This window comes from Lissotriton vulgaris, unplaced genomic scaffold (genome assembly GCF_964263255.1).
Source record: "Lissotriton vulgaris unplaced genomic scaffold, aLisVul1.2 SCAFFOLD_1922, whole genome shotgun sequence".
Taxonomy (NCBI): Eukaryota; Metazoa; Chordata; class Amphibia; order Caudata; family Salamandridae; genus Lissotriton; species Lissotriton vulgaris.
In genome coordinates, this window is record NW_028250986.1 from 10,420 (window position 1) to 298,777 (window position 288,358).

A 288,358-nucleotide genomic window follows, 5' to 3' on the forward strand; every position below is an offset into this window, starting at 1 on the left:
AATTCAGTCGAGTGTTCGTAAACTGGTGGCGCGGTTGATGCAGCTGGCCAAAAGGTAGAGTTGCAATAAATTGGGATGGCAGATTGGCACCTACGCTGAAACAGTGGCTGCATGATGTTTATTGCCGTGACCAACTCACTTGTTATGCAGAAGAACTGCCAACTGCTTCAAGGCCACGAGATGTGTGGGGTCCGTTTACTGCCTACATGTTGAACCACTCTGAAGACGGCTGAATAACATTGTATGGACAAACTACTATTGATGAATTGTCTTGACTGAATTCATGTTTTTAATTTGCCTATTTACTGATTCTTTTTAACAACTACCGACATGTATGAGGTACAGAATGAGTTTACAATGTACAGCTGCATTTTTTTATGTTTGAAAATGTATAAATAATTTAAAACAAAATCAAAAAGATTTACATGTCCTGGAAGTGAAAAACCTCCAAAGTCATTTTTTCCCTGAACAGTCTGGCTCTCCCACAGAAAAGCACAGGGTTACATTATACATCCTTATAATGCATACCATTACTTTAGGGCTAGGTATAAAAATGATTCAAAGACTCATTGGAATAGGAGTTTGAACACCAACCTAATTGCCAAATTTAATTTTTTAATTGCCATTTTGAAAACCTCACTTTAAAAAGTTAACATTTCCCTGCCCAGGACAAACGTGCCTTTCTGCCAGTGTCTAGGGTCGCCTGACAGTTAATGGCTCCCCTGTTGTGTGAAGTGTATTCCTCCAAGATAGTGGACAAAGGGCCTTAGTGTGGAGATGTGAGGGTCTTTCTGACAGGATGGCTGGGGAGGAGCTGTGCACCTGCCTTGATTGCATTTCAAAGGGTAGCCTGGGTGCTGCACTCAACCCTTCTTAGCTTCAGGAAAAGCCTACCCTGTCACTGGCAGATGCAGCTCACACCTGAGCCGCCCTGCCCTTTGCTTCAAAAGCCAGTCTGGAGAAAAACCAAAGGGAAAGACAAAACAAGAAAAGACCAGAACCAGTTTTAGGGTTAGACAAAAGGGTGACCGGCACCTACAGACTGGTATTGGTTATAAAAGTAGGCTAAATACTTGGAGTAATCCGAGTAATTTCAGTAACTTTGCGTTTCGCTTTGATTCAGAATTACAGATAATGGAATTACTCCTGCCTGCATAATTTGTGGTGAAAAATCCTACAGCAACAGCACAGTTTGCGAGCGCGAGTGGCCTCTCGCTAATCGAGCTCTGGTGCATTTTGTGCTCTTAGCACACATCCTCGTGTCCATTTTGGAGGCGAGAGGGCATTTTTGCTCAAAGAAATGGGGCTAAATGCAGAATGAATCTTGTAGAATTCTTAGAGAAGTCGGCTACACAGAATTACAAGAGTTGCACCCACCCCTATATAAAAGTTGTATGCTCAGAACCTCAAATCCGAGCACTCCTGGAGCTGTAAAGATTCAGAAGGACTGTCTTGCCGTCTAAAAAAATTACAATTGGACCAGTTTGTCCTTAATCCAGGACCGCAGAAGTGACTCCAAGGGTCAGTTGGCTGACCTCCTGCTTGACCTACAGGGACACAATAGCTTCAAGAGACCTTTCATGATTTTCAGATGGCATATCCAACTGAATCTGACCTGCTCCCTTCTGGTGGTCTCTGTGGGCGTGAGTTATGACCCCTAAGTGCTGTCCTCAAGGTACTCTTCCTGCTTACCTGAAGGTTTCAGCTGATCAGACACAGAACCTTGCTGAAAGCTTTACTGGGTCAGATGCCAAGCAACTCAGCTCCGCAGAGCCTTTCTGTGGAGCTGAAAGCGGACACCAAGCAACACAGAGCTCCGCCAGATACGTCTCACAGACCTCCACACCAAAGTCAATGTAAAACTTCCAACAGGCTGAACCTGGCCCTTTATCTGGCCCGCGCTCAATCGTGGCTGGCTTCAACTTGTGACTTTGTCCTGGTCCCGCATGACTAGATATCTGCAATTGGAGCTTTGCCCCTTTGGAGCTATTTTTACCTAAACATTTAACAACTCAAAACTCCACTCCTTCTAATTGCATTTTTATTGTTTTGGTGACAGTTTTTTTAAATATGGACTATTTTTTCTAAATCAATTTAGGATCCTTATTGTGAATTCACTGAATTACTATTTGAGTATTGCTTAAATACTTTACACAGTGCTGCCATGTTAAGCCGGATTCCTTATGTGCCAAGCTACTGGAGGGCTGAACTGCAGTTTAGTGACTTTTGTGGTTCACTCTGACAAGGATTGTGGCTGTAGCTTGAGTAGGGATTCCACCCCTTCAAACGTTTTTTTTTCTTCTTCAAATGGTTCCTGAATTGACAGGGTATGCTACTGGCTAAATGCCACACACTGAAAATGATCATACAATGTTGCATATGCCACCATTCCTAACGCAAAAATGCACTCCATCTCATAACATGTACAGCACAAGCTCTGAATCAAACTGGGCTGCAGTAGATTATCCAATTAGACATCACACAAACATGATCTAATATTGCACACCTCCACACCAGTTTAATATGTCCACCACATTTGGATTGCACCCACTAAATACTACCCAACTTCATCCCCAATCCAAAAATGCCATCCCACAAGGCAGAAATTAATATCGGGGACCATTTACTCCAGTCCTTGACCTCTTGCCATCTCCAGAATTAGGCATTCCACAATTTTGCTTTGTTTCATTATTCCTGCTTGGAATTCGAGGTGTGTTTTCACAACATGCCCTGGATGGCCAGGGTAAGGAGAAACCAGTAAGTCAGATAAGCATGCAACTTCACACACCAGGCTGCATCTGCGACTCAATCGCATTCTGGTGCCACTCGTCGACACTGACATTGTGTAGGAGGATAAAGTCACAGTGACACAGCGTAGTGGTTCTAAAACCAGTTGTCGCAGTTAGAACTCCAGGTATGAACAACGGACCAGAAAGTTTCACCTTCAGAACATGAAGGTTCTGTCCTTCACAATTCTACAATTATTACATCATATATTAATACTTGACCAAAAGTGGCATAATGCAAAATACACACAGGACCACATATAAAATAGTTTAAACACAAATTCGCCCTCCCCATTGCATTAACCTGGTGGTACACCTGGACATTAATAATTCACCAAAGGAAATATACAATATGGTGCCTAGAATACAATCTCAAAACCAGTCCTAGTTAGATCACTGCAAAATGGTAAACCTATGGCCAGACTGGATTTCCATGGCAGTTTTAAAGGAAGATAGTGATGGTCCTGCATTGGAAGCACACTCCCATTCACCTGTTTATCAATGTGCCTCCCGATTGTTTTTGCTTGTCCTGCTGTCTGAATTATACACGAATGTAGCACCAAGGCTCTATTAATACTGTAGACCCATATGAACAGCTGAATACACACCAAGCCCATACCCATACTAATGGCGGGATACGCACTATACAAATGACTAACTTTAAACAACATTTATCTTGTTTGTACTGACCCTTGTGTTGGTCTTGCCCAAGTACACCACATTGTACTCATTACCGATTTATTAAGGCTTACTTTTCTTTCCTCTAATGCTGGTTGTACTAGTCACACGCTCACACATGGACTTGGCAGAACTAGGAACCCTTTCCAAGAGGTGTGGCCTATGTAATTAAGGGCACAACCTAAAGCTCAAACTATAATCCTGTGCTTTACCCAGCATGTCACCCGACCGTTATTTGAGTGACACAGGTTTGTTTTTTTCACCCAGACACAAGACTCATACAGAATATATAACTAAAACAAGCAAGACCTATTGCCTCTGCCAATGGTAGTTACCTGTGCCAGATAAGTGATCGCCGAAGATTTTGTTGTGAATATGTATAATTGGAAGTGTTCCAATTCTGAAATAAGAGCCTCTGAATGGAAAATTCCTATGGTCTATGGAAGGGGTATCAGCCTTAAGAGTGCTTCAATGACACCCGTTCTCCCCTTCACACCACTACCCACATCTTCCTGTAATCCTTCATATGCCTATCTCACGTCACGCCTTTTCACTCCAACACCTTCTTTTTACTCTCGCCTTCTGTATGCACTTCTCATCTCCTCCACGACACATACACAGCCCACCAAACACACAGAAGCCCTGCATTCTCTTCCACTTTGACACGTTCCATAGTTCAACAGCTTCATAAACTTTCCCACAGTTAAAATTGGCACATATTGGAACATGGCTTTGGGAACTTTGAAGAAAGGCCAATGACTGAATAGGCATGTAGTCTTCATATCTTTATGACCCACTGACTGAGAAACTCACCCGGCCTTCCGCTTCAACATACAATTGTGTGTAGTCAAACATCCACTCACAGCCTGAACACTGACATCAGGAGGTGACTCAGTTCAAAGTATGTATTAAAAAAAAAGAGCCATGTGTTGCATAAAAAAATACAGAAAGAATATATTGAAAAAGCAAATCCTCTTAGGAAGTGGAAGTAATACTAGTAGGTAATATGTGAGAAAGTGCATTATTAGTTGGGGTGGATTGGTGTCCACCACAAGTAATAAAGGCAGTATCTTGTTAGGTCCAGTCAAAGGTTTCATTAACCTAAATCTGAGCTCAACTTCTTGTAGCGGGGGCACAGAGCGGACAGTTTTATCGTCGAGAAAGCATTTAGAAGTACCAAAACAGTTAAATAAAAAATGTCAAAAACACAACACAATAAAAATCCCACTCCTGTTTATATCAATCAATCAGGTGTTTGTTAACCGCTACTACTCACCCATAAGGGTCTCAAGACTCTGGGGGTGGGGTTGCAGATTTCAGTCCATCAAGGAGGGGGGTCTGTCGAAGAGCCAGGTTGAGGTTTCTTGTGAAGATGGGGAGCAATGTCTGTCTGAGGTGGAGCAGGAGGTCATTCCAGGCTCTGGCTGCGCGGAAGAAGAATGAGAAGCCTCCCGATCTGGTCTTTCTGGAGCAGGAGACCACAGCGTAAGAGAGCTGGGCTCATCGTAGGGTCCTTTGGGGTGCGTGGAATTAGATTTGGCTGTTCAGGTATGCTGGTCCGATGTCGTGGAGGTCCTTGTGAGCGTGGGTGAGCATCTTGAAAGTGACTCTAGCTTCGATGAGGAGCCAGTGGAGTGTGAGCAAGTGTTGGGAGATGTGGCAGTGTCTTGGCAGGTTGAGGACCAGTCTTGCGGGGGCTTTTTGGATGTTCTGTAGCTTGTGGGTGAGGTTTTTGTTTAAAACAGCATAGAGTGTGTTGCCGTAGTTGATCCTGCTGACGACCAGGACGTGAGTGACGGTCTTTGTGTTCGAGTGGGATCCATTTGAAGGTCTTACATAGGAGGCGGAGGGTGTGGAAGCAGGAGGACGAGACAGTTGATCTGGCGGTCCATTTTGAGCTCGGAGTCCAGGATAATTCCCAGGTTGCGTGTGTAGTTCGTGGGGGTGGGCAGGCTTCCAAGGGTGGAGCGCCACCAGGTGTCGTTCCAGGCGTCGGGGTTGGGGCCCATGAGGAGTACTTCTGTTTTGTTAGTGTTTAGTTATTTAGTTTATAAAAATTAAAAACAAGTTAAAAGCAAAATGACACCCAAATGACAAAAATCCAGTAAGGGGAACAGGAGTTAAGATTTTATTTTAAGATTTAAGTGGAAAAAGTACACTGCCCCCAATGGGATTCAATAATCATGGTAGACTAGGATTTAGCATAATTTGAGGTCGACCATGATGGCTTGCTAGACTGATACATCTAGTAGATTGAACCTGCAAGGGCCTGGAACTAAAGAAGTTAGAAAATGTTTTAAGCCCCAATCTGAAAACAGACTTTGTTGTTTTTCTGAGGAAAAACGTTTTTTCCACGCTGGCCAAATCTGAAATGTTAAGTGAAAAGTGATACGCAAACAAATTGACGGATTGCTGAATAAATCATACATTCACCCCCAGTCAAAAGAATGGGTTAAACGCCCCAGTTGCAGGAATAAAATCAGTGCATGGAACCAGTGCTTTGGCCTCCAGAGATCAATGCATCAGACAGCGTATCATTCCTGCTGCGGCTTGTGAGAGCGATGCATTCCCCGACTGCATGGCAGAATGCAGTGTATCACTCAACTGTCGACTCCGCCACCAGTCTTCAAAAGAGATGAATCGCCTTCACTGTGTGGAGAATATCAATCCATCTCATTGCTGGAGACCTGAAAAAATACTTTGTTCACCGTAGCCTGCCTGGGTCCCATAGCCAGCCTGCGCTTGCCTGAAGTTGGCCCAAACTTTGACTTTGCTCCAGTCCAGCACGATCTAAAGTAACCTTTCAGCGTTACTTGCTTCTTAGCACTTTACTGAATTATTGTTCTTTTAAAATTCAATGTCTCAACTTCTATACATTGGATTTTAGTCTAGTTTTGTTTGCAATATAAACTATTTGTGAACACAGGTTATCTTTTAATGTGTACTTAGCTTACCCTAGCTACGATTGTGGCTTCTGCTTGGACAGGGTGCATACCTTTGCCAACTGGAAACACAATTACTAACACTTCTGTATCGCCTTCAGCAAGCATTGGCGAAGTCAGTAGGTCTCACCTTTGGGACCTGTTGGCTTTGCTAGTGCTTATTTGCCAAGGCTATACAGCTTCGAAGAATTAAACAGATAAGAAAGCAATACATGCAAGAGCACATGCACGTCATGAGGCCCCATCAGGAGGTGTGTGCATGCGTGAGGACATATGCCTCCATAAGCATCAATATGCATGCAAATGGTTCCTGAATGACACGGACGCCATTTTATTCTTTTTTTTTATTTACCAATCCAAGATGGGACACACCACTTAAAGCAGAACTTATTTAATTAATTTCCACTTAGGCATTAGGGCATTTCTTAAAGCAGAATGGTTGGGTGTAAGAAATTGGGTTACTGGAAACACCAAATTACCTATGATTTATGCTCTTGTAGCTTCGCACAGAGTAGTCAGGCTTAACTTAGAGGCAATTTGTAAATGTTTCTGCAGCGCTTCAAACAGTAATAAAGTGAAAACACACCACAAAAAGGATCCCACACTAGATCAGAAAAATAGAGTACATTATATTAAATAAAATAAGACCAAAGTGATAAAGATCCAATCATTTAAACCGACGATCTGCAATTTTAAAGATGCAAGTGAAAATAACACCAAAAAGCACAAAATGTCAACTAAGAATATCTGGTCCCGTCAGACCGGGACAAAGTCACAAGTTCAGGCAGACTGTAATGGAGCATGATCTGGCTACAGGGACCCATTTAGGCCTACTGAAGTAAAGTGCCTTACATGCTGGTTGCGGAGCATTGAGAGGTCCAAAATCTAGGTGCATCATGCAGCCAAGGGGATGCGTCTGTTCCAAAGAGTTGTGAGGCTAGGGTGCAAAATAGTAGTAGAGAATTCAATCGAATAAAGCTTGCGATGCATAGTCCAGCATCAAGGATGCATCGTGCAGTCCAGATGGTGCGTCAGTTCAGAGGAGCGGTGAGGCTGCAATGCGGAATCCTGGTGCCGGGAAAAGTCTCCACAGCAGAGGTGACGGGTCAGTTCTGCTTGGGGTTGTGCCACACAGCAGAGATGTCTTGGTTCTGCTGGATCAATAGATGGGCTACCAGAGCACCTTCAGGCCCACTTCCAATGGTACAGGACTGGGAAGGCACCACTCGGCAGGGTAGGACTCACAGCTGCAGAGTCCAGCTGCTACAAAAGAGACTTGGCCCTTGGAGTCACTCTGGTAGTCCTGGGTACAGGTTGCAGATGAGTCGTCCTTACCCGAGCAAGAGGGCAGCAGGTCAGCACAGCAGCAGCTGTCAAGCAGAGTGGCAACCATTTCAGCAGCACAGCAGTCCTTCTTCCAGAGTCTTCCACAGGCCCAGAAGGGTAATGAAGAGTTGGTGTCTGAGGTCCTATAGTTATACCTGGTGCCTCCTTTGAAGTGGGAAAAGCTTCTAGAGTTTCTCTTTGAAGTGCACAGGTATCCTGCCTCACCTGTCCTGCTCCAGACTTACTACAGGGGGTATGCTATTCAAGTGTAAGCAGAGCTGTGCCCAGATCTGCCTTCCCAACCTGCCAGTGATGGTCCATCCAGGGACACGTAAGCTCTCTTTTGTGTGTGACTGTGCATGTAGAATACATAAAGTCCAACTGTCAACTACATCCAGTCAAGTGACCCAGTGTCAAGCAACAGGCACTAAATGGGTAAAGCAGGAAAATGCCAAATTTCTAAAAGTTGCATTTTCAAAATAGTCCTTTAAAATTCAAATTTGCCATCATAGGGGATTCTCCGTTACAATTTCAAAGACATCAAACAAACTGTGTACCTGCTCCCATTTGAAAGATACAGCTTATTAAATATAATAAGATAACTCTGATGTTACGGGAGATTCAGGCTTTGCAATAGTGAAAAACAATTATGAAGTTATTAAACATCAGGACATGTAAAACTTAAAAGTACATATCCTACTTTTTAAATACATTGCACCCTATCTGTGGGCTCTTTAGGACCTACCCTAGGAGTGACTTGTATGTATCAAAAATGAAGGTGTAGGCCTAGCAAAAGGTTTCTTTTGCCAGGTTGAAATGGCAGTTTAAAACTGCACACACAAGCTGCAATGGCAGGCCGGATACATGTTTAAAAGGACTACTTAAGTAGGTGGCATAATCAATTCTGCAGGCCCACTATTACCATCTCATTTACAAGCCTGGGGTACACTCAGTATCACTTTACTGGGAAATTATAAGTAAATTAAATATTCCAGGTGGGGACATGCCAATATTATCATGTTTTAAGGAAAGACAATGTGCACTTTGGCACTGGTAAAGTGCTCAGAGTCATAAGGCCAACAAAAACAAAATCAGAAAAATATACAGGAGTAAGGCAAAAATGTTTTGGGGAAGAACGCCTTAAGGCTGACAGGTCTAACATCGGGCAGCAAATAGGAGTTGCAGGCTACCCAGACAATCTATACTAAAAATAAAAATAAAGTATTTTAAGGACCAGAAGGTGTGGGTTAGCAAAGAAGGTAGAGGTGGGGGAACCAACGTATGGTGTTCGAGTGGAGCAATGGGCAAGCAAAAGTAAAAAATAGAAAATCAGAGCATAGAACGTGTGGGATAATGTGGGTATCAAAGCAAATCATGAGGGAAGGGGGAAGTGATGGGGAGCAACAGAGAGTATGTAATACATTTTTTGGGGGGAGATGGCACAAATGGGGCATGCCTAGAAAACATGAGCACTCTCATAGCTTGCTGAAAGACAAAATATAAAGTAGTTCTCTTAAAGTGATTAACGGTAGGGTAAAACATCAGTCACTCAAATAAGTGGCAAAAAAGCTATGATCCGGAGTACAAGCACAAGAAGAGAAAGTCAAGCCATTAAATCACAAGCAAACAAATTAGAATGACCATAAATATAGCTAGTGGTAAGCAATGGGCTGGCTCTACGCCTACTATGGTTTTGCTTTGTCCGTAGACAGACAAAAGGTGTCTGGAAGGTAAGACCAAAAAAACAAAAAAAGCTGTTTCAGTGGCTGTGAAATGGTCATTCTCAAACGTTCCTCAAGAGAAAGTAAAACGTACCTTTTTTTTCGTTCAACCGGCTCGGATATCATTGCACACACTAAACACAGCCCTGTACGGGAAGAGAAAGTAAGGATTATTACTGAAGAATTTACACAAACCAACCATGAAACATTGGCTTCACAATATTATGCATCAAACAGATCACTTGTGTGTATTGCACATGTGAATGTAGAAAGAGAAAAAAAAATACATGAGCATGCGAGCATACAGTTTACAAATAGTATTTAGATGTGCAGAACTTATGACGGTGAACCTCCATGAAGGAAGCCGACTGGTAGGCGCAGTGTGCATATGTGTGGGGGAAGACCTAATTCATAGTAGGACTTGCGCAACGTTTTTTTTTTCCCAACAGATTTTATTGATTCTTTTTCAATCACAGCATAGCAGTTCAAATCATATAATTTGTTATGGACTCATTCCTTATATCAACTGGTGAATACGTATCACAGTGGGCCAAAACCTCAGCCAGCATTGGATATATAACCTTGATTATCCCCTCCCCCTTCCTGCGAGTCGTCGATATAATGATTCGTGTCTGGGGCGTCAGCTTTGTATATGTAACAAGCAATCTGAGTGCTTTCGTGGGGCATCGCAATATGGAGGTAGTATATTAGTCAGTGGGGTCGATCTTACATGGAAACTGTATGAGTAGTGTTGATTCTGGTGTCCTACATGTATCGGGGGATGTTCCCTATGGGTTTTCTCTTTCTCCCTCTTGGGTCTCTAAATATGGGTGCTCTAGGTCATGCGTGAGGGTCTCCCAGGCTCTGGCCATCTCCAGGTTTTGAAATCCTTTTTTTAGCCTCCCTCATCAGTACTCGCCCCTCACACCCCACCCATTTCAGGAGGTCTTTTTCCCAGGTGGTCAGATTAGGGCCTCTTGTGGCTTTCCAGTTCCTGGTTCTCACGCTTTGCTCGCACAAATACCAGGTCTTGGAATTTATTGGTGACTTTGGTTTTGGATGTATGGGGAACCATCCTAGGGAACCATCCTAAGAGAGAGTTTGGTGGGGAGCAGGGGTCCTCTATTGACAACCTCACTCACAGTTTGCACTACCCCCTCCCAGTATCCCTGCAGCTGGGTGCAGTGGGACTTGCTCACCCAAATAGATTGACTAGCTTGATCTGTGCAAGTAAGGAGCAGGAACAGGGGAATGCATTAAGTAGACTGATCTCATAAGACCCCTGCCTCTCGAACAAAGACCTGTAGGGCTATGAAGAGCACAGTCTTACAATTTTAGCTTAATCCCTATTCAGCGAGGTATGGTAAAGTAATATTTGCATTTCGGAAGATCGGATCTTCAGGGACAACACAGCACCGCACAATGAGGCCCCCTTGTAAATCGCAGCCTTGCATACTGTGCTGACCATTTCTCAAGGCTGTGGTGGGCACCATTCATACCTCAGCCACACATCAAAGCTTTCTGAATCGCGACTATGATATTACCTCAAATTACCCGGACAACTTGGCCTGAAGTTCTAAGCAAACTAACTGTTCATGAAGACTCCAAGAGCTCAGAGATCAGCAGCACAACTTGCTTTCCAATTTTTACTAACTATATGGACAAAATGTAATTCTTCTTAAAAAGTGTCAACCTTATGTGCCTTGCAACTATGCTTCAGAAAACCAAAAATATGTATAAAAAAAAAAGCTTTCACCTATCTAAGCCTCTTAAGTACCGAGCTATTACATATGTGAAGCATTCCACCATATTTTGTTCATCTGTGTCCCTCAAAAACAAAATAAAGAAGGCATTACCACATTGAAATCAATGGCCCTGCCAGTCTTGGACTAGTAGCTCAGCCACGCCCCTTTGCACACTAAGAAAATAATTCCCGATAACCGGCCTACCCATAGTTCACTGAAGTTCCTTCTTTTCTAAAGTTTACACCCTCGTACATTTCTTCCTTTTATTTGGCTAAATTTCATTTCTTACAATTGATTTACTATTTTCTCACATATTCTTTGTGGAATTGTTTGCTCGCAGATTTGAAACTAGATGGAGGTTGGCAAATTTGTTTCCCTCATACCCTTAAAGGGGTGTGAAATTCCTAATTTTAACAAAAACCTAAAAACATAAAACCGCAAATTAAGAGTGGCATTTCTTGTATTCATAAGCAGTCCTCTACTTGTTGGTCATCAGTAGCAGTGGGGTTCTTAAGCCCAGATAAAATGGGTTACCGTCTTTCTATACCTTTTCTACTGAAAGAGATTATGCCATTAGATATTAATGCTGCTATGCTGTCTGAGCAGCATCCTTCAGTTTAGTTTTTTGCTCTGTGCTTTCAGTTACAGTACGTATTTATTCATAGAGGTGAGAATTAAAGGGCAACATGAATAATAAATTGCAAACTGGGGGCATGGCCAGCCAACAAAGATGGCGATGCACATCGTTAATGTCTCAGTGGATTTGCCAAAAACGTCCCACATAGCGAGCAAGGATACAAAAAAATGGAAGAAATGAGATCCATGATGGGGTCACTGGCCATGCAACTGAAAATCACTGACTGAATTCTGGAGGCCGATGGATTCGAGGAAAGACCAACATTCAATGCCTACCAAAAGACGAGGCCCCGTATAGAAAGCGCGGACAAGATTGGGGAACACTAATGCACGTGCATTCGAGAAGACGTGGAAGCTCGATCAAGAGAAGCTTGATGGGAGGTCAGCAAGATATTAAAAAGAGGGTTCCTTGGCCTTGGGAGATCAACCCAAAGAGAGTGGGGTGGATGATTCCAATGAGGCGGTGATGCCAGTGGATCAACAGACACCAAGCAGCAAAGCCATGGCTACAACAGCCGGATGCAGCTGAGGCTATATAGACAGCCCCTCCCCTCCCCCCCCACACATCTGCCCCACCCCTTCTCATCCGGCATACGGGCAGAAATAAAGATACCCTATTGAGGGGAAGAGAGGTGTGAGGCGCAAGGAGCAAAACTGTCAGAACTGAGTGACCAAAAATGACAATGGAAAAACCCATAAGACACTGGAAGAGAGTACAGTGAAATCAGCTGTCGGAAGAACAAGCATATGAGCTCATAGTTACAAGCATAAAGAGACATGAAAGCGAAAACAAGCATTTGCAATGCAATAGGTCTCGCATTAGTAACAGGTTGAGCGATTTGCGCTGCTAATAATGCAACGCCAGTAACTCAAACATTTAGTAATGTGAGACCTACTGCATTACAAACTCTTGTTTATTCTGGTTTCACCATAGACCAGGAGTGGCACCTGCTGACTAGATAGTAACACACATTAGCCCTATCAGCAGGAAGAGGAGCACCTGCATGAGCGAAGGCGGCCATCATTTCTGTTGACATGCGACTGGAAAACCTTTCAGCTTATTTGTGGCAAAGAAGAGGACAACATTCCTAGTCCTATGAAGTTGGAACTGTTCATTTACAAGTTCGTAAACTATGAAGGCTTGGTCAGTGACCTTCATCTGTGCTGACATGTTGGGGAGTCAGTCGTGTTAAGCCACTGAGATTTCTAGCAGTTGAGTGGCATGACATCCAGCTAATTTACAACACTGACCATATAAGCAAGTTCAAGATCGCACGTCTTTACACTACACTTGGCCTTCAACCAGATTGACTTTTTTCCAAGGCTCAGTGTTTTTAAGATCAAAACTAAAGCCACAAGGTTGGGGAGAATAGCATTGATTTGGACAAATGTGAGAACATGCTGGATCCCAAGGATGCAGTCACATTTATCTGACAACTAGGACTGATTTGACCGTAAAACATTTTTTTGATGGCGACTGCTCTGTACAGGAACACTTGGATTTAAAATTTTTATAAAATTGCTCTTTGACCTTGCAAACTTTGCGGGGGCAAACTGGGATTAAAAGAAGCTGAAATTAGTATGATAATCACTATTAATTGTGAAATAAATAGTCCACATATCCTATGATACTCCAGGGTCAGCAATGTTTAGTGGGTCTTGGCGAATTATACCTCATTATGCGTTGTACCATAATATTGTTGTCACAATTATCATCTGACTTAGTGTGTCCTAAATATCGTTTTTTAAATGCTGTTCCATTAGCGTTAATCGAACATCTACAACCAGTGGCATGCTGCTTTAGGAAACGATATTTAGAACACAATATGTCAGACAATATTTCGGACATCCATATTGTGACATATCACCGTTTGATTTTTTAGCAGATTAGTTTCAATGACTGGATCTCCACTGACTTACACACTGGCCTTCTGATACAAGCATCATGTGATGGTTGTTCCACGCATGCCCAGAAGGGCTGAAGCCATTCCAGATTTGTATTCATCACATGCACCTTGCCCAGATGACCTCAAAATGTCATGTCCATGGCCCATGCTCGACACCCCTGCATTGCGATATATGCTGACGCATGTTCCTTCCCAGAGGACTTAGCATTGCCCAATTGTTTGAGAAGAGATATATAAATATTCTTTAGAAAAACAACTGATGTAAGAGGCCAGTAAATATCCTGTCAGAGTGTATACACTTCCCCAGAAGCGGCCACCAACAGATCACGCGCAGCCTAGATCTTGCATCTAAATAACATAACATTTCTCTTTTTGAAATCAGCTTGGACTTTGTTGGAACAACGTAACAAATTCTAAAGATTTATCACTTTATTTCTAACTTGTCCAAAGACGTGCACTTGAGAAAATACCTAACAGGCTTGTGTGGGAGAAGTCATATTTACCCTCGAGAAGGTCTCCAGAATATACAGCCCTTTTGGTCTTATTCCCATTCTGAAACACGGAGCATCAATCTTCCACTTAACAGGATTTTTACGGCTGCTTAAATTATCGGATGTAAACCAAGTGTTTGAGTTCTGACATTAAACCTTGAGGGCGTTCAAGGAGCAAACTAGGTCCCGCTGAAGTGCACCGCCACTGCAAACATTTAATGACCCCCCCGTGTACCTGTACCGTATGTGCTTCACTGAGGCGCCAGCTCCAAGTCCCATTCCGGAGGCATTATGGAGGAGTATGTCGCCGCACAGGCAGAGCAGGGGAAGTCGATGGTCTCGAGCCGCCCAGGGGCTGCAGAACAGCCCCAGGAGGTCTTATCAGGTGTAGTGGGAGCAGCGTCAACATAAGCGCTGCTCCCCAGATAGCAATCCAGGAGCGACAGGATTCCCAGCATAGACTGCATCATGGGACAAATAAGGAAGGAGTCCCTACAGGAATAGATTACGCTTAGCAGTGGAACAAAACTGTAGTTGGTCGGTGCTGCTTCCAGCCGAAGGGAAGCAAAACGGAAGTGCTGCATTGGACCGCAAGCCAACCATAAGCTTGCTAACAAAATAAATGCCACAGTTAATGAATGGCAAGCGGCAGGAGAAACTACCAGCAAGAGGCAGAGTCTTACCCAAGTATACAGATTACCTGATGCCTCGTAGAGGCAGCGCATGCGCTACCTATGCGAGACCTAAAAATACTATCCCCTGTAAAAGCGACAAGCTAAATTCTAAACTGTAGGAAGCAAAGGAAGATTGCCAGAGAAAAGTAAACACAATGAAAGAACCTTCTAGAGACCAGTAAAAAATAAGAAAAAAGAAATAATATCTAAAATTCTTTACAACATCTGATATGAAGAGAATGCATTGGAAGCTTGCAAGAATTCAAAAAGAGCATACAGTACTCTCAGAATCAGGGAAGATCCTCAGACAGTACTGTCAGAAATTAGGAAGATTAGACAATCACAAACCATCAACAAAGCAAAGAAAAAAAATCATCTAAACAGTGAATGCATGCACACAAAGTAAAAGGGCAAAAAACAACTCAGTGGATTCTATCCCATCCTAACTGGGACACAACAGATAACAGAGTCCATCCACACACCTCAAGAAAGGTCTACAAATGGTGACACTGCTAACCAAAAAAGACTTATTGACCATGTTTCACAACAGAAGGATGGAATGGAAAAAAGAACCGAAGCAATAAAGAGGCAGTAAGCAGAACACCACCTGAAATGGGTAATGCCCTCAAACAAGACATTGACCATATAGCCCTTAGGCTGCATGATCTAGAAGAAAATATAGACAGTATCGAGAAGACCGAGAAAAGTACCAGCGACAAATTAACAGAGATGAAAAGCAACATAACATCTCTGCAGGAGAAGTGTGAAGACTTCAAAAACCATGCCAGAAGGGACAAAACAATATAAAGTTCACAGAAGACGCAAAAGTATCAGACTTAACAGACAGTTTTTGTACAAATCCTAAAGCTTAAAGAAAAAGTGCTAGAAATATAATGAGATTGCAGAGGGGACCTCAAAACGTAACTCCGTCAGGCCAAGAAATACAGTATTTAAAATGGCATCCTACCAGCAAAAAGAAGGCCTGATTCAAGAAACAAGAAAGAATACCTCACTGATTTTCCAAGGAGGAAAAATACTACTCCTCCAAGACATGGCACCACCAATATTTATGAAAAGAAAACTACTTCATCCAATAGTTGAACTTGTCAAGCGAGGGCTCCGGTTTCGATAGACCTATCACTCAAATATCAAGTTTCAATTTGAAAGGCAGTACTATCACGAAAAAGTGGAACAGGAAGGGTGGTTAATCCTGGAAAAGAAAACAGACTGAAGAAACAAGGAGAGCAGAAGATCCATTGTCAGCTAGAAACCCTCAAAGAGATAGCAAACTCAAAGGAACATATCAAAGAGGATAGGTTGATCAAAAGAAAGACAGTGAAGACAGAAAACAAAGTAACAAAGGAATGTTAGGACTGTATACAATAGGTAACAATCAATAAGCGAGACCCTTGGCGCGTAGAAGGAACAATAAGATACAGGGGCAGGCTCTCAAGTAATGGCTAGAAAAACTGAATTCAGACTGGAAGAGAAAAAACAATATCAAGAGTAATAATATCAAGAGGGCAGAGGCAAACATGAAGAACTTCACAGGACACGCCTGAAGGCTGAAGAAAGTGGGAGGCTACACTGAATGCGACCACTGGGGAGGCCAATGAGGTACCAGTTACAAAACTTTGGGTAGAGGGAGAAAAGGCAGGAGGGGGGAAAATCCTTTTGGATGACAAAAAAAAGAGACATTTAAAAAAATCAAAACCGGTAGAAAAAATGTGCACAACAAAATGGAGATTAAGAAACTAACATACGTTAGGGGAGGGAAATTGACAGCCTAACAGTCAAGGGTACATAGTAAACTAGAAGAAATATGGACAGAGATGGTCTTACCCAATTTTAAAGGTTTTTGTTTTGGGAGTAAGTAAACAGGTTTAAGACAAATCATACAAGAGCCAAATAAGACTAAAGAGGTGATGATACTGCACACTGAGAGAAACTCTTGGAGATCCTTCTGGACAAAAATGGAGATACACATTTGTGAAATGTGGGTTGGGCATGCAGGCATGCACTACATCCACAGTGTATGCACCAAACCAGAGTCAAGGCGTACTTAGAAAGTATTGAGTAAATTACAAGGTTTTGAAGATGGAGAAATGTTTCTAGTGGGAGATTTCAACAAAGAGGTGGATACAAAAATAGACCAGTTAGGAGAGCAATGTTGTAAAATTAGGCAAATGTCTCAAGATATGCAAGAGCTCATTCAAGATTTTGGCTGTTATACATGTAGAGGAAGACTTACCGTGCGAGAAAGACTACACCTATTACGATCACACCATTCAAGTAGACAAGGTTATAGTGTAAAAGGAGTAATCTCAATATCAGCTCACTCATCTCGAACTGGTGAATTGATAGGGATTGACAGTGCAGAGAAACACAAAACAGGGATTAGGAGGGAATTCTTTATGCAATGCAGCCAAAAGGGATGACAGTGCACACCATAAAGTATTATTGCACACTAGACTCCACTACAGACATGTTTTGGGAAACACTGAAAGCTATCAGAGGTAAAATTATAGGACAAGTAGTGAAGACAAATATAATGGAACCTGTGCACAAAAGCAAGCTAGAAACAGACAAAAGGGCCCAGTAGAGAAACATGAAAAACAGGCAACCAAAAAGACCTGAGAAAAGTTGCACAACTAAGAAGACAGATGAACATAATAAATAGATCAGAAAAAGCCCTTGGTGTTACCTCGAAGGACATACGAATAGGGAAAGAAAGCACATGCACTACTAGCTATAACATTAAAGATCAAACAAAATAGAGACAGGAATAGGTCACTTGTAGATAAGAATAGGTAATTAACCTTGAGCGGCAGAGAGAAGGGGACCATATTACATATTTAGGAGCTTCTACATGATGCTATATGAAGAAGACTACTACTCACAAAAACAAAAAGTATTCCTATCAAACATACAACTTCCTAAGATAACAAAAAAAAAACCTGGGAGAGAACCCCACAGCCACTTACTGAGGAAGAAGACAGAAAGGCCATAAAAGTCAAACTTTAGAAAGGCCTTGGAGCCAGATGGATTAATGAGGAAATTTGATAACATATTTATGAGTCTCCTTATCTTGAGAAGCTTGTTTCAAGATATAACTAACAAACGAAAGGGTTATTTATAATAATGAATGATGCATACAAGATAGCCTTCCAAAACAAGAAAAAGATTAGAGACACAGTTCATCACATACACTACTGAGACCACACATTGAAGATGACATTTGTAGTATCCGGACTTTCAGTAATCCTCCCAAACATATTACAGAAATACCAATTAGGTTTCATATGCAAGTGCCAGACATCTGACAATATATGGCGAACCCATCTTATTCCCAAGAGAAGGATCCAGTTGGCTCGGTGAGTGTTGGATGCTGAAAAGGCATTCAACACCAAGATGAGAATTTTTAAAAAAAAATTTATTATGACTATCAAATTTAGCCTAAAATAAGACCCAATTTATATGTCTAGGACTTCTTATAATGCCCCTGCAGAAAAAATTCTCAGAGAAAATCAGAAATCCAAAGAGGTATGAGGCAGGGGTTTCCTATAGTTCCCTTGTTGTTTGCAATGTCATCAACCCACTGGCCCAAAATACACACAAACATAAGTGCGACCAGAGGGAAGATATTTGGAGGCACAACACACAAGATCAGACTATATGCTTATGACGTGTTAGTCTATGGGACAAATACAATACAGTCAATGTAGATGCTACTGACAGCATTAGTGGAATATAGACAAATTACAGGAAACGTTCCTCCACTTTACCTGTCAAAGAGGAATCAGCCAGAGTTTCTAAACAAAATTACCAATACATCTAACTGAAAGTAGGATTGGTATTTCCAGACAAAACAAGTTTACTACAAAGCATAACAATTGGAGTCATAGGAGAATGGTCTCCGAAGTACTCCAGCAAATTCTGGGGACATATGGATAACATCTCTGCAGGAGAAGTGTGAAGACTTCAAAAACCATACCAGGAGAACCCTTATGGAGGAGTGCGTCTGCCAGAAAAATTAGGACCACAGAGATTGTATGCAAACCACTTCATTGGCACACTTCTAAGTTCTAAACATATGGGATTAAACTGCAAAACCTCCACCCTAGAGAACACACCCCTCACCACTCACTCATACTCTTGTAATGAAGAATGGAAAAGTTAGGTAATTTGAAAGTTTCAAAAAACTGATGTGGTAAGAGAAATCAAGACTCTGGTACCAACAGCTTAGGTATTGGGCGACCTATCCCTCAAACTTTATAGTGGGCACTAGGTTCTAACATAAGTTTTAAAAAAATGGTGAAAGACACACTGGGGGCAGTATCTAAGATACACAATCTCTTCATAGAAAGCCATAGACCACAAAATGGGTGTATAAAAAAAGGTGTAAAAAGATCTTAAGTAAAGCAAGGTCAAAGAAGGATTGGCTTGTCTGCAGGAGAGACACAGGGAGATTTAACAAAACAATACTTCATAGCGAATTAAGACATAAACCAATGATGTACAGATACCAGACAGCAGATACAGTTATAACTGATGTGAAGAGATACCAGACACGGTTAGGGGATAATGAGTAGGGAAATTAGATCTAGTACACATTTGCTGGGCATGCCCAGTATTGCTAATCTACTGGAAGGAGGTTCTAGCTGCAATTAAAGATATAACAGGGTTTCCTTTTCTCAGCACTGGGGATGAAATCAGTGACCTGGAAAAACATCAGGAAAAGAAAATGGGCACTGGTCTCCCTGGTTTGAATTTTGATAACCAGAAAGTGGAAACAAACTATGGCTCTGACAATATATATGCAATACAGTAAAAGATGGGACGCGGAGGTGATGGAATGATTATCTAGAAATTTACTTCAAGAAAGAAGAAGACTTTGTCAGTATGGCAACCAGTTACGGACTACACAATTAAGGACTGTAGAGAAATAACATGCCCACAAGACAAATATCATTACATCTTTTTGACTGACTAAGAGCTCTGTTCAGGTTTGTTACTGTTGTGAACAAAAGGATAGCATGAACGTTAAGGGGTATAGGAATTTCACAGGAACAGAAATTATTAACTGCTGTTGTGTGTTAAAGTGAATAGGAAAATAAATGTTACAAAAATGAAAAAAGAAAGCATACCCCTCTCTAAAGAACAACTGTTGCTGCATAACACCACACTTGAATCTTTGTAAGCCATATCTCCTTGATCAACAGTGCCCACAGCTAGCGGATAACCACCACAGTATATTTTCAGTTGATTTATATAGAAATAATGTACCTACAATATACCTAAATGAAAATCATTTGCATATTCAAGGGTTATGATAAATATCTGTCCTGGCTCCAGCACTGGCACATCAATTTTGGCCTTTAAGAGATTATTAATTAGCAAAAAAATAGATAGATTGAAATAACTGAATTTATCTGAACCATTGCTAATTCATCCGAGCACATTCCATTCATTGTTATTTTTAGGTTTCGCCTAGCTACACCGTGCATGTGCTGATTGCTTTGGCGAGATCTATTGTTGTCGATTTCTTTTTGTGAAGGGGGACAGGACATGTGCACTCGTACAGAGGACAAGATATGTGCACGCATAAGGCTCGTGGCGGTAGCACAAGGGACAGCAGATGTGCATGCACGCATCCTGCCTGCTCCCTCCCTCCCATTCTCTCAATGTGGACGTGTACATGTAATTATATACACTGAACAATTTCTACTCTTAATGTTGGGTATCTCGTCCTACGATGAGCTTCCCCCAGAAATGTCTGTTATTACAAAAAGAACAGATTACAATTACAAATCACACTCATGCCGGTCTTCCTATTATATCACCCGCTTGCATCACTCAGGACATCAAACCACTAACAAAATACATACCTACGAATGTCCTGATTGTAAATGCCCACTCTAGAAACTTTAGCACCAATATACCCTCCATTCCCAGAACTAGCATTTGCAGATCAAATCAAAGATCAATATGCACAAATAATTTATATGCATTCACTCCCTGATATCTAAGACGCATGACACTTCCTACCAGAGGTGCCAACACAACTGAAGGAGGAACCCGCGTCTACAGCCTCTGTGCATGTTGTGGTAGCCTGCTTGCCCCCAGCTTCCTTGGCTGACCTGTCTGTCTCTCACTTTGTCACAATGCGGTCTGATCCTGCGCGCGAAGGCAACAGGAGGGGTGGCCTGGGAACAGCCTCCCCTGTATTGTGCGTGCGGTGGAACTTGTGCCGCGAGCCCAACGGCGAGATGGAAGTCACGTGCTGGACTCGCAGCAAGGGAGCTCCCTCGCTACCCAGGTCAGTTAGTTGAGTATTATTTATTGAATTAATGGTTACAGTACTCATGTTATTATATAAAGGTAGCAGAAAAAAAAAATTCTAACATTCAGCTGGGTTGTAGAATTGAACAAAGTAAATATTTCGAGAGACATTTGTGCATCTGAAAATAGGATGCAGCGTTACGGCCATAGCTGCAGACCTTGGAGACAGGGAACTAGGTTGGAGCCTTGGCTCAACATCCTGTGATTCCAGGCAAACCACTTAGTGTCCCCTGCCACCCTGCGTGTCCATATGTAATGTAACTTGTGCTCTTGTAACGCGCCCCTATAACTTCGGTTTAAGTTTTATAAAAAAATGCGGCCCTCCTTTGAGGCTGGACCGGGCATGAATCTGCTTGATTTCCAGTAGGCCCGCCGACCCGGACAGTAAAGCATTCCTATTTCGGACACGATGCACCACACTATAACACAGCTTACTGTTTGCAGCCCAGTAACTGGCATTTTTGGCGTTCGAGGTCAGTCAATATTTGATTACCGGCGGCTGTCAGGGACTTCAAGAGCTTCATCTTTGTCCGCCTCCACAAGTGACGGAAAGCTCTTGCTCCCCCTTGTGAAATGTTAGTTTGTTAAATAGGCCAAAACGCCCCTTACTTTAGCAGGCCTGAACCCCCACTTTCGCAGGTGCTAATGTCAGCAGTAAAACTCCTTAGATGTCTGTAAATGCTGTTTCAACAAATCAATATTTATCAGTATTTTTAGTGCAGTCCCTGCTCCTTCTGAAGCTGTAGTATTTACAGCGGTAGGCACTTCGTGGAAAACAATGTTAGTAGGTAAATGTTGGGGTTCTGCTGCCTCTTTGAAAGACACATGGCAATGTATTAAAATGCTGCAAAGAAAAAACGCTGATATTGCAGACACACACAAACATCAACACACACTGTTACTGCCTCTCAAACATTGCTGTTACTAGTGTTCCATTTATAAGCATTTGGAGGTAGCAGCAATCCCCAACCCCTAGGTTGCTGCTTGCAGCCAGTTTGGCTTCACCTAGGAATTAACCTTTCAGATTAATGATCGAAGTTCCCAAGCAGCGACCACTACAGTAAACACACTAAACAGCCCTCGTTTGATTCTGTACGCCTCCCTTGCCTAATTTCCATCATAATGGAATGTGCAGAAGTACTCTGGAAACTTGGTCAATGCTTTCCTGCCATTTGGGCTAGGGAAGGGGGCAATCCACAGCCCTGTACCAGGTTTTCATACCAGCCCCCCTCCCCACCTACACACACACTGCATGGAGAGAGCGCGCAAAGTGAAAAGCGAGACCCTCATTAATACATGGTAGGTTTGAAATGTTTGTCACTCAATTTTATAAATTGGGGACATCTGATGCATTTAGCAACATATTACTCCTCATTTACTACCATTTTCGCATCTCTTTTCTCTCTCAATACTCCTTTCCTTTCTTCAGCCTGCTCGTTCTCTCTCTTGATCCCTACCTTCCTATTCTCTAACTACATCTCAATGATTACCCTCTGGCCCTTCCTTTCTTATGCCCCTTCCAAGTTACTTCGGCTGTCCTTCCATCTTATTACTTCAAATCTTCCCCCTCTCCTTTTTTTCTTTGCCAGTCGCCTTTTCATTGGTCGTCTCCCCGTCATTCCTTATTTCCGGAGTAATCCTGTCTCCGCCTTTGCTTTCTTCATCTTTGCTCCTTCTCCTTTCTTTCTTGCCCCTTTTTAGGTCGAGTCTGAGCAGCACATGTGCCACTCTGCGAGGCATGGTGTATTGAGGTACGGATTTGAAGCTCCGCCGATATTTGTCATTGGCTTGTGTAATTGTCCACTATAAACTGTGGCTGTTCATTGGGTAAAGGCTTAGTAGTCCCTCCTTAGCACTGCCTGGTATCATTTTGTAACCTTCCATGGCGACACGCCCTATTACGTGTGTGTTTGCTCGGTAGGCTTTAATTACAGTGAACCCACTTACAGGGTCTCGGCAGCGGGGGAACCGCCCAAATCTTCCATACCCTTCATACGTAGTAAAAGGAGACACAGGAGCCTTCGTCTGCAGGAGGAACCCTGATTCATTCAATAGCCCGGGCTATGGAACAGAGTCCCAAGCTAGTCAGAGACAAAACCCAGGAGGCTGCTACTTTACTCTGTAGCTTACAAGCCTTTTATACATTTTTCATACCATTCTTTTGGCTGTCAGTCCATTATCCAATTAGGGCAGGTGTTTGTAGTTGATAGCTTGATCAAGGCGATGCTTGTAGTTGGTGACCTGGTCAAGGCTTGGTACACAGAACATTGTCCACTCTATGCTTGTAGTTGGTGACCTGGTCAAGGCTTGGTACACAGAGCATTGTCCACTCTGCTTTGATCAGGGCTCTTTTTTCAGGTCATTGTTCAATTGCCTGATCAAAGCCTGGTCTTTCAAGTCATTTGTTTATTTACCCTGATTAGAGTCCAGCAGTCAGATCATTGTCTAGATAACCTGTTCACTGTGTCAAGGATGTTTTATCAGGCTGGGAGCAGGAGAGGAAAAATTAATCATTCACTCGGGTGAGGGGCATGTGGCTTTCCGATGAACTGAAGAGAACAGGGGGTTGGGCGGGTGACAGTTCCTGGGCAGAAATGCAGGCCTGCAAAAATTGATTTTTGTCGTGCTGATAGAATTTTCCTCGTACATCAGGAAAAACTTCCAGGTGGGTCGTGTGGAAAGTGTTGAGATGGCAATGTAAAAATCAATGGAGTCCTGTAAAAATGATTGTCGTTCAAAAAATACATTTCCTCAACAGCCTCCGAGCACAATTTTCACAAGTAGGGTTGCCCTACCTGCTGTTGCAGGCAGGACACGCTCTCTACTAACGCTTTTAGAAAAAATTATAGTTCTCATTTGCAATGCAATAGGTCTCTCATTTGCAAGAGTTTAAGCTATTGGCCTTGTAAATGACAATGCCTTTTATTTATCAGTTTTAAAAACAAAACCTAAATAAAAGGCATCATCATTTACAATGCCAATAGCTCAAACTCTTAAATGCGAGACCTATTGCGTTGCAAATGCTGGTTTAGCTTGTCTGCACTAATACAGAAGGGGACAGACCATGTGCAAGTCCAACCTGAAATGCTCGTCCACATTCCTTCTAAAGGAGATCAAAAGCAACAGTCATGTCGGCTCTGGAATGATCACAGACGGGCTGTTGCCACAGCAAGCAATGTCTAGCACTGCTTAGATTCTCTTCTAAAGGTGATCTGCCCAGAGAGGTCGAGCTGGACTATTCCTCTGGGGGCAGGACCAAAAAATAATTTGGTTAAGTCGGGTGTTGGTCAGGGCTGGCAAACTGGACAAAAAACATCACAGACCAAGACGCATCCAGAATAGATCCCAGTGGCTGAAATTAATTCAAAGCATTCCACCCATCACTTATTATTTTTTTGGGGGGGAGGGGATAACCAAACAGAGCAAACCACTGTGGCTCTGTTATCACTCTCTAAAACAATGTATGGGGGTTCCATCTCCTGATCTCAGCATCAATGTATTGTTTGCGCTACGCCGGGTTGAAGAGATGCAGATGGGCGTGTCCTTTCATTGAAAATAGCACCCCTCCCACCCCCAAATACGCAAGAAAACATCCACACAGACATTTGTCTGCCATCAGGTTCTGTGTCAGCAGTTTTGTGGAGTATCCTCTCTACCGATTGAGTTTAAAGCTGCTGCTGCTTCTGTACAGCTACCAGCTGCAGGAAAATCCATCTTGGGAGACGGAGAAATGCAGATTTTCTACCCATGGAAATGCAAACCACAGATTCTGCAGTTACACTAGATTGATTAATGCTAATCACTACAAATTAGAAAGGATAATTCTACTGGGTTGCGCTCTTTTCAAGCAAGCATATTTTAACCGGCTACTTCCAATTCATTAAACTGAGATCTTTTTTTTTTTTATTTATTCAAGCAACATCTTGTGCCCTAAACAATCGACGTCGCCAGCCAGAGAATACAGTTATTTCATGGGTTTGCTGGCAGTTTAATCCATGAGCCACTTATTAGGAAACAACTGCAAGCCCACTTTCAAACTGAATGTTCTTTTGCGTTCTAAAGAGGGCTTGAAATGAATGAGCTCCTTTTTCACTCTTTCCATTGTTTAACCATTAAAACGGAGTATTTCATGTTGGTCAGATATTCCTCAGGGCATCAAAAATCAAAGTGATGGATGGAATGCTTACATTAAACTCAGCCACAGGCCATCACTAGGGCTGCATCCCAATTGAATCGTTTTTGCCCACCAGGACACATCAGTTTGGGCCCAGCCATATGCAAATCAGTTTTAACCCAGCACCAATGAAAACAGTCCAGCCCAAACTGCCAGGCTCATCAGCCAGGTATAGCTTGATTCCAGTGGCACAGTGAGCACATGACCCACGTCTTGGCATACCCGTCACATGTCAGACGTTCCTGGCAGAGTCATTTTATGGTTTGTTTATGCTTTAGAGTCTGGCTGCGGCACTCTTAATTATGGTTACTGTTAGACTTGGCATGTTTCCCCTGAGTCTTTTGCTTTCTGCCCTCCTGGTTTTGACTCTTTTCTTGCTGGCGTAGTGTTTCCGCGCACTTTTCGCACTGCTGATCAGTGAAAAAGTGCACGTGCTCCTGTGGTAAAGTAGGGTATGGATTGGGTTTTCCATGATTGGATATTTGGTTTTCTTGTCAGCCCAGAGTAAAGTGCCAGAGCCTGTGAATTAAATACTACACGTGGCCCTGCAGCATGGATTGTGCCACCCATGTGAGTAGCCCGGAAAAGGCACCTCAGACCTGCCATTGCAGAGTATGCGTGCAGTGTGTAACTGTCATGTTGACTTGGCCCGTGCACACACTAGCCAGTTCCTAACCTTCCCTTTTCTTACATGTCAGGTACCCCTAAGGTAGGCACAAGGTACCCCTGTGGGCAGGCAGCACTGTATGTGAAAGGTAGTACATGTCTGTTTTGTGTAGCATGTCCTGATAATGAATTACAACCCATTTCGTTTTTCACTATTGCAAGGCTACCTGTTCCCCATAAGACAGAATAGGAAGTTTGTTTATAACATCTTATAAACATAACTGGCCCTGGGAACTAGGTGGGAAAATAAAATGTAGTATGTCTGAACTCAATCTAAAGATGCATCTTTTAGGTAAGGTGGCTTTTACATTCTGTGTTTGAAAATACCACTTTTAAAAAGTAGGTATTTTTTTGCTCCGTCATCCTGTGTGCATCTTTTGGAATATGGATTGCCTGTCTGGGTTTTGGACGAAAGATGGCTAGGAAGCAGGAGTGGCTCCAGATACTCTAGGTAGGCCAGGAAAGGGCTGAATAGACCTGGGTTGTGATAGGGGAAGAGGGAGGAGATTTCCTTGCACCTCAAAGGACCTGGTCTACCTCTGACAATCCAGTCTCCACCCCCAGCCAGGAAATCACACCAGAGATAGCAGAACTCATTCTGGTTGGGCACAGACACACTCTGCCTAGAGGATCAATGGAATTTTGGATACAAATACTGGGGCCCAGACCCCTGAACTTTAGAACTCATCTGGATCAAGAAGACTGCCAAGAAGAAGAGCCGGGGGAGCTGTGAGGAGGAACGACCGCTCTGCAGAGCGCTTTCCTGGGCTGACATTGCAGTGGCTGCGTCTGTATTGGGCAGTGAAAGGCCTGGACTTGACTTTCTGCAACCTAATTTGTGAGTCTCTCCAAGGGCTTGAAGTAGAGCTTGCCCCCTGTTCACAAAGTCTCAGGAACCGCAAAGACTTCAAGCTCCACTGTCAGCAGCACTGGGGACTGTGTGTTTTGTGCAGCAACAGAGGAATACTAACTCGACGAGGTCTATGACACCGCAGTCCTGACGGCACCGAAGAGGGCACCGCCACTCTGGTCTCACCGACGAAGCCTGCTTATGCTGCCACTGAGCCGTTGCTCGCACTACGACCTGTGGGCCCCGCACTACGCACCGCCTCGCTTCACAACGCAGCTCCAAGCCGAAATAGACGCTGCTGCTTGCACCGTGGTTCGAGGGAACCGCTCGTAAAGTTAGACAATGCCCCGCCGTCATTCCGCACCACAACCTCGACCTACCAACACCGGCACCATAGACTCCTGTTTGTCAGCAGACAACATCGCTTCAGCAACAATGACTCTGCTTGCACAGTGACCTGCCAGCACCGTGACAAGCACCGCCTTCACCTCGCACCGCGACCCTGGTCCCACCGACGACGCCATCTGATGCCGCCACCAAGCCGCTGCTCACACCATGACCTGAGGGCACCGCACGCCGCTCGGCTGCACTTCGCACCGCAGCACCCGACACCAGCGCTCCTGATCCCAACAGAAAGGAGCTCAACGTGCAACCGAGTGACTTCAAGGGCCTTGGCGCCCTGCATCTCTAACAGGTACTGTTTGCGGGTCTTCCCTACACCGTATCTGGTCCGCGACGCTGCGACCAGCCTGAACTGTTTGGCTTTGTTTGCTCACAACACCACAATAGCCCCAGATGGAGCCATCGACATCAAGGAACTGTTTTTAAAGCGTATTTTCATCATTGTAGATTTTTTAAGTACTGTATTGTGGATTTATATTGTTTTTGGTCTTGTATATAAAAGTATTGGATATTTTTCTAAAACTGGTGTGGTGTCCTTTTGTTGTGCTTACACTGTATTACTGTTGGTTATGTGCAAACGCTTTACACACGGCCTCCAAGATCAGCCTGGTTGCTTTTGCCAAGCTACCAAGGGGGTGAGCAGGGGTTATTTTAGGAGTGTAGCCTGCTTACCCTGACTAGGAAGAAGAACCCCTATTTGGACAAAAGGTGCAAGCCCTTGCCAACTAGAGACCCCCATTTCTAATAGTTACATTAGCAAAGCACTTTTGATTTTCATAAAAATCTATACATACATCCTTATTTACAGGTTTTTTTCTTATGGCTGTGGTCCAATATTCCGGTATATGTTTGAGTTTTCTCAAGATGCCTTTTTGTTTAACTGCAATTAAAATGTTCATAAAATAGCAAGCAGATGCTTTGAGTAGATCGCTTTATCTGCTCAATATGACAAGCTAATGTTTTAGGAGACAATGTGTTTATTTACGAAAATATTTGAAAAGCTACTTGAATGATAATTTAGGTTCATGGCGGGGGGGGGGGGTCACTTATGGCATCATTCACTTGGTACATCAAACACGCAAAAGAAGATGAGAGAAATGCTTTCAATAAGTCAATAAGTCTAGCCACTGGCAACTGCTAGGGGTGGCCTTCCAACCAGTCATTCTTTTGCCCACCATTCCACCAGTCTTGACCCTGCTCCAATAGGAACAGCCCAGCCCAAACAACTAGGCTAGGCCCGGATAGGTGCTCCTTATTTAGGTGTAACTTGGTTCTAGTGGCAGGGAAATGGTACCCCTAGCGATGGCCACGAGTTAGACTTATTGCAAGCATTTCACCAGTCACCTTTTGTTGGATGGTCATTTACTAAGTGCTAGGTAAGGGTATGCACATTTTATATATTTCCTTTTTGTATAATTATGCAAAATTTCGGAAAAATTACATTACACAAATCTGGCACCTAGTTATATTTGAGCACAAAGTGTATACTCTTTCAAAATTGACATGCACTTTGCACAGCAAAAAAACTGAGCAAATAAACAATTTCCGTGAACAAGAGACACTTGTGTTCTTTTAGTGTCATTCTGATGCTCCTACAATAGGATTTTTTTTACTAGAGTGACCCCCAAATAAACTATGTGGTGTATTGGCATAACTTTGTAGAACTTCCCATAAAAAGCGTAACGCAAATGTCACATATTACGCTGGCATTATTGGAATTTCTCTCAAGTACAAGGGTCTATACGGCAGATATTTCATGGCTCACAAAGCCAATTAATAAACTAATGTTCGAGGTTTTGTGACATTATCACTACATATAATTACACCACTAAGAACGAAACGGGTCCAGAGGGCTGTATCTTACTTCTGAATCTAAGTTCTCTAATATGTAAGAGGTACCTTTGCTGTCCTATACTATAAAGTCGGTGCAATCGAAGGCAAAGCCTTGATAAGGCTTGATATTCTGTGAGCTGAGCAACTTCACATTCCTAGTCTACCTATTCAAGTACATTATCAGTCACATCATGAAAATAAGACCCCACACCCATGGGAAAATGAAGGCAAGTGGGAGCTAGAAATATCGAATTACTATGTCAGCATTCTGAAAAAGGATAGTCTTAGTTCAGCTCCAGAAGAACGGCCCTTCAAAAAGTGGCGGCCACCACATACAAAAAGTGGTAGGGTGGGGGGCACAGAGGGGTGAGTGGGGTAGGGTAGATTATTAATAATTAAAAAAAAGGAAAACTTACGTTGAACTGCCGGCCACTTCCAGTGTTGTGCCTGGTCGTGTCGTTATTCTTTGTCTCAGCAGGTACTGGGGATGCATCAGACTCCCTGTTCTATTCCCGCTCCGCTCTTATCCTATGAAAGCAGTGCGGGGATTGGCCTGAGCAGGCTGAAAAGCTGCTCGCTCAAGCACAGGGAGTCTGTGCTGTTTCCCTAACCCGGTTGTTCAACACAGCTGGGTTGGAGAAACCTAACTGCGCATAGCATTCCTCCTCCCTACCATATCCCAGCCCTGCCACTCCCTGCACACGCTGGATTGAGCCAGCTGCTTAAAAATAAAAACAATCTCAATGTATGGGAACCAAATGACCTAACACGCCAAGCTCAGGGCTGGGCCACATTAGGGGTCATGGTTGCTAAGCGGAATGTGGCCCAAAAGTGGGGAGGTGCGTTGGTGCCAACACTCGCCGCGTGGGGAAGAGACGCAGCTATGTTTGCTGAATGAACGGTGTTTATTAGTAGGGGATGCCTTCAGAAGTGGAGTAAAATCTGGGGGGCATGGAATAAATTCAGAGGGGAAATATGTGAACCACCACCAGTACAGGACGCCGAAAATTTGGCTTTGGAAGAATAATTATATACTTGTGGACTGCAGGGGGGCTATGGTCACAACAATGTGTAGTAATAAATCACTACTCAACGTGGGTTCCAAGATAAGATTTATTAGTTATAGATAAACAGGTGCTCCCAGCTTGGCGGCTTTCACTCAACAACCAACATTCTAACTCACGCTCCCGGAGGCGGAGCGGACCATACCAAGAAGGGAGAAGGGAGAGGGGTGTGTGACGGGGAAGACACAACAGGTGAGGTTACAACACACCTTCCCCCCTAAAGAGAACAGAGGAAAAGAGATACAGATCTCCACGGACAGGGGCGAGAGAAAGCAGTAAAAGGGAGAGTGGGGAAGAAAAGAGGGGTGAGTTAAAAGGAGGCGAGGTGACGGGAAGGGATAGGGAAAAGAGAGGAATAGAGGGCTGCTGAAAGAGGACAGCCAAAAGAAGGGAAACAGGAGAGAGCGAAAGACCACCAGGGAGAGAGAGAAGAAGACCGAAACAAGGAAAGCAGAAGAATGGCGAAGACGACCTCTTGGGTTTCAGAGAACGAACAACAGTGGGAAGGAAGAATGGAACTATCCTGGGCAGCTTTTAAAAGTAAACCATAACCATAGGGTTAACCTCTGTATCGAACTGACTGAAAGAACTCTGGAACAGTGAGATAAAATGTTCTGCTGGGTCCCCCAAGAAGACCTGACTCTTCTCGCAAAGGGATAAGCAATTGTGTCTCACAGTGGGTGCGGCTAATTACTACCATACCTTGAACACCTCACCTACCTCCACCCCATTGCTCTCCCTAAAGTTTCTTTGATGGGCCCCATGACATAAGTTACAACAGGTAAGTGCCACATCACTCTTTCACCCTGGGGTTCCCCTTAGTCTGAACAAACCCAACAGTCTATTACACCCTAGAGTTCCGCATGTCTCTTACTAGTCTCTCCAACCCCTTACGGAGGGATGATCCAGGCGGTAACGCTCCTCATTTTTTTTCCTCTTAGTCAATAACATGGGCCAGGGCACTCCCCGGCAGCTCCCTCTGAGACACTATGTCTCTCTTACAATGTCATCCTCGGTGACTGGTCTAGGCCATCATCTACCCCCCTTCCCTTGGCCCTTACCAGAATCCAGACCTATCTTGAATTCTTTTTCAAACAGCTCCAGATCATCATCACGAGCCTCTTCTGCCCTTAGTCTGTCCACCTGTTCCATCACAAGACCACCATAGAAGAACTCAGTTGTGTTTTCTGGGTCACGAAACTTATGCTTTCTCCTATACTCATAGAGTGGACCATTTTTTCCCGACAGGACCTTTATTGGGAGATCTTTTTGTATTTTCTGCATTTCCATACTCTCACTCTCCAGCTTATCACTATTGGGCCTATGAAAGTATTTTCCTGTATTCTCACCCTTAGATTCACCCAAACTTGAGACCACTTCTCTTTCCTGTTCAAAATTGTCTTCATACTCCTCCATCATTGTGGTCCTGGACTCAGACGATGTGGTACTTTGCCACGTCTCTTTGTGATTGAATTGGTTACTCTTACATTTTATCCTTTGCCGCACATTTGCTGTAGTACTCATGCATTCTCCCTTTCTTTCGAATTGTCCTTTTTTCCCCAACTTTACCTTCACTGCCTTTTCTCTCATGTTTCTTACGTATTTCTCTTTCATCCACCCAACTTTGGTGAGTTTCTCGTTTTTCCTTACGTTTGTCCTTAGCTACTTCTTTTCCGTACTCTTTATTACTTGCAGCTCCTTCAATAACTCCCGAACCCTTTGACGTCGGCGCACGAGCCTTCAGTGCTTCACTATTTGTTCCCTGCATGCTTTGGTTCTGTGCCAGCTCACTCATGTGTTCTTTTCTTCTTCCGTTACGTGATATTTTCAATTTCCTTTGATCCTTCCACCCTAGCATGGTGGGTCCTCTTTCCGTTATATATATGGTACTCCAAGTATTATTTCCCTTGTGCATTAAATCCATAACTTTGTAACCTATTACGTTGATGTCCTCCCCTGTGTACGTTTTTAGGGATATGTTGGCCACTTTAAATTCATCTCCATATTTTTTATTTAATTCTCTATTCCATTCACTCTTGCTTACCAAACTATAACGTGATCCTGAATCTGAGATCATATCTGTCTTTACTCCACCTATGAAGATAGTACACCCCGGGTTTATTTTTCTAGTATTATCTTCCTCTTGGCTATCCATTCTTTCCTTGATCACTTCATCCCTTTGTACCTTTACCAACGAGGCTTGTATTTCATATTCATCCCACGCATTCAAGATGTCATCGTACAAATTTCTGACTGACCCTTTCGTGAATACCTTTTCCATTTCGTGGTACTTTTAGTCCTTCAGTTCCTAAACTATATTTCAGCCTTTTCCTCAGGTATAAGAGATACTTCTTCCTCGACAACTGATATGTACTCCTCAAAATATTCTTTCCACTCACTCCATTCTGCAGTGTTTTTTTCGTCCCCCTCCATAAACGGCACTGGTGGCGGAAAATTATACCTTTGGCCCCACTCCATGTTGGTCGCGCAGCTATATTTTGGAATTCACGTGAAGATGTATTATCCCCCTCAAACAGAAAGATGGCGGTACGAGTGAACTTCGTAGGACTCTCTAGTGCCCCAAGCTGGTTAAAAGAAATGCGCCGGCAATAGCCACTGGGATCCTTACTTTGCAGGTCACGTTTCCAACTCTGCTTACTGTTTCCCTACAGGGCACCCTGAAATCACTAAATATGCTTTGCTTACGCCGTCAGTGGGTTTAAGACCCTTATAAATCCACAGTCACTTATGCAAAGAGATACGTGTCCCTCTCAAGACGTGCTGCATCATATCTGTATTAACTCCGCCTCAAGAATTCCTTGCACTATCAGCCCCTCTGAGGGTTTCCTCACGCTGCTACAACTCGCTCCTACAATTCGGTTTACTTCACGGAACCCAGTGGGTTGCCACACTCCCTCAGTTCCTCTGAAATCTCCATACACCTCTTCCAACTGCTGCCTCAGTTCTGAAAATTTCCTCACGCCGCTTCAACACGCTGCTGCAGTTAGTTTACTGCACAGAACCCTGAGGTTTGCCTCGCTCCTGAAATCTCCGCACACCGCTTCCAAGTGCTGCTTCAGTTCTAAAATTTCCTCACGCCGCTTCAACACGCTGCTGCGGTTTAGTTTACCTCACAGAACCCTGAGGTTTGCCACGCTCCCTCTGTTCCTTTGGAATCTCCTCACGCCGCTTCCAAGCGCTGCCTCAGTACTGCGATTTCCTCACGCTGCTTCTACACGCTGCTTAGATTTAGTTCACCACTTCCACGCGCTGCCACAGATCCGTTTCACGCGTGGCAACAGGGGCTAACTCCCCACCTTGATCATCTCAGGTAATTTATGCCGCTCAAAGTGCTGCCACAGTTAATCTTCAGTCACTGGAACAAAGGCACGCTACACACTCTGTTCCACTGATTTTTTCTCAAACAGCTACAATGCTCTGCCACCATACAGTTTCATAAGTCTTCGGTACCAAATGTTACCGTCAACGCTCCTCACAGTGTTTCGAAAGCTCAACGCAATAATGCAGTCCAGCTTGGGTCCCCCACGGTTACTCTCCCTCCCAATACATATAAGAATACTTCAGGATTCTCCGAGACTTTCAATTACTCGCCTCCATTAATTCTGGGAGTCAGGGGAAAGCAGATTCCCAACGCTGTCACTCACTCATGCCTCGAACACTTGGCGCTCACCTCAAATCAATTTCTTTCGCATTACTATAAATGTGCCTTCATTCCTTGCTCCGCTCCCTCCTCCTCACGCAGCCTCTAGGTCTCACCTCCTTGACTTGTACGACTCCCTCTGTAACCGAATGAAGAACTTCCACCTTTATTTATTTTCTCCAAATTCAGACGGGAAGTAGTTTAGGCTGTGAAGTCATCCTTCTAACACACGATCACAGTACCGGAACTTCCTGTCAACGACTCTGCGGATCCTCGGGGCAAGACCTGCTCAGTCTTTTCACTCATTTGAGTTCCCTGCTTTTCGCAGACCGCCTGACGGTCCTCCCACTCCACGGAGGGGACTAAGCACGGTGCCAAGGGACGCCCCCTCAGAGCCAGGAACGGAACACGGTCGCCATACGTCGTTCGCTTCACATCGACTTCGACAGTTTCACTCTTTGCCTCAAGCTCATTACCGGCAACCCGCTGTGCCGAAACTTCATTCATCAACTGGCTGAGTCTTCCTTGTCAGCACTTTTCTCCGCCCAAGCATCAAATCTATCCAGGGGGGAGGCACCACACTGACCCTGGCTCAGCTCCACGTCTTTGTCGCCAAAAAATGTAGTAATAAATCACTACTCAACGTGGGTTCCAAGATAAGATTTATTAGTTATAGATAAACAGGTGCTCCCAGCTTGGCGGCTTTCACTCAACAACCAACATTCTAACTCACGCTCCCGGAGGCGGAGCGGACCATACCAAGAAGGGAGAAGGGAGAAGGGAGAGGGGTGTGTGACGGGGAAGACACAGCAGGTGAGGTTACAACACAATGTTATGCTGGAAAGATAGGAGTTGAGTCTCTCTGATTGTGCTATTATGTACTGTGATACTATATTTTGCTGGAACGTTAAATGTAAGACTTACCATTGCATTGTTCTTGAAAACAATAAAAAAAATGTAAAAATAAAAAACTATAAACTGTTTATTTTTTTAGCTACTCGCTCTGGGCCAGTGGAGCGTGCCTACTCTGCCATTGCGGAGGAGCCGCTCCTGCCTTCAAAACTGCCTCTGAAATTGAAAATATTCCTTACGGACATGGGCAGTGCATGCATACACTAAGTCAGTTTGTGCAATTGTAGCAAATTAACTATGAATAATTTGGCCATGAGCTAATTGGAACATCACCACAAGTTCGGACAGATGAGAACCATTTAATAATGGTTAGTCAGGATAAGATTTGCTGTTGTCCTGAACAGAAGAGAATTAATATTCAATGACAATGGCTGTGTGTAGATTTATAGATCATACATTTCCTGTGTACATTTCTCATTTTAAATGTTACTCACATGTGGGAAATAAGGCATGTTTAGGTCACTCCTCCCACAGAAGCTGTGATCTACACCACAAAGGCATAGAAAAGATAGATTAGCAGAGGTGGGGGTGGGGGTGGGGTGGGGTCTCACCAACTCTCCCATCAATTCTCTTTAGCACAAATTCAGCTGCATGATTGCACCTACATACAATATTTAATGAAATGGAACGGTTCTGTTGTATTCAGGTACAGCATCCAGGACTTCTCCGGTAAGGGGATCCGTTTTCGCACATCAAGTCTTGTACAGCCGCAACCAGGGATGCTGTACCAATAGTTGTACATATGCTGCTTGAGTCTGGATTGATCATATACGAGCATTTTTTTACTTTCTACTATTCAAAAGACTATTCATTTTTGTATTTGGAAATCGGGTACAATGCACCCTAGCACTATCTTGGACGCGTCGTCTACATAGTAACGTTACTTTTTAAAAGGTGTTCTGCAGTTTTTGACTTGGAAAAGGAAATCGGAATCTGGATTATTGCTCGTGTTGCAGTCTATCCGGGAGAATTGAAGGGATAAAAGAAGTATAACTACCATCACTACTAATTTATTATCAAGCCTTGAAGAAGTCGTCTACACTTTGAAACACGTGTCGGCTGTCTGCACCTACGCCTTACATTCTGCATCAACATAATCAAGATTACTAAGTGTGTGCATCTTTTTACCTTGGATGGGTGTTTTTACTTTTGTATATACGCCTTTGTGCTGTGTTTATTAAAACTAGCTGACAACAAGCTCTGTGGATTTCCCAAATAATGGTTGTGCTCTGTAATCAATGTTTTGTGATTAGTTGTATGGAAATTATCTTTCCAAACAGATAAACACTGGATGAGTGGCACAGTGTTTTGCATGGAGCACACATATATACATATATTTATAATACTTTCTGGAATACAGTGCGGAGAGGCGGACTGGTGTTTCTTTACCACTGCCATTTGTTCTTTATTTGCTCCGATTACAATGTTGTTAGGAAGGGCTGCAGATGGGATCCGGTATTCTCCAATTCGATTCGGAACCCTTGTTTCCTACCGAATCGTACAGTTTTCCAAACGACCGATTAAGATGCCCTGAAACCATTCGAGCAGACCGAATATGTTCCGATAGGCACCCGAACTGCCCTAGCCTTTTAGAGTCAATTCGTACAGCTATATGGACACGGTTTCCGGATGAGAGATTATGATGACTGATTCGAACAGCCAGAGATGAAATGGCTGCCGGAATCTGTCTTTGGGGCCTACTGCAGGCCCCCTTCACATGGAGGCATCCAAATGTGGTCTGTCGGGACCCCTCTTCCCAACCATGCACAATGTTGTAAACACCATGGGGTGCCCACCACAGGGTGCAAGGTTTCCCCCAACCACCCCCTTTTGCAATGGGTGCCTGTGTTTGAAACACAGGCTCCCGATGAAGTCAATGTGAGTCAGACCGAACGATGTTGGGAGGCAACGTAATCAGTCGTCTGGACTCACAGGACTATTCATTTGAAAACTAGTCCGGAACCGATTTGTTCAGGACAGTTTCTAAATAGTATTGTAATCTGGCCCAATGTACTATAATACAAACAAGCCGAGAGTCAGGAGCAGCTCAGGGTTGTCTCATTTGTGATGTTCGCAGAAACCAATAATTGGTGCACTATGAGAAACAAATCCGAATGATGTAAAGCATCGCCTACCATAAGCTGGGTCTTCTAGATGGTGTACACCACATGCCAACTAGTAACCAGATCCACAAAAGGTCTCAAAGATGAACAACCTTACGCTGGACCACTCAGGCTTCAAAAAGTAAAGATGAAGGCCTGCAAGTAACAACCATGAAACTCCAATCCAAATACTTGCATGGTTGCCTTAAATACAAATTAACATGTTATGTATAAAAGTAACCCTCGATTCTCCTGACAGAAAGTGGAATTCCTTTGAAGCTCAGTAAATAAAAACATCCATTTGAGTTGATTCATGAAAAGTCACTTGCTGCATGTGCGCTTCATTTGAAATATTTGCTTTAGTCGCAATTTCTTTAGCAGCCAGCACATGACTGTGCCCCAAAGAGGAGACTGGAGCAGTTTGAATTTTTGCTCAGGCTAAGAAAAAAAATCTAAACAGCAGCTTGCTCCTTGCTGGAGGAGACACCCACATCTGAGCCTGAACATAGGAAACGCTACCAACCTCAGACATTTCCTAACACTAGTCTTGGATGGTGTGGCTTGCATGGATGACACCCCTTTTTCTACCCACAATATAATTCTAAGAGTAACCATTGATCTAAAAAAAATAAAAAATAAAGGATTTTCCTCACAATTCTGTCACAGAATGTTCAGAATTTTGTGAGGTACGGCACCCAGTGTTCAAACACTCATTCCTATAAAACCGTACTTCACACGTGTAGGTGGCCGTATTGTTAATGAAAGAAAGACAAAATCTGTGATTGTGTGAAGTCAATAAAGGTTCCATGTGGTCTTCACATGGTCAAAATTTGTGGCTATTCCTGTCCCATGGAGCAGACTCATCCACATATACGTCTCACTGTTTTTATTAGACCAAATGTGTTCATTCTGATATACACCACTTTTCTTTATTTTTAACATCTTTTTATTGAAACCATGCTCATCATACAGTGCTTACCATCAAGATAACCTATCATGGTGCATACATGGCAGTTTAAAAAGAGGCAACATTCAAAAGCATGACTTTGGTCGCAGTCCATAAAGACACTTTTACGGTCCATCACACTCTAGATGGCAGTTGTTAACCTCCCTTCGAACATAAGTAATCATCAAGCCCTAAAAGCATGTTTCCCACCCATCAGTACCCCCTATATGCCGGCTAGGCTCCCCACACCGTTCTCCACTTCTTGGGGCATTCCCTACTCTAATAGACAACCTTTTTCACTCTGGCACCAATCAAGGTCTGACTTCCATTCCGTGAGCCCTGGTGGAGCGGTGCTTCCCCATTTCCTCGCAATATTTTGTTTGGCCACCCCTGCAGCCAGTAACAGCCAGATTGTCTTGTATTTGAGCCAAAAGACCTCCTCTGACACCGCCAATAGGGGCCAGTTTGCATCTACGGGGATCCAGTGCAAGCCGGCACTGTCTGATGGCTTTTGCACAACGCACGCGCACTTTAGCCGCCATTACCCAGGTCAGCGCTCTAGTCGCTGGACCCCTGATGACATGACCGTGCAGCACTAACTGAAGCTACAGCGAGTCACATCAGGCCTCAAGGCAGCGCAGCTACCTCGCTACTCTTTTTAAAACTTAATTGAATCAAGACCTTTAAATTATTTGGGGAATTGTATGGGAATTGGATTTTAACTGTTCTGTTTTAAAAATATTGTTTTACCTGTGAATTACTGAGCTGTGATCAAGGAACTGGGATATAGCTCCGGAGGGCAAGCCGGCACTGTCCGACGTCTTTTGCACAATGCACGCGCACTTTAGCTGCAATTACCCAGGTCAGCGCTCTAGTGGCTGGACCTGCCCGGGCTTCTTAAGAGCCCCATGACACAACCACACAGCTGGCATGCCATAGGCAAGCCAGTCTGCGTCCATCCGCATCCGGACTGGGCAAGGGGCCACAACCCCTGCCTTTTTTACACCAGATAAGTACTGTTATAGCACGGAGCAGCTTAGACAGTTCAATCCACCCCCAGGATCTAATTTCCTTCATTCTATGGCTCCCAGTAGTCTAGCTACCCATTGCGCACACTGCTCTTTCAGATTCTGGTCGCCCTCCCCCACTGATAAACATTTTAAACTGCTTTTACTAAACTGCAGATCCCTACCTGAACATACTTCAGAGCTGTTCATTTTGCTTATGGACGAAGGCTGTTTTATTTCTTCCTGAAACCTGGCTGAATGCAGGCTCAGAGCCCGACATGGTCCAGGCCCTCCCCCCTGACTATGCACTGCAGAGGTTGGATAGGGCTACTGGTAAAGGTAGTGGCATTGCCATCATCTTTAAAAGTCACCTCAATTGTCAGAATTTTGGGAGCCTTCTACTTGACTGTGAGAACATCCATTTCTCAATAGGATTTACGCCTACGCTCTCCTTATCAGGCATTCTAATTTATCACCCCTTTGGAGCTACGGGCCAATTCTGCAACTCCCCATCTGAAATAGTCCCTAAACTGGCCAGCACTGCTGCAAATTTCGCTATAATGGGTGACTTCAATGTCTACTACGATGATTTGGCATTGAAGGCTGCATCTAAGCGGTCCTTGGACTTCGCGGCCTTCCAGCTCACACAGAAGGTGCCATCTGCAACACATTCAAAAGGGCACCTCCAGGATCCCCTTTTCTCTAATCTGGAGGAGCCATCTAGTCAGAAACCGGTCCCCATTCCCTGGTCAGATCATTACCTGATCCAATTCCATTGGTTTCCTATCCATGCTATCCCCCCCCCCCCCCCCAACTCGGTCAACGCAAATTAAGTCCTGCCACTGGCCAAAACTTCCCACAGAAAAGTGGGTATCGGCACTGGAAAATGCAAAGCCACTCCCTGACATCGATCCGGTGAGGTCTAAAGAGATTCAACAATTGGATTGAGGGGACTTTAGACCAGGTCCTTCCAAAAAAATATATATATCACTGTCGCATAAAGGGCCTAATAGAACAGCCTGGTACACCCCCAAACTCTGAGAACTAAAACTAAACCTGCAAAAAAACTGAAAGAGCTTGGAGAAAGGATTTCTCCCTGAATAACAAAAAAGGAATACAGGGAGGCTATTAAATCTACAAGCTCGAAATAAAAAAAGCCCAAGTTCTTTCTTCGAGGATAACATTTCCTTAGCAGCCAATTCCCCTCGTAAAACATTTTGAATTGCAAAAAAACTACTGAGAGCTCCTTCTCCCCCCGATACCCACTTAGCCACGGATCAGCGCTGCAATGAACTTGCAGAATATTTTTACAATAAAATCGAAAAGATCTACGAATCTTTTGTTCCGTCCGACAGCCAGATTACCCCTCATCCAGAGGACCCTTACACCTGGAGTAAGGAACATTCTCTTAAGGCCTTTCCCTTAATGAACTATGAATCTTATCAGACCACCTCTGCACTCGTTAAGAGCGGGTCGCCCAGAGACCCAGCCCCGCTCAAGATCTTGAAAGAGGTGGCAGAGTCAGTTAGTCCAGTCATTTTGGATTTGATCAACCCCTCCATATCCACTGGGGTGGTTCCCTCCCTATGGAAAAAAGCCATGGTTAAATCCCTTTTTAAAAAACCTAGCCTGGATCCAGACTGGCTTGGTAACTGCAGACCTATCTCGCTCCTCCCAGGAATTAGCAAAATAAAAGCATTTCAATTTGGTACTTTCTGTACACCTGGAATCTAATAATCTTCTCCATCGCTCTCAAACCAGTTTCCTCCCTAGCCAAGGTATGGAAACGGCCTTATTAGCAGTTGTGGCATAATCCAGAAAGACCCTCAATACAGGAGGCTCCTCTGCCGTGATCGTTTAAGATCTCAGCACAGCCTTTGACACGGTTAACCATCTTATTCTAGTCCAACTGAGAAATCAGGGCGTGTCCGGAGTAGCCCTCACCTGGCTGAAAACCTTTCTGGAAGAAAGATCTTTCCAGGTTTGAGGGTGAGGCAACCTCGAAATCCTGGCCCCTCCACCGTGGGGTTCCCCAGGGATCTTCCCTGAGCCCAACACTTTTTAACGCCAACATGGCACCTCTTGCGGACATCGTTCTTCCCTATGGGGTGCACATTGTGACCTATGCTGATGACACTCAACTGGCTGTGGCGCTTAACCATTCAGACAAGGCCTCTGCCGACCTCTGTACCTGCCTTGAAGAGGTAGCTAAGTGGATGAAACTCTCCTACCTGAAATTATATGGTGATAAAACCAAGCTCATGCTCCTTGGTAATCTTTCTCTTTTTAAGGCAGACATTATGTGGCCAGCCTAGATGGGCACTGCACCTGTTCCCAAGTCAGAGATAAAAAGCCTGGGCTTCTGGCTGGACTCAGACCTCCGCTTCAAAGTCCAGGCCAGATAGGTGGTGGCCTCCTGCTTTGGCATCATAAGGATGCTTCGTAAAGTGCTTCCTCTGCTCCCTTTTCAAGCAAGAAAGCTCATGGTCCAGGCCCATATTCTTCCTCGCCTGGACTACAGCAACGCCTTATTCCTTGGAGCCCCGAGTTTGGTCCTCCCTGAACTCCAAACAGTACAGAACTGCGCCGCAAGGATCCTCTTGGGGACCCAGAGCCGGCAGTCTGCAAAACCGGCTATGAAAGATCTCCATTGGCTCCCTGTCCGGGAGAGAGTCCACTTTAAGGCCTTATGCATCACCCACAAGTTGATGGGAGAGAAAGGATCAGAGATTATCTCCTCTATGGTCAAGCCCTATCAAGCTAATATGAGACTGCGCTCGGACGAGCAATACCTGGCAGTCGTCCAAAGAATTAAAATAGCTAGAAGTGGCGGCAGACTATTTTCATACAATGCTGCCAAACTCTGGATTCCCTTCCTCTTCAGCTACTAAGGGAATCCACTCACATGACCTTCAGCAAGCTGCTGAAAACATGGCTCTTTACTAAGTGATTATCTGAAGCCTCAGTTATTCCCCAGCGCTGGGATGCCTACGGGTAGCTACGCGCTTTATAAGTGCTGCTTCATTCATTCATTCATTCACATGTCCCCAGCGACCTGCTCCAGAATTGCTGTACTACCAGGCAGTTCCACAGCATGTGAAAGAACGTACCCTCCTGTACTCATCCCGTAAGACAAGTCAATGAGGGTGTCCTCCCTGTTGGGGCTAATCGTGTTCTTGAGTAGTAGGGTCGATGTAAAATTATAGGTTGGACCAAACTAAACCTAACTCTAATAGCCATCTTGCGCAGGCTCTGGATGGCTTCCATTGAATAATCATCCAAGCCATCCAAGTCGCCCTGCCAAGCTTCCTGCAGTGCCACAAGCAGGTCAGGGGAGTTATTAACCGATTTCCCATAAATGGAGGTGGCTTTGTCATTGATAGGTTCTGAAAGAAGTCGATCCTCCAGAGACCAAGACACTAGCAGCTGCTCCCCCTCTAGTATGTGTCATTTTAGGGTATTTCCCCGCTATAGATACTTCTATCTTTCTGCTTCCCTCATCCCAAATTATTGGCTCAGGATTTCAAATGTTATTTAGACCTGGTCCCGCACGACATCTCCCAGATGCTCTATTACTGTGAGCTCCCAACCCACAAAGCCTTTCGAGTCTGCCTCTTCCTTAAGCAGGTCACTGTCCCAGAGTGGCATCCTGTTAGTGATTTTACTACTCCAGCCCAAGAATCTTGTAGCCTCCCTCAGATATCATCACTTCTTGCTCATGATGCAGCACAATAACTAAAAATATGTCTTGCTTTTGAGCCTTTGAGATGTAACATTTTTCATGCCATGGTCACCTTCTACCATACAAGAGCTTGGGCTTTGAAGACTGGATTTAAAAAATGCAAATTATGAAATCCAATCAGTGCTGAGACACTGTATTTTCTGCATAATCCAGGGATGTCCACTTATTTTTTTTTTTAATTCATGCATTAATTTGCCCTGTAATTGGTTTAAATAAACAAGGATTGCTCACTTCAACCACAATGCACCTTCACATTTATAACGAACACTCTGAAGAGATTCATAGTGAGCTGCAATGAAGCTATTAAGGTATATCCATTCAAATAAAATAGGCTTCATGAATAGAAAAAAGTCGCATGTAAAACCCTCTTACAGAAGATTACATTCTTATGTATAGCATCACATCTCCAACTAGGTAGAAGGAATGTGTGGATCAGTGATTCCATGATTCCAAGCTCTTGTAAACCTACCAGGGAAGATGAAAATGAAGAAAGCGCCGATGCCGCCAATGATGGAGATGACTTCACTGATGTCTGGAACAAACATGGCAAAGATGAGCGTCACGAAAATCCACAGGAAGGTGAGCACGATTCGAACGCACTTTTCATAGGGTTCTGTGATCACCAGGTATCTGCGCTTGTAGTTGATCCAGTATTCTTGCACGACAGCCCTAGCAAACAGACACCTGCCAATTAATGCCAACTTTATGTGAAGGGGAGAAGAGAAGGCATTGAAAATTCATCAACAGATCAGTGCTTGGTTGCTCTTTGTTATGAACAAAACTTTAGAATATCTACATGTAAGTCAATGAAGTATTCAATTTTCTAACAAAGCAAAAAGACAAGATGATAAGCCACTATCACAAGAAATGCTTAGGAGAGTGAATTCCCCTATTCCAGACACCTTCATGCTTGTGAAATAAAATATTGCCATGAGCCATCTTGACACTTTGTCAAAGATGCAGTGAACTCTTTGCTCTCCCTCTTATGTCAAAAACACACAATTTGCGATGTAATTATATGTCGACGAGGGTGTACTATGATTGAAGCTTGTTCTAGATAATAGAAAATAGAGGACATTTGCTTAAAATACACCATCTTAGTTCCCATGCCACCTGTGGGATAGACCAGGATTTTTTTGAAATGCAAGATTCTGCAATCATCTGGTGATCCCAACAACTATATTCAAGCAAATATTCCAGCATATAAAATCAGAACATATGTTTTGCCTGTCTCTGAAAAGGTTCAGGTTTATCATGACCATATACAAGGGTATTTAAAATATAGAGGGGATGTCCTCATGATAGATTGCCTGCTTGTGCAGCTATCAATTTTGCTAATCTAGATGTTTTTTACAACAGTTTACCTCAAAAGTAATGTGGATTATTTCTCAAAATCCGCCTTTTTCAAATGGATTTGTGATATGCCACTAATCAGACAGCAAGCGGAAATGGGGATCGACATCTTGAGGTGATATCCATAACATTTGGATATCATGACAAAACATAGGAATCTAATATGGTCATTACATTTTAGAGGGGTATTCCTTCAAACGTCTTTTAGAAGTCCCATCAGACATCTAATGAGCACTTTGACTACATTAATCAGATCATGGTACAGTGATCAATTTCTCCCTGTGGGGTTATAACCCTGACAACCTCGTGTTCTAAATCTTAAATCTGCCAAGTGGAAAGGTACACAAAAGGCAATAAATAATACAGGACAAAAACATTTTAGGAGGGTCTTCACTTATGAGATTACATTGTATGTGGTGGTTTTTTCCCATATCTTCAGTCTCCTTTTCCAAATTATTTACTCTATTCGACTTGCTCCTTCCTATCAGGAAGTTCTACCATGCACACTTGGTCTTTGTGGTGTGAACGAGCAGACCATATCAGAAGGGATTCCACAATTGAGGAGATAAAGTGAGGAGTCTAAATTATTTTTACGTTAACCTCATCGCTGCTGTTGATATTTTCCCCCTGTGCTGAGCCCCAATGATAATGGGTGTGGTTGTGACGGAACCATTCCGTCATCAGCACAGCTCAACCGTGTCTGATTACGGAATGGTTCCGTCACCAGCATCGAAGGTGTTAAACATTCCTCTACGGCACAATTTTGTTAACTGAAGCCAGCAGCTCCAAACAAAAGGGGGGCAACCTCAAACAACTGGCCGCTATATAGGGCTAAGTTCCCTAACGTAACCACTACCAGGAGGTATCTGACCTTACCAGCTCCCTTCTCTGTAGCAATAAATTGGCCTTTTAACATTCAATCACTACTGTAATTTGTTCAGAAAGCTATGCAAAGACGTACAACATGGATTGGTGTATGGACATGTTGGCAGAGGGTTACGGAGCAGTAAGCGGGATTTCAATTGCGGTCCTTCAAATACCTGCCCAGCAGGAGAACGATGGGGTAGATCGTAATAATGGAAACCGCGAAGAGTACTCTTGCTATCATGACAACTATGTCATTTCCAGGGTAGGACATCAGAATATCAGCGGCAACGTTGTCTCCAAATGTCAAATAGCCGTAAAGTCCTAGAAAAGAAGAGTGGAGAGAAACTGGAAATTAGAACATACAACAGAACAATAATCACCAGATTCTACTTTAAGCAGCCGTGTAGAAAGCTAGTAATGCCTCTGTATTGCATTAAAAACAAGGTAAAATACCAAAAAGAAGTTACCTCAATACATTTTTCACTCAAATGATTGCTATCAACTTGCGCGAGGATCACTGAAAGATCATGGTTCATGTGACCTGCACAGGGTTGGGAGCAGCAGACGGACACCAACACAACATTCAGAATTATAGATAGGTAACAGTGAATAAACAGGGATGTTTCAGTGAGCGGTCTGAGTGACAAACACAACAACGGACGCGAAACTCTAATTGTCTTTGACGTTGCTCAGAGCTATAATGTGAAAAACATCCCTGGAATTCACTTTTTGCCAGTGTATCATTTTATGTTATGTAGGTCTCAGAAAATCATCAGCTCCTGCTTTCAACTGCTATGCAGGGACAGAGGAGTAATGCGGAGCCAGCCATCCAACTCTCCATCCTCCAACTCCTCACCCTCTTCCCTTCCCGAAGCTGTGCCCTCTATCCTCCATTGGAGCACAGAGCCACCGCTGTGCAGGCAGGCTCGCAGAGAGCCCTGTCAGAGCAGCTTGGAATTATTTTACTTCTTAGCAAAAGTGGGCTACAACTTTGTTTCCCACTGTTGCTCCATCATAGCAGTGAAAAACAGATTTAGAATTTGGTGTTCACACTAGTGGCTTTCAGAGAGCCATACATAACAAATAGATGGTAGTGTTTAACCCCTTGCGTGCGGCTGCGATTCTGCGCCTGTGCGGCACTTCTAAAGAGTGGGCGGGTTCATGACGGCCCCCAGCCGTCATCAGCACACGCCCACCGTGCTGCATGACGGACGGGGGCAGTCATCAGCATGCAAGGGGTTAAATGTGTGATTGAGAAGCTTTGATTTCATGTAACTTTACTGAGAAGCCCTCCAACAGACACCACCCAGGAGACAGCCGGAGAGCCATTCTAAAGCATGTGTTGGTAGCTCGGTTAACCCTGCACAAGCTCATCTGCTCCCTACCTTCACATGGTGAGGAGGGAAACACGTCAGCTGTAATCAGGCCGATAAATTGTCGTCAACTACAGACTGAACGAAATCACGCTATTGCAATATCTTTGAATAATAATTTGGATCAAGTAGCAGTGCTTAATTTGAGCCAGTGGTTTCCGGTGCTCAACACAGGCAATTTATTTCCGGTGCTCAGCACCAGCACTTGATTGTCAACACCGCTCTTAGGACCACTCTTAGGACAGTCTGCCAATTATTCATTATTATTAATACGTTATACATTAAAAAATGACTAAAGTATGCCTCCCCAGCCATTCCTTTAGGTTTGGGGACCTGGCACAATCTGAATTGTCGCACTTGCAGAAGAGAGCTATGGTTAGTAGTTGTTTTGGCAGCGATGACGGGGCGATGGGTGGTGCAAGCTGCAGTACCTTCCGGGTCAGGGTTACAAATGATGCACTGTCAAGTAGTACATTGGGAATACATGACTATTGATTGGATGCTGCCTCTTTGATATTTTGTTTGTGACTTAACTGTGGGCAACCAGTTGTTGGAGGAGGGCATAACCTTGTGCAACAGTGGAAACAACTGGAAAGCGCAGTGGGAAAGGCTGAGGGTTGCCAGTTTGTACGCTGGATGTCTACTGAGGACTCCGATGACTGTCATGAGATCCGAGAACAAACTCTCCTTGGGGGTTGTAACCTCATGTTCTGAATCTTAAATCTTCAGAGTGCAAAGGTACAAAGGCAATAATACAAGATAAAAAAATATTTTAGCAGGGTTACACATATATTGGAACTTGAAATGGCAAAATGACATGCTATTATATGGCATATGGTGTATCGTGTGCCGTTCTCCAGTACACAGTAGGGAAGGTGGTTCGATTGTGTCTTGGTAGTGCAGATATCTCAGTGTCAGAGTTAGTGCTTCTGAGGAGTACAGGAGAAGGAATTCGAGTGGCCACAACCCTCACTTGCAAAGTGCTTGAAAGAGGCCTTTGGCAAACTCATTCTGGAAATAGGTTGTACACGGCCTGCACCAGCCACAATTTTATTAGTAGTATTTATATCATATTTTATATGTATTTTAAGGCATTCATTTGTAATATCGATATAGTGCAAACCTAGCCCGAGACCACAATACATGCTATCCCATCAAACCTGAAAAGGGATGCACTTGTCCCATCCCTTTCAACCACTTACTTCGTCCTCCACAATAACAATGTATCCCTCAGGGCTGCTTTTTCTTTGGCACAAAGCAGGTTTAGCGGATTAAAAAGAAGCATTACAAATCAATGGCACGGTTCCCAAGCTTGAACAGAAAACTCTGCCTTGCTCACATTTCTTGTTGCCAGGAGTGAGTGCTTTCTCTGCTAATTAGAAACTGCGCTGCATTACAGCATTCACAAACATTGCTGAATTATACAAATGTAAACCAAGTCAGCAACGATAAATCTTCAGGCGCGTTTCAAACCTTTTACTAATGATTTAGGCCTTCGCCTGAAAGCCTCAGGTGAAAGCTCGTTTTTATCTTTTTAAGGGTTGGAAAGATGTTTTAAGTGGTGGAGTAGTAAGAAGACTGAATCCTAGAAGGGATTCATTCTTGAGAATATTATTTATTCTATGCAAAGCGCTGCATCCACAGGAAAAGGACAGTCAGCTCTTCGTTTGCAACTGTAACTGATTCATTGAACTAATGGCCCACGCCATGTTTTCATTGGCTATACATTTGTGGCAGGTTTATTAAACCAACGTTGTAATTAACTTGCCTGCAAGCCATAGGCAGACAGCGACGAGAAGACATCAGCTACTTGCCCACCAGAGTTACTGCGAGCCACAACAGGCCATCCTCCGAGGACCACCACACACCCGGATGTCACAGCAAGATAACATTGTAGCCCCACAAACATGGTGCAGTTGCCGAGGAATTCCGCTGTGCCACCGTAGGGACACAAACGTGATGCCTTGTAGCAACACAATCTAGGAAGAGAAGGTGGAACAATTGATAAAGGAGAAAGCAGGAACCTGCAAGAGTGAGATGACGGGGCGGGTTGCGTCTGGGAGTGGATGAAAGAGGCCGGAAGCGGTTTCAGGACCACGCAGCCCTCGTGCGGGGACATTTAATGGCACCGGCCGCTGCCTTTCAAGCAGTGCTTTGGGCCATGGCCGAACTGGCAAGTCGGGCAAGCGGGCAATCGCCCGGGAGGCTGGAGCTCCCCGGTTTCCACACTTGGAGGATGGTTTCGGCCTCCAGGAGTTGTGGTGCACGTTACGCGAATCCGGCAGCAACGTGAAAGAGTTGCTCTGATTCTAGCACACAGATGCACATTGAGACTGAATGTATCATTTTTGATAGGGCTGTTTTAAATTGCCAGTCGAGCCCTAATTTGGGCACCTGCACTCATGTTACAAATGAAGCATTGGGCCAGTTCTCATTGCAGCTCTGCAACGAGCCCCCGGTGTGCAAACCGGAAGTTGATATGCAGTGCATTAAAAGTAGGCACAGGGGCTGGACGGCACCCAACCGCCTCAGCAGGCAGGCTAAAGACCTGCGCAGAGGGTTACGTCACGTCCAGGGTTGACCCTGTGCTTTTTCTAAGTGAATGAATATTTAGAATAATAAATCGAACACAGCAATACAACATCAGTAGCAAAATGGATGCAAACAAATGCTAGCACATCCGGAGGGAGATCATGGATGACGTCACCTTTGATGTCAGTATCGAGGACGCCAATATCATCTGGGCCATCGAGAGCGCAGCAATAGGGCGAGCTCTGGTCTGCTCAGCTAACTATTACTGGCCCATTTCAGTGGCTTTTAGGATTTATTTCAGGACCATAACTTCTACTGTGTTTTTCAAAGGAATTTCTGAGGTGGTGTTAAACGTCAATGTATTTATTTTGAGCAAAAAACACAACTTTCCCTTATCAAACTTTTCAGTGACTATGTAACAGTGCTGGCATTTGTGACTATTTACAGTTAAGTTTAGACATCCATCATGAATGTATGTTTAATCAGGCTAACAACTTGGGCATTTTTTAGGATACCTCCATGAAAACTGCCAAACACTTGAAACCTCCTTCTCAGCTCTACTGAGGTTCTAGTTTGATTGTCCTACGACCTGCTCTCTCATTTTCTATCTTGAGTTGCTCTTTTATTTCAGTTATCCATCTTGAAAAATCTTTCCACAATCGTGTTCTCTTGTCCCTCTCGCTTACTGTTACAGCTTTTACTCAGTGGTATATTCCACTATGTCCCTTTTATTATGGCTAGCACTAGGCATGGACAATGTGGGCTGCTGCCCAAGGGCTCCCGCTCAGCCCTACAACATGGGACCCCATGCCAATGCAACACAGCCAGGCAACGAGAACACACACACACACACACACACACACACACACACACACTTCTGCTCCCTTCCCACCCAGTTGTGAGCATAGTGTGTCTTCTTGCAATTGGACCCAGGTGCGGGACCCATACCCTGTGCCTCGCGTCTTTGGTGTTGCACTGCAAGGCCATGGGGACCCCTTCCTACGTCGTAATTGCAACGAGACACATTCTGTGCCCTGCAATTGGGGCTCCTGTCCCACTGCCCACCAACAAGCACTGCTGGATGCCCAGTGACCCTCATTTTGGTGCCCCCCCCAATTTAACTCTCGAAGGACAAGCAGCTTTCTCGACTTCAGCCCTGTATGAGCTGCGAACGAGGTGCTTGCAGGTGGCTGTGAGGGAGCAACTGCATATTGGCATTGCACAAGAGCACACAATTTGGACAAATGAAAGGGTGGGTTGAAAAACTGTCTCCCGATTTCACATTTCTAACCAGTCCACTAGACCGCAACATGGGTGGAAGGGATTCTAATGGAAGACCAAAAGGGATGTTCTACCCTGGGAAATGGCAGTGTGTTTTGAGCCTTGTCCAGCCTTACAATACAGTGTTTATTTCCATCATATTCAGGTAAAGTTGTGAAGCTGATCATCTATGTCAAATTTCCTAGTCGAATAGTTGAAACTTACCCAATGCATCGGGTCTTGAGGCACGTTAGAGATTGCTTGACAGTATGAGTGGTGGATGGGGATATTAACCACTTGTGTTTTAAAGCTTAAAATTATTACATTCTATTTGGATTCCAGAGTTAATTTTTTTTAAATGTGTCAATATATGCAGCAGTGAGCAGTCCAGGTTTACCCTAGGAGGTGGCAACTCCAATTCAGAACTAAATGTCCAACTGAGTGATCCTCCTAAATCATCCTAAATCCCCCTCCTTGAAGGAGGGGGATTTAGAATGAAGCACCCAAATTTTGCTATGCGACTCGCAGCCGCCCTCCTCCCCAACAAACATTTTCTCAGGTCTCCGCATGCTCAATGAGTCTTTGCATGTATAATGTCCACACTCACAAAGTGTCCTGGGAAGTGACAATGGGAAGTGGGCCTTGCAGCCCCTCCCCTTGGATTCAAAGTGCTGGGTCATTTGTGATGCCCAGGGAAGGAGGCCATCTGCTCCTTGCAGCACTAGACAATGGCTTCAAGGACAAGGGGAGTGGGGATTCCTCCCATGGGCCATCACAGCTCTAGAATAAGCCTGTGTGACCCAGGGGATGGGACCATCCTTCCCTTGGGCCTGCAGTGCTAGACGATAGATGTGGGGCCAAGGAAAAGGTGCCTTCTCTCCCTTTGGCCTCACAGCTCAGGATCATGGTGGAGAGACTCCGGGGAGAAACACTCTCCCATGGGCTTGCAGCACTAGACAATTGATGTGAGGCAACTGGAAGACTGCTCCCTTACCCTGGGTGCCCCACCCCCAGGCCTCGCAGCTCCAAACCACAGTTGCAAGGTCTAGATGAGTGGTGGAGTTCCTAAGCTATGCCTTAGCTATGGTGTAGCACTGCATGGTCTACGGGTCAGGCCCTCTCCCATAGGGCCAATTTCTATTGCCGCATAGCCATGAAAAATCCTAGGCAGGGCAAGGAAGCAGGCTGTGGCAGAGATGGGCTCCACAGGTCTGGATAGCCATCAGACAAGGTTCCTGTGAAGTAAGTTGAATTTTGGATGGGAAATCTCAAAAGGAGCAATTCAAAATTCAGCCCCCAAGGAAGGTCCCTTGCTGGCAGGATACTTTGTTTCTTTGCCCGGTGAAGATTTCTACACTCCGACAGTCACTTTTTTACCTTGGATTCCTCCAGTAGGACAAGTTCGCAAGCTCTAGCCAAACAGAGCTTCACTAGACCAGATACCCTTTCTGTGACGTCCTGCCAAAACCAATTTGAATCCGCATAAAAGCTCCAAACAAAAGCAATCTGAATATTTGGCCCAGCAGCAACACACCTTGGTTGGATTGCCTTGGTAGGTTTGTCCCAGGCTTACATAGGCCTTTGGAACCAAAACATTTCTAAGTCCCATGTTTTTAAGAATGTCAGGAGGTGTGCTCATTGGCAGAGCCAAGGGTCCCAGGACCTCAGGAACAGCACATGGGTATCAAGACTCACTCCAGCACAAATCACCAGTGGCATCCAGGGAAGGTCCAGACTGGGAGGAAGCAATCTAAGTGATTCTAGGACACATGTATTAGGATATCCCCTTTGTGAACAATTCTTATTCATGCTTCTTATGCGGTCAACAGTTATAAACCCACTACTTTTTCAGGAAACTTATGGAATTGATGGTAAGTATTTGCTAAACAATCAGAGCATGCAAAGTGAATAAAACCCCAGGGCTGTTACAATAGGAGTTCCTAGTGTCAGCAGACACTGTCAAACAAATGTTCCAGTATCAAAGGGTGGATCAGAGAGCAAAGGGTAGGAAACCTGGCCCAGAAGTCTAAAGATGGGGAGGTGAAAAGAACTGTGGTCTGAAGCATGGCAAAAGGGTTTGAGAAACAGAGGGGTGAAGTCAGCAACAATGGTTAATGACTATCAACGAGTGGGGTCAAAAACCGAAACACAGCAGAGTGTTAGTGCAACGGGGGGTGGGGTTCAAGGAGTTTATGTTCTATTGTACTTCATGATGTTGATGATAATATATAAACTAACTGTCAAAGACAATGATATGCAATGCTTGATGTGGCAGATGTTTCCTGGGTTAAGGAGCCACGCACTGTATATGACTTGACATATTACATTTTTTTAAAATAGAGGGGGGTCAAGGAGCTATGGCAATCAGCAAAGGGGACTTCAGGATCATAAACAGGCTCAGACTAACAGACTAGGGCTCAGGAAAGCAACAGAAATATTGGCTCCGACATCGTACAGAGGGACCCAGAGTAACAAAGGGCTCCGACTGCCAACTTTGATAGCACTGACAACCAATGCCACCAGTGGTATCTTCTGCACTGGATGAGTGGTCTGAGAAATGCAGAGGGCAAGTTGAAGGGCCGATAAGGTATGTATCCAGTATTAATTTATGGAATGTCAGCAAAGAGGCTGCAAGTATCAAGGCCAGTTTGTGACTCCCAGACCCTTGCACTGACATTCCATGTGAGTGTTGAGTGAATGTAGGTGCAGTGGATCTATAGCAAGCATGCTAATGGTGGTGTAGCACGGTACAGGATGGAGAGCAGCTAAAGCTTCCCCAGAGAGAGGAAGTGCATAGACTATCGCTGCAGCCAGAGGTTGAAGAGACTTAGACAGAAGCTAGGGTCAATGAAAAAAGGGCTATCCACAAAAATTCAATAAGGTCTTTGTTAGTAAAGGGCATCTGATTAGTTCTTCCTGAGCAATAACATTTGCTGGATGGTAGGAGCAAGGGATAGGTCAGGAGTCTGCTGTTAAAGCAAAGAACCTTCCCTTTTCCCTGGCCTGATGGCTGCTTCAGAAGACTGATGACTGTCAGATATAGAGATCTTATATTGTGTGCCCTTGTTTTGGATACTTCTGCTTTGAGCCAGCACAGTAGCTACCTTCCACAAAGGCAGTATATGAACTACAGCAGAAAAATGTAATTTGAACAAAGGTCTGAAAACGTATATCACGGATTCATATTCCTGGTCTTTAAAAGCGGGACTCTAAAATTATTGACCCATAGGTCACAAGAATAGAGGTAACAAAGTCTGCTTACTCAGTGTCTCATTTCATATAGTATTTGTAATAATGTAAATTAATAAAATCTCTCTCAGTTTAAGTCCCATGTTGTTGATGCCAGTTTTTCTTTCTCCGATTTACTGGGAATATTCCTTCATATTCCCATGATATTCAGTTCAATTAGTTATAGTCCCATTAATTCACTATTAAAGAAGATATTATACATGGGGTGACCATATGGATGGGAATTACTTTGCACTGGCAAATTTTTCCCTCCTTAGCCTTCCTTTGGAAATTCTTTATGGTCCTGGGCAAAAGAAATCGAAATGTCACCTCAGGTATGTAGCGTGAATGCTTATCCTCCCCCCTTAAGGATAATCTCCTGTTTTTCCCTTGGCGATTCCGGAGAGAGAAAAAAGCAGCAGCCTGAATGTTCCCAGTCTGCCATCCCTTTCTTTCTCCTTTATACAGGATGGAGTTCAAAGAGGATCAGGGAGGACACAAAGGTCCCAATTCCCTAGTGGTGGAATTCCATCTAGAAGGAATGGCCTAAACATTCCCACAATTCCAAATGGGCTTCAGCCATAAGTGCGGTTGATATCTCAGCCCCATTTAAAACCAGGCTCCTCCCCTTTCTCTTATGTGGTGGCATAAGGCGAAGGGCTCCAGGAAACACTGTTTACCTGTAGACTACTGCAGTTTGCTGTGTCGCCGTTTATGCATCCTGGATTAAGATAGGGGGTGGATCCAGTCGTGCCCAAGGGAGTGTGAAGCCGCAACCCACTAATTCTGGCTTGCTTCACCAAAGACTTCGGCTAGGTTTGCTCTTGGATTCCAGTGTAACACTAGTCCACTACTTGCACTATCTCGCTCCAGTGTTGCCTTTACTTACTTTGGTCTGGGAGAACCTTTATTGACACCTGTCAGAGGGACCCAAACTAGCGCACTTTATTCAAATCCTACCTTCATGAACAAGGGACTCAGTCTCTGCAGAGTACTCAAAAAGCTGCTGTGTGACCTGAACCTGAGTCTGCATGACAGTCCGACTCCCAGCAGTAAGAGGACCTTACCAAGTCTGCACTTCTTGCAGGAGGAGCGGATGGTCTGCCTAGTACATAGAAGAACGATGCGTGCCTCGTCAGAGGGAAGAGCAGGGCCTGGCCCTGCAGGAGGAGAGACGGCCTAGTAGGAAAAGAACAGAATGTTCCCAGCATGAGAAACATCCACAAGGAGCAGACTTTCAGAGGCCGCAAAGTCAGCAGTTGACTCGTGTTGCAAGGTGTCTACCAGTTTGAGCAGTTCCCATAGTAAACTGCACCAAGACATTCAACTAAAGAGCAACATCGGTTTGTCTGGCATCTATGCCATATGCTAAGAGACTGGTGGACCACTGGTTGATGCTTAAGACGGCACGCAAGATGACCACCCACTGGAGATAGTGTCCATGGCCTGTAACTGCTGGAACCAAGCGCCTGTCTGCATCCAGTTGGGACCACCACACTTGCAGAGGACAAGCATCCGCCATTCAGGCCTTCCACGCTTATCCCCGCCACACAGCTCTTTTGCAAGTGAAACTGGCTCTGCTGTTCTGCATCACCAAAGTCACTGCTGCAGGAGTGGGTTTGCATTATGCCCCCCCCCCCCCCCCAAAGTGACACATGGACTCTAGGCTCAACGAGTTTTGTGATTTGAATGAGTGGTTGTTCTCAAGAATGCAAGCTCTATTCTCGGAAAACCCTTTGGAAATATTTTACAACCATGTGTAACAAATGTATATGGGACCCTATAAGGAAATTGTATTCAACTGTTTGAGAAGATTTGTGATTTATCTTTTGAAAAAACATACGAAAAAAACTGGTGGTGATTGAGATACATATATATGTGTTATTGACTTTCAAATACTGCATCCTTACATTATTCTATTAAAATATTTTTTCTTATTCAAATCGTCCATGTTCATTTGAAAGGTTTTCTAAAACAATTCCACTAGGGGTTTTTGGGTTGTTTGCATTATGTACCCGTCTCCTGAAGGAAGACTGTTGTCTTCTTGTGTGTTACACTACGTGGAGGGAAGTCATAGTATCAATTTTTTTTTAGAAAGTGGTTTCAGTGTTTTATTATTGAATATTGACTGCCATAATGAGGGGAAAATAATTGGAAAATAGGAGAGCAACTGAGTCAATCATTAGGAGACATGGAGGCAATGTGAACAGTTAATGATCCGGTCTACTTTGCCTCCCATCGCTCTCTTTATATTCCTATATTGTGCTTGAGTCAAGGGGAGGGTATATTTGATCAGACAGTTCCACTTTCGTCTGCTGAAGGATGTCTGTTTTGTGGCTACATTAAGAGAATCTGGACTATTGCAAAAGCGTATTTGGAGTGAATATTGGATGGTTGACTCTTGCTGTTACTCCACAGGTAATCACCCGTAGGTCAGATAAAGGGATGGTGGTAGGTTAGATTGACTCCATCTATCAAACTTTATGTGCCACCCTCCATGTATAAGCACATCTTTAAAATAGTTGTCACACGATGGGAAAGCTTCTGAACCTTCCACATGATACCCAATACTTTTCATGGAGGACAGACTACAAACACTACAATCTACCAACCAAGTACAACTACCAAGAATATGTGTTGTGTCTGAAAATGCAACCTCGCTCTTACACTGCGCAGCTTCCATTCATGCTTCCATTGCATGTAATGGGGTGACCGTGTAACCTTCAGAACCTGGGTGGGTAATAGAACAATAATGATGGTTCTGTACAGTCCTGATAAAGACCCGCCCCTGATGCGCACAACCAGCGCATCGCCCCCCCAGGGTCGAAACGTTGACGCAATTTCTCTATCGTGAAATCAACTTTATAAAATCTACTAGGAACCAAGAATTGATATGCCTAGTGGATTATTGCTCTTATAGTTGATGCTACTAATATTTTCGTGACTTGACAATTTTATATGTTGTTTTAAATGTATACGAGTCCTGCTCAAAATGTATGTGGTATATAAGTTTTGTGTTTGTCTGGACAGCTATAATCAATGTTTTAATACAATTCAGAGAAGATAAAAGTATATGACTAAAACTTTAATCTTCATTGTGGTCAGTGTGTTCTGTTTCATATTGGTATAGGTACCACTATCATTGTACCCTTATAGGGTCGGATGTTGTGAGTAACAAACCAGGGAATACTATATTACTGTGTAGTTCAGTCCGACAGAACCATCATTATTGTTCCATTCATGCTTCAGCACAACCACGTCTGCTATGAAATTATTGGAGCACATTTCCATCCCTCGTGTATAATACCCAGTATTTCCTGTATGCCACACAATTAAGATCTGGAGGAGTAGAGCCGGTGGCCGCTCCTTTAGGTAACTGGCCCTGAAGCTATGGAATTCGATCCCTCTAAAGGCTCGGGCCACCACTAACCACATGCTCTTCCGGAAACAGATCAAAACTTGGCTGTTTTCTTCCATTTAACTCTCTCTCACTGGCCGCGCTGTTGCACCTTCTGAAATGTCCATAAGCGCTGGGACGCCCCGTTGCTGGGGTAGCCATGCGCTATATAAATAAAATTAACATAACAATATCAACCATGAACAAACTGAATTGCTTTTTAGCGAATGACCCAAAAGTGCTTTGGCACCTTATCAGGGGCCAGAAGCACTATACAAACCTTGCAACACTAAGTAGTACAATCTGATGGAAGTGCTTCTTCCTTGTGTTGTCCAACTCTTCCTGGATTCTGATGCCAAAATCACTGTTCCGACCAGTGCGAACTGGTCAAAGCTGTGCTGACGAGTCCTGGCCAGACAGTCCTCCATCTGATCCCAATGCCTTAGGGACCAATAGCAATATAGGAAACAAGGGAGAAGTGGGTTTCACTAAAGCAGGAGGAAGCCTAATGCAGGGGCGGCTCTAGGCTCATGGCGGCCCTGGGCAGGGAGCGTAGATAGAGGGCCCCGGAAGAAGGGGTCTCGGCAGGGCAGAGCACTGAGGCCAGTGAAGAGGGGGGTCCAGGGTGTTTGGAAGTGGAACAGAGCCAGAGGCCGCCAAATCCCTGACAGGGGCCGCCACGCAAATATGTATTCATCCTCAAAGGATTATTATATTAAGGATATATATTGGCGTGGTGGCCCCTGGGGATTGGTGGCCCTGTGCAGGTGCACAACTTGCAAATGCCTAAGGCCACCCCTGCCTAATGCAACAAGGGGAATAAGTTGGCATCTTTCTCCTCATCCACTAACTACAACTAGTTTTAAGAAGGTGGGCTTAGGAGGCAGCATGCGCAGGCTAGCATGTCTTCCATGGACCAAAACCAGCTTACTACGGAGGACCAAATTGTTCAGGATGCACCCAGGCTCAAATGTTCCCTACCATTTAGTAAGCCGTACACACAGAGCCCCCATGCAAGATGAAGGCAAGAGACCACAGTTTGGAGATTTAAGTGCCAGTACCCAATCTGCCCACAGCGACACTAGTTAAAAATCTTGTGTCCATACAAAATGAATTTGTTCCTACTGGGACCTGCCAGTGTACAGCCTGGGTTGCGGGTCAGTAGCAAATGGCACTCAAAAACGTGTACAATTTGGGTATCCCCTAGTCATCAGAATGCTGGCACACAATCATTAGCCACCCATTTGGTGTATTATTTACGATGCATGATCAGCGGATGTATGACGGAACCACACAGTGATCACGACTGGTGACAGTCGAAACCTGTACCAGTATTGAATAAATCTGCACTTACACTGCATGTTGACTACCTGAATGTGCGCTCCCTGATTGGACTTTGTAATCTGATATATATATATATATATATATATATATATATATATTTATGACGTGTGTATAATCTGGAAAGGGACAATAGATGAGGCGTTATCTTTTGTATCTGATCTAAACACTAACACACAATCTTAGATTCACGGCTTCTATCACTTCTGACATGGCAGAATTCCTTGATGTGCAGATGTTTATAAAAGACTCTAAACTTGAGACCCGATAACTCCGCAAATCTACAGCGGGCAATTCGATTTTACATGCCCGGAGTGCCCACCCACTACATACCATTAAAAGTATCCCTTATGGGGAATTTATTTGTATCTGTAGAATTTGCAGTGACGCCACATCACTTGACGAATGTTTAAACGACTCTAAACTGCGTTTTTTTAATAGGGGTTATTCTGAAAACACTCTGGATCAGGCTCTAATTAAAGCTAAATCGCTTGATCGTAAGTCCCTACTTGCACCGAAAAAATCTGATAACAGTTTCAGAATGTTCAGTTAGACTGATCACAACTTTTTGTGCACAGAAACGCAGAATACGGCGCATCATCTGCAAGGAATGGCCAATAATACTAACAGATTTCATTCTAGTTCTCATTTTACCTGCTATCCCTGATAGAACCTTCAGAAGGGCGCATTCAATGCGTGGCGCATTGGATAAACCATCACCTGAGGTATCTCCGAAAAAACCTTGGTTTCATAAAACAGGATTTTTTAAGTGCACTTCTTGCCGTGCTTGCACGTTTGCAAAATAGTACCCACTAGAAGACCGCATTTAGTGAGGTCCCTGTGCCTATTCGAGAACATCTAACTTGCAGATCAGAGTATGTAATTTATAAACTAAAATGTACCTGCAATCTCGAATATATAGGCAGCACGAAACTTCCTGTGCATAAACGCATCTTGCAGCACATACGAGCGATCATTAACAGTGATGAGAACTATCCTGTAGCAAGGCACTTTCGATCTGTACATAATAAATTGCTTAAAGATCTTGAATATACTGTCTTGTGTTCAGTGCCCCAGCCCGGACGGGGTGGGAATCGGGACAAGCTACTAAGGCAAAAAGAATCGCACTTCATATTTGCTTTAGACACCAAGGCCCCTAATGGGTTAAATTTGACGGAAGATTTGAACAACATTTGTTGACCTAGCTGAAAGAACTGTTCTGTCTGTTAAAATCTTTATATAATGTTTGAAAATCATATTTCTATAGGATTGATTTACATGAATTAGGTCATCGGCTGATGACCATTACAATTATATTGGTTTCTTGCATGAATCTCAACATAATTATGTTTCTATAGGAAATTATTTCTTATAAAACACTGGAAGCTTTAATACAACTGTCTTTGCCGCTTACTCGGCTGTGAGCAATACTTATTTTTAATCACACTTAAATGTGGGTTTTATTTTTATTATTTGTTTTTTGGTAACAAAACTGCACATTTTGAGCACTTTGTTTGACAAACCATATAATTGAAAAAGATTAATACAAAAATGAATTATTAAATATGTCTGTAACATTCCAGACTGGTATTCTGATGGTTTACTCATTGCAAAACAGATATGAATTATGAATTTAAATTTTTATTAAGTGACACTTGTCAAATGACTTAACAATTATTTGCATATTTTGAATTTTATTAAGACACTATGTCATAATTATAATGATGTTCATCATTTGCAACTATGGTCATTAATCATTGACTGTGTATTATTCATTTATTCATTGTTTTTTATCAAGACACTGTCATAATTATAATGATGTTCATCATTTGCAACTATGGTCATTAATCATTGTGTATTATTCATTTATTAATTGTTTTTTATCTAATTATAAAATGTTATTTCTAACATTCGCATATCAAATTGATAATGTTAATCTATTCTCGATTTGCATAACCATTTAAAAATGGCGCTTGTTTGTATTGTCTAGTATACCTTTACATATTGGTCTGTCATTTGTTTTTATCACCTTCACTGCGAGGTTGTGCACAATTTTGATTTGTCCCACTATTATGTCCATTATAAAATGGCTGTTCTCTGAGCGCGTTATGTGAACAAGCTCCCTTGAGGAGTGAAAAGCGTCGTCGGATGGACATTTGTCCTTTATTTTGAATAAGGAACTATATTCTGCTATCCATTTGAGGAGTTGTTGATCTTCTTTGGAATGATTCGTGCACTGCAAAAATGGAGAGAGAATATATCTATAGATATATAGATATATAGATATATAGATATATAGATATATAGATATATAGATAGATATATATCTATAGATATATCTATAGATATATCTATAGATATATATCTATATATATATATATATATATATATATATATATATATATATATATATATATATATATATATATATCCGACCAATGTTTTCCTGCGCATCGCCACACACTCCCAGCTGGCGCAGAAACACAAAGCACGGACCAAACTTCACGGTGTTCAATTTCTTTAATCGCTTGTCGGTTTCATAACTTTTCGGCACCCCTGTGCCTTGCTCACATGACAGCGATAGTGAGTGAGGGTAAAATATTTAAAGTGAAAGTGCTCAATTTTGATTGGACAAATTCAAATAGGCATGGAGAACAGGCTTGTAAAGGGGGGCATTGGTTGTATAATACAAGGGCATATCTGACATCACAATATTCAACTATACTAATGTGCCGATCTACCGGGAAAAAAAATTTATACTTATCCAATATATAGTAGGACATTTTGTGCAAAATATCGCAAAATTATTAAGTACAAATAGGAGGAATTATTCGCATGATAAGTCATTGGACTAATCACCATTTAGTAACTCCCATTGGCGATGTCTAGATTTATGATCATTGTTGAATATATATAATTGATATTATGCAACATTTCAACATGATTAGACATTCCTTACACAATTTATATATTGCAAACAAAAATGATCATGGTTAAATACCTTTGTTAATCACACACACACACACACACACACACACACACACATATATATATACACACCTCTGAGATGAATATTTACCTATACTTCCATTTAAAACGCATATGCCTTTACCATGCAGTACTGTACAATGAAATTGTTCTAAAGCCATATATGGGAACGGCACATGCACTGTAAAACTCTTGCGTGGTAATGGTATGCGTGGTAACGGTAACTGCGTTGTAACAGCTGCGTTGTAATGGTAATGCGTGGTAACAGTCGCATTGTAATGATTGATTCACCAAGGAGCCAGGTGGTGGAGTAAAGATGCAGGTTAATCAATTAGAAAACTGAGACAAGCCACCCTGGAACATGCAGGCTGGTGGGCAGCATCAAATGTCAATCCTCCCACCTAAACATTCCAACTACAAAGGAATCTGCGAAAGGTTCTACTACAGGACAACAGGTCATACGGTGCCAAATAGAAAGCATACTAAAACACTACATTTCGGTAAACTTAAAAGAACATTTGTGAAGTAGGTGATCTCTCTACAAAGAGCCTCCAAGTGCTGCGTCTTGGCCCTTGGAATAATGGATTGGCTTTCCGAGCCATGTCTTTCAAATTAACTCAGCAGCATTATAAACATCACTTACATTGGCTATTGGTCCCTTTAGACCTACGGGCTAGTTCTGTTCGGATCCAAACTGCATTTAAGCCAGTTTGGGCATGAAGTTTGGGCATGAACTTGCCTAAGGAGACGCGCGCGCCAACTGTGTTCACTCCTTGTTTGCAGTTGTACCTTCTGTTAAGTGCCACTTAAAATATGTGATATTTCAATGGCTGATGTTTACAGCTACTGAACAAATTGTGCTTACAGTCCATTGATCCAGGTGGCTGGTAAACACTGATATTCCTTTGATATTGGAACGGCTGCTGGCCAAACAGCAGATAATTTATGCTACTTAGTCAATCGTGAGGTAAGCAATGCGTGTTTATTTGCTATGCGCTAGGCCACCAGCCAAATAGTACATTTTTAGCCAGCAGCGGGTAAATAGATAAATATATTTCCCATTTGTAAATAGTACGTATTTTCTGTTATGCAGCCAGCAGCCGGGTAAAAGGGGGGGTTTCTTGGCAATTTGCCAGGCTAAAGGGCAAATAGTGCTCAATGGTTGCCATTTTGCCACTGGCCAGGAGAACAGTGAAGTTTCTTTTCTGTTTGCGTGACCACCAGCCACATTGTATATCATGTCTGATACTTGGGCACAGGGCAGGTACATTTTTAAGATTCTTTACTTTTGTACAGCTGCCATCTAAGCAGAACAGAAGCTCATTTAGGCGATGCACGTGTACATTGTGAAGTTTTCTGCTAGTTGCACGGCTGCTACCTAAACAGTGCAGAATCTCTACTATTAGCCAGCAGCCAGGTAAACAGCTGAGAAAATTCACTATTTACTCAGTGGCTGAATAGCGATCACTATCATTTATTAATTATTCACAAAAAAGTAGGTGTCTTTCAGATTGTAATTTTTTTTTTGTTAAGTACCCCGGAATAAGGGGGTGCAAAATGAAAGCTTTTCACTCCCACAAAAAAGGCTTCTCTTGGCACAGTTTATATGTTTTGGTTGCAGGTTGTTTGTTGTTGCATATCAATAGCATTACACCGGTAGTAAAGGCCGAAATCCTAATTGTTGTAGAACACCATGAAATGAAGACAATCTACACTGTTGCGAGATACAATATATTACTGCAGTCTTCAAAATTAAAATGGCGCTCAAGCTGGATATTACATGGACCAAGCAGGCATTTTTGGGCGCCCTGCATAAGATGGCTGGGGCCTAGAAGATCTGTTTTTTTCCCACTGCCATCAAATGCCCTTGCACATTTTTGTAACCCTTTATATTTTTTTCCCATTGCAATGGGCAATGTAATGTACAGCCTCGTGAAAATAAACTGCTGTTACCAAGTGCAAATGAATTGTATATGTATGTGACAGGAATAGGTCACACAAGCTGCCCTTTCCGATGAACGCCCACATTACAATTACAACACACTTCTCCGTTTTTTTTTTAATAAAGTGTAGATGTGCCTTACCTGTCAGGGAGTAAATCACCAAACAGAACAACATGGAGACTGATGACGTCATGACCCAGTTGAGCAGCCTCTGGTTCCGCATGCTGCTGTAGATGGCAATGGAGGACTCGTGGCACTGGAATGCGAAAGAAACACGCACATTACGCACGCACATTACGCACACACTGTGACAGCACTGTAGATTCAGGGCTTCTACCAAGCAGACTGTCCAAGGAAACAAGACACACTTCTCGCTACATTGCTACACCAGCTGTGGCAGCTAACTTTTTAGTTCATCTATATTTTGTAAATATGTAACCCTCGCTCTGAAGGAATCTAGTAGTTACACGTCATGTCGCCTTTATCATGTTGCCCGTAATGTCTGATCTAATTTTACTTCACTTTATTGTAAATCGCTCTGACACCTCCGGGTACGCGCCATACAAAATCGCATAAATAAATAAACCGTGAGCGAGGTTGAGGTCTTTCCTAGAGTTGAAAGCTGAAACCTAAAGGGGCGGAAATAGTAGCCCATGCATCATAGTGCATACATTCATTTAATCACTGGTGCTCGACAATACATTTTAAATTGATCAATTTGAATTAACCACATAGGTTTTTAGAAAGTTTGCTGCAAAACCTAGGAGTTCTCAGTTTTCTTTTACACTACCATTTTGCCCAAAAACAAGTCTTGCAGAATGAAGTGGGCAGCATTGGGCGATCTGACTGACCAGCAAAGTTCTCTAAAGACTCTTGCAGACACACACGAGCAGACACGTACAGTCACATGCAGGAAGCCACCCCCCCCCCCCACGCATGTATACACACCCACACGTGCAGACACGCAGTCAGACACCCCCCTTATGCGCAGACACCCCCCCCCCTCATATGCGCACACACCCCATATGCGCACACCCTATATGCGCGGACACACACCCCCATGCGCGCAGACAATCCCCCCAATTTGAAGACACCCGCCCCCCCCACACACACACACACACACTTGCAGACACAGACACAAACGCACGCAGACTCACACACACGCGCAGATACAAACACTTACACGGCCAGCCAGCCAGCAGTTCGCATCATCCCCAAAACACGCCAAACGGTGAATCGATGCATGGACTTCTTTTCTCTGTCCTTTCCGAAAACTTAAAAATCAGCGACAGCCTTCACTCAGCTTGCTCTCTGAGACTCCATCAACCCTCGCCTCTCCCGGTGTTTCACAGCGCACACCAGCATCATTTCATTCCCCAGCATCAATTTTTTTAAATTGTATTTTTTCCTTAGATTTGGCGCCCTGTGAGGTGCCTGGATCAGCGGAAAGGCTCCCATGCAGGACTAAGAAACTAAAGAACTAGGGTGACCAACTGGCATGGGTGCAAATTTAGGACGGTCAGTGTAAAAATTCAGGACAAAAAGGTCAAAATTCAGGACAAAAATTTGGGATGAAACATGTTTTACAGACATATCAGAGGAAGTCGCACAATAGTATACAAGTAAAGAGACAACCAAAATAAGTACAAGTCAAAATAAGTTTATATAAGGTTGAGACAATCGTGCACTTCAGTTTTTCAGTATGCCCGCAGCCTTGCCAAGCAACATCAGGTCCTTTCTGCAATCAAGATTTGTACTAATGTAACAATAAACATTAAATAGTATTTTTTTATTTGTATGTTTAAATCTTACTTTTAAATGTACAGTGAAAACTCTGTTGCAGTCCCAGGACATTAAGAAGCACTTCGCTGAATAGCCTATTATATTCATTTTTACTCCAAATTATTTCACCTTGCATCTTATATTTATTGAGATAATATTTTCAGGGACATCAGAAACTGAACAATATTTTAAAAGGGGTGATCACTTCTACCCTTCACAAATATCCACCTTGAAAATGTGGTAAATTACCTATAGATGGAGGTTTTGCACAAATGAATGCTCTGCCACCGACAGTTATTTTATTTTTATTTTCTCAAGCATGGCACCAAGACAAAAGCAGAATGCCTTGACTTAGTCGGATGCAGGAAAAGGCACCCTACATGCTGTCCCTACAATAGGGCCCATTGTCATTCTATATGTCACATGCTAATCAGCTACAGTCCCAGAATGACAATGGGCCAGTCCACAGTCTGTGCGAGGTTTGGGAGGGGCTGCAGCAGCCTCAGCCTACAGTTTAACCCCTTCGATGCTGATGACGGCCCCCAGCTGTCATGCACTACGGTGGGCGTGTGATGATGACAGCTGGGGGCAGTCATGAACCCGCCCACTCGCGATTCTGCTGCACAGGCGCAGAATCGCGGCCGCGCCCAAGGGGTTAAAAGAGCAGTGCAAGGGGTGTGTGGTCTCACGCAGACTCAAGATGGCGACTTCATGCGGAGCTCCGCTAGATCACGGAGCTCACTAACTGTTTTCAGCCATTATTTGCGGCGCTCGAGAGAAATGGAAGCCTTCCAGATGAATCAGATCTACTGGAGCAACTGCTGGAGCCCTTCCTCTTGTCTACTCCTGCTTGTGCTAATTACAGGGACGGTAATTTTTTACTCACTTTTACACGAGCGGTCGCCATTTTGTGCCTGCCGCTAGTCATCTCAGACTTCCTACTGAGGTAAAACCGGCGCTTTCCATACAATTTTTTCTTTCTCTATCTTTTTACTAGCACACACTAATCCTGCAAAAATATGCATAATTGCCTGCTACTTGGACTATTTTCTTCCCTGCAGTTTGAGATGTTTATCTCTTGCCATTCCCTCAGGAGTGCGCTTTCATGAATTTTGCTGAGATTGTATCCTCAATTTTTACTATGTTTAGCCATATTGAGAGCTTTTACTGGTGGGTCAGCAGTGTCTTCATGTGAACTCTGACTCATTACTTTCAGCCTACTGCTGTCCTCTTTAAGTCTCCCACAGAGAAGGAAAATGTACTTTATTCTGCTTATGGGCAGATTGCGGTCTCCATTAATAGTGATTTTTTATCCTTCTTGACGTTCCACGATGGCCAGTGACAACTGCTCTCATGGTAAAGCTTCCTCTTCTGGCACAAAACCTAAAAGGGCTAAGAATGATCCCCCTTCACCCAGTTTCTCGTCACATAACCCTGTCCTTGATTCTATTCTTGATGAGGTGAAGGGGTTGAATGCCTTTTTGTCCACTACCAAGGACAAACTCCAGTAAATTGAAGATAGATGGATCACAATGGAAGCAAAGGTATTTGTTATGGAGCAACGTATTAGTGATCTACATGCGGTCTCTATCAAAATTCCTATTCTGGAGCAAGAGGTTCAGCGGCTTAAGCTTCACACAGAGGACCTTGAAAATCGCAATAGACGCAATAATCTCTGATTTTATGGCTTACCAGAAAATTTGGAAGGTCCTGACATTCTCCTTTTTCTTAAAAAATTACGTCAGAGCTCCTTGATCTGTCACTAGCCCCTTCACTGAATATCCAACGTGCTCATCGCTTGGGCCATCTTCAACCGAACTCTGTTTGACCTAGAGGAATTATAATGCTATTTTTGGAATTCACAGACCTTATGCGCGTCTTACAGGCAGCAAAGGTGAAACGTCGACTTGTTTGGGCTGGTCATATAATTTTTCTCTCAAGATATCTCCAATGCCACCAATGCCAGAAGGAAGGAATTTCTCGCACTTTGTCCTCAGATGACAGATAAATATTCTTTATGGCATTTCACATCCTTGTTTGTGTAATATTACTCATAACGGCTTCTCCCGCTCATTTGATGACGCTGTCAAATTGAGGTATTTCTTTCCCAGTCTCATCTTCTATGGATAGTTCTACTCAACGTCTTTAATTTCTCTCCCTTATCTCTCTCTAAATAGATTTATGGCTGTTACTTCTTCTATTTCTTAATTTTGCTCCTTTGCTGTTCCATCTGTTCTCGGTGCAGTCACGCTTCATGATTATTTCGTTCTCTCCCTTAGATCTGGATTTCTTTCATTGATCTACTTTTTTTCCTTCATATCCTCTTTTCTTCATCTATTCTTTTCTGTTTCTCTTTTTGACAATATGTAGATTGATGCATGTGCCTATTATGCGTGGCCTTACATTTAGTTTATTGTATTCATTTAATAAGTGGTGTTTTTCTGCTTCCAGTTCTCCTGAAGTGCATCATCTTCATCCATGTGTTTCCCTCCCTTCCTTCAGTTATGTGCAATATTGTCACGTGGAATGTTCGTGGTCTTGGAAATCCATTCACAAATTCAAAAAAGTACTCTCATTTGTCTAAACAGAATTCTTATGTTTCATTTATTCAAGAAACGCATTGTAATGATATAGAATCACTTAAATTGAAAAGACAATGGGTGGGTCAAGCGGTTTATTCTCTAGCCTCTAATCAGAAGGGTGGTGTAGCTATACTATTTCATAAATCTTTACATGTACAAATGTTATCCACACAATGTGATAGTGATGGACGCTGGGTAATGGTAAAGGTTGTTATTCAAAATAAAGTACTTGTCTTATTGAATATTTACGGCCCTGGTAAACCAGACCCCGACTTTTGGAATAGTATTAACCTTTTACTTTCCTCACTTGATAGCCCAAATATGTTTGCTGCTGGGGATTTTAACCAATGGTTGGACCCATTCTCAGCTAGACAATCTGAATGTAAATTTAATCCTGATAAAACCCATAAATCATTTCAATCTGCCTTTGTCTTATGGTCCTTATATCAAGTTTGAATGACCTGTAACCCAGATTCCCTTGAATTTACTTTTTTTTCTAATGTTCATCCTACTCGTTCTAGAATGGATTATATTTTGGTTAGCAAACCCTTACTCCCATCTATTTAATCCTCTGAAATTGGACCTATTTTTAATCTCTGATCATGCTCCTGTTATTTCTGTTCTTGACCTTTTCCTGAATTCTCCTAAATTTGGTTGTTGGAAACGTAATAATTTTTTGTTAACAGACACTGCTTATGTAACTGAAGCTACTACTTTAATTAACAAGCTTTTTACTATTAATAATCCTTTGAACACTCCCATTCCTAATAACTGGGATGCCTTTAAGTCTTCCTTCCGTGCCTTTACTATTGCATATTAAGCAAAAAAGAAAACCACTAAGGCCAAGTATACAACTTTACTACAACAACTCAAACTACTCGAACAATTATTTTATCTCAAGATCTTCCTCTGTTCTTCATGAATTAAGGCCAAATCTGCTCTTAACAAGCTTGCTACAATTGATGCGTGTAATGTCCTTAAAATTAAGTAAGCATCACAGGGGTCAAAATAAAGCTGGCAAGATGCTGGCCAACTAGTTAAAAAATTAACTTTAACGTAAAAATATTGGTTCTATTCTAAATAAATCCACTAATAATTTAGCATCCTCTGATGATTATATTGCTACTGCTTTCCAGGATTATTACCAATCATATTCTGAGGATACAAATCCCTATAATCAAAAATGTACACACTTTTTTTGTTCCTACCTAAGCCTCCTTCGCTTCCTGATGAATTTGCATTACTAGAAAGAGAAGTTACTTTTCAAGAAATAAAGGATGCCATTAAATCCTTAAAAAATCGAAAGCACCTGGTCCTGATTGTCTTTTTGGTGAATTTGTTTCTACTTATTCCTCTATTTTTGCTCCAAACTTCTGGCCCTTTTCAACTCATTTCTTGCTGATTTTAAAGCTTCTGGCTCATTTATAGAGGCTCTGAATGTCCTTATTCCCAAACCTGATAAAGACCATTCCCTCAGTAAAAATGATCAGCCCATTTAGTTAATTAATTAGGATTGTAAGATATTTGCTAAAATCCTTGCCTCCTGACTCGAGATTATTATTCCATTATTGGTTAAAACAGATCAGCTGGGTTTGTTAAGGACAGATTGGCTGCTGACAATGCTCGCATGTTTGCTAGTGTTATCTCCTTCGAGAGGAAGTACAAATCTCCACTTGCAGCATTGTCCCTAGATGCGGAGAAGGCTTTTGATCATATAAACTGGCAATTTATATTTAATACACTTCAAAGGTTTGGTTTTGGTCCAAATTATAATTTCTCATGTTAAACTCTTATATTCTTTTCCCCCGTGTTAGTATTTTAGTAAATAACCATTTTCTAAATTCTTTCCGTTATATAGAGGTACACGTCCGGGTTGCCCCCTCTCACCCTTGTTATTTGTTTTATGTCTTGAACCTTTCCTTGAGCACATTCAAATTAATTCACTTATTTCTGGTTTAACACCATTCTAAAGAAACTAAATTATCAGCATACGCTGATATTGTGGTATATATGTCGAATCCCACTACCTCCCTTCCTCCCTTTTTGGATGAGGTTCAGTTGTATTCCAGTATCTCTGGATATAAACTGAACTTTTCTAAGACATAAGTCTTACCCTTGAACTCTCTCTGCTATCAATATAGGTTTAATAATACAAATTTTACCTTGTGTCCCGCAAAAATTAAATACCTTGGTATTTGGTTTTCTTCTACCTTAACTACCACAATAACTTACACGTTTAATGCAATAACTACCAAAATACACTCACTCCTTATACACTCACTCCTTTCTTGGTCTCCTCTTCATTTGTCATGGTGGGGTAGATTAGATACTAATAAAATGATGATTGTGCCCCATGTCCTTTATACATTATCCATGTTACCTTTTCAGATTCCGGTTTTATATTTGTCACAGATTAATTCTATTTGTACAAAGTTTTTATGGAATAACAAATACCCCGCATTTTTATGAAACTTAAACGTCCCAAAACAGAAGTGGATATGCATTTTCCGGATTTTAAATCCTATCATTCTGAATTTTTAATACGTCAATTTTTTGTCTCAACTTATGATTTTGCTGATATCCCTATCCCGCGTTGGATTGTTTGAGCGTTCCCTATTAACAGATTTTGCTTTTCGAAATATAATATTATATGTCTAATTGCACCTTCATATCGGATAATCCTATTTTAAAATACTCCCAACAATTATATAATATTTTTTCAGATGGTCTAAATTTATATCAATTTTTTTTGACTTCCACTTTCTGGTATAATTAATGTATCAAATATAAACGTGAATCATTTTATTATAAACATTAGAAGGAGAAGGGAATCATTTGTATTCATCAATTAATCCAGCATATTTCTGTTATTCCCGTCCATGAATCACAATTACAATAGAATTTACCGGATTCATTTTTTAATGAGTATCTTCTCGTATCAAAAGCTTTGCAGTCTTATTTATCTTCTAACAATTTCCCTTTAGCTTCTCCCTTACTCACTTCACCCTCACCTTTATACAGTGTTTCTCAGGAACATAGGCCTAAGGCTGCCTCTATTTATAAAATGTTGTTATCACCCGTTATTGAACAACCTAAATCCCATGTAGAATTACTCTGGGAAGCAGACTTATCTTTGTCCCTTCCTATCTCTTCTTGGGATAAATTATGGCTCAAGTTATTTAAAACTTCTATTGCCGCACATATTACTCAATCCCTATACTTTATTTATAGTAGAGCTGTTATCACCCCTGTTTGTAGATCCCCTACTTCCTCGTCCCTATGTTGGTCTTTTTCTGAGTCCACTGGGACTTTAAATCATCATGTTTATGATTGTTCTAATGTATTGAAGTTCTGGCAATGTATTTGGTCTAAATGTATGAAAATATTTCAATGTAATATACTGTTATCAATACAAAATGTTTTTATAGATTCCTCATCTGATTTTGATGTTTCTAATCATATTTCTTTGCGGTTTGATTTATTTATTGCTCTAGCATTTAAAGTGCTTCTGTCCTGTTGGAAAGATAACACTAAATTATCATTATTAACTTGGTGGAACTATATTTGTAACGAACACAGAATTGCTACTGTTTCTCCTCTTACCTACAAAATTAAATCTGACCTACTTTGGCTACCTTTTACTTATTATCTTTCTACACATGCACCTGTATCTTAATTTCAAACTTTCTTTTATGCCTTTTAACTCCTTTTCTTTTCCTCCTCTATCTTTCTTCCTATTTTTTCTTTCTTCCTCTTACCTTTTCCTCTTTTGAATTATTTGCTCATGTTTTTCTCATATATTGTTATATTTTATTCATAATGTGTTCATTTGACTAATAATGTTTCTCTTTTTCTGAGAACTTAATAAAAAATTATTAAACAAAAAAATAACTTGTAACATGCAATATGACCCAATAGTACCATTGAGGGGTTCTGGTAAGATTATAAACCAGGAGTTCCGAAGACCAAGTGGTTTGTAAACGTCACTAGAACCTCGAGATGTCAGTATAGGACCCCATTAAATGTTACAGGTCTATTCTCAGGAAGATAACTTAAAAAGCTGTTTTCAAGTAACAATAGGCACTGACTGGAATTAGAATGTTTAGATTTTACTTACCTTTCACAAATAAATTGTTAGCAAATCAATGGGCAATTGTGGTAGTCCGTGGATTTAGGCAATTCTGTGAATGCAGTGTTCATCACATGATCTTTATTTATTGTATTTCCCACGTAATATGCCACATAATTTGCATGTTTTATCAAAACATTTTTTTCTGTCTCTAATTAACCAAAACAAAACGGACTGAAAAAAATAAGAGAAGTGCGAGGGGCCAGAGTGAATACTTATAAACTCATAGGGCCCCTGGCAGGGGAATAGCATACTTCCTGAAATTCCCCAATTTCATTTTAGTATGATGTCTGTAAGGGGTCAGTAATTTGGGGACCCCACATTACGGCGCTTGAAGGACATCATACTAAAATAACGGACGGTCCGTGATCTTTACGGACGGTTGGTCACCCTAGGAAGAATGCCTGGGCGACAGGAGGTAAACACCGATCAGTGCACCAACAGAAGGGCTTTGTGCCTTATAAAACTCATCGAAATAACATATGCAAAGGAAGCGCTGGGAAATCTAAACTTAGTCCTCCGATTGCTCATCACTGGACTGACTTTCCAAGAAGCGCTTCCCTGTTGGCACGCAAGTCATAAATAACTAACCCACGCACAAGTCATTAGAAGGATTAGAAGCGCAGGTTTGTTTGCAAAGACAGCTCTTCTGGAAGAAAGGGCATTTGTTACTTGTGCAATGCCAGCAGCTGGCGAAGTGGTGGCACGTGGGAAGTTCTAAGCATTACCCAGATGTTTTATGAGGTTGGAGCAGTGGCATAGCATGCAATCAAAAACACAGTGAACCATGTGAAGCAGGCAGGGAACAAATCCTATAAAAAGAAGTGGGGGGACTGACGATATGCAAATGACTTCATGACGTCACGTGCTGAACGTGTCCTGGTGTTAGAAAATGACACCGGGACACGTTAAGCATTATTCTGTGGCGTACAGCTTCTTGGCTGGGGGGAGGGCGTTCACCCTGTGAAAAGAGTGGGGGGACGCCGTGTACCTGCGTGTACCCCCGACTCGAGCCCTGTAAACAGGCATGCACCATTCATGAAACCCTTGGAGAGCCCAATAATTTACATGTAATCTTTTGCTCCAAAGATCACTGCATTTCCATTTAGGCCTTGGTTATTAACAACTGCTGTCCATAAACATTCAGTTAAAAAACATATGATTATTTAGATCTTGGTCTTTTAAAGAAGAATTCTTAAGATAAAATACCCCCACAATGATTTAATATAAAACTAAGTGTAACTATCCGTTTAAAACTCATTCCATCCAGCCAATAAAACCTACATTCTCTAAAATCATCCTGAACAGTAAAACAACGATATCGCACAACTCAATATGGCGGTCTCCATTTATCATAAAAAAAAATGTAACAGATAAAACAAAGTTTTTAAGAAGCGACCTTTGGAACAAGCTACATCCAGAAAATTTCATTTTTCTAAAAGTAGGTTTAAAAAAAAAAAGGACTTGAGTTGGGCAGAGAACCACAACCAATCAACTTGATTGTAGTTTAGAGCTCACTTCATGACACCACACTTGCAAATTCTGCCTTCACCTAACAGAGCATCTCCTCTCTCTGACATTTGGACTTGATTTAACTCTTATCTAAACCTTAACTAAATCTCGGAAGGCTTCTACGCATCTTGATATTTGAGAATGGGACGGTCTTGTCTACCATCCATGAGTTAATCAAGTGGGAGACAAATTGTTTCTTCCCTAAATACTCAATATCCACATATTGATACCGACTGGCTGCCTCGAGAACACCATTTTTAAAAAATGGCGTCTTGTGCAGCTAGTTTTTTTTTTTTTTTAATAGCTCTTCGCCACGAACGTTCATATTTTCACTATATACACTGACATCTGCAAGTAGGACAAAAAAGACACATACTAAGGTGTGTAATGAGAATTGTAAGGTGTATAATAAGACCAATTAGCAACCTTGTAGTGGTAGCAACATAGTTTATCAATCATACATACAAACAGGGTGGAATGCTTAAAATCACTCTGGGAAGCATTCCAACCTATCGCTGTTAGCCTAATGGCCCACTCTAGACCTTGTCCCGCCTTACATAAATCAGTTCTGCCCTGTTCATGGGAATAGCCTACCCTGCACTGCCAGGTGAACACCGTCCCAGAAGGGAACACAACCTATCTCAGACAGATTTTGGCCATGTCATAGCTTGGATCCTGTGGGTACAGAGAGCAAGGGAGCCATGTCTAGGCAGACAATTGGCCACTAAGAGCATTACATCAAGCTCACATAAGGTGATGGAAGAATGTTGCGGACCATATCCCATTCCCTTCCAGCCGCTACATCCTTTCTGGAGTCAGACTCATATTTCATTTTTGTAAGAAAGTGATAGAGGTCACCGATGCAGCTATACTTCACACACATGCCCCCTTTAGAGTTGAAAAGTGCTAGGGAGACAAACAATCGAATCACCAGTGTGCTCACTATGAATATTCTAAGTATTTTTCTAAATACAGATGTGAGGGGACTGTGTTGATGCTGACGTAGTACCTAAACCGTCCCAGTCCCTAGTTCACCCTTCATCATAGAGAATAAAATCCATCGTTTTATTGATTAACATCATATGGGGTAATATGGACAAGTTTCCTAGTCAGGGATCTGCAGTTTTATATGTGTGGCCATTTTTAAAACTCTTTCGGGTGAAGGTTGTGACAAAACAGGTTTTGCAGCTAAAGGCAGTAAAGTGGCAAAGCTGTGGCTTTCCAATGGCTATCTATTGAGCAAAGTGAGATACTGCAATACACAAATACATAAAAATTAAACCTTGGCATAGCCATTGCTGGTATCAGAAATTGGATTAATGCATAAAATTCAATACACTGTATAAAAAAGGAAGGTGCAATTTACCTGAAATCCGAAGCAGATTGTCGGGACAACACTGAATATGGAAGCCAAGGAAGAAGCACTGCATGATGGGAAAAAAGTGAACAATGATACTTTAGGAAGAAAAGGCAATATTGCACATATTGATCTTTGGCTGTGGACTAGTGTGCAGCATATCAAAGAAGGAGCAGTTGTCAGATCTGCGAGGGCACCCAAGTGTAGGTAATTCGCTTTTATGGTTAACAGACATGAGACTTTGGGGTGAGGTAATGAACCAGTAATTTGCACACACATTAGTGTTAACCCAGAAATGTTAGATCGGTTGAAATTGAAATTTCTTTAGGGGTTAAATATTTAATGAGAAAGTCAAGATAACTCCAAGGTTGAATTTAAAAGTGTGCCAAGGTTTGAACACGATATTAGAACCGAATTCATCCAGCTACCGAGTCAACAAAATATTTTAAAAAATTTAATTGAACCATTATGAAATTTCCTGAAAGCCCAGAGACGGTCTGCCTCCTTTTCAATACTGAAATATTAACCTATTGGCCTTTACCTGCTCATAGATTTGACCCAAATTACAGCCATTTAGAGGGAAATGTTGCTATGGAAAGGTCATGCATGATCCTCAACAAAAAAGTATCTCAAATATTGTCCAAAATGTAGAGGGTCAAAAACACATAATTCATTGCATCAAAACAGAAAAGCCCACGGATTGGTGAGCGTCCAGATCCCATGGCCACGAAGATGTCTGACCACCTGCATCCTGTGACTGAGGACCGGGGGGGGGGGGGGGGGCATCAACCTGCAGGGCTGGACAGGCCTTTTAATGCGCCGGACATTTCCCCAGTGGGCTGGAACCCTTGGAGGCTGGTTTTGAAAGCCAAGGGTCACTCCTATCACCTCTTTCCCTTCCCCAGATCCCTGAAGTTAATTGCAGCAGGAACAGGGAGGCTTAAAAAAATGGATGGAAGGTGGAGAGAAAGCGACCAGAGGAGAGAAGGAAAAAAATGATCGGGAGGAGGGATGAGAGGGTTGAAAGGAGGGCTGGAGACATGGATGGGAGAGAGGGAGGGCAGAAAAGGAGGGGGGGTGGTTGTATCGATGGAGCACAAGGAGGTGCCAAACACCAGCAAACACTAGCACAAATTAAGCACTGGTTAGGCTTTATGGCTCTTGATTGACAATTATTTCATGCCATATTGGTAGCCATGTGAAGAAACTGCAAACTGAGTCTCAATTCTAAGTCAGGTTTAAGTCCTCAATCGATTATCCCCGTTATCATGCAGGGACGCTAATGCCGTGACGAAATTCTGGATGCCTCTTACAATTAGAAGGTGCTATATAAAACCTTGGAGTCCTCTGAAATTATCCGCTACTTGGAGCCTAGCGATAGGAGATTAACTAGTTAACTACATAGATAAGCAGTACTCACAAAACAGATACCGATGCTACATCGTTATTACTCTTCAGTGGACTAGGATTTTCTTAATTATGTCTTGCTGCTAATCCTGCACATGACATTTGGGATTTGAAAACCTTACGTGTATGATCTTCCACACACTGGGTCTCTAGGGGCCTTTTTTGAAGTTTTGAATCTATGCCCTGACGAAGTTACGTCCTGTAACGAAACGCGTTGGCTGTTTTATCTGGTATAATTACCAAAATAAAGAAGAGAACTTTTTGAATAATAACATTGCCTCCTTGATCCTTTTAAGTGCGCCTCCTACCTTTCGTTTATTGTCTAGTGTTCGGATTTGTGCCTTAGGACAACAGGCACTTGGAGTGTGCAGCACCACAATTATAAATTTGATAAATACTTTTGTTTTGGTTGTGCTTAACCTTGGTCAGGTTGTCCTGTTCTTCATGTTCCTTAAGTCCTCAATCTATTTAGGAAATGTAAATAAAAGTAATGCAGCCGCTCCCAGTACTTTAAATGGCAGGAAGGGTCAGGCACTTGGAGTGTGCAGCACCACAATTATAAATTTGTGTTAGACGGGACCTGGGGGGTCGGCCGAGGACAAGAGGAGAGGTCTCCGGGGAGAGCCGTCTCCAGCGATCGTACAGACAAGTAACTTCCCCCCCACAGATGGACACCACACAAAGATAAGGTTTAACGTTCTTTATAAGCAATCTTGAAGTACGGTAGAATGGTACAAGGAGGTCAGGACTCAGGGGTCCCCTCAATTTTAGTCACTTGGAGGGAAAAGGGGGTAGCGGGACAGTCTTGTTACCAATCTGGCAGTTGCGATGAGATGATGGGTAGCTCGCAATCCTCGAGCTCGGCGTTGTAGGCAGACGGGCCGCGGCAGCGCCAGCAGGTCCCAATGAGATCGAAGGTGGCAACGGTCCGCGGCAGCGCCAGCAGGTCCCGACGAGGATGAAGGTTGCAGAAGGCCGCAGCAGCGCCAGCGGGCAGGACGACAGTTCACAAGGCAGGGCTGCGGCAGCGCCAGCAGTCTGTCAAGGATGAGTTCTTCACGGTGTCTCTCGACTCCAGGATACAACTGCCTTCCTGCTCTGGAGCTGCCCCAGTTATAGGTCTGGCGCCCTTTGATGTCCGGACCCTCGCACTTGGAGGTCGGGAGGTCCGGGATGAGGGAGTCCAGACACCCAGCAGGGGGGGGGAGCCAGCGCCCGGGGAGGCTGGGGGCGATCGACACCTGGCGGGGGAGAGCCATCGACACTCCTCTCTCCCATTGACCTGCCAAGTGGTCCGTTCACCTCCTGGGTGGATGGTGGTGCCGGGATGTCGGGGCCTGGCCAGGCCCAGGGTTAGGGTCGAGCTGAGGCCACGCGGCCTCGTGGTGCAGTGTCCAAAATGGCGGCTGGGCCCGGGCAATGGTGCTGGTGGATGCCCAGGCCGGTGATATAAAGATGTTCGGGGGCAGGTGTCCCATGTGGGACGGGTTACGGGTGGCTTCTGAGGGTGGCTTCTGGAGAGTCGATGTCCTGGCTCTGTCATGCGGGGAGGGAGCGAGCCCCCTTCTGGGGCCTGTCCAACATGTGTCCCCCCCCAGCTGAAGGCGGGGAGAGTCACCCATCCTCTTGGGGACGCTCTCCGTCGAGGCGGAAAAAGCGTGACAGGCCATCCGCATTGGCATGATCTTGACCAGGGCGATGCTCCAAAGTGAAGTCCATCCCTTGCAGGGAGATGGACCATCGCAGCAGTTTGGGATTCTCCCCCCGCATCTGCATTAACCATTGCAGGGGGCGATGGTCTGTTTGTACCCGGAAGTGGGTACCGAAGAGGTAGGGCCGGAGTTTGAGGGCCCACACCACTGCGAAGGCCTCCCGCTCGATGGTACTCCAGCGCTGTTCTCGGGCCAGTAGGCGCCGGCTGATGAAGGCCACTGGCTGATCGACCCCTTCGGAGTTGAGCTGCGAGAGGACAGCCCCAATGCCATGGTCCGAGGCATCGGTCTGGACTATAAACTCACGGCTGTAGTCGGGGGCCTGGAGCACCGGGGCGGTGCACATGGCGGCCTTCAGTTTCTCGAAGGCCGCTTGACAGTCTGGGGTCCAGTTGACCGTTTTGGGATGCTTTTTGGATGTGAGTTCCGTGAGGGGCCCCACAATGCTGCCGTAGTCCTTCACAAACCTCCGGTAGTACCCGGTGAGCCCCAAGAAGGCTCGTACCTCAGTTTGGGTGACGGGGGGGCTGCCAGGACTGGATGGCAGCGATCTTGAGTTGGAGAGGGGCCACCAGACCGCTCCCCACTTGGTGTCCAAGGTAGGTCACGGACCCTTGGCCGATTTGGCATTTGCTGGCCTTGATGGCGAGGCCAGCTCGCTGAAGGGCCTGTAGGACCTCGGAGGTGGCAGAGGTGGTCTGACCAGTGGCGGCTGTGTACTGCGATATCGTCCAGGTAGGCGGCGCTGAAGTCTTCGAGGCCTGCCAATACCTGGTTCACAAGTCTTTTAAAAGTGGCTGGAGCGTTTTTCATACCGAAGGGCATCACAGTGAACTGGTAGTGCCCATCCGGGGTGGAGAAAGCGGATCGTTCTTGGGCCCTGGGGGTGAGGCCGATCTGCCAGTAGCCCGCTGTCAGGTCGAAGATGCTTAGGTAGCGGGCAGTCCCCATGCGGTCGACCAGTTCATCTGCTCGGGGGATAGGATTAGCGTCGGTTCGGGTGACAGCGTTCAGACCCCGATAGTCAACGCAGAACCGGAGCTCGGGGGTGGTGCCCGAGGCGGCCGCCTTGGGTACCAGTACGACCGGGCTGGCCCAGGGGCTGTCTGAGGGCTCGATGACCCCAAGTGCGAGCATTTTAGTGACCTCTTCTTGGATGCAGGCGCGCACCCGGTCCGGGACTCGATAGGCCCGGTGTCGGATAGGGGGACTGTCCCCAGTATCCACGTCGTGAAGGCACCAGGGGGTGACCCCGGGGGTGAGGGAAAATAGGTCCGCAAATTGCAACAGGAGGGTCCGACAGCCTTGGCGCTGCTCCGGGGTCAGGGCATCAGAGAGTCGGACCCCGTCCACGGATCCATCTCTCTCCCGGGTCCTTAGCAGGTCAGGGAGGGGCTCGGAGTCTTCTTCCGCCCCACTGTCTGTAGCCATCAGGAGGCTGAGCTCCGAGCGCACAAAGTGTGGTTTGAGTCTGTTGGCATGGAGGACCCGGAGGGGGTTTCGGGGGGACTCCATGTCGATGAGATAGGTGACAGGGCCCTTGCGTTCGACCACCTTGAAGGGTCCTGTCCATTTATCTTGCAAGGCACAAGGTTCGGTGGGGGACATCACCCACACCTGCTGTCCAGGTTCGAACTCAATGGAGGAGGCATGTTGATCGTACCATTTCTTCATGTCCTCCTGACTGGCCTCTAGGTTGGCTTTAGCGATCTCCCTGAATCGCCTGGTCTGGTTGCGGAGGGTCAGGAGGTACTTGTAGACATCCGGAGGGGTTTTCAGGGGGGCCATCTCCCATTCTTCTTTCACTAGGCTGAGGGGCCCTTGGACAGGGTGCCCGTACAGGAGCTCGAAAGGGCTGAAGCCGAGGGACTTCTGGGGGACTTCTCGGTAGGGGAAGAGGAGGCACGGTAGCAGCACGTCCCACTGGCGGCGTAGGGGCTCCTCCAGCCCCATAATCATTCCCTTGAGGGTGCGGTTGAACCGCTCGACCAGTCCGTTTCCTTGCGGGTGATAGGGGGTTGTGAAACGGTAGGTGACCCCGCACTGCTGCCAGAGGGATTTCATATACTTTGAAATAAAGTTCGTGCCCCGGTCACTGACGACCTCCCGGGGGAAGCCTACTCGCCAGAAGATCCCCATCAAGGCCCGGCCTACTACCGGTGCTGTCACTGTTCGAAGGGGGATGGCCTCGGGATAACGGGTGGCGTGGTCCACCAGGACCAGGATGAAGCGGTGCCCTTGTGCTGTTCGGGGGTCCAGGGGCCCCACAATGTCTATTCCCACCCGTTCGAACGGGGTGGTGACAACGGTGAATGGCTGCAGGGGGGCCTTGAGTTTTCGGCCGCTCTTGCCGCTGGCCTGGCAGGTGGGGCAGGCCCGGCAGTGGTTGGAAACGTTATTTCGCATCTTGGGCCAGTAAAAGTGTGTCACCAGGCGGTTGTAGGTTTCATCTTGCCCCAGGTGCCCAGCCAGGGGGACATCGTGGGCCAAGTTTAAAAGGAAGTCTCTGAAACGGAGGGGTACCACCAGTACCCGACTGGCCCCCAATTCTGCAATTGTTTGCTCGCTGTACAATAGGTCGTTGTCCCAGTAGATCCAGTGCGCCCCGGCGGTGTCTCCCGCGCTCTGGGCGAGGGCTTGCTGTCGGAGTCCCTCGAGGGAGGGACAGGTCTTTTGCTCCTGCCGAAATTGTTCTTGGGTGGGCCCCCCCTCTTGACGCCACTGAGCCAGGTCTGGAAGGTCCTGAGGCTGAGCGGGCTCTTCCGGGGCTTGTTCTGGGGGGTCAGGGCGGCCGGCGTCTTCCTCTGGAGTGATCGGGGGAGGAGGTGCTGGCCATTCGGGCTCTTCGGGTCTGGGGATGGCACGGGCAGCCATGGAACGGGTGGTTACGCACGCCCAGTCGGGGAGGCCCAGCATCCCCAGGTGCTCTCTTCTCTCAACGGCCGCCCACGGGGAACTCTCGAGATCGTTCCCCAGGAGGCAGTCCACGGGGGCATCATCGCGAACAGTCATTTTCAGCATGCCGGACACTTCTCCCCATTCGAAGGGGACACAGGCCATCCGACATAGGCTCTCAGAATTGTCAGCTGATCGGACAGGGCAAAGGACGTTTGGCAGGATTTGTTCCGGGGTCACCAGGTGACAGCGGACGGCCGTCACACTGGCCCCTGTGTCACGCAGGGCTTCAGCCTTGCGTCCATTTATGTTCACCCACTGGCTGTATTTTCTGGTGTTTGCGGGTAGGGGGACCCGCGGGACCATGTCTCTTCCCCCTAGGCAAGCCAGGACCATGGCGGCAGGTTCCCACTCGGGCTGCTCTTGCTCGTATTCTTCATGTTCTTCGGAAGCTTGTTCTTCTCCTAGGGCGGCGGCCACGACCTGGCGGGGCCCGGGAGTCTGGTTCTTGGGGCAGTTCGGGTCGTTGGCATAGTGTCCGACCCGCTGGCACCGATGGCACGTGACATTGGCTCGGAACCCGGGGCGCATCGGAGCGTTCCCCCGCCCAGCCGGGGCGGGGTGTTGTTGACGGGAGCTGTTGGGGTGGCATCTTTGCCCCGGCCCTGGCCTCCTCCTCCTCCTCGGGGACGATGGTGACCTTGGTTGTTTCGGTTCTGCTCGATTGGCCCACTCCGGGCCACGCGGGTGCTCTCCCAACGGTCAGCCTCAGCGGCGAGCTGCCGAGGGTCAGTCCGTTTACTGTCGAGGAGGTGCTGCCTGAGCTCGACGAAGCAGTTGTTGGAGAGGTGCTCCCATACAATGAGATTGAAGAGTTGCTCGTAGGTGGTGACTCGGCTACCCTTGATCCACCCTTCGAAGGCTCTGCTAAAATAGTTGACATATTCCACCCAAGTTGTACCCGGGATCCGGGTGCAGTCGCGGAACCTCTGGCGGTACATCTCGGGTGTGAGTCCATATCGAGTGAGGAGGGCGGCCTTCATGTGATCATAGGACGTCATCTGATGGTCCGGGAGCTGTAGCAGGGCATCGCGGCCTTCATTGACGAACCTCCCCCACAGACCGGCTCCCCAGTCACTTCGATCGATCGATCGATCCGGTGGGAGGTCATGGCGATCTCATAGGCCTTGAACCACTGTTGTATGTCGTCGTTCCGAAAATATTCTCGGACGTCGTCTTTGGGAATGTGGACTTTTTGTTCCGTAGCGCCCGGGGTGCGCGGTTGCTCGGGCACCCCTAGTTCTTTGTTTTGTTTTCGTAGTTCGATTTCAGCTACCTTGCGCTCGTGTTCGTACGCCAGTCTCTTTTCTTCGAGTTCTTGGTCTTTGCTTTTCTTCCCGCTCTTCTCGGAGCCGTAAGTGTTCTAAGTTCAGTTTTTGTTCCGCTAGTTTTAGCTCTCCGTCCAACTTGAGCCGTGCCAACTAATTCGTGGAGTCTGTTTTTTTCTCTTTCTTGGATCTCTTCCTGTGAGAGACCCGCTCTCCGTTCTTCGGGAGAAGTGGTGTTGGTTTCTGAGGCTTCGACGTTTTGGTCCCGGGGTCTGACGGCCCCGGTTTCCGCCCAAGATTCTATGGCGTGCTTGAAGTCGTCTTTCGTGCTCAGACCGGTGGTAGCAATGCCTAGTTCTATGCAAAACTGTTTTAACTCTCGATGGTTGTACTCTTCCAATTTATCCATCTGGAATTTCTCTGTGGATCCGCTCTCTTTGGTTGTCATTGTGGTTTAAGTCGTGGGGTGAGTTACTCTCTGTACGGTACGCGTTGATTCGGATCGCGCCGCTGGCCACCAATGTTAGACGGGACCTGGAGGGTAGGCCGAGGACAAGAGGAGAGGTCTCCGGGGAGAGCCGTCTCCAGCGATCGTACAGACAAGTAACTTCCCCCCCACAGATGGACACCACACAAAGATAAGGTTTAACGTTCTTTATAAGCAATCTTGAAGTACGGTAGAATGGTACAAGGAGGTCAGGACTCAGGGGTCCCCTCGATTTTAGTCTCTTGGAGGGAAAAGGGGGTAGCGGGACAGTCTTGTTACCAATCTGGCAGTTGCGATGAGATGATGGGTAGCTCGCAATCCTCGAGCTCAGCGTTGTAGGCAGACGGGCCGCGGCAGCGCCAGCAGGTCCCGACGAGGATGGTAGTTACAACGAGCCGCGGCAGCGCCAGCAAGTCCCGACGAGGATGAAGGTTGCAGAAGGCCGCGGCAGCGCCAGCGGGCAGGACGACAGTTCACAAGGCAGGGCTGCGGCAGCGCCAGCAGTCCGTCAAGGATGAGTTCTTCATGGTGTCTCGACTCCAGGATACAACTGCCTTCCTGCTCTGGAGCTGCCCCAGTTATAGGTCTGGCGCCCTTTGATGTCCGGACCCTCGCACTTGAAGGTCGGGAGGTCCGGGATGAGGGAGTCCAGACACCCAGCAGGAGGGGGGGGGGGTGGGGAGCCAGCGCCCGGGGAGGCTGGGGGCGATCGACACCTGGCGGGGGAGAGCCATCGACACTCCTCTCTCCCATTGACCTGCCAAGTGGTCCGTTCACCTCCTGGGTGGATGGTGGTGCCGGGATTGTCGGGGCCTGGCCAGGCCCAGGGTTAGGGTTGAGCTGAGGCCACGCGGCCTCGTGGTGCAGTGTCCAAGATGGCGGCTGGGCCCGGGCAATGGTGCTGGTGGATGCCCAGGCCGGTGATATGAAGATGTTCGGGGGCAGGTGTCCCGTGTGGGACGGGTTACGGGTGGCTTCTGGAGAGTCGGTGTCCTGGCTCTGTCATGCGGGGAGGGAGCGAGCCCCCTTCTGGGGCCTGTCCAACAATTTGATAAATACTTTTGTTTTGGTTGTGCTTAACCTTGGTCAGGTTGTCCTGTTCTTCATGTTCCTTAAGTCCTCAATCTATTTAGGAAATGTAAATAAAAGAAATGCAGCCGTTCCCAGTACTTTAAATGGCAGGAAGGGTCAGGCACTTGGGAGGAGAAAGAGAGAGAGAAAGAGAGAGAGAAAGAGAGAGAGAGAAAGAGAGAGAGAGAGAAAGAGAGAGAGAGAGAGAGAAAGAGAGAAAGAGAGAAAGAGAGGAGAAAGAGAGAGAGAGGAGAAAGAGAGAGAGAGAGAAAGAGAGAGAGAGAGAAAGAGAAAGAGAGAGAGAGAAAGAGAGAAAGAGAGAGAGAGAGAGAAGAGAGAGAAAGAGAGAGAAAGAGAGAGAAAGAGAGAGAAAGAGAGAGAGAGAGAGAGAGAGAGAGAGAGAAAGAGAGAGAAAGAGAGAGAAAGAAAGAAAGAGAGAGAGAGAGAGAGAAAGAGAGAGAGAGAGAAAGAGAGAGAGAGAGAAAGAGAGAGAGAAAGAGAGAGAAAGAGAAAGAGAGAGAGAGAGAGAGAGAAAGAGAGAGAGAGAGAAAGAGAGAAAGAGAGAAAGAGAGAGAGAAAGAGATGAAAAAGAGAGAGAGAAAGAGAGAGAGAAAGAGAGAGAGAAAGAGAGAGAGAGAGAGAGAAAGAGAGAGAGAAAGAGAGAGAAAGAGAGAGAAAGAGAAAGAAAGAAAAAGAGAGAGAGAAAGAGAGAAAGAGAGAAAGAGAGAGAAAGAAAGAGAGAGAAAGAGAGAAAGAGAGAGAAAGAGAGAGAGAGAGAGAGAACAGCAGCACTTCTCAGCAGGGGTGCAATACTTTTAGTGGAGGAGTACTTCTCTGCAGGAAAACAGGTACTCCCTGAGACACGGATTACCAGTACAACTATATGCCAACGAAGCATTGCCCGCTGCAGCGCATACTACGGCAACGCAGCTCTGGGCTCCACACCAAAGCAATAAGCACAGGTAAACTATGCTGCGGTCGGTAAATTCAGCTTGTAGGTGTGCCTACATTTTGAGGGCCTCAAACACCATTAGCAAGGATGACCCCAGAAGCTATGCAAAAAGGTCACAACGCCTTGCCTCCCTCTGTTAGACACCAGTCTCAATTACTGATGTTCTTTAATCTCCCCATATAATAACCATCCCAATCCCATCCTCTTGGAAACGTCAGCAATTCACAAAAGTCCGTGCACTAGAGACACATTTAGAATGGGAAATGCATTAAGAGCTACAGCGACCATATGGTCTGGTAATAGCCCTTTTTCCTATCATGTTCTCCTTCTATTCATATTTCAGAATATTGGGCTTTGGGTTTTAGGATTGAGATAAGAAACACACAAATGGTGCTGGGAGGATGCTTGCAATTTGTCTACCCACTGCTAAGTACTAGGGGTAACATTCCAACCCATCGTCGTTTTGACCACCATGCCACCTCAGATTATACCCAGCTATATGTAAATCAGTCTTGACAAAGCTCCAATAGGAACACGGCAGAACCAAACTACACCCGACCCGACTGAGGAGCCCCAATCATGGCAAAACTGCATATGTTCTGGATCAGAGAGGACCTCGTCGGCAGTTTTGGCTGCATTGTTCCTTTTGGTGCAGGCTCAAGACTGATTTGCATATTGCTGGGTCTAATCTGAGGTGGCATGGTAGATAAAAGAACAATGGGGTGGGATGCCACCCAGAGCGATTGGCAGTCGTTAGGCAAATTGCAGGCACTCCTCCCATCACCTTTAGTGTTTTTAGGCGCAAAACACGAGATTACCATCAAGGAGGCTGCCGCTTATAGGCCAGGTCATAAATTTCACAAAATATATGAATAGTAATATTGGCCAAAATCTCTTTAGGTTGCGGTGGGCAGTCAATTTCTTACTCGTCTACATTGGTTATTTTTTCTTTTCTGGGATGCGTACAACCAACATTCAAATACATTTAAATTGCAGTAAAAAGTACAAAATGAGAATGGGTGGCCCTAATATTATTGGTTGCAACAGCTCAAATGCGAAAAAGCATAGGCAGTAATTCAGCAAAATGCACTGGACAGCAGGAGTGGCAGACTGCACCCTTTGACCAGAGATTAGAGATGCCAGAGACTAAATCAAGCCCCCAAAGGATGCAGCTGAATCTAGTGAGGCCTGGACATGGCATCTCCATCTAATTGGACCTGGATTCAGACCAGAAGACTTCATCATTGCACTCTCCCCCATATGCACTCTGACACAAATAGGTCAGAGCTACAAGAAGATAGTATGCAGGGCTTTATAAAAACTGCAACATAAATACAATCGCACGTCTGACTAGCCCCATCCCTACCCCCACACCAGCACCGTATTTGCACTTGAGGGTATAAGGAAGGGAAGAAAAAAGCAAACTACCATAAGCTAAGGCTGCTTAAAGATTCCTCTTTTCCATTCTGGTCCTGGTACTGCCTTCATGTCGACAGACGCTGACAACTACGTTGTCGCCACAGGCACCAAAGAGCAAGCCAGGGATAGCAGTGGTTTCCCAAGAACACCTCTAATTGAGGTCCATGTGTAAAATATGGAGAGAAAAATGACACTCACCTAAAAGCAGACCTCCCCCAGATGTGTGATGGGAGGAGCTTCATAAAAACAGAGTTGGGACCACTTAGAATAATTTGAGGGCTCCCTTTACAGTTTCAAATCCTGTGAGAATACCAACAAGACTTCCAGAATAGTATATTCATTCAGAAGTCTGAAAAATCATCTTTTAGGAGTAATAATGTTATAGCCCTCTGATCAGATCATTAATTAATACATCTTGCAATTAACACACTATAACAAAAGTACAAGACAAGCCTGTTGAGAAGAGACCTACCTTGAGGAATTATGGTGGTCCCGGAAGACTGGGTGCTCGTTCATTAGGTAATATTTGATCACAACAACCACCGCCAAATAGCAAGCCGAGAAGGTACCTAGAATGCTAAAAGCAAAAGGTAGTGGTGGTCAGAGGTCGAGCGGAACAATTGATGTTGAGCTCTATTGTCAATAAATTCACTCCCAGATTGTTTGTACAAAAAGTGCATTCTAGATACCCCGCTACGCCTCTGGTTCAAAAACAAGTGGGGCAAATGGCCACAATCTAGATTAAAAGCAGTAGTGAAATCTACCATCTGCATGCTGAACTGGGGCTGGTGAGGTAGAATGTGCAAATGTTTGCCTCCTCAGAGGACAGGGGTCGCAGAGGGAGTGCCAGGAGTAGCAGGGAGCAAGCGAGAGATCACAGCTGCGACCCGACTTCACACAAATTATGTCCAGGTTTGTAGCCCACACCTCATCCAAATTATGGGCCCTGGTTCCAGGTACATTTGGTGGAGAGCAAAAAAATAAAGACAGCTGACCACTGTAACCACTTCCACAAGAAATACTTCAATACATGGATGAAAATCAAAATGGATACTAGAAAACAGGTAAAATGTGCAAGTCCCCAATTTCCAATGAAACAGAAAGGATTTCAGTTAACTTCTACATTTTTATGCACAAAACGTATAGTATAAAATAGTGCGAGACTTCAAACTAAAGAAAATGCTTCAGCTACTGTATTTATTAAAAAATATATATAGTGCAAACTAGACCAACAGAATTTACTGTGCTTTAAAAATATCAGTAGCATAGTTTTACACAAAATATGATATATACAAGCAAAATGTAAACAAAACATTCACATAAAAATGATTAAGTATACTTGAGGGAGAGAGTTTAGTTGGACAACAGTGATGTCAATTTTTCATACAGTTGGCCCACGCAGGACTCGTGTGGACGGCTGCTCAGGAGATAAATAGTGATTGAGCAGTAGTTCCTTCTTAAAAGTTTAAGGAATAAGGTTCCATATCCGGGGTGCATTTCTCAAGAGGTGTTTGAGTCTGTTTTGTTGAAGGCCCAATCTCTAGCAGCAAGTTGCCTGAGAGAGCATGTAACATGAGCTTTGGATGCAATATAGGCTACTTTGTAGTAGCTTCGAGCTCCTATTTAGCCTATTAAATTATATCAACAGGAGAGAGATGGGAACGCCGTAATCAAAAGGGATAAACGTTACTGGGGCTTGTCCTACTCACTATGGGTATTTTCAATATGGCAAACTCTTCAGCCACAAAAAAGTTGAACTCGGAGGGCTGGGGATGGGCGAGGGAAGTGTACTATGGTAATCCTAGTGTTCTTCCACATCGAACACTAAAACCCAGTTTTAGGCAGCCTCTGTACCCTGAAGAAACTCAGAGACAGGCGTCTGATAGAACAAAGCTGGATTTTCAGCAACCAGACAGATAATCACAAATAAGTGGTTTGGCATTCGGTTTCCCTCCTTTGAAGTAAGTCCCAGGTATTACATGCAAACCTTCTGCCAAAGTATAACATTGTTCATAGGCCCCTTTGCTACTTGCACTGTGGTGTTTCTTTCCAGAAAACACTGTTACTGTTTTTGGGGTGTCCTCTGTCTCAAAAGACACTAGAGCAGTCTGTTTCATGTGTGTGCTTTCCTCTCATCTGCCCCAATTTGCTTCCTATAAATAAATAAAAAAACCTCTAATACTTTTCAGGAGATTGAAAGGTTTCGCTGTAAATGGGCATCATGCTGGAGTGCAGAAACTTGAGCCACAATCTGAGATCCAAGCCCCCTACCTGCTCCTGAAGGAATCCTGGCTACTCTCCTACTCTATACCATTGAAGTCAAGCATTCAAATGGAGTAACTAGATTATTCCACTGGAGTGCATTAGCATCAGAGGCTGGGGGCAGCAGTGGTAAGTTATGGCTCCAATCACGGATACACCCTAGTAACAACATATCACCCTAAGACCAAGATTTAATGACTCACAACTGGTCAGCCACAAAAAATAAACATTATAGAGTAATGGAGAGAAAGAAAGCATTTTAGGTGGTAAGTTTAATCAAGCCGAATCTTCTGTTCAAGCAACACCAAATTTGGATTAGGCAAAATTCTCAGGTTCAAATAACTTGGGGCCTGTTTAGGATGGCCGCCTGCCACCCTAAAGGAAATGGGGACCGCCCGACAGTGTCTGGTCCCACAGGCCAAATTACAATGAGACTGCCATGGTGGTGGTCACATTGTACAGGTTTTCCGCTGCAGCACCCACCGCAATGGAAACAAGCATTTACAATGCAATGGTCTCGGCATTATTAAAGCTAGAGCTATTGGCATTGCTCACGATTTTTTTTTATCATAAATAAATGGCATTGTCATTTACAATGCCAATAGTTTAATCGTTAAATAAATGGCATTGTCATTTACAATGCCAATAGCTTAATCGCTCGCAAATGCATGACCTATTGCATTTACACCCACACAGAGCCACACGCACAAAGCCACCCACACACATATAAAGAGCCACCCACACAGAGTCATTCACATAGAGCCACCTACACAGCCACCCTCACAGACAGAGCCACCCACACATAGAGCCACCTACAAAAAAGCTATCCACACAGAGCCACACACACACAGAACCACACAGACAGAGCCACACAGACAGCCACACACAGACAGAGCCACACACAGACAGAGCCACACACAGACAGAGCCACTTATGATCCAAGCTTCTGATAACTAAAAGGCATAATGCCATCACTGATAGATATATGTAATGACCATATGGCTAGGCCCTCCTCATTAAGCCTCGAGGTGGGGGCGGGGGGGCGAGAGCAGGAGGAAGGAGAGCTGCGGGCCGAAGGGGGGGGGCAAGAGATCTGGATGCACAAACAGGGTGGCAGAGTCAAGAAAAACGGCACAGACGCAGAGACTCTGGAGCGGCAGCAGGATCCACGATGCAAAAAAAAAACAGCGTCCGCAACTCCGAAAATTTTCGGATTCGGGGGCGTGTTTTGGCGTTCTGAGTGACGGATGACGTCACTGCCGAAAGAACAGCAAAACTTACGCCCCCGAATCCGAAAGAGACGGGGCTTTATTAGAGTGATGCCCCTCTCCTTAAATGGCTGGTCTCCGTTTAGGAAGCCAGCCAATAGAACAGAGACGGAGGAGAGAGGCAGGTCAAACATCGTACTAAAGGACATTAAATCTCCTCCCGGAGACTGCGCAAGCGCAGCCTTCTCGGTCCTTTAATAAATGACGCTCCGAAGGTGCCAAAATCCGACATTTTCCAGATTCTTCGGTGGCTGAAAGGGGGCAATGTTTCAATGGTCTACGCTTGAAATGCGCTGGCTGCACATGAATTAGTTTTCCATTACGGCGCATCTAAGAGGACTACACCGAACCAACCCCACTGCGGTAACTCTGCAAAATATCCTGCCAGAGATATTTTAAATTCTCCAATATCTACTTAGATACTCATATTTAGGAGGGAGCTCCATCAGCGGAGCCAGTTCATGCTTTCACGATCACGCCCACAAACGGTTTGTAGTAGGAAGGTCAGACGCCTACATCCCAGATACCCAGATATGAAAACAAAGGGACACTTGCATCTAATAAACAGTCTTGCACCATTCGATTCCCAAAACACACAGAAATAAGGCCTGTAACATACATACGATGTTGTTGCCTCGCAAATGCGTTCATGTGTATGGGCAGGGCTTTAAGTGGGATGAAAAAACTGGGGGGTCTCTCAAAGGGGCGTGCCCAGTGTAATTAGGGGCGTGGCTTTAAATCACTTACGCAAACAATCTGTGCTTAGCATAGTGTGCCGCCCAACTTGTAATTTGCTGTTTCCGTCATTGCATCCAGATATTTGATACAAGGAGCATCATACCTACAATAAGTAAGTAATATTGGCTTTGTCAATGGTTATTACTTGCAGACGATAAATAAGCTGCAACTATAACTTGTATATAATATTGACAAAGCTTCCAATTAAATCCTTGGTGACCCTACCACAATGTTGCTGCTCCTGAGTTTCAGAAAGAGAAGGGACATCCAGAAAGAAAATGACTCTTAAAGGATTTCCCTTCCCCCACAACGCTCCCCTGGCATGACGTCATGCTGTAACTTCTCTAGTACTGAGAAGTGAGCAGTGTGAGCAGCGCACATCCATGTGCCTGCTGCTGTCTCGAAACGGGTCTCTATCAGGCTTTGTTTTGCGCCATGGCACTTTTTTCCGGACTGCAGTGACAGCAAACAGCGGTCATTGCAGTCCTTGAAAAAAAACGGGCTGCCTGTGTCAGGGCTCAAAACAGAGCCCGATAGAGACCCGTTTCGAGGCCCCCAGAAAAAAACTGCTGGTGCTCAGACCCCTTAAGACCCGGCCCACTTCAAGCCCTGTGTATGGGTTAGTACTTTACTCCGCAGGCTCCGAAATCGCACTCCTTTACAATGCGATTTGTGTTGTCCTACCCCAGTTTTTGCATTCTTTTGGCGGAATGCCTGATCCCGCCTCTCTAATGCCGTGCACCCACGACCCCACCCCCCCACCACTCCCCCCCCCACCCCTCCTGGGCACTATGGCAATATATTGTGCACTAGAAATTACTGCATTATCAAAATGCTACCATAAAATTTGGGAAAAAACGTATGGGCGGGGGGGGGGGGGTATAAAAGTGCGTGAGACTGTGGCAGAGTGAGTGTGTGAGTCATAGTGTGTGGGATACTTGTTTTGTGATAGAGAGTTGGTGATGGCAGTGCTTAATTAGTTAATTTAAAAATGCATGTCCTCTTCTTAGTTGCTAGTTTGCACTAGAGCATTCCTCCCGCTTGCAGCTCCTAAAATATATTCTTGTGATTGTGGCAAAACCACTTCATCCTTCTCCTAGTGGTATGTGTTGCTAAAGATATGGATGAAGATGTGGGCTAATGGGCAGAGCTGCCGAGTTTGGAGGTGGGAAACCAGGTTCGAGTCTCGGCGACCTCTCGGGATCCTGTTATTCTGGGCAAAGCACGTCTCCTTGTTCCTACCAAAAAATGAATGTGTAATGTAACTGGTGCTCATGTGAAGCTCTCCAGTTCCTTTCTTTTGTTTTTAAAAAGGATGCTAGCGGTCCAGTCAGGAGCAGCCTATGATATGCCCTGTGACACCGATTAAAGGCTAATTAATGTCGTATAAGTGCCGCTTTGTGATATTATTCGTGGTATGAACAGTTGCCTATATTTGAATATACATTTCAGATCACGTGAATTATTTGATGGAATGAGAAGATTTCAGTCCACGATAAAAACGTACAACAATGAAAATTAAGAATGGAAAATATAGAATATAAGAACGTGCAAAACTCCCGAGTAGACCTTGGCTTGGAGGGGCGACCATAATATCCTGAGACCCGGGGAGCTGACCCAGCCCTTGAATGCTTTATGAGGCAAACTTACAAATTAATGGATACGTTCATAGACATTTTCTGACATTATCGTTTGTTATTGGTATTTCTATTACACACACGTTCATCCACTCACATTTTTTGCACCTACATCCATCCACCCATTCTTCACCCATCAACCCTATCATCCATCCACCCTTACATGCCTACTTTAATCCATCCATCCACTCATTCTTCATTCATCCACCCACCTTTTGGAACCTACATCAATCCACCCATTCATCATTCATCCACCCCCCCTATTCAACGTTTTTATTCCATCAAGGTACAAGTGTGAGTGACATCACGGTGATTACATTGCGATTTCAAGATAGAAACGGGCTTGACATGTATGACTTTCCACATGATTATATTGCGCTCATCAAGCTTCAAGCTTTTCACTTTTTATGATTCCCACGTTTTTATCTCACCTAGCTGCATGTTTGACTGGCATCGCGCGTATGACTTTGAAAATGTAAAATGTAAACTTCCACGTTTTTATTTATTACATCGCGCTGAACAAGCTTCCAGTTTGAGTGGCATCGCGGCCGACGCCTTGACATTTTAAGACTTTCCAAATGTAAACGTTCCTAGTTTGAGTGACATTCAACATGCGATTGCAAAATTGAAACAGGCTTCGACATTAACATGGGCTTGACATTGACATTTTATGACTCCACAAATATAAACGGTCTAAACGGGCTTGACATTTTATGACGGGTTTCACTTCAAGTTGTAGTCACATGTTATGACTTTCAAAAAGTAAACGGACCAAGTTTGATTGACAATCAACATGGTTACATCGCGCAAGTTTGCAAATTGCGTTGTTGTTGCTTACGTTGCAATGCCTTTCGATGTAAACGTCGAAGCGTTGCTATGGCATGCGATGTAAACGTTACTGCGATGTGTTAATTGCGTTGTATTGTGTTCGCGAAGCGATCACTTCGTTGCGATGGGTGTTTCCCGCTGGCACAGGACGGTGGGGTTGAACAGGGGCTGGTAGTGGTTTGTGTTCGGGCGGTATAGATGCAAGGGGGGATGGGAGGCATGCGATGAATGCAGGTAGCTGGTCTGGCGGCGCTGGCTGACGGTGGAGGTCTCTTGGCTCACTCACTCGGGCAGAAGGACATCGCATAGCTGACATGGAGCAGATCCACTCCCGACTTTGCCCCGATGGGGGGGTGGGGGGTGGGGGCTCGCAATGAAGGGTAACAAAGGTTTCGATAAAATAAGTACAGGACGAGGCGGCGTCTGGCGGGACAGTGGCGCGCGTCAGAAGGGGGGCAGAGGTGCCACGGGGCTCAACACAACATCAATAGCAGCGGAGGGGAGGGGGGCGATGAAAAGGAGATCAGGTGCGAAGTATGGCATGGGCGGGCACACGGGAAGACCGGAGGGGCGCACGGGTAGGGTTGGCTGGTTACAGATGGCTGGGGTCTCAGCTGAGTGTTTGGGTGCAGGGATGGGGCCGGCAGCACAGGGTATGGCTGGACAGGACAGTGGAGGCATGTCTTCCACGGGGCGGACGGGTGGCGCTCGGGGCACTTGAAGGAACCGACTGCAGCACGCAGGGTGGAGTGGCAAAGGAATAACGTGGGGGGAGCAAGGACGGGCTGGCAAGAGATGGGTGGAGAGGTGCACACCAAACGTAGAATGAGAACGTACCTCTGAATGCAGGATACCTATGGCTGCTCCACACGGGTCTGGAAGAAACTAAGGCAGGATTCTGGGATTGCAGGGGTTCCCGAATTGGAGGCGAGGTCTGCTTCAAGGGGGAACTTCTGCCTGCAAATACACGGCAACTGCACATTCTTTGTTTTAAACCTTCTGCTAAGCTGGGAGTGGAAACCCGCCTCGTGAAAGAAACGTTGTGCTTGCAAAACCCAGCCCCGTGATGTCCGTGTCCGTTCACACATCAGGAAGACGAACTGGGGCAAGCTGCAACAGGGATTACAATACTGCACAGATAGTAAAAGCGAGATTTGGAAACAATAAAAACGGCATAAACAGACTAAGAACGCCACAAACAGGCTTACCTCATGTCCTCACTAGACGCTGCTCGAGCAGCAAAATGGCGTCCGGCAGCTCTGAAATTTTTTGGATTGGGGGCGTGGTTTTGCGCCCTGAGTGATGGGCAACGTCACAGGGCTAAAGAATGCAAAAAATCACGCCCCCAAATCCGAAAAAGACGGGGCTTGTTTGAAGTGATGCATCTCTCCTCCAATGGCTGGCCTCCGTTTAGGAAGCCAGCCAATGAAGGAGAGAGAGGGCAGGGAGGCGGAACCTACAGCGCACTCAGAGTCATTAAATCTCCAGCCTAAGTCTGCGCAAGCGCAGCCTTTTAGGCCTCCGACCTAAAAAGGGATCCTTGTACAAATCCCTGTAGTACGTGACAGGCACCATGCAGTGACTGTCACTTGGTACATGAATCAGTTGCCCTCCACGCCCAAAGAAAACATCCAAGGGTGAAGGAGGGCCCACTACGGGCCCCAATGTCAATCCTCACCTGCTTTTCCATGGCGGGTGAACCGCCAAGGAAAGGCTGGCAGGGAGGGACCATTCTAATCCCTACGGCAGTGCCTGGTCGGTACCGCCACCATTCTAGGGATTGGGAGGCCCTCCGCAGCACCGGCGGGCTCAAAGAGCCCATCCGATGCGTGGCGGTCAGGCTTTCTGCCCACCTGCACACCGCCTGCCATCATCTGGCAGGCGGAAAAGCTGCTTATGATGATGGGGAGAGTGCCACCAACAGCCTGTGGGTGGCAGTCTACCCGCCGTCCTAATCAGCCCCATAGTGCCTAGAATGAATTATAAATGAGGGTAGAGAGCAAAAGTGTATCAGCAGTTATAAACTAAGCCAAAAAATAAAAAATGCCAGACGGCTGGGTACCAGCTCTCTTTTCTAAAGAGAGTGAAGCCATATCTTCCTGTTGTTCAAGCGGTCATACCATCACATCTGGATCGTGGGAACACCCTTCTCCATGGACTCAGACTCCACACTAGCACCCATTACTGCCTTCCACCACGCCTCCAAATGGCTCAACCAGGGACTGAAAACATGGTCACATCAACCCCATTCTGATGGAACGCCATTGGCTCTCTTTACCAGCCTTCATCATCTTCGAAACCAATTGCATCATTTACAAAGGCATCGCGGCCAGCACTCTTGCTTAACTTGGAGACAAGCTCACTATCTGTGGTGGTTCCCAGCACACCTACAGCATCAGACTGCAGGCTAAGAAGAGGAAAAAAGAAAAAAAAAAAAAGACAGCAGGTCTTCTCCATCTATACCCTCAATGTGGGATAACATCCCCATGTCCATCAAGACCACACCAATGCTGCTCCAACTTAGGAAAGAGTTGAGGCTGCACTCTTTGAAATATGCGACATCACAATGCATTAACAGTCCACAGACCAGCTACTATACCTCACTCGTTCATTTGACACTTCTGTCTGCCTTTCAGCTCGGATTGAGTTATAGAAGTACCACATACATGCAGACAGTCCTGCTGCCAAACTACTGCTGCAGCCATTTTGCCATCCGTAGCGAATGACGTCACACTAGGTCTCAAAACCCAGACAGACAACATCAAAGGACCATTCTGTACTGCCATTTGTTGGTGGCGTTAAGAGACGTAGGACCTGGGTAAAGAGATTATTTTCTACACTGGGTGACTCCTTTAAAGAGAGTCCCTATATCCCTCCGTGTGCCTGTTTAAGTATTTGCATATACGATCTCTTAAATATTTAAAATGGACAACAGCTTCATCAATACATTATGTGAACAGTGATGGCTGCAGCATTTTTATGCGACAACTGAAACCCTCTCACAGAACGTGAAGCGGGTTTCCAGACAGTGGCTAATAAGTGCACACTTCGGCGCTAGAGTCCCAGTTTCTTATCCTTCGGTAATAAAAGATGAGGTTCCCGAATGATGGAACTCGCACCGCTATAATTAATGACTTAGCAACCACCATCGGTAAATGGCAAATGTAATTATCATCTGAGAGAAATTCATTTTAATCAAATTCGCAGTAACAAGCGGCATTTATATTCATGGGGCCAGAACAAACCGGTGCATTAGGGAGCCTGCCGCACTCCGCGAATAACGCGAGCTGATTTATTTATCTAAATTACACGATTAATGGCCTGCATCATTATGCGCAGTGGAGGAACATAAACAAATGGTTGGAAGTGACGCAGCGGAGGCCCGGGAGCTGGACCCCTTTTCTTCGATAGAAGTAGCTGGAGACCTGGATATCGGAGATGGAAAAGAGTGCATTGAACAAAAGAGCATCGACGCCAGACAACAGGCCTGCTTGTAATCGAGCTCTGCACTCTCAAAAGCTCCGGGTAACCCTCTGCGATGGGCTAGACTTGGGTATTTGCAAGAAGCAGCGCCATTTTGGGCATGGGAGGGGAGGGAGGGTTTCCAACCGAGTCCTTCAGGACAATGCTGAGAGACTGGAGGGAGGGCACCCCTCTCAATCGACTAGAGCTACAGGCCTTGGGACTAGGAACCAGGTACTAATCCTGCCTCAACATCCTGTGATTCTGGGCAAATCGCAATGTCGCCAAACCCAAAAACACATCAACTCTGGTTCTCTTGTAAAGATTGCCAGTGTCCTGGGGCCAAATTCGAACTATGTAAAAATACAATTTAAAAAAAACCCAAAAAACCTGGAATGTGTCACAGATTAGATTACTGTTGATCCAAGGTTCAACAAGCCAATTTAACTTATTTCGATCAAAAACTAAAATTCCTAAAACAGCAATTCAGTGATTCCAATTTAATTGCGCCGCGGGAGTCTACTGAAAGCATTACCATGAGGCCAGTGGTTGCAATCTTATGGCAAGGAGTTTTTGCAGTGAACGGGAGATCCAATTGATAGTTAATGCCAAAGAGCTAGAAATGGGAAACCTTCCTACTGGGGGATAGTGGAGACTTTTGGCCAAACACTGACATCATGCAATAATCCAGGAATGCTTTTCAGTGGAGAACTTCCACCAAAAATGTAGTGTAGTCCAGGGCCGGCTTTAGGGTGGGGTGACTAGTGCAGCCACACTGTGTGCTGAATTGGAAGGGGGCAAAAGTCCCAAAAAAAGGTTGAGGGCACAACAGTAATGTCTTTTCACCAATCTGCCTCTTTGCTATAGAATGTCTAAACGATGCTCTGTTTAGGCTAATCAAGACCTCCTGATTTTATAAAAATTACATACGTTATATTCTTTCGTACAGAGGGCTTTCAGCAAGCCCTTGCTATCCGTTGCAGTGGGGTAGTGTGGCTCACTGGTTAGAGGCGGCAGAGCCAGAAGCAGAGGTCGGCCCGGGACCAGGGTTAAATTCCCGACGCGGCAGGGTGTTGGACCAATGTCAGCGGGCTCGATAAACCTCGCCTTCGGTGCCACTCTAACCATGGGTTCCACTCAGCAACTCTGGGCAATAGCTTGCTTAATCTCCACAAACGGCCCCATCAACGCCGGGGATGCCTGGTTTCACCTTGCGGGTGCCCAATAGGGATCATCTCACAGGGAAAGCCAGGACAGGTTCCCCAGCCTTATACAGCGCCAGGAAACCTGCGGGTAGCAGTGCACTTTACAAGCTCAAAAATGAATAAAAATTAAATTAATCCGTTAGTCTGTTGAGTCATCCACATTTTTCTTCTATCCAATTCAGTGTACGGTATGTGTAATGAGTTGGCCACTTCTGCCATTGGCTAATTTAGTTCCAAGTAACACCAATTCTACTTTTTCACGAGGAGCACATCTGCACATCAAGTAGTTACCATCAGTGCCAGGGGATATTGCAAGTTTGGTTTTTGAGAACAAAAACATTTTTGCATTAGCAATTCAATATTTGCGAGGGCCCGAAGCAATCCAACAATAACGTTTTTGAAAAACCATAAGATCAGCATTGACAAAGCCATAATGCTGGAAGCCACGGCTAGGCTAGACCCATTAGCCTCCTCAATGGTCGCTTTTTAAACTTTACTAATATTTAGCAAAGCAGTTCATATAAAGATCTTCTTTACACACCATATTGAATGTGAGACAAATGGAGTCCACCCAAACCTAGATCGCATTACAATTGCTGGTTACGGGTGTTCACATCCACTGCAAGGTGTCCTGAATTGTACCTAGTCTACATGGACAGGACCCATCCTTCCCCACCACCCACAATATCACAAGATTTCATATACAGGTTTCCTTTTTTGTGTCGGCTGGAGGGGGGCGGGGGGGGGGGGAGGAGAACTGGAGTCATCTCCTAGTCCCTAAGGAATGCCTCAAGGTGCTGCCGCGGAGGTTGAAGATTTAGACCTGGCCCATTGATATAACTCCATAAAAAGGTGTTGTCCAGAGATTTCCATTTTTGATTTGTGTTTTTGTATCATTATAGAAGTAATTTAGTTAGCATGGGTAGACACTGCTAATCCGGGCCAAATTTCTCAGGTCAAAATTTTTAAAAATGGGGGATTTGTTGCAGTGATTACGTAATTTCAGGAACCATGAGACCTATATACTTAATCTTGGTGTCCAAACATAGGTTTTAGGGGGTCAAGTAGTCAGAGACCGAAAATAACTCCCCAGAGCAACCCTTCTGCCATTTTCCAAAATGGTGGCCTTAAATGATGCGTTTTAGTTATCATATTGGTAATTAATGTTAATATTGTTTTTGTTTCAGGTTTTCCATGGATTCAAATTCGCAAACATGAGCGAAACAAGTGGTTGCAGAGGATCTTTATCTCCTGACAGTGTTGCAAACTACAAAATCTGAAGACTTCAACAAAGAAAAATGTGTTATATGGAAAACTAATCCAAAATAAAAGCTAACATCGACTGTGGGTGGACAGAAGAGAGTTTGAGATGCTGCAGAAATACGGCAAGACGAAGCTCAAAAACATCGAAACTGATGGGTGAAGAGGATCAAATATGTTATCATTGTAACAACAATTTTATAAAATAGAAAAAATCCTGGAAAAAAAATTAGTCAAAAAAGAGCAGAAACCAGTAATTCCCAACAGGAATCCAAGTTTTCTGAGAAAGCAATGAAAAATCACCCAATGCCCATCCACTTAGAAGATCAACGGCTCCACATCCACCTCCAACAACTGATCAGAAAGCAGGGGATCTTCAATATGTCATCTGCGGTTTAGTCAGAACAAGGGCCAAAGGATTTGACCAAAGTACAGAGTATGTGAGTCTCCAAGTTAATGTTTTCAGCAGAGTAGGTGATTTTAACAGTAAAAGTATGTATTTGCAGACAATTTGTATGCCCACATGTCAGCTGTATCATCTTCGGGGAATGGAAGACCCCCAGGGGGACTTACAACTTGATGTGGACTACTGTAGAAGTGTTGAGAAAGGTTAAGATGGGACTCCCCAGAATTATTGTGAGTTTGTCTTTCAATTCCTCTTGGCAGTACTTTCTATTTCTATAATTTCTATTGTAGGTCTGCTGCAAACAAAAAGTCCATTGCTCTGGAGCATTTAAATGCTCATTTAGCCTCATTTTTCACTAGTTCCAGGGAAATTGAAGGGGGCAACTGTGTCAATTTGAGCCCTTGAGCATAGGGTCCCCGTCCCGCCTGACCATTTAGGATGAACTATGGTCTCTTCCAGTTTTGGAGATTGAGTCAATTAGGAAATGGACAGCAACTGCAATAAAAAACAATGTGTTTGTCTTAAATCAGGAGCTTCAAGCCTGCTATGGCAGATATAATTGACAGGGCAGGGTAGCATACCTTCAACTGGAACCAAATCAACCAGCGTAATAGATTATTTCTTGCTAGATCTCAAATTATGGACATATTTTAAGTAGATGATGGTTTTACCCCGGCAAGGCAGTGACCACAATGCCTGGTCTCTTAAGTTAAGACTAAATGTTAAAGGTTCAACGGATCTCTAGAGAGCCACTGGAAAGAAGATGGAGAGATTCCAGGAAAAAGCTCAGGGTCAAATGGAGTAGTGTGTAGAAACATCACATGACGCAAACCAGATCTATAGATCGGTGGCTGACGGGATGGAGGGGGTGGCGTTAACTCTAACAGGGAAATACAGCATATCGGTGGGGAGAACCGTTGAGATCTACCAAGGGATGTTTGAAAAACTAAAAAGCTTGATCTAAATTGAGGCTAGGTAAGCAGCAGAGAGACAGCAACCTTTGTCTTGGTATAACAAGTAGTGTAGAGTGGAAAAATCGAATCAAGTTCTAGCCATAAGCAAGCGATAAGGGGCCCTAATTCAGTCAGCAAGGGGTGCCCAGAAACAGGCTCTTAATATAGCTAGAAAAGAGTTGGAATGAGGAAGGTGGGAAGAGCCTCGAATCCCCTGCCAAGCAAAAAGATCAACTTTTCATTTAGAATTTAATGTCCTTTGGTTCCAGGGAGGGCACTGTACTATAGCGACTAATATTCCACTCAAGGATTGGGTAGCACTTATCTGATCTATATGTACAGCCAGGTGAAACTGTAACCAGACCATTTAAATCATTGACCACAGGAACTGTAAGACCGACATTTGGTATTTGGGGGATGTTTCCCACAATCTCAGTAATCAGGAATGACCATAGCTTTTCTGAAATATTTGTAGCGGAAATCGGTCAGCCATTAAGGGCATTGTTCCCAATAAAGCACCAGGTTTAAAAACAAATTCTGGGGTACTTGTTCCAAGGTAAGGTCAACATCTTGTGAGCCTACTTTTCACCACTATTCAAAGCTTTTCTGCAAGGGGCAACTCTACCCCGACGTAGGTGTGCTGAAGTTCACACCATTTATAAAAATAGGGCCCTTGTGAATGCTCCATTAACTACAGATATATTAGTCTGCTCAATAGCTCTCAAAAGCTATTTTTCAGCTTCTTACTTGGTAGACTACAGGATTGGATGACAATCACATGCCGTCCCCATTGCCGATGGGATTTGGTGAGGCCACGAGTTCAATCGACCAGGTTTTCCGACTCGTGATGGTAACTTGGAAACTTGTCACCCTGGGGGGAGGTCGCCTGTAGATCGTATTCATGGATCTCCGCTCCACTTTTGATTTAGTCCCTAGGTCAACCTTATAGTGGGTGATGAAGGAGTTGGGGGTGCCTAATTATCTACAAGACATTATAGTGAGGCTGCACTACAGTAACTCTGCGAGGGTTAGGTGTGCGAAGGTGGGTGGGCTTACAGAGCCATTTCCCGTCAGTAGAGGTGTTAGGCAGGGGTGCAGACTTGTCCCCAGGCTATTTTCATTCAACATCTTTCTAAAGCATTTAGATCAGGCATGTTATTGAAATGTGGATTCCTGCCCTCAAGTTTAGACTATACCCTCCACATCTCCAAATCACCTATGGGCCATGAAACATTGCTGTACCACTTTCAATTGTGTTGCATAAAACTGGCCCTAAAAAATAAACATGTCCAAACCAATTTATGGTAATAAACCTGGAACGCACATTCAGGGCAAATCTGACTTTGGCAGGAAAACCGTTAGTGTGTGCAGACATTCACTTATCTGAGCATTACGTTAACCAAGCAGGCAGGGTGGCAGGTAGACATTATGCAGCGCAGATTAAGACTTGAGAATGTAGCAGAAGTATCACAAAGCTGGCACATAATTCTGTGTTACAAACGGCACTACAGGTGAATTAACACCAAGCCCTGGGGACGACCACGTAGGATACAAAATTATGGGGCCATCTAGAAGTTTATTTGCAAGAACTGGTAGAAAACACATTCATGCAAACAGTGGGTGTCCCTATAAGTACACCTTAATTGCCACTAAGGCTTTACCTGGTGTTGAAACCCCTTTCAGACTCTGCTGGAGGAGGATCTGGGCCACTCCAGAGCTCCGCCCATACAGAGAAGGATTAGTAGAAATACTCAGGCTGGTGGGTTGGAGCATTATACCTTGGATTAAGCATATTAAAGCCATATTGGGGGAGCTCAGGCTACCATCATTGTGGAGTGCCCCAAGAGAGGCTAGGTACATTTCCAAGACTTATATTAAATTAGTATATTGGCAGCAAAGAGTCCTTAATACACTCAAATACCTGGCACAGCTCTTCGACCGATGCCCCTCTCTTAATTAAAGGCTCACTCAATAGAGAAGATTTCATGGAGGAGATCGTAATACACCCTACATCATTATCTGTTGGCTATGTGGATACCCAGGGCTAAATTTAACAGCTACATATCTGTTATTCTATTATTGTACGTATACACATTAAAAAGTGCATTCTTAATCTTCTATTTTATTCTGAACCCTTTTTCTCTGCTCACACAACAGTTTTAATGGTTTTTATATGAATTCGCTTTTAGAACATATTTATTGCATTATGATTACTAATGTTTTATTATAGCTAATTTTTGTGCTTTTATGGCCTCTAACCAAAATAAAGTTTGAACGAACGTAGGCCCACCTGAATGCACAATGAGCTCCCAGCAGCAACATAACCGCCAGCCTTCAGTTGATTTTGCACTCTTTCAAAAAAAAAAAAAAAGTTTTAGTTGTAAAGTTACTCTTGAGTGCTGGTTTTGGGTTTACATTCAGTGAGATCAGAGAAATAATGGTCAACATTGATGAAACTGTATTGATCCATTAAAATGAAAAAGATTTTTATGGTGAGAATGTACAACGACAGAAGTCGTTTTTGCCAACCTAACAAAGAATGAGCTACTTATGGTGTTCTCAGCTGATGTGGCTCCTGAAAGTTCTTGCTGCCAAAATAAGATTACAGGATGCAGTAAAATCGGAAGGAAACATTAGAGACATCCTGAAAGATTTAGTTTAGACTTAATGACAAATTTAGTGAGGCTCCAGAGCTCCCCAAATCATGGGAGTCAACAAGAATGCCCAACATCGTCTAAACGTTTTTTATATCATTGTTTAATATCAGCAAAGCAAAACTGTTACAAACTAAAATTCTTGAGTTCGGAACAGAAGCCAACACATTGATGATCTCTTTAAAGATATGAGCAAAGAAGTGGAAGACAACCACATGCACCGACAAGACATTGTACGGAGCATAAACTTGGTAGCTGCTCAGGTTGTAAAATCTTGTGAATCCGACAGCACACCACTTCCAAGTCACATTACCAGGAAAGGATTTAAAATTGCTGCTCTTGATAATTTTTATTTTAAAGGCCGTTCTTTTTTGTCTGGAACATCCAGTGCACATGATACTGCCATTGTGCTTTTTGTAGACTGACAATGAAATAGCTGGCATAAACAAAGCCGCAAACTGATAACCCAACTGTCTTGCAAACATGTGCAAAATCACTACAAGCCATCAACATGTCCCAGTATACAAGAAAGTTTCAAAGTGGCAGAGGATTTGCATCTTCTTCCTGATGCTGCAGTCCGCAAAACTGATTTAACTGAATGTATCAGATCGCTTATTCGGTGCAGACTGAAGGATGACGAAAAGCTAGTTCTTCCGTGGTTTGGAATTCATGCTATGATCTCCCAGAATACTGTCCCACTGAAGGTTGGGTTTTTACTCCAGTCACAAACTACGCAACAGTATACACAGCTCTAAAAAAAAAAAAATATATATATAATGCAAAACTGTCCAGTTCGTAGTGAGCTGAACACATGTTAGTTTGTGACAAGGTATACTCATCATATTGGAGGCTTTAGAACATTGCATTGCAATGCTTCCTGGAACAAGAATGACAAGATATATTTTGCATATCTCATCTCAGAAGTGAAATAGGCACAGGGTGCACTTAATTCAAAAGACAATGCAAAACCAGGCAATTTTCAACACACTCAGTTCAAAAATCAGAAAACCAAGTTTACAGAATTTGTCAAATAATGTGAAGAAAATTCAGAACTAGCAAGTTTTGGAGAAATGTTTAACACATGATAGCTCTCTCCTGCTTCTGCTAACCAATGAACTGCTTGGAGTGGTCCGGAGCTTTTAGGAATGAGGCATAGCACATAGCCTCCTTCAGAGTATCAAAAGCCTTTTGACAGGTCAATGTCAAGTTTACTTTCTTTGGCATCCTTTTGGAGGCAAGTTCTATGAGTAGAGTCACTAAAGACCTACAGTACTTCACAAACATCCTATAGTACCCAGTCAAGCCAAGGCAAAACCAGACTTGGGTCTGGGTTGTTGGAGCTGCCCAGTCAAGAATTGTCTGGATCAAGAGTTGGAGTGGCTGAACTTGGTCTTAACCTACCAGGTGACCCAAGTACACTATCTTTCCCTGCCCTTCCTGGCACTTACTTGACTTGATAGGGGGACCTGCCCTTTCCAGAGCCTGAAGAACCTAGCCTGGGTGGATCAGGTGATCCTGCCAGGTGGAGATTGGACAGCAATATCCAGATAAGCTGCACTAAAGGAAATATGCCTAGCAAGGACTGTGTTCACCAACCGTTAGAAGGCGGCAGGGTAATTCTTCAGTTCAAAGGGCATCACAGCAAACAGGAAGTGCCAATTTGGGATGGAAAATGCGAACTTTTCTTTTGCTCACGGTGTCAGACCCATCTGCCAGCACATAGATGTGAGATCAAAGGTACTGAGATATTAGGCTGCCCCCTAACCTATCAATCTGTTAGTCTGCTTTAGAGTTTGGCTGTGCATCAGTTTGTCACAGCTTTGAGGCCCCTTTAGTCCACACAAAACCTCATCTCTCACTTTTCACTCTTTGAGTGAGGTTTGGGGACTAAGACAACTGGGATAGTCCAGGGGCTCTGAGGGTTCAATGACACCCAATTTCAGCATCTTGCTTACTTCAGCTAGGATGCTCTTTGTGACTTTATCAGACTGCCTGTAGATTTTGTTTGACAGGTAGGCTGTCACCAGTGCCCATATCATGGGAACACCAACTAGTCTGACCAGGGATCAGAGAGAAGAGCTCCGCATATCGACTTAGGACCTGCCTGTAGTCAGCTTGCAGTTGGTCAGTGAGGGTGTCTGAAAAGACCACTCCATCAAGACTCATCTTTGGGATTGTTGGAGAGGAGATCAGTGAGAGGTTTTCATGTCCCTCATCTGTTACCATGAATATGATCATGTTAGCTCTGTCATAATAGGGCTTCAGGTGGTTGACATGTATCAACCTTTTGGGACATTTGCAACTACAAAATGTCCACCAGATAGGTGACTTCCCTTTTTCTGTCAAGGATAGGGTAGGGCCCAATCCACTTATCATGGAGGACCCTAGGGGCCACACGCTCCACTACCTATACCTTCTGCCCTGGTTTTAATTCTACCTGAGCAGCTTTTTGGTCATACGACTGCGTTTGAAGCTCTTGGCTGGCCTGAAGGCTTCAACTTGCTTTTTCCATGTACTAAGCCATCTTGGAACGAAAGCCACACACATAGTCCATTATGCCTTGTTTAGATTTGAGAGGTTTCTTCCAAACTTCTCTTATAAGACTCAGAGAACCTCTAACATGGTGCCCAAACAGAAGTTCAAAGGAGAGAAAACCCCACTCCCTCCTGTAGCACTTCCCTGTAGGCAAAAAAGCAGGCATAGGAGTAGGACATCCCATCCCCTTGAGTTTTCAGGGAGTCCACTAATCAGGCTTTTCAATGTCTGGTTGAATCTCTCCACCAGGTGGTGGTATGATGTGGTGAACTTGTAATTCACCCCACACTACTCCCACATAGGTTTTAAGTATGCAGACATGAATATTGTACCTCTCTCTGATACTATCTCCTTAGGAAAACCAACCCTGGTAAAGACACCAAGGAGGGCTTTTGCCACCACTGGAGCAGGGGTGGTCATTCAGGGAATAGCTTCAGGATACCTGGTGGCATGATCAATTACCACCGGCATATATTTGCTCCCCGAGACTGTTGGAGAGTCCAGGGGACCAACAATATTGAACCCTACCCTTTCAGAGGGTACCCCAGCCACTTGAAGTAGAGTTAAGGGGGCCTTCCAGTGGCCTTCTGACTTGCCACTGGCTTGTCAGGTGACACAGTACTGACAAAAGTCAGTCACCTTCTGAGACATCATTGGCCAGTAGAAGTGATTGACTAATCTACTCCAAGTTTTATCCTGACCAAGGTGTCCAGCTAAGGGGATATCATTAGCCATATGGAGGAGGAACTCAAACTCTGGGATACCACCACCCTCCTGGCTGTACCAGTCTTGAAGTCTCTGGCCTCAGTGTATAGGAGCCCATCCTCCCAACAGACCCTGTGGGTGTCACTGATCTCACCCCTTTCCTGTGCTGTAGCTTGCCACCTCAGGCTTTCAAGAGTGGGACATGTGTTGTCCTCAGCACTGATCCATCCTGGAGGGTCCCCCTGGGCTCAAGAGATTAGCCACCAATCATAAGACCCAACCTCTTCAGGCTCTGTTCCTTCTGAGAATATAAGTCCTCTTCCCAATAAGAGGGGTTCTGATTTGGGATCTGCTTAGAAGCTGGTCCCCAGTCTTCTTGCCCTTTCACTTTGAGGGCTCGTCCATTCTCCCAGGATCCAGCACCTCTTGATCACCCAATGGTTACAAGACCCCATTCTAAGAGACCTACAATGCTGGCATGGGTCCTCAGTTCAACTTCAGCCCAAGTGGAAGACTCAGACTAGTATCCAAGCAGACAATCTACAGGGACAGTTGTGGACACAAATACTACTTTTCATCCAACTACCCCGCCCCTCCCCCAGTCCAAAGTGACCATTGCCATGGGAAGGACTGTGGGGATACTGCTAGCATCGGGGACTGGATAGGACCTTCCAGTAAGGTACTGATCTGAGTGAACCAGCTGCTGGGTCACCTTGGTGACACTAGCCCCAGTATCCCTCAAAGCCTCTAATTTGGATCCATTATTCTTGGGGAAAAGCCTGTATTTTTTCATAATAGCTGGCCAGGCAGCACAGACTAAATTGACCTCTCCATCAAAGACTACATTTGCCTCTGTGGGTTTACAGACATGGTCAGGTCACACCTGGGATCCCATCTAGATGTTAGCAACTGTAGGTATACCAGAGTCATTCTTTTCATTTCTCATTGCTCCAGGTCAGTGTCCTAGTGCTTTACAATCATGACACCAAGCCTTGTTGGGATCCCAGTTCTTTCCCTGGTACCCTCCTTTAGACTGAAGAGACACTGGGGCCTTCCCTGCTGAGGAGGTTGTTGGAGGCTTTTAGAGGGCTTACTTTTAGGGTCACCCGCTTTCCCCTTGGGAAAAAGACTCAATTGGTTTCTAGTGAGTGGATTAATTTTATTGGTTGATTTTCAGCCCTGGTGAATTCATGGTATTACTTACCCGATGACTAAACACGTGTTTTCAGATCTCTACAAGATGAAATCATAACACCATCTATGTTGGAAACTTTCATGGACTGTATAGAAACCTCATCTGATGTGAAGAGCTATTGGGATTATATGCTCATTGACCTCTACATGAATTAAATGTGGATTTACAACATCTACCTTGTTTGGACATTATCAATTCTGTACTTTTTGAGTGCTCGGACTATATGTTGTATATTGTAAGCCCCTTTGTTGAGGAGTTGTAAGTTAACAACCCTTGAGCACTGTGTGTGATATGCATTCTATCAACTTACCCTATACTCATTGCAGAGCATCTATTGTAGCAAACTGGTTACCATATCCTTATAAACAGTTCAATGTTATCCTATGGGAAAAAAATATTGCATTTTAACAGGTAAGTATCACACTTACAAATCCAGTCTTTGGGCCCAATGGTCAGCAAGGAGCAAGGGTCTGGTTGAGTACAACAACTGCACCACCAGTGGCACAGGGGTGGCTGGGCGCAGAAATCAAAGTCAGAGTTTGGCCCAATGCTTTTTAATAGAGACCAGGGGTACCTGGAGCCACACTTACTGCAGGTAAGTGGATTGGTTGCAGGGGCCAAGCTTTGGGGTATAGGACTAGCACATGGGGCTATAAAGCATCACCAATCATACACCACCAGTGGCATAGGGGAGGCGGGATGCAGGGTGCTCTTTCACCATTGGGTGCCCAATGCAGTTCAATGGAGATTCTTCTCTTGACAAACATGCTGCAGGCTTTTCACTGGAGGTTGCAGGAGGGAGACCAACAATATCAGAGGTAAGTAGAGAAGTAGGATTTGTAGTGGCACCATCAGTTCTGCTAACCAAGGTCCAGGGGCTTCGGGTGCAGGAGTGCCTTTAGACGTCAGAGTCTTCGTACCAGAGGTAGTCTCAATCAGGGGGAGCCTCTATTCACACTGCAGGTGCAGCTGTGCAGATCAGGAGGGGTGAGCCAACACTGGATCGGAGGTCAGGATCGCCGGAGAGATTTCACTGCACAGGTGAGCCACTCAGACTTGGGCAGCAAGCTTTGGATGCAGAGAGGGCACGAGACTTATATTCGCCTGGATTCGGGGTCCTTGAAGTTAGTCTCTTCTTGGACATGTCCACTGAAGATTGGAGTCTTTTTCAAAGGGAGCAGTCCTCCTAGGGTTTCAGAGGTTGCTGGCGGGAAACCAGGTTGAAGGTTCCCAGAAGCGGGAGACCGGTCGGTAGAGCAAAGGACAAGGCAGTCGTCTTCAGGCTTCTCAGCAGGGATGTCTTTTTTGGTCATCGCAGAAGTTCCAGATCTGGGGGAGCCACCTAAATACTAGATTTAGGGGGTTTCAGAGGAGTAGCAAACAGGGCAAATGGGCACCTTACCTGAGGAGACGACACCCTCTATTATGCCGCCCTCCTGTGGGAGGCAGCATAGGCCTAGCCCTGATTGGAGGGGTCTACCCATCTTAAAGATGAGGGGACTGGAAGATGTGCTTCACCTCGCTTCCCCCCTACCTTCGGGGTGGAGTTTCAGAGGTTGGCACACATCCTATTGTACTAAGTTTTCCAACAGGTTTTTTCCTGCTCAAAGTGAGGGTGTAAACCAGGGCTGCCAACTGCTGCTAGTAGAATAGGCTGTTGGTCGTATTACAAAGGCGGCAGGACTTTGAAGCTTGCCCCTGTGAGCACAGACTCATCCTAGGGGAGGAGGTGTGACACCTCTGCCCAGGATGTGTATGGTTTCTGGTCCCAGAGAGCAGGTACTCTCCACACAGGGGTCCAAAAACAGGTCTGGTTGTGGCTGGCTACTTACAGCTGGTCAGGGACACACCAGGGTTGAGAGGTTTTCAGGGGGCACCTCTGAGGTGCCCTCTGAATACAAGGTACAATAAAATCTGACATTGGCAACAGTGTGGATTTATTGAGAGGAGTAGTTTATTACCAAACACTCCTGTGTTCAGTGAAGGCATCATGGTGCTGTCAACTTCGAGGTTTCGAGTTTTCAGCCCATGTGCGCTTTATGGCTTCCTTGCCGCTTACAATATTAAGGCATGAACTAATAATGCTCATGCAGAGCTGCCCTCACCTGTGGTATAGCGCACCCTGCCTTAGGGCTGCGAGACCTGCTAGAGGGGTGACTTACCTATACCTTCAGGCAGGGTGCCATGTCAAAATTGTCATTTTCTCCCTCAAAGGGGCATGAAAGCTGCAAGGGCAGTGGCATGTTCCCAGAAAAGAGGGTCCCAGTGGACACTTCAGCTCCTAAGAACTAGGTACCATTTACTAGTGACTTACAGGGGGCAGAAGTACCAGTTATGGACGAAGCACTCGCATAGTGGTCCTGATTGGCAGGAACCATGTGCACCACAACTGAAACTACATCAAAACCAGGTAAAAATAGGGGGCTAATCATGCAAAGATAGGCCCTTTCTCGTAATAGCTGGAGTGAAAAACTTGGGACATGCTGATCGTGAAGGTGAATAGGAGCTGCACTCGAAGACTGTGGAGTCACTGATTGCTGTGTTTTGCAAATTTGATTGCATAAAGTACCAGATATATAGGTCCTGGTATTGGAAAGAGCGAAGAAGTTTGAGATGAAGGTTCAATGCTGTGGCTCCAGGTATACAACAAGAAAAGATGATCCAGAGATCACAGAAAAACTTCAAAATGAATTGTAGGCAAGACATTAAAGTCAATATGTTGCTCAAGTGCAACTAATTTACCATGAAGTCATTTCTATTTGCAATATTTTCAAAGAGATGACAAATTCAAAATTAATGGACCATTATGAAACTGTTCCTCAAAAGTAACTTCTGGGAAAGAGGGGAAAGTTTAAATGAACATGTTGACAGCCTTCTTCAATTCATGTAGCAGCAAGGAACCCCCTTTGAAATGACTGCGCCTGCGCAACTACACAACTTTGTGACCAAACAATATGTGGATAACAATATAGAGACAGGTCTACTAGATGTCCTGGAACATGGATCAAAACTATACGCAGAACTGAGCCGGAAAGATTTGTATTGAAAGAGAAAAAAAAAAAAAAGTTTGACATTCCCTAAAGCTAAAAGTCCACGTTTTAATCGCCATAGTAAGAGTTTCGTCCAACCAGCCACTACAAAACCGGTAACAAAAAAACATTTCTGCAAGCACAGAGCGATGGATGAATTTATCAAGGACATTCTGTCGCATGATTTTTTTCCCAACAAACACATTATTTAATGGAGATGCAGCAACCAAACCAGTGAAGCACAAACTCATGCAGGAGCTAAAAAAAAACCTTCTGAAGAACTTCAATTTGGAAAGGTGTGCTTATTGAAAACTTCTGTTGTGGACTATATTTCACAATTGAGCATGACAAGATTTCATCTTGCAAAACTTCAGAGAGGTCATTCACAATGTTCTACAGATATCAAAGTCAGTGTGCATGTTGCAAGAACTGCATATTGTCTTTGACAGTTATCTTGAACTATCTGTCAAAGAATGTGAGTGAATCAGACAAATGTCTACAAGTGGAACAATTGACGTTGCCTGCATCAAAATTTCAACACATACCTGTGAAACTTGATTAATTCTGATCAACAAACAAGATGGACCTGGAGAGGTTAACTTGCCAAAACATTGATGATGCTTCAGTGAATATTGCAAGAGGAATAATTGTCAATGAGGAGTTGGTGCCTGCAGAGACCTGTTCAAAAGGTACAGGCCGTATTATTCAAGAACTTAACAGCAAATTGAAGGAAGCTGACGTGTTGGGCAACATGTTGAGCAAGCTGTTTAAAATGGTTCCATACAAGTCATTGTAGATGTCATTATTATGATACTTAGATTTAAGTCAAGGGTTGTCAGAGTTATGGATAAGTTCTGGAACAGGCGAAGAAAGACACTGATTCCTACTTCATATTCTCAACAAGAAACTTGACCCAGCGATGTCCAATGTTCTCATCAAGGCCCATATTACTGGAGGACACTATGAGCATAATTTGAACAAAGATTGGAGCTATATCTGCCAAACATGTGAAGTTTCTAAAATGATTTGCGGAGACAGAAGTTGAAAGTGACTTTAAAGACATAGAAAAATACCTTGCGCATGTGTGGAAAACGAGTACTGACATTTAACAATATTCATTACAGTGAGTTCAAAAGATGAGTACAGCTAAGTGACCTTCCATTTACGTCATTCGGTTCATGGACACATCAAAAGTGTGCTCTACTTGATCAGAAGATGTGTAAAGGTTTTGGATCATACATATGTAGAGAAAGATCTGTGTGAATATTGTTGCGAATATATTGATTGGGTGCTAAAACCTATGAAATTTCTAAAGCCTGTTCCCACAAAACGTTTATGTACTAGCAAAATCTGTGCTACAAAAATATGTCCGTGTCGATATGCTCTTATTAAACGTTCAACATTCTGCAAACGTACCACGAGCGATTGCCGCAACAAAGTGAACTATGAAAATCTGTCTAAAGCAGAAGTGATAAAACTTTTATTTCATATTCAGATCACAAAAATGGTTTGGTGTATACATAAAAGGATTAAAAACCATTATCATTTGTTTAATTTCTATATAGGTCTCTTCTTTCTCCATTATAACCACCAGAGGGTTGCTCTGAGGAGTAACTTGCTGTCTCTGTAAGACTACTTTACCTCCAAAACCTATTTTTTGACACCAAAATGGAATAATTATTTCTCATTGTTCTTGAAATATTGCATAGCTGAAGCACATCCATCATTTTTAGGTAAATCCTAACGGCAGGGCGCATGCACTGTTCGCTTTGCAAGGCATGCTGTATTAGGGTATGCACTTGCAGCCCCACCAACTCTCTGCCCACATTCGTCATTGGATTTGTCTCATTGTTCTTAAATGGTGGCTTCTGACTAGCAAATAGACTCGTTAGTCCCCGCCTTGTCTGTATTTGTTACCGCCCATAACGACTGGACCTTTTACTTGGCTTGATACACTGTCAGCTTTATCTAGTGGGTGAGCACAATTTTCTTTCAGGACACTGCTGGGGACATTGGCGGCTTCTTTTTCTGTTTTATTATTTGCATGCTGAGTGCGGAACCCGCTTTAGGGACGATGCGCCCAGTTTAAATGTTTGATTTTTAAAACTTTGATGTTGAGCATGGTGCCATCTTTAGGGACACCGCACATTTTTTCAACTTTATTAATGACCCGACCCACAGCCCTGCCTACTCTTGATTACATTCGGTGTGGAAAGTTGTTGTTTTCGCAGCGGTTCTAAATATTGCTTGCCACCGGCAGAAGCAGATTTCTTTTAAAGACAATCGTTATTAAGCATGAACGATACGCACAGATTTCTTCACAGAAGCGTTGGCCTCCACACAGCGAAGACCAGGGTTGGATTGGGATGAAAAATTGGCCTTGGCATGCAAAAATAAAAAGTGGCCCACATTTGCTTATTGCTGTTCCCCAAAACACTGCTTCAGCAAAGTTTTATAAACACCTAAAAACAAGTGAGGCCACTTCTGATCAGGCCCCTGCCCCCACTCAGTATGCACACCTTACTAGGCCGGCCCAGCGAGAGAAAGCTGCCTCTGCCCCTTGATAAAAGGGAGGGAATGGACACACATCTCCCTCCAGAAAGGCCACTCTGGGCCCCACTGGGCCACTGGTGACATCTGAGCACACCAGAGACAACCCAAATTGCACCCCCAGGCTGCCAAAAAAGCAGCCCACAGCTGGAGCTTCGATACCGGCCACTCGGCCATTGCCCGAGTCCCCGCCTTACCAATCCGACCCTGGTGAAGGCCGGCCCAGCACCCAGGTGGCACAGTAAGGACACGTGCGGCAACTCCGTGAGTACTGCTGGATTTTTAGGTTGAGCCCACAGCATCAGCGTGCATTCGCTGCTCACTCTGCGAGGCATGCAGAAATGGAGTAATGGAGTGGAAGCTCTGCCTACTATCCGCCCATGTTTAATTGGCTTGCGTCATTGTCTTTCGTAAATGCTGCCTTCTGATTGATTATGAGGCTTGTTAATCCCTCCTCATCATGGCCATGTCTTCATTGTATCCTTCCACGGCTACTGGCCCTTTACTTTGAGTGTTGCACGGTATGCGTTATTCAGATTGCAAGCACTATTTTCTTCCTGTGCCTTCTTGCCCCCCTGCCCCCCCGCCCGCCCTCCCTCCCTCCCTCCCTCCTATTTGCAATGCAATAGGTCTCGCCTAGGTACGAGTCCTATTGCATTCTAAATGCTTGTTTTCAGTAGAGCTGACAACCATACAGTTCCGGTCATGCATTATGCGACCTACGCGGTCTCTTAAAAGCTTCTGTAGCAGATCAGGTGGCGGCGTGAGAGCGGCCAGACTACTTTCCCACCACAAACAAAGGCATAAAAGCACCACCCACGTGCATTACAACCCTCATGCTCGCAAAATGTGTTCAGTCACTTGTGATTCATTCCTACTACTTTTGCGCAGCAAGCGACTCGTGCATATTTATACCCAGTCTATTTTCATATACCCCTGAGCGTCCAAACAATGCAACGACAGGAAGGAAACTCGTATCTAGTACAAATAAATGTATTGGGTTTGAAGTAAAAGGCACTTCTTTCTTTCACAAATACTGTTCGACAAGAAGCTGCAATTGTAAGGAAAACACAAAAAGAGAGCATGTGAGGCTTTGAGGGGCCTGCTCAGATATTTTCCACAACTCCGTTCTTAACACCTTGGATGCTAGGGAGATTATCCTGCTGTGCTGGGCCCTAATGTTAGTGGACATGATCATGACAAGCTCAGCTCGTCATGAGCATGGAAGAGGTTAATTGCTTGCCTGCTGGTCTCAAGTACAGAACCTTATATTTTATTTACAAACAAAGCGACGTTTGTTTTGAAGAGTTTGGACAATTTCCAGAATCAGGAGAGTGACGGTAAGTGAGCACACTGTGGAGAGCAGACTTTCACCGCAGCTATTTTCAGATGTTTCATCCTTGTATTTATAAGGTCAAACGCCTCTTACATGTCACTCACATTTTAGACCATTATGCGCCTGGGATAATCTGAGATGTTTCGCGTTCCTGGATAATTGGACGCTTTACAGAGACCACTGAAATAAAGCTGTTCACTGCTCTGCGAGCAGTTTATAGTCGCTTCCTAGCACCCCCTGCACAGATTGTCAACTTTTAAATGGTCCTCAATGCCATGTGTAAAACCAATTTAAACAAAGAACAAGAGCAACCCCAAATGTCCCTGTGAACTGGGTATAGCTAGTCAGCCAATCAAGAATGTTCACAAGGAACTCATTAAATGTTAGATGTGGGGGGGTGGCTTGGACGGCAGAGCTAATGGCTGCATGATCCTGCCGATAAGCTGTAACGGGGACTTGCGAGACAAAATACTCAATATTTAACTTCCAACACCAACGTAAGGAAGACCGATCTGAACATCGGAAAGCTGGCTCCCTGCAAAGGTCTCTGTCACGAGAGGAGACACAGGCGGAAAAGCAGTAAAACAACTTGGGAAGTGAGCCGCCAAGCAACGAGGCGGGAACAAGATGGCGACCAGAAAAGTGCAACAACAAGATTGCGGAAAAGAAGCAGCAAAAGAAGCAGTCAATGCCCCCGCCGAGGGGCCAAGCTCATCATCCTCAGCGGGGCTAAGCCCTAAGACCTTTGTTCACAGAGGAGGAGAGTGGCATACACGAGACACACTCACGGGAGAGCGAGCCTGCCGGCAGCGGACCTTATCGAGATGGCGGTCACAATGCTGCGCTAAAACGATCATAACCCCAAACGCAGCAGCTCGCGCCGATAAAGCGCGACCAACCAGGGAGGACGAGAGCTGAGCTATCTAATGCATAGCATAGCACGCAATTAGTGAGGCGAGATCACAAACTGGGATCAATACCTGCAAACAGTACTAGGGAGCTCTAAGATGGCGCAAACGAAAGCAAAACCAACTAGGGGATAAGACGGAGGAAGAAACATGAACAGAGGACTAATCATCTGCCCCGCAAGCGCCCGGGAACAACAAGAGAGGAGAGCGGAATACCCGGGCGATAACAGGACACAGGCGGTAGAACAAAACCACCCCGCCCCAGATTTGAAAAGATAACAGATTTCTTGTGTGCTGGACCAGGAGAACGGCCGCATTAAATCGCATATCTAGCCCATAGCACAAGAAGTGCTCCGCAACCGTGCAGGTCTAAGTGGGAATGTCACCAAGCACAAAACGCAGCGCTAATTCAACCATGCTCTCCATACACCGCCGCAGAGACTCGGTGGGGTAAAAAGGGAAGCGGGTCCAGTCACGGACGCGCTGATGGTAGCGACGACACAGGGAGGAAAAAGGAGCGGCACCACGCCCGTACACAAAAGCCCTGATCAATAGCCCAGTAGAAAGGAAAGATATTAAACACAAAGAACGCACCCTGCACCCACCGCAACACCACAGGATAAAGAAGGCACGGCCCCAAGCCAAAGACTGCTGCTGGCTGCAGACCACACCAGGCTCCCCTTACTCCGCTGGAGCGACGCTGGATGAGAAAAAAAAAAGTGGGAACAGACTCCGCCCCCCTGTCCATGGCGATTACCGCCTCAGCACAAGGGTAAGAGCCCAGCCAATTAGACCGACAAAAGCAGCAGCCAGCAAACTCTGGTGTGGGGGAGGGGGGGACATAAACAACACAGTCGAGACAAAGTGCCCTAACCGTGACTGTCAGGAAACATCACTGAGAGGGAGCAAAAGCAAACAAACAGAAAAGTAAGGGGAAAATGGCGAACAACACTAAACGAAACAGAGTGGAACAGTGGAACAGGAATCGCGAATCAAAGCACACAACTCAAAAACATGTCAGAAAGAGAAATGCGCGCGTGTATCAAGAGGGAGAGAGAGGACTAGATAGCTAGTCCAGATCCCCGGTTTATATGTCAAGTAATCAAAAGGAGACTAGCTATGAGTAGGGTTGGTATGATATTTATATTATAAAAATCATGGTGACTCAGTTAAGTTTTGTCAATGGGGGGTGGCACCTGTTGGGTGTCTTTAGAAAGCCCTCACCCACCAACCTAGTTGGTGGCATGCTTCATCGGGCCCACCCAGTGACACCTAGAGTGTCCCGGGTGTGCTACGACGCCTGGTTACAGCGGAGCAGGTATGTCACTGTGTGTGCGGTGAAGGTGGCGAGATAGTGAGTTTAAAACGGCTTGGCGGGGGTCCCAGTCCTCGAGAAACTTTATTAATTGGGCCTCCATCAGCGGTTAAAAATAAGGCTGTTGGACGTTGGGGGCAAGTTACGACCTCCCACGTCCTTTAAAGTGTCAACATGTTTCAGCCAGTGCCTTATCAATATGCTGGCTTTCTTCAGGACTAAAAATATGGTGTGGATTAAAAATTAAAAACTAGTGGGTGTGTAGTGTGGACTATGTGTCTACACAACCTAAAGTGTATCTAACTGTGAGAGGGAGGGGATTCCCTTCTCAAGATCACCTGTACAATTAACATAAAGGACAAAGACAAAACATACAGAGGAAAAAGAGTCACTAGAAGATATAGTCATATATATCATGGCAGCCGGCTTAATAGCGATGAGGTGCAGGCTATAAGCGGCTCAAGTGTAATGGTATGGGTGGTACCATTATGGTGGAAGATCGCACTAAAACTTCGATGGTGAAGTGGTTTAAAAAAACGGAGTTTTGCAACAGTGGTGAAAGACAGTGAAAACAAAGATGTGTAAGGCTTCTGCTTACGCTAGTTTTAAGGTGTGTCCTCTTCAAGGTTTGTTGAGGTGGCAAGGGGTTGACCCTAGGGGAGAGATTAAGGGTGGACCACTAAAGTTAAGGAACCTGTAGGGAGAAAAGAGCGGTAGCGCTTACCCATGGTCGAGGTGGTAGTAACTGCATACTCACAGGATTTCTGGTCAGCGCCGGCTATGGACCCATTGTGCCTCCTTCGCAAAACCGGTAGGGTATGGTCTGTGTTGCCGGTTTTTATACTCTGAGGCTGATTGGTTGAACGAGCGCACCTGGAGAATAGGAGGAATGGTGGAAAGTCTCGTATCTGCCGAGTCATTATCGTGCTCAGGTGAGTGCCGGTTCTGCCGCGTTGGGACGCGGTGTAGTGTGCAGTGTCTGCACATGCGCAGTGCGGTTTTTACAATCAGCGCATGCGCGGTGGAATCGAGCTACTGCGCATGCGTGTCCTGGGAGCGCTATCTCGCGGACTTCTATCGGTGTGCGCTGGGGGCGTCTGCTTCAATTACACGTGTACACATGATGGGGGCTACATTAGTACACATGATGGGGGCTACATTAGTTGGTTCCTAGTGATAAAGGTGCCCCTTATGTTTGGATATTCACTATTCTGGCAAATCCAATGGGCAAGGCAGCAAGTTAAGTACTATCCAGATAAAACTAAAGGGCAAGGAGACCCAGCATCTAGGACCATCAGGCTCAGGGGGTAATTCAATTAATAGGGGGCAGATAGATGAACCCTGGAATCACAAGGGGGTCAAGGGATTTCAGGGGATTACATCTAAGGCCACTAGGCTCAGGGATTTGTACAGAGGGTTTTGTACAGACAACAGTGGGAGGATAGGTGGGCCCTGGACTTAGATTGGTCAAAGAGTTCCAGGGGATTGCATCGTTCAAACCCTGTGTTGCAGTAGAGAGGCGGTATATCCATCTCTGCTCTTTACTGAGTAGTTTCTTGTCATTTTTAATGGGACTTTCAGGGATTTGCTCAATGACTGTCCAGGTAAAGTCATTGGGTGTGTGGTGGTGGGTGATGAAATGGTTAGTCAGTTTACTGATGTTTTTCTTGCATCGCATAGTGCTACGATGCTCAGTGATCCTGGTTCTGACCTTACGTGTGGTCATCCCCACGTGTCTGAGGCCACACGTGCATGTGATTAGATAAATCACATTCCGTGAGTTGCAATTGGTGTGGCTCCTCTGGGACCAGATCTTGTTGGGTTCGAGGTTTAAGGTTTTGGTATGCGATGTAAGATGACACACACTACAGTCGCTGCAGGGGTAGTGTCCTGTGACCCTAGGTAGGCCCCATGCATTGAGTATTGTGTTCTCTGGTGGTTGTGGTTGTGGTTTTGGTCGGGTGCTGACTAGTTGGTCTCGCAGGTTATGGCACCACAGGATAAAGAAGGCACAGCCCCAAGCCAAAGACTGCTGCTGGCTGCAGACCACACCAGGCTCCCCTTACTCCGCTGGAGCGACGCTGGATGAGAAGAAAAAAAGTGGGAACAGACTCCGCCCCCCTGTCCATGGCGATTACCACCTCAGCACAAGGGTAAGAGGCCAGCCAATTAGACCGACAAAAGCAGCAGCCAGCAAACTCTGGTGTGGGGGAGGGGGGGGACATAAACAACACAGTGGAGACAAAGTGCCCTAACCGCGACTGTCAGGAAACATCACTGAGAGGGAGCAAAAGCAAACAAACAGAAAAGTAAGGGGAAAATGGCGAACAACACTAAACGAAACAGAGTGGAACAGAAACAGAGTGGAACAGTGGAACAGGAATCGCGAATCAAAGCACACACAACTCAAAAACAGGTCAGAAAGAGAAATGCGCCTGCAACAGCAGCAACTGAAGAAGAGTAAGAACAAACCAGGTCCAGCTGACTCACCGAGCAAACAAAAGCAGGCTATAAGTAGAACACAAGAAATGATCCTAAAGAAATTAGCGGAGGTGCATGACCTGGCAAGATGTACGAAACTCACCACGGACAAAATCCAACTCGAAATTGCCACGTCAGAGACGACCTAAACGCTGTAAACATCAGATTGACAAAGGGAGAGCAAAGGATCAGTGACGTGGAAGACTACACCAACAAAGCGAGCAGAGAAGTGACAATAATAAAGGAAGCCACAGGGGACTTACTAAGACAGACAGCGGAGATGGAAGACAGGAGCCGCAGAGGGAATATCCGCATCTTGGGGATCCCAGAAGGAAGCGGAGGAAACAGCAGAATCGTGCGCAGCTTTCCTCAAAGACCTGATTCCCAAGATCACCAACATAAAATTTGACTGTCCATTTGAAGTAGGCAAGGCATTCAGGGTCCCAACTTTCAAAAACTCAGCGACCAAATACGCATGCCGTATTATATGCAGACCCTTAAGATCGCAACATATGGAAGACATTTTTAACTATGCTCGGAAGAACCATCAGATCAACTGGAAGGGTCACAAAATCATCCTCACACAGGACTATTACAAACCCACAGTGGGCACCAGAAAAGGCTTCTTGGCCATTCGTCAAAGACTCAAGGATAACCACATTCAATTCTCCTTTGTAGGCCCCACAAAATTCAAAACAGACAGGGGCAAAAACCACTTTTTCACTGACGTGAAAGAACTGAGCCGCTACTTGAATGGACCCGGGGCCCAGAACATTGACACCTCACAACAGGCCTCTGCCAAGAGAGGTCCCTCTCCAGACCCAGCCAATGGGAATCGCAACGGGAACGGTGGCCAATGAAAAGCACGCCAGATGTAACGAGACTTCCTCCAGAAATATCTACCTCACAGATGCAACAACCTACCTCAAGCAATGTATGAAGGCCAACCTCAAAACCGGCAAGCAAAGTGCGTCAACAATCACCACGGCCAACCGAAAACCCAGAGACCGAGGCAAAATGGCACACTATTTGCTCTATTTTACAAACTTTTCTTCTTCCCAATGTACACACAACTAGACACACACCAGCGTACATCACCCACAGCACTTCAAGCTTCACTAGAAAGATGCACAGAGACTCCAGAACACACTCAAACCCGCAGGCAGCAAAAGCCTATACTCATGAGACTAACGCTAAACATACCGCCAGATGACGGGTAACAAAACACTCACCCTAGCCGCAGGCCTTAGCATAGTTTCCCTTAATGTCAAAGGCCTGAATCACCCCATCAAACGTAGGAAGATAGTAAGATACCTGAAAAAGACTAAAGGCAATATAATCCTACTCAGGAAACTAAACTTGACGAGGACTTAAAACTCAGAGCCAACTGGATAGCAGACACGGCCTGCTCACCAGCTGACAAAAAGAAGCGCGGTGTGTTGACTCTAATGTCCAAGAATTCAAGGATTAGGATAGACTCCCACTCCCAAGATAAGGAGGGCAGATTTCTAATTACAAATCTGTCAATAGGGGAAGAAAGGTTCAACGTGGCACATATATATGGCCCCAACACTGATGACCCTGCCTTTTGGGAGACAGTTGCTGAGGCACTGGACAAGCTCCCCCAGGATTCACTCACAATCATGGCAGGAGACCTCAACATCCCACTCGACCACACAGTAGACAGTCCACATGCCCATACCAGCCCACGCGGTCCCACGCATCACTACAAACCATTTGCAACAGATTTAACCTCATAGACTGATGGAGGCTACAACACCCAGACACGAGAGACTATACCTTCTACTCCAACCCGCACAACTCCTACACCAGGATAGATTACATTTTAATATCAGGGACACACACACCCAATAGTGGTCTTGGTGCTATTTCTGACTGGTCTATCAGACCACTCAGCCATTAGCTTAAAATTAAGCGGATACCACAACGAGGATCCCCATAGAAGAAGGCACATTAATAAAGAAATCATCTATGACCCAGAGAACAGGAAAGAAATTGAGGTGGCCATAGCTGACTACCTACACCACAATGACACCCATGAGACTGACACAGACACTTTGTGGGAGGCCTTGAAGGCAACAATCAGGGGCAAATTAATAGGAATCAAGGCGAGAATAAACAAAAAGACGAACATGAGAACAGACCAACTAGAAGCGGAGATAAAAAAGCTAGAACTAGACTACTCCAAAAACCCTAGGAACGGCGTTCTCCTAAAAACACTAACAGCACAAATACAAGCACAATAAAATTCTGAGCCAAAGGGCAAGGCTTTGGTTCAACAAATGCAAAGCACGCAGCCTGTGCTAAGTTAACAGAGCAGGTAAGCTACTCGCAACATACCTGAAGCACAAATGAAATCAGGGAGCAATCGCATCAATAACAGACGCGAAGAACATCACCCACACAAGACACAAAGACATCCTCCATACATTCCAAGAGTTCTACAATTCAGAGCAGACTTTTAACCAAGCGGAATGTACCAGGTATTTAGAGGGCTTAGGCCTACCAAAGCTAGACCCCTTGGAGTAGACAACATTAGGTCAGGAAATCAGCAGCCCTGAAAGAGAATGCCATTAAATCGCTTAAAAAGAACAAGGCACCAAACCCAGATGGTTACTCAGCAGATTTCTAAAAGGCCTTTCTAAACCAACTAACCTCTACCATGAAAAGAGTGTTCAACCAAACAGTAAAGACAGGGTCAGTTCCCAACTCCATGACAGAGGCAAACAGTCATTCCTAAAGAAGGCAAAGACCAAGCACTCCCAAAAAATTACAGACCCATATCCCTCATCACTGTGGACTGTAAAATCTATGCCAAGATACTGGCAGTTAGACTAAATTCAATCCTCCCTAAACTAGTCAGTAACATCCCAGTTGGCTATATGTGCAACCGCATGTCAAGCCACAACACGCTTATTCTGCCACATTCTAGAGCAAACCTCCACAAAAACAGAGCCAGCAGTGGCAATTGCCTTAAACACAGAGAAAGCCTTCGACAAAGTGTTGTGGGCCTTTCTACAGGAATGCATGCGAACATTCAACTTGGGAAAGCCATACATAAATGGCCCTCTATTAATCCCCCTCAGCCTGTATCTCGATTAACAGCTCACTGTTGAGACCTTTCAAGCTAAAATAGGGACCCAGACAGGGCTGTCCACTATCACCAAAAAAGGGGGTTTCCTTTCTGTGGTTATTTAATTATCATTATATACTAAATCAGACCAATAGAGCAAGACACCTGTTATGAGACAAGTTTTCAAGTATCCTCAGTAACACATATACCTTCAGACCAGAGATTGTATCAAAAATGTCACATTTAATATAAATGCTTTTTTCTTCTTTTTTAATAAAAGATTCAAACAATTTCACATAAGCATTATTATATCATATAAATACATGCATATCCTCTTTCTTCCAAGTGTTGCAATAAAAAACCTATACAGACAAATAAAAAAGCAAGTGTTGTCGACGTGTTTCGGTGCTTAGTTGGGTAGAACACCTTCTTCAGGACTATGTTTAAAAACTTCATAAATTCTTAAAGCATTTTCAATTTGCTATGCCAGTCTTGATCCTGGAGTAGAATATTCCTTAGTTTGTATATTCACTTCAGCTTGACCATCTGAAGAATTTGATAATGATGTGGTGCTAGATGGAGACTTCTCCAAGCGCCTGCGTTTTATCTAGGTCGCCTCGAGATATACAGGAACCTTCTTACAAGTTAATTTGAATTGCTTGTTTCTTTGAAGCGAATTTAGGCGGGCTTCTCACCTGGATTAAATTCCTTCCGCGCGGTCCGCCTGATCTCCCCGGTCTCCAGAGTCGGTACTACTATCCAGGTGAGAAGCCCGCCTAAATTCGCTTCAAACATCATTATCAAATTCTTCAGATGGTCAAGCTGAAGTGAATATACAAACTAAGGAATATTCTACTCCAGGATCAAGACTGGCATAGCAAATTGAAAATGCTTTAAGAATTTATGAAGTTTTTAAACATAGTCCTGAAGAAGGTGTTCTACCCAACTAAGCACCGAAACGCGTCGACAACACTGGCTTTTTTATTTGTCTGTATATGTTTTTTATTGCAACACTTGGAAGAAAGAGTATATGCATGTATTTCTATGATATAATAATGCTTATGTGAAATTGTTTGAATCTTTTAATATAAATGCTTTTTTCCTTTTTTAATAAATGTGACATTTTTGATACAATCTCTGGTCTGAAGGTATATGTGTTACTGAGGATACTTGAAAACTTGTCTCATAACAGGTGTCTTGCTCTATTGGTCTGATTTAGTATATAATGATAATTAAATAACCACAGAAAGGAAACCCCCTTTTTTGGTGTCACTATTTCCCAGTCCTTTCTGGGTTTATTCGGGAAAACTCTCTCCTGTTTTTCATTGTCCACTATCACCTTCACTGTTCCTATTGGCCTTAGAACCCCTCATTCAAGGGCTAAAACTAAACAAGGACATAAAAGGGGTAGGGATCATAGACACCGTTGTAAAATTAGCTGCGGATGACATACTAATATTAACCGAACATCCGATAACCTCAATTAAGGCCCTTATGAACACAATCACACAGTACTCCAACTGATCAGGCTACAAACTAAACAACAAATTAGAATGCAAACCACTAAACATACACGGTACTAGAGACTCACTGGGAGACTCCGGCTTGACTTGGCAGACGGGAAACATTAAATACTTAGGCATACTATTTGGTACAGACCTATACAGCTCTTTACGCCCCAACGAAAAGGCCTTGCTAGGAAAAGTAAAAAAACTGCTAGAGGCATGGAGCCCGAAATTCATCACATGGTGGGGGCAAATAGAAACAAAAATGATGATCACGCCGATGATAAATTATCTGCCAAGTATGCTCCCCTCCTCCTTACAGACTATTTCCTTCAGAAAATCAACATAATAACCAAATCCCTATGGCAGGACAACAAAGCAACGATCAGCATTAGGAAATTGAGAATCGCTAAAGCACAGTGGGGTCTGAACCTGGCAGATTTCAAAACCTACCAACTTGCTTTCCTGGCAAAAGAGGGTACTCAGTGGGTGTCCCCATCGCCAGACTACTCCCCAGCACGGCTACCGGTAGAAAAGACCATACTAAACAACATGCACCCCCTCACACTGCTCACGACAAACACCTACCCAGCCACAACCAAGCAGATTTTTTAAAACACCAAGATAGCAATACAGAAGTTAGACAGAAAATTGGAGGTCACCATCAGGGGTACCAAATCCGAGTCTTTATGAGCAAACAGCAAAGTCAAGTATAAGGGGAAGAGCCTTAACTTTGAGTCATGGATAAAGAAGGGCATTTGCTTCCCACATCAACTAGATAAGGGGTCAGGCCCCATCACAATCACGGACCTGAAAGCCAGTTACCAACTAGAAGACCTAGGCCTCTACAGATTTCTAAAAGTTAGGGCAGCCTTATCAAAGGTCAAACTAGTCGGCACCCAACCTTCGATCTTCCGATATGTTGCTAACATCAACAAACCAAGACACCAAGTGTCACACATATATAAGCTACTGCGCCCAAATAACACCAAACCACGCAAAAATAAACAAATTCTGGGACAAACAATTAAACACCCGTTTAAGCGAGCTGGAGTGGGAAAAGATCTGGACCTCGGCCATACAAATCAAGATCACCCAACTCCTAGCACAAACACCTCTGGCTACTCCACAAATCATACTGCACCCCAGACTGGCTACACACACTTGGCCTTAGGGTGGACTACCTCTATTGGAATTGCAACACACAGAAAGCGGACTTAGCACACCTAATCTGCCACTGCCCAACACTCAAGGTTTTCTGGGGTAGGGCGTTTGACTTTATAGACGAGGTGTTCAAACGCAAAACAAACCGACTTCGCCTCCCTGGTCACAGTGTTCATAAGGACAGATCTCACATCGGAAAAGGAGGAGGAATTAATGGACCTTTTGCTGACAGCAGCAGTCAAAATGGTGCTAAACAACTAGAAAGACTCAAGCAAAGCAACCTTGAATAGCTAGCTAAACTGTATTACGTACCTAAGGGGAGCGGACAGCTTAGCAATGCAGTACTCTCCATGGAAGACGTCTTCTAGGGGTTTGTGGGAGGCCCTAGACAGGTCTCTTGCCCCGCAAAAAACCCCATGATCTGTCGGAATCAAAGCCACCAGCCCAGCTTGAACCTCGGAAAGAGCCTGAGGACCACAAGAACTTTGGTCCGATCCTTTTGAACAATAAAATCGGAAGCAGGGTAATATCATGGGATTGTTTTGATGCATAGCCTGTGTACAGTACACCTCCCCACTGGGCTTTCCTATCCCTCTCTTTTCTCTCTGACTGCACTATCCTTTCCTTCTTTATTACTCTAAGAGTTAACCATACAGTAACAAATGAATATGACTGTATACAATTTATAAAATCCTAATAAACATTTTTTTTTTTTTTAAACGTTACATGTGAAAGGTAGGGTCAGGTGTGTTACTACCTTCTTACAAAAAATAGTTTGTGGTTAGAAGGGGGAATTATGCCCTTCTAACTTTGTTAATATACTAGATAAATATAGTCAATCAAGGTTTTACAATTGAACCCCACAAAAATGATTTTTTTTTCATGTGTAAAACCAAGACACCTCACTGGTCAGCTAACAGTACGGAGGTTCTGGAAAAAATGGATGCATCTTCCAGGCGACACTACAACACACTTAGACAATATGTCACCATCTACGTTAAATTGCTTCGCATACACTGGGATTTCTCCAATGAGTATTCAACGATTATGCTGGTTTTCCATTAAAAAGAAACTACCTCATTTACGGTAGTCTAAAATTGGTTTAGGTCGGAAAGCTCGCTCTTCACTCGTGTATATATATTTTTTTAAATCATAATATAAAACACACACAGAGGGGCTTTCAGCCAATCAATCATTCAATTTGCATAGCGCAACTAATCACTCAAGAGGGTACCAGTCAGCGCTTTTCATCTATTGGTCTGTTCGAGTCTGATTTATGTTTGCTTCCACTCACCACAGCATACAGAGGGGCAATGGGTAAACCCACTGTCTTCAGCCACGTTGTGTACATGTGCCCCTCCGCCTAAAACCACACGTGCCCCTCCGCCTAAAACCACACGTGCCCCTCCGCCTAAAACCACACGTGCCCCTCCGCCTAAAACCACACGTGCCCCTCCGCCTAAAACCACACGTGCCCCTCCGCCTAAAACCTAGTCCAATACGGTCTCTGAATTAGAAGGCCAAGGATAGGTGGATTTTAGGTGTAGAAAGGGCTTTAGGGGTCTGGGCAGGATGATGTTTAGCAGTAGCTGGGGATTTTTTAGGTCCCAGGGATGGGTGATGTTTAGGGGTGACTAGGAATTCTTTAGGGTTCAAGGATAGGTGTAATTTGGGGGTCGTGACTGGTTTGAAGGATAGTTAAGATGAGGTTGCAGCAGACAGGGAGGCTGGCTAATTGTGTGGGCACAAATAAACCACTGCTGTACAAAGTTTTTTAAAGAAGTGGTCATGTTTCTGTGGTAAATGTCCTCTCCACTGTTCCTCACTAGATAGACTGTACTTTGTCATCTGTGACATCATAGAATGCCTGGGTGACTCTCTGGTTCACAGTGTCTCTCTCTACCAGACTGTGGCAGTTGGTCATCTCAGGCTGAGCTGCTAACAGCTAGCTCCTGGTGGGGTTTTACTTGTCTTACTTCTGTACTTAATATCTTGGAAGGAACTTACAATAAAGGAACCTATCTCTACAGTGGACTCTGTCACTTCCTTTACTACAATTTGGCGACGATTTAAAGAGTATGAACCTGTGTGTGCACTAAGGACAAAGGTCAACTAAGGATCTAAGCAACTACAAGCTAAGGAACCTTAGAAATCAAGAATCTAAAAGACTTCAAATTCAGACTAAAGGTAATTCCCAGCTGACCCCATCAGTGTCCTCCTCCACCTGGACAGCCTACACCCTGGGCGTGTGTCTTCACCTTGATGTCTGCTGTCACTCTACTTGTCTCTGCAAAGTTTCTCCAGCTACATTTTTGAATAAGCCCTGCTGCGTGTATTTATTTCCTGTGAGAGAAGCGGAAAAGGGTCTGGAAAAGGATTTAAAAGTCTTCACAGAAGTGGCGCTGTCGGCGCATCCTGTGTGTTTTCACGATTTTTTTTTAAGGGACTCAATAGTGTTCACAGTAGCGGCACTCACACGCTTGTGTGGAGAAGCTGGGTCCGAACCACCGTGTGAGTAACTTAATTTCAATGATTTTGGGTTTCGACATGTTGTTCCATCTAAGTGGCAGTTTGGGAGCTGAATTTAAAACTGCCCTTGACATCACATCGCGTGCTGGCACTCGACACACGCAGACTTACCAGCTTCGCGATGCCTGCACACCTTCTCTTGTGACGTCTGTCACCTACGCAAGTACTTTGCTGTTCTTGACACTTTGGCGCACGCTCCTGCTGCGAGCCTTCCTGTACAGCGTCAAATATGCGTGCCGCCATTTTGTAGTTCTCCCTCGTTCACGCTATCTCAACACATCGCGTCATCGAACATGTCCCTTCAGGCAGGCAGTCACGAAATGACTGCTTCTGAAACGACTGCTGTTCTGTCAGTTTTCAGCGGTGACTGCAGGGAGCGGAGACACTGGTGTGAGCACGTTAAAAATTTCTGCGGGGACTGCGGAGCCACTGGTGAGAACATGTATCGGTTAGAGACAGTGCGGTGCAACATGATCAAAGGAACTTTCCAAATAGTCTGGTTGGTGTTTTATTTTTCCTGGCATTTTTCAGCAGTGACCGCGAGGATCGAAGACCCCGGGAGAGAGATCGCTCACCGGTGCATAAGTTGTTTATTTATTGTTGTTGTAGTTAAAGTCTTCCAAACTGGTGCCATTCATTAATTACAATAGTACTTGACATTTCTCTGTACGTTCTGAGTGTGCCGGTGCTTTTGTCAGTCTTGGAAAGTGTCCTAGGTTCTACGTGGTCCTAACAATCAGATTTACATGAAACTCTCTTGGGCGTCTACTATCTTTATGTTATAGTCTGTCACGGGGAGTTTAGTTTTTTGAGCCACACCGGAGTTAGTCTTATTTATTTATTTCTAGCAGCTAATTTACCATTGCACATTATTCAATATAGCCTTATTTTGAAAATGGTGTGTGGCAAACTTGTGTTGCTCTTATTCTAACTCTGCATTCTGTGTTGGGTCATGTCCTGGTTGGATGTTGCTGGGTAGTCAATACCCCAATGCCCCTTTTGGGTTCTTTGAGTTTGCATCATATGCTTGGTGGTAGTCCATTCCCCATTTTTGTTCCCAGGAATATGGTCCTGCGGTGTACCCTACATAGGGGAGGTTGTGTGTGTGAGTGGGTAGTCAATGCCCATTTCCATTCGTTTTCTGAGGTAGTGGTCTGTGTGTCCATGCCCCATTTTGGTTCCCAGACATTGTCCTGTGGTGTACCCTACACAGGGGAGGTTGTGTGTTTGGGTAGTCCATGCCCCATATAGTGGTGTTTGCGGGTAGTCCATGCCCCATCTAGTGGTGTTTGCGGGCAGTCCATGCCCATCTAGTGGTGTTTGCGGGCAGTCCATGCCCCATCTAGTGGTGTTTGCGGGCAGTCCATGCCCTATTTTTGTTCCCAGGTTTATTTTCCTGTGGTGTACCCTATTTAGGGGAGGTTGTATTTCTTTTTAATCTCAGAGTTCCTACTCTGCGCTGTCCCCTGCTTTTGGTGGAGACTGTTTGCGCACTATGTTTTGGTCGAAGTTATCTTCTTGTAACTTGTGGCCAGGGTTTCATATTGGTAAGACTTTGAGCTGTGAATTTATCATAACTTTAGTGTCAGCACGTCTTTATCAGGGGAAGTTCTAGTTCTTTGAAAAGATTGTTTTTCTTTGGTGAGTTTTTGTGAAAGGGGTTTGCTTTCTTAGGGTTGTCTTGAGTGAATTTTTCCCCTATTGTGTCTCTCTTGCGTCTCCGTCTACACTCACTTTTGTTCTAGGGTGTTTACCCTGTAGTGTACCCATGTGTGGGGAGGTTAGGAGTGTGACCACTTAGCTGCTTTGGTTCGTTAAGGGAGGGGGATGTGGCATATAGTATTAAAATTTTGTTTTCTTTGTTCACATTTCTACTAATGATACTTCATGCTAATGTTATCTCTGAACATCTCATTTGGCTCATTCTTGTACTTTCCTGCTGATGATGCATTTGAGGTATTTTGCCTATTGTGTTCTCTATTCTGTTCCTATTCCATAAGGGAAGAGGATGTGTGGTAAATGTCCTCTCCACTGTTCCTCACTAGATAGACTGTGCTTGGTCATCTGTGACATCATAGAATGCCTGGGTGAATCTCTGGCTCACAGTGTCTCTCTCTACCCGACTGTGGCAGTTGGTCATCTCAGGCTGAGCTGCTAACAGCTAGCTCCTGGTGGGGTTTTACTGGTCTTCTGTACTTAATATTTTGGAAGGAACTTACAATAAAGGAACCCATCTCTACAGTGGACTGTCACTTCCTTTACTACAGTTTCCATAACAAATGTTGTACTTTCCCATAGCTCTGATGTTCAGGCACAAGAAAACCACGATCCCATGGCCAGCTAGGTATAAAACAACTGCCAAATCCCTAGACCTCGCTTTAATACTGGCTGAGCACCAAGTTACACTTTATTGGAAAAACTCAAAAGGACCACAAATAGCAAAATGGTGAACTGAATTGACTCGCTGGGCAGAATATGAGAGTACCAATCTCCTTAGGGATGCCAAGAGAGGAGGGAGCACGCTAGACGGGAGGTGGGTCTGGGAGTGCAGATTGGAGGAGCTGTGATCAGAGCTAGACAGCTCAATAGATGAATCTCCCCAATACAGCGTGGATCTGACTAAGTCATTGAGGCTCTAGGGTGCAGACCAGTATGCACCCTAACTTCCCCGACCACTAGGGACTCTGGGATATAACCAATTTTCAACCAACCCACTTACTGCCTCAGCTGCACACTATGGTGGGAAGCCATAATAACTTGCTAAATGACTAACATGACATTTCGGCACTGTGGGACCAGGCATGAGGGTAGGGGTTGGCGGGATGTTATGTAAGTGAGCTAATTATTGTTATTGAGTTTAATTAGTACACTGATATTACCTACTAAAGGGCATGTTACGCCGTAAACGCGAACACTTGCGCCAGGAACATGTACTGTGCAACGGGGAACACGCTATGCCATATGCCTGGCCTTCTACATGTAGGAACATCTTCCATGGACATGAAAACGATGGCCAATATTAGTCATGTGTTGAGCACAAATACCACGTTCACTGCCAAATCTACTGCTAGACTTGTAATTACTGCCACAGTCCATTGCAGTAATGCGCTATAAAATGCTGCATGGTTAAACACTTACAAGGTTCCAAAGGCGAGACCGGTTCCATTGCAAATACCAAAATGTGCCCATTAAGTCCGCTGCTCACGTAGGCAGAGGGCAGTTTAGGGGAGCAGGTTTATCCAACTCTGATCCCAAACAATATGGAGGAGCGTAGCAGGGAAAGTTGAAAGGACGAAGATGACGATAAAATAATCAGCGATGAAGGGAGAACGCAGGGGTGAAAAAGAACATGCAAAGTGACCTAAAAATATAGGAAGTGTGGGTTTAGGGAAGAACGAGCAAAGAACTGGCAGCAGTTGTGCTAGGCTGCATCTGCAGCCCTGGAATTCGGCAGCGGCGGGCTCCCAAAAAGAACTTTACACTTTTGCACTATTTTAACAAATTAAGCACCCCATCGACTCTTAGGGCGACAGGGTCCCTCTTTCAGATCGATGAAGAAAGATGCAGAAGTCTTAAAACGTCAGTGCATTAAAAACAATAGCTCGCAAGCCAAGGCAGCATGAAATCAAAGAGCAGTAGTTGACTAATGTCTGTCGCCTGGTGACACATAGGTTTTTAAAACACGTGCTAGACAAGGTCTTCAGAGCTGGACGCAATGCTGTCCATAAACAACAAGACAGCCTGCTCCAAATGAGGCCTTCGGACATGATCGCCTTAACAGCACACACTACTTAATTCAGGTTATGAATTAATGGCCTTAAATAGGGCAACCCTGAACCAGCCAGGTTCCATGGCCCTGAACCAGCCAGGTTCCATGGCCCTGAACCAGCCAGGTTCCATGGCCCTGAACCAGCCAGGTTCCATGGCCCTGAACCAGCCAGGTTCCATGGCCCTGAACCAGCCAGGTTCCATGGCCCTGAACCAGCCAGGTTCCATGGCCCTGAACCAGCCAGGTTCCATGGCCCTGAACCAGCCAGGTTCCATGGCCCTGAACCAGCCAGGTTCCATGGCCCTGAACCAGCCAGGTTCCATGGCCCTGAACCAGCCAGGTTCCATGGCCCTGAACCTGCCAGGTTCCATGGCCCTGAACCTGCCAGGTTCCATGGCCCTGAACCTGCCAGGTTCCATGGCCCTGAACCTGCCAGGTTCCATGGCCCTGAACCTGCCAGGTTCCATGGCCCTGAACCTGCCAGGTTCCATGGCCCTGAACCTGCCAGGTTCCATGGCCCTGAACCTGCCAGGTTCCATGGCCCTGAACCTGCCAGGTTCCATGGCCCTGAACCTGCCAGGTTTCAGAGAGATGCGCAGAGTAGGTGTAAGAGAACATTATTAAAGTGTAGAGTTGAGAATTAGAAGGAACTCTATAGATGGTGACTCCAAAACTGAATACAAGGTTAGAGATGCTAGTTCCAGGATTGGCACTGAGGTTTCAAATGGAGTCTCCTCAGCGGAATACAGTAGGACAGACCAGGCCTCCAAAATTGACCAAATATTCCAAGTTTGGTCACCAGAATTAAACACAATCTAAATGAAGCTCCCAGGATACTCCAGATGTCACTTCTAGAGGTTCTTATTTTTACATTTTTGGCAGAATTATAGAGCCAAACTCAACCCGAAGGTATTGAAGCTTTCACATGAGCACCAGTTATGTTACACAAGGACACATTTATTTTTAGTAGGCGCCGATAGATCAAGAGATTTGCCCAGAACCACAAGCTGTTGAGCCGATGCCGAGCCTGGTCCCCCAGCTCTAAAGACAGCAGCTCTGCCCATTATACCACACAGTGCAGTAGCCATGGCCTCCAAAACCAGCACGAAGGTGGATGAGTCTTTTAGACCCAAATCTGCACCCTGTTCTCCATGTGTTCATAAGACAACACTAAAGTAAATAAATGAATAAATAAATAAACCGAGGCCTCCAACGCTTGATTGCAAGATGTAGATGCAAGGGTCATTCCATCGGGGCATAGGCAGTGATTTGGGGGTGGGGTGCCTCGACCTCAAGTGAGATTAATTATTTCTGATCCTCCAGGAGAGAGGAAAGCAACACTAGTTTATCTGCCTGACAGACAGCCCAAAAGCCAGTTACTGGTGCTTGGCGATGGGTCCCATGGAGAGGCGTATTATCCAAGGCCATAGCTGATGTTAATCCTGCAGGGACACCTTGATTTGACTGCATGTTAATTGGTGTTACAGGTTTCTGTTCATGCTTGGATGCCACCTTCATCTCTAACCCAAGCACCAAGACTGCTTTTCTAACCTATTGAACAACAAGCACATGCAATAGTTCTTGCATTTGTGAGACTTTAAGCTATTAGCATTGTAAATGACAATGCTTTTTATTTGAGTTTTAAAAACAAAAACATAAAAAGGCAGTCATTTACAATGCCAATAGCTTAAACTCGCGTAAATGGGAGACATATTGCATTGCAAATGATTGTTTAAATTCTCGTCCAGAAGAATTCGGCCAACATCAGTAATGTCTACTGAAGCTAAATTACTTCCATAACTATCTAAAAATACAAATCCAAAATTAAAATCTTCGGACAACATTTTTTAAAAATGGTTATATCAGGGGGGCGGGATTAATGGGGAGGGTGCTGGAAACTTGCATGAAAGCGCTTTTTCCTTTAAGTCCGCTAAATATGCAAAAGAGGTTTGCAATATCTCAATAAAGCATGGCTTTAAGTGAGGCGGATCCCCACAGTATTTGAAAGCGGATGTTAAAACAGACTGGTATTGAGCCATATAATTTTGTCTATAACAATGGGAAAAAAACAATTTCTGAACAATGACTGTACAAACAATTTGGAAAATCCACATCAACTTAGTAGGTCCTGTATCCATTCCACAGGTTTAACTTTCTTTATTTTCCTAAGAATATTTATTTATTCCAGGATGTTGTTCTTCTATGTTTTTTCCACTCAGCACATTACTTTTAATAGCGCCTACCGTGTCGATTGTATGTAGGTGTCGGGGTGAGTCAGGTTGTGGGTTGCCGCTTATGATGCAGCACGTTCCAGAGCTCTAGAGTGAAGGCTAAAGCCATTGCGAATTTCTCACACTTCCCATTCTGTCCTGGACACCTCTGCTGAACGCACAGAGCAGTGCTCACAAATGCCAATGGCGCGGCGAGGTGAAGGAGATGTAAAAGTAAATGCAGGGCAGGGTAAAAAGGGGGAAGAAGAGGAGGAACAATGAGGTGTGAAATATGCAGATGGAGGGTTTTAAAAAAGATAGGAGGGGAAAAAATGAGGCTACAGAAGAAAGTGGTGTGAAGAATAGAATAGGAGTGATTGTGTCACTCTAAAGACCACTACCCTTTCCACAGACCTCAGTAAAGGTTCATTCACAATCTCAGTTTCAGAACTAAAATTCTCAACTCACATTATTCGAAACAAAATCATTGTTGTTGCCCATTTATCTGAACTACTAATACTGCATTGCCAAAACCAACAGCTCCAGCTCATTTTAGGCGCTTCTCCGCTACTGTGCGATATCTCTGGATGCAGTGATGGGAACCTCAGAGAGGCACTAAAATTCTGGTCAGGAGTCATGCTATGAAAAGCACAGAACTTTGGTTTGTCCGCTTTGAGTCACTTTCTTAATTTCAAGAGCCACACTCTGAAATACAGAGGCTACAGAGAGTCCAGAACGCGGCCGCAAGATCTTTTGGGCCTGCGTACAACCGGTGTAGTGACCAGTGCCATTCGTCGCCTCCACTGGCTGCCTGTGGCTAGGCGAATTGTGTTTAAGGCACTGTGTATAGCCTATAAAATTTTGGAACTGGCATCCCCACAAATCCGGACTGATCTTTTTCCTTATATTCCCACACAATCACTTCGATCCATGGGACAATGTCTGGTAGTGGTCCCCCCGGGTGCGAAGAGTCCGTGCCAGCGGGCGCTCTTTTCGTAACAGAGAAGAGATTCTGTGGAACTCTTTGCCGGCCCACATTCAAGGGCTTACCAATTACCTTAATTTTAGGAAAGCCATTAAAGCATTTCGGTTTCCTCCCTTGTAGGCCTCCTGTGCGGGTTATTTTCTTGTTGCTTTGCGCCGGGACGCCTCTTAGCTGGGGCAGCTGTTGCGCTCTATAAAATTGTTTAACATAACACACCTATTAGAATGGATTTCAAGATGCCCTTCTTAGGTGACACCCCTTTTAGAGACCCCTCCCTTTTTCAGCCCATTGACAGCCCTGGCTAAAGGTAAAGTTCACTCTTTCTACCACTGTGGCCAGAAAAGCCTATTAGGACAGTAGCTGGGCAGGTCTTTGGGATGTTGGATGGGTCATTCTGATCAAGAGCATCAGATGTTTGTGGGCCAAGGACAAAACCTGCATGCCAGGCCCTCTTGTCAGTATCTAGCCTCACCCAACCATTTAAGCTGTGTTAGCAGCCATGAAGAAACAGGGCAGGCTTGCTTCAAAATATGTAAATAGAGTGTGCAGCACGAGTGAGGGCAGCTGCAAAGTGTGGCCGAGGGAATAAAGCTCTTTGACCCTCCCTTCTGCAAGCCCTGATCCATCATGGATTGCTATTTGGAGGGGAGAAGGAGACCAGTTCTGGAGTGCATGGCTGGCAGGATAATTCCTGCAAACATTGTGGTGTGTGTGTGTGCTGTACTTGGGCAGAGATTGATTTACAACTCAGCAAGCCTGCTCTAGGAAATAAAGGTCCACTCCGCTTCCAAGTTCTGGCCCGCTCTAGTAACCACTCTTGGTTTAAAGCAGGGTCCTAGGATGGACAAGGTCATGCCAGATTTCTGGCTATAACTGTAGGTTATGTGGTATGTAGTTCCATTCAGATTAAGGTAGTACCCATGCATCTTGTATGGATATCATTGAAAGCTGCCATGGAACCAGCCCTGTCAGATCTACATTGAACACTCTGGTGTGACGCGTCCGGTATTGTTTAGGAAACCCTGCAGGGGTTGTGCCGCAGCGGACATAGCACTGGTCTAAAAGGGGGCAAAGTAGGAGTGATATGCAGATGTGAACTTGTGCAATGCACCATGGACCCTTAAATGCAAGTCACAATTACATGCAATACGAGCAAGGAAAGACAGACACAGTTCACGCCACACCTCACACCCATAGAAAATCACTGCTCTTTTTGATCAAGTGGATTGAATTTGCATCAGGATATCAAGCAAGTAAATCTGGTAGTGATTAATTACCAGGAGGTCAGCTGCAGGTGGCAAAGAGGGAGGGTGACAAGATGCCCGGATTTCCCCAAATAGTCGGAGGTTTAGAATTAACACACTCAGTGGCCCTATGCTTTCTGCCTAAAAGATGCATGTCCTGGTGTTCAAGAGAACGGCTGACAGAGTAGTGCAGAAGTCTTCAAACTGTGGAGCAGGCCTCCCTGGAAGTCCACGGCTGCAGTCCCATGGGGGCACAGACTTGTCTGCAAGTACCAACTACTTGTAAATGAAGATTCCCTGGAAATGAGACCTTGTTTTTGTGTGAGACCTGTAATCTTGAATGCCATGGGGCCTGGTCAGTGAGTGGTGGCAGGGCCAAAGATGTAGGTAAAAGTAACAAAATGTTCAGTATTTTGTTTTTCCCAATCTTACACTAATCAGTGCGAAGTGTACTCTTTTACGTTAAAAAAACTTCAGTTGACTAATGCAATCAACTGAATAGGTGTCTGTGGGCGACCAGAGAGTTACAGAATTAAATTGTGATTGGCGCAGTGGGGAACAGTGACTTATGTATATATTTATAGTGCTAAGAGGCCCCAAATGTAACAGAAAACACTTAATATTCCATTATTTTAAAAATGTATTACAGTTTATAATAAGCTGCTGCAAAAAAAGGCAGTGTTTAAGATAAAGCAAGTGCTTTCGGATTACACATTTAAGTAGTAAGTAACCAGACTGTACCTAGTGCAAACAGTCATGGGTCCATTAAAAGAATGCACTACAGAACTCAGCTGAGAAGAAATTGCATGACCTCAAAAAGAATAGGGGGCATATGTATCAAAATCCGTTATTGCGATTCTGAAATAGCGATTTTTTGATTTCAAAACGGGATGTATTTAAAAATTCGCAAATATTTTGCGATTGGTTGATATTCCTTAATTGCGATTAGCAAATTGCGAAATCGCAATTAAGGAATACCTTTCCATTAATTTCTATGGGCCTGGAGGCCCATAGGAATGAATGGGAAGTCATTCTCAAGTTACGATTCGCAATTTGAGAATCGCAAATTGAGAATAATTTTAAGGGTGTCATAAGGACATCCTGATTCAACCCTGAAATGAGCATGTGTGCACACATACATGCCATGTATGTGTGCCACATGGTACTTTGAAAAATGCCAAAAAGTGCATTTTTAAAAGAAATCGCAAATTACCACCAACTTGAAGTTGGTGGTAATTTGCGATTTCTTAAGGAGAAATTGCACAACTTGGGTGCTTGCTGCATAGCATCGCAAAATTAGAGATTCCTTACTAATGCGATGCGAAAATGTCTCGTACATCGCGTTTTGCGATTTTTTTACTCGTACGCGCTGTTTTTTTGCGAATCACAGCGTTTGCGAATAAAAAAAATCGTTTCATACATATGCCCCTAAGTCGCTCACCATAGAGCATCAAGTGACTTCATCTGTTAAAGATTATACTGGCTCGCAATCAGCCTTTATATTTTGTGGTGAACTGAGTGATAAGGCTGGTTCCCACTTTAGCTTTTAGTCTCTTCCTCTGCTTAAGAGCGAAGGCCCACCTATCCCAACCCCCCACCCTTTTACGGTCAGGCGGAGTCACCTCTAGATTGCCATGAACAGTTCAGGGCCTGTTTTTGTAAAACTGAGTCCAGGGATAGCAGGTTTCATTCAGATACCAAGCCCTGATCCTCAGGCCCCCTTGGGCCTCAGAGTTATGGCCCAGGAGAAAGAGCAAAGGAGCGAGATGCAAAGACAGAATCAAAGAGATGACCCAGGAGAAGGGGAGATCTGGAGGAGACCATTGTGGGTTTCTTTAATAAGTGGACAGACAGCTCCCTTGGAGAGATGCCCCAAGGGAAATGATCTATAGAAAAGAGGTCCTTCTTTTGAAGGGCTTTTACTACCAATAGTCTCAAGTGGTGCAAAAAATGGGGCCTACATGTGGGAGATCATTTTATTACAGGAAAGCGACAAAGACCATTTCAAGTTTGGAGAGATGGTCAAGCTTAGTGGGGAGTGGGCAAAAGAGGCAGAGGGGAGAGGGTGCTATTTAGGGTTGCAGTCATCAGTGGTGCAGCAGCCTTGGGGCCCAGGTGTGTGAGGGGGTCACAAAGCCCCAATTATGAGGATTGGCATTTTTTGGTCAGTTTCAGTTTGAGTCACACATTAAGCGTGGATTATGAGATACAGAAAAAGCACCTCGTGTGATCTCGTAAGCCCCGCCCCCTGTGCTCAGCCCTGTCCCTTCCCAATCCTTGCCATAAAGTTTGAGGAGGGCCTGACTTCAAGTATTTTGCCTAGCAGGCTCAGATCGAAAACGCCTTCAGGCGTCTGAAGTAGTGCATGCTCACATTTTCAACGACTGTCATCACACCATGGATAACAGCTAACTTCTCCAAAACGTCACCTGCTGTGCTGCCTTCCTTATTCATGTAGCACAGCAAGTTTTAAGAAGAGGCAAATCGGAGTCGCAGGCATTCATCAGCCAAGGCCAAGCTTGCCTCTGGGGGTATTCACAGCATGGGAGAGAGATTGTTTTTCTATTTTTTTAATTAGGGTTTCTTTTGAAATCGGTCGCACAGGTGTACATATCAGCTTGGAAAAGAGGCTATGAATGTGTTCCACGACAGGTCCCTAGGCATCACTGTCACCATACACCCATCCCCCATACCTCTAAGGAGAAACACAAATTGAAGCTTATCTGTTATACGCCTTAGCTTACAGGTACCTGTACATTGCTTTTACCATCATAAATCCAGGACTACAAGCACGCAGACAATGGTTGCAGAGGAGACTTTTGCATCACTAAGGGTCACAGGCGCGCACAGGCAACTTCATTATAACCTCAGACTAATCCCAAAGGAATGTATTTTTTTTATTAGAATATCAAGATTTGACTACAAAATCTAGATGCCGTCTTAGAAATAGATCTATGATCAATACGTCCTAAGCCCAACCCTCCTTACAGCCACAATAACTCCGCAAAACTCCCATTTAGGAGACAAAGTGAATTGTAATCATACGTGCAGTGCTGGTTATGGACCCCATCACATGCCAGAGTAGGAGGGGTCATGGAGCAATGCTCACCAACTATAAATATCTGTCGAAGTTTACTATCAACAGTGTAAGTCACTGGAATATCAAGGGTCCCATCACTGAGAAAAAGGTTAAAGTAACGTTATGTAGTGAGGTACATTGGGGCCTGCACGGATTCTCCATTTTGGTTTCACGATTTAGCTGGAGATCTTGTAAATGTGTGAATGTGTGTGTCTTGTAAAGCGCACTGCTACCCGGAGGCACCCTGGAGCTATAGACCGCTGGGGAACCCGTCCTGGCTTTCCCTGTGAGATGTTCCCTCCTGGGTATCTCCAAGGTGAAACCAGGCATCCCCGGCATCTTTGGGGGGCCGTTGTAGAGATGAGGCAAGCTAATGCCCAGAGTTGGCGAGTGTGATCCCTGGTTAGATTAGGCACCGAGGCGAGAATGATCGAGTCCGCTGACCCTGGTTCACGACCCTGCCGCGTCGGGAATTGAACCCTGGTCCCGGGCCGTCCTCTGCTTCCGGGTCTGCCGCCTCTAACCAGTGAGCCACACCACTCCTTCATATAGTGACTTTTTTACATGTTTTACACTAACACAATGTACTGAGAAGCTACTGTTTGTGCAGCGTATTCCTAGTAAGCATTGCCGCCTTGTTGTCTGTACACTCTGTCCAAGGTTGGCACATAGAACACAATGCACTTGCATTTGGTTGTACGGTTGGAGACAGCTCTAAGGCTCCACACAAACCATCGCATCAGCTCTGCACCTTTGTCACAGTGCGATAGAAATAGTGCTTTAATTATATAAACAGCTTCTCAGCTATATTTGGCAGAGGGTTCCTTCTGCTGGTATTAGCCTGGAACACAGTGCACTGTGACACAGTTGCAGCACCCACTCTGACCTCTATCCTGCTGGGGCGATAACCTGTCCAAGCAGACCTGCTTTCTGCACATCATACTCCGGTATGGGAGTTAGGCAAACCCAATGGATCTGACAGAGGGTACACCCACTATGCTCTCAATAATACAGGTAGTATTTGATAAGAGTATAATCACATAGTAATGTTAGAATGGTTGAACAATGTATCCTTTACACCATTCTCGTAATGCTGGTTGCAATGCTTGATTTCATCTGCTTTATAATTGGAGCTCATGCTTTCGACACAAGAATACAATAGTTTCAATAAATAGAAGAGCAATATTTGTACCTTTTATGTTTAAACTTGGGCAAGTAAAAGTAACAAAAAGGGTAGATCTGTTTCCACGATTTCCGTGAGGAATAAGAGTGGTCATGTCAGAGGTTGCTAATACTGTATGGTACCCTGGTACAGTTAAGGGGATCCGATTGGGCACTGTGCGCTACCTAGAAATTGGGCCAACATTTTCTGATGTGTGAACTGAGTCTCTATATTCTGAAGTTTTTGTCCAGATACACAGTCATATTTAATTTGTAGGAACCATATAACAGTTATAGTTAGGTGAATAGGTCAGTGGCAACAATAGTTTTGACCAGAAAAAAGAACCAGCAATTCACCAATTATAGTTAGCAGAGTTAACCCACATCACATAACCCAGGTCTTGTTCTATGACATAATTTATGGCATCAATGATTGACATTATCCAAGCTTCTTTTGTGCACATTGTTCTATAAATGGGTATAGCATTACAGCATTACAAATAGCTCAGGATAATATGAAGCATCATTACTGCTATCATACATACATACATACAAACTCCATAGGTAAAGCAAGTTTGTGTTATGTGCAACATTGACAGTATAGGATACACTTCATGGGTAGCAGAGTTAATATTGAACATTGACCAGAGATGAATGGGTAACCTATCCTGCACATGGTGTTTAATCTGTACGCCACTGTTCAGGGAAAACCAAGTTGCTCCAGATACTAATGCGTCGTTACATAACGAATCCCCTACTACGAACAGTCTTTACTTTGGATCAAAACCCGGACTGTCACTTTACCTACATTGAGAAATTAAGTGGATACAATTAGAAAAGTGGGTATTCTAAACACGGTTCACTCTAAGGGAAGAGTTTACTGTGTGCCACACTGGCAGTGAAACTCCCATGATAAATACACGCCAGAGTATTACAATCTACTAAGAACAGTGTATACGCTATGCAAAACATTTCTAAAGAGCAACTATTCACTTAAAATAATCAGGGTGTTAAGGTGCTAAAGATCATACTACCTGAAGCCTTCATACTGTGGCGAGTGATCTGTTGAAGTTTACATCAACAGTGCAAGTCACTAGAATATTATATGGTCAAAAGTGAAGCAGGCACCTCTGGATTACAACACTAACCATCAAAAGGTATTCAGGTGCTGGTACAGATGGTATCCAAACCATGATACTTCTCTGGACTGTGCAAAATGTTAGCGCAAAATATCCATCAAAGTTTTCTTTAAGCAGGACATCCATTATGGTTTTTGTAGAGTGTGTCACCTCAAGTGTGTGGAAAATCATCTGCTACTTATCTGTGCTGCTCCTGGTGTACTCAGACATCAGCGAGAGCCCAGGTGAACACTCATTGAGCCAAGGCCCTTTCCTGAAGCCTTGCTAAGGACTAGTCAGAAAAGAGTGCATTAGGGCAGGGGTCAAAAGTAAAATGTAGACCGCAGAGTGTAGGGTAAGCGTACTACTCCTACACTGAAAAACAAAGTCCACTCTCATGAGGTCTGAGGCAGCGGGCTCCTAACACCAAGGGAAGACCAATACCACTGGAGTGTTTAAGATGCTGCGTCTCCACACTACCACCAAAGGAAACAATAAGGGGAGAGACCAGAGTTTCACTTCCTTTGCCGGTTAGTGTAGGATGGTGCAATCTTTTACTGAAGTTACATATTTCAGGAAAAAAGGCAATGGAGCGTGAATCTAAGTGTACTTTAAAGCGACCCACAAACGGTGTCTGAAACACTTCAAAGATTTGAAATACAAAAGTAGATAGTACTATGGAAGAGCCAGAGGGCAAGACTCCCATACCTCTAACCTGCCCAACAGCCCATGTTCTGTTCAGTGTCCAAGAGATTTTTAGACCATTCCTGAGTGGACCTTCATCGCTACACATAGTTTTCGGCTAAAATAAATAAATTGCCAGTGGTGACCCTGCTAAATTATACTGTTCAAATTATGTCCAATGAAACAAAAACAGTTTAAACAATAAATGCATCTTTTAGACCCAGTTTACCCAATATGTCTTCTCCAACAATAGTCCATAAAATGTTAACACGCCCATTTCCTAGCCAATGGGCCAGGTCTAGAAAGCCAACATTGCATGTGCTCTTCGGGCCAACACACAAAGAATGAACTCAGTGTTACTCTTTTTGCGTCTCTTACCTTGTGTATTTCTGGAATTCTATCTCCTTGGGAATGGAGAGAGGAAGGATGAGCACAACACAGACAACTGTCAAAGTGAAGCGCTGATCTGTGTACCAGTGACTTGGGTAGTCCATATCATCACTCATGGTTTCATTGAAGTTCAAGGAGTCGAACACTACAAAAAAAAGCATACATGTTTTATACACATGACAAGAACCTTCGAAAAATTATTCTCAGGAATCCAAGCATTCTTTTCCAAGTCCTAGGCCAATTCACAGAGATTGCACTGGTGTAATTTTAGAACCACATTTGTGTCAATTTGTCAGTGAATAAACTGGATTATTGTTTAGGATGGTGACTAGCCACCTCAAGGAATAATCACAGCCCTCGTTAGGGTGAGCCCTCAAAGTCACTAAATGAAACTGAGCTCAACCCCTGGTAGCTATAGCACAGAGCAGGCAGGCTTAACCCCGTGCATGCTCATGACTAGCTCAGCTCGTCATGAGCTACAGTGCTCCGGTGCTCATGACGAGCTGAGCTCGTCATGGCCTTTAGAACGCTCGCACGCTGGGCTAATTCCCCTGCTGTGCTGAGTGTTCTAAAGAAACGGGTGCGGCCGTGACGAGCTCAGCTCGTCATGAGCACAGGAGCATGGGAGCGCTGCGCGCGGCCCCCTCCCCCCCCCCCCCAGCACAGCAGGGGAATGTGCCGAGCAGGGAAGTGGTTAACTTAGAGCAATGTGTAAAAGTATTTATACAGTACTAAAACAGTAATAAAGTTGAAATGATAAAAAATATAAATCCCAATCCGAAGTTAAAATACAAAGAGGACAACAATCCAATAAGGGGAACCAGAGCTATGAATCTTATGTTTTAAGTAACAAGTGCCACTAGTAATAAATTGTCATGGTAGGCCAGGACTTGGGCGCATAAATATTAACCAAGTTCGACCTCAAAGATTTTACCTTCCGATTTCAGTCCTTTAATTTTCAAGCCCCCACAGGAGTACACTTCTAAAGCCCCCACACCCCCAAGGACTTCAGGGGAGGTACTTCGAGACACACAGGATGTCAGGCAGAGGGCAAACAACAGGGTCGAGTGGTCACAGGTCAGCTGGGCAGTTGCAGGAAAAAGTCTGCTGTAACTTATGGTGTCATTAAAGCTTTGACAGGAGGCTAGCCATATGAGCCTGGGAGTCAACTACTTTGGACTTGCCACAAAAGGGATATCGGGTACAATCTTTAATGGCCTCAAACAGCAATGTCAGTCTTCTTTTGATTTTCCACAGGGACAGAAGTCTGAAAATGGCCCCTGACGAAGCTACATTCATGCCAGGCACTAGATAGCGGGTGGCAAGGACTCCTGGGCATGCCCTACCCAATGAGATAAAAGTTCCCAGGGTCAATGCTACACATTTTGTACACCTTCAAGATGTCAAAAGCCTTTTTCACACTAAACGTAGGATCCGAAGAGTGCGAGTGTGTGCGAGAGGCAGTGAGAGTATGAGTGAGAGTCAGACAGTGAGAGAGTGAGAGTGTTGGGGTGGGGGGGGGGGTGGGGGGGTGGGATGGGGCGGGCTACTGTGGTAATCCTAGAGTCCTGACACACCTAACAGTAAAAACAAGTTTGGGGCAGTCACTATACCCACATTCCTCCCTTAGACAGGGCTGGCATAACAAAGCAGGCATATACAGCAAACAGACAATGGATGCACCAGAAAGGTTTCAGCATCCTGTTTCTCCTCCTTGCAAGTGCTTTCTTGTGTTATGGAATAACCCAGCAGATCCGGCAAGCAGAATTTGACACCAATGTCAAAATTAGGCCCACTAGGATTGGAGCATGCATGGTGGGGGTGGGGGGGTGACAAAGGATGGCCCTGTCGAGGTGATAGCGAAGATTTGCCTGTGACCTCATGGAAGTTCATCCAATACCCAGCCCCACAGTCACCCTGTCAAGGGAACACCTCTTTTCACCCAGATCTATGTTCGCGGCTCTGGCAACCGTTTTCACACCTCTTCAAATACAAAATTACTGGCTGGCAGAAGTGGAAGAACGCATGCAAATGGGTCTCTAGAGACTCCAGGCAGGGAATAGAACTTTCTAAAAGGACCTTTACCGTAAAACTTATAAAATATCAGACTTCGCCACAGAGTTGGATCTTTAATAGCTATTAAAGTATTTGTTTTATTGTTTTTCTGTTTCCTAACCGAAATTAGCATTATTAAAAGGTAATTATGTAACCCAGTGTTTTCCTATGGAACAGCCAGCCTTGCTAGAGTAAAAATAGCTTTTGGGGGCTTTTTCCATTGTAAGGACCTGTTTAACATCGATTCTCTACATACATTTAAACACCATGTACCCTGCCCCTTATGGACATTAATGCATACATAAAGGTGACTTATAAATTATTCTTTAAAAAAAAAAAAAAAAAGGGTTTGACCTGTCAAAAGGTGTTATTTTGGGAGCTCAGATTTCCAAGTCAAAACTGCAACAGTCAGGCTACAAATTTTAAGCCTGCAATCATCTTTTCACGGTCGTTGTAGTGGATGGCACAGTGGGTGCTGCAGTCCACTAGTGGCATGCAACTTGCAAGCCCTGGGTACCCTTTGTACCATAAACTAGGGACTTTAAGTAAGTAAAACATGCCAATCTGGGGTATGCCAATCTTACTATGTTGACGGGTGAAGCACAGGCACTTTATCCCGGATTATCAGGGGTAAAGTGCACAGAGTTCTACAGTAGGCAAAAATATAGGGTCCCGGAATCCAGGGAGACGTTACAAAAAGACCAGATTTCATGCAAGTATCAGTCCAAATGTTGGTGTGCCCAACTGCAGCAATTCCACCTCTGTAATCCATACATTTGGATGCTATATTGTCCTCACTCTCCACAATCCAAGTAAATCAGTTAAAATGATTAGATTGCACATCATCATAAACAAATAGGTTGCATGCAATTTAGCCATACTATGTGGTGGAGAGGGACATTGATCGGCAACCTAGACATGACCCCAGAAGGGAGGGGATGTGGCTTAATGGCCAGAGGTGCTAACTTTCAAACTGTGGAACCTGGTTCAAGTTTTGCATTGGCTCAATAAATCTCCACAGGTTTACAAAAAAAAATCTAATGTGCCGCATAATCCAGATTACACAGGCTCTGTCAGTATTATATTTGTCAATTTGTGATAGAAACAGCATATCAAATTTTGCAAATTATAAGGCAAATGCAGTAAATCCATGATTTGTGATACATGCTACAGTCACCGAATTGCTAAATTGCATAAATGCACTGACCCGCGCCATTTCCCATTGTTTTATTTGCAATTTATTCAAGAAAGGTGAAAAAAGGCTAAACTTTCTCATTCCCTATCAGTCAAAAGTTGGTCTCTTTCGAAGTGGCTATTGTTTTTGGCCTATAATTATGTTATCCGACGACAACTCCAACATGCAATCCTTTGGTTGGACACTGCGCCTAATTGGGAAAGGTCCTTGTTGGTAGGCACTCATGATGAACAATAAGGATCAATTTTGATGTATGGTAGGAACCCACCACAAGTCTCCTCACTTGATCCGATTGATAGGCAGACTATGAGAACGGACGGTCGGGACTATAATAAAGTGGACATCTGCGCCTGAATTTGCTATATGGATTGTGCGTCCATTCACCCATATTGCCAAGTAGATGTCCTTAAAGAGATGGCAGGAGGGAGGCTGTCTAATGTCATCTGACCTTCACCCTGGAGGTTTATTTATAACATTACAAGGTGCAATGGAGACCTATGCTTGATTTGTTTGAACTGCATGGAAGCTTTATGGGTAGGGTGGGGGTGGGTAAAGTGTGTTAAAATCATAGTTCTTAAGATTTCAAACACTTCTTGGTTTTATGAAAACACAATATATGTTGAAACATCGGAGTGATAATATTCTGTACAAGAATACCGTTAAAAACTCAATAAAAGCCAATTACATTTTTTTTATTTTAAAACCCAATGACTGCCCATCTTTAGCTGCAATTTAAAGAACAAAGGTAAGAGCCCCAAAGAAAACATTAAAACGTGAAATTGCCAGATGGTCAACCCTGCATGTCAACTTAAAGATGTTCCGTAAGATCCTAGGACCACTCCCGGACATAGCCACAAAGACAGTAGTCCAAGCTCTACTGGTGTCCAGTAGAGGCTACTGCAACATGCTGTGCCTGGGGGTTACCCATGGCAGAATTCTTCAACGTGTCCAGAATGCTGTGGCTAGATTGCTGCTCAGCATCCCTAGATTGTCCTCTAAGGGTTTTACCCTTAGACATCTACACTGGATCCTGATGAGGGAAAGAATCTTTTAAAGCATTAGGTTTCTGCCACAGAATTATGAACTCAAGGGGTTCTTGTTATCTATATCCTCTAATCAAACCCCACCCTCCCAATCATTCTCTGGACATCTGGTGCTGCACTGGCTTTAGTAACTGGATAACTAGAGCAAGTATGGAGTTCGCTACTTCAGTTATCGAGTAGCAAAACTGTGGAATTCTTTGCCTTTCGATCGGAGGCAGGATCTAGAGATAAGAGATAGTAAAAAAGCTCACCGTACCGATTCAAACACTGAATTCCCCTGATTCAAGCAGCACAACTCTGGAGTTTTGCAGGTTCTTTCTTATTTTTTGTTATCTTTGCATAAACAAGTGCATCATGCAGTAAAGAGATAGCCGACTAGTTTCGGACGGCGCCTTCTAGAGGATACATACATACATACATATATATGCCAAACCGCTCCCAATTACACCGTAGAGACGGAAAACAACCAGGACATGGACCACACGGCAAGTTTCCAAAATTAAGGTGCTTTATTCTCCCATCAGACAGACATGACGCGTTTCGTCCGGTTACCCCGGACTTGATCACATGGCATGTCGTGACCACCACAGTGCATATATACTGTTTTCTATTGACTTAAGCTCCTCACTTCTTTACCAAGGATATAGAAAACAGACGTTGGCGAATATCTAAATATAAATAGATACATGCAATTTGATAAGTGTATGAATACAAAAATCTCTCTCCATGGATATGAAAAAACGGAGCGAAAATTTAGGACATAAATACAATTAATAATGAAAGATGCTACAGATATAATGGGCAAGTGCCCGTAATTACAAAGGAGTATATATCCTATGTCCACCAGATATTCAATTTGTTTTATAGGTAAATGCCCTCATACTACACAAATATATAATTATAAAAACCGTCCTATTTTCATTAAGTCCAAAGCTGAAAAATAACAGAAGGAGCCCATATAGAAAGAGAAAACAGTTAAATATTCTAATTTGTATAAATAAACCCACATAGTGCAAAGTAAATCTAATCATTATTCGAATCCTTAATAACTGATAAGCATATTTTATCAATTTCACAACATATTCAATGACTATAACAATAATTCATATGTTATGTTATGATGATGATGATGATGAATATAGCGCACGGCTACTCGGGCAGAGTGTCCCAGCGCTGTACAGATCTGTAGAGGGAGTCAGAACACACCATAACACACTAAAGGCCAAAAAGCCAGGTCTTAAGGCTTTTCCTGAAAGACAGGAGATTGTCTGTTCTTCTCAGTGAAAGGGGGAGCTTGTTCCAGAGCTGCGGAGCACGAGCCCTGTAAGAGCGGCCTCCAATACGTGCATGCTTTACTGCTGGGACGACAGCCAGGGCTTGTGTGGCCGAGCGTAGAGATCTAGAAGGATGATAGAACTGGACAGGTTTCCTAAGATAGACTGCACCAGTACCATGCAAGGATTTGAAAGTCATGGTCATATGTACAGCAGTGTATATAATCATTTATGTATCTTATCATTCAACTATTTAAGATGAAAGTGACTAGTGCAAAACCATAGAAAATCAGAGTATCTAATCAGGAATGCCACATAGCCTCATATCTTATTCATGTTAGTTTCAATTATTGAAATTATAATTATAACATCCCTCTTTTTTTCTTCTGAGTCATATAGTATCTTAATATCTGGATGTGTATATAAGGAGGCATCAAAGATGTAAAGTGGCAAGTGCAATGAAGAAAAAACAAGCATGGTCCTGATTAAAGTGTTAAGAAATATCAGTATGCAAGGCTCACAAAGCAAAGCATAACTGTCCATATATGTCCAAATAGCAAAGCGCAAACATTCCACCCAAAAGACACCAGATAAAAACCAGTAAAACCAAGTAATTGGTAAAACTCGTTAAAATCCGATATAAATAAGGTAAAAAATTCACACAATACCATCTACACATATAAAATCTCTAAAAGACAGTTATAAAATCTAGACATAAATATCATCCATAATGCAGAAAATTAAGATAGCAGCAGATATAAAACAGATTCACAATATTTCTAAAAGTTCCGCTCAAACATTTATAAGAAATTGTATAAATCTTCCCCTGTGTTTAATCCATTCGGTATCTTAGTGTCAAATTGCATGATATATCGACTTTCCAGCGGTCTTAATTTTTTATTTCCATTACCTCCTCTTAACTCTTTGGGCACCGCATCTAATACAAAATAAGTTAAATCATTAAGATTATTATGTACAAGTTTAAAATGGCGGGCCACAGGGTAGCTGGCGTCCGAATTGACAATAGCGTGTAAGTGTTGTAAGATACGATTAGCCACAGGCAACTTTGTGCTGCCTATATATTTAAGTTTGCAAGTGCATTCGAGGACGTAAACTGCAAATTCAGTTTTGCATGAAAAAAAGACCTCTCAATTGATATAATTCTGTAGAAAAAACATCTTGAACTTCCCTTATATTAGTGCCAAATTTGCAAGCTCTGCACGAGCTGAATTTGTAGAAACCTTTCCTGTTAGTTAGCCAATCACTCTTGATTTTTACTTTGGTAGCTACCTCCGGCATGGTTCTATCTAAAGAGTCCCGCATAGAAGGAGCTTTTCTATAGGTGATACCAGGGAAATCTTCAATTTCAGGTGCCAAAGTTATGTCAGATTGCGGGCGCGCAAGTTAGTTAGCTCAACTTTAAGCGAGAGGAGGAAAACCTCATATCGCTTTAATAGAGGGGATTCAGATAGTAAAAATGTAGACAAAAAGAAACAAAAACAAAAGCAGGGTCTCACCCATTCTTTTGAATGAGGCCCCTTGTGGGTAATGTTTTGTGGCCAATCCAATTATTATATGTGACATCAGCAAAGCATTGCGGGCGCGCGAGTTATAGTTAGCTGAAGTAAATATAACAAGGAATTTCATAGGTTTTGTATGAGTAAAATGACCAGAAACCTATGTTTTTTTCAGTGAATTTCAAAGTTTTAAAAATGCTAATTCCTAACTATAACGTGTGTGAAACCTATGGATATATATATATATATACATATACATATATACATATATACATATATATATATATATATATATATATATATATATATATTTTTTTTTTTTTTTTTTTAAACAATGGGCTTAGCCTTCAGGAGTCACTCAACAGCTCTCCCATCTTGACATTCCGGTAAATCATTTGTTTGCCCTACGCGTTTCGAGGCCGTAATGCCTCTCATCAGGGGCTGGCTGCTTTCTTATCTGGCGCCTGAAAAGATTTACATGCATAGTTGATTACACCTCGTGTGCTGCACTCAGCGTACTGTTGAACTGATGCACTTCATGCACGTCAGGACATGTGGTCCTAAGAGAATCATTCTTTTCCTTTAGTAGGCTTCAAGCGCCAGTCTTCAGTATTATTTCATTAAGTCCATATGTTCCTTAGGGACTACTACTTTTATTTCCACATGCGCATAACTTTTCTCCACACGGGTGCCACGCATCACATTTCAGTATGGCACCAGTTTCTACCTATCTTCTTTATTGCTATTGTCCAGAAGATGCCTCCAGGCAAGGCAGTCATTCCTGTTGCTAATTTTATCAAATGGTAACTTGAGGTTTCAGCTAGTACAAGAAGCACTGGCGGTGCGGAGGCATCCACGGCACAGGGCTGTACACAGCATAGGGAGACAAATGGAGCTCACAGCTAGCGTTCTGTTTTCAGCTCTGCCTCTGCCCCCTCCTCACGTGTAAGCAGAACACCAGCATCCACCGACCCCTGCTCTTCACGAAGTCTGCACATTAACAGGCATGCAATGTACTGTGCAAACGCCAGCAATTTGCACGCACACACGCTTTCTTGTACACAGTTGCAGCCCATTCTGTGCCACACACGCCCACGCAGTCACTCATTCATACCCAGGCCCTCTCATGAACCACCACATGTTCTTTTACACACCCATCACCATAGCAGCTGAAATGGAGACGGAAACAGGGCGTCCGCAGGATTGCCTTTTTGGAGTTAATCCCGTTGCTGGTAGCTTTGGCGCTATGGGGCGGCCAATATCAGCATAAGAAAGTGCTGTTCAGGATGAATAACATGGCTGTGGTGCAGGTCATTAACAGACAGTCCGCAAGGGACTCAGTTGTTTAAGTTGCAGAGGGTATTTGTGTTGCAGGGTTTACAGTTTGAGAGGATATTTAGAGCTAGACACGTGCCAGGTGTGAACAATGACATTGTGGATGCCTTGTACAACATACAAACCTAGGGGTCTAAAAAAGAGGGTATTAGAGAACCTCTAAAAAGGTAATCTCAATGTTTGTATTAATACATCAAGATAAAGTCAGGACTAACTAATTTTAGCATGGGACGTGAAATGCCAACAAAATGCCACCAGTGATTGTGGAGGGATCTCATTTAGGATTCCCATCAAAAATCTTGTGATGATAAATATTATCACTTGGTTATCTTTAAGGGTCTTGTGTCTTTAGATCATTGAGACCTTGATCGTACCCTTTATCCAGCCGGGATTCTGACCCACAATCAATTTGGGACCAAGTGACTCTGATCTGATGGGATCAAGTGCAGTGCAACAAAATATATAAAGTGGTGAATTTTAAAATAGGATAGAGAAACCCAGGAAACTTTTATTGAAAGGGGCATCTTCCTGTTAAAACCAAGAACAGTGCAATAATATATGTATCTGCAGTTCAACCAAATACCTGCATGGGGGCCTTGTCTGGTTCACAGTGGCGGACATTCTATGGACTGGCCACAGACCCGGACAGTATCAGGACCAGAATGCCGCAGCACTTATGGTCTGTAGGAGAAACAGGATGCTTCAGTTGGTAGCTGCTCGCTAGCTGAGTGGACAAGCGCAATATTTGCAGGCATGGGTCAAGTTCTTGGCAGGGGGGGGCACTGCACACATCTGAGGAGTGGGCCAGGGTGGAGGATGTTGTACAATTCATATGGGGACTGACAGAAAAAGGTAAGTCCAGAGTGACAATTTTTGGAAAACTAGAGGCCATTTCAATTATGGGTATATTGGGAGTATGCACCGTCGGCAGGCAAACTGGGTGGCAGGATCCTTGAGGGATGGTCGAGGGAGCAGGGTTGGTCAGGGCCCAAGAGGAAGCCTCAAACGCTTGATATGTTGGCTAAAATCCTGTCAGAGTGGTCAGGCGTTTTCAGCTTTACCATTGAGACGGTATTATTATCCACTCTAATTTCGTGGACGTTTTTTGGTGCATTTCGGGTCCGAATTGTTAGGGGGGGGGAAGGGAGCCGAGAGGTACTTTGGGGGGAGGTTTCTGAGGGTGGAACAGGGTTGCGGGTGTGGCTGCACAAGTCCAAGACAGATCATAGAGATCAAGGCAGGAGCGTTCTTTTATTGCAGACTTCTGCCCATGCGCTGGTGCATGTCGCTGAAGCAGCCCACCCCTGGGGGCGGGTTGGTGATAATCCATCAGGACGGGAAGCCAGCATCTGCTTTTCAGCTGTTGGCAATATCACACAAAGCCATGGCCCGGGTGGGGCTTCGGTACCCACTCCTTCAGGATCGGGGTATCTACAGAATTAGGCAGGCAAGGGTGGAGCAGAGAGATTCATGGGCTTGGGGCGCTGGTCATCCAACTGTTTCCAACATTATGCACGCACGACGGAAGAGTGTTGACATGTGTCGTACAGGTGGTATTGTGGTGCTTTTCATTTCAGGTTCTGTTCCCGGGCGGTTTAAAAATATGGATTGCGGGACATTCCTTCATAAAATGTGCAAAGCGGCAGGCCAAGTCCAGGGTGCATGGGACAAATCTAGGGTTCAAGGCAAACATGTATTCAGTTTCCTGGCATAGTAAAGGGGTATGCTTTGGTGTGATTTGTTGCCTTGTTTGAACAGCTCATTTGTGGGAGAAAAGTGCTCAATCATTTAGGGGAAAATTACCTGCTGGTGAGGAAAGGGCTGGCTTTGGTGAAAGACATGAAGGATGATTTTAAGGAAGTAGGTAGGCGTTGGTCAGGGTGTCATGAGCTTTAGACGGAGTTCATCCAAAGCAGGATTTGGAGGAGGGCCCACCTCCTGGCAGTAGACAGGGCGAGGAAGAAGATTAAAAAGGAAATGAGCGCATCTTGTAGAGAGGCAGGCATCGGTAGGGTGGTGCATTCAGACTTACGATTTGAGGATAAGGAGTTTTTCAGGGATTACAGCATGCACCTGTCCTTTATGGGCATGGAATTGAATCTTGTGCAGTTGAAACTGAAGTTACTCAGGGTTTTGAACACACAGTAGACAGACTGCATCGGTTGGGGTGGGGGGCAGAAAAAGGTGAAAGGGGCAATTGCAACCCCCCTTTTCTGGGTGGTGGTTGGCAGAGAAGTTGCCAGTGTTTACCAGTTTATTCTTGTTGACAGTGCCAATTCAGGCTCAAAGGGAAGGGCTAGATTAGTTCATGCCTGAATGTCACCCAAAGTTGAAAGGTTATGTAGGAAGTCTATTTGAGTAGGGGTGAATAGTTGTAGTAAAGGGTTGGGGAATTTTAAGGGTACAGTTATAGTTAAACAGACCTGGAGCGGGTACAATATTACAGTATTAAGTTGTTGCGGGAGGGAGAATTTTAGGGGAGGGGCTAGCTTAAGTTAGGTGGGATAATTGTATAGTGAGGTGTTAGTTTTGTGAGGCAAAGGCCTAGGTTGTGTTGTGCACCTGTTTCAATAGAGCAGCCTTTTCCACACAATCCTGGGGTCAGTGGTCCGTGCTGCTCCCCTCTTCCCTAATAAGGGAACAAATAGAGACATAGTGGGGCGTCCAGGATGCGGACACGAGGTATGCTCTGTCCTCTATCCACCAGGTACATTTCGGTCAACTTGGGAAAGTAGATGGTGTTGTGGACCACTAACCTTCCCCACTGAAGGACTCAAACAATTGTTCACTGTTCTCCATAGGGGTTTAAGTAAAAAAAACGGAAATAGAGTGAGAAAGCAGCAGTCATGGCATAAGGCTCAGGCCTCTACTCACCATCTGCTTGTGAGCACATTGTGGGGAGTAGTACAGGGGGTGTCGCACAGTGCTTCATTTGTGTTGTGGCTTCCCCTTCTCGGCACCAGCACTTAATTGTCAACACCGGCACTTATGACAACTTGTGCCTGTTAGTCCAATTTTGAAATTTGGATGAAACAGTTAGTCATTTTTAATTTATATTAAATTATTAAATAATACCTGCTGCCCAAGCCATTCTTAGAGATTTGGGTGGCGTGGAATAGTCTGAACTGCCACACTTGCAGGATAGTGATGGTTAGTGTTTTGTATGAGTGCCAGCATGGCAGTGGCAAGTGTGGTGCAAGCTGCAGTGGGCTCTCACGAGGAGGGCCCTGGGTCATAGTATTACAAAAATTAAGCACTGGACTGTTATCTCCACATCTCCCCTTCTGGTGGGGACTGAAATGCATGTTTATTTGTCAAGCGAAAAACAGATCAAGAAGCTGGGCATGTTGACAGGCGCTCTCCCTCTCGCCCCCACCAACCATCTGCATTTCAGGTCTCCTGGGTGAGCAAATCAGGGGGCTCCCTCCCATCCTTCATCACAGGAGTGCCGAGTCCCACAAACTACAAAGGATCTTTCATTCTTGATGTAAGAAAGTAAACAAGCCAGATGCAATCCGCTAAACTGAGTCTGACAACCGCTCTCCCAGGTTTCCAAAACCTCATTCTATCAAGATGAGACAATGTGTATATGGACACCTCCCACTGGAGAGTCAGGAAAACAAGCATTTGCAATTCAATAGGTCTTGCATTTACACAAGTGTAAGCTATTGGCATTGTAAATGACAATGCCTTTTATTTATGTTTTAAAAATCAAAAACAAAAATAAAAGACATTGTCTTTTACAATGTCAATAGGTCGAACTTACGTAAATGCGAGACCTATTGCATTGCAAATGCTTGTTTTTATCTGCCGGCACCTCATTCTGTAATTTCCTAATCGTTTGAGTGATTGATCGGATGTAGACCAGAAACTGTAGACATTTTCCTTTTCACATTCTGATGCCCAAGTATTTCCCAGCGTAGCAGATGCAAGAGCACAGTACTTTGCAAATTCGTCTGTAAAGGTATTTCCAACGGAGTCCATTTAATTTCCACTTGTATGTGCAACCCATTTCTCAATAGCAATTTTCTTTGGGAACCATCACGCTTCTAATATTACAGAATTTGTGCCCATTTTCATGGAGGTGCCAGTGGTTTTCAAATATTTTAGTTTGATTCTGACAAATATGTAAATCCAATTAAAATAACATTTATATTTTAGCATGAAGTTTCTCACAGCTGGCCACATGGAGTGAAGCAGGACATGTTAAAATCTACAATGAGTTTGCTCACAAACCAATGACAATATCGACTACAATTGGCGGTTAGTGTGGGTGGTGGTAGCTCCCATACGGACCCGTTTTGATTCACTTAGGAGTTCTGTTTTTAAAAGTTTATTGTATTTTACATAATTTGCTGCACAAGTCTGTTACGAAAGCGCAGAGGCTCTTCCACCTATATTTTTTAATCTGCTTTGATCAGCTCTTATTTTTGGGGTCTACACGCTTACCTTTTTGCTGTGCTCTTTCATCTGGTGTGCTTGCCTGCCACCGTGGCTGTTGTGCCGTTTGAGTGGAGGGCGGGCGGCCATCTTGGGTGTCGTCCCGGACCCCTGCTAGACCAGTGGCAGTGCTCTAGCGGGGGAGAACGTGCATCCATAAATTGACCATGCCCCCTCGAGCACGCAGCGGTTGCGCGCAGTGGGTGCGCCGCAGGCACGCCAAATGTCTGCCCGTCTGCACCTCAGGCGCACTGAGCGCCGGTCAGGCTGTCTTTTTACCTTCCTTGTCTAGGGGTGGCTCACTTAGGTATACTCAGAGTGAACTCCTGGCTCTTGACCATAATGTCTGTAAGGGATACATGCATGGGCGGTCTCTCACTGAGCCCCAAAAATGTGTTCTCTGTAAACTCAGCTTTACTCTACTCCCAACCCCACCTCCTTCAGCCCCCAGAACTCTCAAAGGCACGGTATCAGCCACATTACTTAATGCCCGCTCAATGGTGAAACATGCTACCGACATTTGAGCTGCTATCGGATGGCAATTTTGACTTCTTATTCATCACAGAGACGTGGTTCAACAGCTCTTGCGCCCCTGTGGTTGAATTTGCCATTCCACGGGGCTACAAAATTATGAGAGCTGGCCGTGCTGTGGGGAGAGGTGGAGGGGTGGCAGTTGTTTTTAGAGACACATGGTCTTTCATTAGTGAGTCCTCTAGCAAATTGGGAGATGGGGAATTTCTTCATTTCTCCCTTGCTCTTACGCCTCATTTTACTCTTACACCCCATCCCCTCCCCCCCCGCGTACCCCCCCCCCCCCCCCCCCCCCCCCGGCCCTTGCAGTTTCTTCCTTAAAGCGCGAGAAGATGTGATTGTACCACGGGCGCTGAGGTTTTCAAAGTTTCTGCTTCTGGGCGACTTTAATATTCATGTTGACATGAAGGAGTCACCAGACGCACGCAGTCTGCTAGAAACCTTTAGTCCGGCCCAGCTGACCCAGTGGATAAAATTACCTACACATTCGGGTGGATATCTTTTGGACTTAATTTGTTCCAATTTTTTTTTTTGAGTACCTCCGACCCCCAAACTCTTTCATGGTCAGACCATAAACTTATTGGGTTCTCTTGAACTCTAATGAATTCTGCATCTCCTACCCTCCCATTCACTTGCCATCAGAAGATTAATGTGTCAGTCCTGTCTAGTGTTCTTCAACAGAGCCGTCCTGTGCTTGACCCCGGTCTTACAGCTGCTGTGCAGCAATTTGACACCTGGATCAGCTCGGGGGTGCAGGGCTCAGCCAAACAGGGCTCTGGCCCAAACAAGCGTGCCACTCCTTACAAGCCCTGGTTTTCACAGGCGCTGAAAGCACTAAAGCTTTACTGTAAAAAGCCGAGAGGTGCTGGAGACTCGCATACTGTTCCTCTGATAAGGAGGCCTTCCGCGCTGCTCAGAGGGTCTTTTATGATGCTATAAAAACAGCAATGAAGGATTTTTATGCAGACAGGATTTCTAGGGCAAATAACTGAAAAGATTTTTTCTATCGTAAAAAGCTTCCTTTCCCCGCAAACTGAACAATCCCAGATTCCATCCACCGCCCAATCCCCGATTCCATCCACCGCCCAATGGTGTGAGGATTTGTCCTTTTTTTTATTGGAAAAAATTGTGGGATTTCAGGACAGTTTGCATGTGATTTGCACTGTTCAGAGTAACCAGGGTACGTGTTCCCTTGATCTCTGCCCTCCTATTTCTCCTGCTTTTTTTCGCTTTTTCTCCTCCCACAGAGGCAACTACTTTAGCGGTCCTTAAATCTATGAAATCTTCACCCTGCACAGTCTGGGTTCCGTGCCACCTATAGCACTGAGTCCGCTCTAGTCGAGATCTTCGAAGCTATCAGGGAGTGCCTGGATGGAGGCGGCAGAGCAGCTCTGATTATGTTAGACCTCTCTGCCGCCTTCGACGCTGTGCCACATCAACCATTGATCTCGCGATTGACATCCATCGGCATTGCAGGACTGGCATTAGAGTGGCTGATCTCGTTTTTGACTAAATCGAACCCAGCAGGTGTGGGCGCCCCCTTATGTTTTGTCACCCAAACTGCTTTCTACAGGGGTCTACATTAAGTCCACTGCTGTTCAATATCTACTTGACCCTCTGGTATTCCTGGGTGAGAAACTTGGGGCAAAAAGGCCGGGTAGGGATTTGGATACTTCGGCTGTCCAGCATTGCCAGTTATTCCCTGGCTTGCTCGGGCCCAATTAAAGTGTAATGAAAACAAGTCCAAAATCCTTCTTTATGGGCAGTTCCCTCCTAATTTTAAAGAGTCCTTATGGCCACCGGATGTTCCTTTCCCAAGTGCGACTGGCAAACTAGCCAAGAACCTAGGAGTTTGGTTCGGAGAAGACCTCAAATTTGTGGAACATATTCAAAAACTTACATGTGGATGCTTTGGCACTCTTAAATCTCTCCGCAGGTTTTTTCCTCTGCTGCCTAGAGTTGCCAAAGAGTCGGTGGCAAGGGCCCTCATACACTCTAGTCTTGATTATTCTAATGCCCTTTTTTCTGGTATCCCTGCCTAGGTCACTAACCATCTTCAGGTTATACAAAATGCAACATCCAGACTCCTTTTTAACATCTCTAGGCAGACTAGTGTTCGTATGCATTTGCGTAGTCTACACTGGCTCCCTGTCAAACAAAGGGTTGTATTTAAATCGCTCACCCTTGCGCACAGAGCCATCCATGATTTAGGACCTGCATACCTGAGGTCGCGCTTTGCGTGGTATCTGCCTGGCCGCCTTTTACATTTCACCTCTCAACATCTGCTGGCGGTTCCTCGCTTTAACCGCTCACGTCTTGGTGGTCAGTCCATTACGGTGAGGGCGGCTGTGGCTTGGAACACTCTGCCGCCAGCACTTCGCTCTATTCAGGATTTTACCCTTTTCAAGAAAGCACTTAAAACTCATCTGTTTCAACTACCATCTTAATTGCTTTTGAATTTTCAGTCTCCTCTGCATCTTTACACGCCAGGATACTCCTGAGTAATTGAGCGCGCTACAAAACCTCCAATACAATAAAATTATTGCTCACAATTCACCTATTTGCCCCTAAAAGCTGAAAGGATTAGTTAGTTTTGCTGGGATTCGAACCTGTGACCTACAGGGCATAAACTGTAGCAAGTTCCAGAATCGCAGGTTACAAAAGCTGGCAACCTACAACCATACCAAACTTTGCCCCAAATGATATACGAGAGTAGAATCAATGGCTGGAAATATATTTTGGCATGTCTTGGAAACCAAGCCAATCAGGGCCAGACTGGCCGTTGCGGGCACCGGGCAATCCCCCGGTGGGCCGCAAGGGTGGGGCCGTTTTTGGGCCCCTGGGGGCCGTTTTTGTTACACGGTCGTTTTTGCAGCAAAGCTGCAAAATCGGCCGTGTAACAAAATCGGCCAAAAACCAGCACTGGCAAAGAGCTCGGTCGCACCCCCAATCCCCCCTGGGGGCTGGCCGAGTACTTTGCCAGGGCCGGTTTTGGTTCCCAGTCCAGCCCTGAAGCCAATCTTATGAGATCGAATGGAATAGGACAGTGGCTACTGAGCAGGGCCTTGGCTAGCCTTCTGGAGAAGCACTGTATTGTTTACTTATGAACTGGGTAATGTGCAATACTACTTAGGAAATTTATTGGAAATAAAGTATTTTTGATTTGATAAGCACTGTAATAGTTCTATTCAGCCACAACCAACCAATTTGAAATATTTTGAAAAGGTGAACATGAAGGGCATTTATCGAAAAAATACAGTTGAAGTCTTGGTGAATTGCACAGGTTCTCACTAAAGGTTATGCTTGACAGGCGAATCAAGACTACCGATTATCCGACGAAATGCCACAACGCATGCAGATTATAACCACCAAAACTTTAAAAATGGGCAGGTGATGTCCAGTACAGAGTACACTTCTTTAATTTGAATGGGAGAGCACCTGCACTTCTAAGCACTCCTGCAATTAATTTACCGGGAGAGTATCGGCACTTCTGGGGAGCAAAGAGGCACTGCACTCTACATAATGAGTACCTGCACTTCTATATTTCCTTTTAAAGTACTGATAATCAGTTTGGGTTGTTGGAAATTTATAAACAATCTAGCATAACTGCTAAACCGAACTCTGCTGCAGGGGGGGCTTGGTGGGGTAGCAGACAGCAGGGAGGTCTCTCTCACTCCCGATCCCCCCCCCCCCCCCCCCCCCCCCCAGCGGTTTGAGAGGGGAGAGGAGAGGGTCGGGCTTCAGGCCAGCCATTTTGTTTTGGGCTCTTTATTTTTAACCCAATTGCAGCCCAACCATAAATTCTTTGGGCTCCTGCTCCCAGCCACCATTTTAGGTTTGACGACCTAGTGGCTGGGAGCTTTGGCGTAGATAGTTTTTGCCCTCCTTCCCGCCCCTCTCCTTTTTCTTCGTAAGTGGGTCTTGGTTTTTCTTTTTTCCAGAATTTTAGGGGGCTTTTGGTGGGACAGGTGAGCAGGGGTTTTGGCTATGTATTGTCGCTTAGAACAGGTGCGGTTCGGGGGTTATTGGAAGTTTGCCAGGGTTGGCAGAGGTTTTTTGGTCATGGTTGACGTTGGGTTATCAGCAGGGAAAGGGTAGGTAGGTTAATATTTAGTTTGGTTACACATGTTGGGTGATTGACAGTTGTAAAGTGGAAGGCAGGTGAGGTTGTTTAACGGATGTGTTGAATTTATGGGGTTGTACTTTGATGCATTGCTTTGTATTATTTTTAATGTTGTAATGTATGGGTGGGGGCGGGTTCAAGAAAATGTTAGGGACGGGTCAGGTATGTGGTTTGATTAGTCAGGCTTAGTTTTGTAAGGCGTGTGCCGAAGAATTATAACGTTATGTGCACCGGTTTCAATAAAAAAGCCTTACAGAACCAGTGACAAAAGGCCCTTTCCTTTTTTTAAGTCAAGTGTCTAATAAATGCCAGAGTAGCTATGTTGGAAGCCACTTGCTTTGCGAGCCCCTCTCACGGCATTCAATAATTAACGCATTTCCCCTGCTCCAGTCATAGATTTAAAGTGTGCCAGGGGAGACCCGTGCTCGACTCATGTTAATTTGCACTTAGTTACTGAGTCGCAGGCTGTGTAATAACTTGCTGCTTACAGGGCGGTGCGGTGTTTTAAACAATCAAATAAACTTTTTATCCCTACTCTAATCAACTGTAGTATTTTCGTAAACAGAGCAAAAATTAAAATCTTGCTTTGCGTGACCATGGCAACCAGAGAGGGAGCTGGCGATGTCCATGTTTTTAAGAATAATAGCCAGTTTCCATTTCGGTGGGTTAGGAGGTCCATGCTGCCCCGGCGTTGCATATTCTTAGAAAAAAAATTCACTCCAAAATACAATTAAATAAAAAAAGAAACCATCAAGGCTGCCTAGCCCTCCCCGTCATCTTGGCATAGTAAGAATTTCTCAGTCCACTTGCTATAGAGTTGTGGTGCAGTTTTTGAAGTGAACGTGTGGGAGAGACGGGCCCGGACATTTGCGGAGAATATGGCAATGTTTACCAAGGCCTCGCCTTTTAGCACAATACAGTGTCCAAATAATACGTGGCAGGCAAAGTCTGGGGGCCAGAAGCGGTCAGTGGCATAATGCGACTGATACGGTAATAGCTCTCATAAGCTGTGCGCAGGATGCCATCCAATGAAAACAAGCAGATAAAACATGGAGCTGAACTATAGACATGGGTCAAGCCCTGGGCGCTCTCCATTACATGTACAGATTACACTACCAGCTGACATCATAGGTTATGTCACACTGTACTGTAGACCTTAGCTTGCATCTCATGCCTGCGACGGACAGAAAGCAATAATAGGGAGGAGTGAGTGACAGCGGAAAGCAAGAGGGGGATGGAGAAGACATTGAAAACATTAACAGCGCGGCGCTCATGAAGAGCTCCGTGCTGATTATGTATGCAAGTGAGGCCTTAAAAAGAAAGTTCCCCTCAGACACACATTAACCACAAGAGCGGATTAAAACTGTAGTTGGGTGGTGCTGCTTCCATAATAAACTAAGTGACGCATAGGATCTACAGCCAATATAAGCCCTCTAAGTAAAGCAATACAAGTGTTTACAAATGGCAAGCGGCAGGAGAAATTTACCCTTGAAACAGATTACTTGATTTCTCAGAGAGACAGCGAATGCGCGCTGCCTAGGCGAGACCTAAAAAACTGTATTCATGTATTGAGAAGGTTAGATACTGTTTGTCATCGACCTTTCACCAAAGAGGGGTCTGGAATTCTTGCGCCTCGGTTCACCAGACACCCAGTACACATACAAACTATTCACATTTTTGAAAAGTACAGGTGTGGGAAATCTAATGATGTGAAACTTGTGTGCATTACAGAAGGTTTCCTTTACTATATTGGCCTTCAAAAGGTAAATATGTGGAAAGATATTGTGGAAAGGTGCCATTTCAACACATGTAGAAAACGACGAACATTAGAGCACGCCGCCAAGGTATCCTTAATCAGCAGTGTAAATCAATCAGGGATTTGTAAAGCATGCTACTCACCAAGGAGGGTCTCAAGGGTGTTGGGGTGGGCGGTAACTGCATTCCCATGGACCTCCGGGGTCTTTGCTACCGTGTTGGTTCCTGTGGACAGATAAAGGTGGTGCTTGGGGGGGGGGGGGGGGGGGGGTACGGTGGCTGCGGACTGCAGTATGCCCCTCCAGGGTCAGCCAGCACTCGGGGAAACCGGTCAGACCGTAGCATTTCAGAAAAGAAAAGCTCCAGTACTAGAGGGACTGTCCTGTCCGGTGAATTTGGTGAACCCACACCCCATAGACACCATTTTAGTAGGAGACAATGGGCAACTGAGGATGGGAGAAACATTGCTGTTCTCCGTTTCATTTCTTTATATTTTTGTTTCCTGTGGTCTGTTGGTTGCCACATAATTAATAATAAAAAAGCCCTCAGAAACACCTAGCATTATAACTAAGCAAACATTCAGCATGGTACAAATGACACACTAAACTTAGTCAGATATTTTATTGCACAACTTTACTTCAAAACCTGGTCGACACACCATGGGAAATCCATTGATGGTACAGGGCATGTTAACTGGGGACATGAGAGATTTTTAGACAAACTACAAACACTCTCTCTGACCACAACAGTCCGAAGGATGTAAAGATATACTACTTTTGTATATCTGCCTTAAATGCAAAACTTTACGGATGACATTCTGGTTTAAGAGCTGCAAGCAGCACTGAAACAGGCATCTTACACATCATAGGCCATGATTCAGCATCCTCCACGAGGGGTAACTTTTGACATCCTTTTACAATACCTATGACCGTGCATTACTATCAAAGATAAGGTAATAAACTGGCTTGAATTTAAACAGAGTATTCAACAGAAACAGATTAAAGTAGGCAGAACTTCCTGGAACCAACCCCTATACCCTACAGAGTTCCACAGTTCTTCATTCCAATACTTGCACTTTCAACCTATAACTCTGAAGCTCCAGGAGACATCAATAAGGAATCTGGTAAATATTCCCAAAGTGAACACAACCGTCAAGTGTAGAAAGCAACATTTGCTCATGTATCCTGGAGGTCTTAGCCCCACGATGAGAGCGATCCATTTCAATAGCCACTTTCTCAGTGGATGATGAAAAACCTCAAGTATAGTTGTTCACCATCAAACTTAAGCACTGCCAGTGCAAGCCATCTGCTGACATGTTACATGGTAGCAGTCATTGGTCAGAAGTGACTTGTCTATTTGGTTTGAGAGGCAGATAACATTTGACAGGAAACCACACATGCGAGTATTAACGCTACAATGAAATACATACACCATGATACTCTTGGGGGGACTTGTGCGTATGTGCCACCAGTGTGCTCCCTCCGCCTACAGTGGATATCAGAGTGCAGTTTAGAAAGTATCAACATTTCAGGAAAGAACCAAATCAAACTTACATTTGTCCAGCTGATCTTCTACCACCTTGAGGAAAGCCACAGAGATCATGAAGAGATTAAACAAAAAGCAGATTTCACACAGCTTCCCAAGACCCGGACTGCAGACCTCCCTCACCACGCCCTGGTATGTAGTTTGCTTGCTGATCGAGGAGGCGTATCCCAGAATCACAAGACCACTGATCAGGAAGATCAAGGAGACCTAAGGAGACAAAAAGCAACATGGTCATGTCACGCCAGGCAGCATTAGTCAAGAATACAACACGTGAACTCAAAATATCCTGTAGGCACTTTGGTACATCACGTCTGGTCTACGATTTAGAACATAAAAGTTGTAGGGTTCTGCAGGTCCTCGTTTGTTTCAAATTATTGCAAGAGGAGTTCTTACATACTAATCTGTAGCGCTCATACATCTATGTGGAATCTTTATTTTTTCAATTGTGGTCCTAAGAATGATATACTTACCATATAAGGATGTGAGAGTACAACGACCCTCCAAATGCAATATTTCCCCAGAGAACAAACACAGATGCTATAAAAGAGCATTCCAGGAATGATGGAGACTCCAGGATCCCTGCACAGCTGGTCCGCTGTGGGATGTCCCAGTTCTCACGTACGAGATGGAAACCACAGAAAAACTTCCTAAAAAGCCACCTGGATTTCAGACAAATTAGACCCCTTCAATAAGATATTTAACAGCATATTTAGAGAGATGATGGGGGTGGGGACAGGGAAGACTTAAAAGACCAGACTAAAGTTAGGTTAACAGCAAGATAATCCCTCATCTATTCCACACCTTTATTAGCTCCATTGCACTACCAAAGAAAAACAAATTTAAGACTACACTAGTGTTCTAGTATACCATTCGCATAACACGCCTTCTCCCAATAGAACCTGAAGCCCACTGTTGGGGCACCAAAGTGCAAATATCAAACAAACTTTCAAAGGGATACAATGATCAGGGTAACAACCATCTGAGAGTGCATCGCCAGACATCTTGGATATGGATGATCTCTCCTAAAGAACTTAAGGAAAAAACCTTGTACGAATGTGAATGAAGAGAGCTTCTTAATTTACCAACCCAAATGATATACCAACAGGTGATGGTGCGTGATCTCTCCGTAACGTGCACTCAAGATAATTGAAGGTCATTTGATCCAACGTGAAAAAGCAAAAAGGTTAAAAATGCAGCCCTAAAACCTGCCATTTTCAGTGCAGTGGTCTTCTCCAAGAACCCCTCATACCATCCATCTTGTCTCCTGCTACGATAGATGTTGTGAGCAGAACCTTAAAAACCTTCAACCTTCAAGACCGGGTGATTTCCAAAAAATTACAATCGATTGAGGCCCTCTGCTCGGCAGTCCCTCAAAGAGGATTTCCTTAAATGTCTATGTGGCGAAATATAGCATTCATGTTTCTTTTAGGACACAACAAAACAAGTGGGACATTAGCTAGTGAGTGCAGTTTTATTGCAGGGGAATGTCATTCATCTTAGTAGGAGCAGCTGCAGCAAAGGATGGTCAGGAGCTGGTTACACTTAGGGTCGTGGGCGCCAATATTTTTAATCTGAACTTTGAATGCATGTAAGGACAGAATGCATGATGTTCAAAGCACTACATACAGGGGATATATGCATATGTAAACCTTTATGGCAGCAACTGCGCCCTTATTATAAATTAAAACAGTAACCTGGCACAGTGTCAGTTTCTATGGTCTTTCAGTGTGTGGTCCTGGGGGGGGGGTTGGAGTGTATCGACCACGGGCTAGAAGAATATGACGTCACACAGGGCAGTTGTTGTCCTCTCCACTGCATCAATCGAACAGTAAAAGGGGTATTGAAGGGAGGACAGGAGAGCTCAATCTGTGGGAAACCGGGATTATGGCCAGGGCGAGAGAGCCAAGGGGAGTCCCTTTCATTAAGGGCCAAGGCTCTTAATAAGGGTGCAAAACTATCCGTTTGCCAGTTTAGCCCGGGTGAACAGACTACTAGAATGTTTGGGGGGCGGGCGTGCCGAAGAGGTGGTCTCTGGAATGACGTGAAGAGCTAGTTTCCTCCCTCTTGGTTTTGGCTTTGTGCATGCTTAGGAGGAATGAAGTTCTGGATCCCACACCTACAAACTCTTAATGCTTTCTGTGCTACACCCCTAACCATGTGATTTACTGAATTCTTGCTGAGTTATAGGGTAGGACTCTACTCGCTTGCAGGTGCAGCAACGCCGCATAGTTTTTCTTCCCAGAAAGGCGGTCTATATGCATGTGTGACCCATGTGTCCCGAAAATTGTTATATATTCACGGATATAGAAGTAATCACATGTGATTGCATTTTTCGATTACACATGTGAGCCTATGACAAAACTAGGGGCTTTAGGACTAACCCATTGCCATCCTTTGCCCCACTGCCAATGCACGGTTGAGGATTCATACTCTGGACCTGATACATTGCAAAGGTAATGAAAACTTAAGTCTGAGGATTTTTTCTTAGAAGCAGGTTGTTAAGCCACACTCATAACTTTGGCAACAACCGAGAAATGACACCCAAGACGAGCCGCAGCCATTCTGAAGTAAAGACCAGCAATTTGGGACCAATTGTAGCCCCTAAATAATGAATAATGTGAAGCTGGTGGTACAAAAATGATCCTACTAGGCGCGCAAAGTAGGCAGGTAGAACTCAACTCCCTAAATCGTATTGGCGATGCGCATTGCTAACAATACATTACAGAACCTCATTCCCACCGGATCAAAAACAATGTAAATGGGGCACACAGGGCATCAAGTATGGATCAGCTTTGTTGGGTCTCATCAGTGCGGTGCAGTCAGAGTCCTCAATAAATCCCTCTAAGAGGTACAGGTGTGGGCAGGTGTCGGGCTCATAACTCTGTACCACTAGATCCAAGCTTCTCTTCATTGAGGAGACCCAACAAGGGTAAAACATGTAGGGTTTCAGGTGTTCACACACAGGGGTGGCGACTAGGCACTTCGATACAGACTATTCTTGTAGAGTCAGGGCCAAAAGAGATTTGCATATGACCACTCTTGGTCTACAGTGGTACTGTGAGCAAAGAAAGATGGACTGGATTGAAAATTAAACTTTATGAGATTCAAGCTCGAGACATGAAAGTTACACACGTAAAAGCAGCAAGCACTTAACTCACTTAGCCATACTGGGAATAAAATACTATCCACAATGGTAGATAACATCTTAATACCTTGTTACCTTGTAGTGGGCTGAAAGGACTCCATTGGGCTAGGTCAGTGCCCTCTGGAAACCCTATGGGAAGCATAATGTGTCCAACAGTTCAATATCACTGAAAAGAGACACCAATAAAAACTAAAAGCTGTATCGCTCACATGAAATCTAAAATACAAATTCCCACTATGTCCCTAGATACACCCCAACAGAGGCAAAAGGCACAGATTGGGATGGCGGGGGTGAACGGAAATGGAGAAAAAAAATTATGCACTTACCTTTAACCGTGCATCTCCTTCGTCATCGCTCCCGGCCGGAGCAGGAAGCACGCAGGTTCCACATAGCCAATATCAATGCTACCATGCAGCATTGTGATTGGTTTGAGCACAGATGTTTGGCGCTCAGACAGGCAGGGGAAGCCTGGGCATGTTCTCCACCCAGGCTGTAATGCAGCCTGGGTTGAGAGTATGCAAAGTGGGCATGACTGTTTGGCCGGGCCGAGAGGGCCAGCCAAACAGTCATGCGCACTTACTGTGCCCACCACTCCCCCCACCACAGCTCCTGTGTGAGCAGCTCATTCCCGCTCACGAAGCTGCTGCAGAAGGAACAAGTAGAATGTTCACAGGATACTTTATTTTTCCTTTTTTACACTGTTGAAAAGCAGTGGCGCACTGCTCCTCCGCCTTAGCGGAGTAACCGCCACTGCACGCCAACAGATACATTGTGTGTCAAGAGGAAAAGGCGAAGTTCTGACAGATGCATTCTGTTGATGACTTGAGCTCTTGACTTTGCGTCACTCAATGGAGAGCTGGAGGATCCACAGCGGTTGCCTCAGCCTTCACTAAACCAAGTCAGAGTCGGAGAGATCAGCCAATACTGTCCAACAATTGAATTGCCGGCATCAGATGGGCGCATTTACTCACAGGCGACCAAGATTTTTTAATAAAGTGGAGTTCCCAGGCAATTTTCCTACCCAGTTAATACACCTATATTAAGATCCGTGTCCTGAAGAGACCTCACTAAACAATCTCAGGTCGAAGCATCAACATCAATGTTTTTTTTTCTACAAATATTTGTAGGTATGAATCACATTATTTGATCTGATGCTTGCATATATGGAAGCCAGGACCGTGGTTTGTGGATTTGAGATTCGATATGAACTGTGAATAATAATTCCCTTGCTATGTAATGTGCATTCGCTTGTAAACTAGTCCTTGTACAAATACTCTTTCACAAATTCATGTATCAAAAGTTGCCCTTGGCATAGATCAGGTTGCTCTTGTTTTCAAATAGTTTCAGTATAGGGAGCATGTGACATATTGTGGGAATGTTTGCCTTGGCTAAATTCAGGAGGGCCAGCAGTAAGTTTGTCAGTGACATTTTGAAGCCCCAGTTCCTACAAAAGATCTAAGTATGGTTGAAAGTGTGAGACATTAACACTCCTGGGCAAGACTGCATTTTTGTGTAACTGCTAAAGACCCAAAGAACAGGAGTGATGCATGGGTGGACACCTGCGGTATTCGTGACGTAATACCAGAACCAGAAATATTAACTAGTCCATACTCCAGAATCCAATCCTAAAGGATGCAGCCATGTTTCTCCCCAATATTTATAGATTGGGAAGGTCAAAAGAGGGGCCAGACAACTCACAAAGGTATTTGAGGCAGAGTATGCTGCTCTGTAAGCGTTTCTCGCCTCTTCCGCTGAAGAAATGGTTTTTAGAAGGCAAGTGTATCCTCCTTACACCTTCCACGCCATGTTTGACTGGACAGACAGCTTTTCAATTTTCCTTCAAAAAGCAGGACAGCCGGTTAACAAACCTTAGTAGCAGTGTCCTATCGGTCCCCAAGAAGTCAAGTTCCACCTCAATCGTGGACAGAGCAATCTCTTGCAGGTCTGGACACAGTAAAAATTCACAAAGCACGTCAGGGTATAGGTGGTGTGGGCGTCTGTCGTGGGTTCAGCAGTTGTGGGGGGGCTGTTGATGGTTAAGGATTGTTGGCGGGAGAACTGGCCGTAGGTGCAGTTCAGCGTGCATCTGTGGCAGTTGTGGTTTCTTCCGGAGTTGAGTGCGAGGAAGGCAGCTCAGTCGTAGCGGTGGATGGTCAGAGAACCAGGGTCCCTGGCCCTGGCCACGGTCGGGTTGCGGACAGGTTTGCCTTCGGCGTGCCATTGGCGTGCCTGCTGCAGTGGCCTCCTTTGAATAGGGGAGGGGAAAGCGCAGCTGTGACGGGGGAGGTGGCAGGCTGGAAGTGGGCAGGGTCTAAATCTCCACAGAATCGCCAGAGAGGGCAAAATGAGTATAACAGAAGAAAACTAAAACCTAAATTAAACCAAGTCAACTAACAAAACTGACTAAAAACTAAGCAAACGCCACATCAGACACAAGGGCAGGCAAAAAAAAGGGCAGGCACAGAGCGGGCCTAGAGCAGTCTCAAACCCTGATCTGCTCCGTCAGCGGTGGTGACGTCCAGGTGGAGCTGCATGGAGAGAGAGAGCGGGATCTAGTCCAGGTCAGGGCACTCGGGTGGAATGGAACATTATGACATCACAGGCCCAGCAATGGCTTCCACCAGATCCAGGTTAGATTGAGCCAGCAAAGGGGAGATTCACCACAACATGAGCAAGAAAATAGACTACATTCTAGTTAGCATGTCGGGGAGCACAGGGCAGTCTTCAGGTGCATGACTGGATGCATTTTAATTACTTAATAATGGACCTCTTGAAATTGTAATGTGTTGATGCCATGCAGATTCCCTTTTCACCTTGGAAGCACATGGACGCTAGTTGGGAGGACCACTGCCTGCAACAAGAGCTGGGAATAGCCGGGCCAAAAGCCACTCGGGCTGACCAGACCCTAGGAAAGAGGAACTTAACGTCAGGGCAAGGGGAGAAAGGAGTCTCATTAAACAACCTAAAAATAAAACTGAAAACGGATCTGAAAGAGAACCAGACAACATGTGAAAATCCACACCTGCCCTACATGTTTAAACAGAATAGAACTCTTTATTGCGCTTGCCATCACACGCATGTTACAACACGGTCGTTACAACAACCGCATTGTAACAACACATACCATTACCCCGCAAGTCAAAACAACGACATGCAGAGGGGGGCGCTGGATATTGGAATAGTATAATTTACTATTTCAACTTCAGTGTGTGCGGATAGTATGGAGGTGTACGATTTTAAACCCAATACCTTCTCCCCCCTCTGCAAGTCGTTAAGACTTGCTAAGGTAATGGCATGCTTGGTTACAACGATGTCATTGTAACAACCGCGTTGTAACATGCTGGGTGACTGATTCGTAGTAAGGGCTGTTTACCGTTTAAACGTATACTTTACCTACCACTACTACCATAGGCGCTGGAGAAAGGGTTGCAGAAGGGTCTGCAGCAAACCCAGAAATAACTATGCTGGAGTTCAGAAAGTGAATGAGCAATAGCAGCACATTACCCTCATGACAAGGTTTTAATGCGATTTCGTACAGATGAACTCCGATAAATCACAGAAGTTACTTCACTCCTCTTTAACCTTTTTTGTGATGCGCAGTGCAAGGAAATGAAAAATATTCATAACTCAGTAGTTCTGCAAATTAACAGCAATAACAAGTGTTAGGTTTCAAATTCCCATCTTTGCAACACACTTGTTTCATGCTAGATTAGGTGAGCAGTGTGTGGCTAAATAGATACCTTTAGTATTCACATTATGTTAAGTTAACCCCGTAATGTGCAGGCTTCAGTTAGCGAGTGACTCCATTTTGCATTTCGTAATCCCCATTAGGCTGCTTAGACTGTGCCTGAATTAGGCCTCATTACTTGTATTGCTTGCCTCAGCAGAACACTGTATTTAGTTATTATTTTCTCTTCTGTTCAAGGCGGTTTCTGGACTTACTAATGAATAGGCCATTCTGCCTTCCCATACCTATCCGAATGTGTAATTTCTGCTCCCACGTTAGGAGATGTTGAGACCCGGCACCATAGCCTTAACTCCCTGATAACATGAACTTATCTGGCAGATGCCAGCTCATACTACTGTGCCCCTTTGTTAATGTTCGCCCAGGCCGGTAGTTTTCCAATGTGGGTCTGGTCTGAGGCTTCCCGGGAGGAATGATTGTTCACTGTAAACTGTTCTGTATTTTTTATTAAGGTTTAAAATTGAAGAATACACACAACAACCCCTTCTGTAAAAGTACCATTCTATTCTCTCTAGCTGTTCACATTAGCTTGGCTACTGACACACCAAACTGAACTTTATTTAAATGACTGCCTAAGTGAAGCGCTGTTATTGAAGAATACATAAACCATGGCACGGTCACATCCCAGACTCCAAACCACACATCAGCCGATAAATTGCAGTCTACACACAAACCTTTCTCGAACAACACGAACTACAAACACCTGAAAAAACACTACATGCACAAAAGTACAACTTGCTCGAACTACCTTCTGCTGAACCTAAGACTGGAAGAAAAGTTCATGAGAGTTCAAAAGAGAATGAAGGCATCTTATCTGCCTCACTTATGGGATTCCTATGAAAAAACCACCCTAGGTCCACAAATAACTAAAATATACATCTAACCCTTTATTTACCCATCACTACCTAAAGATGGCATTTCCTCCATCTAGTTATATCCCAAGGGCACAAATGATTACATCATTTTCTTTCATCTCCAAACTTTTTTCCAACTTACATCAATTTCTTCCTTAGAAAGGCCTTGACTAGGATAGTTATCTATTCTGTTGGAAACACGGGGTCGCGGACCATCAGCAAGGCCGGCCTAACACCAATTGTCACTAAACTGCCAACACGTTTCAACCACTCAAGAATCCAGAAGACAAAGGAAGAGATTTGTCATGCACGAGACATGCATGGCACGAGCTATACAGAACACATCCCTTCTGTTCACTGGAGAACATTCTAAGTGCAAATCGTAACAGGTTAAGCAACTGCAAAAAGGGTAAAGAGGGAATAGAAAATAATAATGGAGAGGAAGGAAAGCTTAAAGGAAGGATGAAAAGTGAATGGAAGGTAAGAGAAACAGCAGGCTACACATTATCCATAACAAGATGGTTGTATGTTAACAATGTTGTAGCATGTAATTAAGACCGTGCATGCCTCGTGTTATTTTTCTTTGTATTCCTGCATCCTAGAGACGCCGTTCTGCGGGTCTTGTTGCGGAATTGGTCTTTTGGAATGCCATTCAGCAATGGAGCTGCGGGCACGGAGGTTGTTCAATGATGGGTTTGATGTACAGGCTAGATTTTGATGAATAAAAAGACTTCTCTTGACAACACACCAGTTCTCCTGGATTCCTTCCATACAACATTTTTGGCGACGAGATTTGTGAATCGGACCAGTTTTGCCAATTTCTCGAAACCGAATCGAGCCACCATTGCTGCTGGAGCCCACCTCACTCAACGTGTTGCTGCCGCAACTGCTTCGTATAAGTGGCCACCTAGCTTCCTGTTTGGGTGGAGTGCACGCTTCTCTACCACTGATTGGCCCTACTCTGCTGATGATATCAGGGTTGTTCATGTACGGAGGCCCTTCTTTGACCGCCATTCTCATTGGAGGCAAAGCAGACCGGCTGTTCCTTCAGTTTGCCTCATTGGTCTACCTATGGCTTCTTTTCATCCTCCTCCTCTACTGCTCATCTCCCAGTCTGTGCACTGAACAGCTTTTCAGATGCTTCTGTCTTTGTCGGGCTGCAGAGCACTGGGGTGTACACGTGTTTGCCACATTTTAAGTTCATTCTCTTGTAGTACACATGCAGCAAGCTGCTGTTTTGTTTCTCTCTCCTCACGTACTGAACCTATGGATGCCTCATTGGGTGATATAACACACAACTAACACATGATTGTGTGAGCCCAGTACTTTGCCCCTGCCTTTCATTTGTAAAGTGTGGTTACTCCTCTTACCTCAGCTATCAAAGTTATTCTACTCTTTGACTGCCTTGGCCCGGTCATTCAAAGAAAGTACAGGAACATCTTTTGAGCTGTACTACTCCTACCCTAGAACAAACCGTAAAAATTGCCCAAAGCCTTGAACGTTCGGTTTCTTCTGTTCAAGCATCCACTGCATCTACCATGATTAGCAATGCAAACAGTACAGAGGTGAACGCAGTAAAGAATATTAGGAGTAATAAGATTAACTAAACCAATGCCTGTTAGATGTATTTTTTTAAACCACTTCGGTAAACTTAAAGTTGTCCTGCCATGGGGAAGCACTACAATAAAATGTAGGAAATAAGGCAATTTCATGAAAATATGCAGGAGATCTGCTGCCAATGCGGTTAAAGTGAATTGCGTGCCTGATGTCCATCAGCAAGTTACCTATGAGAGCGATGAAAGTGCATGCGACTGTTAGAGCAGTCAAACCTAGTGTTATTTTTCTTTCTAGTCCTACATCCTATAAATGCCGTTCCACAGGTCTTGTTGAGAAATCTGTTTGGAACACCATTCAGCCATGGACCTGCGAGCATGTTAGTCATTGAAGGATGGGTTCCGTGTATATGCTTCATTTTGATGAATAAAACACTTCTCTTGACAATGCACCTGTTCTCCTGGATTCTGTACTTCCATATAACATCTTTGATAACAATAAAGTATGTTCATAACAAGATAATAACACTTTACTACCCATGTGGTTCGCATTTAACATCACCAAAACTAAAAACAAGCATTTGCAATGCAATAGGTCTCGCATTAGAAAGGTTTCTGCTATTGGTTCTGTAAATGACAATTTTTGTATTTATGTGTTGGTTTTGAAAATAGCTAAATTAATAGCTTTGTCATTTACAATGCCAATAGTTATAACTTTCGCAGATGTGACACCTATAACCTGGGGTTGCGCCGAGTGGTGCTGGGGCGGCGCCGAGTGGTGCTGGGGCGGCGCCGAGTGGTGCTGGGGCGGCGCCGAGTGGTGCTGGGGCGGCGCCGAGTGGTGCTGGGGCGGCGCCGAGTGGTGCTGGGGCGGCGCCGAGTGGTGCTGGGGCGGCGCCGAGTGGTGCTGGGGCGGCGCCGAGTGGTGCTGGGGCGGCGCCGAGTGGTGCTGGAGCGGCGCCGAGTGGTGCTGGAGCGGCGCCGAGTGGTGCTGGAGCGGCGCCGAGTGGTGCTGGAGCGGTGCCGAGTGGTGCTGGGGCGGCGCCGAGTGGTGCTGGGGCGGCGCCGAGTGGTGCTGGGGCGGCGCCGAGTGGTGCTGGCTTGTACTGGCCACTGAGGTTAGAGTGTGTATAGTGTAAGTAAATATTTAAATCATGTTGATTAAAGAACAGTACTAATTTAGTTTTAGCTGTCTGCAACTCAGAACTGCTCACGTCCTCAAGGCCCTTCAGCTGCTTTAGGCAGGATTCTAAATCCGGCTAAATCGCAGAATCACATATTGCTCACAATTTCATTTCTCCTGTGCCGCAATCACCATGGACTTTACCCATTTGCTGACTGAATCTATAAATTATGTTTTTGATACTTGAGGGTGTCAACACGAGATACTTAAAAACTTGCTGATCTTGGGAGGTGACCAGAAACATTGTGTTAGTCAAATATCTTTAACTCTGCACGCCCAAACCAGATTTCGTCATGCATTTGCTACTGTTAAAATTAGTAGCAATGTTAATGTAATGTAGTTTCTTGATGAAGAGACCGGAACCATATATTTTTTAAATAAAAATGTTTAATGATCAAGAGACCAGATCCTAATATCTTTAAAATAATGATACCCTAAACATCATGAAAATTCTTTGGGACATTGCAGTAGAATACAATTAGCTGGCAGCAATCCTTCTCGAACCCTTGCATTCGGAGTGATTGGAATAGTAACTTTGCTGCTAAGCCCGCTAAGCCATTTTCGTTTCCATAGGATTGCTGTCCAATTTTAAAATACAGACTTCAAAAAGAAGGCACTTATGCTGACAGTGCTTTGCATTAAAACAGGGCGTGCAAATTATTTCCAAGAGACATTCACATTGTAAAATAAGCGATTCCCAATGCAGAGGGCACATACATTTTGATTTCCTCTGTCGGAGCGGTAGCGCAGTGCGGGAGGAGGTGGAGGGAGCCATAGGGAGATGAGGTGATTTATGTCAAACATTCATGAAGCTTGTCCGCCGGAGCCTTGGTAGACAAGGCAACGGATTCAAGCCTCTCCATCTTCACCAGCTTATGTGGCACCGGTATGGGTGGGAGTGAAGGGAGTTCTGAAACCAATACAGAATGCGGAGTCTACTTTTAAGTTATGCTAGAAAAGCTATTATCGCGGAAGAGGTGGCAGTACTGTCATCGTAAGGTAAGTTTTCCAATTACTATAACATTCACAAAGTCTTCAAAACTACCCATTAAAAGCAATACTCGGCAGAGCCACAAACTCACAGACAACAATTTTGGTAAAGATGGGTTTGTAACGCTAGAATAGTTCATGGATGGAAGGCTTCCTAACAAACATAAAGACAATACAAACAAGACAGTAACACACATTCTTAAACAGTCAAGTCTTTGAAAACCTAAGAAAGAACAGAAACGGCGGGGGAGCGGATTCTTTTGAAGTGCAGCGGGAATAACAGCCAGTGTTTGTGCATGGCTTGTGGATGGCGTAATGTGAAGCAGAGGAAGCCCTGCGCCAGGCATAGGGTGACAGCAGGGTCACGGCGCCATGCTGACATTGGCAGGATGCAGCTGTCTGAAAGATTTCGTGGACACCCAGCCACCCATTCAGTAAAACAAAAAATAACAAGGGGGAAGATGGGCAGAAAGTTTAGATAATAAGAGGTGCATATATCGGGAGAGAGGGGAGGGGAGCTGAAAAGCACGAGGGGATAAGAAATGCGCAAGAGGAAGAGAGCCCAGGAAAGAGGAGCGCAGCGAGGCACAAAAGTGTGTAAGGAGAGAGACGCGGGGGAGCGAGATGAAGTGTGAAGCAGGGGAGCGGATCCCTTTGAAGCACGGCCGAAAGTTAAACAGCAGGGATGTTATTAGGGGTGAGGAGAAGTGAGGCCGAGCGCGCGCTGGGTTGAATGCCTGTGGCTGAGCGCACGCTGGGGAAGCTTCAGGTGCCTGTGGGAGGGAGGCTGATGGCTTTGATGTGGACGTGCGTTCCGCACGAGTGCACCACATGAACTGGACGAAATCCGCGATGGTTTCAGAGCTTGGTTTGCCCTCTATACTCTAGTCTATTTATCCCTTACGGGATAGAATAGTCAAGACCTAAAACACAGATACAATGGTGCATCTTTCATACAGGTTTCTGTACTTCAAAAACTTAACATATTAGTTCATGTTTTGAAATACACGCAAGCACTTGGTCATTTGCAACTTGCTGGTGCAATCCTCATGCATGCACTATCAAAGGTGTATTCTCCTAGGTCTGTTCCTTATTTTGCATGTAGTAAAGTCTCCAGGAGAGGACACACAACCTCAGAAGGCTATTTTCAATCTATATAGCTTTGTGAAAAACCGGACAGTATCATATTTCAAATTAATGTTTTAGCTTATTCCGTTTCTTATTATGTATTTTCCCTACTTAAAGAAAACTCCAGCGATTTCAACGGCTTTAACTTTTTTCAAATATCAAATCAAGTAACGAGTTTTAGGTAAGGACATGGTTCCGTCCCAAAATATCCTCAATGCAGATAAAGATTTGTTAGGGAATGAAGGTGTGATTGTATAGTCTTTGTGTGAATGCTGCTTGAATTTCTGTTCTTATGAGTATGTGCATTTGCGATGGGTAAATGAATTATGCCTGCTATGCATATTTATTTTAACACATTTTCTTCTGTTTATTTTTTAGACTTGTGTTTATTTTAATTAAAATATTTTAATGTTGACTAAAAGTGTTGACATACATTGTGTGTGTGCCAGGATTCCATCATCGTTAAAAATGTTGTAAATGTGTCTCAATATCCACAGATATGAAATATGGCAATAAGTACGTTTCTGATTTACTATTCTAAGGGGTTTGAGACTAGCTTTTGCACCATGTACCCATGCAATAGGGCCACCCTTCGCATATATGCCTTCTACAGTTGAATTATTGTCCGAGACTCAAGCAGCTGTCATTGTGAAACATTGCATAAAAGGAGCTCTGAGTCTTTAGAGGTACTAGAGCTTAATTTAACTGCACGCTCGTTGGGAAATTGTTCCTCAAAGACTATTAGATTTTCGATATGCGGTGCAATTTGTTACAGTTTTGTTTTTGATTTTGCCTGCTGTATCTTAAAAATGAGTTGTTGAGTAACGCTCGCCTTCTTTTCTTATAAAGTACATTTCTCCCTTCTCTTCAGGGTGGATAAGCCTTTTCAGAAAAAAAGTTACCAAAAAACAAGCATTTGCAATGCAATAAGTCTCATTATGAAAGTTTGAGCTATTGGTCTTGTAAATGACAATTTTTTTTATTTATGTGTTGGTTTTGAAAACAGCTAAAATAGCTTTGTCATTTACAATGCCAATAGTTATAACTTTCGCAAATGTGACCCCTATAGCATTTGTAATGCAACATGTTTTGTATTTACGTGACTTAGATGTATGGATATTACAAATAACAATGGGTTTTCATTTTTTTTAAATACTTAAATAAGTGATTCTAATTTATAATGGCAATGGCTTAAGCTTTTGTAAATAACTTGTGAAGATTATGTTCAGTGTATTTTATTGTGATGAAAATCCAACAACAAGTGAAATATTAACATCTTTTTGTGACATTTGTAATAAAGCTTGAAACATTGAGAGAACATATTTGAACCAGTTGTTGAATGGTTGCAGAGATTGATGCTGTGATGGCGCCGAGTGATGCAGGGGTGGCACCGAGTGATGCAGGGGTTGCAAGGGCACAAAAAGCATTTGCAATGCAATAGGTCTCGCATTAGGAAAGTTTGAGCTATTGGTATTGTAAATGACCCATTTTTTATTTATGTGTTGGTTTTGAAAGTCGCAAAATTAATAACTTTGTCATTTACAATGCCAATATGTTTAACTTTCGCAAATGTGACGATTATAGCATTTGTAATGCAATATGTGTAGTATTTACTTGACTTAGATGTATTGATATTACAAATAATTGCTTTTAATTATTTTTCTATTTAATACTTAGCGAGGGCGAGTGGGGGCGTGAGAGCGGGGGCGAGAGAGCGAGAGAGCGAGGGCGAGGGCGGGGGCGAGAGAGCGAGAGAGCGAGGGCGAGGGCGGGGGCGAGAGAGCGAGCGAGGGAGGGCGGGGGCGAGAGAGCGAGCGAGGGAGGGCGGGGGCGAGAGAGCGAGCGAGGGAGGGCGGGGGCGAGAGAGCGAGCGAGCGAGCGCGGGGGCGAGAGAGCGAGCGAGCGAGGGCGGGGGCGAGAGAGCGAGCGAGCGAGGGCGGGGGCGAGAGAGCGAGCGAGGGAGGGCGGGGGCGAGAGAGCGAGCGAGGGAGGGCGGGGGCGAGAGAGCGAGCGAGGGAGGGCGGGGGCGAGAGAGCGAGCGAGCGAGGGCGGGGGCGAGAGAGCGAGCGAGCGAGCGAGCGAGGGCGAGAGAGCGAGCGAGCGAGGGCGGGGGCGAGAGAGCGAGCGAGCGAGCGCGGGGGCGAGAGAGCGAGCGAGCGAGGGCGGGGGCGAGAGAGAGAGCGAGCGAGGGCGGGGGCGAGAGAGAGAGCGAGCGAGGGCGGGGGCGAGAGAGAGAGCGAGCGAGGGCGGGGGCGAGAGAGAGAGCGAGCGAGGGCGGGGGCGAGAGAGAGAGCGAGCGAGGGCGGGGGCGAGAGAGCGAGCGAGCGAGGGCGGGGGCGAGGGCGGGGGCGAGAGAGCGAGCGAGCGAGGGCGGGGGCGAGGGCGGGGGCGAGAGAGCGAGCGAGCGAGCGAGGGGGCGAGAGAGCGAGCGAGCGAGCGAGGGGGCGAGCGAGCGAGCGAGGGGGCGAGCGAGCGAGCGAGGGGGCGAGAGAGCGAGCGAGGGGGCGAGAGAGCGAGCGAGGGCGGGGGCGAGAGAGCGAGCGAGGGCGGGGGCGAGAGAGCGAGCGAGCGAGGGCGGGGGCGAGAGAGCGAGCGAGCGAGCGAGGGGGCGAGAGAGAGAGCGAGCGAGGGCGGGGGCGAGAGAGAGAGCGAGCGAGGGCGGGGGCGAGAGAGAGAGCGAGCGAGGGCGGGGGCGAGAGAGAGAGCGAGGGGGCGAGCGAGCGAGCGAGGGGGCGAGAGAGCGAGCGAGGGGGCGAGAGAGCGAGCGAGGGCGGGGGCGAGAGAGCGAGCGAGGGCGGGGGCGAGAGAGCGAGCGAGCGAGGGCGGGGGCGAGAGAGCGAGCGAGCGAGGGCGGGGGCGAGAGAGAGAGCGAGCGAGGGCGGGGGCGAGAGAGAGAGCGAGCGAGGGCGGGGGCGAGAGAGAGAGCGAGCGAGGGCGGGGGCGAGAGAGAGAGCGAGCGAGGGCGGGGGCGAGAGAGAGAGCGAGCGAGGGCGGGGGCGAGAGAGCGAGCGAGCGAGGGCGGGGGCGAGGGCGGGGGCGAGAGAGCGAGCGAGCGAGGGCGGGGGCGAGGGCGGGGGCGAGAGAGCGAGCGAGGGCGGGGGCGAGAGAGCGAGCGAGCGAGGGCGGGGGCGAGAGAGCGAGCGAGCGAGGGCGGGGGCGAGAGAGCGAGCGAGCGAGGGCGGGGGCGAGAGAGCGAGCGAGCGAGGGGGCGAGAGCGAGCGAGCGAGGGGGCGAGAGAGCGAGCGAGGGCGGGGGCGAGAGAGCGAGCGAGGGCGGGGGCGAGAGAGCGAGCGAGGGCGGGGGCGAGAGAGCGAGCGAGCGAGGGGGGCGAGAGAGCGAGCGAGGGCGGGGGGCGAGAGAGCGAGCGAGGGCGGGGGCGAGAGAGCGAGCGAGGGCGGGGGCGAGAGAGCGAGCGAGGGCGGGAGCGAGAGAGCGAGCGAGGGCGGGGGCGAGAGAGCGAGCGAGGGCGGGGGCGAGAGAGCGAGCGAGGGCGGGGGCGAGCGAGCGAGGGCGGGGGCGAGAGAGCGAGCGAGGGCGGGGGCGAGAGAGCGAGCGAGGGCGGGGGCGAGAGAGCGAGCGAGGGCGGGGGCGAGAGAGCGAGCGAGGGCGGGGGCGAGAGAGCGAGCGAGGGCGGGGGCGAGAGAGCGAGCGAGGGCGGGGGGCGAGAGAGCGAGCGAGGGCGGGGGCGAGAGAGCGAGCGAGGGCGGGGGCGAGAGAGCGAGCGAGGGCGGGGGCGAGAGAGCGAGCGAGGGCGAGAGAGCGAGCGAGGGCGAGAGAGCGAGCGAGGGCGAGAGAGCGAGCGAGGGCGAGAGAGCGAGCGAGGGCGAGAGAGCGAGCGAGGGCGAGAGAGCGAGCGAGGGCGAGAGAGCGAGCGAGGGCGAGAGAGCGAGCGAGGGCGAGAGAGCGAGCGAGGGCGAGAGAGGGCGAGCGAGGGCGAGAGAGGGCAAGAGAGGGCAAGAGAGGGCAAGAGAGGGCAAGAGAGGGCGAGAGAGGGCAAGAGAGGGCAAGAGAGGGCGAGAGAGGGCGAGGGCGAGAGAGCGAGCGAGGGCGAGAGAGCGAGCGAGGGCAAGAGCGAGCGAGGGCGAGCGAGCGAGGGCGAGAGAGCGAGCGAGAGAGCGAGCGAGGGTGAGGGTGAGGGTGAGGGTGAGGGTGAGGGTGAGCGGGCGAGGGTGAGGGCGAGGGCGAGGGCGAGGGTGAGGGCGAGGGCGAGGGTGAGGGTGAGGGTGAGGGTGAGGGTGAGGGCGAGAGAGCGAGCGAGGGCGGGGGCGAGCGAGGGCGAGGGCGAGAGAGCGAGCGAGGGTGGGGGCGAGCGAGGGCGAGGGCGGGGGGCGAGCGAGGGCGAGGGCGAGCGGGCGAGGGCGAGCGAGCGAGGGAGGGCGGGCGAGAGAGCGGGCGAGGGCGAGAGAGCGGGCGAGGGCGAGAGAGCGGGCGAGGGCGAGAGAGCGGGCGAGGGCGAGAGAGCGGGCGAGGGCGAGTGAGGGCGAGAGAGTGAGCGAGTGAGGGCGAGAGAGTGAACGAGTGAGGGCGAGAGAGTGAACGAGTGAGGGCGAGAGAGTGAACGAGTGAGGGCGAGAGAGTGAACGAGTGAGGGCGAGAGAGTGAACGAGTGAGGGCGAGAGAGTGAACGAGTGAGGGCGAGAGAGTGAACGAGTGAGGGCGAGAGAGTGAACGAGTGAGGGCGAGAGAGTGAACTGAACGAGTGAGGGCGAAAGAGGTGAGCGAGTGAGGGTGAGGGCGAGAGAGTGAACGAGTGAGGGCGAGAGAGTGAACGAGGTGAGGGCGAGAGAGTGTGAACGAGTGAGGGCGAGAGAGTGAACGAGTGAGGGCGAGAGAGTGAACGAGTGAGGGCGAGAGAGTGAGGGAGTGAGGGCGAGAGAGGGCGAGAGAGTGAACGAGTGAGGGCGAGAGAGTGAGCGAGTGAGGGCGAGAGAGAACGAGTGAGGGCGAGAGAGTGAACGAGTGAGGGCGAGAGAGTGAACGAGTGAGGGCGAGAGAGTGAACGAGTGAGGGCGAGAGAGTGAGGAGTGAGGGCGAGAGAGTGAGGGAGTGAGGGCGAGAGAGTGAGGGAGGAGGGGAGTGAGGGGGAGGCGAGAGGGCGAGAGAGTGAACGAGTGAGGGCGAGAGAGTGAGCGAGTGAGGGCGAGAGAGTGAACGAGTGAGGGCGAGAGAGTGAACGAGTGAGGGCGAGAGAGTGAACGAGTGAGGGCGAGAGAGTGAACGAGTGAGGGCGAGAGAGTGAACGAGTGAGGGCGAGAGACAACGAGTGAGGGCGAGAGAGTGAACGAGTGAGGGCGAGAGAGTGAACGAGTGAGGGCGAAAGAGTGAGCGAGTGAGGGTGAGGGCGAGAGAGTGAACGAGTGAGGGCGAGAGAGTGAACGAGTGAGGGCGAGAGAGTGAACGAGTGAGGGCGAGAGAGTGAACGAGTGAGGGCGAGAGTGAACGAGTGAGGGCGAGAGAGTGAACGAGTGAGGGCGAGAGAGTGAACGAGTGAGGGAGTGAGGGCGAGAGAGTGAACGAGTGAGGGCGAGAGAGTGAGCGAGTGAGGGCGAGAGAGTGAGCGAGTGAGGGCGAGAGAGTGAGGGCGAGAGAGCGGGTGTTAGACGGGACCTGGAGGGTCGGCCGAGGACAAGGGGAGAGGTCTCCGGGGAGAGCTGTCTCCAGCGATCGTACAGACAAGTAACTTCCCCCCCCCCCCCCACAGATGGACACCACACAAAGATAATGTTTAACGTTCTTTATAAGCAATCTTGAAGTACGGTGGAATGGTACAAGGAGGTCAAGACTCAGGGGTCCCCTCGATTCTAGTCTCTTGGATGGGAAAGGGGGTAGCGGGACAGTTGTTACCAATCTGGTAGTTGCGATGAGATGATGGGTAGCTCACAATCCTCGAGCTCGGCGTTCTAGGAGGACGGGCCGCGGCAGCGCCAGCAGGTCCCGAGGAGATCGAAGGTAGCAACGGTCCGCGGCAGCAGGTCCCGACGAAGATGGTAGTTACAACGGGCCGCGGCGAGGATGAAAGTTGCAGAGGGCCGCGGCAGCGCCAGCGGGCAGGACGACAGTTCACAAGGCAGGGCTACGGCAGCGCCAGCAGTCCGTCAAGGATGAGTTCTTCTAGGTGTCTCTCGACTCCAGGATACAACTGCCTTCCTGCTCAGGAGCTGCCCCAGTTATAGGTCTGGCGCCCTTTGATGTCCGGACCCTCGCACTTGGAGGTCGGGGATGAGGGAGTCCAGACACCCAGCAGGGGGGTGGAGCCAGTGCCCGGGGAGGCTGGGGGCGATCGGCACCTGGCGGGGGAGAGCCATCGACACTTCTTCCTCCCATTGACCTGTCAAGTGGTCCGTTCACCTCCTGGGTGGATGGTGGTGCCGAAATGTCGGGGCCTGGCCAGGCCCAGGGTTGGGGGTCGAGCTGAGGCCATGCGGCCTCGTGGTGCAGTGTCTAAGATGGCGGCCGGGCAATGGTGCTGACGGTGGCCCGGGTCCGTGATACAGAGATGTCCGGGGGCGGGAGTCCCGTAGGGGACGGATTGCGGGTTGCTTCTGTGGGTAGCACCTGGAGAGCTGGTGTCCGGGCCCTGTCATGCGGGGAGGGAGTGAGCCCTTCATGTGGCCTGTCCGAGGGCGAGAGGGAGAGAGGGAGAGAGGGCGAGAGGGCGAGAGGGCGAGAGGGAGAGAGGGAGAGAGGGAGAGAGGGAGAGAGGGAGAGAGGGAGAGAGGGAGAGAGGGAGAGAGGGAGAGAGGGAGAGAGGGAGAGAGGGAGAGAGGGAGAGAGGGAGAGAGGGAGAGAGGGAGAGAGGGAGAGAGGGAGAGAGGGAGAGAGGGAGAGAGGGCGAGAGGGAGAGAGGGAGAGAGGGAGAGAGGGAGAGAGGGAGAGAGGGAGAGAGGGAGAGAGGGAGAGAGGGAGAGAGGGAGAGAGGGAGAGAGGGAGAGAGGGCGAGAGGGCGAGAGGGAGAGGGCGAGAGGGAGAGGGCGAGAGGGAGAGGGCGAGAGGGAGAGGGCGAGAGGGAGAGGGCAAGAGGGAGAGGGCAAGAGGGAGAGGGCAAGAGGGAGAGGGCAAGAGGGAGAGGGCAAGAGGGAGAGGGCAAGAGGGAGAGGGCAAGAGGGAGAGGGCAAGAGGGAGAGGGCAAGAGGGAGAGGGCAAGAGGGAGAGGGCAAGAGGGAGAGGGCAAGAGGGAGAGGGCAAGAGGGAGAGGGCGAGAGGGAGAGGGCAAGAGGGAGAGGGCAAGAGGGAGAGGGCAAGAGGGAGAGGGCAAGAGGGAGAGGGCAAGAGGGAGAGGGCAAGAGGGAGAGGGCAAGAGGGAGAGGGCGAGAGAGCGGGCGAGAGAGCGGGCGAGGGAGTGCGAGTGAGGGCGAGAGCGGGCGAGGGCAAGCGAGTGAGGGAGAGAGCGGGCGAGAGCGGGCGAGTGAGGGCGAGAGCGGGAGAGAGCGGGCGAGTGAGGGCGAGAGCGGGAGAGAGCGGGCGAGTGAGGGCGAGAGCGGGAGAGAGCGGGCGAGTGAGGGCGAGAGCGGGAGAGAGCGAGTGAGGGCGAGAGCGGGAGAGAGCGAGTGAGGGCGAGAGCGGGAGAGAGCGAGTGAGGGCGAGTGAGGGCGAGAGGGCGAGTGAGGGCGAGAGGGCGAGAGAGCGAGTGAGGGCGAGAGAGCGAGTGAGGGCGAGAGAGCGAGTGAGGGCGAGAGAGCGAGTGAGGGCGAGAGAGCGAGTGAGGGCGAGAGAGCGAGTGAGGGCGAGAGAGCGAGTGAGGGCGAGAGAGCGAGTGAGGGCGAGAGAGCGAGTGAGGGCGAGAGAGCGAGTGAGGGCGAGAGAGCGAGTGAGGGCGAGAGAGCGAGTGAGGGCGAGAGAGCGAGTGAGGGCGAGAGAGCGAGTGAGGGCGAGAGAGCGAGTGAGGGCGAGAGAGCGAGTGAGGGCGAGAGAGCGAGTGAGGGCGAGAGAGCGAGTGAGGGCGAGAGAGCGAGTGAGGGCGAGAGAGCGAGTGAGGGCGAGAGAGCGAGTGAGGGCGAGAGCGCGAGTGAGGGCGAGAGCGCGAGTGAGGGCGAGAGCGCGAGTGAGGGCGAGAGCGCGAGTGAGGGCGAGAGCGCGAGTGAGGGCGAGAGCGCGAGTGAGGGCGAGAGCGCGAGTGAGGGCGAGAGCGCGAGTGAGGGCGAGAGCGCGAGTGAGGGCGAGAGCGCGAGTGAGGGCGAGAGCGCGAGTGAGGGCGAGAGAGTGAGTGAGGGCGAGAGCGCGAGTGAGGGCGAGAGAGTGAGTGAGGGCGAGAGAGTGAGTGAGGGCGAGAGAGTGAGTGAGGGCGAGAGAGTGAGTGAGGGCGAGGGAGTGAGTGAGGGCGAGAGAGTGAGTGAGGGCGAGAGAGTGAGTGAGGGCGAGAGAGTGAGTGAGGGCGAGAGAGTGAGTGAGGGCGAGAGAGTGAGTGAGGGCGAGAGATAGATAGTGAGTGAGGGCGAGAGAGATAGTGAGTGAGGGCGAGAGAGATAGTGAGTGAGGGCGAGAGAGATAGTGAGTGAGGGCGAAAGCTAGATAGAGTGAGGGCAATAGATAGAGCGAGGACGATACATTTAGTTTTAACCCATTTTGATAGATGGAAAATGATTAATTTTTAAATATTTAAAAAAATGGAAGATAAACCTTCTTTTGAGTGTTTCTCGATGCTTCCACTCATGACGGCCAGGCCAATAGCTGTGTAAACTGATGGAGAAGGGCGTTGAGTGAACTCCATTTGAGCGATGCATTATCTGGCATTATCCTAGTACTAAAATCCACCAGGCATCCAGATCTGAGTGCATATTTATTGAGTAAATAAATGTGGAAAGATACTAGTCACAGCTTCATCTAACAAAAAAAGCCAATATAAATATGGACCAGCGGAGTCTGGTGGCTTAGTAGACTAATGCGTCCACTGGGGGGCCTGTGTTCAAATACCGACAGGTCCACTCACCTTTTATGTTTCAGAGGTCGATAAAATGTGTACCATTGATTTGGGTAACAAACATCTGTTATTTAACGCAAAGATACGTGCGCTCTACAAATACACATTATGATTAATATTGAAAGGGAGTGAGAAATATATAGATTCATGCAGCTGGTAATATCAATATCTAAAAAAAAGATACCATAAAAATGAGTCCCAATTATAAGCCATGGGATAGAGCCAGGCTGGAGAAAATTTTTATCAGCCAGGTAACATTTACAGCAGACTTCTATCCGCCACAATGACCCGGGACTGCTTTCCAGGGTCACCCTCAGAATCTAGTAAATTCCTAACTTGCACTCCACCACAGAATCAAACAATACAGAATGAGATTGATTCTGTCGTCTCTGGAGTAAGAACACATTAACCATCTTCTGCGAAACACCGAAGTGTGAGAAAACACTAACTGCAGAATGTCCCAGGCGTGTTTCAAGACCAAAAACCTGCAGATTGTAGTAACAATATTCCCAAGGATAGTAGCGTGAGACAGAACAGGAAAAAAAAATAGCTCCGAAGAAGAGGAGAGCAGATGCCACCGACGCAGCGTTAGCGCCCCACTTCGGCCCTCATGCCTATGGACTAGTAATTAATAGGGCATGCCAGGAACAGGACGGCAAACCAGGTGTTTATCACCCTATTGAGCGGCACTGCTCAGAGGGCACGAAACGAGCCCATGCGCTATGAGCACCCGGTTAGCATCTGAACATGGAACGTGCTGTGCCCTGGAGGGCAGCACGACCGTCCCTGTTTGAGCAAAGGCTTCCACATCAAAGAGCAGGTGTCAAGGGGGCGCCATGACGAAGGAGGAGAGTGTGAGTGGGGACCCCAGTCGGCGATGCGCACTGACCCGTGGATGTCATAGTGCAGCATTCGTGTGCTCTCGGGTGACTGAAATCTAAGGGGCGGTGTGTGTTCCACCAGCGATGGGACCCTAAGGGGACAATAGCGTGTGTTCTCTGGTGACTCAGATGTAAAGGGTGATAGATGCCCAGAAAAGTGGCACAGAGTGAATGAGACCCGGTTAGCATCTGAACATGGAACGTGCCGTGCCCTGGAGGGCAGAAGAAACAGAAAGGTACCTGGATTCCCACTTTTTGTTTTTGAAAACATGACTATTTTATTTTTGTGGTTAGGTTCTTTTATTCAACCTTTTGTTTTGAATAGGAAAACTCTTCTACTCGCAGAACATATAATTTATGCCATAAAAACACTTTACATAAAAACATAAACAAATAACTTTGGACAAAATCAACTTGACAAGGAGTAAACACGAAAATACAAATAAACAATATTCACTGTAGCACACTATCTTTCGTTCATGTGTGTGTAACCAAATTCCTCAAAAAGACATGTTGCTCAGTTGATTCATCACACCAAGTAACCTAGCCGTTAATTGCCTATTTGTAAACCAATAAGAAGATTTTCAATTTAAGAATGTGCCGACGCATTTCCAGCCACGTATAAATTCTTCGCAGGCTTTCATCAGGGCTTCTTATTATGGACACAGTAGGGCAATCTATGAAGCAAAGTAAAAATAAATTTGAAAACTAACCAGCAATGGTACCTCTGACCTTCCCAAGCAGACTCCATCATTGTCTGATGGCTACATTTCATAACTAGTAGAAGATTCTTAAATTGTGGACTTTTAGTGAATTCCAACAGATGGATGGCGGCCAACAACTAGAGTACTCTAGAAGAGACAATTATCTTATTCAGTTTTTTTGCTCTTACACCGAATTTCATGGGGCTGATGATAAGTCATTCTATCCAAGCCTACCTTGCGTTTATTTCTTGTTCGCGCAATAACTCAATCTCAATCTTTTAGTTTTATGGGAGGCCATAGACTGGGGTCAGCTCTGTATTGGATTATGGCGGCATCTCGGTCACTGCTTTCCCTCTTCTATTTGCCGGTCCTGTTACAAATAAAATGCCGGCAGCCCAATTAGTACGTGTTATTTTCCTTAACAGGAGATGTATATTACTATTGCGCCACCTTCTCACCTACTCACTTGTGGAATATCCCAGGGGCCGGTTCCCACGTTCTTTCTTGGCCAGACCAAGCTCAATTGTGGTCGTCTTCTGTCACTCACTAATAAGAACCGGAGCTGTAATTAATCATAGGCTCACGGTTTCCATGACTGTATTGTGATTAATTATGCAGGCGTCCTCTTACCTACTCTACTTGTTTTCGCTCCACCATGCAAACCAGGCGTCTTCGCTACAACCAGCTACCAGTTAGTTTACCCGGAAGCGGTGTTTTATGAAATTAGCCAATGTGCCTCTAAGGATTCTGGGGATTGTAGTCAAACTCCGGTCTTTGGTATAAACACATCGCGATACAAGCCTGTCTCATCACCTATGCGCTGTTAATGTATTTTCCCGTAGTTTAATTACATTTGCCAATATTTTCAGATCAAAAAACGCCATTATAGCAATATTCACAATGGCCCACCCGCTATTTTTTCAAGGTGTTAAACCACTTAGTTCCTTGACCCAGCCAGTTGGACATTAATTCCCTTCAGTTGCATATTCGTCATTATCACAGTTCTAGAATCTCATTCCAATAGATGTTCAGAAAGTTTATTTACCTCGCGCCCATTTTATGTGTATTTTTATGTCTTCCGCCAGCGTAATGTACTGTCTTGAGGGTTTTTTTTTTTAAATGAAGGAGCTTACACCACTCTAGATAACTCAGACATTTCTTTAAGGCCAGTCAGAATGCTATTAAATTTCATAATTCGGTAGGCTTCCTTAGTCAATAGAATGGAATCGATGTCCGCAGTGAGTCTAGATGTATTTACCACCATCAGGACTGTCCACTTGAAGTCGTGCTCAGAATGATTTTCTTTCAGCAAATATCTACCATCGGGGCCTTAATTCTAGAGCGATGTGTGATTCTATGGTTGGTTGGTTGGTCTTACCAATATATATTTTTTGACACTGGCAAACCACAGCGTATATGACATTTTTTGTCTTACAGTTCTCGGGTGACTCAGATGTAAAGGGTGATAGATGCCCAGAAGTGGCACAGAGTGAATGAGATCCGGTTAGCATCTGAACATGGAACGTGCCGTGCCCTGGAGGGCAGCCCGACCGTCCCTGTTTGAGCAAAGGCTTCCACATCAAAGAGTAGGTGTCAAGAGGACACCATGACTAAGAGGAGGAGAATGAGTGGGGACCCCAGTCGGCGATGCACACTGACCCGTGGATGTCATAGTGCAGCATGCGTGTGCTCTCGGGTGACTGAAATCTAAGGGGCGGTGTGTGTTCCACCAGTGATGGGGCCCTAAGGGGACAAAAGCGTGTGTTCTCGTGTGACTCAGATGTAAAGGGTGATAGATGCCCAGAAAAGTGGCACAGAGTGAATGAGAAATGCTCAAAATGCAGCAAAGAATGAGTGAGAAACAATGAGAAAAGCACAGAAAAGGGACTGAGAAAATGAGAAAAGCACAAAAAAGCGTCAAGGAGTGAATGGTCGGGAATAAGATGCACAAAAAAAGGCAAAGAAAGGATGAGAAATACTCAAAAACGAAGCAGAGAATAAAAGAGAAATGAGAGGAAAAATGCACAAAAAAGCGAGCCTAATAGAGGGCAGAAAAACGTGAAAAAAACGAGTCCAATAGAGGCAGAAAGGCACAAAAAACGAGCCTAACAGGGGCATAAAAAACGCGGCCGCGAAATGAAAGCCTTTGATGCAGCAGGGGGCGGAGCAGATCCCTTTGAAGTGAAGCTGCTGGCGGCACCACGCTGGGGAAGCAACAGATGGCTGGCTTTGATGTGGTGAGGCAGGCGGATAGAAGCGCGTGCACGGGACACATGCACTTCTGGAAATCCGCATTTCGAGAGCTTAGTTTAGCTTAGTTTCGCGTCAATAGTCTCGTCCTATTCATTCCTTGCGGATTAGAAAAGGACGAGACCTAAAAAGCGAGTCTAACAGGGGCAGATGGGCACAAAAAAAGGATCTAACAGAGGGCAGAAGGGCACAAAAACAAGGGAAACAAGGGAAAGAAGCATTTGCAATGCAATAGGCCTCGCATTAGTAAAGTTACAGGTATTAGTATTGTAAATGACAAATTTTGTATTTATGTTTTTGTTTTGAAAATAGCAAAATTAATAGCTTTATCATTTACAATGCCAATAGTGTTAACTTCGTCAAACGTGACACCTATAGCATTTGTAGTGAAATGTGTTATATTTACATGACTTAGATGTATTAATATTAAAAACAACAATGGGTTGTATTTTTTTCAATAATTAAAACTTAAAAGTTACTGTAATTTATAACAGCAATAGCTTAAACTTTTTCAAATAACTTTTTGGAAGATTGTGTTTAGAGTATATTGTGATGAAAATACAAGAACAGAAGTGAAATATTAACATTTTTTGTGACATTTGTAATAAAGTTTGAAACATTGAGAGAACATATTTGAATAAGTTGTTGAATGGTTGCACATATTGATGCTGTGGTGGCTCTGAATGATGCTGTGGCAACAAGTGATGCTGTTGCGTTTAGTGATGCTGTGGTAGCGCATAGTGATGTTGTGGTGCCCCTGAGTGATGCTGTGGTGATGCGATGGATAGTGAGGGCAATAGATAGAGGCAGGAAAGAGGGTGAGGGGTGGAGTGTGGGCGAGGGATGGATGGATGGATGGATGGAGTGGATGGATGGATGGATGGATGGATGGATGGATGGATGGAGGGAGTGGGGGATGGATGGATGGATGATGGAGGGAGTGGGGGATGGATGGATGGATGATGGAGTGAGTGGGGGATGGATGGATGGATGATGGAGTGAGTGGGGGATGGATGGATGGATGATGGAGTGAGTGGGGGATGGATGGATGGATGATGGAGTGAGTGGGGGATGGATGGATGGATGATGGATGGACGATGGATGGATGGATGGACGATGGATGGAGTGGGGGATGGATGGATGGACGATGGATGGAGTGGGGGATGGATGGATGGACGATGGATGGAGTGGGGGATGGATGGGGGATGGATGGAGTGGGGGATGGATGGGGGATGGATGGAGTGGGGGATGGATGGGGGATGGATGGAGTGGGGGATGGATGGGGGATGGATGGAGTGGGGGATGGATGGGGGATGGATGGAGTGGGGGATGGATGGATGATGGAGTGGGGGATGGATGGATGATGGAGTGGGGGATGGATGGATGATGGAGTGGGGGATGGATGGATGATGGAGTGGGGGATGGATGGATGATGGAGTGGGGGATGGATGATGGAGTGGGGGATGGATGGATGGATGGAGTGGGGGGATGGATGGAGTGGGGGATGGATGGGGGGATGGGTGGATGGATGGATGGATGGATGGGGGGATGGGTGGATGGATGGATGGATGGAGTGGGGGATGGATGGATGCTGGAGGGAGTGGGGGATGGATGGATGGACGATGGAGTGAGTGGGGGATGGATGGATGGACGATGGAGTGAGTGGGGGATGGATGGATGGACGATGGAGTGAGTGGGGGATGGATGGATGGACGATGGATGGAGTGGGGGATGGATGGATGATGGAGTGGGGGATGGATGGATGATGGAGTGGGGGATGGATGGATGATGGAGTGGGGGATGGATGGATGATGGAGTGGGGGATGGATGGATGCTGGAGGGAGTGGGGGATGGATGGATGGACGATGGATGGAGTGGGGGATGGATGGATGATGGAGTGGGGGATGGATGGATGATGGAGTGGGGGATGGATGGATGATGGAGTGGGGGATGGATGGATGATGGAGTGGGGGGATGGATGGATGGATGGAGTGGGGGGATGGATGGATGGATGGAGTGGGGGGATGGATGGATGGATGGAGTGGGGGGATGGATGGATGGATGGATGGATGGAGTGGGGGGATGGATGGATGGATGGAGTGGGGGGATGGATGGATGGGGGGGTGGATGGATGGATGGGGGGATGGATGGGGGGATGGGTGGGGGGATGGGGGGATGGGGGGATGGGGGGATGGGGGGATGGGGGGATGGGGGGATGGGGGGATGGGGGGATGGGGGGATGGATGGATGGATGGAGTGGGGGATGGATGGATGCTGGAGGGAGTGGGGGATGGATGGATGGATGATGGAGTGAGTGGGGGATGGATGGATGGATGATGGAGTGAGTGGGGGATGGATGGATGGGATGGATGGATGGATGGATGGGATGGATGGATGGATGGGATGGGTGGATGGATGGATGGGATGGAGTGGGGGATGGATGATGGAGTGGGGGATGGATGATGGAGTGGGGGATGGATGGATGATGGAGTGGGGGATGGATGGATGATGGAGTGGGGGATGGATGGATGATGGAGTGGGGGATGGATGGATGGATGATGGAGTGGGGGATGGATGGATGGATGATGGAGTGGGGGATGGATGGATGGATGATGGAGTGGGGGATGGATGGATGGATGGATGATGGAGTGGGGGATGGATGGATGGATGATGGAGTGGGGGATGGATGGATGGATGATGGAGTGGGGGATGGATGGATGGATGATGGAGTGGGGGATGGATGGATGGATGATGGAGTGGGGGATGGATGGATGGATGATGGAGTGGGGGATGGATGGATGGATGATGGAGTGGGGGATGGATGGATGATGGAGTGGGGGATGGATGGATGGATGATGGAGTGGGGGATGGATGGATGGATGATGGAGTGGGGGATGGATGGATGGATGATGGAGTGGGGGATGGATGGATGGATGATGGAGTGGGGGATGGATGGATGGATGATGGAGTGGGGGATGGATGGATGGATGATGGAGTGATGGATGGATGGATGATGGAGTGATGGATGGATGGATGATGGAGTGGGGGATGGATGGATGGATGATGGAGTGGGGGATGGATGATGGAGTGGGGGATGGATGGATGGATGGATGATGGAGTGGGGGATGGATGGATGGATGATGGAGTGGGGGATGGATGGATGGATGATGGAGTGGGGATGGATGGATGATGGAGTGGGGGATGGATGGATGGATGATGGAGTGGGGGATGGATGGATGGATGATGGAGTGGGGGATGGATGGATGGATGATGGAGTGGGGGATGGATGGATGGATGATGGAGTGGGGGATGGATGGATGGATGATGGAGTGGGGGATGGATGGATGGATGATGGAGTGGGGGATGGATGGATGGATGATGGAGTGGGGGATGGATGGATGGATGATGGAGTGGGGGATGGATGGATGGATGATGGAGTGGGGGATGGATGGATGGATGATGGAGTGGGGGATGGATGGATGGATGATGGAGTGATGGATGGATGGATGATGGAGTGATGGATGGATGGATGGATGATGGAGTGATGGATGGATGGATGGATGATGGAGTGATGGATGGATGGATGGATGATGGAGTGATGGATGGATGGAGGATGGAGTGGGGGATGGGTGGAGTGGGGGATGGGTGGATGGATGGAGTGGGGGATGGATGGATGATGGAGTGGGGGATGGATGGATGATGGAGTGGGGGATGGATGGATGATGGAGTGGGGGATGGATGGATGATGGAGTGGGGATGGATGGATGATGGAGTGGGGGATGGATGGATGGATGATGGAGTGGGGGATGGATGGATGGATGATGGAGTGGGGGATGGATGGATGGATGATGGAGTGGGGGATGGATGGATGGATGATGGAGTGGGGGATGGATGGATGATGGAGTGGGGGATGGATGGATGATGGAGTGGGGGATGGATGGATGATGGAGTGGGGGATGGATGGATGGATGATGGAGTGGGGGATGGATGGATGATGGAGTGGGGGATGGATGGATGGATGATGGAGTGGGGGATGGATGGATGGATGATGGAGTGGGGGATGGATGGATGGATGATGGAGTGGGGGATGGATGGATGATGGAGTGGGGGATGGATGGATGGATGATGGAGTGGGGGATGGATGGATGATGGAGTGGGGGATGGATGGATGGATGATGGAGTGGGGGATGGATGGATGGATGATGGAGTGGGGGATGGATGGATGGATGATGGAGTGGGGGATGGATGGATGGATGATGGAGTGGGGGATGGATGGATGGATGATGGAGTGGGGGATGGATGGATGGATGATGGAGTGGGGGATGGATGGATGGATGATGGAGGGGGGGATGGATGGATGGATGATGGAGTGGGGGATGGATGGATGGATGATGGAGTGGGGGATGGATGGATGGATGATGGAGTGGGGGATGGATGGATGGATGATGGAGTGATGGATGGATGGATGATGGAGTGGGGGATGGATGGATGATGGAGTGGGGGATGGGTGGATGGATGGAGTGGGGGATGGGTGGATGGATGGAGTGGGGGATGGGTGGATGGATGGAGTGGGGGATGGATGGATGGAGTGGGGGATGGATGGATGATGGAGTGGGGGATGGATGGATGATGGAGTGGGGGATGGATGGATGATGGAGTGGGGGATGGATGGATGGATGATGGAGTGGGGGATGGATGGATGATGGAGTGGGGGATGGATGGATGGATGATGGAGTGGGGGATGGATGGATGATGGAGTGGGGGATGGATGGATGATGGAGTGGGGGATGGATGGATGATGGAGTGGGGGATGGATGGATGATGGAGTGGGGGATGGATGGATGATGGAGTGGGGGATGGATGGATGGATGATGGAGTGGGGGATGGATGGATGATGGAGTGGGGGATGGATGGATAATGGAGTGGGGGATGGATGATGGAGTGGGGGATGGATGGATGATGGAGTGGGGGATGGATGGATGATGGAGTGGGGGATGGATGGATGATGGAGTGGGGGATGGATGGATGGACGATGGAGTGGGGGATGGATGGATGGACGATGGAGTGGGGGATGGATGGATGGACGATGGAGTGGGGGATGGATGGATGGACGATGGAGTGGGGGATGGATGGATGGACGATGGAGTGGGGGATGGATGGACGATGGAGTGGGGGATGGATGGACGATGGAGTGGGGGATGGATGGATGGACGATGGAGTGGGGGATGGATGGATGGACGATGGAGTGGGGGATGGATGGATGGACGATGGAGTGGGGGATGGATGGATGGATGATGGAGTGGGGGATGGATGGATGGATGATGGAGTGGGGGATGGATGGATGGATGATGGAGTGGGGGATGGATGGATGGAGGGGGGGATGGGTGGATGGAGGGGGGGATGGGTGGATGGAGGGGGGGATGGGTGGATGGAGGGGGGGGATGGATGGATGGAGTGGGAGGATGGATGGATGGATGGAGTGGGAGGATGGATGGATGGAGTGGGAGGATGGATGGATGGAGTGGGAGGATGGATGGATGGAGTGGGAGGATGGATGGATGGAGTGGGAGGATGGATGGATGGAGTGGGGGATGGATGGAGTGGGAGGATGGATGGATGGAGTGGGAGGATGGATGGAGTGGGAGGATGGATGGATGGAGTGGGGGATGGATGGATGGAGTGGGGGATGGATGGATGGAGTGGGGGGGTGGATGGATGGAGTGGGGGATGGATGGATGGAGTGGGGGATGGATGGATGGAGTGGGGGATGGATGGAGTGGGGGATGGATGGATGGAGTGGGGGATGGATGGATGGAGTGGGGGATGGATGGATGGAGTGGGGGATGGATGGATGGAGTGGGGGATGGATGGATGGAGTGGGGGATGGATGGATGGATGGAGTGGGGGATGGATGGATGGAGTGGGGGATGGATGGATGGAGTGGGGGATGGATGGATGGAGTGGGGGATGGATGGATGGAGTGGGGGATGGATGGATGGAGTGGGGGGATGGATGGATGGAGTGGGGGATGGATGGATGATGGAGTGGGGGATGGATGGATGATGGAGTGGGGGATGGATGGATGGATGATGGAGTGGGGGATGGATGGATGGATGATGGAGTGGGGATGGATGGATGATGGAGTGGGGGATGGATGGATGATGGAGTGGGGGATGGATGGATGGATGATGGAGTGGGGGATGGATGGATGGATGATGGAGTGGGGGATGGATGGATGGATGATGGAGTGGGGGATGGATGGATGGATGATGGAGTGGGGGATGGATGGATGGATGATGGAGTGGGGGATGGATGGATGGATGATGGAGTGGGGGATGGATGGATGGATGATGGAGTGGGGATGGATGGATGATGGAGTGGGGGATGGATGGATGATGGAGTGGGGGATGGATGGATGATGGAGTGGGGGATGGATGGATGATGGAGTGGGGGATGGATGGATGATGGAGTGGGGGATGGATGGATGATGGAGTGGGGGATGGATGGATGATGGAGTGGGGGATGGATGGATAATGGAGTGGGGGATGGATGGATGATGGAGTGGGGGATGGATGGATGATGGAGTGGGGGATGGATGGATGATGGAGTGGGGGATGGATGGATGATGGAGTGGGGGATGGATGGATGATGGAGTGGGGGATGGATGGATGATGGAGTGGGGGATGGATGGATGATGGAGTGGGGGATGGATGGATGATGGAGTGGGGGATGGATGGACGATGGAGTGGGGGATGGATGGATGGACGATGGAGTGGGGGATGGATGGATGGACGATGGAGTGGGGGATGGATGGATGGACGATGGAGTGGGGGATGGATGGATGGAGTGGGGGATGGATGGATGGAGTGGGGGATGGATGGATGGAGTGGGGGATGGATGGATGGAGTGGGGGATGGATGGATGGAGTGGGGGGATGGATGGAGTGGGGGGATGGATGGAGTGGGGGGATGGATGGAGTGGGGGGCCAAAGGCAATAAAAAACTAGTACAATCAGGGAAGCAGAAGGCAAGAAAACGAGGGCAATCAGGGGAGCATAAGGCAAGACAAGAAAAACCAGAGTAAAGATTTTTTTTCATGTACGATTTTTTTTTATGAAGAAAAGTGGAGGAGGCCCCCTTATCTGTCGATTCTGGGACAGGGGAGAATAGATGAAAAAACAGGGAAGTCCCACTGGTAACCCTAATAGGTTAGTGTTATATAGTAGGTGCCCAAAGTCTTGTTTTTTTACTAATACCAATCACACAGTAGTATTACCAAACCTTATCTGCAGCTTCATTAGATTACATATTAGCCAACATTGTAATGAAAAAATGTCAGATGTATTTAATAGCTTCTAGGCTCACACTCTACTTATTATTTTGTCAAAATTAAAAAGGACAGTAAAATTTGGTTTTAGAAAAATATAACATGTGTATGTTTATTTCAGAGTCGCAAGTAAATCACAATAATCACAGTTGATAAAAACAATTTTTACAGTAACATATTTAAAAACATTCAAAATCATTGGTATACACAATAAACAATTTATACATTATCAAGTTAAGTGTTCACAAGAACAGGGTTTTTTTTTTATTACAGTAGGATGACGACACAGCTAAAACTGCCTCCACCCAATAAATATGCAGTAAAACAGATTGAATTCTTACTGTCATAATAAATTTGAATTTGGTGGACACTAGGTGGCGCGCTTGCTTCATTTTAGTACTCCGAAATAAATTGCATTCTTCAGTTTTGGAGGGGTCTTCAAGCATGCAGAGTTAGTTAGATGTGAAATGACAATACCGGTGAAATTTTAAGAGGTTTCATCTGCTGACACAAAAAACACTTCAATCACATCTGACTCTCCAGGTCAGATAAACAACGCTCTGTTCATCTTTAAGTACTCGGTTGCACTTAGGTGAAACGGAAATGGGAGTAAATTGCCCTGTGACAAATGAATTACGGGTATTCTTCACCTGCGAATTTTCAGGACCCACGGTGCATTATCGAAGAGAAAGCTACACTTAGACTTGGGTTACTCTAATGCAATCAGCACCGCAGCAGGTTGGGAATCTTGCTGAAAGGCACGTGCGTCGTGATTAGCTGAGCCACGTGACTTCAGTGTGAACTAGGTCAGGATGAAAGCAAATGCTGAAACTAGTGTTTCCCATGTACCTCATTTGCATGTGAAAGGAAGCCTGTCTGGTGTCCCGGCAGTCCAGATACGAATAACAAAAGAGGCAGAGATTGTGCTCGAGAAAATCAAAGATAATTTGAATGTGTTTCTTTCAGTCAGAATATTATTTAAGCGCGAGCAGGATTAAATTAGCGGTAAAATAAAAGCTATGCTAATGGTTAAAAGTTCTGGTGATGGACAATTGAAATAAAAGTTTTTTTAAGACACTTTTGCAAACCGCTGTTGTGATGTACACAAAGGATAATACGGTTACATTTTTCTCATTGCTGTGGGGAGGTGGGGGGGGGGGGAGAAATGCGAGACACGGCCTGGCGGACGTGAAGTGTGAAGCAGTGGGCGGGGGAGCCCTTTGAAGTGAAGCTCTCAGAGGCAGGCGGCTCAGGAGCGAGGGAAAAGCGTGTGCTAGTGTTCACGTGAACTGTCGGAAATCCGCCCGATGGTTGGAGAACTTATTTTGCCCACTAAAATTCTCCTCTATCCATTCCTTGCGGAATGGGATAGGCGAGCCCTAACTAGTCTAATAGGGGCACAAAGGCACAAAAAACGAGTCTAACAGAGGGCAGAAGGGCAGACAAACAAGGGAAGCAAGGGAATTATGGGGAAAGGAAGAACACAACTCATAACTTTGATTAGGTGGGACTAAAACGCAAGTACCTACTTTCGAAGTTGGCCTTCCATCAGAATGTTCACAACCAAAGCTTTCTAGTTTGAAAGTAACACACAAAGTAAGCACTGAAAGCTCTGCAGTGTTACTAACCATGTCATTCACATCAGCTCATGTCAGACGTTTTTCACTACACGTGCACCACAAAAATAACACTTCGCACCCAACATTTGTAGCTTGTCCGTAGCTTGTCTGTGGCAATAAGGACACCCATAGCTCGGTGCCTGGAAGAGAGAAATAAACAGCAGGGCGGGGTGGCAGGAGAGGGAGATGTCGAAAGAAAGTAAATCAGGGACAGAAATTAGGAATTCCAGATATGGACAGAGATAATGAAAGACAGGCAGAGCAGGACAAAAGTCAAAGATAGGGAGAAGAGAGAAAGTCAGACAATTATACAGAGAGGGAGAAAGAAGACTGACAGGAAGTGGCAAAAAAAAAAGAAAGATGGAGAGACAGGGAGAGAGCGTCAGTGACAGATGGCTACAGAAAGATTAGGAAATAAAAGGGAGGCAGAGAGGCATAAAAGAGAGAAAGCAAAAGAAAGACAGACTAAGAAAAACAGCCAGGACGTTACAGAAAGAAAAAACCAGAGTAAGAAAGAATGTGAAGTCAGAGTGGGGCGGGGGAGAGCTCTTTGAAATGTGAAGCTCTCGGCTAGGGGGGAGGAGAAGTGAGCGGATCCCTTTGAAGCACGCACGGCCTCGCGGCCGTGAAAGAAGTGTGAACAAGCAACAAATGGCTTTCATGTGGTGATGCGAGGCAGGCGGATAGAAGCGGGTTCACGAGACCACATACACTTTTTTCAGAGCTTAGTTTAGCTCTTAGTTTAGCCCCAATAGTCTCGTCCTATTCATTCCTTGCGGAATGGAATAGGACGAGACCTAAAAACAGTAATGCAACACAACATGAATACCTAACACACTTAGGCTCAGATGCATGAAGCTAAAAACTGCTCGCAAAAGGGGCAGACTCTCAGAATCTGCCCCTTTGTGACCGGTATTTTTGCATTTGGTATGAATCATACCAAATGCAAAAATCGCAAAATTAAGAATTCGCTAAATTGCGATTACTTGCATTTAAGGAATCTCAAATTGAGATTCCTTAAATGCAATGCATTAAAGTTTAAAAAATAGCGATTTCGCTAATAGGGCTCGCAAACTACCATGAAGTTCAACTTCATGGTAATTTGCAAAAACTTTGAAAAAAATGCACTAAAGTGCATTTTTCAAAGTTTCATGTGCACAGATCAATTTCAGGGGTGCAACAGGGTGACCTTGGAAAACCCTTGCACCCTTGAAATCGCATTCTCATTTTGCGATCCGCTAATTGAGAATGTCTTCCCAATCATTCCTATGGGCCTCCAGGCCCATAAGAATGAAAGGGGAGGTATTCCTTAATTGCGACTCGCAATTTGCGAGTCGCAATTAAGGAATTTTAAGAAATCGCTATTTTTAAAGTGATTTCTTCTTGCATAGTATTATGCTATTCCTTATTAGCGATTCCTTATTTTTCGCTAATAAGGAATCGCAAAATGGATGCTTGATGCATCTGGGGGAAAGTCCTTTAAATACCGGAAGGTTTGCGATCTCTTACTACTCTTTCCCGAACAGAACTATTTTGTTATTCTGTAATGGGTTTCCCCAAGATACCAAAATAGTGTCACAGCCTCCACTCCCGATTCTTGGAGCCCAAGACACAAACTCACCATTTTTCACTGGCATATAACCACTGCACTTTTCCACCCTCTCCTCTCCTTACACCATACAATAGCCTGCTATCTGATACAGAGCCACCCTATGTCAATTCCATCGTTCATCATTCTCCAACAAGACATAAAACTTGAAGGCGCACACCACTCTGAAAGGACCTTGGAATTTCAATAACCCTCTCACCACACGTCGAGTTCGAATTTTCATCCAGTCACCTTCACAACATAACTATTAGGGTTTAAAAGTCCTAGATGACTCACAGGGTTAGTTACCACCTCTAGCCACCCACTCTCATCCAAGAAGGTACCGTCTTGGTTCCTTGAGCTCTACCTCTCAAGCACAAAGGGAGTCTTGTGCGTAGTTTCTTGTTCTGTAGTGCGATATGCCTAGACTAAATCATACACAGTCCTTCTGACATCTTGCCCTGCAACTACAGACATCTGAATCACTCCCTTAACCATTCTGTTAGCTCTTTCTACAATGCCAATGCTTTGTGGGTCGTAAAAGGCAGTGCAACGGTGAGTGATACCATTAGATCTGAGAAAACTTCCCATGTCACGTTAACTAATTGGGTATCATTGTCTGTAATGAGTAACAGTGGTCTACCCCCTCTAAAAACATTTCTTGCGCGCCACAATGGTTGCTTCAATATTAATCCCTTCATAAAGTTAGACAACCACCTGCAGAATTTGTCAAGTCACCAATGGAAATTTGCACTCGCTAACTAAAAATCAGACATGGGTCCAATGAAATAAATACACACTGACACGGCTGGCCAGGATTAGAGATATGACCCATTACGGATTACTTACCCACCTTAAGCCTTTAATCACCTTCCTTACAAACACTACATTTCACCACCCACGCTAAGACTTGGTCATCCATTCCAATAGAAAAAGTCACCATGCCAGGAATGATAAATGGAGGTCCCAGATGGGATCCGTTTTTGATTAAGGGGGGAGGAAATGTCAGGAGAGTACCTAGGACCAGAGGGACGAATGGACCACAAAGAGGATCATAGAAAATATATATTTTTTATTTTGTTGATTTAGTGCATTTAGTCATATTAACAAGGTGTTCAGAGATTATACATATAAAAATTCCTAGAATCATTGGTGCTGTTCATCATTTTTAAAGATAAATTCATAAAAGATACACAAAAGGAAAACATAGGCAAGATATGTGGTGTTCCACTTACTGTATCTCATCCAGGTAAGCCTTCTTATGAGACTTCCTAGGTACTCTCCTGACATTTCCTCCCCCCTTAATCAAAAACGGATCCCATCTGGGACCTCCATTTAGGATTCTTGGCAGGGTGACTTTCTATTGGCTTCTGTATATTTTTCCCCCCCTCGTTCCTGCCTACATCATCTATTAGTCTTGGGGAACCCCCTTCTATCTCTTTTGGTCATCCATTCCCCCACCAGAATAATGCTTTGAAGGCGGGGATGGGTTAAACCTTGCCCTAGGTGTCCCTCATGTGCCATACCAATGAGTTTTTCTCTTAAGCCCACCAGAGGAACAGACCTATCACCTCTCATCTAAACTTTCACATGTTGACAGTTAATTTATAATCTTGATAAAAAGGTCAGACCGGATCATTCTTCAATGAGAAAGGCACCAGCTGCCTCCCTTTCAACATCCTGCATAGAAACCACCAGTCCCTCATCTCGTTCCTCAGTACAGCCCATTGATTCCCAACTGACAGACAAACCAGCAATCTGCCTGAGAATTGCACCAAGCCCGGAGTGTACCCTCTAGCATAGCAATATTCCAGAAGCTTGCCAGCCCCACCTGGTAGTATAATTTTCACCAGGGGTTTGTGATCAGAGCGTAATATACATTTGGTACCCCACACATGCTGGGTAGGGCTCTAATCCAGATGCAGCAGCCAAGGCATCCCTCTCGACTACCGAATAATTCCTTTTATAACTAGTCAAAGGCCTAGAAACAAAAGCAACAGTTTTCTCGCCTCCCGCATGTTTGAGCTGGCACAGCCCCAATTCCAATAGCACTCGCATCCATCGTATAATAGCTTTCAGCTTAATATCAAAGGGAATCAGTATTCCTGCACAACAAATTCATTCTTAACATTGAAACATTTCTCTTCATCAGGCCCCCATGCAAAATTACGGCCTTTCCTAACCAATGCTGGCAGAATCGGTTATCCGCAAACCTCTGCACAAACTTGGAATAATATTCTATGACACCAATCAAGGATCTCAATTGGTCTGTAGGTCTTGGAGCGAGTTAAATTGCTTTTAGCAACTTTTCCTTCGGCTTGACCCCATCAGCTGACAGTATACCCCAAAAATTTCACTTGCTCTGCGAGAAAACATTTTTCCTTACGCAGAGGAATGCTAACATTCACAATTATCTGCAATGCCAGTTTCAAGAATAAGTTATGTTCCTGCACGGTTTTCCCAAAAATTCTAAATATCATCTTGGAAGTAAAGTATGTTATCCATTCCTTTAAACACTTTAGATATCATGCGTTGAAAAACGCGTGTCACTGAAGATTGCCCAAACAGCATTTGTGTAAAATGAAAAGTTCCTTTGAATGTGAAATACAATGAATGGCTTAGAATCTTCGTGCAGTTTAATCTGATGGTATGAACTTTTGAGTTCCAACTTCGAAAAATACCTTCAGCATCAAAACCAATTTTTGGATATGGTAAGGAAAAGGTGTCTGCCACTATGTTCTGTTTTAATAACCTCAAGTCTACACAGAATCTCAGATGACCGTTCGGTTTGTGTGTGATGACCACCGGAGAAACCCAATTGTAAGCCTCCACATATTCAATGATCCCTTCATGTAACATTTCCTATAACAACTCTTTTACACCATCCCTGACAATTATAGGAACTCTCCTTAGTTTATGTTGAACTGGAACAGCCCCCTTAAGAACTATTTTGTCAGCATAACCTTTCAGCATGCCCAATTTCTCGTCAAAAATGTGTTGCATGGAATTTAGAATGTCAGTAACTGCCTCATCATCCACAACCATTACTTGCATACAATTATATGTAGCTCATATTGATGCTCCCATCCAAGTATCGCTGAAACCTCCTCAGACACAAAAACCTTTCCTTTGACCGTTCTAGCCCCAAACTATCTTGGAATTCATGAACCCCACAATGTCAATTGTTTCCCCATGGTAATTACTCAAAGAAATGTCTGTTTCAATAATTCATGACTCTGTAAATAAGGTTTTAGGCACAATAGTGTATTTAGATCCTGCGTCTACCATGAGTAGTACTTCACGCCCATTGATCTTAAATCCCGCCTTGGGTCTATTTCTCCTATGGCCCTCAGTAACTACATCCTCCTCCTTGTCTATACTCAAACTTCTGTCAGTAGATTAAACTACATCATTAGATTCCTCATTAACATAAGCTACTCTCTTTAAGCGCAATCCTGTTCACATTTGCAAAATGACTTGTACGACCAAACCCTCGGCCTGCTCTGTTGTTGGCAAAACAAACTTTTGAATCAGACGCATAACCAGAACTTCTACAAAGATTGCAACCCCTTCCCTGTGTAGATGAAGGAAAATCTCATCCCTTGAGAGCTGTGGATTATACTGGTTGCGAAGTATCACGAGTTAACTTACTTACAGCTGCAACCTCAAAAACTTCAGTTTTATGTTCCTTTATCTCTAAATCTATCATGTACAAATAAGACTGTTCAAGAACTTTGACAATTCCTATGGCATAAGTTAAAGTAGGGTTTTTGGATGCCCCCAACGACTCCTGAATTTTCTTGTTGTGACACTGAACTATAAGTTGATCCTTACAGCTTCCTCAGTCATTGCCCCAAAACAACACTTGGTAACCAATTCATGTAGTCTATTTACAAATGCATCTATTCGCTCCTCTGTGTTTTTAATGAGGAGTATAAAGTTTATACCAGGTCATAACTAGCTTTTCTTCCTTACCACAACAAATTTCTAGTCTACGTATAGCTTTCTTACACACATGTATAATTTGACCATTAGCTTCCACAGTTGCAAGTAAATACTTAAACACTCTTTGACCCTCTTGCCTAGAGCACTCAACAAAGTCTTCTTTCACGTAGGTTTGAACTCCTCCCTATCGAGTGCCTCTAAGTAACTGTCGAACATTAAAATCCAGTCATCCTAAGCCATAGGTGGTGTGCCAGAATGTTGCAAAAAAACAAGGTGGAGGAATAAATGACACATGAAGGTTGGCAGGAGTTAAAAGGATTTCAGAACGATTATCACTAGATGCTTCCATGATCAGCACAATTACTACTGAAGGTCAAGCAAGAACGATAAAAAAACCACAAACCAACCCAAAGTAATATGTCTCTCCGTGACTTTCTAACACACGCTCAATGTGTTCAACCCTGATGCAATAATAGGACTAGGCTGTAACTCTCCACGTACAGATGAATGTACCTTGGATTTAGAAACTGTCCATGTGTGCACCTCACAGTCGAAACACTATGTACACAATATTGTTCCCCAAGAAGGATACAATGTGGCAGAGAAAACGCAACAATGCACACCAATGCGTGTTTTTCCTCCAGATCCTTGGACTGAATGAAGTGCAGTCCTGTGGCAGTCACCAGTACACGCAGATGCAGGTTCTCCCTTGCGGATGGCAATTAAAGACAACGCTGAATCCAGGAGACAAATGCAATATGTCACTTTCCCAAAAATACTGGACCGCCTCAATGAGAGTTCTCCCTTCTAGATGAAATTCGATATCCAAGATGGCCTCTGAAGACACACGCAACGTGCCTTGTGTCACGTATTACACGTCTAGTGCACTCCACGTTGTACGTTACCTCGAAGTTGCCCATATGATGCACATAGTCTTAGACCCTCCTGCGATCACCTCAGGACTCTCATATGATGACTTAATGCCATCAATAGTAATCCCCGCCGATACAATGATGCCCGCTACGAGCCACAACGCTGTACATCTCTGTAGCCACACATGCATGGCGTGCTCCGCAACGGGTTCTTCCCCTCGACTCCTCACCGATCTGAACTGATGTGCCAATGATGACCACCATGTGGCATTGTTCCCCAATCAGCTTGGCAAAATGTCGCCAAATTGTTATGACGGAAACACAGGATCGCTTTGACAGTAAGAGTTTATTCAGCAGCACAGGTAGGAGCCAGGGTTGGATTGGGAATGAAAATCGGCCCAGGCACGCACAAATAAATAAAAAAAAATAAAAAAATAAAAATAAAAAAAAAAAAATAAATAAAAATCGGCCCACATTTGCATTAACACTCCTCGTATCTCAGCGTTGGTGTAATCTTATAAAAAAACTTTAGGAGGGGGGTAAAAAATTGCATGTGTTAGTTTACACTGGTGAAACAAGTGATGCCACTTCTACTCAGGCCCCCTGCCCCCGCTCAGTAAGTGCACACATTAATGGGCCGGCCCGTGAGACAAAGGGAGTGATACCTCTGCTTAACGGAGGTAATGAGCGTCCATTTGCATCTAGAGAGGCCACTCAGACTCCCACTGGGCCGCTGGCTGAATCCGAACAATAGAGACAGCATCCAAATAGCCCCCCCAGACTGCTCAAAAAAGCAGTCCACAGCAGAACTCGGACACCGGCCCCTCGGGCATTGCCCGAATGCCCTCGTTAACAATCCGACGCTGGTAGGAGCGGATCAGCCAGGCAAACCTAACACCAACTTCCAACATGTTCCAACCACCCAAGAATCAAGGAGACAAAGGAAGAGACGTGTCAATCACAATACATACATGGCTCGGGCGATGCATAACATTATGCCTCTGACCAACTCACGGGATTGTGGTGGGACACCATCCTTACTAATAGTCATTTTCTTCATCATCTCATCCTTCTAAAGAGTATTGATGCGGTTGGAAAGTGGCCCGTTACTTAACATGAAAAGTAAAGAGATAAAATCACAGGTTTCTAGATGTTAATGGAATTGGATTGTTTTTAGGCTAAGATTAACATGGATATCAGCTTGCCACTAGGACAAGGAGATATTTTACTTGGCTATTGGGTCTCCCATAGATCTATGGATATGAGAAAGTGAAGGGGTTTCAACCCTTTAAAAAAAAATGGTTTGTTAATGTTTCTATATTGGAAAAAGACATACAAGTATGGAGTAGGCATCTTGATATTCGGTCAGAATACCAACAGTGCTGAAACCAAATATCTATATAAAAAGAGACATGCAGACACTGGAACCACAAGGCATTGGGGAATCCTCCTCACTCCCAGAATATAATACCCAATTTACACTCTTCATTACTGGCATCTTGTGACTGCTACTGAGCACCTCTGTTGCCTTGTAATCTGGCAACAAATTGCTGCCAATGTCTTCGGTCATCCACCAGTTTTTTGGTCTGTTCTTACAATGCAACATTTGCCTCTCCTCAGGCACTGCCTGTTCACATGAGTCTTATTTATTTATTTGCTTATTTCATTTAAATGGCGCGACAGCTACCCCTGAGGGTTTCCCGGCGCCTCGGATCGGTTTTACTCAGAAAGCGGAATGTGGACACTATTGATTAAACAACCACGCTTTAACTCCCTTCCGAAATTGGAGGTAGCAGGGTTCCATGCGTAGTTGGAGTGGAAGTGAATTCCACAGTACTGGGGCCAAATGGGTAAATGAGCGTCTGCCCAACAGTGCCCGTTTGAACCTGGGAACAGTAAATTTGGCCTGATGCATGGATCGAAGGTTACGAGAGGGTAAATATTTCTGGGCCAGCCTACATAGATATGCTGGTGCTTCCCCCGAGCTAATCCTGAACATATAGCACAGTGCCTTGAATTTTACACTGTTGGCGATCCTCAGCCAGTGTAACTTCTTGAGGTGTTCTGACATACTTGTGCGCCCTGGGAGATTGAGAAGCAATCTCGCTGCAGCATTTTGAATCTGCAGCATTTTGAATGACTAAGTCGGTTCAAGGTATCTTTATTGACTCCTAGACACAAGATATTTCTGTAGTCTAATCTCGAACCGACTAGTGCCTGAAGTACTATTCTCTGTGCCCCATCCGGTAGTTGCCACAGTATTTTCCTCAACCATTTGAGGATGACAAAACAGGTTGAGGCCGCTTTGGCTGTTTGGGCACGCATAGACAACTTGTCATCAATTATCCCGAGGTTGCGAGCGGATTGTACCGTAACTGGGGATGGACCCATTTCTGCCGGCCAGTGAGTAGGATAGGGTGAAGATACCTTCAAGGGATTTTAGTGAAACAAGAATTTTGGAATCACTTAAGGAATGAAATCGTGTGGGCTTAGTGATTTGAGCCCACTAGTGCTGGTTATGCAACAGAGATTGATGTATATTCAAGACTGTCACTTGTTAGTGATCAGAAAAAGGAGAGCAAAAAGGGATTGAAGGACGGGTGTATATTTAAAAAAGTATTTAATATTTTATGAAATCAAGTTAAAATGTTGGGTACAAGATGAACAGCAATGACGCAGAAGGGAAAATACATTAGTCTACACAGCCCTTACTACATCAATTGCTCAAGCTTTTCTACCTATCAAAGAATTAAACATTCAATGGCAGATAAAGCCACGGAAAGGGTTAAATTCAGAAGCAAGGCACTGTGGGCGTGTGCGGGGCAGGCTTAGGGCAGGCGGGAGGCAGGACGAGTAAATATCAGCCGTGGAGCACAAAGCCGGTATGCTGCAGGAGCTCCGAAGCGGCGTGTAGAGAAAGTCAGCGAAGGTGAGGAAAGGCGCGAGCAACAGAGCCGGGCGAGACCACCGGCAGTGAGGGAGGAAGGGAGGGGGGGGGGGGAAACAGCTGACAGACCGCGAGCGGTCAGGAACGTGTAAAGTGACAGGAGAACGCGCCGCAGCGCGAGGAGGCAAACGCTGAAAAGCGAACAGTAATGCGAAGGCAATACGAAACACCATGCAAATAAAACAGTAATATAATATGAACTGAGAGCAAAGATAAGGACACGACTGCGAGCAGCAAGAAAAGAGGAAGCTGCGCAGTCAGTATGTCCTCTTATCTGTTTACACGGTGCTGATTGGCTTATGTACTAACGTTTTTTCTGGTTCCCATGGCCCAGTTCTCGCCTGGCCCACTGGGAACTGTAGTTTTTTCACTTATTTGGCTGCTATTGTAATAAACGCAAGATTAGAATGCATAATAAGAGCCTCCGGTCTTGCCATAAAATGCTGGACTAACCACCACCTCTGGGCTCCGGTGCAGCGTGCTGCCTGACAGAACATGCTTCAACACCTCTCCTGAGGTCGCAAGTGCTATATAAATGCAAATACAATACTGTGAGGCTTTTTTAAAGACTACTGTTACAAACTTACATTGGTGCTCACCTATTTTTTCCCCTCAAAATGCCTGGGGAAGCAGAATCAGAAAATAAGACTTCACCCCACTCCCCCCTTTCCCACCCAAGGACTACTTGTACAAAATCCCCTTCAGTAAAAGATGCATCGACAGAGCTCTCACGTGTTCCAGGAACCCAAGTACCTGCACGACTCGCTCAGCCAGTCCAGGTCAATTTTTTGCAATTTAAGGGCTATAGCCCCGACATGTATTTTACAAGGGAAACACCAGGACTACAAATCCCAGAATGCAATGACTAACCCTGGTTTCTGACGAGTTACTCCTGCTTGTATCTGGTAAGCACGAGAGCTCTGCAGAGAGGCTGGTCTTTTGCCAAATCTGCCTTGCTGTATATTATGGGGACATTAAATATTTGTGAGGGATATTAGGCATTCAACTCCTCGGGATATATACAATCTCATTAGAAGAACGACGTCAGTAGGGCTCCGGGTTAATTCCCCTCCTTGCAGGTGCCCCCTACACAGTCATCGAGATAATACGTGATGGAGTCCGTAACCATAAGGGGTTAACGAAGTAGACACAAACATGCAAGATACCGAATTATTATTGACATACAATGCTCAGCAATTTCTGGGAACACGTCTTTTCACCGCTTGCCACAGGTAGAATCAAAAGCGCTTCGACGCGAGAATGAGGAGCTATAAAAGCCCTCACACTAAGCACTATTAAGCTTACAAACTTCAAATGGCCATGAAACACGGTCAGTGGTACTCACCAGCTCCACGGTCACCGCGGAGTACATACCCCCGGCTTTGCTGAACATCCACGGGAAGTTCAGAAGTCCTGCCCCCAGGGCAGCTTTTGTCAATATAAAACCAGCTCCAAGCGTGGAGAGGTTTGGGCTCCCCGAGTCCAGCGAAGGTTTAAAGAGCCGGCCGATGCTCTCTCGAAGCGCCTCCATCTCCGCGGAGCTTGCTTCACTCTCACAAACCGAAGGTGCAACTTCAGTGTGAAGGGTTAAGAACCGCACCTGAAACCAGGTGAGTGAGGGTCAGAGCTGGCGTCTCGAGGCTGCAGATTCAACAAGTGCTAAAAAGAGTCAGAACCTTGTTTGTGGGCTATCTTTTAATTTAAGTGCACGTATGCCCTACATCGGCCGCTTCATGCCTTCAGAGCCCCAGCCACTTCAGCCAAGAGTGCAGAGCATGTGGGCCGGATCACAGCTTTGAGTAAAAGAAAATAAAACTCCCCACCAATCAGAGAGCAGGCTGTGTGATCCAATCAGCTGCCTCTGCTTGCCCCAATCACCAGTGGATGCCAGTTTTAATTAACCCCTTCCAGAGGTAAGTCAAACATTGGAGCACAGTGACTAACAGAGCCGTGCCACATTTTGCATGACATTCGTGTGCACGAGAGGTCACTGAGGCAGGAGTGACCTCTGACCTATCCAGCACTGCCCTCGATTAGTAGCTCCCACATGATTCGATGCCAGCTCAGGGGTAAGCAGTTTGTTCAGGGCTACATTTCACCTTTGTATTTTGGAACTTGTAGTCCAGTTTATTAAGCTGGACCGTAAGATTCGCAACCCCTACATTACATTAGAAGAGGAAGGGCAGGTGGAACTACTCTCGCCAGCCACCTTGAACCCCAGGGAGAGTGGTCGACACGCTAATTCATCTAGAAGGCCCCCGGGGGGACAGGGAGGGGAACACTAAGTCTAAACAGTTGGAATTTCATGTCGGAACGTTCTATTGCCTCAAGAAAGAGAGGGGGGCATAGGCTATGAGCCGAAGCACTATGGAGGATATCACACACCCCCTATTCATCACTGAACAAGATGCAAGGGAGAGGGAAGTAGGGTGAAAGGGAGAGGGAAATAGGATGAAGGGAGGGGATAGCCCACACGGACAACAAGGAGGAACAAGAGAGGGGGTAGTCCTGAAGTTGAGCACTGATGGCAGCATAAAACTATACAAACAGGTGGGTACACTTTTGTATAAAATACAACTTGAAGGGTAGAAGGTACAAATGAGAATACCTTTTATAATCTCAGACACCGTCTTGTACACCTATGTATATGGAACGCTTTATAGGATCTAACACACACAATGAAACTTCCCTTTGAATCCTGGACATAGCCTTCCAAGTATCTTGGTTGTCTGATGGGACGTGTCCATACTCTATAAAGGAAAGTCCCTTTGGGATGTTTGTTGTGAGCAGTATTCGATAATCCATGCCCTCTGCCAGTAGGATTGTCGTTGCTGGAGTATCCTGCTGATGGTTGGCATCCTTTCAGAATTTCGCCACCCTCCTGATTTCCATATTCTACCATTGTTCGTATGGATGGCATTCCAAAACAGCACCACTAATTTAATCGCTTTTGAAAACCTGGAGTCTTTGACACCCCAACTTGGAGACATAATCTTTACCTAATCATCAACATTGGCAATTTTGGTGCAATAGTTTTGGTCATATCTTTCTTTTTTGACATCCTGGTGTATCATTGGTCTTCATGGTTGTCTGGTGTTCAGGTCTATCCATCCTTTACCCCATTCCATCCATTAAGGAACTAGTGAATAATTGGAGTTTCTTCCCCTCAATTCAAATGGGGTTTTCAGTGTACTTTGCTGTGGAGTCAGACAAAATGCTCTTGAAAATGTCCACCTTCCAATTAAGGGTGTTAGCTTTTGCTAATTGTATTCCTTCCTTCAATGTTTTGTTGAAGCGTTCTATGGCACCGCTGGCTTCTGGGTGGTATAGTGCAGATGGGTGATGCCCTTCTCTAACGATCTATGCATTTCTTTAGAGCAAAATTATACTGCATTATCCGAAGAAGATAGTCGCTGGTAGCCCTTCACTTGCAAATACGTCCGTTAAAAGCATTACAACACTCTTTGAACTAGTGTCTGAAGTAATTCAGATTTCTGGCAACCTGGAGTTTAGCTCTAATAGTACTATGATGTAGGGTGCCACATTGTCCCCAGCTATGAGACCATTTAGGTCAAAGGCCAATTCATTCCATGGGTTGTTTGGAAGTTTGCGTATGTGCATCAGGATTTTCCTTGTGATTAAGAGGTCGCTCTTTTGCATGGCACGCAGTCCCTTATGGAGCTTTCAATTTGGATGTCCATGTCAGCGACCAAAAGACCATTCGGAGTCTCGCTTTGGTCTTGGAAACATCAAAGTGGCCATCATGTGCTTTATGTACGAGTTTCTCTCACAAACTCCCAGGGGGGAATTAGTTTGGAACCCCTAAACAGAATTAATCCAGTTCTGCAAGTTCATCTTTGATACAGTAATATGCTTTTAATTACTCCTTGACAGTGTTCTCGTTTGGCCATCTACTGCTTACTCTCCTCTTTGAGGCTGGTTTTCCATTCAGTCTCAGTTATCACATAGTTAGAAATGGCTGCACTTATAAGGCTCCCTCTTCCTCGTCATTCTGTGTTTCATCATATTCACTACTGTTCATGTTGGGAGGTAATCTGGAGAGACAATCCACCACTTATTCTTTACTCCGGGGATGTATTCAATTGTGGATGTGAATTGCTGTTGGTTGACCCATCTATTTCCTGATGCTGCTAGATACTGAGTCCAAACATTTTCTCTCAGTCTTTCAATGGGTATTGTAATCCTGATCTTTAAATCACTACCCCAAATTAAACTTTTGAACATTTGTATGGCCCAGAGTACTGCTAGGGCTTTCTTTTCTATTATGGAGTGGTTAGCTTCTGTCCCCCCGTAATGACCTTGATGGAAAGGAGACAGTTGCCTCATTTGTTCCTTCTGCTTGGGCGGGTACGGCTCCCAATACTTTCATGTTGGTTTCTGTGGTGATCATCACTGCTCTGCCTGGTACAAAGGATCCGAGTTGGGGTGCATTTTCCAGACACAGTTTGACATCTTGAAACTCCTTTTCACACATTTTGTCTCAGATAAACTCCACTTTTGATTTAATTAGCGACCTTGTGGAACGTTCCGTTTGCATGGTGGAGTTTCAAAACCAGTCCATAAGAAATTTTGCAAAGGAATGATCGCACTTCATCTTGGTTGGTTGGAGAGGCTACGTTCATGATGGAGCTCACCAGATTATTGGGTTCAATCTCTTTGCTGGAGATCTTGTGCCCCAGGTAGGTTATTTGTTCACATGCAAATTTGCATTCCTCAGCCTTCACTGCGAGTTCAAAGCTTTCAAACCTTTAGTACATTCATCATATTCTGCATGGTTTACCCCATAAACCAATCCATCATCCTGGTAATAGAACATTCCCAGAATGTCTGAGCATTGATTAAATGGCCCTTTGGAGCACAGAGGCTGCATAAATTAACCCGATGGGCATACGTTTGAACCTGTAAGTGCCTAGGGGTGTGAATAAGGCAGTGAGATCTTGTGACTCAAAGTGCAAGCCTATCTGGTAATTAGCTGAAGCCAGGTCCAGGGTTGAAAACCCCTTGGCTTCCTTTAAGGCTGTGAACATTTCTGTAGTCTTGGGTAGAGGAAATTTGTCTACCACTACTTCTTTGTTTAGCGCTCTTAGATCAACACAATCTCAACTTCTTGTCTGCTCTGCACGCTAGCAAAATAGGATCGAACCATTCCATGGCTTTGACTTGCTCTATATTATTCGGATCACATAATTTCTCCAATTCCATTCTCACAGCTTTTTTCACTAGTAGTCTGCGGGCTTTGGATACCACAGAGGTTGCATTAGGTTTTAACTTAATTTTGTGGAAGTAGATTTGGAGGCATCCTAGTTACCCGCTAAATTCTGAAAACTCGAGTATAAAACAGTTCTCCAGGATTGCTTGAACTTAGATTGTGTCGAGGTATTGGGGAACAGAACTACTCCCAAGTTTTTCTGTACTGGCCAACTTAAAAGGCTGTCATCTCTCAGAGAAGTACAGATTAGTTAGGGTTTCCTTCCCACCATACTGGACGTTCTCCACAAAGTAGACTTTCATACTGATCGGTTGGACCACATATCACTCGCCAAATGCCTCTTGACACATCCCTTGCACACTACCTTCCATGCTGGTTATTCACTCTAGTCAGCTATATGGCCTGTTATGCCACATTTGAAGCACTGCTCTTTGAAGCTCTGATCATTGGTTTTAAATATCTCCTTTTTCTTCACTTTCACAACATTAATTTCCCTCTTATTTCATGTGAATTGCTTTTATTCTCAACTTTCAGTTCTTTCACTCAGGAAAACAGGTGTTCCACTTGCTTTACAACTATTAACACTTTGATAAGGAGAAGGGGATCATCCTTGAGCCAAAATTCCTCACATATTATCTTTGTCACAACTAAATAAAAATGATCATGGATAGTTCATCTAGTGAAGCACCGATCCTACATGTTGCTATTACTTTTCTTAGCCCAGACACAAATTATCCTACACTTTCAAACCAAAGTGATATCTTTCAAGGATGCTGCTTGTTCTATGTAGTCTTAACAAATTTCTTTAAACATTTCATAAGGATTAGAATCTACCTCATCTGCAGATAGGTCTGGTATGTTTTCACGAACCTCCTGCACCTAGGCAATGTGGGTGTACTTGTAAAGCGCACTGCGACTCCATGGAGTATCCTGGCGCTGAAGACCGCTGGGGAACCCGTCCGGGTTTTTCCTGTGAGATGGTCCCTTTCTGGGTATCTCCAAGGTGAAACCAGGCATCCCCGGCGTCTGTGGGGGGCCGTTGTAGAGATGAGGCAAGCTTAATGCCCAGAGTTGCCGAGTGTGTTCCCTGGTTAGAGTAGGCACCGAGGCGAGAATTATCGAGTCAGTTTTGACCCTGGTCCACGACGCTGCCGCGTCGGGAATTGAACCCTGGTCCCGGGCCGTTCTCTGCTTACGGGTCTGCCGCCTCTAACCAGTGAGCCACACCACTCAATGTGGTACCGATGCCAGTGTGGAGCTCACCAGCTCACGTACGGTGTGAACAGTCAGGGCTGACAGGAATCCTCAGTGTGCGCAAATGTTCTAAATGGTCCATGCTGCTTTGGGGCCACTAATGAGGAGAGTGCGGACTTTGGGGAGGGGTTCAGGGAGAGGCTTGGGTGAGGCATCACCAGGGCCAGACTGGGAACTGAAAGCAGCCCTGGCAAATTTTGCCAGACCAGCCCCCGTCCGGCGCATAGCGGGCGAGAGTTGCGAGCGAGCCCCACCACTACTGGGGGGTTTGGGGGTCAGGTCTCCCTCAAAGAAAATTTTAGAAAACGACAGACCAAATTGGTGAATTTTACAGCACATTTTTCATTACATATCCAATTTTATCAACTTTCAAAGCACAGTAAATTGTAGATGAGGACCTTAAAGACACTGGGGAATCATGCGGTTTTGAGGCTGCTGCGTTTTGCGTGCTAATTATGGATTTGCTGCCTTTCATAAATGACCCATCAACTGCAGATTTTTATAAAATAATTAAGTTCCCACGGAACTAAAGTTACTAAAAATGCAGAAACGCACTGCAGCACACTGAAGGATCCTTCCTAAAGTTTGACTGGTCCCCTTAATGTTCCTTATTTCTGTATTTGGAGTGTTAAACTGGTAATAATGAGGTACAATATTTGAAGAAAAAAAAGTGTTTTTACATGTGTTAAAAAGTAAAAATAATAAGTTTATGCCAACACAACATGTGCAGTATTATTTGCCTTTTGCTGCCACATAATTTAGTCAACCTACTGCATAAGTTGGTCCTCCCATATGTATAATTCCATTGGCCTGGGCTATAATATAACAGTTGTAAAAATTGGGTACAAGTAAGGGGACACCACGAGCTCCAGTTTCTTAAAAAAAGAATGACATTTCTGACTCGAGCTGGGGGTGCAGTGTACGCGCTCTAAAATTAGCGAGGGGACTCACTCCGTCCAAGCAGGTCCTCCCCACACTTGTACTTTGATTCAAGCAATGCTAGCATGCAAGTCAACGAAGACTAACTAAGCATCCCATGAGTTCCAAGATTTGTAAACTTAACAGCGAACGGGCTAAAAGCAATAACTGCTACTGAAAACACTAAGAAAGGGAAAAGTGTGGTAGGAAGCACTATATAAAACAAGCATTGGCATAGCCAATAGGTCTCGCCTTTGGGACCTTATAAGTGTTTAGCCACGCAACAGGTAATGTTGTTCCACCAAGGATATTGTGCTGCATTACTAAATACTTATAAGGTCCCAAAAGTGAGACTTATTGGCTATGCTAATACTTGTTGTTAAGCTGTATTTTGGGGGACGCGAGGGGGGGTTGGATGGGCTGCTCTCTGGCACCCACGTTAGCCAGATACAGGACACGTCAACTAGCCACGAAACCAGCCATGTCCCTACCTCTTGTTGTCAAAAAGCCATGAAGCCACGCCGCCTCCCTGTTTTTGTGCGTCTGTTTATGAGCTCATGGGAGAGTGTTGTTTGGCCCATCGCTGCCAAGTGCCAACTCTCTAGCCAAGCGGAACTGATTGGGGCCGTTTCTGCTTCCTCACAGCAAAAGAGCAGGTCCTAGCAGGAGGCAGTGCCACCACCCCGCACTGAACACACAAGTGCGCATTTTAACAGCACAAACTCTTTTCTTACAAAAGGAGCTTTCTTGTGAAATAAATCCGGACTGAATTAAAAAATATATTTAGGTCTCGACACTAACTGAGCCAGCGTCAACGGGTCTGCTTAAAATATATTTTTCAGCACAAGCCCCAAGTTGTTTTCCATTTTCTCAAACTTTACCAAGATAAGGGGCTGGAACATGTAGTGTGGGATGCGCAAGGAGAGTCGTGGAGGAATCCTTTGCCTTGGAATGCTTGCAGGAGCCTGGCCAGCTTCCTTAAAGTAGAAGTCTCTTCTTGAAACTACTCGTTCATTGAGAATATTCTAAAAACTAGGGCTCCTTGGCTCTTAGACAGGATCTCTCCTGAGAGGTGGACGAATCTGCTCAGCGCTGCATTTGCCGGCTTGAGGTCTCTCTTGACCCTAGGACTGTTATCAGGGACCCCCAGTCTTGGGAGGATCAAGATGAAGATATTTCAGCCAGTGAGGTATTTTCTATGATCATTAGTATTGAGATACATGCATAGCTATATAGTTATCTTTATAAGTGTTTTTGGTCTGTGTGCACATTTATTTATTATTTGCATGCGTTTCAAGATTATCTGCTTGTGTTTTATTCCCTTGCATTTGACATGTGAATGTTCCATCTTATTTGCTTGCATTTCATTTGTGAATGTTCCATTATTATTCTTTGCTTAGGTTTGCTCAGGTGCATTTCACTTGTGAATGTTTAATTATCTGACTTGTAAGTGTATATTATTTGCATGTGTTTTACTATATTTATCTGCTTGTGTTTTATCCCATGCATTTGATCATTTTGCAAGTATTTCGTTGTTATTTGCTTGCACGTATATATACACACACATTTTGCATGTTGTTTTACGGGATTTATTTGACATCTGGTAAAGCCTTTCTGTTAGAGCGTTGCATTAATAAAACCCCAGTCTTTATTTTGAAATAGTCTTGAAATGTGGCTCAGCGCAGAGCCCTCTTTCCAGGTGTTCACATGCTTTACCGGGTGTCTCTGCTTCGGAGTGCTTAATTTCTTTCATTTGGGAGTGTAAAGCAAGACAAGAAACGTAGAATGAATGACCAGGAGGCCGAAATGCTTGGAGAGGTTTATTGGTAACACCCCACCAACAGCACAGGTACAGCTCTTCACTGAGGGGGAACTCTCTCAAAACAGTTGGACTGACATGTTGGAAAGTTCTAGTGGCCCAAGGGGCGGGGTGGACAGGCAATGGGAGGAACCACTATGAGGATACCACACTGCAGCTGTCAACTACTGCAAAAGAAAAGACTATATCTTACTAAAGGGATGTGGCATAAGACCAGAACATGGAATTGCTTGCGCTAGCAAGCACATCTGTCCTTAGGTTTGCTCAGGGAGTTATCGTACTGTGATTTTTTTTTTGGGGAGTAAAATTGTGCAATTTTATTACAATTTAACCCACTTGAAACCTGCATTTACCTGGAGAAGTTAAATCCAAATTCCAAAACCCACTGCTTTAGCAGCGCCTCCCCAAAGGACACCCTTCCCCTCAGGCCTGGCAGGAGAGAGTGCGTGAAAGCAGCATTTCGTGCAAAGCTGTAAAATGGACGCACTGGACACAGCATGCTTTTTTCCCACTGGCTTGAAACATGTATACAGACTTCAGTCAAACTCCCATGGACTTCCTTCAATGCTCATGGGGAAGAGCTGCAAAGACTCAGACCTGAAAGTCACAAGCATCCCATGTAAGAATAACACAACACGCAGTAAGAATCAGCTGTCGCAAGGAGGCCGAATCTCAAGATCACTGCACTGAAAATGTTCTTTACGCGGATTAAAAAGTCCTCCAATCCAAGGCTACATGCTGGAGGACATGATATAAAGCAAATACTTTAAAAAACATTTGCGTTTTTTACACTGCAGAAGCTTAGCAGACAATTGTTTGTCATGTCTCCAACAACCTCTTGGGCCTTGTAGAGTTTGGTAAGCCAGGCAAGACTTCAACTACACATCTGTATCAGGCTATTAATGGGGTGTTTGAACTAGCTCCAAAATGGAGCCAGGCTCAAGGAACAGACCTACTCCCTAGTGCAGTTTTTGAATTATGTTGATTTGATTTCCAGAACACGATTTGTTCAAATTTAACATTAGCAACACCGAAGAAGCATTTTATTTTTAATATCACGGGGTATCTGTGCTGTGAGTGCACGGCTAGAAGAGAGCCAGCTCACTAGCCCTGGAGGCTAGTGTCAGAGTGGCCTATGAAGCAGCCTACCACAGCCAGGTGGGTCAGCTTGAAAGTAGCCAGTGTGTGGGCTGTTTTTTATGTTTGGTCCTGTGAGGTCTTCAAGAAAAAACGTTTTTTTTTAGTTTTTTTTTTTTTTTAAAACAGGCGCCGACCATTCCAAGCGGTCCTTTTTTTGGCAACGTCTGAGTGACTGATAGGCAGCCCTTCACTGTTGGATGCTGCGACATACAAGGGACTCCCAAACGTCTGCACTAACCCACTAAAGAGTGACAATGATTAAAACTTGTGAAAAGCAACCCCCACACAGATCTCTGCTGCAGAAGTATGAGCCTGCTTGAATTAAAATGACCTGCTGTGTAGACACAACCCTTCTGCCATAGCACATTTACCTACTGATTCTTTTAGCGATTTGAAACCACACTAGAAGACTAGACTGAAAATTGGCCCTCGAAGGGGCTCTCCACTGAAGCACAACAGTGCTGTAAAATACTAAGGTCAGCAACAAGTATCGGCAAAGCCAATAGGTCTCACCGATGCAAGATCTATTAGTTTTGCAATGTTTTGGGGGTTTATTTTAGCCATGTTGTAAAGCAGCACTGCTGCTGTGCAGCACGGATGAAAGTGAAACAAGCATTGGCATAGTGAATAGGTCTCGCCTTTGGGACCTTATAAGTGTTCAGCCATGCAACACTTGATGTTGTTGCACCAAAGATATTGTGCTGCAAAACTAAATAATTATAAGGTCCCAAAAGTGAGACCTATTGTCTATGCCAATGCTTGTTTAACCAACTTAAGGCATATCTGCTAGGCAGCCGGGCTGACTGCCCAGTGGGAATTGCTCTAGCACATGGGAAAAGGAGTCTGCTCAACAATTAAATATGCACATGGGGCAGAGAGGGATCGACTTATGATGTTCCCTCAGCTGTAGGCTGCATTTGTACTCTTTCAATAAAATGGAAAAGTTAACTGCACAATTTTTTTCCCAATCAAGGAATATGGCTTTAAGCCAATAGAAATAGAAGGTTTACCGATGGAAAAAGCATGTATGTACTGAATTTCTGCACTTAATCTTTTAAATATTAGCAATTATTAATCAACTGTACTGGCTTCATTTTATGGACGCAAAGCTGCACCACCACTGCTAGGACTGGTCCAGAGATTCCAGGCAGAGTTCTGCAGCATGATCCAATCGCATATTTTACGTGTAGAAAGAATGGTCCTTATGAACGAGGCTCTACACACACACACACACACACACACAATAGCCTAACATGTGCCACTACCCATCAGAGAATCTCACCCTCAACCTAGTGAGTAATTCATGGCATTTTGAAAAATTATTTCCAACACAAAAAGGGTGATAATTTGGGTAAGGAAGGGGAACAGGCTGCGACTCCCCACTGAAATGTAAGAAGGCATATATTTGCAAGAGACAAAACATTCAAGGATGTTGCCAATATGGGTCTATAAACAAAGACTCTATAAAGGGACAATTCAGAGGAATGTTATTCAAGTAGAAACTGGAAGCATGCATGGCTCTTCCTTCACAGAACGTGTTTCATGCAGGTGGCTACGAAAGTACACAGTGCAGGCAAGTTTTTTCTGCTTGCCCTCAAAATGCTCTTTCAGATTACAGTGACATTAAAGTAAGAGATTACTGGCTAATCAGCTCAAAGAGAGGGATCAGGGATTCTCCAGAGTTTGATAGGGCCACTGAAGAATCTTCATATTAACTTCTTGGTAAATACTGCAGCACAACTCCTGAGGTAGCTGGGTGGCCTTTCCTGCAAACTATGACAATCACGGACATATGGCACACCAACAAATGCAAAAGATGCGCAGCGGCGTGTGAAAGTAATAGTGACCGTGCTAAGAAGCAGCAGCTGTTTTCAAGCACACACTTCTGCTTGTGGCACTATCCACCTTACGGGAGCGAGCAACAGCCAATTAGCTCCCGCAAGGTGGATGCTGCCACAAGCACGTGTGTGCTTCCAAAAACAGAAGAGCGACGGCTAAAGGTCCTCTGATGCACCGTGTGCGCACTGCGTAGGTGAGACCTAAAAAGGGGCCTATGACCCGACCAGTACAGGTTGTGTAATTGGTTTTTTTTTTTTTTTTACTTTCAACCGCGCAGCTCCACAACATGGCTAAAAAAAAAAAAAAAAAAAAAAAAAAAAAAAACAAACAAAAACACATTGATAAAGCCGAATTCCTCTTGCGATTTTTCTTTTGTGGTGGGAGGGGTGCAGGTGTAATGGGGAAAGCAGTGACGGGTAGGACAGGAGTGGTGATAAATGTCATGAGGCAAGCAAAGGTGGGGGGGGGGGGGAGGAACAAGAACGGTGTAGGCAATAACAGACAAGCAACACAGGGGCAAGCAACAAAGTTGGAGGTGAGAGGGGGCAAGCAAAAACACTGGGAAAGCAATCATGTGGGAGTACAACTATGACAGTCTGCAATTACAGTAAAGCAACAAGGGAGCAGGGAAAGCAACAACTACCAAGTAATGACATGTGGGTGGGGGAAAACAAGGAGCACCAACGATGGAGGAAGACATTTTAAATAGTACCTCATTCTAGGGTGAGCAGCGGAAGCACACTAATCAAAAGAAAGCAATCAGTACTTTTTAGGTCGAGCAGACCTAACCCTCAATGCGTGAGCATTGATGGTGTCTGCTTCAGACCTAATGTTACCCGTATTTAGGAATGTGGACAGTAATGTGCCACGCGCTTTTCGTTTCCAGTTTTCACCGCGGGAGCGCGCTCCTAGCTACTTGCTGTGTGTGCGCGTCGTCAGTTTAGCTTTCAAGCCAGTGCCCCTGGGCAGCCTCGTGGGCTCTGGAGAGATGCCGGCACTATCGTTGGGAGTCCCACACTGGGGACTTCAAATACCATGGCCCCCGCAGCCCTCAACATGCCCAGAGTACCTCCTGTCCCCAGAAACGCAAGCACGGAGCCCCACTCACCGGGACTTCTCCTCCGCAGGACTCTTCTGGGGAGACAACGTGCCCAGCCAGGTCCCGCTCCGGGGCTGCTCCCTCCGGTGTCAATGGGCACAGGGACATTGGCACTCCGCTCCTTGGCTTCCTGGGCGGACGCCGGCTGCACGCAGGGCTCTCCTCTCTCTGCTCCGGAGCCTTGCGCCAGCCATTGCAGCCTGCCTCCTGGGAAGCTCCGGTCGCGCTCGACTTCCAGCTTCTGGTCAGGCCCCGCCTCGGTCTCAAGGAGGGCTGCCTGACTTCCGCCCAGCCCCGCCTGCTTTCTTGTGTTTTTTAATGCAGGTTTGCGTTTTGCCCGTTTGTCGTTTTGTTATTTTTGCAGCTTATTATCTCGTCCAGGTCTTGTTGTCTTTTTGTTCTGGATAGCTATTCCCCCGAAAATAGTGAAACAGCTGCTCATTTCATTCATACATACATACGCGAGCACTCTTGGCATCTCGCTGCCGATATCAACACCGGCACATGTTGAGTCTGCTGGCAGGGACGGCCGCCGTGACGCAGAGGACGGTGGCAAACAGACCCGGAGGGCTGTCTGCGACGCACAACGCTTTTTACGGTCAAAAGGAATGTTTTACCGAAGGTACAGTGCATAAAAAGCTCACCCCTGATGCGTGACATGCACCCGAGCTTTGAGGTGCTTGCCGCAGCCCTCTGTGCACACGACGTCCCCTGCTGACCACTGCGTGCAAACCTACCCGGGACCCGTACATCCATAGGGTGCCCCTGTGACAGCGCTTAGAAATACGACGGTCACAAGGCAAACTGCGTTTTTTCCCTTTAACAAGGTGGCAGACACCTGAAACAAGCAGGTAGCTATAGAGGCAGAGTGACAGACATAGCTAGATAGAACAACAGAGAGATTCTTTTTGAGCCAGGTAGTACAACGGAAAGATTATCGTGCAGAATGGCGGAAAGTGAAAAAAAAAGGGAAAAAAAAAGCCCTATGAGCCGTTGGCTCTGGCTGCATCAGAGCCTTTCTTTTTTCGGGCTAAAAAACATTGACAAACTCCTTAGATCTTATGATACCAATTAGCTTTGCCAATGCTTGTAACTTTGTAGAAGGAGCCAGTGCTTTAATTTGAGCCAGGAGTTTTGGTGCTCGGCACCAGCACTTACTTGTCCGCACCAGCTCTTGTGACAGTCCGCCACATGTGGCGCTGTCTGAGATGTGCACAATCGTGTTTATTAAGTCAAATGACATTGAAAATTAATAATACCAGCCTCTCCCACTTTTAGAGGTTTGCGTGGTCTGAGCTTCCCCCCCTCGCCACAAAATGTTCAGCTGCCTGTATAATGAGTTGTGTGCGACTGCCAACCATCTCCCACGGCCCGGCTTGCTTGGCAGCCAAACTGCTCGGCTCGCCGGAGAGCACAAAACACACAAGCCACCGCTGCCTGCCAGCCAGAGCATCTGCACTCACTGCCAGCCCCCACCTAGGCCCCCCAGCATCGGCTCCAACATAAATGTGTGTGTATCATGCAAGCATGGGCGATGTGCGTGTGTGTATGCGGTGAGAGTGTGAGGCTAGCGTCTGTGTGGGGTGTCATGCAAGCGTGGGGGCTGCATATGTATGGTTTGGTTATAAGGGGAATATGAGGTACATCATGCAGGGACGGCTCCTCTGTAATGGCGGATGAGCGTAGCTCCACTGCCAGCACAGGATAAATAAAATGATAACTCGTTACGTTGTTTTTATAGTTTATTATTAATTATAGTATTAATTATTTTAAAAAATAAGAGCCATTGTTATTTGTAATATCAATACAGCTAAGTCAAGTAAATACAACACATAGCATTACAAATGCTATAGATGTCACATTTTCGAAAGTTAAAACTATTGGCATTGTAAATGACAAAACTATTAATTTCGCTATTTTCAAAACCAACACAAATAAAAAAATTGTCATTTACAATACCAATAGCTCAAACTTTCCTAATGCGAGACCTATTGCATTGCAAATGCTTGTTTAAAAATTATTTTGTTTATTGAAGTTCTCATAGAACAAAACCATCAGGGATATCATTACATATCGCACAGAATACAGAAGAGCCCATCACCACCACTGTGTTGAATGCGCCGTGAGCGTTCCTCTTTAAATGTTTTTGCTTAAATCGCGTTACACACGTTGATAACGTGTTCCGCTAAATACCTCGCAGAATGTCTGGTCCTTCATGATCTTTTGGGTCTCCCCCACGCAACGCTCCTGATTCCAGCTCGGGCTTTTGCTCCAGCTGTTCAAACGCGCCTTTTTACGGCATATATTCTAGGTAGCAGAAACCTCGGGTCTGCTAGACGCATGCGCTAGAGATTAGCGCCAACTGCAACGCCAGCGGACCGGCGGCTGCCGACAGGCGAAAGAAGTAAGTTAAAAACACCCCCTCCCTCTCTATCACTTGCCGTTCTTTCCATTCGTTTTCTAAACTGGCGCTTGTTTGATCTTATTCCAGCTTGAACTTAAATCAAGTCCCCCAGCATGTTGGCTCCAATTTGGTAAAACGTCCGTGTGTGAACCAGGCGGTAAGCGTTTTTTGTATACTTCCTCTTAGTTATACGGAAAACTAATGTGCCTGCCCTTATGACATCTTCTATTCTTTCAGGCACCGGCCAACCCAATTTCGGATCTTTTGTCTGACCGCACGGGTGTTTTAGACAGCGGTAAGCCTAATCACTTGGCGGCCAAGTTTAGCAAACGGTTGGTTTATTGTTTTTTCACCTACCTGTTCTTCCTTTAAATTGTAGATTTTCTGCATTATCAAGGAATTCTGAAATCGGCCTGCTGGACACTCCCAGACCAGCTTAGGTAATAGCGTTTCACCAGCTGCTCTACATTCAATGCGCGACACTAGGCGCCTTAAATAACCCTCATTTTTTCTACTTTGTAGAATTATACTACAAACTATTAAAATCAGTTTGCCGCCTGGATCCACGGTAACCACTTGCTACCGGTAAGCATAATTCTGAACGCTGACTCCGTTTATGAGATACTAAGTAAGAACCTAGTCTAAAGGGCTTTACTTTCCCAATGGGTAGAAACCGTGTGCTTCGCTTCGTTTTATCCTGTATTCACTTCGTGCTTCAGTTCTTAAGACAAAGGCCTACACAGCACTTATACCAGGCAAGTAGGCTTACAGATTTGTTTTTTAAGATACTCCCGTTCTCTAAACCTTAGTAGGTTAATTCCAACATATGCTTTTGCATTTATAGATAAAAGACACTTGAAGGTTTTTTTCCCCCATCCCTCTCGGAGTTGGATTTTCTTCCACTGGTAAGACATTAGAGGCATGGGATTTCACTTTGTCAAGTTGGCTGATGTGTGGTCTCTTCACTTCGTAAAAACTTTTCTTTGCAATTTTGGGTCCTTAATATGCCTCTTTTGTTTGTATTCTTTCCTTTGCTATTTAGATACTACATAAGGCCCTGAAGAGAATCCCAGGAAAACCAGCGGGATTCGAAACGCGTAGGCCCCTGCCACATGGTGTTTGCGAGAGCGGCAAGAGCTTCCAGTTGTCCTCTCTTAGTCGCTAGTACAAGACCTAGTTTTCTTAGTAACAAAAGTTCTGCCTGTAGATCAACTTAGGATTGTACAGTAAAAAACTAATTGTTTTCTCATTTTTTGGTGAAACTGTGTCCGCAGACTGTGGCCTGTTTTTCTTACCTTGTAGTATAAATCTTGTTTATCTCGTAGTAAATAGTGTACATATTTTTAGATTGTATTTTTTGTCTCACTTAGTCCCCGTCCCTGAGTGGTATGAATGTGTTTTGAATGTTTGTGATATGCCTGGAATACTGTATGACTGATGAACAACAATCACGTCTTTCTTAAGTTTCATGCGTCCTTTTGTAAATATGATTTAGAAAAGGGGGTGGTGATGAACAGAGTGCCTGAGTTAAACAGACCACTCTTACCCAGTCCAAAGATCAGGGCTTGATCCATCACCGTTATTTATCTCACTGCCCCATCCCAGCTCAGAACCTGGCTATATGCAAATCAGTCTGTCCCTGGCCCAGTGCATCATGGGAACAGGGCAGACTAAACTACCAAGCCAATTCTTCACCAGAAAGGAGACAAGCTACCGGGGACCGGTTTCTGGCATTTCAGCCTTCTTCGGCCCGGCTTGCTTGAATCCTGATGGAGCAGTGAGAAAGGGACTCATGTCTGAGTATACCCTGCCACACCTATAGTGGCCAAAAACGATTTAGAAAAGGGGGTGGTGATGAACAGAGTGCCTGAGTTAAACAGACCACTCTTACCCAGTCCAAAGATCAGGGCTTGATCCATCACCGTTATTTATCTCACTGCCCCATCCCAGCTCAGAACCTGGCTATATGCAAATCAGTCTGTCCCTGGCCCAGTGCATCATGGGAACAGGGCATACTAAACTACCAAGCCAATTCTTCACCAGAAAGGAGAGGGTTCTGAAACTGGGATGGTGCAGTGAGCTAAAAAACGGTGTTGGATCTAGCCCTGATCTCTTGACTGGGTGATAGCTTTCTGCTTAATTCAGAGACTCTGTCCCTCACCACCCCTTGTCGTAAATACTTTTGTAAATATGTCTCATTGTAAAAATTGAAAAAATATATAAGCCTTCTCTTTTTTTCAAATAATGCTAAAATAAAAAACTATCAAGTAGTTACTCCCGTTCTTGATTTCTTCAAGTTCTGTGTTGGTCATTTGTTGCACGAAATCCATTAATATCAGCTCTGGCACCTTCTTTTGTTCATTGTTACTTTGGCTCAGCCTTGCTGATCAGAGCCATCCCGTAGTTTTCCACTACGTAAATAAATGTCAGCACAACTACATTTTCCCCATCATCCACGAAGTCATTGAGTTGCAGAAACTGACCATTTGGATATATATCCCCCATAGTGTGCGCCCCAGCAGCATGCATCATTTTAAGTGACCCCACCTCACCAGTCACTAATATATCCATATGGTGTATTAAAGGCATCACTGGTGCATATAGTGGTAGCTTCTTAGCCCGACATCCCAGTTCTTGCCATGCCTGGTAAGTACATTTCACTGGGTCAACTGTGTCCCTTTCAAGTACTGTAGCGTTATTCACTACCATTGCTTTTAGGGGCATTGCCCACCTCTACTGCAACGTGTGGTGTATACGGCGGAGCATTTAGCCAATATTATGCATTGTGCACCCAGGCACAGAGATAATATAGCTGCATATCGGGTACAGCTAAACCTCCCATGTCATACTGTCTTGTGAGTGTCTCCCACTTTACCCTTTGTTTTTTGCCCCCCCCCCCCCATGCCAACGTAATTAACAACGACCGCAGTGTAGAGAAAAAAATGCTGCGTGAGGCGTATAGGTATGTTTACAAAAACGATAAAAACCTTGGCACCACCACCACCATTTCGATGAGTGCCACTTTCTCCACAAAAGTAAGTGGCAGCTTAATCCATCTCGCTACTTGGTCTTCTAGCCGCGTGATGGCAGTACCATAATTGGCGCTGACAACGACTTGAGTCCCTATAAGCCCAGATAACCAAGTACTTGACTGGCTCAGTCGTCCATTCTAGAGGACATTCCAACTCAAACAGAGCAGTATTGTCCGTCAAGGGTAATAGTCTATTCATTCCAATTTATGGCAAGGCCAGAATACCATTCAAACCTTACATATTCACGGATCAACCTGTCTAGATGCACTGCCGGTTAACGCACGTACAGGACCATGTCAACTGCATACATGGACACTGCCAACGGCCGCTGTAAAAAACAGTGCTGCATCAGCATGCCTTTGTCGTAGAATACAGGCCAGGGGTTCCATAACTAACGCAAAAAGTAAAGGCGATGTGCCACGCCTAATCGTAATTGCACCAGAGGTCTGGCCATTAACCCATATTCAGGCTAGTGTACAGTAACTTAATCCAGTTAGTATAAAAGTAGGGAACCCCCATACAATGTATCACCGTAAAAATGTATGTCCATGTGATGGAATCAAATGCCTTCGAGGCATCCAGCTGGACTGTAGCCGCCGACATTTCAGGTTTCAGGAGATGGAACACTGCGAACAGAGTCCTAAGGTTGTGAGCAGTGGAGCGGGCCGGGATAAACCCGGACTGGTCTGGTAAAACCATAACCGATATTAGCAGGTGTAATCGAGTCGCCAGTACTTTCGCAAGGATTTTGAGATCCGTGTTTATCAACAATAAGTGTCTATAGGAGTAGCATTTGTCTGGGGCTTTCCCCGGCTTAAATAGTGAGAAAATGAGAGCCTCACGTATTGTATCTGAGAGTCGATGCGGTTCATATGCCTCATCAAATATGGCCTGCAGATGTGGCATCAAGACATCCACATACTCCTTATAGAACTCTGCCTGAAGCCCATCCGTGCCCGTAGCTTTACCATTTGGCAGTGCTGCAATAGCATCCCTAATCTCACCCACAGTCAGTGGATGCATCAGAAGTCCTGCTGCCGTTCGACAACCACACCAGGGCAATGTCATCCAAGTACTAAGCAAGGTCTTCCTCATTTGCAGTAGGCCTTACCTCATACATCTCTGTAGGGTTTTGCAAATGTGCCAAGCATCCCAGGTGTTATCACAATGAGTGTGCTCACCCTCTGTAATTGATTAAATCAAGTAGCATTTGGTCCAGGACTCTGTAATCCTGCTCGCTAAGGCACAGCCAGGACGACCCCCTTCTCAATAATATTGGGCTCGCCAACGTCTGGACATAGGTTTCACCTCTTGGTCTGCTAACTCATTGTATTCAGTAACTTTTGACTGTATAGAGGCGAGCAAGGCCGCATCAGTCGTCTCTTCATACTGCCATTCTAGTTGTCCCAATTCCCTTTCCAGCCGCGCCATTAAGTCACAAAGTGATTTGAGCACCCCAGCTTGTAGGCCTATGCACACACCCCGTATAGTGACCTTAAAGGCTTCCCATATAGTGCTAAGACTCTGCAGTGATCCTACATTTTCAGTGAAGTAATTGTCTATAGCCTCACGCACTCCCTCCCTGAACACTTGATCTAACAGTTCAGAGGGTTGCAGTCGTCACTGAAATGGGGGGGGGGCTTGTAAGTGGGTATCGTCATAGTGAGTTTTACTGGGGAGTGATCGGATAAGGTACAAAGAAGGTGCACAACCCCAGGGGTCCATGTGCCAACATCTGTAGTAGTCAGCCAGTAATCAATACGGGACCACGAATTGTGAGTATATGAATGGCATATACACTCTTGCACCCCTGGGTGTCTATCTCCAAACATCTATTAGGGCTAGATTCTGCATACCAGTGGGAATCACTTGTGTGGCTTTCTTGTTGGCGGGGTCTGAAGCAGTGCGGCGGTCTAGCGTAGGATCTAATATCGCATTAAAATCACCCCCACATACAAGTGCAACTGATACATTTTGTTCCATAACTCTGCATAGAAATCAGGGTCATCTATATTTGGCCCATACACGTTCACTATTGTAACTAGTTTACCACACAGCTTACCTTGGAGGAGCACATAGCGGCAATTTTCATCAATGTACTCATACGTGCTAACAGAGGGAACATTCTTTTTTATTAAGACCATAATCCCACTTGCATACGAGGTATAGAGGAGGTAAATTGGGCACCAGCCCATTTAGTGGGTATAGAGGATGCCGCACCTTAGTGAGATGGGTTTCCTCTAATAACGCCACCTGTATGTTATGGCGGTCAATGTATGCAAACACCTGCCTAGTTTTCTTTGGATTATTGAGCCCCCTAACATCCCATGTTATCCAGTTCAGTCTACCCGCTGCTTGCGGCTTTTGCACTTTCTACAACAATATACTCGGCAGATATAGCATGTGACCTACGTACATCAATCACCTGCCAGCTTTGTATTCTGTTAATCTAGAGTGGATCTCTAAACACCCCAACAAATCCCCCTCACCCACCCCAGCATCCCAATCACACTGGAAACCCACATAACTGAACAACCAGACTTACCCCCCAACCACCCAGCAAGCAGCTAATCCGCTCACTGTGGATAACTGCAGTTAATAACTGTGTGGGGAACAACCTCATGGAGGACACTAGTCACCCAATGACCCCCTTGATGTAGTAAGGAGGGGGGGAGAAAGAATCTGAGCACACTCTATACTCTCTCTGTAATAAGTCCTACTATCATAGGACCCACATCGGGGCAAAGGTCCCCAGGCAGGTCACGGTATGTTGAGTCACCCACCCCAACATTGAAGCAACAATATCAGGAACATATACAATCAATAACAAAGACAGCTATCAACTCCCGTCTACATGGTATATGGATGTATGTGGAAGCCAAATTAAAACAGCCATTAATGGCAGCAACCACTCCCCACAGTGCATATTTTACCATGGTGCCCAACGCAAACAAGAAATGACAATAGCATTACATCCCAGCCCCATTCTCGAGCCAATGAGTCATCAAAACATCGCATCAATCACAAACTGGGGTGACAAAATGTCACCCTTCACCACTACAATACCAGTTTAGCCTAGACAGTCGCCCAGTCCATCAGTCTTAATTGTCCGCCTCATCCCCATCCGCTCTTGCGGTCTCTGCACTCAAGTTGTTTGATTAAGTGCATAGCGTCTTTTGGAGTCGTGAACAATATGGTTTTACCATCATGCTGGATTCAGAGTCGCGCTGGGTAGAGCATGGCGTATTGTATCTTCAGCGCTTGCAATCGCTTTTTAACCGTTTGGAACTCACACCTCGCCTGCTGCACCGCTAATGTGTAGTCCGGGAATAGTCGAACCTCCACGCCCTGGTATTTAGTAGTGCCCATCTCCCTCATCAGCCGAAGTGCTGCATCACAATCCCGATAGTTAAGCAGCCTGGAGATTATTGGTCGGGGTTGCTCCCGGAACAGATTGCGGTGCCAAGGATCTATACGCCCTTTCAACCACCAGCATGTTGAAGAAATTCTCTGCACTGGACAAAGCAGGTCCTCAATATATAGCTCCAGCCTCCCAACATTGGTGGAGTCCGGTACCCCAAGAACGCACAGATTATTACGTCTGGACCTGGCTTCTAAGTCCTCATTCTTTGCATTTATCACTGACTAGCAGCCCGTCCCATCGTTGTCCGGGTATGAATTGCTGCCGGCCAGTAGTATATTGTTTTGTAGGATTTCGTTTTGATAGCATTTCTTATCTGTGACAGGCCTGTGAAACGCTCCGATTCACAGTGCACTGCTGATGCACTTAAGAGTGCGTGTTCACTCAGTAGTGTGTGAACTAGAGTATCCCTACTTTATTTTTCCTTGCAATATTATATAGCGCGAACTCTACAACATGGCAGGAGCACAATTTACATTACAGAAGAACACATTCATTTGCGGTAGGCACGGGGAGACAAAGCGATTTGCCTGGAATCACAGGATGTTGAGCTGATGCCGAGATTCAAACATAGCTCCCCAGCTCTAAAGTTCGCAAATTCAAGAACTTGTTGTGGGAGGTGCGTCTAAAAGTGTATGTCGGTCCTGGCCATCAATGAGAGAGACAGGTGCATTTTTCAAATGGGTGGTGAAAAAATATGAGTATGTTGCTGGAGATGTGGGCCGCCATGCCACCAATGTACTTACCAGGGGAGGGTAAACACCCATTATTCCACAACTTTGTCTGCATACCATCACTCCGCATACTTTCATTACAAAAGTACCATGACTCCGCAATGTCATTATAACGCATGGCATTACATTTTATATGCTTTACCACGCATACATTTACAACGAAATTAGTTGTAAATGCATGAATAGTAAAAGCATGTTTTTTTATGTTTGGATAAGGTAAGTATGGGTATAGAGGTATATGTTTTGGGGAGTTTGGGTATTTTAAGGGTTTAGATATAGTTTTGAGTTAAGGGGTACAGGGGTAGTTTTAGGGTTTAGGGCTAGGTTTGGGTTTTGGGGTACAGGGGTATTTTTAGGGTTCAGGGCTAGGTTTGGGTTTTGGGGTACAGGGGTATTTTAGGGTTCAGGGTAGGTTTGGGGTACAGTGGTATTTTTAGGGTTCAGGGGTAGGTTTGGGGGTACAGTGGTATTTTTAGGGTTTAGGGCTAGGTTTGGGTTTTGGGGTACAGGGGTATTTTTAGGGTTCAGGGCTAGGTTTGGGTTTTGGGGTACAGGGGTATTTTAGGGTTCAGGGTAGGTTTGGGGTACAGTGGTATTTTTAGGGTTCAGGGGTAGGTTTGGGGGTACAGTGGTATTTTTAGGGTTCAGGGCTAGGTTTGGGTTTTGGGGTACAGTGGTATTTTTAGGGTTCAGGGCTAGGTTTGGGTTTTGGGGTACAGTGGTATTTTTAGGGTTCAGGGCTAGGTTTGAGTTTTGGGGTACAGTGGTATTTTTAGGGTTCAGGGCTAGGTTTGGGGTACAGTGGATGTTTAGGGTTCAGGGATAGGTTATGGGGTACAGTGGTATTTTTAGGGTTCAGGGGTGGTTTTGGGGTACAGTGGTATTTTTAGGGTTCAGGGCTGGTTTTGGGGTACAGGGGCATTTTTAGAGTTCAGGGGTAGGTGTGGGTTTTGAGGTACAGGGGTATTTATAGGGTCCAGGGCTAGGTTTGGGTTTTGGGGTACAGAGATATTTTTAGGGTTTAGGGATAGGTTTGGGTTTTGGGGTACAGGGTATATTTATAGGGTTAGGATGAGTTAGTATTTAAGGGTGTTGGGGTATTTTAAGGAGAATGGTGGGTTATGATTATGGGGTGCAGGGGTATTTAAAGGGTGCAGGGGTATTTAAAGGAAGCAGCGTGGGATTAGCACCCGATATGAGACATGGCATGAAGGGCGGAATGTACCACACGCCCCAGGATTTCTCACGCCCACAGCACAACGCAGACACACCCACAAGGGACTACTTTGCTGGCACGGTTCTTTTACCTTTTAAATGTATATGGTGGGCGGCTGCATAGCCTATGTCCTTCTGCTGCAACTGCCCTTTCCAACGCTGTATTGGATGCTGTGATTGGTGCTGTGGTTCCTGAGATTACCCGCCTCAAAGGTTTGGGCTCTCTTTATTATATTAGTGTAGATAGTAACTTTTAAATCTGCATGCAGGATTTAGCAGTGCTGTCCACTTGGTCTTCAGCGTTGGAGATAAGTTGTTGGGCCTCTGCTAAGCGTACTCCATGCTGGTCCACCTTGGACGCCATGCTGTCCATGTGGAGGTTAAGAGTGTCAATTTTGCCATTGATGGTTTGTAAGCTCTCTCGCATGGTCAGCAACATTCACTCCAGCTTACTGGTGCCACCAGCCATCTTGTCCTGCTCTGTGTCTGATGTTGCTTGTGGCGTCGTTTTTTTGAGGCGTTTTGATTCAAAAGACAGCTTTGGCTGTACTTGCTTATCTGGTTTCCCCATCTCGACAATGAGGCTGCACGGCGCGCTGTTATATTGCAGGCATGACTCCACCATATAGACCCGGGCTCTCCGCCGCGCTCCACTTGGTGACCTCAGGTCTGCAGCAGGCAGTAATACCGCAATCACACTGATGCAGGGATTTGAAGATCAGCACCCTCAGATTGTACTCAGCAAAGGGTAGTAGCCCGTTGGTGCATCACCCGGTCACTCCCGACCCACACTACCTCCGGGGGAAGCCATCAGAAAAGTCTATGGAAGCGCTGTATAATGGCGCACAGGAGAGAAGATCAGGAAGGGCAAAAACGAGCACAGGCGTGCCCCCGCAGCCAGGCAAATCAAAGCGGGCACCTTAATGAGCAGACAAATCGGTTGCAGGAGCAGGTAATGCAGGTTAACAGCGGCCGCATTCACCCGGGAACAGTCTCCGCTATTTCCCGCTGTGTGTGCCTTAAAATGGCAAGCCCCGGGAGTGCCGTTCTTTGCGAGGATCCTCAGCAGGAGTGCACCCACCGTTGCAGCACGTAATGGCGTCAAACAGTATTGCCGGTAAGCCGGCACTCACCCACAGCGGCCACCCAGGCAACCAGGGCGCAGGGGTGCCGCATGCACGCCGCTCCCACCGGCGGCCTCAGAGCCCTCAGCGCTGGAGCCCAGACACACCCTCCTGGGCAGCGTGGGCCGTCCCAGACTCGCTCTCCTCACCGGCAATGCTCCGTAGCAGGGAAGTTCCACTATCCGTGCCTCACAGCATGTCGCAGAGCCGCTCCGATCTCACCGCACTTTTCACAGCAATCCCTGCTGCACATGCAGTGCCTGGAGCGCAGCAGTTAGCCCTGGCAAGCGGCTACATATCACAGGGCCTCAGTTGCTATTTTCTGCTGGTAACGCGAGTCAGCGCTGACAGGCAGGTTAGAGCGCATAGAGTTCACCAACATTCCCCACAAGGATAAATATTTGTTGCACACAGTTAGGGAAATAAGAGCCACCGCAATGCACCACAGGATGCCACAGATAGGCAGGATATATGTCGGATTTTGGCCCGGACCAGCAGAGCTGCACTAATGTGCGGCCATCTTGCTTCGGGCTCTCTAGCGCCCCCCCAAACAATCAGTACTTGGCCCATGCTCCATGGAAGGGAGAAATAAATAAAGACAAATTGAAACTGGGACATGCCAATCACTTAGGAGCAATCAGAAAAGAGCGACAAGGAAGCCAATGAAGGTTGGGTGGGATCCAGGCCCCAATTTAGTTAAAATGTCTTGCAAGCACCAGCACATACGTCAGGGGAGACCTAAAAAAGGCGAACGCTCAAGCATGCGTAATGGAATGCAAAATGCACCTCCTGTCACTCAAGACTCTCTGCCAGACACTTGCTTAGGTTAGCTTGAAGTTACATTGAGCACAGTGCCCGTCAACAGTTTCTCAATTACCACATATTGAATAAACTAATTGGGCCTCTTATCACTATTTACTGCTTCCTCCTAAAGTGGATCCATCACTCCAGTACCCTTCATTAGAGGGTTTACAGAGGCCAATGTAAATGAAACAGATTTTATTCTCCCTTTCTGACCTCTTCACTCTTCTCTTGCTGTCCCTTTCTCCTTTACCCATCCTCACTACAAAGGCCCCCCATTTCAAGCTTGATTAAATCCTAAATTCTTCAGTAATTTCACATCTGGGTGCAACGGACAGTGTTATGTAAAGACTGAATAATTCTTTGCTGTCCCTCCATTTTTCATCTGGGTGCACCAGAGTCTTTGTGGAAACTCACAAGGCAGTCAGGCACAGTAACCCAATTAATTTTACTTTACTATTCCAACACCAGTCCCCGTGGACACTAGGGAAGGTGTGGATAGTAAATTAAAACTATTCCCCATCCTAGTGCGCCCCCCAGTGTAATGCGTTGTAATGGCTTTCGTTTTAAAGTCTGCGTTGTAATGGAATGAGTTTTAAAACTTGCGTTGTTACAGCATGCGTGGTAAAAGCAAGCGTTTTAACAACGTACATCCTTTACTGTAACTCTTACTCCTCCCCCCCCCCCTCCTCCTCTCCTCCTTTATGTTCTTCAATAAATCAAACTTAAAAAAAGGATGACCCAATTGTCATTTTACATATGTATATTCAAACTTTTATGTAACCTCACGGGGTTAAAAGTGATTTTATGCACTGCTTTTTATTAACTATGCAATAAACAGGTACCAAGACAGAGAAAGATCTAATGAGTGCAGCAGTTGAAGGGATCAGGTAAGTAACCACCAGCGGTCTTAATTAGCTGGGTAAGAGACTGATCAGGAACACTGGATTAGGAGGAACTTAGTTTGGGTGCATTCATTGGTTGAAGAAAGATCCGAGATGATTAGTGGCAACAAAAGCCAGGAGGGTCTCATATTCCTTAGTTGCTTCTACACTGAGATGGTATGACGAGTGCAGCATGCAGGACAGTAGGCCTGGGCCAAGTCACCCTGCTAGAAGCATAGGCAGGAGGTGTAGTTAGCAAGCACTTTCGCTTCAGCAGCAAGAAAAGCGAAATGAAGGACTTTTTGGTGCTCTTCTGAAGTGTGGAGGAAACAGATTTGAATAGGAACACAAAAAACAAGAATTTTCAGTGCAATAGGTCTTGCATTAGGAAAGTGTGAGCTATTGGTATTGTAAATGACACTTTTTTTTAATGTGTTGGCTTTGAAAATATATAAATAGCATTGTTATTCACAAAGCCAATAGCTTACACTTTCCTAATGAGAGTCCTATTGGCTATGGCAATGCTTGTTGGTAGCAAGCAAGGACAGTGCTGTTGTGGTGCTGAGTGATGATGTGGTGGTGCCCCCGAGTGACGTGAGGGTGGAGTTTCAATGGAAAAAGTGCTCTCCGTAAAGGACAATGTGATTCCTCACCATGTTTTAGCAATATATTTGCAACAGTGTGCTCCAAAATGCGCCACCTGCTACATACAACACTCATACCACCTCCCTGATGAACTGGTGTGGTTCATTTTCTATTTTCTATACTTGTTCTTTGCAGGACAGCTGGATTTTTCAGAATCCCTAGAACTTCCGTGACGTCACTGACATTAATGGCGGCACCCCAACCCAGAAAACTGTTCCAACGCAACTGGCTTCCACCCCTTCACAGCAGAAGCAGAGGCTGTGAATGGAACATTATGACATCACAGGCCCACGAGATCCATAGTAGACTGAGCCAGCAAAGGGGAGATTCACCATAACATGAGGGAGAAAATAGACTACATTCTAGGTAGTATGTCAGGTAACACCGGACACTCTTCAGGAGCACGACTGGGTTCCTTTTAATGACTTAATAAGTGACCTCCTTAAGAAATCGTAATGTGTCGATGCCTTGCAGTCTCCTTTTACCTTGGAAACACATGATGCTGTAATAATGACATATGAAAGAGCCTCCATTGTGACGTGTGCATAAAAAGCTGGTAACCAGGAAGCTGCAGCATTGGACACCAGGACACTAGTTAGGACAACTGGCTGCAGGAAGAGCTGGAGAGAGGCCAGAAGTCACTCTGGCTGATCAGACCCCAGGAAAGTGGAACTTCACTTCAGGGCAGGGGGTCAGGGGGGCAAGGGGGCAAGGAGAGTGATTAATCAAAATGAAAAGAAACCTGAAAATCCAACTGAAAACTGATCTGAACCGGACAACCGATGTGAAAATCCACAACTGGCCTTCATGTTTACATATATGCTCTACCTACCACAGGTGCTGGAGAAAGGGTTATGGAGGGGGCTGCAGAATCCCCTTTGCTGGAGTTCAGAAATGGAATGAGCAATACAAGCACATTACCCTCTTTTGACAAAGTGTTAATGTTATTTTGTACAACTGATATCCTTGTGTACATTTTCTTTAATTTTAAACCTTAATCAAAAATACAGAACTCCTCCTTCTGTAGAAATCCCAATCTATTCTCTGTAACTGTCTGGCTACTGACACACCAAATTCAACTCAGTAAACTTTATTTAATGGACTGCCCAAGTGAGGTGCTGTTATTTAAGAATACATAAACCACTGCACGGTCAAATCCCAGACTCCAAACCACACATCAGCTGATAACTTGCAGTCTACACACATCAACCTTCCTCGATCAACAAGATGAACTACAAGCACCTGGAAAAACACTACATGCACAAAAGTACAACTTGCTTTAACTACCTTCTGTTCTGCTGAAGCAAAGACTGGAGGAAAAGTTCATAAGGGTTAAGCCTCACTTACTGGATTCCTATAAAATAACCAGCCTAGGTCCTCAAACATCTAAATTATACTTCTAACCTTTCATTTACCCATCACTACCCAAAGCTGGTGTTTCATTCATCTAGTTATATCCCAAGGGCACAAATGATGACACTTCCATCTCCAAACTTTTTTCCAACTTAAGTCAAATTTCTTCTTTAGAAAGGCCTTTACTATGACAGTTATCCATTATAAAGGAAACACTGGGTCGATTTGATGGCAAGTTTATTCAGCAGCACAGGTAGCAGCAGTCCATCAGCACAGGCCGACGCTGCCTTTGCCCGAGTTGTTCATTTGTACCTGATTCTGCCGGTGCCACTGGCCATTTCATAGCCATTATCAAAGTTTTGCCCCAATCTCATCCTCTTAGGCTTTAGGCTTGCTGTCATTTTGTTGTTTGTTGTTGTGCCTCCCTGCTCGGCTCTCCACCTCGCTCCCGCCTCCCAGCTGCTCCTCCAACCCACTGAAAGTTTAGGCTCGACCCTCCTGTGCAAGCGCTGTGACCATCCTGAGCTCATCAGAAGCGGTCGCTCCTCACGCTGCTCCAGGCTCTGATTGGTATCGTAGCGCTATACTCCCAGACCGCTCTTTGCAATTTAAAGCCATAGCGCATCCTGCATATAATTGTGCCGGATTGCTGATTGCATTTATATCGTAGCGCTGTGTTGCTGAGGTGCGCATTCATAGACATTCGGTTGTGCTTTGCTGCCTTTGCCCGAGTTGTTCATTTGTACCCGATTCTGCCGGTGCCACTGGCCATTTTATAGCCATTCTCAAAGTTTTGCCCCAATCTCGTCCTCTTAGGCTTTTGGCTTGCTGCCATTTTGTTGTGCCTCCCTACCCGGCTCTCCACCATGCTCCAACCTCCCAGCTGCTCCTCCCTCGCCCCCGCCCCCTCCACTATCCACATATGACAGATGACAGATGCTTTTGCGCGCAGCGTTCACGTGCAGCGGACGCGCCCTATGCGCGCCGAAGGTGCGCCAAAGGTAAGCCCGTCCGCGCATGGACCACGCCCAGCGCCAGTCCCCTTGGCCCCCGCAAACTCCTCTCCACCCGCATTATGTACGACTCTGCTACCCTCTCAGCACTTAACCCCGGATGACTCCCAAACTGCTACCAAGCCGCCCCAGGACACACCCATGGACCCTTCACCTGCCACTCCTGCAAGTTCGAATGCATCAGGACCCACACCAAACACAAAGACTCCAAACAGAGCTCCGACACTAACCACCTGAAGTGCATCCTACTCAACACCTGCTCAGTCCACAGACACGCCATTGAACTCTGGAACCTACTCGACACCACATCGCCGGACGTCACCATTCTTACAGAAACCTGGATGAACGCCTCTTCAGCGCCCGACATCACCATAGCCATCCCGGACGGTTACAAGATCATCCGAAAGGACCGCATCAACCAAACAGGAGGAGGCATCGCCATCGTCCATAAGAACACCATCCGCATCACGACCAGTTCCAATGACAACCTCACAACTGCCAAACACCTTCACGTCCAGATTCACACTGACCCCAAGACCACACTCAGAGGCACCCTCATCTATAGACCACCCGGACCCGCACACAATTCAGCGAAGACATCACTGACTTCATCACCCCGCACGCCTTCCCCTCCGAGGACTACATCTTACTGGGAGACCTCAACTTCCACCTGGAAAAGAACAGCGACAGCAACACCACCACACTTCTAGACAACCTCGCCAATCTCTGACTCAAACAACTTGTCGACACCCCCACCCACCTTGCCGGGCACACGCTCGACCCAATCTTCACCTCCAGCAAGCACATCTCCTTTAATCACACCACAGCCCTCCATTGGACGGACCACAGCTGCGTTCACTTCAACTACAAAAAGACCACGACCCACAACCACCCACAACCTATTCCCGGGAGAAACTGGAATAAAATTACCACCGAACAGCTCTTCACATCGCTTCACCAAAACCCTCCTGCAACATAGAACCCAAACCAAGCAACCACCAAACTCACACAATGGATCACCCACAGCGCTGACGTATTAGCACCCCTGAAAAACCATCAAATCAAACAAGGCAGCAAAAAAGCCCCCTGGTTTAATGATGCCCTTAAGAAATCCAAGAAGATCTGTTGCACCCTCGAGAAAGCCTGGCGTAAAAACCCAACCACTGACATCCTGGCCACCTTCAAGAACGCCACCCGCAAACCCCACCAACTGATCCGATCCACCAAGAAATCAGCATTCAAGAACCGACTCGACAACACCACCCACAACAGCAAAGAACTATTCAACATCAAAGAGTTTACCAACCCCTACGCCGGCACCAACGACATCACTCCATCCCAAGACCTCTGCAACTCTCTTGCCTCGTTCTTCCACAACAAAATCGCCGACATACATAACAGCTTTGGAGACCAGCCCACCCCACCAATCTCCGAACCAAAACCCCCCTCCAACAACCTTTACCCATGAAACCTAATCACCACTGAAGACACCATTCGCCTGATGAACACCATTCACTCAGGATCGCCAACCAACCCATGTCCCCACCACATTTTCAACAAAGCAGACTCCATTATCGCACCCCATCTCCGAGACGTCATCAACTGCTCCCTTAACTCCGCCACCTTCCCGGAAAGCTGGAAACACGCCGAACTCAGTGCCCTCTTAAAAACCTACAGCGGACCCCACCAAACTTAAAAACTACCGCCCCATTTCTCTCCTCCCTTTCCCTGCCAAAGTCATTGAGAAAGCAGTCAGTCAACTCGCCGCCTTCCTCGAATCTAACTAATCCCTCGCCCCTTCACAGTCCGGCTTCCGAGCCAAACACAGCACCGAGACCGCCCTCATCACAGCAACAGACGACATTCGAACTCTACTGGACAACGGAGAAACTGCTGCCCTCATCCTACTCGACCTCTCCGCAGCCTTCGACACGGTCTGTCATAGCACCCTCATACAGCGCCTCAGCAACGTCAGAATACAAGGAAAAGCATTAGACTGGATAATCTCGTTCCTCGCCGGAAAAACCCAGAGAGTCCGCATCCCCCCTTTCAGATCAGAGGCCACCGAAGTCATCTGCAGCGTACCCCAAAGATCCTCACTCAGTCCCACCCTCTTCAACGTATACATGAGTCCCCTCGCATCCATCGCGCGCCTACATAACCTCAACATTATCTCCTACGCAGACGACATTCAGCTGATCCTATCCCTCACCAAAGACCCAAACACCGCCAAAACCAACCTACACAAAGGGATGAAAGAAGTAGCAGAGTGGATGAAGAACAGCAGTCTAAAACTTAACTCAGACAAAACGGAAGTCCTCATCTTAGGATCATCCCCCTCCGCCTAGGACTCATGGTGGCCACCGGCACTGGGAACCGCACCCATACCAACAGACCACGCACGTAACCTGGGCTTCATCCTTGACTCCTCCCTCTCGATGACCAGACAAGTTATCGCCGTCTCATCATCATGCTTCAACATCCTACGAATGCTCAACAAAATCTTCCGTTGGATCACCACCGAAACAAGAAAGACGGTCACCCATGCACTGGTTACAAGCAGACTAGACTACGGAAACACCCTTTACGCCGGAACCACAGCCAAACTACAGAAAAAACTCCAACGCATCCAAAACGCCTCAGCCAGACTCATCCTAGACATCCCCCGCCAAGCTCACATTTCCGGTCACCTGAGAGACCTCCACTGGCTCCCCGTCAACAAGAGAATTACTTTTCGCCTCCTCACCCACGCACACAAAGCCCTCTAAGACCTAGGACCCGAATACCTCAACACGCGCCTGTCCTTCTACACCCCACCCGACAACTTTGATCATCCAAGCAAGCCCTCGCCGCAATTCCACGCATCCAAAGATCCACCATGGGAGGAAGATCCTTCTCCTACTTAGCGGCCAATACCTGGAATTCCCTCCCCACCCACCTCCGCCTCACACAGAACCACCTCTCCTTCAGGAAACAACTTAAAACTTGGATATTTGACAAGTAAAGCTCCCCCCCCTCCCTCAAGCGCCTTGAGAACCTCTGGGTGAGTAGTGCGCTATATAAATTCAAACTTGACTTTGACTTGAACTTGACTGTTCTCAGGACACCCCCGCGCGCCGCACGGCCCCTCAGCTGTGTGTGTGCCCCTCGCTGCTGCTCACAGTCACGATCTACCATTTTTGCCTTTTTCCCTAACTCGTCTTGCTGGTACTGCCTCACTGTTTTCCAATGCTGTATCTCTGTAATGGTTTGTAATTTTGTGCATTGTATCCCGTATTGCCTGTTTCACCTGGTTAGCCCCGCTTTCCGCCGTGATCTCGCGGCCACGCCCCCTTTTTCTCCGTGTCCTCCCTAATTCTGCCTCCCAGCTGCTCCTCCCTCCCACTTAGCCTTAAATGGCGACTGTGCGGACGCGCAGCAAGCGCTGATTCTGCTTTAAAGGCAAGCCAGTCTGCGCCCACCCGCGCCTGGACCGCACCCAGCGCCAGGACCCCTGGCCCCCGAAGATGCCTGCCCACACGACGGACCTACGACGCCGCCACCCTCAAAAGCAAAACGCCGGCCGAAGCCCCACCTGCTACCGAGCCACCCCAAAACGCACCCACGGACCATTCACCTGCCAAGCCTGCAAATTCACCTGCCTCCGAACCTGCACCGCACCCGCCAAGCCGAGCACCCGCAGCAACCACTTAGGTGCATCCTTCTCAACACCCGCTCCGTCCACAGACACACCGTCGAACTATGGAACCTGCTCGACACCACATCACCAGATGTCACCTTCCTCGCGGAAACCTGGATGAACGCCTCCTCAGCGCCCGCCATCGCCATCCCGGACGGATACAAGATCACCCGGAGGGACCACGTCAACCAGACTTGAGGAGGCATCGCCATCGTACACAAGAACACCATCCGCATCACGACCGACTCCAACGACACCTTCTCCGCCGCCAAGCACCTCCACTTCCAGATACACACCGACCCAAAGACAACCCTCAGAGGCACCCTTGTCTACAGACCCCCGGGACCGCGCACACAATTCAGCTAAGACATCACAGACTTAATCAGCCCGCACGCTCTCCCCTCCGTGGACTACATCCTCCTAGGGGACCTCAACTTCCACCTGGAGAACAACAAGGACCGCAACACCGCCGCCCTGCGGGACAACCTCGCAAACCTCGGACTCAAGCAACTGGTCAACACCCCCACCCACTACGCCGGCCACACGCTTGATCCAGTCTTCTCATCCAGCAAGCTCATCACCTTCAGCCACTCCACCGTACTTCACTGGACCAACCACAGCTGCGTCCACTTCACCTTCAGAAGAACAACGACCCACCACCACCCGCAACAGGTTCCTCACAGGAGCTGGAGCAAGATCACTGCCGAGCAGCTGAAATGAAAGTGAGTTTTATAAAGCGCATTACTACCCGGAGGCCTCGTAGCGCTGTGGATGCTGTCTCGGGGAGTCACCACCTCCCTCAGCTCACCACCTCCCTCAGTCAGAACCCACCCGCCAGCACAACAGACCCCAACGAAGCAGCCCGCAAATTCACACAGTGGCTGACCGCCTGCGCAGAGGACCTCGCGCAACTGAAGAACCCTCCCAGAAGCAAAAAAGTCACCGGGTTCACCGACGAACTCAAGGACTCTAAGAAAACTGCGGCACCCTCGAGAAAGCCTGGCTCCTCGACCAGACCACAGACAACATGACCGCTCTCAAAGACGCCACCCGCAAGCACCACCAGCTCATCCGCACCACCAAGAAGAAATCACTGAAGGAACAACTGGACAACAACGCCCACGACAGCAAGGAACTCTTCAGCATCGTCATGGAGTTCTCCAACCCCAGCACCGGCAACAACGATATCACTCCTTCACAAGACCTCTGCGACTCTCTCGCCTCGTTCTTCCACCGCAAGATCGCCGACATCCACAACAGCTTCGGCGCACCATCCACGCAACCACAGCATCGAGACGGCCCTCATCGCAGCCACCGACGACATCCGAACCCTGCTCGACAACGGGGAAACCGCGGCCCGCATCTTCCTGGACCTCTCCGCAGCGTTCGACACGGTCTGCCACCGCACCCTAGTCCAACGCATCAGCAACACAGGTGTCCAAGAGAAGGCACTGGAATGGATCATCTCATTCCTCGCCGGAAGAACACAGAGTCCGCGTCCCCCCATTTCAATCCGAGGCCACCGAAGTCATCTGCGGCGTACCGCAAGGATCATCACTCAGCCCCATCCTCTTCAACGTCTACTTGAGACCCCTTGCAGCCATCGCACGCCAACACAACCTCAACATCATCTCCTATGCCAACGACACCCAAAATCCTTTCCCTCACCAGAGACCCCGCCACAACTAGCCTACACGAAGGGATGAAAGACGTCGCCGAGTGGATGAAGAACAGCCGCCTGAAATTGAACTCAGACAAGACGGAAGTCCTCATCCTGGGACCATCGCCCTCTGCCTGGGACTACTCCTGGTGGCCCCCCTCCCTGGGCATCACTCCCAAGCCAAAAGACCACGCACACAACCTGGGCTTCATCCTGAACTCCTCCCTCTGGATGACCAGACAAGTCAACGCCGTATCCTCATCATGCTTCAACACCCTACGCATGCTCCGCAAGATCTTCCGATGGATCCCGACCGAAACCAGGAAGACTGTCACCCAGGCACTCGTCACAAGCCGACTGGACTACGGAAACACCCTCTACGCCGGAACCACAGCCAAGCTTCAGAAAAGACTCCAACGCATCCAGAACACCTCTGCCCGACTCATCCTGGACATCCCCCCGACACAGCCACATCTCCGGGCACCTGAGGGACCTGCACTGGCTCCCCGTCAGCAAGAGAATCCAGTTCAGACTCCTCACCCACGCACACAAGTCCCTCCACGACCTGGGCCCCAAGTACCTCAACAACCGCCTGACCTTCTACACGCCCACCCGCCAGCTACGTTCGACAAGCCTCGCCGCCGTACCACGCATTCGAAGAGCCTCCACCGGAGGAAGATCCTTCTCCTACCTGGCGGCCAAAACATGGAACTCCCTCCCCACCCACCTTCGGCTGACCCTGGACCATCTCGCCTTCAGGAGACAACTCAAGACCTGGCTGTTCGAGCAATAGCAGATCCCTTCCCTCAAGCGCCTTGAGACCCTCCGGGTGAGTAGTGCGCTATACAAATGCTATGATAGATTGAAGAGACGTGCCATGCACGAGACATGCATGGCATGAGCTATACGAACACATCCCCTTCTGTTCACTGGAGAACATTCTAAGTGCAAAACCAAGCAGGTTGAGCAACTGCAAAAAAAGTAAAGCAGGAATAGAGAAGAATAATGGAGATCTACAGGGAGAGGAAGGAAAGCTTAAAGGAAGGATGAAAAGTAAACGCAAGAAAAGAAACAGCAAGATGCACACATTATCCATAACAAGACTCGTATGCCAACAATGTTGTAGCACTCAACTATTCGAGCGTGCATGCCTCATGATATTTTGCTTTGTATTCCTGCAGCCTATAAACGCAGGTCTTGTTACTGAATCGGTTGCTTGTAACACCATTCAGCAATGGAGCTGCAGGCAGGGAGGTCGTTGAAGGATGGGCTTGATGTATATGCTTCTTTTCGATGAATAAAAAGACTTCCCTTGACAACGCACCTGTTCCCCAGGATTCCTTCCATACAACATCGTTTTGGCAACGAGATTTGTGAATTGGACCAGTTTCTTAAAACTGAATCAAGCCACCATTGCTGCAGAAGCCCACCTCACTCGACATGATACCGCTTTGTAAACATGGCCACCTATTTTCCTGTTTGGACAGAGCGCACGCTTCTCTGCCACCGATTTGCCCTACTTTGATGACTATTTCCTGGGTTGTTCCTGTACAGAGGCATTTCTTTGACAGCCATTTCTCACTGGAGGCAAAGCTGACTAGCTATTCCTTCTGTTTTCCTTATTGGTCACCCAGTCTGTGCACGGGAAAGTCATTACCTTGTGGTACACATGCTGCGAGCAGTTTCTCTCTTCTCACCTACTGAACCTATGGATGCCTCATTGGGTGAAGTATAACACATACCTAACACATGATTGTCTGAGCCCAGTACTTTGCAACTGCCTTTCATTTGTAAAGTGGTGTTACTCCTCTTTCTTACCTCAACTATCTAAGTTATTCTACTCTTCGACTACCTTAGCCCTCCATACCATGTCTGGAGGAATTAATTCACACCAGCAGCCTCCTAAATTTCTAGATAGTCCTGGGAATCCTAAACTAGAGTGGAAACATTGGTTCAAAGTATTTAATTATCTAGTGGCTATAGATGGTGTTGGGTGTAGGGTGTAGCCCCGGCAAGGAAACAAGCAATTCTGTATGGAAGTTTGGGCACGTTTTTGACTACCTGTGATCCCTGCTCCTGGGGGATAAGCTGCTGGTGATGCCTGGATTTTTTTGTAGAAGCTGAGAAAAGCCCTGAAAAACAATTTAGTCCCAAACCCAATGTTGTGTTAGAGCGTTTTAAATTCTATTGCAGGAAGCAATCGCCTGAAGAGAGCATTAAACAATATGGAGCCATTTGCATATTTCTGGAAATGCTAGTAATACTTAAGGGATCAGATTGTACTCAGTTGTCATTAAAAGAACATCTTTGGTACTGTACTAATCCTATCCTAGAACAAACCGTAACAATTGCTCAAGGCATTGAACGTTTCCTCTGTTAAAAGCCTTAACACAAGCATCCACCATGATTAGCCATGCAAAAGGACAAAGGCGAATGCAGCAAAGAATATTAGGAGTAATAAGATCAACAAAACCAATGCACGTTACAGGTGTGGCTCTGTTAACTACTTGGGTAACACCTCAAGTTGTCCTGCCAAGGGGAAGAGGTAATGGGGTTGCCCCAAAGGTACCACAATATTTCCACAGTATCCACTCCGAACTCTTGGAGCACAAGACCCAAACTCACCATCTTTCATTAGCATTTAACCACTGCACTTTTCCACCCAGTTACAAATGGGGTTCTCTAGTTGGCAATGGTTTGCACCTTGTCCAAGTAGGGACCCTTCCTTCTAGTCAGGACAAGGGTGTTACACTCCTAAAATAACCCCTTCTCACCCCTGTGGTAGCTTGACACGAGCAGCCAGGCTTATCTTAGAGGCAGTGTATAAAGCATTTGCACATAACCAACAGTAATACAGTGTAAGTACTACAAAAGGACAGCACATCAGTTTAGAAAAATATCCAATATTGTTATATACTTAAGACAAGACCAAAAACAATAATAAAAAAAATCCACAATACAGTACTTAAAAAAAATCTTCAGTTAACAAAATAACCTTGACAAACAGTTACTTTAAGTTGATAGCTCCTTTCCTGCAGGCGTCTGATGCTGTGGTGTGAAGTGCAGCGATGCGGTGTTCCCTTAGGTCACGGTGCGAGCAGCAGCGTCAGATGGCGTAGTCGGAGAGACCAGGGTTGCGGTGCGAAGTGATGCGGTGTTCGTGGGTCACGGTGCAAGCAGCGTTATCGTCCTTGCTGAAGCGCTGTCAGTTGACGAACTGGAGTCCATGGTGCCGGGGTCGGTAGGCCAAGGCTGCGGTGCAGGATGAGGGCGGTGAGTCATGCGGCTTTACGAGAAGGTGCCCTCGAACCACGGTGCAAGCAGCGGCGTTCATTTTGGCATGGCGCAGCGGCTTCTGGGATACCAAGGCAGTGTCGTGAAGTGAGGCGATGCAGAGTGCCGTTCCCACAGGTGGCAGTGCAAGCAGCAGCTTCGTGGCGGCGTGCAGGCGTAGTCTGAGAGACCAGGGTCACGGTGCAGCATTGCTGCTGTGCCCTCTGCAGTGCCTTCAGGAGCCGGGTTGCTTTTTCGTCTGCTGCAGCACAAAAACACACAGTCCGCAGTGCTGAGGGCAGAAGAACTTGAAATCTTTGCTGTTCCAGAGACTTCTTGAACGGGTGAGAAACTCACAAAAATAGATTGCAGAAAGTTCAGCACAGTCCTTTCACTGACAAAGACAAAGCAGCCACTGCAGGCCAACACAGCAAATCACTTAGCAAAGTGGTAGTTCCTCAGCTTCTCCTACTCTTCTTCTTGACAGTCTTCTTGGTCCATAAGAGTTCTAAAAGTTCAAGCGTTTGGGCCCCACTTTATAGCCCAAAATCCTTTGTCCCCCTCAGGCAGAGAGTGTCTGTACCAGTTCTGCTCTCTGGTGTTATTTCCTGGCAGAAGGTGGAGACTGCATTGTAAGAGGCAGACCAGGCCCATTCAGGTCAAAGGAAATCTCATCTCCCTATTCTAAATGCAGCCCAGGTCTATTTAGCCCTTTTCTGACCCACCTAGACTGTCTGAAGCCACTGGTCCACCCCAGGCCCTGTCACCCAAAACCCAGACAGTCAATCCACAACCCCAGAAGAGGCCTACTGGATGGCGGAGCAAGAAAATGCCTACTTTCTATAAGTGGCATTTTTAAAACACAAAATGTAAAAATCACCTTTACTAAAAGATGGAGCTTTAGATTCTGAGTTCAGGCATACTAAACTATTTTTCTACCTAGTTCCTAGGGCCAGTTAGGTTTATAAGATGTTATAAACAAACTCCCCGTTCTGTCCTATGGGACTAGGTAGCCTTGCAATAGTGAATTACTATCCATTTCGTTTTTCACTATCAGGACATGCCACACACACCAGGGCATGTCCTACCTTTCACATACACTGCACCTTGCCCACAAGGGTACCTTAGGCCTGCCTTGCGGGTGACTGACATAAGGAAAGGGATGGTTAAGGTTAGTCGACATGGCAGTCCCAGACTGCACACAGTCTCTGCAATGGCAGGCCAGAGTTACATTTACAGGCTGTTTGCATTGGTGGCACAATCCAGTGCTGCAGCCCAACAACAGAATTTGATTTACAGGCCCTGGCACACTCAGTGTACTTTAATAGGGACCGACAAGTAAATCAATTATGTCAATCATGGAAACACCAATCCATAACAGTTTACAGCAGGAGCACTTAAACACTGATCAACAGTGAGAAAGTGCGCAGAGACACTAAGCCAGCAAAATCCATGAGGTCAGAAAAAAAAAAACTCCGGGAAAACACGCCATAAGATGCCAAGCCTAACACACCCTCTCCGCTCTTTCCACCATACAATCTCCGCCTCTCTGATACAGAGCCACCCTATGTTGATTCCATCGTTCACCATTCTCCAACACAACATAAAACTTGAAGCCACGCACCACTCTGAAAGGACCTTTGAATAACCCTCTCAGCACACGTCTAATTCAAATTTTCACCCAGTCACCTTCAATAACAGAACTATTAGGGTACGAAGTCCTGAATGACTCACGGGGTTAGGTGCCACCCACTCTCCCATCCAAGAAGGTACCATCTTGATGCTGTAGCCCGACCTCTCATGAGAACAAAGGGATTCTTGTGTGTAGTTTGTTGTTCCGTAGTGAGATATGGCCAGACTAAATCCTGCACAACTCTTCTGACATCTTGACCTGCAGCCACAGACATCTGAATCACTCCCTTAACCATTCCGTTAGCCCCTTCTACTATGTCATTGCCTTGTGAGTCGTATAAGGCAGTGTAATGGTGCGTGATACCATTAGATTTGAGAACACTTTCCATGTCCCGGGAACTGATTGTGTGCCGTTGTCAGTAAGAAGTACCAATGGGGTCCCCTCCTCCAAAAATATTTCTTGTAGCGCCACAATGGTTGCTTTAGTGGTCATCTTATGAAAGAGACAGACATCCTCCTGGAGAATAGGTCAACAGCCACCAATGCAAATTTACACGCACTATTTAAAGCAGACCAATGAAATCAATTCACACACTGGACCACGGCTGATATGACCCTCCACAGACTGTTTACCCACCTTAAGCCTTTTTTTCACCTTCCTTACAAACACTACATTTCACAACCCAAGCTGAGACTTGGTCATCCATTCCCCCACCAGAATAATGCTTGAGGCGGCGCTGGGTTAGCCCTTGCCCTAGATGTCCCTCATGTGCCATACCACTGAGCTTTTCTCTTAAGCCCACCGGAGGAACAAACCCATCACCTCTCACTAAAACGCTCCCCATATGTTGACAGTTCATCTACAATCTTGATAAAAGGTCTCAGACAGGGCCATGCAGCTTTCTCTCCTGCAACCAGAGGCTACCTCCAAGAGTGTTGTCCATCTCTAAACACTCCTCTTCCATGGAAAAGGCACCAGCTCCCTCCCTTACAATATCCTGCACAGAAGTCAGTGGTTCCTCATCTCCTTCCTCAGTACCGCCCATTGATTCCCAACTGACAGATCACAGACAAGCTATCGGCCTGAGAATTGTACCAACGCGGAATGTACTCTAGATCATAGCAATATTCTTGAAGTCTGGCAGCCAATCTCGCTGACCCCTTGCCATCCCCACCTGGTAGTAACATTTCACCAAGGATTTGTGATCAGAGCGCAAAATAAATTTGGTGCCCCACACATACCTTCTGCAATTAGGGCTTCTCTCTCGATGACCTCATAGTTCCTTTTAGAACTAGTCAAAGGCCTAGAAGCAAAAGCAACAGTTTTCTCACCGCCGCAGCTAGCACAGCCCCAGTTCCAGTAGCACTCGCATCCACAGTTCTAGTTTTCAGCTTAATATCAAAGGGAATCAGTACACCTGCACAACAAATTTCATTATTAATAACATTGAAACATTTATCTTCATCAGGCCCCCATGAAAAAAAATCTATCCTTTCCTTAAGAATGCTCACAGAATCTGTCTTATCTGCAAACCTCTGCACAAACTTGGAATAATATTCTATGAGACCCATAAAGGATCTCAATTGGTCTTTGTCTGTAGGTCTTGGAGCAAGTTGAATTGCTTTTAGCAAATTTTCGGCTTGACCCCATTAGCTGACAGTATACCCCAAATATTTCACTTGCTCTGCGAGGAATGAGCATTTTTCTTTATACAGAGTAATGCCAACATTCGTAATTCTCTGCAAAGCCTGTTTTAAGAATAAGTTATGTTTCTGTACCATTTTCCCCAAAATCAAGATGTCATCTTGGAAGTAAAGTATGCTATCCATTCCTTTAAACACTTCAGATATCATGCGCTGAAAAACACTTGCCACTGAAGATAGCCCAGACGGCATTGGTGTGAATTGAAAAGTTCCTTCAAGTGTAATTAATGCAGTGGGTGGCTTAGAATCTTCATACAGCTTAATCTGATGGTATGCACTTTTGAGATCCAACTTCGAAAAACACCTTTCTCCCTTCAGCATCAAAACCAATTAGTTGATATTCGGTAAGGAAAATAGTCTTCCACTGTGTTCTGGTTTAATGATCTCAAGTCTGCACAGAAACTCAACGACAATCCGGTTTCCTTGTCATGACCACCAGAGAAACCCAATTGTAAGCCTGTACAGGTTCAATAATCCATTTATGTAACATTTCCTTTAACAACTCTTGTACACCATCCCTGACAAATATAGGAACTCTCCTTAGTTTATGTTGAACTGGAACAGTTCCCTCCGTAATAACTATTTTGTGAACATTACCTTTCAGTATGCCCAATTTCTCATAAAGAAAAGGTTGTTTGGAATTTAGAATATCAGTAACTGACTCATCATTCACAACCATTAATAGCATACAGTTATATGTTGATCATATTGATTCATCCATCTAAGTATGGCTGGACCCTCCTCAGAGACAGAAACCTTCACTTTGACCGTTCTACCCCCAAACTATCTTGGAATCCATGAACCCAACAATGTCGATGTTTTCCCTTGGTAATTAGTCAGAGAAATGTCCTCGGGTTTCAATAATACATGCCTCCACATCTGTGTAGTTTTGGGCACAATAGTGTATTTAGATCCAGTGTCTACCATGACTAGTACTTCACACCCACTGATCCTAAATACCGCCTTGGGTCTATTTCTCCTACGGCCCTCAGTACCCACGTCCTCCTCATTGTCTATTCTCAAAATTCTGTCAGTAGATTCAACTATATCATTAAATTCCTCACTACCATAGGTTTCTTTCCCTTTACATGCAATCCTGCACACCTTTGCAAAATGACTTTTACGACCATACCTTCTGCATTCTCTGTTGGCAAAACAAAATTTGGAATCAGAAGCAGGACTACACTTCCACAAAGATTGCAACCCCTTCCCTGTGTAGATGAAGGAAAAGCTCTTCCCTTGAGAGCTGTGGATTATACTGTAGTAAAGTATCACGAGTGAACTCTCCAACTCATTCATGCACAAATCAGCCTGCTCAAGTACTTTCACTTTTTAACAAAATAGGGAGAGAAGAGGTTGTGTCCAAGAGATGGAACACTGGAGGTGTATATGTCCTCCTCTTGCAATGTATAATAAACAATAGGATCCACCCTCAGGAGGTTTTACCAGAAGAAAGGAGAAATACAATTTACGGGCCATGTGCATTACCCGAATGAATGAATGAATGAATGATGCGGTTCTTGTATTGCGCAAACTTAGCCCAATGGGCGTCAAGGCGCCTAAATCAAATGTAGAGGTTAAGACCCCTCTCTGCAGCAATTTCTCATAGGTAAGCCCTCTTGAAGAAGAAAGTTTTAAGAGCCTTTTTAAATGACTATTGAGGGAAGAGTTTTTATTTCAATAGGGATGGAATTCCAAAGCTGAGGGGCAACCACGGAGAAAGCTCTGGCTCCCCATCTAGCAAGTTTAAAACGGGGCACAACAAGTTGACAGAGTCCCGCAGAGCGAAGGCCTCTTGTAGGGACATAGCGCGTAAGAAGAGAGCCCATGGCACTTGAGGGAACTTCTGTCAATGCTCTGTGGGCCAGACACAGAATTTTAAAGGAAATTCTGTGCTGGACAGGAAGCCAATGAAGGTCTTTCCTGGCCGCAGTGGCAGAAGAGGATTTCGGGAGGGCCAGGACAAAGCGCGCTGCAGCATTCTGCACAATCTGCAGTCGGTGTATAAGGCTTTTGTTGGCTTCCATATAAAGAGAGTTACAATAATCCAACCTTGAGCCCACCAGGGCGACTGCAACCTGATTGCGAGACTGGGGGGGAAGATAACCGCGGATTCTGTTAAGTATCCTGATCACACCCCAGCAGGTGGCCACGGTCCTGTTGACTTGTAGGGACAGAGACAGTGAGGTGTCAAATATTACACCAAGATTTCTGGCAGATCGGGAGGGAGTGGGGCAGATGCCAAGAGAAGGTGGCCACCACTCACTCGACCAAAACATCTTGGTTCTTCCCAAAGATCAGCACCTCAGTCTTTTTGCCATTCAGTTTGAGGGAATTTATAGTCATCCAGTCTGCCACATACTGCATGCATACCCTGAAACTGGCGGCAGATGTCCTGACAGAGGAGTGAGCCAGTGACACCATGATTTGGGTGTCATCTGCGTAGGATACCACCTCCATCCCCTGAGATCTAACTAGTCTTGCCAGGGGAGCCACGTAGATGTTGAACAGGGTCGGACTTAAGGCCGACCCTTGTGACACCCCACACTGCAATGACTTAGCAGGGGAGAGGTGGTTCCCAAGCATCACTCTCTGCTCCCTATCCAACAGAAAGGAATTGAGGAGGCTCAAGGCCGGTCCCATAACACCAGCTTCCCTAAGCCGAGATGTAAGAATAGCGGGGGACAAGGTGTCGAACGCGGCCGTGAGGTCTAACAGAACCAAAACCGTAGTTTGGCCAGCGTCCACTTTGCGTCGGATGTTATCGACCACACAAGTGAGAGCGGACTCAGTGCTGTGGTGTTTTCGGAAACCATGTTGCGTGTTATCAAGGTATTCAGATGAATCAAGAAAGGAGGACAAATTACGATTCAGATGCGCCTCGAGCATCTTAGCAGGAGGGAGGGAAATCGGTCTAAAGTTTTTCAAAAGGGTCGGATCGAGGGACGGCTTCTTAAGAAGAGGTTTAACAATCGCCTTCTTCCATACAGGAGGAAAAGAACCCTGAGTGATAGCCTTATTCATAGCCTCAAGCATGGGAGGAAGAAGGCTATTTCTACATTCTTTCAGTTATTTCAGTTTTTTCAGTGGTAGAGGGTCCTGGGGGAGGCAGATTTGGTCCTGTCAAGTAACAGGTTCAATCCTTCCAGGGATAAAGATGGAAATTCCATGAGTAGGCGGGAAGGATCGAGACTGGATATGACAGGCGGGATGCTTTGATCTAGAGCATGGCACTGGGTTTCTAAGGAGACATGTATGTCAAGAATTTTATTATGAAAGAAGTCAGAAATGTTATTGCAAAGCTCTTGCGAACTAACTATGAGATCTGGGATTTGCAGGGAACATAAGGTGTCGGCAATTTTAAAGAGCTCCCTAGAAGAGGAGAGAGAGCTGGTGAGATTGGAGAAGTACTCCTGCTTCTCTGTTACCACTCTTCGTTTGTATTCCCGCAGTGCAGACTTGTGAGCCTCTTGATCATTAGGGTCCCAGGATTTCCTCCAGATTCTCTCACTACTCCTACATCCCTGTCTCAGGAGTCTCAGCCGGTCAGAAAACCAAGGTGCCGTGGGTTTTCGGCGAGCTACATAACGCAGAGATGGGGGGGCAAGTTGTTCCACTGCATTGGAAATGGAGTCCGTAAGATCTTGAGCTGCCTCGGCTACGTCTTTTAAGGATAAAGAATCGGGGTGGAAACAAGGGGGGCAAGAGCCTCATCAGAAATAGTCCCAAGGTTTCTCCTGAGGGTGAATGGCGAGATTACCAAGTTAGTGGAGCATGAGGCAGGGACGGAGAATTCCAATGGTACAGCAAAGTGATCTGTCCAAACCAACGGTAATGGGGGGCCAGTAGAAAGCCTAGTGTCATTAGAAAATACCCCGTCCAGTATATGCCCAGCTTTGTGAGTAGGACTGTTCACAAGTTGGGCAAAGTCACATGATTCTAACGAATCATCCAATGATATTGTGTCCTTAGAATTGACCTCATCAAGATGAAAGTTAAAATCACCCAAGATAGTAAAGGCTGTTTTTCCGAAGTAGGGTTCCAGGATAGTTAATAATTCTGAAGAAAAGCTGGCCCTAGGACCGGGGGGCCTATATACCAGAATACCAGTAAAGGAGACCGATGGAGAAAAAGTGATACAAAAGTATAACGATTCAAACCGATCTGGAGGCATTGATAGTGTTTTAATCACACAGGGAAAGGAGGATTTAAGCAGAATGGCGATGCCTCCTCCTCTACGCAAGGGTCTGTCCTGCCTATAGAAAGAGTAGCCGTCAGGAATGGCCAAAACCAGATCGTGTCCTGAGGTATCTGAGATCCAGGTCTCCGTAATGAACACCCAATCCGGCTGTCGGTCATCCACGAAATCGTGGAAGGCGACGTTATGCCTAATAAGCGACCGAGCGTTAATTAAGAAGCCAGTTCTTTGGGGCGCATCAGGCTGTTTAGGTGGGGAATGTAATCTTACTACTCCGGTGCAGGAGAATACAAAGGGGGCCATACAAGCCCAACATCTATAACAACGCAGGATCCCTTCAGGAGAGTAGCGATGAAGACAAGACTGGGATGAAGGTCTAAGTGCGAGGATTTCTGATTTGGAATATAGCCCAATTAATTCAGCAGGAGGGGAAGGCGTGTCAGCTGAGTCCAGCCCGACCTGCATCCCGTCCTCAGCGCGGACGGGCGCAGACGGGCTGTATTCTGGCGTGACTCCGGCGGGCATCCGGCGGGCATCCGGCGGGCATCCGGCGCGTCCGCTACGCGGAGAAGCCGGTCTCCTTCCTACCTACAATGGTGGGAAGCACATAGTGTTTCTTAAATATACCCTCACACCCCAAAAGGGCCCTTGGTGTCATGCTTCATCATAGTGGTCTTCCTGCCCCGCTGCGGGACGGGGCGTGCTACGACCTAAGACTATGGCGGAGCACTAATGTCACGACTAGGTGTGGTGTAGGAATGAGTGAAAAGGGTCAGGAGTGAATAGGAAAGAAAGTTTAAAAAATACCAAGCTCTTGTGGATTAGAACATTTTAAGATTCCGTCGAGCCGGTATTTTAAAAAAGGTGAGTCCGGGGTATGTTGCTTCAATGTGCAAAGCCTCCTGTGTGTGTCATCATGTTGTTTCGAAGCGTGCTGCTTCTTCAGGACAAGTTTGATCCATTTTGCTCTCACAAAACTACGTTGAGAATTTTTTTTTTTAATTATAAAATGGTATATGTATGGGTAGTTAATATTGCATAACAAACAAGGCGGATTCGTCTTAGTCATGTAATCAATACCCCAAGGTAATTCCTAGTTGGCAATCTGCAAGAGAAACAGCAGTTAAAAATGTAGGTATGCGATGCATGCCAAATTCAGTTGCGATGACCTATAAAAAAATTGGTAGATTTTATTCCACTATTTTCTATGGACTATGCATTTTGATACACTATCAGAATACCAATGGTGCTTAAACAAAATATCTATATAAAAAAGAGACATGCAGACACTGGAACCACAAGGTAGTGAGGAATCCCCCTCCCTCCCAGAATATAATACCCAATTTACACTCTTCATTACTGGCATCTTGAGACTGCTCCTGATCACCTCTGTTGCCTTGTAATCTGGCAACAAATTGCTGCCAATGTCTTAGGTCATCCACCAGTTTTTGGTCTGTTCTTACAATGCAACATTTGCCTCTCCTCTGCCACTGCCTGTTAACATGCATCTTTTTGCCAAGTATCAAAATTAAGTCCGACCTCTGAAGCCAATGGATTGTGACAGAGTGGCAAACATGATCCCAAAGTACATCTCAGGTACTCCTAAGCGGGAAATGGCTTTCATGAGCCTTCTATTTTTCATGCCATTGGAACATCCACTTACGGAGGAGAAAAGTGTGGGGGTGGGTTATGGTTTGGCATCATGACGGACTCTCGGGGAGCAGTCAATGATGACTAGTATTACAGAGTGCTAACATACTAGGAAGCACAAGTTATGAGATCATCCAAACCAGAAACTGCAGCAAGTGATGGTTTACTTCAAGCACATCTGTTCCCAGTCTGTCCATCAGATATTTGCTTGATTGGACTAGACATTTCTGCAATTTGAGGAGTCTGTCTTTTTGGCTTGTATATGACATGACCATATTGATGAGACGTTTTGAAGATATATGCAGGGACATTTATTAAGTCATCTGGAAGTCAATGAGATTAAGAAAAGTTTCCAAATAGTGAAGAGTAGATCACTAACCGGATGCAGAATTTAAAGTGCAATAGTAATAATAATTTTTTTACATGATTTGATAAAACCTTTGCTAGGTACAAAAAATAAAATACAGCACTTATTAGATTCGTTAAAAAAGAACCCCTGTTCCTGTAGTTAAAAGCACCCAACCTCTCTTGTGGGTGCACTGCCCACAAATCCGGCGATCGTATTTGCTTAGGGGCCATTGTGGTCCCAGTTGAGGTGGCTTTTAAGTCAGAGATTTGATCAGCCTATACTTTATTCCCCTTCCAATAGTCGTTTTATTTTGATGTTTCCGTCTGTTTTTCTTATACCCGGCTGCCCCGCAATAAACAGTTCAACTATTGCGAGGAGCCAGGGGTCTGCATCTCTGGTCGAGGTAGCGATAAGCGGATCCCCATCTCCAGTTTTTTACTGCGCGGTCCATGAACCTCAGCAGTGCTCAGGTCCATGAACCTCAGCAGTGCGCAGTTTCGATTGATCTTCCGGGAATCAAAACAAGCCAATTCTGCAGCTTTGCACGATCTAACCTCCTTGTTGTTCCAGCCCCTTCGTAGGAGAGCCCTTTTTTCCTTCAAGAGGTTAGAACATACGCACATTACATGGATTAAATCTTCCCTGTGAATGCCGCAAAGCAGACATGGTTCCAGGGCATGGTCTCTTCCATTAGCGACAATGGAAAGTCAATTGGATCACCCCCATTCTTAATTTTAAGAAGCGGAGCTAGGTGCGTGCACGGAAAGGGAAGGTTTAATTGCTCTGAGGTTTCAGCTGCTCATATGTTTTGAGTCATACAGCCATGGCTTCTAGCTACGAGGCTTGCCCCATCTTTTGCTGAAGAGAGCTTTTTCGCACCTATTTTTGCTAGCCTCTTGAACTCGTTATGGCTTACTTGTAGGCCCCAGACATCGCTCAGGCCGAGGATCTTTAGCCCGCTAGACAAGTAGCTGTGCCCCGCTAGCCATCGTTGTGTGTTCAGGTTGGTCCATACATGTTTCACTAGGCTGCCCTCTTTTGAGGACCTCAGCTTATGGCAGCTCATTAGAAAGGTCATCATTATGCATATCGATTATTTGCAGATGCCCAGTTCCATCCGGACAGTTCTAAATATCTTCATAATGATTTTATCTAGTTGCCCACAGTCCTGTCCTTTCAGCGCCTTGCTTCCGTATGTTAAAGTCGGAATTACTTTTGCCTGGGCCACCTTAAGTGTTGGAGCAAAGGTTGGCCGAGTAGTTTCTTGTGGATGGAGCTAAGTGCGAATGCTAGCGCTGTTCCTTTCTTTTTTTGCTCGCCCAAATGGCTTTTATATCTTCTGTTGTTGTTGAAGACGACTCCTAAGTACTTGTAACTGTTAGTTTCTTCAATACTTTCTGAATTTAAGACCATGACAGCTTCTAGAGCCTTCCTGGACAAACCGCCAGGATTTTAGTTTTCTTATTATTTATCTGAAGCCCATTCTTGTTTGGAGTATGCAGCAGTCGGTCCTATCTTTGTGTGGCTTAAAAGAACCACATCGTCGGCATACAATAGATTTGACAAACACAGGCTACCTAATTTGGGGGCATGCGAGTTGACTGTATTTAGGGCTTCCGGGAGATCCGATAAAAATAAGGTAAAAAGTGTAGGAGCAAAGACGCATGCTTGCTTGAGGCCTTGCATTGTCAAAATTGGTCGTGACAGTCTGGAGCCATCCCCAATCTTAATCCTGACCCATGTGTCCTGATGCAAGAGCTGCACGGCTCTCAATAATTTAAAGTGAATTCATGCTATAGAGACGAATGTTCTCCACCTCATAAATAGTGGTGTGAGAATAGCTCAGGGTGTTACTTTATTCCCTGAGAATTGTATGGAACCGCTAGTTCTTTCCCATATGTTTCAAGTACCTAGACACTTTATTATTAAAAAGGTAGCAAAACCATTTCATGGCTCTCTACAGGGAACACACTTTTCCAGAAGGATTCTGGGTTCACAATTTGCCTGATAATTTGAAGTAGTTTGTGGGGTTATTTTTGGAATGGTTTAGATTCCAGTTTAATAAGAATATGGATTTCTTTAACAGTATACATTTTAGGGTCATTCATTTTATGTTAATTTCTTTATAATAAAAAGGTACACAGTAAACAAGTTTCCATTTCCAGGAGGAAGTAGTAACTGTTGTAAATGTAAACAGGAAGCACAAATCAGTTTTGTGCTACATTACACTTGGTCAGCAACATGCTTGACAGGAAGGGATTATAAGAACAAACAGCTGTCGTTGTGACTTATTGCCCACATCTTCACCCAAGAGCTTTGAATTAGAATTTCTAAAATGATGCATTTCTTGAACATGGATGGGTCGCAAATGGAGTAAAATGCATTGTATTTTTTCATAATGAGGTATTAAAGTTTATATAACAAGACTTCAAAGCAGTTGTCATGTGTTGTATCCTTCACATTTTAAAATATGCTTTCTTCTTCTGTCTGTACCGCTACCGTTAAATAGTGTCCTACAGCATTTTGGAAAATCACTCATAAAACAAGCAGTTTTATGGTTCTGTTGTGTGGTGATATTGCAAAACATGAACATTGATAATGTTTCAGTGCTCAGGTCTTTGCTAGCAGAACTGTGTTTTATTCATATTTTCATAGAACGATTGTTTAGTAATGGGATATCATTTCCACTTGCATGCAGGCTAAGAATGGTACTTGAATGTTAATTTTGAGAGGGTTTTTAGAGTGAGCCTGCTTTAGGTTATGAAGCTTCTGAATTATCATTGATTTTATTATGTAACATTAGGGGCCATATTAAGGAAGTGCCCCGGGGGTGCAACAGGTGATCATACCCGGTTTGCGTACCACTGGGGCACTTTGGCATCATAGAAGGGGCTGCAGTACCTTCCGCAGCCCCTTTTGTAACACAGATAGAGCTAGCGCCATATAACACCAGCACTATCACTAGAGGGATTTCCCTAATGACCCCAAGGAAATAAGGGAATCCCTTTTCCTCTGCACCAGCGCTGTATTATAGACGTGGGCACAAAGGCAAAGAAGCTATCAGAAGATGCACAGACAGTGCGCCACCCAAATGATGCCTCTTCATGGCAGCCCTCTAGACAGGAGAAAAGGGGGCCCTAGGGAGCCCCCCACCCCGAGACATCCCCTCGCAGGAAGGTGCAGTCACTCACTACACCCAACTGCAAGGGTGATCTTACCCCTCCTAAAAGTGCAGGCGGGTCGCCGCCTTCACAGTAAAACACCGAGTGGCTGCTTCAAAGATGCTCCATTTTTTTACTTGAATGCGCTGCCACCAGAGCCGGATGATTTTCCCTTTGTAAAGAAAACAGAAGATATGTCAAACTTTTGCTTGCATTTGAACTTAGAATAAAAAAAAAGTCAGCCCTGCCTTGGTGTTACATGAGAGCGCGCGCACACACACACACACACACACACACACACAAACGAGAATCTGAAAAGACGGTGGCCTGGCCAAATAATGTCATCCAATTAGACATCACTGTGGCCAGATTAAATCACAATGCCTGTGCAGCAGTATTTCATGGTTAAATAGGAGGCAAAGGAATTTTTTTAGCACTAAGATTATTCACATAAGATATTTACACAGACTGATCAGTTTGGGCCTGTCAATTCAAACTTCAGAGCAAGAGGCCATATCATGAGTAATGTAGCAAAGCATTTTGCAAGTAGCAAAACTCATTCTTGAGGAAGTGCAGAAGGAGCAGAGCATCTCTTTTGAACCAAATTGTGCAGTCTATACGGCATGCTGTAACCGTAATAGTATGTACATGGGTGGCAGTCTGCGCATCCTGGAAACACAGCACTATTGTTGCAGTTTTGCAATCCTGGACTGTTGTGTCTGCAGCTCATTCACTAACTTAAACTACTAGCAACAGTTCAATGGTGTAACGAAACTTGAGGGGGGCCCCCTGCAAGGTACGTGGAGGGGGCCCCCTCCTGTAATGGCGGCTGCTGACATTTGAAAGTGGTGGCTGTAAAATTCGTTATACAATGCACCATGGCGAGCGAGCCCAAACTTCTTAAGAGGGGTCTGGGCAGTTCTCCCCCAAGAAAAATTTGAAAAAAAAAAAAGAGTGGGCAAAATTTTCAAGCAAATTTGAGAACGTAAGAAGGTTAATAAAGCAATTGTGAAAAAGCAGTTATAACATTAATAAAGAGATATCATATAATAACATAGGTAGCTGCTTATTCAGCATAACCACGGTGCTTCATAGCAGACTTTGAGATACAATGCAGAGTACCCCACAGATTTTTTTTATTTAACAAACATCCAACTAAAAAGGTCACAAACTAGGAGCATTCAAGAAAAATGTTAGTATTAACATATTGCCTCCCTGGTGATAATGGTGATAAGATATTCTACCTGGCGAATCTAATGCCATGGGGTGGGGTAGAATAAAAGAAGATATGCATATATTGTACTCATTTAGTTCACCATTCAAAAGACCACAGCAGGAGTCACACATCCAGATAAGAAATATAAAAGTATACAAAACTGATGCAACGACTTGAACATCTAAGCATTGAAATCATTGTTGTGGGCTTTTAGAGTCTGAGTATTGTAATGATTGTGACAGCAGGATATACATAGGTTAATGTACCATCGGTCTTCGCCTTCACTTCACTTTGAAATATATAACGCCTTAGCAATCGCCATAAAGCAAAAGGCGCCCAATTGATGGATGGAATGCAGAACAAATGAAAACATTCACCCCAGTCAAGAGATCCTGGTTAAATCCATCATTTTTCTCACAATGCCACTCCAGTTTACACCTGGCCATATGCAAATCAGTCTTGCCTCTCTGCCTCATGGGAACAGTCCAGCACGAACTGCCAAGCCAGTCTTCTCTGGACCGGAAACAAGCATCTTAGGACTGGTTTCGGGGTTTCACCCCTCTTCAGCCAGGATAGCTTGATTCCAGTGGTACAGTAAGCCCAGGACCCCATCTGGGCATCCCTGGCGCACTTCGGGCGAGAAACCAAAACACACAAAATTGATGGACGGAACGCAGAACAAACCAAAACATTCACCCCCAGCCAAGAGATCAGTGTCCCTTTAGCCTACACTACAACTACAGTGTACACACTACACACAGCAGTATAAAACAGAATTGCATGAGAGAAGGGCTATAAAGAGTTAAGGGGCAACGTTTGAGTGTCAGTGTAGTAGTGGGGGGGAAATCTGTGGAGAACTTTTTTTTGTGCCAACAAAAAAGATTGCCCCAGGCACCATCAGTGCTAAAGAAGACACTGTCTCTGATCTGGTCTAGTCACTCGTGCCCAATGCCCAGTTGATTCATACCAGAAAAATCTAAAATCCCTTCATAAAGCACCAAGCTGGCTTGAAATGTTAGTAACTTTACAGGTAAAAAATGTGCATCTAACATTTTCCATTGACCTAATGTTAAAATTGGATTCCATAACTTCCGCTTAGCTTGCTTCACATGTGGATTTGTGAAAGCAGCAGTTAAAATCAACAAGCATTTGCAATACAATTGGTCTCGAATTTGCGAGAGTTAGAGCTATTGGCGTTGTAAATTACAATGTCTTTTACCTATCTGTTTTGGCATGGCGCGTGATGAGTGCATGTAAGGTTGTGACTAAGTCAGTGACCTAAAAAATAGTTTACTTGTAAACAACCAGTTAGGGTGAAGCAGCCAGTGTAAAGGCCATACATCACTGTGTCTGCAAAAATAGTTAACCATGTGTTAGATGTTAATGGTAGACGGATATATGATAGGCTTGGTAGGGGAGATAATCATACCTGCAACTGCAGCGTAAGAGCCTTATTTGTGGTAATATTCTTAGTGAAAAACCAACATTGAGAACAACAGAAATTACACAAATTCACGTACGTGCACTGGGATTACACGACAGCAATTTCATTATTGGTAAATCCAATCAACAAGTACTGTATTTCCCTATAAATGCAAATCTGAAACGTATGATAAAAATTGAGTTTATAAAAAGGTGGAAGACAAAAAGCAATGAGGGTTGACAGTTCAAGGGTGCTAGTGGCGAGTTGAGGAGATCATGAGCCATGTGAAGACAAAAACATAGAAGGAAAATAGTTGAATAGAAAATGGAGGGGAGATTTAACAAATGCTTTGGATGCTGGGTGGGAAGGAGGACTGGGATTTAGAGTGGGCAAAAATAGATGTGTGGATGCAGGATCAAAGACAAAACGTTTTGAGAATATTCAAGGAAGACTGATTTTTAGATTAAATAAAAGGCATGCATGTAGTCAAAAGTTGAGGGTGGCTGGAGAAGAAAGATAGAATTCAAAGATGAAAGCGTGTAGGGTGGTTGGCATGGAGATGCACGAACTATGGTCAAGAACTGACATGGTTGTTAAAGTATTCTTAAAGGGAGCATAATAAAAATGCCCACAATGTGCCTTGCAGTTTTAGCCATGTTTGGATGAGACTGCACAGTAGAGGTTTGCGTCAGCTTCACCTCATCCATGTATTTAACTAAGCTATATGAAAGAGTGTTGTGTTGTTGCTGGTCATGTACACAGGTCTTGACTAGTGTCCTTGTACTGACTTTGCCACATGTAGTGGTTGTTTCATAGCTGTAAAGAAAGCAGACAGCATGAAGCTTTGGATGCAAACCTCACATTTGCTGCACATGCAGCACCAAGGAGAAGGAGTCCACTCTCAGACCACTGTGTGACATGTAGCTCTTTATGCCAAATGCTATTTGACTGCAACATTTGTTACCTTTGCACACACAGTATACTCATGTTATCACTCTTGGGAGGATAAAGGTCTAGGTTTGTCCTGAAGGTATTCAGACTATGACCTGTAGGTTTAATGCAGTGCTCTACTGATACTTTAACCCACTAAGATACCCTACAAGAAAGGAAAGGGACACCCAGAGTTCTGGTGACACCTAATTCAAAATGGAGCCAATGTGTCAGTAGCGTTACACAAGTATGCCCCTGGAAGAAAATCATTAATTGTTACATGACACCATCTAAAACACAAGCACAAGTATCAGAACTAGAAAAAATGTGCCATTGCAGGGATTTTCAGCTTTAGTGTGAAATGCTTTACGAAGCACTGCCTCCCAAATCACTTCAGTCCAGGAGCGATTTTTAACACAGCGAGTGGTTTGGCAGATAGGAGGAGGAGGTTTGCCATGGCAGAGATTGAGGGTGAAAGGCAATGGAAAATGGTACAGGAAGGATACCTGGGAGGCTGCGACTCCTGAATTTTCATGTCTGAAGTCAAAGCAATTTCCTTTCTGAAATGCACAGGTGTGCACACTGAGCATATGTGCCTGGGTGATAGTTTAGGAAAGGCCCGAGTGTAGCAGCAACATGTGTTTAAACAACTCTGGGCCTTCACAGATTTTTTTAATTCACCATCTCCACAAAACTATTAGAGGCTTTTAATTGTGATCCTTTGATGTGCCTTACAGTTCCATATTCGAGCTCCAAAGCCACATACAGTGCGAAGGCCCTTTCTGAATCAGGTCCAGAGTTCCAATTCTGGCTTCAGCCTGCCACCCTTTCTGCACCCAGGATGTGATGTTACGGCCAGTGCTGCCTATTTAGGAACTGGGGAACCAGGTGTAATTCTTACTTGAATTGTCTGCATTTCTGAGCATATCAGCACATGTGTCTATAAAAAATAAAAGGTGACCTTGTGTAATGTTACTGGCGCTCATAAAGCGCTCTATTACTTGGGGTCGAGTTTGCGGTATATAAAAACTGCAAAAAGAGATTGTCATTCATTACCACAAGGCTTTGTTTTCAAATAGACACTCATTTAGTGGCCGATTTGTACAAAGCGAAACCAGAAAATAATGATAAATACAGCTACCCCACTTAATGGTGTGATCTTAGCAAATATTTTACCAAAACTCAGTTTTCTTCATAATCACATATGCATGCACTTTTAAATATGTGAGTTCAGAATATTAGCACAAAAAGGTGTGGCTAAAAAAGCCAAAATATTATGAAAGCATTACCATCAGGTAGCTACACAAACTAACTCGCCACAAAAATATATATATATATATATATATTTTTAAATGATAGTGGCAAATGCACTGTAGTATATTATGAAAGTCTATTAGTTAATACACTGCAGCGGTCTGTGTGCAACCAGAGAGCCACAGAATTACATCTTAGCGCAGTGGAGAATAGTTACTTGTGTATTTCTAGTGCCACGAGGTCAGTCTGTGACAGAAAGTACTGAGAATATGTAATTCACTTTTTTAAACGTGCAGCACACACAGTAGAAGATATACTGCTACACAATGCTTAAATGTTAAGATAAAATGGTGTTTCCAAAATATATATTTTAATACTGTGACTGTATGTAATTTTTTTTACATTATTATCCCTTCAATACCATGCCAATTAAAAACACTCCCTGCACAACTCACTGGTTAACTCTTTCCACTACCACTCAAAAATAATGTCTTTGCCATCACAAACCTTTGATCAATTAAAGCCAGTACACATACTAACTCCCTAGCATCCTTTACAATTGCAGATTAACTAGTAGGCCCCATTTACATTTCTTTCAGGCAGAAGGCACACTGTCTGACAGGCTTTGGGGTTACAGCCCAGGAGACGTGCTCAATGACACTTCTGTTAAAGCACTTAATTTACCCACTGCTGCTATTCAAGAGGAAATAGAGGTTAAATGAGAGAGTGACAGGCCAAGGGCAGTGGGGTTAAAGGAAGAGAGGAAGGGGTTTAGGGAGGGAAAGTGAAGCAGACACTCCGACACCCAAGAAGGACTAAAAGCACTCACCCGTCACTAGTAGTCTTGTTGCCAAGTGTGGGTGTCTCATCAGAACAGTCCACGGTGCTTCCTTTCAATGAGGCCCAGCTGCAACTCCTAAAAAATTGCCTCTTAATTACAGCTCTAAACAGACTACAAGAGGCACAGAAGCATTCACTGTGTAACTTAAGAGCACATGACCGCTCTGACGTCAGGCCATTTTCCATTTTGCTAATGGCAATTGTTTTTATAATCACCATCCACATCCGTATAGCGAATGCTATCTGGGCTCCTCCACTGGCTTTTGGTAAAAAGAAGCACAATCAGCCCACAAAATAATAAACGCTTGTTTACGTTTTTCGGCGAAACTACGTAAAAGTCAATATTCTGAAGATATGCTGTTCACCTCGAGGCACTATCTTACGAAGACTGAGGAGCCCGGCTTTCACCCCCCATGGAGACTGGTACCCCCAGGGGCCAATCGCTGAATCATTCTGCCCTGGTGTTACAGTGCACTGCCTTGGGTCTGTGTTACCAGTTCGCTGTACATAACTGTGCCCCCTTTACGTGACGTCTGTGCATTTTCAGATATAGGAATGAAATCAGATGGAAGAAATGGTGTGCTACTTGGTGTGATTATATCACCACTTCACTGTGAAAAATATGTCCAGAATTAATTTAATTAGCTAATTTCTGATAATAATTATGTTTCTAGTGATAATGGTTATTTGCAACTGCCTCGAGCTCATGGCTACACACTGCATGAAGAGTAAGCCATGCAGATAATTCCATACATGCCGGGCAAACATCAATGCTTAGAAGGCAGCAAGCAAACAACAAAAACTCGGAAAATGTCAATTTAAAAAAACCTCCATTGAAAAAACTCCAAGCTAAAGCTACTCGCAGTTGTCTTGGTAAGAATTAATAAAAACTCTGCCCAGCGGTGGTAGTTTCACATCCGCAGAGCAGGATTCAGTACACGTGTTTCCATGACCCCTGTTAAAGATCTTGTGTTGTACAAGGGAGAGGCGTCTGGCTTGGCGCGCGCCTCGTGTAGGAAGAAGATTCGTATTTATTTGATTTTCCCAACCGGTTTTGGACATTAACCCAGACTTTTGGTTTCCCTTTAAATTTCTTTTTTCACCCTTCCCCCGCTACCCCGCTCTTTACCCCCACCCACCTATCTTGTGGAATGAAACAATTTTTTTTTTTATGTTCCTATGTAATAGTGAATTTACTGTTTGCATATATAGAACTCTAACCACTAGTATATGTAGTAGACCTTGTACTCAACCCCATCCCCGCGGCTGGAATTCCGCTCCTGTGCGGCACATTCCGATCGCGGGCATGGTCATGACGGCCCCCAGCACACGAGCACTGTGTGCCATGACGGCTGGGGGCCGTCATCAGCATGGAAGGGGTTAATACCATTCCAATGTGTTTTTAGAGTTTATACCTCTTCCATGAGTGACTTTACAACTTGTACATTTGCATGTTTTTCTGTTTGTATCTCTTATGTAACTCATGTAATCCAAAGTCCTTATGTAACGCAACTGGTTCTTTTGTAAAGTGCTCTGACACATTCAGGTAATGTTCACGCTATATAAAAATCACATTAAACAAAAAAAGGACAGCACTCTGTAAAATGCAGAGTGAACTTACTTGCTTCAATGGGGGCCCCTGGCATCTCTGCCTAAATCGGTCACAGTCCTGGGTGATGGATGCACTGTGAAGGACCTTAGACTTTAACCGGAAGGTCAATTATCTTTATTGTTTAATTGTTTTGCAGCGGGCGCTGAAGTATTTTCAATCCAGCGAGTTGATTTAAGAAAAAGACCTAAATGTTCCCCCTTTAGAAACAACGATGTGCATAATTCTATGCCTCATGCCGCCCGCATTAATTAACCAGGAGCTCTCCGGCCCGACGCCCAAGCACTGTGCTTAGGGGGCCCACTGGAGGATGAACATCAGTAGACACCACAGCCAGACTGGGAACAGAAACTGGCCCTGGCAAACAGCTCAGCCAGCCCCCGGGAGGAGGCTAGTTGGAAGCACCACTCCCATCTCACCGCTGCAGCTTTTGTTACAGTGGCCCGATATAGCAGCTATGCTTCAAAACTGGCCACCACTCAGGCGGGACATCCGGGTGAAATGCCCAGTGCCCGCTACGGCCAGTCCGGCCCTGGTAGACACCCGTACCAGCATTTGCAGAATCTTATTACTTTGTTTGCATCCAGCCATTACTTTATGCCTCCACCCCGTAGGCTGATCTGCTCTCCTGGCAGACACTGTGATCCAGTGGGAACTTAGACTGGTCACCTCATTCTAGCGCTTAAGTATCTGATATATAGGGGCGGCCTTAGGCATGTGCAATCTGTGCACCTGCACAGGGCCACCAAACCCCAGGGGCCACCACGCCGATATATATCCTTAATATAATAATCCTCTGAGGATGGATGCATATTTGCGTGGCAGCCTTTGGCAAGGATTTGGCGGCCTCTGGCTCCGTTCCATTTCCTGAACACCCTGACTCCCCTCTTCAATCGCCTCCGCGCTCCCCGGACCCCCTCTTCCGGGGCCCCTACCTACGCTCCCTGCCCAGGGCCGCCATGAGCCTAGAGCCGCCCCTGCGATATAGCACTATCTTCAAGTGCAAATATTGTTTCTTTCTAAGCTCTTGCATCCCGAAATTGCATGATATTAGAATATTTTTTTAAGTCCTTTATATGTCTAAAATCCAGCATGAAAACTGATTTTTACTTAAAACATCGGATGTCAGCTCTCCTTTCAAACGGTTCTCCTTCCTTTCCATCCACTGTATGCTTCTTTCTCAGCACAACCATCTCTCACATACACCTTCTGCCTTAATCGCTATTAATGCATTTCTGCAAAATGCCTTCAATTCACATAGCCACCTTCCATCATGAATGTTCGCACATAAATCATGTTACTTTGAATCTACCCCAAAGAAACTTAAACGAATGGAATGATTTGTGCGAGTGCACACGACTAATCCCCAGAACCGAAAAATAACCAATAATTCTGGATTAACCACCACCTTTGGGCTCCGGCGCAGTGTGCGGTCTGACGGAACCTGCTTCAACACCTCGCCAGAGGTAGTAAGTGCAATATAAATGCAAAAGCAACACTGAAGCTTTTTTTAAGACTCCTGTAACAACCTCACATTGGTGCCCACATTTTATGTTTCCTCAAAATGCCTGGGGAAGCAGAATCAGAAAGTAAGCCTTCACCCCCCCCCCCCCCCCCCCCCCCCCTTTCCTAACCCCGATTAGTTCTGGCTTCACAGGTCAGCAAGATGTATTTTTACCACTTTCTGGAAATGCCTAGAGTGGCTTTGGCTCCATTGAGAAGCACAATTGAATAAACCTGTGCGCCCCTCTGATTCGTTCTTCCACAGAAATTGTAAACATAATCAATGAGTTGAAAGTCTACAGACCCTCACAAATGTTTAATGTGATAATACATACAGCAAGGCAAATTTGGAAAAACACCAGCATCTGCAGAGAGCTAGAGTTTCCCCGGTGCAAGCAGGAGTAACTCGCCAAAAAACAGGGTCATTGCACTCTGGGATTTGTAGTCCTGGTGTTTCCCTTGTAAAATACATGTCGGGGCTGTAGCCCTTAAATTGCAAATAATTAACCCGGACTGGCTGAGCGAGTCGTGCAGGTACTTGGCTCCTGGGACACGTGAGAGCTCTGTCGATGCATCTCTTTTACTGAAGGGGATTTTCTATAGATAGTCCTTGGGTGGGAAAGTGGAATTGTCTTCACCAGGTCCCCATCTTCCTCCCCTTGCAGATGCCCCCTACACAGACACCGAGATAATGCGTGCTGGTGTGCGTAACAATACGGGGTTAACGAAGTAAGCACAAACATGCATGACACCGAATTATTGTTGATAGGCAATGCTTTGCAATTTCTGGAAACGCCTTTTCACCGCTTGTCACATGTAGAATGAAAAGCGCTTAGAAGCAAGAATGTCTGGAGCTATAGAAGCCCTCACACTAATAACTAATAAGCTTACAAACTTCAAAGAACCATGAAACACGGTCAGTTGTACTCACCAGCTCCACGGTCACCGCGGAGTATATACCCCCGGCTTTGCTGAACGCCCACGGGAAGTTCAGAAGTCCTGCCCCCAGGGCAGATTTCAGCGTTATAAAAACAGCTCCAAATGTGGACAGGTTTGGGCTCCCCGTGTCCAGCGAAGGCCTGGAAAGCAGCCCGATGCTCTCTCGCGCCAGTTCTTCCATTTCCGCGGAGCTTGCTTCACTCTCACAAACCGAAGGGACAAATGCAGGCCTAAAAATGTAAAAACCGCACCTGAAACTAGGCGAGTGAGGGTCAGAGCTGGCCCATGGAGCAGGTGTCTCGAGGCTGCAGATTTAATAAGTGCTAAAGAGTCAGAACCTTGTTTGTGGGCTATATTTTAATTTAAGTTACATCGGCCGCTTCATGCCTTCAGAGCGCCAGCCACTTCAGCCAAGAGTGCAGAGCATGTGGACCGGATCACAGCTCAGTGTAAAAGAAAAGAAAACTTCCCACCAATCAGAGAGCAGGCTGTGTGATCCAATTAGCTGCCTCTGCTTGCCCCAATCACCAGAGGATGTCAGTTTTAATTAACTCCTTCCAGAGGTAAGTCAAACATTGGAGCACAGTGACTAACAGAGCCGTGCCACATTTTGCAGTGACATTCGTGTGCACGAGAGGTCACTGAGGCAGGCGTGACCTCTGACCTATCCAGCACTGCCCTCGATTAGTACCTCCCACATGATTGGACGCCAGCTCAGGTGTAAGTAGTTTATTGAGGGCTACATTTTACCTTTCCATTTTGGAACTTGTAGTCCTGTTAAAAGCCGGACTTTAAGATTTTTTAATCCCTAGATTACATTAGAAGAGGAAGGGCAGGTGGAGCTACTCTCGCCAGCCACCTTGAACCTCAGGGAGAGTGATCACACGCTAACTCCTCTAGAAGGCCCCCCGGGGGACAGGGAGGCCTCGCCACCAGAGTAAGAAATGAAGGGTGTCAAACCGCATCCCGGATTCGCAGCTGCTAATGAGCCGGGTCCGGGACGCCCCAGTGAAATATGTTGACTTTGTCACAGAGTAAATTGCCGACGCCTGGGCGCGTGCAGCAGGGCCCACGCTCTGGGATCAGAGCGGCACCCTGAGGGGGGCGACACGCAGGCTTCTAATTTTCACTTCCAGCTGGGCCGAACGCTTGTGCCTCACTTAAAAGTCCATCAGCACTTTTTATGTTTGAGTACCACTGAGAGAGAGAGAGAGAGAAAAAAAACACCCGGCCTGTTGTCACTTCACAAGTGCTTAAGAGACAAACTACAATTTTAATTAAAGGCAGTTTCAATATATATAAATATTTTAATCCTTGTGTGCAAGAGATATGCATCAACTGGAAGAATGTTAGATGTATCTCTATATATGAGTAATTACACAAATAACAATTTGCATAGCAGTTACTCATTTATTTTTATTAGGTCGAGGCTACCATTGCACTGCAATGCAGTGGGGGGCAGAGCCGAAGATTTCATTACTTCAACAGTGTGGGGCTTTAACCCGCCTCTCTCTTCCATTGGCTAGCTTCGTAAATGGAGGCTAGCCATTGGAAGAGATGTGTGTCAATTACTCTTTTCCCAGGCTTGATGCGACCCATAGGCGTTTCTGTCTCTTTTTTTAAGTCCCGCCCCCCACACCCTCCCTCTCGCCGAGGTCCCAGTCTATTCCTCCTGTAATGTACCTTTTGCTACCTCTTGTATTTGGTTTGCTCATAATTGTCACTTTTGCCTCATGTAACTTAACGTCCGCTTTTGTAACGTGTTCACTCGTATCGTAATCTTCTCATGGATTATTTCTGTTCCTATTGTGAAGCGCTCTGACGCACCGCCTGCAGTGACCTGAAGGGGCCGCCGTGCTTCCCGCGGCGACCCGGAAGTGCTTCCCTCCAGGACCCGGATTCAGACCAGGGTTCTCCAGTCGTTCTGGCTGTCACCTTCTCCCGTTTCTCCTGAACTCGTGCCCATGAGGCAGCCTCCTCAGATCAAATCCGACAGGGCGGTCTGCGCGGTCACGTAAGCGTTTACTTTCAGGAATCTAATAATCTAGCAAAGGGCGGCAGTGAAATTCCCGAGAAGTGAAGGACTGGGTTCTTTTGGACCCAGCGGTGCCAGGGCACAACACCTAAAACCTTCGTGGGTAACCTGCTCCGGCGTACAAGTCACAGAGACACGGGACACTTCCTCTGACGTCAAAGATTCAAGGTTTATTTGCTGCAGGGAACACAGAGATCACGACAAGTACACAGCGTGCAACTTGGGGAGACTGCTTCAAATTGGTTCTGTGGATCGCTCCTTTTATACAGTTTTTACCCATAGGGTAACATTGAACACAAAAGTTTACAACCCAGTTCCCACAATTAACCCCCAGAGGGGTCGCTTTGGTCACTTTGAAACACATGAGGTCCGGAACATAAGTGCGGAAACATTTGGCGGTTCCCAACTGTAAAAACCATCTTCCCACCATTAGCAAATTCCAATCGGCAGTAAAGTAGATCGAAATAGGAATGAAGACAGGTGTAGAGGAAGACGGAGACAGTGGGGAGATTGGAAAGGATGTAAAAAAAGGGAGGTAACGGGAAACACGAGATACAGGCATCAAAGGGACGTGCCTAATGAGATGCACGGCTGAGACAATAAGCCCGTGCGGCAAGATGAGCCTCGAGCGGCGCCATCTGCCTTACAGTAGCATCCCCCTCGTCATAAAGACACTTACAAAGAACATGTGTCTTCCGCAAATATCTTGGGAGTCCCAGGGTCGCGAAGCGGACAGCGTCCGTTCGCTGGCTACTTGAGGGCAAGAGACAAAATGGATGCCGTATCTAAGATGGAACCCGTGGGTACAGATGAAAAACCCACGTAACAAACGAACGGAGTTAGTTAGCACAGCGAAACTGCGCACACTTACTAAACTCGTCATTTGCGGTTCATAGATACCAGACTCGACCATATTCGTGCGAGTCGAAAGCACCACTTACAATTGTCACGGAACCTCAGACGCTCCTTTTGCCCTCATGTAGGCAAGCACTAGTCGGAATCATATTCGATATTCATCAGACCCTCGAGATGTTGTTGTAGCATAGCTCTGTCCAATCGAGTCCCCTTGGTAACAGATGGTTGTCTCATACACGTTGTAGCACAGAGGCCACATAAGGCAGGACCACACTGTACACAAAGGCAACACGTGAACAGGAACACTACCACAACTCCAATGATCATCAGAATTTTCCAACCCCAAGTCGACATCAGGCCCCAAAACCATCCAAGTAGCGTCCAATCCCCTACATCCACGTGTATGGATTCGGAGATCTTATGCAACCTCGAGATGGCTTGATAGACAGTAGGAGCATTATCTGGGATGAAAATGCAGCAGCTCGAATGGATCACCTTACATACCCCACCGCGATCTGCTAGGATGACATCTAAAACCATTCGGTTTTGTAACGTCATAAGCCTCTCCGCCTGAAGTTCTGTGGTGATATTACCAAGGGCACTGGCAGTAATATTAGCTGTCGATTCTACCACTCGAGTCAACTGTCTCAGGTTCCTACTATTAACCATAGGTCCCCAAAACGGGAGGAAACCCTTGAAAAAGTCTCCTGCCTCTTGACCGGCAGTGTCCTCTTTGCTAATTACGCCTCGCACAACTCTAGTCTTATGATAATCGGCATCTACAGTGAACGTCGGAGGCAACAGATTTGCAATAAAACATGTGCCCATGAAGTCTGCGGGCAACCATGTATAAGCACGATCATAACAGATAAAGTAGGTACCCTTGGCAGCCAGAAACACAGGGGATGAGAACATCGGCAAAATGTAATTTTCGATGCAACCACTTGCTCCAAGTCGGGCTTGCGATCTTCGGCCACGACCCATGATACAAAAATTACCAGTGTGGGGTACGACCCATATTGGAGGTGAGCTTTTAAGCTGTTTTTCACTAGTGAACACACTATATTCACCTCTACTTAGGACCTTATAGGCTTGTACCTCTTCCTCAGGAATAAGCGAATAGTCATGGATCTCACTCTCCATATCCTCTATTGCTATCGATAAAGGCTTCTGATACGAGGTAGGGCCAGAGTAGGGGAAATGTGGTTCTCGAATGGGGTGGAAACCCAGTGCGCTTCGAAACATTGTTTGGAATGCTCGAGCTGACCCTTGGGAACTATACGGTAACACCAGATATGGAATTCCCTTATCTGTAGTATGTGGCATCAACCCACACACCCAACAATTAGTAGTGTTAACCACTAACTGATGCTGATGAAGGAGCTGAATAAAGGAATTATTGCGGAATTCTACACGTCTAGCCTGCTCGTGTTCCGGTAACATATGAAAAGAATGGGGAGAAGCAGTAGTGGTAAGATTAGGGTAAGGAGTAGGAGTAGGTGTAGCTGGTAAGAAGGAGGACATAGTGTAATACACCCCACCCGCCAATAATGCAGAAGCAGTCAAAAACAACATAAACAATTGAAATATGAAGCATTTAGTACGACTGAGTTGCTGCAGCTTGAATCTATAGTCTTGAGCTCCTTCCAAATCATTCAGCTTCGAGAATGCCATTCCCTACGACCGTCCGCAACGTTTCTTGACGCACTCCGTTCTGTGCAGCAATAGTCAATCCCTAGGAGTTCCTAGGAACCGACGGCCTCTAACCTAGCGTCAAGACCTGCTGTCCAGAAGGAAGTACGCGCGCGGCCCTACGGCCTTCAATACACAATACGTATATTCAAGCACAAAAGTCTCTCTGCTGTAAAATGAAAAAGGGTACAAGGAGGAAGCTCAATATATGTACAAAAATTACAGTGATATGAACGTTCAAAACTGATCACGGGAAACGGGGATAATGCAGTTTTCGATTTCAGCAAAGCAAGAAAATTTTATTTGTCCTTAGTGTGAGATCGCAAAGAATATCGATGTTTCCCGGGACGTGTCTGTTCGTTGAACAAAGGATCTGTTGAAGAGACAGCGTCCTGCTGATCAGTTGATTGATCTGGTCTCGAGTCTTTTGCTGACAAGTGTTCAACAGTGGCTGTCTGCTGCGCTGAGGATTCTCCAACAAGCTGTGCGTCGCTGAAAGGCACGAACGCCGGCAATGTTTCTGTCTCTGATGATGCAATGCCTTTCCTTACCCACGGGTCTGCCGGCAAAGGAATAGGGACTCGCTTACAATGGGTAGCATGTACCCAATTTTTCCGCCCCTCAAGACGAACGGCAGTCCTCGTGGCCAGGAGCACCTGGTAAGGTCCGGTAAACCGGGGGTCCAGGTTGTTCTTTCGTGAAAAGTTGCGTGTAACCACCCAGTCTCCGGGCTGGAGCTGGTGGCCTGGACCCTCCGTCTGCGTCGGCAATGCGTCGTAAACCTGTTGGTGAATTAACCTCAGTTTAGCAGTCAAGTCATGTAAGTAGTCAATCAGCATTGGATACTCAAGATCAGAAAATATCCCTGGCCTAGGAACCCCCCACACATTCGCAGGACGGCCGAACACTATTTCGTAGGGACTAAGCCCTATTCGGGAGTGTACAGTCGCCCTAGTTGACAGTAATGCTAGAGGCAAAGCGTCAGGCCACGAAAGACCAGTCGTAGCCTGAATCTTCGCTAGCTTTAGTTTAAGGGTGCCATTGTACCCTTCAACCAATCCAGCTGACTGGGGATGATTGGCGCTGTGGAACTTTTGATTAATTCCAAGGCCCTTACACACACTTTTCATCACACTTCCCACAAACTCACTTCCATTATCTGACCACACGACTCTAGGCATTCCATACCGAGGAAAATATTCCTTCAGTAGTATTTTCGCAGTAGACAAAGCAGTATTGTCTTTGAGGGGATAGGCCTCGATCCATCGAGAGAATGCGCAAACCACAACTAAAACGTATTTCAGGTTATTGCATCGCTCCATATGGATGAAGTCCAATTGAATCACCTCAAAGGGATACGAAGGAGGAGCAAAACTGCCAGGGGGAGTTGGGGTTCCTTTGCCAGGATTGTACATTATGCACACCATACAGTTCTTCACCAACCGTTCAGCACATTTCGTAATTCCATCATTCTTCCACACAGGCGACAACAACTTACAGATACCTTTCGCGCTAATATGTGCCAACCCATGTGCCATTGTCACAACGGCCAGTACATACGCGTCAGGCAACATCCATCTTTTCTGATCCGACAAATCAATCCAACAACCATTTGCATCCAACTTTCCCGTACTTTCCTTCCACTTCGTCTTTTCAGTGTCGGTGGCCTCATTCTGAATTGCTTTCACGCTCTCAACAGTATCTTCACACATACTTGATTCTGTAGGCCACCTGACCGAACTCGTCACATACATTCGAGTGCCAAGGTTCCGGGCAGTCTCCTTAGCAATCTCATCTGCAAACGCGTTACCACGACCAACATCATCCGTCACTTTACGATGTGCACTACATTTAACAATCGCAACTTGCGTAGGCAAAGTCAATGCATCCAAAAGATCGTTCACAAGCTGGCCATGCTGTATCTTCGTACCGTGCGACGTCAAGAAACCACGCTCTCGCCACAATCGTCCAAAACTATGCGCTACACCGAACGCATATTGACTATCAGTGTACACATTCACACGTTTCCCTTTCGCTAACACGCATGCTCTAGTAAGCGCAATCAGCTCCGCAGCTTGGGCAGAATTCTGATTCAATCTTGCAGTTTCAACAACAGTGTTCAGTGTTACAACAGCATAAGCAGTAGTCACATCACCATTCGGTAACTTGAAACATGACCCATCCACATACAGAGTGCCATCCGGATCTTCCAATGGGGTGTTTTTAAGGTCCACTCGACCTTTCGTTTCCTCTTCTGTCCGCAAGTAACAGTCATGTTCTACTACTTCATCTGCATCTGGGCTAATTGGTAACAAAGTTGCCGGATTTAGGACATTACAACGTTTTATCTGAATATGGCTTGCCAAGAGCGTCAATTCGTACCCAGACAACCTCGCACTCGTTAAGTGCTGAGTTTTCGTACGATTCAACAAAGTATCGACTGCATGCGGAACCATCACCGTAAGCATATTATCCATGACCAATCCTGCTGATTGTCGGATGGAGACCGCAGCTGCCGCAGTTGCTCGTAAACAACTCGGCAATGCTCTAGCTACTGGGTCCAAGGTCGAGGAAAAATATGCACATGGACGTTGCTTACCACCAAAAGGTTGCGTTAAGACACTCAAAGCACAACCTTCCCTCTCGTGAACATATAGTGTAAACGGCTTACTGTAGTCAGGGGTACCTAACACAGGAGCCGAACACAATGAATCACGTAATTCAGAAAAACTTTTCTGACATTCTTCCGTCCATGGTAAAGGAGTTGGAACATCCTTGCACGTAAGAGCCACCAATGGTTTCGCTAGCAATGAAAAATTAGGAATCCACTGCCTGCAGTACGATGTGATACCTAGAAAGGCACGCACATCTCTTTGGGTTCGTGGCACAGCCATTCGCGCAATCGCTGCAATTCTTTCTGGGGTCAATCTCCTTCCCTCCTTTGACAATAAGTGACCTAGATAGGTTACTTCTTGACAACAATATTGGAGTTTAGAAGGTGACACCTTGTGATTTAGCTCACAGAGATGTTGCAGCAACGACACTGTAGCAAGCTCGCAAATGTCCTTAGTATCAGCAGCCACCAATAAGTCATCGACGTATTGGATTAAGGCCGCACCAGCCGGCAACCGAAACGCATCCAGTTGACCCTTCAAGGCTTGACTGTAAATCGATGGACTTTCACAGTAGCCCTGAGGAGCGCGTTTGAACCGGAAGCTACGCCCACCGAGAGAGAAACCGAAAAGGTCCCTGCTCTCTTCGGCAATCGGGATGCTGAAAAACGCATTTTTCAAATCAATCACCGAAAACCATGATGTAGTAGCTGGAATCAGAGTCAGTAGCGCCGTGATGTCAGGCACAACAGGAAATTGAGGAACCACAATTTTATTAACCTCCCGTAAATCGATAACAAAACGATAAACAGGCGGCTTTGTAGGATCCGTGCGTTTAAGAATAGGCAATACAGGACTGTTGCACACGTTTCCCCGAGTCTCTTCAATAACATCTTTTTCGATCAAATCATAGATGATCGCCAACAGTGCTCGTTCACCATCAAGGGAGATACGATATTGGGGAATACGTGGCAATCGCACATTCGATTTCAACTGAACAACATAGGGAGAGATATCAAGTAGGCCCACATCATTTGGACCCGTCGCCCACAAAGACGCAGGAAGAGAACTCAATTCCGGTGGAAGCCTATCGAGAGACAAATACATAGGAGAGACAACCCTCTCTCCTAACGTAAGCTTTACACCCGCAGGAGAACAATACAATGTTGCATACAAACGTTTAAGCAAATCCAAACCCAATAGATTTTCACCACAACCCGTGGTTAAAATCAACGGAGCTTGGAGCTCACGTGGCCCAATTTGAAGGGGCAAAGGGCGAGAAACTGGATTGCTAACGGGGGCGCCAGAGAATCCAACGGAAACATTTGTTAAGCCAGACAAAGGTGCGCCAGGGAGTTTCGAAAACATGATAGAACTTTTCGCTGCACCAGTGTCCAACAGAAAAGGCTCAACGACGCCCGATGTAGCAACTGCGACGTAAGGCCCTCTCTGATCAACCGGAACTGATACCACTCCCTCTCCTTGTCTTTGGCTGTCCTAGTAATTACTGTCGTCAGTTCCCTGATCGACGTAATAATCGTCTACATTGTACTGCGCAGATCGTCCTTGCGACGATCCACGTTGATCGAAACAATTATTAGAATTAGATGAATTGTCTGAGCGATCATTTTGAGCACCACGACCTCTACCACGTGATGCCTGCTGTGAACCACCACGGCCTCCTTTAGACGAATTACCACTATTACGTTCATTTAGAGCAGGACAATTGAATTTGATGTGTCCCTCTTGTCTACAATAAGCACATTGATTATACCCTAACGAGGATCTTTGGAAGGAGGAATCATTACGCGACTGTGATCTATTCGATTGCGACTGCGACCTATTCTGTTGAGGCGCATTCTGATTGGAACGCGGCGGATACGCTTGTTGCAGCAACACTTTAGTTTTCAGCTCTTTTGTCTTTTTGTCAGCACGGTCATTCTCCTCTTTCTCCCTATTTTCGTAATATTGTGCCGTAGCCAATATCTGGGCCGAGGTAGAAACGGCCCATGCACTCTCTGAATTCTTCAATTTATTGCTCAAATCGGGCAACAAATTCGACACAAATTTATCCACAAACAACCTCTGTCCACCCTCAGTACCCATATCCTGTCCACTATGGTCAATGAATGCTTCCTCAAACCTCGTAAAGAAGTCGGAAACACTCTCATCTTTCTTTTGTTTGCAAGCGGACAGTTTGTCCCAATTTACTCTCATAGCTGGCATAAGCGTTTTCATAAGCGTTATTATTCTTTGAGGGAGAGCAGTAATCAATTGATCGGGTTTAGTAGCAGCCACTTGTCCAGCATCTGCCGCTGTAATGGCAGCCCAATCACCACCCAATTCATTTGCGTGATCTTGGTGACAAATCTTAGCCCATACCGGCTGCGGTACGACGTTGCCAAACAACATGTCGATATCGGCAAGATTCATCACCGTAGCATCTACGAGCTGCGATAATTCTTTATAATACCCTGTAGGATTTTTACGAGGATCGGGCAAAGATTGTTTCACCTGAAGCACTTCCGATCGTTTCCATGGGAGGTGTATCCACACTCGCTCAAAGTGCGCCAATACCGGAGGATTAGCATTAGCATCAGCTGGTATCCAAACCGGCGGAACTTCACGCATAGGATATTGGCCAGACTCGTCTTGTTTTTCAATATCCTCAACAAACAGTGCATGAGGAATAGGAGCGGGACGAAAAGATAGCAACCGCTCAATAGCACGTCGGACATTAGTATCCACTATCAGCCCAGTTGCGAACTGAAGCCGAAGGTCAGACAGGGCGGTCAGCACCTCGTCAGGCGCATCGGCCGCTATCTGGTCATGTAGAAACTTGCACATCTCATCAAACACATACCTTTGGGTCGGTATGTTGAATTGATTAAACGTTTCGAGAACAACACGGGGTGGATTTCTAAGGGGGTTTACCATCCAACCCATCGCCATATTATATAGTGCAACACGTTCTCTGTTTCCAGGAAGCTGGCTACGTCTCTGAGGACCATTGGAGCTAGCAGACCCATGAACAGGTCCGAGCGACTGAAAGAAACTAGCTGCAATAGGAGAATTACGACTACGAGTAGAGGGAGAAAGATAAGACACAGGACTAACAAGAGAAGGAGTAGAAACAGTAGCAGCAACAGGGGTTAACAAAACAGGAGCAGTAGCGGGAGCAGGAGTATGTGGAAGCGGAGGAGCAGTAGGAATAGAAACAGACAAAGGAGCAGGAACAGTCGGAAGAACGGGTGCAGGTTGAGGAACAGGCGGAGGAACAATAGGTGGAAGAACAGGTACGGCAGGGACCACAGGAGCTGCGGTACCCTGAACGTACGGAGGTGGCGACTTCATTAGATAGGACATTAAAGGATCCTCAACTGCCTCTTCCTTCTTATCCGACTCCGTAGGTAAAGCAGGATAACATTTATCTATGGTCATACGCTGTAGTCTCTCAAACACTTCCTTATCCTTATCCTCCTTATCACGCTGGAACTGCTCAGCTTTCTTCACTATGGTAGCAACATTATCTCGCTGACTACGTTTATTCTGTCTGATTTCTTTCTGTCGGGCTTCTTTGCGCCACAACCGAAAGGCATCAAACATGGCCGGCCTTGATTTACGTTCGAACAACTTTATTTCTAGATTATCTAAGATCGACGCCTCGAAGCTACCGTGAGGTGGCCAACGAAGGTCGCCGTCTTTCTTTGTATATTTAATCCAATAATCGTTAAAGGTAATCGGGCCTAACCCATGTTTGCTATATAGATCATAAGTAGGAGTTCCAACAGGAGGTATCGGACACGAGTCCTCCAGCAGGGAATCCGCACCACAAGGTCTGAAACAACTAAACAAAGTACTACGACCAGGCATCTTGCACACTAGCCGAGTTTCACAAACTTCAAGGGTTACGGGATTTACCAGGTCCCAGCAAAGAACAAAACCCTCGGTTTTTGGCGGCTGCAGTTGTCAAATAATACAACAACAAAGTACGCTAGCAAAGTGTCACCGACAAAAACACTCACACAGCGTGAACAACAAAAGACACTTGCTAAAGTGTCAACAACCAAAGACTATGGGAGCGACCCACAAATACTTAACTCAAAGATCGATGGCGTCACCAGGAAGGCCCGTCTATCGTCTCGCTCTACCAAGGTCTACGCCAGGCGCCAAAACAGGTCTACAGTCAGGGCAGCAGTCCGTCGCAGCCGTCCGGAGGCGGGAATCTTCGCGGGAAAAGTCTTCGGGCCACTTATTTCGACAACAGGATCGATGAAGCGGGGTGCACCTTCCCTCTGAGATTTCACACGAAGTTCCTCACGATCGTCGGGCTTGGACCGGTACCACTGATGCAGCCCCACGTTGGGCGCCAACTGAAGGACTGGGTTCTTTTGGACCCAGCGGTGCCAGGGCACAACACCTAAAACCTTCGTGGGTAACCTGCTCCGGCGTACAAGTCACAGAGACACGGGACACTTCCTCTGACGTCAAAGATTCAAGGTTTATTTGCTGCAGGGAACACAGAGATCACGACAAGTACACAGCGTGCAACTTGGGGAGACTGCTTCAAATTGGTTCTGTGGATCGCTCCTTTTATACAGTTTTTACCCATAGGGTAACATTGAACACAAAAGTTTACAACCCAGTTCCCACAATTAACCCCCAGAGGGGTCGCTTTGGTCACTTTGAAACACATGAGGTCCGGAACATAAGTGCGGAAACATTTGGCGGTTCCCAACTGTAAAAACCATCTTCCCACCATTAGCAAATTCCAATCGGCAGTAAAGTAGATCGAAATAGGAATGAAGACAGGTGTAGAGGAAGACGGAGACAGTGGGGAGATTGGAAAGGATGTAAAAAAAGGGAGGTAACGGGAAACACGAGATACAGGCATCAAAGGGACGTGCCTAATGAGATGCACGGCTGAGACAATAAGCCCGTGCGGCAAGATGAGCCTCGAGCGGCGCCATCTGCCTTACAGTAGCATCCCCCTCGTCATAAAGACACTTACAAAGAACATGTGTCTTCCGCAAATATCTTGGGAGTCCCAGGGTCGCGAAGCGGACAGCGTCCGTTCGCTGGCTACTTGAGGGCAAGAGACAAAATGGATGCCGTATCTAAGATGGAACCCGTGGGTACAGATGAAAAACCCACGTAACAAACGAACGGAGTTAGTTAGCACAGCGAAACTGCGCACACTTACTAAACTCGTCATTTGCGGTTCATAGATACCAGACTCGACCATATTCGTGCGAGTCGAAAGCACCACTTACAATTGTCACGGAACCTCAGAAGTGAGAGCGAGGTTCGAGAAAGTCAAGTCAAGTCAAGTCATAAAATTTATATAGCGCACTACATACCCAGAGGGTCTCAAGGCGCTCAGGGAGGGAGGAGGATTACTTGTCAAATATCCACGTTTTAAGTTGCTTTCTGAATGCTAGGTGGTTCTGGGTAAGGCGAAGGTAAGTGGGAAGTGAGTTCCATGTTTTAGCTGCCAGGTATGAAAAGGATCTACCTCCCATGGTGGTCTTGTTGATACGAGGTACAGTGGCGAGGGCTTGGCTGGAAGATCGTAGTTGGCGGGAGGGGGTGTAGAAGGACAGTCGTGAGTTGAGGCATTCTGGTCCGATTTCGTAGAGTGCTTTGTGTGCGTGGGTGAGAAGTCGGAAAGTGATCCTCTTATTGACGGGTAGCCAGTGGAGGTTTTTCAGGTGACCAGAGATGTGTTCGTTACGCGGGATGTCTAATATGATCCTGGCTGAGGCGTTTTGGATTCGTTGGAGTTTTTTCTGGAGTTTAGCGGTAGTACCTGCGTAGAGGGTGTTTCCGTAGTCCAATCGGCTCGTGACCAGAGCATGGGTGACTGTTTTTCTGGTTTCGGTGGGGATCCAGCGAAATGTTTTTTTGAGCATGCGAAGAATGTTGAAGCAGGATGAGGAGACGGCGTTGACTTGTCTGTTCATTGAAAGTGAAGAATCCAGGATAACACCTAGGTTCCGTGCGTGGTCTGTCGGGATGGGTGCTTTTCCAAGGGCTTCCGGCCACCAAGAGTCGTCCCATGCAGAAGGGGAAGTACCTAGGATGAGGACTTCTGTTTTATCTGAGTTCAGTTTCAGACGGCTGTGTTTCATCCATTCGGCAACTTCTTTCATTCCTTCGTGTAGGTTAGTTTTGGCGGTGCTGGGGTCCTTGGTGAGTGAAAGGATCAGTTGAGTGTCATCCGCGTAGGAGATGATGTTGAGGTTGTGTTGGCGGGCGATGGCCGCGAGGGGGCTCATGTATACGTTGAAGAGGGTGGGACTGAGTGAAGATCCTTGTGGTACGCCGTAGATGACTTCAGTGGCCTCGGACTTGAATGGTGGAAGTCGGACTCTCTGGGTTCTTCCGGTGAGGAACGAGGTGATCCATTCAAGTGCTTTTCCTTGTATTCCGATGTTTCTGAGGCGTTGTAAAAGGGTGCTGTGGCAGACTGTGTCGAAGGCTGCAGAGAGGTCAAGGAGGATGAGGGCGACTGTGTCTCCATTGTCCAGTAGAGTTCGAATGTCGTCTGTTGCTGCGATGAGGGCGGTCTCAGTGCTGTGTTTTGCTCGGAAGCCAGACTGTGAGGAGTCGAGGGATTTGTTGGCTTCGAGGAAAGCGGCGAGCTGGTTGTTGACAGCTTTCTCGATGACTTTGGCCGGGAAAGGAAGGAGCGAGATGGGGCGGTAATTTTTGAGTTCGGTGGGGTCCGCTGTGGGTTTTTTCAGAAGGGCGCTGAGTTCAGCGTGTTTCCAGCTTTCCGGGAAGGTGGCGGATTTGAAGGAGCAGTTGATGACGTCTCGGAGGTGCGGTGCTATGACGGAGTCTGCTTTGTTGAAGATGTGGTGAGGGCATGGGTCTGTGGGGGATCCTGAGTGGATGGAGTTCATCAGGCGGATGGTGTCCTCAGTGGAGATTGGGTTCCAGTCGTTAAGGGTGTTCAAGGGGGGTGAATGTTCAGCATATGGTTGGGTGGGTTGGTCGCCGGGTTGGTTGTCGAAGCTGTTGTGGATGTCTGCAATTTTGTTGTGGAAGAATGAGGCTAGGGAGTCGCAGAGGGCTTGAGAGGGGGTGATGTCGTTGGAGTTGGCCGAGGGATTGGTAAATTCCTTGACGATGTTGAAAAGTTCCTTGCTGTTGTGGGCGTTGTAGTCTAGTCGATCCTTGAACGCTGTTTTCTTGGCCTTTCGGATTAGTTGGTGGTGTATGCGGGTGGCGTTTTTGAAGGCGTCCTTGGTGATGGGGGAAGGGTCTTTTTTCCAGGCCTTTTCAAGGGAGCGGCAGAGTTTCTTGGACTTCTTAAGATCATCGTTGAACCATGAGGCCTTCTTGCTGCCAGGTTTGCTTTGACGTTTTTTCAGTGGTGCTAGGATGTCGGCGCTGTTGGATAACCATAGGGTGAAGTTGGTGGCGGCTTGGTCTGGGTTAGAAGAGTGGGCTGGGGTGTTTAGAAGGAGCGATGAGGAGATCTGGTCGCTGGTGATTTTGCTCCAGTTTCTTTGCAGAGTCGGTTGGGGGTGGTTGATGGGTTTCGGCTTGTTGTAGGTAAAGTGAACGCAGCTGTGGTCAGTCCAGAGGAGAGCCGTAGTGTGGCTGAAGGAGACGTGATTGCTGGAGGTGAAGATAGGGTCGAGAGTATGACCTGCTATGTGGGTGGGGGAGGTGACCAGTTGTTTAAGTCCAAGGTTGACGAGGTTGTCCAAGAGGGTGGTGGTGTTGCGGTCGTTGTTCTTTTCAAGGTGAAAGTTGAGGTCTCCCAGAAGGATGTAATCTTTGGAGGGGAGCGCGTGTGGAGTGATGAAGTCCGTGATGTCTTCACTGAATTTTGCGCGTGGACCTGGTGGTCTGTAAAGGAGGGTGCCTCTGAGTGTGGTCTTGGGGTCGATGTGGATCTGGAAGTGAAGGTGTTCAGAGTTGGCGAGATTGGCATCAGAGCTGGTAGAGATGTGGATTGATTTTTTATGGACGATAGCGATTCCTCCTCCTGTGTGGCCGGTACGGTCCTTGCGTGTGATCTTATAATCTTCAGGGATGGCAATGGTGATGTCTGGGGCGGAGGAAGCGTTCATCCATGTTTCTGTTAGGAAGGCGACGTCTGGCAACACAGGCAAAAAAATTAAACGCCTTTCATGAAAATGCACGCTGACAACAAGACTCTTACGATAAGACTCCCTCGAGCCAGTTGCTGATGACAATCAGGTGCCTGTGAGCTATGGAGGGCTCCTGCGTGCCATGGAAGAGAGCTGCTGGGGGCCTGCACGATGCGGGCTCTTTCCAAGAACGCACCCTGGCTGCGTAATTAAGATGCTGCCCTGCTCAGGCCTGGTGTAGTCCCTACCTACAACAAACGAAGAACTGCCCTGGGCAACACGAGTCACCTGCCCCTGCTGCGACACGTGCACCTCTCGCCCAGGTGTCATATGTCTCAGACAATGTCCGTCCCTATGCCTGAGGCAGGGCTATAAAAGGCATGTATGTCCAGAGGGTCTAGCAGTGTCCCTGCGAGAAGCGCGCGTGGCAGACAGTCACCCAGAGCCTGCTGAAGATGAAGCTCCTGCTCGGCGCCCTGCTCACCTGCTGCTTGGTCACAACAGGTACTGGTGCCCCGGGACCAGGCGCTCTCAATCCACGCACCACTCGCTCTCCCCTCAAAGGTGTCCTTCCCTCCAAACACTCTTTCATCACCCAATGCCCTCGCCCCAAACCCATGGCTTCCTCGCAACTTTCCCTGGGGATTTTGTTTCTCATCTAACAGGTCCCTAACCCTCCATCCCTTGCCCCCGCCCCCATCCACACCCCCCATCACAAGCAATGTGACCACTACCCCGCATCGCAGGACTGTCCTCTCCCACCCCCTTGGTCCTCTTCCATGGGCTTTCACTCCAACCCGAACTATGAGCCCTGACTTCCATTCAATGTGTCCATGTGCCCCTAACTCCCAGCCAAAGGGCCCCTCCTTCTTCTCGAAAGGCCAACTCTCCTCCCATAGGCCCCTTATTCATAGTGGTTACCCGAATCCCCCCAAACCAAGCCAAGGTGCACCCCACTGGCCATTCCGGCTGCACCTTACATCCCTTCCATTAATTCCTCACTCACCGTGGTCATGGGCAACGGGCCAACAACTTCCATGGTCAGGGGCCCTGCAAAGCTCGGGGGCCATTCTACGTCGTACAATATGCAGTTCATTGAAAATGCATTACGTTCATGACGTCTAATTAAAAAACAGGCAACAATACTGTAAAAAGCCGAAAAGAACAATCAGTGTCAGAAGTGGGGTAATATTCTGATATATTTTGAAAAGACTTGGAAGGCCTAACATGGTATGGTATGGGTGGGTATAAAACGAGGCCTAACATGGTATGGGTGGGTAGTGTTATAAAACGGAGTTATGGGATGGAGTGATAGGATAGGATGAAGAGCTGGGGTGTAGGTTACAGGATGGAGATTTTGGGTACGAATTGTAAAATGGAGATATAGAGTGCAGTGTTATAGGGTGGCGATATGGAGGTGTTTTATAAGATTACTTTAGGGTGTAAAGTTCTATAGGGTGGCTATTTGGGGTGTTATAGGGTGGAGGTTTGAGGTGCAGTGCTATTAATGGAGATATTGGGTGGAGTTATGAGTTTTGATGTTATATGAGGGAGACATAGGGTGCAGCATCATGGAATGGAGATTTAGGGTTTGGTGTTACAGGTGGAGATACAGGGTGTCACGTTATAGGATGGAGTTGTATGGTGTAGTGATTTTGGATGACGACTTAGGGCACAATGTTATAGGCTGGAGATATGGGGTGTAGTCCTAAATAGGGAGATATGGGTTGTAGAGTGGTATGATGGACTTGTGGTGTGAGATGTCAGTGGATGGAGATATGCAGGATAGTGTTATAGGATCTAGTTATGGGATTATGAAGAACTTTGTGCAAATTTATCATCAGTAAAAGACGTTGAGAACTTAATGCGTCCCTTTTGGTACTCTCAATCTGCTTTCTGTAAGGAACGTGAGCCCAGTATCATCTGTCTGTGTGTGTCTGTGTGTGTGGCTCTGTCTGTGTGTGGCTCTGTCTGTGTGTGTAGCTTTTTTTTGTAGGTGGCTCTATGTGTGGGTGGCTGTGTGTGTGTGTAGGTGGCTGTGTGTGTGGGTGGCTCTGTGTGTGTGGGTGGCTCTATGTGAATGACTGTGTGGGTGGCTCTGTATGTGTGTGTGTGTGTGTGTGTGCGCGTGGCTCTGTGTGTGTGTGACCATTAAGAGAATGGGGTAACCCAAAGAGTCAAGAGACCTGGGTAGTAAATGTTATTCAAAAACAATGGTCTCAGACTATTATTTTTACTCAAGACAAATAAATCAAATGATTATTTAAACCTTCTCTTAGTTGTGGGACATGTCCAACAGATCAGCCCAATTAATTCAATGATTGTTTATATACAAAAAAGCAACAGCAGTAATTCTAGATTCGGGGCAATTTTTAATTCATTGCATTCATGCCTATCTCAATATATAAAAAGTTTTTGGTTGCCCAAAGAAGAATGTGCTGAAAATTGAAATGTAGGGTGCTTAATAGAAAAGTAGAAAAAGAACATAGAGTAAAATTACAATTTTATATATACATGCAGTAAATTCACACAATAGACAATTTCTAAATGGCCTGGCGTGTATTGTAGATTCTAAACACAATTTACATTAGATGGAGACATTGCTTCCAAACTTGTATTGCACTATAAAGTGTGTTACACCATCCAGGGCAGAAATTCTAAAGCTAAAAAAAAAAAAAAAAATATGTGTGTGTGTGTGTGCGCGCGTGGCTCTGTCTGTGTGTGCGCGTGGCTCTGTCTGTGTGTGCGCGTGGCTCTGTCTGTGTGCGTATGGCTCTGTGTGTGCGCGTGGCTCTGTCTGTGTGTGCGCGTGGCTCTGTCTGTGTGTGCGCGTGGCTCTGTCTGTGTGTGCGCGCGGCTCTGTCTGTGTGTGTGTGCGTGTCTCTGTCTGTGTGTGCGTGTCTCTGTCTGTGTGTGTGTGGCTCTGTGTGTGTGTGTGTGTGTGGCTCTGTTTGTGTGTGCGTGGCTCTGTCTGTGTGTGTTCATGGCCCTGTCTGTGTGTGTGTGCGTGGCTCTGTCTGTGTGCGTGGCTCTGTGTGTGTGTGTGTGCGTGGCTCTGTCTGTGTGTGTGTGCGAGGCTCTGTCTGTGTGTGTGTGTAGCTCTGTCTGTGTGTGTGTGTGTGTGTGTGGCTCTGTCTGTGTGGGTGTGTGTGTGTGCGCGGCTCTGTCTGTGTGTGTGTGTGTGTGTGCGCGGCTCTGTCTGTGTGTGTGTGTGTGTGTGCGGCTCTGTCTGTGTGTGTGTGCACGGGTCTGTCTGTGTGTGTGTGTGTGTGGTTCTGTGTCTGCGAATACTCTCTACTACTCTCTAATGCTCACCTATTGCCATTGTAAATGACAATACCATTTATTTATGTTTTAAAAATAAATAAAAAAATGTCATAAGCAATGCCAATAGCTCTACCTTTAATAATGCCGAGACCATTGCATTGTAAATGCTTGTTTAATTTCTACTATAGTGCTATTCCTCCCAGTATAGGTGTCAGAGCGCTTTATATTATATAGAGGCCTTGAATCAGGGTAGTGGGTGAGTCAGTGTAAAGGAAGTGCTACAAAAAATATTGAGGGTACATAGCTGCCAAAATTCGAAAATGAGTGCATTTGGATGTTGGGTTACTGTAGTAAAATGGGCGTTCTTGCCTGGGCAAACAATTCATCCTTTGCTATAGGGCAGACTACTACAAACACTGTGTAATGGGTGAGAGTGTAGTGAACAGAATCATTCACCCTACCGAGTACTTCAAACCAATCTCTGTACCTGCATTGTTCATCCTACTCTCCTCCACACAGTGGACAAGCACTTCCTCTTTAGGGTAAACATTTGTATAGTGGTTTACAGTTGTACCTGGCACACATGGCCATTAAAAGCATGTTACACTTGAACATTGATACGTGTGGCTTAAGGCTGATGAAGATCGCCCAACTTTCTTTCTCTGGTATGCTTTGCTGATGTCGCCAGCTTGATATGAACTTTGTGATGTAGAAACTATGGGTTCGCAGGGGTAGAGAGATGGTAGAAATTAAAGTATGTTTTCGAGGCAAGTTTTGTGTGTTTTCAACACAGTTATGGTGCCTTCTTCATTCTCCTAGGCCAACACTTGGTTGTACTCGCCATTTTGTCTCCTGCGGTGTTCCCAACATACCTTACTGGGAAGCGTTTGATGGTCTTAATTATTGTTGTGGCTTTATTGCTAGCACTTATAGTGAAATACTAATAATTGGCTATGTTTATCCTGGATGGAAAACCAACCGGACACCACTATGGCTCTGTGACATTGTGTAGACTGCATAATGCAGCTTCATCTGGGGGGAAGTAAATTATTGGTTGTCCTTCCAAAGGTCGTTCTTTTGGATATAGTTGGAAATTGCCCTTTCTGCAGGGTCAACCCCAAACATTTTGCCTTCCTCCTCCCCTTTTTGCTGAATTTGTATATGTTGGCTTTAAGACTCTGGACACCGTACCGCTGCAAACCAGTGCTAAAGTACAAGTACTTTGCCACTGGATTCTAGCTAGCCTGGCTGATGAGGGGTGTTACCCCAAAACTGGTCCCAGGATGCTTGTTTCCAGTCCAGGGAAATTTGGCTTGGCATTTCGAGCTGGACTGTTCCCATGAGGCAAAGGGTCGAGACTGATTGGCATAAAGGTTCGCCTGAACTGTGGTTGCGACATGAGCTAAAGAGCGATGATGGATTCAACCCAGATCTGTGACTGGTGGTGAGTGTCTGAAAATGTTCCCCGCTCGGTCCATCATCTCCTTGTGTTTGCTTTGTTTGCCCTAAGTTGGCACGGTATGCCCAGACCTGTGCCCCTTGCTCACTTTGGAACCATCTCGACACCACATCACCGGACGTCGCCTTCCTTACAGAAACCTGGATGAACGCCTCATCAGCTCCCGACATCGCCATAGCCATCCCGGACGGCTACAAGATCATCCGAAAGGACCGCACCATCCAAACAGGAGGAGGCATCGCCATCGTACATAAGAATTCCATTCGCATCACGACCAGCTCAGACGATCAACTCGCAGCCGCCGAACACCTTCACTTCCAGATCCACACCGACCCCAAAACCTCACTCAGAGGCACCCTCATCTACAGACCACCAGGACCCCGCACTCAATTCAGCAAAGACATCACAGACTTCATCAGCCCACACGCCCTCTCATCTGAGGACTACATTCTACTGGGAGACCTCAACTTCCACCTGGAAAAGAAAAATGACAGCAACACCACCACCCTCCTGGACAACTTGGCCAATCTCGGACTAATACAACTTGTTGATACCCCCACCCACTATGCCGGGCACACGCTCGACCCAATCTTCACCTCCAGCAAGCACATCTCCTTCAACCACACCACAGCTCTCCATTGGACGGACCACAGCTGCGTTCACTTCAACTACAAAAAGACCACAACCCACAACCTCCCACAACCAATTCCCCGAAGAAACTGGAACAAAATTACCACCGACCAGCTCCTCACTTCGCTCCACAAAAACCCTCCTGCCAAATCATCGGACCCAATCCAGGCTGCCACCAAGCTCACACAATAGATCACCCACAGCGCCGACGAACTAGCACCCTTGAAAAACCATCAAATAAGGCAAAGTAACAAAAAAGCCCCCTGATTCAACGATGACCTTAAGACATCCAAGAAGTTTTGTCGTACCCTCGAGAAAGCCTGGAGAAAAAACCCAACCAATGACAACCTGTCCACCTTCAAGAACGCCACCCGCAAACACCACCAACTGATCCGATCCACCAAGAAATCAGCATTCAAAGATCGACTTGACAACAACGCCCACAACAGCAAGGAACTATTCAACATCGTCAAAGAATTTACCAACCCCACCGTCGGCACCAACGACATCACCCCATCCCAAGACCTCTGCGACTCCCTAGCCTCTTTCTTTCACAACAAAATCGCCGACATACATAACAGCTTTGAAAACCAATCAGGAGACCAGTCCACTCCACCCACCCCTGAACCAAATCCCCCCTCTAACAACCTTTGCGCCTGGACCCCAATCACCACTGAAGACACCATCCGCCTGATGAACACCATCCACTCAGGATCGCCTACCGACCCATGTCCCCACCACATTTTCAACAAAGCAAACTCCATCATCGCACCCCATCTCCGAGGCGTCATCAACTGCTCCCTCAACTCCGCTACCTTCCCGGAAAGCTGGAAACACGCCGAACTCAGCGCCCTTCTGAAGAAACTCACAGTAGACCCCACTGAACTTAAGAACTACTGTCCCATCTCGCTCCTCCCATTCCCATCCAAAGTCATCGAGAAAGCCAGCAACAATCAGCTAGCCGCCTTCCTCGAATCCAACAAATCCCTCAACCCCTCACAGTCCGGCTTCCGAGCCAAACACAGCACCGAAACCGCACTCATCGCAGCAACAGACAACATTTGAACACTTCTGGACAAAGGGGAAACAGTTGCCCTCATCCTACTTGACCTCT

General features: G+C 45.8%; 1 protein-coding gene across 1 annotated transcript; it reads right to left on the reverse strand.

Annotated features, from left to right (window-relative positions):
* Positions 1–9,547: 9,547 nt before the first annotated feature.
* Positions 9,548–207,172, reverse strand: LOC147663068 (putative sodium-coupled neutral amino acid transporter 8; the record flags this gene model as incomplete). Its single annotated transcript, XM_086950706.1, has 9 exons — positions 206,987–207,172; positions 162,003–162,201; positions 141,170–141,326; positions 85,995–86,099; positions 74,261–74,318; positions 63,031–63,145; positions 45,001–45,148; positions 43,077–43,276; positions 9,548–9,599 (listed from the first exon to the last, which is right to left on the reverse strand). Coding segments are annotated over exons 1-9 (1,220 nt in total), but the record flags the coding sequence as incomplete, so codon positions are not given.
* Positions 207,173–288,358: the final 81,186 nt, after the last annotated feature.